The sequence below is a fragment of the Typha angustifolia genome, chromosome 7, assembly GCF_048772165.1.
Source record: "Typha angustifolia cultivar Huaian chromosome 7, ASM4877216v1, whole genome shotgun sequence".
NCBI classification, from domain to species: domain Eukaryota; kingdom Viridiplantae; phylum Streptophyta; class Magnoliopsida; order Poales; family Typhaceae; genus Typha; species Typha angustifolia.
The window spans coordinates 16,195,734-16,408,880 of NC_133245.1; the positions used below are offsets into that span (position 1 = coordinate 16,195,734).

Sequence of the window (213,147 nt, forward strand, 5' to 3'; positions counted from 1 at the left end):
AAAATATCTATACTGCAAGTAAGTTTTCTATAGTCAAATATATATTTTATTATTAAAAAATATACATAATGGGATTTATTATCACCAATCGAAAAATAAAATGTAAGTCAGCTTTAGTTTTTTTTTTCCGAATCTCGAGATGCGATTTAACTTAAAATAAAATGTTATTTTAACCATAAATCTGTCACCATAGTAATGATTGGAAATTAGCAACTAACCGACATGCTTACGTGCACTAAAATCCACGTTTGTCATCAAACAAATATATTGAAGCAATCCATCGATTCCGCTTCCTCGTGCTCTCCTTTCAGCGCTTTTGTTTCTCTGATCATCAAACGAAAACCTAGCGAAGAATTCCTAGCAGAAACGAATAATCTCTAAATCGAATCCCTAATCGCCTCGCCTTCGTCTCCAATGGCGACCGTAGGCAAAGCTAACCTCAGCGCCAAGCTCGTAAGTCTCCTCCTCTCCCTCCTCTTCCTTTTCTCTACTTCTCGTCCTTTGAAACCGCCCTTCTATCTTTGTGACCTCAGGTTTTGTTGGGCGACATGGGAGCCGGGAAATCCAGCCTCGTCCTTCGCTTCGTCAAAGGCCAATTCGTCGAATTCCAGGTACGTTTCCTGATCTTGGTCTTGTTTGTGAGATTAGGGTTAGGGATTTCCGTACCTGTTATCTATGCGGGGAATTCATGTGCAGGAATCCACGATCGGAGCGGCTTTCTTCTCGCAGACGCTTGCGGTGAGTGATGCCACGGTAAAGTTCGAGATTTGGGACACGGCGGTGAGTGCTGCGGCGGCCATCGTCGTCTATGATATCACTAGGATGGTGCGATCGTAGGCAATTTAGTTTTGTCCGTTATGCATTAGATGAGCTCTTTTTAGGAAAATAAACTAAAAGCTGAATTTGATTCTGATATCTTGTCTCTTTCTATGGTCTTTAGGAGTCATTTGAGAGAGCTAAGAAGTGGGTCCAGGAGCTACAGAAACAAGGTCAATTTAATTATGTAGCTCTGCTTAGGAGATTCTTAGTTGGAATTTTGCTAACAATGGAGCTTAACCTAAAGTGGGTACTGGATTTAGGTAATACAAACATGGTGACAGCACTTGCAGGAAATAAGTGCGATCTGGAAGAGAAAAGAATGGTTGTAACTGAGGTGAGTATAATTTCTTTAGCTTGTTGTAATGATAAGCTATTCCTTGTCTATATGATCAACTATTGGCTAGTAGTTTCAACTTTCAATGCCATATAGAAACTATGAAATACTACTATCTCAAAATTATACTTGATAAACAAATTCGCAAATGCATTATATCGATTACTTACCTCAATAAGCAATTGGAGACTACTACCTAGATCTGAATCCATGTTGAATGCTGGTTTAGAGGGTCAAACTCTTGGCTTTTGCACTGTATTTAAGTGTGTGTACTTACCATCGTTAGTTGCCTATGTCTGAAAGATTGGATTTTAAATCGATGTAGTTTATGACATGCAGGAGGCATGCACATATGCGGACGAGAATGGTCTTCTCTTCATGGAAACCTCTGCTAAGACAGCAATAAATGTGAACGATATCTTCTACGAAATAGGTCTTTTTAATCTATTGATCGGATATTTTTGAGTAAATGGATATATGTGTCGAAAATTCTCTTTCAATGCCTGGATTTGCTTGTACTGATATGTTGCATTGGGTAACTCTAAATTCGACGATAGCTACCAGAGATAGGAACTTAGCATTGGTTGGTTTTGTATTGAATTTGGTGGTGAATTTATTATTTCTCTGCATACAGCAAGAAGGCTACCTCGTGCGCAGCCAGCTCAGCAGCCAGCAGGGATGGTTCTTGCAGACAGACCAGCTGAGCGGTCACAGATTTCTACATGCTGTTCTTAGGTACTTAAAAGAGAATCTATGTGTATTTCAGGTATTGGAGATACAAAGGTCCCCTGTTCACTACTTTGTAGTAAAGATAGAGTAACCCTTTCTTTTGGACATCCTAGTGTATAGAAATTAACAGTAGCAAATATTGGAAGCTGAGGAAACTTTCCCATAGGATAGCCATTGTTTGCATGCAGTGACCTTCTTCTTCTGATCTTTCCCAAATTAACACTCCTCTGTGGAGAAGTATCATTGCTTACCATATTGATGACTTGCATTTTCTTATTTGGCAGGTTCTATAAAGACTAAAGGAAGTCAACAGCAATTTTATTAACTTAATTTAACTCTATGGATGTGGCATCAAATATAAATCATCAACCAAGCGGAAGATATATGAGGTTGTGAATTACTTAGATCTGCCTCGTACCTGAATTTGCGAAAGCTGCATTTCAAATGTAAGTGAATCCTGTTCTGGACCTTGTGAGAGCATCCTACTAATCATTATCATGTTCTTGTTGTCGTATCCAGTATCCAGTAAAGTGTACATTGTAATGTAATTAGGTGGGTTTTGGTTGCGGAATAATTTCTAAATTAGTTTAGCTATACTCATTTTCATAAGAAGATTTATACTGGTTTAAACAATTGTGGTTTTTAATTGTAAACCGGTATAGTGGTGTAAATATTATATTTGATACGGTATGAAGTTATAAACTAAAGTTGAGAAGAACAGTGAAATTGTTTTAGAAATTGATCAGATATTAAACCAGTTGATCAAAATACCTTTTAATGGATGGATAAAGTACTAATACATATTATTAATTAAATTAACTTTTACTTGTGCTTAGTTTTTATGAGAAAAGTGTCCACTAACCTGATTTTAACATATAACACAAATGTAGTTACCTAATATTAACATCTATTTTGTTCGATAAAATAATTATTTTATTCTTTTAACTTCTGAATGAAATGTTATATCTGTTTTTTCTAAGATATGGTTGAGATATATTAACACCCGTTCCGACTCAGTAAAATTATCACATAATTTTACCTTTTAACCTATGAATGATACGTTATAGTTATTTTTCCTAAAACATAATTACAAAATATTACTACCACTTTTGACTGGTGAAAATATTATTTGATCTTTTAACCTGTGAATTATATGTTATACCCATTTTTCTTAAAACATGATTAAACAATATTAACATTCATTATGATCGGTAAAATTACTAATTTACTCTTTTAACTTGTGAATGACGTGTATCTATTTGACTAAAATATGGTTTAAAAATACTAACATTCATTTTGATAGCTGAAATTATTATTTTACCCTTTTATACATGAATGGTATATATACCCGTTCTTTTCTAATACATGATTAAGAAATATTGACACTCATTTGGATCGCTAAAATTTACTATTTGCCATTTAAATCTAATTTTGATATGTTATATCTATTTCTCATAAAACATGATTATCAAATATTAATATCCGTTTCGAGTGCTAAAATTACTATTTGCCACTTTAAACTTAATTTTGACATCTAATACTCATTTCTTTTTATCTAAAACATGATTAAAAATTAATAATTGGCTTAAATTTTTGTGTAGTGCGGATCAATATGAATACATAGGTCCGTAGTGTATATACGTCTGCACTCTGGACTGCACATTTATGCCTTATTTGTTTTGAGTTTATGAATCTCTGAATTAATTTAGGAACCACTAAATTGGTTCAGTAACCAAATAAATTTTTATCATTTTTATATCTAATTAAATTTATTTTCCAAAAATATTAAAATTAACAAATAAGACTCACTAACCGAATTTAGAATTTAGCCTCAAACTAAACAAGATCTTATCGCATTGCATGCTTAATTTGACACCAAAAAAAAAGTGGCACTATTTTTTAGAATAAGAGGGTTTAGGAAAAACTTTATTAAAAACTTGTGATGAGAAAGTGTGAGATAATTGAAATGATAGTTAGATTAAAGTGTTTTTTAATATAAATTAACTTCTTTTTAAGAGAAAACTGATAATTTTATTCCTATTAAATTAAAATAATTTTAAGAAGAAATAGATATTACTAAAGTAGTATTAAAATAAGCTATTATTTGATTATTAAACTGGTATAGAGGCTTGTTGGAGTAAAACTGATGTACACGTAGATAAAAAAAATCCTCTGTTTCTAGCTGACAATGTTTAAAGTATCCTTGAGCTATCCATATCAGTCAGAGAGACACAAATATTAATATAGATATGACTTTGAGTTGAAAAATCCTCTGTTTCTAGCTTATATCCTTTTAGCTATCCGCATCAGTCAAAGAAATGAATGTACACTCTTTTGCCATTTTATTTCCTATTACCAAAACATACAAAGCCATATAACTCAAGAGTCAAATTTCCTGTATTACTTTTAGATAAAGTCAAGTGGTAAACAGCTCACTCAGATGGTGCTCTCATTTTCCAGGTCTTCCACGTTGTAAGCCATTAGCTTCTGACAGGTGGTGTCTTTTAGGCCATCGGCTTTCTTTTTCTTCTTCTTCTTCTTCTTCTTCTTCTTCTTTCTTTTTTCTCATGCATACAGCTGGGCTTTGAGTAGGCATGTCTCAAGAATGCTCTGGGAGATTGTAGATCCCATGATAAAAGTTTATTAATGGATGAGCACTAACACCTGTCCTTCTGATCTTTCTACATTTCTTGACCTTTCTACCACATTATGCTTGAAAGAACTATCTTAGTACATAGATATGCTTTGACGTGTAATGCAAAAGAAAAGACCACTTGCTCATTCATTCTATTGTTATTTCCTCATCTTGATTCTTAAGCTTATCCCATTTGTTTGTGGAATGAGTATAAATTCATTCGATCCTCTTTCTCTTTCACTTAATATTTTATATTTATTAATAAAATCTAATTATTATTAAAAAAATGTATCATTTCAATCATGCTCTCTTCTCCTAATCTATCATTTGTTAAAATATGTCCTAAATTTATTACTTTTTATGTCATATTAAGTGTAATTACTACACCACTATACTGATTTACAATCAAATATTATAATAATCTAAAACATAACTATAGTTGAATTAGTTTAGTTTGAAAGTTATATCACAACTAAATGCCATTGTAGTGCACTGGTAATTGAAGAGCCTTTGATTGTAATGAAAACAATCAAGGGCTGACTGATTGATCTCTGTTAATAAAGTTTGTTCAAATTTATAATCCATAATACTCTTCCTCTTATTAGGCAAGCAAACTTTACAGCAGGGAGAAGCATTTGAATGTTAAGAAGAGTCCATTTATTTTTTGCATCAAGTACAAAGCAATTTTAACATTTAGTATCCATCTGATTCTGATCCCTTTGCAGATCTGTGTGCAATGAATGTTTACTTCCTCCTACAGGAGGAGTCCTGTATAAAAGAGAAGGAAAAAAAGCCAGTTTTCCACATGTCGAAATCCTTGTGTCAGAAAAGAAAGTAGAATTTATAAAGTGACTTTTTCTCTCGAATTCCAAAGGAAGAAATTGAGCCATTTTTGGCAAATAAAGAAGTCACTTTTATAATGAAATATTTAAAGTAGAGAAGTTTTTAGAAGTAGTTCTTTTCTCTTAGTCTATATAAGGCCAATGTGTTTGCATCCTTCTCCTATACTTTCAACTCCCTCCTCTCTTTAGAAATGGCGTGCCTGCGGACGATCTCAGCTTTCTTCTTCCTCATGCTACTGCTTATTGCCTCTGGTAATTCTCTTCTTCCTTCTCTTCATTGTCTTCCCATGCATTCAGCTTGAGCTATAATGTTTGTCATGGTCAAGGAAAAGAACACTCTTTGGGCATCACTGAAACTGACAAATAAACATTTTAAAAACAAAAGAATAGAGTTATATATTTACTACGATTTGGGGTTATCCAATCAAACTAGAAGTTAGATGGCATTGGCCTATTTGTTGGTCTGCTGACAGTGTTTCATTCAATATATATATATATATATATCAATCTCATTTCGTCTCATCCTTCTTCATGAAAAGCTTCCAAATCCTTTGTTGACAGGCATGGCGCCGGCTGCGGTGGAGGCGAGGACTTGCGAGGCGCAGAGCCACAAGTTTAAGGGGCCATGCGTGAGGGCCAGCAACTGCGCAAACGTGTGCAAGACCGAGGGCTTCCATGGCGGCGTCTGCCGAGGCTTGCGGCGGAGATGCTTCTGCACCAAGAACTGCTGATGAAGGATAGCTAGTGATGGTGACGACATGTTTGGTTTTCAGGCTGTGTGTTCGTTTAAGAATAAAAAGGTTTTCTGGCCTCCTGGTCTGTGTTATGATTAGTAGAGCATGGCGTATGTCGTTGATGTTCATGTTGGTTGTTAGTATGTTTGGATTGCGAATTTGAATGCTAATAAAGTTCAAAGATGTCATTTGACGGCTTTGTCTTGAGTAATAACATTCTTGGTTGTTAGTGTTTCTATTGTGTTTTATTTGCATAATAAATTTTTTTTTATTTCCATCTGATGAAGATCTCCTTGGAGATATGTACAACAGGAAATCTTTATGTACTGATAAACACCATCATCTTATCACACACTAAAGACTGGAGGAGATCTTCTTCTTTCAATTGCTACCGACTAGCTCTGTCTCGCCGCCGACATTCCCAGAGCTCAGTTTCTCCTCTTTCTCCTGCTGCTCCAGCGTCTCGTGCAGCGGCGCATTCCTCGTCTCTGGTAGCCAGAAAGTAAGAACACCACTGAATATAGAAAGACCCCCAAAGATGAGGAAGGAGATGGATGGATTGAGGCGGCCCAAGACCACCAAATTTGGCGCTATCGCGGCGCCTAACATGAGCGCCTGCCGCAGCATCGACACGGCGAAGTTTCTCACGTTGGTGGGGAAGAGCTCGACGCAGTAGATGTACAGAACGTCGAAGGCTAACGAAGCTGCCATGAAACCAATCGCTTCCACACTTAGCTGCGGCCAGCTATGTTTGGACTTCCTCTTCCCAGAGAAAAGAATGCAGAGGATGCACAAGATTCCAGCTAGAAATGCCGACGACGAGAAGAGTATCCGCCGATTTGTGAAGCTGAGAAGTACGCTGCCTAAAAACACCGCAGGGATCTCCATCAAAGCATTGACTGCGACGGTGAAGTAGAGGTTGAAGCTAAGGTTCTCTACATTCAATTGGACGCCGTAGTAGACGAACCCGATGCCAATGCCGGCGACCATGAGGGTGCATACCCTTTTGAGCGCCCATTTAGCTGACCACAAGCTCTTAGTTCTTCCACTGTCTTCAGCGATTACTGGATTCGAGATTGATAAGTTGGTCGGTAGTGTCCTCCCGTTGAGCTTTGCCAGCTTGGTTAGGACATTCATTGCTTCTCTTCTTCTTCCTTTGACTGCGAGCCACCTTGGTGACTCTGAGATGAAGGGAAGGATTAGAACGGCGTAGGCGAGGGGGAGAATGGAGATGATTTTGTATAAGTTCCTCCATGACCTCCTCGCCGGGTAGGCAATCACCGGAAGGGAGAGGAAACCGACTGTGAAGAAGAAGAAGCCATATTGGCCAACTTGGCCTCGCCATTTCCGGCCGACGGCTTCGGTGGAGAGCACGAGGCAGCAGATGCCGATGCCGGACCGAGAGAAGCCGTTGGAGAAGCGGAGTAGAGCGTAGACCCATACGTTTGGGGAGAAGGAGGTGGCAAAGGAAGTAATGGCAGTCAGGAGGCAGGAGAGGAGGATGGTTTTCTTCCTACCGAGGTATGAATCAGCTAACCGGCCATGAGCTGCAGAGCCTGTCCCAAAGAGGTCTCCAGATCAAGCAAGCCATTGCTATGAATGAAGTCTTAATAAAATGTTACTTTTTTAGTTTTGATGCTATATCTATGTTAGTTTAAGAGAGCATTTGATCCAAGAAAGTAGAATGTTCAGATATGTACCAATCCATTTATTACTGATTCCATAATCTTGTACCAGAGGTCTGAATATTTGTTTTCAAAAACAATTTACAGGTTGAGCAAAGTTTGAATATGAGTTGTAGGATATATTTATTTCTATCTTTTCGGTGCTGATTACTATTTTCTATGATTATTAAATTAGCATTAGCCATAATCTAAAATACACTATTATAATTAAAAAAAATCTCAACTATCAACTTAACATCATATTAAATTGCTCTTTCTCCTTCCCTTCAAAACATAAGGTTAAATATATATAGATCACATAGTCGCTCACTTATTATATATGAACAAAAGGAACAGAAATTTAATGGAAGTGATGTTCAGAAACAAACATCACGTTTGGTGATATTGCAGTAAATCATACCAATGAGTGAGCCAACGAAGAACAAGGATGCAGGAATTCCAGCTCTAAACTTTTTGTCACAGATGAGCCCCCATTCGGCTATTGTGGAGCTCTTGTCTCCTCCGACCCACTCCCAAGCTCCCCTATCAAGCCCACACATTGAAGTAGACGGGCATGCAGATCCCTTGCACTTCCACTGCGGCTGCGCGTCGCTGAAGATGGTGATCAGCGTATTCTGGGAATCAAATATCCACGCGAGCGAGACGAAGAACACCTGCAGAAGCTGAGAGCACCCGAAAGACCCCACATGCTCTTCGATGATCTCGTCGATCGTAAGCTCCACCTTTTGAGATGCATTGTCTTCTCCTCCTCCGTCCCCACTGTCGTGGACCACTAGCTCTTGGAGCTCAGCCATGGAAAGTTCTACGATTAGTTTTGGTGTTAAATGTCTTCTTAAGAGTTTAAGACAGTATTTAAGGAGGAAAGTAGATGAAACTGTTGCCCTTTTGAGTGTTTGCCACCTTGGTTGTTTGCCTTTAGTTTCCATTACGTTACGTTTTGGTGGTTTGGGCTGCATTGGCCACCTTTTGCTTATCTAAAGGGAACGAGTGACTCGTGACGTTTAGTGGCACTAAATTTTGTTGGTTTAGGCTGCGTCTTTGTACTCTCTACAGTATGAATTGTGAAGTTGAGATCCAAATCACTTCCCACTGGCCTTTTTTTTTTTTTTTTTTCTATCCCTCTCTCAACAGTAATCTCCTCAGATGCAGGGCATCTCTGTCTTCGTAGCTATCAATTAATCGTAGTGGAGAAGAGTATTATCACTTTTATCTTTGTGGCTCTACTTGTAGATGGATCTCTTAATCTCCTTGCAAGAAAAAAACATTCAGACGTTTGATGGGTCTCCTAGTTATTGGTGTGTTGACATTGTAATCCCAGCTTATGATTGAAAGAGCCAGAGCAGATAGATCGTAAGCAGGCTAGGCAAAAATCATAGTAATTGAAAGTGAAAGATAACAGCAGTTCATTAATTTGGAGCCAATCGCAATCTTGCCTCTTTGAGATGGTCTTGCACTGCCCACTAGATTAAACTTTTAAACTTGTTGAAGTTGTCTCAGTTTTGGTAGGCGAAGTAGCAAATAGTGCCAGACTATGATTCTTCTATTCGGATCGACCTTTTTCCTGCACTTCTCGTTTTGCCTAATCCGGTTGCTCTTTTTTTTCTTCTTATCTAAGATAAAATCCTACTATAACAATAGAAGAAACATTAGTATTCTAGGTATCAAGAAGAAACATTAGTATACTAGGTATCAACTATCTAAGTGCTTGTTTAGAAGCTCACATCAACGCCACTTGGAATAGAAGTATCCATTAAAATATGAAGATTTTGGGTATTGGTGTAGCATTATTAGATATATATATAATAAGTGAAAGAGAATTCGAGTGCTTTTTTGAGGATCAACCGAGAGTATATTCTCTTGCATCCTGCCTCAGGCTCTGTCTGTATGCAAACAAGTAACCAAAAAGTGAGAATTTTGAAATGGATGCTTGCCTTGTCATCGAATAATCTATGCCAGATTTTCTACACTTGTGAAAACAACTTTGGGACTTCTAGAATCATTATCCAACCAGTGTGCTTTTGAACCGTTTCTGATCATTAACCACATGAGGAAATTCTTTGCATGGGCCAAAATGACTACGCTAATTATAGTGTTTAAAAAACTCATAGACGGAAATTAAGGAAACGATAATATACTTTAAAAGAGACGTGGTAGGTCACAACTCCCAGGACATCATCTTGATTTAGAACTCGACTTAACTTGACGAGCTGGCTAATGGGCGGAGAATATAAGCACCATATGCAAAGCAATTATGGAAGAAATTTACCTGAGACTTGTTGGATCCATGGTTGATGATGAAAAGAACAGCAATTTGACCTTATCCAATGTTGTTTCAAGGAATTCTAATGAAGAGCAATCAAGTCACACTCGTAATTATTTTACTTTTCTTTTCAAGAATAACACTCACTCTAACTACAGGATCTCAAACGTAGTCTGCTTAATATACAAAGTAATCTCAAATTCCCAAGAGGGGCCATGGAAAAGAGGAACACAAGAACAGGGTTTTGTATGTATGGTTGCATTCTCTAGACAACTTGCTCCATTTCTCCAGCACCCGTTGCTCCATTCTCACCCAGCAATCTGCATTCCTGAAAACCACAGGCTTAACAAGCATCCATGTCATACTCACAAATTAATTCTGCCCCACTTTTTAGTCTTCCAAGGATACATGATATCATAAGGGAATCACTTCTTGGTAGACAACACTGAAGATAACACCACCTCTTGCACTCATCATCCCCCTATGTTGGTAAATATTCCAGAGAAATTTGGCAACTTGTCGACATGCTTTAAAGCTCGCTCAGCGATCTGCCGCGTCTTGTTATCCCCATGCCTGAAAGCTTCAACTAGTGCTGTTCCCACATTTTGATCCCCTGAAATCTCGTATGCTATTTCCTCGATCCTCAAAATCCTCTCGGCAGCCCAAACTGCTCGTTGCCTTAATATCTCAGTCCGGTTCTCGCGCAACACCTCAAGAATCGGTTTTATCCCCTCAGCTTCACATAAAATTATCACCCCTTGCTCGATATCGACATAATCATCCAATAGAGTGCACAATGCTGCTAAAGCAGCTTCCACTACCTTCTCATTTGGATGGTCCAAGCAAGCTACCAACTTCTCAACTGCTTTTCCTTCGACAAGACAGAAGCTTTCCCTCACTGAACAGAATCCATGGTGGATTCGGCAGAGCCCGGTTATAACTGGCTGCTTACTAAGACAGGGAAATATAGAACAGCAAAACCCTGGCTGTGGGGCAACTGGAACATTTGTTAGGTGTTTAGAATGTTCTGAAAGATTCCGCAATGCCATAGCAGAGACCATCTGGACCTTGTCAACCCCATTCATCTGAAGTAAATCAGTGAAAACTGCAGCAAGATTGTACTCTCGAGCAAGGCTAACAATTTCAGGCTCATCTTCCAATATATATGTGAGCCTTGAGAGAATCCTAACAAGCCCTTCAAGAAAATGGTTGACAAAACGGCTTCCCCGAGTCTCTCCATGCCGGATTCTCATCACCTTGGAAATAACTATGCTGAAAGCCCCTTCTTCAAGAAGCCGCCTGGTGAGGCCTGAGTCCCTCTCAGGAAGGTCACCTAGGATTCCAGCAGCAGCTGCTTGCTCTTCAGAGATCCCATTATCCTCTGCAATGACTTTAACCAAACTGCTGAGTTGACCAGCAGGAGCACGAAGAGCATCAGAGATCTCTTGATCCATGTGAGGAGAGATATTGTATAGGAGCTTTACAGAAGCCATACGAAGATCCCTTTGTGGGGCTTCAACAAACTGAATTAGACTAATTGTAGCACCAGAGCTCTTAATGGCAGCAACAATGTTTGAAACAGTTGTGGAGGAACTTGTAAGCCCAACAAGGACCTGAAGGAGCTTGCACTCGATTGCAGGACCAGTGTTACTGATGAGATGGAGTAGATTGTGAACAATATCTTCTGATACCAATGTCTGCCGATCATGACCAAGTGGAATAGATTCAATATGAGCACCTGACGTCACAACATTGGCGAGAACTGTTGCAGAAACCTCTTTCAGTCTCATGGGAAGTTGGTTCGTGCCAACAGTAAAGAGGTCCTTGACAAGAGGGGGAAGGATGCCTGCTTGGATTAGTATCTTGGCGCTTGTTTCAAAGGATGAAATTTGGTTCAATGCCTTGAGAGCTGCTTCTCTGGCTTCCTTGTTTGCACTTTTCATAATATCAACCAGAGCTGAACCAGCTACGGTGGCAACAAATACTTTTACATCATTGCTCAAAACAAGTTCTCCAAGATATGCAGCCATGGACAGCTGTGTTTCAAGTGAAGCTGCATATTTTGCATGGTAAAGGATGAAGTGAAACCATGTGGCACTATGATCAAGCGCTATATCTATATGATGTGCATAAGAAAAAAGGTGTCCCCAATGCACTTGGCTCTCACCAACATGAAGCATGTAGAGGGCAAGATGTACGTAGTCTTATCTTCATTACTAAAAGAGGTTATTTCCATTGAACCCAAGACTACTTGGATACAAAGTGAAAACTTACCATGAAACTAACTATCACACAGTCGCACACTTATAGCTCTCTAAAGTGACTAGAACCTTCTGTTTGATGCTACACAAGTATGTTAGCATGCTAGTTCTGCAATTTATTCACTCTAAGCATAAGAAGCATATGCTAACCGCTTTAAGGATATCCAGAGCAATAGGACCCAAGAACAGATACTTTCTGTTACACATGACATTTTATGTAAAGGGGTTGCAAATGTATTATATCTACAGTATGCAATATTAACAAAAGTTAAACTAGGTCTAACTCAAAATTGTATTACTTTTGCTTCATTGGCTTACTGTTTCTTAAAGGTTGTCAAGAAAATTCGTGAGAATCACTGTCTTGCTCATGATCTAACACCTTGAAAAATTATGACCATAAGATCCTTGCCTAAGGGTTCCTTATTAAGATTGTTATATGTGAATGTACGAAATCACACATGCTTGCAGTTATACACACATAAACACTTACTGTGCATATAGTTTGCCTCTTTCAAACTATTTAACTTTTCTTTTCTGAATTAAGTGAAAATTGAAGCAGCATAGTGAATTCTCTTCTATCCAATTTACAGCTCATGCAAAAAAACATCTAGCAACATGTAGTATCAATAATCAAGTGTCTTAAATGAGGCTGAACTATAGCTATTGCAGCCTTTGCTGCCATGCCCTTTCTTGCTAAGAGTCAATTTATCACGGCGAAGCATTTGCAGGATAGAAATGCTGATCCTTCAAGTTCTTCGAAGTTAGAACTTATCATAATAGAGGGACAATTAAGTTTATCATGACAAATACATACAAATGAGGCATAATCGTGATTCATGAGGCAAAGAAAAGCACTTGAAAGAGAGATTAAACAGAAAAGGAAAGAAATAGCAACCAAAAGATAAAATTTTGCACATTTGGACAAGGAAAAAAAATAAAGTAGTTTAATCTTTGTTAACAAGAAGTAATAAACAGAGCAATGCTGGTGCAGGATTTAGAAAAAGCAGAAGATACCTTCAAGGAGTAATGTAAGAAGGGGCTGCAGTCTACCATTTTCAGCCATTTGCCTCACATTTGATTCACATTTTTCAAGATTCTTTAGTGTCCTTTCAGCTTTCTCAATGGCCAAAATATTTTCTGACTTACTACTTGCCATCCCAACAAGAATGAGAATGGCTCCATTAACAGCACCAATCTTCTCACAAAGAGCTTCGGATTTTGAAAGTTCATACAATAGAGACACAGCTTCCTCTCTTTCTTGGGAATGCCCATGAGATAGGAATTTCACAGTTGTGCGTATGGTGTCTCCTGCAGCTACACATTCCTGCATCAAGTTTTACAAGTTTATCATCAGAAATCACAAAAATCCAAGAGGATGCAGTTTCTGAAGGAAAAAAAGATAATAAGACAACCTTGTTCTCATCATCATCTTCAGCTACAATACGAAGAGTTTGTAGTGCTTTACATCGGACTCTTGTGATGCTACTCTTCAACATATCAGCAATCAACGGTATCAACTCAACATTGCGCACAACATGCCTGTTTGACTGGCTTTTCTGACATATATTTATCACATACTCAAGAGCCTGTAAATTATCATCTTCTGAGTTTCCAGGAGTCAGAGACCTATGTGCTAGATCAAGCTGAGCAGCCTCATTTCTTTGGCTCCATTCTTGAATTGTATTCTTTAGAGCTATACTAGGATTCAGATCAGTGCTATTCAGCTCTTTCAATGTCAATGGGCAGATTGGTCTCCGTCCACTATCAATGCATTCCTTGAACCACTTCTCAATTGCTTCTCGTTCAAAAGTCTGTCCATTCTCTAAGGTAACAGGATCACACATAATTTTTTTGGTAAGTGGACAAAGAAAGGCCTCATAAATAGGCTCAATGTGGAATTTTTCATGATTAATCGCATCCGAAAGACCTGCACTATCATAATGTCCTTCCCAACTATCTGCCATCTCCTCAAGAAAGTCTACTACAACAAGTCAAAATCTGTAATGTATCCGAGCATTAATGGCCATTAATTATAATCAATTCTGAAGTAAGAGCGAAATACAACTTGAGAAAACAGATGATTATTGGGTTCTAAATAGTCATTTAATATCACTCTACTCACTAAAGATAGTTGAAATCTAAAAAAATTAAAGCTGATGATACTATTCCACATTACATTTTGAAGTAACAACTGATAAGATTATATATCTATCCAACCCAAGTTAGGAAATAAAAGAAAAGGATTAAAAAGAAATCCTTGCCCAAACAAAAAATGAGAGGCTGAGAGCACTTGCATAAAAACCAGATCTTCCAAAATATAATATGTATATACATGAAGATCAAGAATTATACGTGCAAAAGGAATCCACGTTAAACATCAAAATTCATACTTGTATTATATGCAGAACAGCAAATTCTAGTTCTACCATAAATATGTGAAATTGCATATAAGCATAAAATCAGACAAAATTATATGTTATAGAGATTTACAATGAAATGTACTCGGTCAACAAAAAAATAAAAAGTTCATTAGTCTAATCAAAAAGGCAAATATGATTCCATATTCTTCTACCCATTGGGAGTTACTTCAACACAAAATAACAATGGCTTGAATTTGGTAATTTACTAATGGCAATATTGGTTTCTTAAAATTGGATGATGAACTCTAGATACATGCTTCCTTCAACGTTGGCTCTTTGACATGTATTGCATTGCAAACTTATATATGAAATGACATTATATCTCGAGATGTGAGAAGTGTGATGATGGAAACCAAAGAGAAGAGACCATTTTATGGTGATGGTGATTAGGCAACCTACTTTGGTATTCTAGCATATGCAAATATTTTAGTACCATCTTCAAAATCATAGAGATCATCTAACTGGTCTTGCAACCTACGACCTTTGTGATCTTCTAACAATTGGGGAGAAAAAAATTCTATCTAGTGAATCTAGTAGCAGTCTGATTGATTCTTCATTGTTCCTCTGGCATCCAAAATCAGAGAAAAAGACCATTTCCTTGAGCATAAGTTGGAAAGGGCAAAGTGGTATTAAAAGGAAGAATCTTCTCGCAGATGGATTATCTAAACAATTTGCTTTCAGGAACAAGGAAATCCATAAATTGTACACCGAGAATTCGAATTAAAAAATCATGGTAGAATACTCTCGGCTCGTGAAAGATTGCAACAAATTATGCCCTCAAAATTAGGAATCGTGGTAGAATACTCCCACACACACAACTTTCCAATTGTACGGAGGAAACAAGAAACAAGTATAGGCTAAAACAGGAAAGAGATTCGGATAGCATACCTTCTTCCTCTTCTCCGTCCTCCTTGCTCTTGGGGCCTCTCCACTCAACGCTTCCTCCGAAACCCTAACCCGTCCATGCTCGATTCCGTCGGTTTACTTCCGAGAGCTCCTCGGAGGAAGGAAAAAGAGCAGATGAATCGAAGAAGGATTAAATCAAAGGGAGAGGTTAGAGTTTTGGTTGGCGTGCCGAGGCGAAGCGCCGAAGCGATGAGGGGGGGGGGTAGAGAGAGAGATTGGTCTTGACTCGTCGTGGGAAAGGGGATGCGAGTCGCAAGAGGAGAATAGACTCGAGAGTGTTACTAGAACGAGAGAGTATTTTCCACGCAAAAGCCGACAAAGATTGGGTCATCGCCAGTAAAATTTACCGCCGTTTCTAGCCACCGGGTTAACCGCCGAAAAATTAACCTGGCGTGAGGCAAAGACTAGTGCGATAATTCTGGACCCAGTAGTCTCTCTGTAAAATACTCCAGGTAAATCACTACCAACAGCATATCCCCATTGAAGAATATTCAGACAGGAAAGCTTTGAAAAATGGATAGCTCAATTAAGAACTAGTCCATTTCAACTTCCTTGAACCATATCAAAAATAGTACCAAGTTTTAAGCGGTCTCCTCCTCAAAACGACAGCAGCTTGTTTCCTTTTCAGAATGTAGGTCAGCCAGCCGGAGTCGCCTCCGACAACGACGGTCGTTTAGTCGACCACCTTGCACTTGGATCATTGCTAATCTCCGATCTCCAGTCAGCGCATAACGTCTCTGGCAGTCCAGATCAACACCTGCCACAAGGCAATGTCATAACCTACCGTTACCAACCTCTGTAATCTGAATCATTCTTAGCGTCGTCGGCCTTGATCCAGTCCCACTGGAATGCTTGGCCAACAAAAGGGCAAAAGATTTCTCCTTACCGGTCACAACGAATGCAAAAAAGTACACAACAAATGCTTAATTCCCACGATTATATAAAAACTCCATAACAATTTGCAGGAATTCAAGAGATGTCATGCATACTAAAGACAACTCTGTTTAGGAAAATTAAAATGCCATTAAGACAAAATTTGCATCATTTCATGATCTCCTCTTGACCAGAAACTACCTTGCAGCAGAAATATTCCATTATTTTCACTAATTTGAGTCAATACTATTGTAAAGGCCGATTAGTAACCACACATCTACAGTGGAAAAAATATACATATGATGATAACTAAAAGAGGCGTGAATAGAATGGAATATTTGCTAATCAAACAGAGATTGATACGAAAGGCAGAGAATAATCTAACGATAGACATATAGAAGTTTAAAATTCTTCCCCATGGAGTCGAGCCCGATCTGGAGACTAGAAAGAGAAGGAAATGGGAGACTCTTCTTCTGGTTTCCCTGTACGTATGCACTATTCGAATTACGGAATTGCCATCGCAGGGTTGTGACCGGCATGCACATCGATGTTATTAGTCTAATCAAGGGGAAGAGATTTTAATAGTACCAATGGGTGGCACCTTTAATTTAATTTGACTTTATCCTAAAAAGTAATTAACTATAACTGAAATATATATATATATATATATATATATATAATTTTAATATATGAAATAGAGAGTTTTTACCGAACTTATTTATACCGCACTCCAAACTTAATACTGAATCAATATATTTACTATAGCTATTAATTAAAATACTTGCTTTTAGATCAATCTAGTATTTTATTTTGTAAATAAAATATTAATATTGTTAGTGTTTTTACTAAAGAAAAAATGCTGAGAAATTTAGTTACATAAAATGTTGATCTATTAAGTATCTTATTATTAAAATATTTAAACTCTTCAATGATATTATTCAGTTTCGTGGGTCATAAATTTTTAACCAATAGTCAATTTTGAATGACATATAATATGTTATTAAAAATATAAAGAATAAAATTTAGAGTATCGTAATTTTGTGTTCTATTATCTATATTAGTTATAAAATATATTCTCATTATTTCAAATATTAGTTTTAAATTTATTTTTTTTTTGGATGAAATTCTGAATAATTTAGCATTTTCTAAAAAATATATACCCTCAATAATTTAGCATTTTTCTATAAAAAAATTGATATTTCTATCTAAAATGAAAACGTGAATAAATTTAGCATTTTACTGAAATAAAATTTTATTTTAATATTAAGTTTAAAGTGCAGTTTATTTCTCAAATTGATTCTTTAATAAGACAATTTAACTTCTTTTTACGCTAATGAAATGTTTAATTAAATTATACGAGTTTAATTTTTATTCAGAAAATTATACGAGTTTAACTTTTATTTAGAAAATTATACGAGTTTAGTTAAACCATCGCACAAAATCTTAACTGTCACGATAAACGTATTCTATTCTCTATTCCACCCCCCTTATTCCAAAACCGACGAATAAAGGAGCATCGCAGCACGTAGACTTATCGCCTTGTCTCTCCTCAAATGATGGTTCGATCCTTCGGAGCGACCAAAAGTTAAACGCGAGGAAGAGAGGGAAAGCTGAGAGGTGATGTCGTGCTCTTCGTCGTCTGGGTCGGAGGAGGAAGACGAGGGCTTCGACGCCTACCGGAAGGGAGGATACCACGCAGTGAGAATAGGCGATCGCTTCGCCGGAGGGCGTTACGTCGCCCAGAGGAAGCTTGGCTGGGGCCAGTTCTCCACCGTTTGGCTCGCCTACGACACCATATGCCAAGTATTTGGCCTCCCAATTAATTATTCCCCATTCTATATTCGTAATCCCGTCTCTAGTGTAGTTGTTCTTCTTATCTAATATGGTTTTGGTTCTTCTCACTTGATTTATCCGGATTTTTTTACCCAAAGGTTTCACCTTTGCTGATTAGACTCCCCTTTGGCATCTGGGTTTTGGTTGGGTTGTTTGGATATAAATGCAATTGATCTTGCGAAGAATACGTAATGCCTTTGATGCACATCTCATGCATTTGATCTATCCCTTGAATTCTTTTATCATTACCCTTCTTCTCAGTAATTCTCAACTTTGATGAAATGATCTCACGTCCTCTATGAAAATCTTGTATTTCTGTTTCATTTCTTATTACTCACAGGATCTCTTCTACTCTAAATACTTTTGGAGGCTTTGGTGTTATTTGCTTTGAATTACCAATGTACTAATCTTCTTGCTTATTTTCTTTCTTTTTTAAATTGCACTTACTTCATGCTATTGTGTTTTTTAACTGTGTCATAATCTCACGAAAAATATTTTTGGTTTGCAGAGATTTGTAGCTCTTAAAATTCAAAAAAGTGCACCAGAGTTTGCTCAAGCTGCTCTTCATGAGATCGAGTTACTCTCAGCAATCACCAGACGAGACCACTTAAATTCCAACTGCATTGTTCAGCTGCTGGACAACTTCAAGCATTCTGGCCCAAATGGACAGCATCTTTGCCTTGTGTTTGAATTCCTTGGAGACAGCTTACTCCGATTAATACAGTATAACCACTATAAGGGCATTGGTCTGAACAAGGTTAGAGATTTATGCAGATCGATCTTGTTGGGCCTTGACTACTTGCACAGCGAAATTGGTATCATACACACAGATTTGAAACTAGAGAATATCCTTCTGGTTTCGACCATTGATCCTGCGAAAGACCCTCTACGCTCTGTTTTTTCCCCTATTCTCGAGAGGCCTGAGAGCAACCATAATGGAGGAGCTGCTGTTGATATGATTGCAAAGAAACTGAAGAAGAAGGCAAGGAGAGCACTTTCAAGGATCTCTGAGAGAAGGCCATCAGTTGTAGGAGAGTCACTGCGGGAAAGGAGCTTGGAGGGGATTGACTTAGGATGCAAGATCGTAGATTTTGGCAATGCTTGTTGGGTCGATAAGCAATTTACTGATACTATTCAAACAAGGCAATACAGGTCCCCCGAAATCATTCTTGGTGCCGGATACTCATCGTCTGCGGATATCTGGTCTTTTGCTTGCATTGCGTATGAGCTTGCAACTGGTGAAATGATGTTTGCACCTAAGGAAGGCTTAAGATTTAGTGAAGATGAGGTAATTGTACTCTTGCCATCTTTGTTCTGACTCGTAAACTACACAACGTTGTCCTCTTTTATTCCTTCTGAAGATTAAGTATCATGATATGATCCCTAGAATGAGTAAGGTGACAAAGTTCCACACACTGACTACTGCACATGATGTCTGGTAATTTGATTGTTTGAATGTCCTAATATGAAATTGGAAGGCAGAGAAGCCTACTCCTTTTTGTTCTGCCAGTGTTTTATGATATGAAACAACATCTTACACCAAATGGCAGAAAGATTATTTTTTGTGTGCTTCATGCAATCTCCTAAATGATTCTTGGGGTTGGGATGAACATTTATTGTAATAAGCTCTTTCTGAATCTTCTGACTATTATGACTAATTGATTGATATTTGAACGAGACTCTGTTTAATTTTCATTTATCTTTTGCAGTGTATATCTGCAACCCATTTTTAAGTTTTTATCTGTCATTATGCACTAGCTAGCAGTTGGCATTACATTATGGGGGCAATTCTAATATATCCATCTTGTCTTGTTGAACACTTCAATGAACTAAATGCCTTTAGAATTTGATTGCATTAATTCTCCTTTCATATGATTCCTGAGGTAGTTATTTTTTAAGGCCTTCAAAACCTTCATTGCTAACTGAAACAAGTTCTTATAATACTCAAATGCTTATACTTAACATTGCTCAATTATGGAACTTCTTTTCACTTTTAATTCCTTAGAACTCTTGTTCTTCAGGATCATTTGGCTCTAATGATGGAGCTCCTCGGGAAGATGCCTCGAAAGGTAAGATCTACTTATCATTCAGTCAATCTTGTTACACCCAACCAACCATACCAGCATACTTAATTTGCCTCATGAATTCAGATTGCAACTACGGGATCTCGATCAAAGGAGTTCTTTGATCGTCATGGAGACTTGAAGAGGATCAGGAGACTTCGATTCCGGCCACTGGACCAGCTTCTAATTGAGAAACACAGATTTGCTGAATCTGATGCACTTGAATTTGCTGAGTTTCTATTGCCTTTACTTGATTTTTCCTCTAACAAACGGCCAACAGCAGCACAGTGCCTACAACACCCATGGCTTAAGAACAGAGATGCAAAACTTAGTGATGAAAATAATGCAGTCAGTTTGGAGAAGCTGGAGATGGGCATAAACAAGGTAAGGTTGGAGTGGGGCAGGTGAGAATGCTCTCACTCATGCCATGGCTTCAAACACTGCTAGTTGAATCATTTGTCCAAAGTTTTTGCTTTGTATTCAGTGTATGGACTATTGGGAGGAAGCAGCTACCCCTGATGCAGGGACAAGGAGCTAATCTGCAACTAAGCTTTACATGCTAATCTTGTGCATGACACAGCCTGTTTTTGTTCTTCTTCTATGACTCTCTTTACAATCTTGAGCATTTTGGAGGATTCTCCATGTTGGGAGTTGTGTGAGTTGTATTACTTACATACATGATCATTGAAATATTTCTTTCTTTCTTCCTTTCTTTTTGTGTGTCAGTGTGTGCAAGTTGATGTTGATGCATTCTTTCCAATAAGGAAGTTCATAGTTGTAATATTCTTTTGAGCAAAGATGTGTGGTATGAAACTTCAATTACAATTTTCTTATGGTAATAGGTTACACATTTTCCCCTCTCTCTCTCTCTCTCTTCTTTTTCTTTATTCTTTTGTGAGTTTTATTGACCAAAGTTGGAGCTTTTTGGTACTTTAATTGCATTAAAATTTTTAATTATAATAACAAAATTTTAGTGTATAGTACACTCTATAATATAAAAAATATATACACTTAATTTTATATACCAACTTAAAATATCAAATACAATACAATTAAATTACAAAATTCATCTCTTAATCGAAAAACTAAAGATTGGAATCTCCTACAAGCTATTGACCAACATAGGTATGACCATAATATTTTGTTGGCATGCTTATTTTAGATTAAAAAATTCATTTTTATTGCTTTGGGGGGGATGAATACTTGGGTAATAGTAAGGGGTCAGTGTTGACTAGCTTGGGATTAGCATTCACTCTCGTTAATGACGACAAAGTAATTAAACCTGCAACCAAGTGGGAAGACAACGTGCTCTGCACGTGCCTCACATGCAACGAGAGAAAACCGAAGCGGAGAACCAAAAGCCTCCTTTTCTTTGTGTGTAGTATTTTTCCGCGGTTATAACCTTTAAATTCTGTTCAAATTTAAATAATTTTGATATGAAAAATAAATATCTTATTCTACTTTCTATTTTTTAGTTTTTATACACTTATTTATTTTTATCTCATTTTCTATTCAATTATTAAGACCTATTCTTATACTTATTTATTTTTAATTTTAAGAAAAGTGGGTTAAACTGAGTTATATTTATAATCGAAAAAGAAAGGAAACAAATAATAATTATTTTTTTAATAAAATTAATTTTTACATAGCAAAATTTGCACAAATTATGAAACAAGGGGTCCAAATAAATTTTAAAAAAAAAATTTAAACTACTGTGTAAATAAAAATAAAAACTGTCCACTAAATTCCAATTCCCTTTTCTTAATCCGATGTCGTTGACGAATGCTAGAAACTTTCCAAAGGCTGCCAAAGGGACCACCGACTTTAGTCACCATCGTCCAAGATTAAGGAGGAGGGTCTTAGCTAGGAGTTGAAAGAAGGAAGAGCTTATGAAGAAGATATGTTTGCATGTGCAAACCTGCAGACGAACCACCGACTTTGGCCTCAATCTCACATAGATCTTTACACTAGGATTATATACATATATAAATTAACCTTCTTAAACTCTTTCCTAATTGGCGTTTGAGTTCATGCATGCTAACTTAGCAATATCCGTAATTAAATATAGTATAAGTACACCATCTTTCTCCCTTTAGCTAGGAAAATAGAGGCTACCTAAAGGTAAATAGATCACGGGTGGAAGACAACGAGCATCAACTATAACTACGCTCAAATTTCCTTTCGTCGTTATCGTATCAGATTCCAACTCTCGTTGTCTTGCATGTTGGTTGGTTGGTTAGTTGATTACAGCATATGATTTGAAATCTAAAGCTATTGAATTATCCTGTGATTAATCCAATTTAGTTATCACGGTGTATATTAGTTTACAAATAATTATACCTAAATCTTCTATATATATATATATATATATATATATATATATATATATGAAAGCGTGACATGTTCACATGATACATGCTATTTAATAGTGAATGGGTATTAATAGTCTTGGACAAGATATATGAATGTAATAATAAATGGATCGATGACGAGTTGGTTGAATATACCTAGTCTCTTTTATATTGACGGTGGCTGATTTAATTGCGAGAAATATTGCTTCCAACTACCGAGTCTTGGATGCTTAGATCCATTAAATTTTAATTACTACAAAGTAATTGAGGACTGGACTTTTTTAATGGTTAGATGAGGTACCTTTTCCCTATAATAATTAAGATAGTATCTAATCTTTTTGAACACAATATAAATGCACAAGAATACAACACATACCAACTCTGTGAATATCCCTTAGTAAGCTAATCCATAGCAATGATTAGAGGATCTATTCTCCATAGATTATATGCAATAAAACAACTCTATAATTATCTACAATGATTAGGGAAGATAATCAAGACTTATAGAGTCTATAGAGGGGGCAGCATATTAGGCTAGGATATTAGAAGATGATAAAAGATAGGGACAATGACTTAATATCAATTTAGATTCTTCACTTGTTGACTCTTACTATCTCACGGGAGAGATTATGAGATGGATTGTCGATAAGATATGTACATGATTTGTAGCGAATTTTCTACGAGAGCAACATATATGCATGATTTTTTGGCGGGTTGTCGTCATATAAAATTTGGCGTACTATGATATGTTTTTTTAGAAGGATTGAATTAATTGTGCTGTCCTATAGATTAGGGAGGATTAGTGGCTTAGTCTAGTCTACAATTATTTTAATAGCTCGTGATCTAAGTTAATCCAATATTATTGGGATATAAATATAAGAAAAATGTTATAGTGTCACAATTAAATTATAAATTGCTACAAATTGAGTTGAATTAATTTCTCTAGTAGTTTCTCCTTATTTCTGTCAAAAAAAAAAACCACTGAAATATTTTTTTAAACTATATTTTACTGTCTCATACTCATATGTAAAATTATTATACACTCTTATATCAAATTAATTCTCCATACTGTTTGACTTAAAAATGAAACTGTTAGTGTTTCCATACATTATTAAAATATATTTAATTCCACTGTATTTTTCAACCAAATTAATAGTAGAAATAATAAAACTACCCGTACTATCACTGCATTATTATTTTCTATCACAAGCAAATAGCTAAATGACTAAACTATTCGTACTAATTTGAACTTAAATTCCCATTGACGGTTGATTAATAATTATAATTTAAATTTAACTAATTCACTTTGATATATATAGGGATAAGTTGTAAATTGCCCTATTTCTTCCTTGGATAAGTGAGAGCTTGTGACAGGACAAAATGGTGACATGTCATTGGTTGATGCCACCTCATCACCAGCCAACCGTCTTAGATTACGTCACTACGCTAACCTCTAGCTTAGCACCAACCATGCAAGATTGCTCATCAAATTATTATTACACCAAAGTAAATCACATAAGCTTATTTATTTAAATATAATATTTGATAAGGAGGCATAGTTTGATTAAAAGAAATAATTCTACGGATAGAATCGCTCAAACTCTATTTATTTTAGGCACAACTGGTTCCAACTCAGCCATTAGGATCACCGTGGCCCACTCAGCCGTCCTCGTCAGCTTGAACTGGCTTCGTCATCGTCACGTCAGCACGTCTTGATCCTCGACACCTAGCACTTTTAAACCCCCAAAGGCGTAGTACGTGTACCCACACGAATGATGGAATTATTGCGCCAGCCGTCGATTCATCACTGGACGGCTCTGATGGTGGGGCAGGGCGATGCCTACGTTTGCCCTCGCGTGTGTCCATCCTGTCACAGTTGCTGTTCATAAGCTACCCCGACAAGTGGCCGGATAACTAGTTTTTGACGGAATACCAACGAGTCACTTATATGTCCATCTAATTAGTAATGAAGTCATTTATATTTAAAATTATATATATATAAAAGTAGTAATGTCAGATAAGGGAAGGAAAGCATGAGGGCCGCATAAAAATATCTATGTCGAGTTATCCAAACCACTGCTATGTTATCCGACGACTTATTCGCTATCCGACAATAACCGCCGGATAGCTTTACCTAATTGCTGGCCCCACCGATAGGGCCCGATGTTGGGTACCTCCAAACTGGACGCATAGGATTTCATATGCGGCTATGCTATGCCAGCTTGCTCAGGATTTCAAGGGTCCATTTATAAATTTATGACACCGTACGAAGATGGAACTTATTTATAAGAATACTAGTGAAAATAAAAACCATATAGAAAATAGTGTGTTAGTTCTAAAACAGAGTTTTTTAATGTAAAAAATATAATTAGAATATCTTTGTCGACAATGTGATAAGATAGAATCCGAACTGAAATAAACCTATAGAAAAGGTACAGGGTTTCTTTGCACATTTCCCTTAAAAGCAACAAAGGAGAAGAGCAAAGCATGCATTATTTACGCAAAAGAACGGTCATCTCCGGTGCGTTATATAGTCTTGTTACCGGACAACCTTTTCCTTTTAACAGGCTATATCAAGTAGACTCGATCCTTTCTTTTTAGGTGACAACTTGGAGAACAAAGTTTTCCATTGCGTTGGTAAAAGAGAAGCCTAACTCAACTCATCTTAGATCCATCCTCTTAAGTAAGGCGATGTTAATAGAACGTTTGTAAATTGTCTGTGAGCAATGCATGACTCATGCTATGAGTGTGCAGTGGTTGTCATTATAACCCTTCATTTCAGGCACTCAACTCCTAACATTTCCCTCAAAAAAGAAAATAATAATTTAAATAAAAGAACTCCTGAACACGAGTTATATATTATATTATTCAAAGAAAAATTGTGATTATATAACAACACAGCCACTTGTCTACTGTATCATAGTAACTAAAGGAGGTCTTGTCTGGTGTACAAAGTCCTCATAAAATTATCTCACGCTCCCTTGCTCTTCACTATTCCAGTCTTCCTACTGAGCAGTGAGCGGATCGTCTCCAGACCTAATTGCAAAAGTGAATATTAAAATTTGTGCAAATGGCCATCCACACCCACATTTTTGCATGTGGTTTGGAGGTAATTCAAGTACCCTGGCTGACTGCAGCAAATTCTCACATTCTTGGCCTGTAAAGGATCTTCCTCCCCGTTTCATTCAAAAACTCAATTTATTCTTTCCCAAAAGATAGAAATGAGTGCCCCACACAGCAGCTGTCTCCAGCTTCCTCCAATCCTCCCCCCTGCCAGCCCATTATGCTTCCTTCTCCTCACTCCTCACTCCCCTGCCTCTTCCTCTCTCTCTTCTCAGTCTAATCTCTCTCTCTCTCTCTCTATATATTTCTTCCCCATTCCATTCGATTCCATCTTATCTAAAAAACAAAACCAACTTTAGTTAAAACCCCAATGTCTACTCCAAAACCCCTCCATCTCCTTCCTCTCCTCCTCTTCTTCTCCTTCCCCACTCTCCTCTTCGCTGCCACTCCATTCCCTCACAACACCACTAATCTAAATATCTTCTCCTCTTCCTCTTCCTCTTCGTCATCGTCTCCTCTCTCCTCCTCGAAGCGCTTCGAGGGCTCCTCCGACCTGATCCACCTCCGCTACCACATGGGCCCCGTCCTCTCCTCCCCGATCCGCCTCTACCTCATCTGGTACGGCCGCTGGCCCCAAGCCCTAAAATCCCCCCTCCGCGACTTCCTACTCTCCCTCTCCGACCCAGCCGTCCCCTCCCCCTCCGCCGCCCAGTGGTGGTCCACCGTCTCTCTCTACTCCGACCAGACCGGATCGAACGTCTCCCGCTCCCTCTCCCTCGCCGCCGAGTTCTCCAACCCCTCCCTCTCCCGCGGCCGTCTCCTCTCCCGCCTCGACATCCAGCTCATCATCGCCGACGCCATCGCCGCCGGGAACCTCCCAGTCGACCACCGCCGCGGCGTCTACCTCGTCCTCACCGCCCCCGACGTCGCCGTCCAGGACTTCTGCCGCGCCGTCTGCGGCTTCCACTATTTCACCTTCCCCTCCCTCGTCGGCCACACGCTGCCGTACGCCTGGGTGGGCCACAGCGGCACCCAGTGCCCTGAGGTCTGCGCCTACCCATTCGCCGTGCCGAGCTACATGGTCGGGGTGGGGCCCATGGCCCCGCCCAATGGGGACGTCGGGGTGGATGGGATGGTGAGCGTGATGGCGCACGAGCTGGCGGAGATGGCGACCGACGCGCTCATCAACGCGTGGTACGCCGGGGAGGACCCCACCGCGCCGACCGAGATCGCCGATTTGTGCGAAGGAGTATACGGGAGTGGTGGCGGAGGAGGGTATACTGGGGAAGTGAGTAAAGATGGGACGGGGAGAAGTTTCAATATTAATGGCAGGAACGGGAGGAGGTTTCTCGTGCAGTGGGTGTGGAGCCCAATTGCTAAGGCTTGTGTGGGCCCAAATGCCATTGACTAGATCTAGATTTTTCTCTTCTTTTTTTTTTTTCTATTTTCGTTTTTCATTGTTGTTTTTCTTTTTCTTTCTTTCTTTCTTTCTGAGCCTTTTGGGCTCATTGCATGATTAATTAGTTATATATAAATATATATTATACACGTTAATGTGTAGCAGCATAATAAACTGTAGTACCTAATAGCAGCATTTTTTATATGGGCCAAGTTGGGCCGTTCAGGAGGCTGGGCTTGGGAGAAATTAATTCATCTGGGCCAAGAACCAATAGATCAGAGGTAGAGACACGTGTGATGCATGTGGCTTCATGCAAAGGAGCTCGATCCACGAGGTGCCACGCGTCGGTACGAGGTGACATTTTGATCTCCTTAAGAGCCCCCCTCCTTAGTCTCACTATATCGAAAGCCATGGCGGATGCTCGTGAGCGCTGTGACCATAGGTGTGGGTGTACCGTCCCTTGCCCCGGTGGGGTAGCTTGCAGGTCCTTGGATCTCATCACCATCGTCCGTTTACTCCCCAAGATGATTATAATTAGATATTTTCTCATTTCGCATTCCGTATTTTTGCTTAATTTCGCAGTCAGCATTACAATTAATATTGAAACGATAGCTAAGAAAGAAGTGCAAAGTCGTAATAGACACATAAAGTGCGGTTCTAAATGAAAACTTCCCCTCTTTGACGACTAATGAGCTCGGTACCGTGGCAGGTGCACTGTGGTCGCCGCCAGTACGGCGACCGGGGCGGAGACCCGGCACTCGACGTGCTCGTGCGGGGAGCACTGCAGATGTAACCCCTGCACGTGCGGAAGGGCCGGGACGGCTACTGGGGTTGGCACTCATACGTGCACGTGCGGCCCTTCTTGCACGTGCTCCACTTGTGCAGCGTGAGGCGTCCACTCGAATGTGCTTCCAAGCTTATCACTAGTATAGTTTCTGTTTGGCCAAACATCGGATATATATATAATGTAAGGAGATAGGAAAAAAGAAGAAGGAAAATTATGTGTGGTAATGAGGAAGGGGGATAATTATGTTTATAGAGATAAAAGATCCGAGCAGTACGTGTATGGACTATGGTATGGGTTTGTTGTATGATATGGTATCGTACTTGAAATATCTAAGTTACCTGAGTGTTATAACATCTTGACTACGAATTTTCCAAATCTATCTTTATTACCTTTATACATCATGTATTTTTAATACAAATTTTCTAAATATTTATTGAAGTTGATATACCGATCACGTCGGACATTTTAATAAGCATTCTCGCTATATGGTGTAACGCTATACATGCTCAAAAGTAAATAAATTTCGCATGTATAATTGCAAAAGGTAAAAGTAAATAAATCTTGCGTAACCCAAATTTTGAGTCTTCCCTTTACATCATCTTATCTCATGGAACTTTGCCTCGGTTCCATGGAATTCTCCCTCTTCCGGAGGTCAGGGCGGCCCCAAGTTCCTGGGCTATATCCTATATAAGCATTCATCACCTTTACCTTCTTCCCTGTCATATCGTCTAACTCTATCAACCTCAAGCGTCGGTCATCGTGGACTCTTTTCGAGTCCAAACATCGACGACTCCACACTCCTACTCCACGATCCCAACTTCCCATTGGCCCACGTTTTGTCTCTCTCTGTTTCTCTATAAAACCCCGAACTAAATCCAAACTGCCCTCCTCCAAAAACTCCTCCTACGCTTTCCCTTTTCCTTCGGTTACAAGATAGCGTCGATAGCATTCCTCCTCCCTATTCCAAAACCACGACGAATAAGTACCGCGAATAGCATCGGATCCGGATAAAGAAGCCATGTTCGTGAAGAAGCTAGTGGAGAAGGCTTCGAGGAAGGTTAGTCTTCATCTCCTCGACTCATTTGATCTGTGTATACCCGGGGATCCTGCGATCTCCATTTTCCCTATTGGAATATTGATGATATCTCGTAGAGTTATTCAATTTTAATCGTATTGGTAACGTCGTACTTTGGATCCCGGTGGTCTCGTTAATATTAATTCTATGCTTTGGGGCAAGATAAGTATTTTAATCTGCAATTTAGAGTTGCATCAATACAATACTTTTGCTGCGAGCGGTACATGGCCCGCTGCCACGTATGCAGATGCAGTGAATTCCTGCAGTTGGGCATGTTAGACTCCCCGATGCCGGTGACAAGAACCGAGGCATAGGTGGTGCTTAGACTAATAGACTTGTTTAATTATGGCCGGTCGGTGGGCCCACATGATCAACTCATGCCACGTGGTGGCTACTACAGATTTGTTCTGCTGACGTATATCGTCGACCGTATAAGCCTCTATTTAAAAAAAATTAGATTGTAATTATTGGAAGATTAATCGCCAATTAAATCATATTGTCTAGATTTCCTGAAAGCTCCCGGCGAGGATCGAACTCGCGACCTTTCGCTTACGAAGCGAACGCACTACCACTATGCTACGGAAGCATTTAATCGAAATTTTTTTTAAAGACATTTGATTTTTTTTTTCCCTCCTTTCTCTTCTTTCTCCCCTAGCAGCATACGAAAGCCGGCATCAATGGTCTTCGCCCGGAGGACGTGAACCCTCGTCTCGTCTTTCACTATGGCCTCCCGCCTGAATCATCCGCCATGGGTTACGATCCTATCCACCGCATCCTTGCCGTGGCCACCAGGTAAAACCTCTTCCAACTCCTAAATCTCCGCCGCTTTGTTCTTGAAACGGAGTTCTTCCGTCTTTTAGAGAAAAAGAGAGAGAAAGAGAAAGAATTGACGCTGGTTTCTCCATTCTTGCTTCCAGGAACGGGCAGATCAAGCTCTTCGGGAGGGATAACACCCAAGCCCTGCTCCAGTCGGATGCGGCCCTCCCCACTAAGTTCTTGCAGGTCTCCCGTTGAGTTCGGCTAACTACTTGCTCTGTCTGTGATTTCTTGAATCTACGGAAAAAAGAACTTGAAGATAGAGTTCTCTTTCCATCTTGAAGTAGTGATGGAAAGATTCCGTTAATTTTATTCTTTGTCAAGCTTTTGGATTAATCCCACGTACGTTGTTGAGTGGTATTTTCGCAGGATTTTTGGATTCTTTGGGTTATTACCTGTGCATTCACCAATATAAGAATATGCGCAGGTCTCATTGATTATTCAGTCAATGTTGTTGGGTTCTTTCTTGACTTGGATTAGAGTATAGGTTTGTTTCCTCTGAGGTTAGGGTTTCCAAAAATATTTTCACTGATGTATTAGTTACATTACGGAACTGCTTCTTGAATTGTTGTCATCTAAGTTTATGTGCTTCGTTGCACTGTTGATTTTGGCGACACTGAGCCAGTAGAATATGGAATCTTCTACTGCATACCTTATGAATTCAGATGTGGACATTTTACATTGTTGAGAACAATCTGAGAGATGATTGGGTTGAGTTGTTGCTTTATCTGCTTAATGGACATATAGCTGGATAGGTACTTCATTTTTATATTGGATAGTTAACTTGGTAAAAATTGAATAAGTCATAGTATGATTTTTTTTCCAATGAGTATTTACTTAAAACATTGTATCCGCTGGTTAATGGTGATATAATGATACTAGAGCGGACAATGAATCATGGTCAAGGCGTCATCTCTTAATTTATTGCCACATAGTCTAGCATTTTTTCCTTGGAGATAGGAGTGATAACTTACCTATTTATCTGTCTTATTACAGTTCATGGACAATCAAGGAATTCTTTTCAACGTAACTACTCAGAATCATATTGAGGTATTTGTTTTTTTTTCTTTCTATCATATGAACTTAAATTGCCTTTAGTTTTAGAGAAATTTGCCTATAACACCCTACTTTTCAACGAAATTATGGTTTACACCCTACATTTTCATTATTTACAAATCTGAGCTTTATAATTTAGTAAATATGTGCAGAAAATACTCTGAGTTAAATTTGAACTAATACTGTGAGGATATTTTGCTAAGTAGAGATACTTTATTTTTAAAATAATTAAAATGCCCCTATTTTAAAAATGACTAAAATGCTCTTAGTATGTGACTTGGTTAAGAGTATTTCCGTAATATTTTTAGTATAATTAACTTAACCCAGAAGTTTGGTTAAGTTTAGCTAACAAATTTAACAACAAAATTCTTTCTGTACATATTCGCTAAATTATAGTACTCAATTTGTAAATAGTAAAGAAATAGGATGTATTGTAATTTTGTTAAAAGTCAGGGTGTTATATGTAAATTTTCTTTAGTTTTATCTGTGTGAAATATTAGAAGAATCATGGACTAGCATAATCTAGAGTTTCACTAGTATGGGGAGGTAGTTTATTTTATATTTAAGCATGTGATTATCAAGAATTAGTTATATTTTCTAATGCATTTCCTTTGCCAATTTTTTAAGAGGTTTGTGACTTTGTGTTGCATTGAATCACTTTCATTATTTTTTTGGTTAGTCATGCTTGTGTGATCTTCATGCATTAATATGTAGTTTGGTAATTCCCATATGATAGGAGAACTATATCTCTTGTACGTACACTTAAAAAATAGAAATTCCTGGAGACATCTCATCATTTCCTTCATTGTGGTTGGCTTGTTATCTAAGTTCCTCGTAGTTATCATTTTCTCGTTATGCAATATAACGCTTGAATGTTTGATTGGTTCAAATAACCTTAGGTTTTCGATAAGTCATTAAATTTAGTAGAGAAAATTAGTTATCTTACAGATGCAGAGTCAACATGTTCTAGGTTTGGGACATTGATGTACAAAGGCTATGTTATGTGCACATTTTCAATGATGAGATCACCTCATTTACTGTACTGCAACAAAGTTTGTACATGTAAGTACCTTTTCACTTTTCAGTACAACCTTACTGGTGCTGTTTTAAAATGTCATAAATATTTTCTGAACAGTTATGCTGGTGATTGCTCTGGAAATATTTCTTTGTTGAAGCTTGACCATGAGCAAAAGCATTTAATAACCATGCCATATAAAATTCCTTTTTCTGAATCTTATGGTAAGGTTATCCTTTGAATTCTTTTCATTATCTTTTTCAATTAATCCAATGTGTCAATAGTTGTTTATTCCCATATGTAAGAGATGAAATGTTAAATTACTATTGTATATTGATCAATGCATGCTTATCTTTTTAAGAGCAGTAACTAAGTATTGTTTCTTTGCACATGTAGAAATTTACTGTGAAGCACTGAAGTTCTGAGGAAATATTTCAAATACTAAATGAAATAAAGTAGTAGATCTATCACTTTTAGGAGTGTATGTAGTCAAATATGTTATGGTTTTAGGACCTGGTAATATATAATATATATATATATATATATATAAAATTGATATGTTTGAAGAAATCATTTATCTAACTTATAATATAAATACACATAATGCATAAATTATTTATGAGAGAAAAACAAAGTATGCACAATACCACAAAGATATCACAACAAGTCAAAAGTGATAATGCTAATATGTGACAGTACAGTACTTAACTACAATGGACGGAATAGGAGAATCTGTGATTTTTGCTCTAAGTTGCGCTGATATTAATTTTCTTTGATGCACAAATTTGTGATTACTGCATAACATTTATGTTGCATATGCAGGAAATGTATGCAATAGATAGTTTCTATTATAAACTTTTGTTGTATATGATAAATCTTTCATCCATTTTGAGAGGTTGAGATTATCCAAAGAGTGCTTTATTATATATACTTTATATATCGAATACTTCTTAGAATTGTATGACATGTGTCTAACGAGTGTCGGACATGGACACAACATGTTATTTGAAGTAACGATAGTCGTGCCAACTGGCATAAGGCACGAGGGGTGCTGCATGACACCCTTCGAGTAGCTTCGTCGCTTGCAATCGTCCTCGCCGTTGCCGATAGACCTCACACCCATTGAGCTCTCATTCGGATTCGCAACTTAAGTTTTTATTTAACCCAACTCGACCTGCCAAGTGAAAATGTGAAGGTGAGTAGTTTTTCTCACTCTTGCGGCACGTGCTGTGCCATGCTTGTCGGTGGTTGGCACAGGTCGTGCTTGTGGCACCACCATCCTTGATTTGAAGTGTCCGTGGTTCTAAGGCTGGGCTGTTATTCATGACATACATATCTAGATTTATGTGTGTAATTGCAATATTTTGTATGGTAAATCAATGGATAAACTCACATGTACTTGATTTGTACAAACTAGATTCAAATATATGACATAATTATATATCTTATGGAAGATTAGATCATGCGAAGAAATTTAGACATTTGAAGCAGAGACAGACCAAAAACATCTATCCATTTAAGAATCCCTTACCTAAAGGTGCTTCAACTTTCTATCATATGTGATGAATTATTTGAGTTTGAATGCTAGTCAAATACCGACTACATCTTGTAGCATATCAGCGGAGCTTAATCAGAGGTTAGAGAGAGGATATATCCAGGTGAGAACTTAGAATTTCTAGTATCATCTTAGAGAGTTCTCTAGTTTCCTCACGAAGCATATTTTTCATTAAAGTTTGATGAGAGCTTCTTCATATTTCTGAGTACTTGAGCTTTAATTGAAAATGATCGCGAAGCATCATAGAAGTTGAATCATTCATCTACCGTCAGCGCATTGTGTTTGAGGAGTTGATCCATAGCCCAGGTGCTTACCAAAGGGGAACCTTCTACTTCACAATAATAGTTTCAGACAGTTTTTGATTAAGAAGTTATTAAACACTATAACATTGGAGAGTCCCGAAGAGTTGTAAATAAACCTTTTTTGTTTTGCTTAGTGAAATAGATCGATCGACTCTTAGCGTGTTTGTGGTTTTTTTTTTCTTTTCATACGAGAGAGGTTTTCCACGTTAAAGAAACATGTTGTGGTGTGTTTGCCATGTTTACTTTTTCTATCTGGTCAGCTTTTAGTTTCCTACTCTTACTCAATTTTTCACTCACCGACTTGAGTTCAATTTTCTTAGTTTGAGTAGCACTCTAATTTTTTTTTTCTTACTTGGTTTTGGTTTTCAAAATACGATTCTAAGTCAGTTTTTTAACTTAGTAAAATTCGGTTTTCCTAAACCAAATAGGTTTTGGTTTTGGACATTGGCTTGGACTTTTAATTTCATATCTCTAAACTTAGTCAAACTAAAAATCTTATCTCCCCCGAAATTGCAATGTGCATAGTTCTTGATGAACTTAATGACAAGCTGTGATTTAACCTAAATATGTGCATAATTGAGTAATGATGCCCAATATTTACTCTGTTTTCTATATTTATGATCTAGAAGCATTCTCTTTTGTTTACATCACTATTGTTGGATGGAATGTGGTTTTAGAGTCAATGGACTAATAATAGAGATTTTCCGATAGTTATCGAACATGTAAAAGATCAAAGAGCATTCTTGCCGGATGTGTTACATATTATGAAAAAAATTGTTTAATAGTCCAATGCTGGATATTGTCGTCAAGTTTTCTATTTCCTTAGATCTCGAGTTATTCAGTAATGTGGGTGGCTAATGCAAAAGTTTCTCTTAGGTATGATAACTGCAGCAGGCCACGGAACCGCAGTGATTTGTGCACTTCCACAGCCTATGGCAGAGAACAAGAGGTTTTTAAAGCTTCCACCTGTTAAAGCTTAATGTTGAGGCATTTTAAGTTTCTGAAAGCTCACTAGCTTACTCTTTGTCAAACCCATATGATTTCTGCTTTAAACCTTACTATCTTAACATCAGAAATTGTGTAATTTTGGAGGTAAATTTGAGTAGGATGGAAGGGCACATACTTTGTAGGTTTTGGGGTGAAGACTGAAGGATCCAGACTAAGAATAGATTTGCAAATGGTATTTTTTTAAAGGAGAAACTGGTTGGGTAGACAACATGGTTTTTGCTTCTCTCTTCAGAATATCCCTAGCATTTTTCATTTGAGAACCCTACACAAGACATGAAAGGTTCATGCATCTTCTTTACAAACAGTATCTTATTGTTTTTCACAAGTCTTCCTTAATTTTGCCCAATCCTCGCATGTAATTAAAGGTGACAAATGCATGTTGCCATGGCAAACTATTGGTTTCTTATCCCATTTTACTATAGCTGCAGTTTTGAAGTTGTAGAGAAACAAGAAAGCCAAGCAGCACATTTCTGTATACTGACTCAATGATACTGCTTCGTTGATGATAGGGTTCTGATTATCTTCATGGATGGGCTTATAAGCTTATGGGATATTCAAACAAGTACAACAGTATTTGTTTGTGGTAGAAGCATGCAGAATTCATCACAACATGATCCCAAAACTGTAGTATCAGCATGTTGGGCATGTGCTCATGGAAGTAAAGTTGTTCTGGGTTATAGTAGCGGTGACATTTTTGTTTGGTCTATACCAGTGCTTTCAGATGGAAAAAACAGCACAGTGACAGACAAAAAAGAGTTAAATGTTACTCAAAATGTTCCTCTTCTCAAGCTTAATCTTGGATACAAGATGGACAAGGTCCCTATAGTTTCTTTAAGGTGCGTCATTGGTGACGGAAGGACAAGTCGTCTATATATAAATGGGTTCTCTGACCATGAATCTTCTTGTTCATTTCAGGTATAAAGATCTACATCTTTATTGAGTACATCTATATATATAAGTAATTTGAACAGTTCACTGAGACTTACCAAATCAATATTGCAGAGGATCTATTTGCATCCTTTTATCTTGTTGATGTTGATATATAGAAATCTGCTCTGCTCAATGTAAATCTCATGAGCATTACCATTTCTTTTTTACTGCTATACTTTTATGCACTGGAGGAACCATTAACTTTAGGTGTATACTTTGTTAGTCAGAAAAGCATTGCAATTTTTTCTTTTCCAGAGTATTTTCAAATGTTATGTGTCTCAGAATATGTAGGATTTCATTTTGAATCTTGTATGGAAGATTAGTGACATTTTTTTCGTTCTTATGATCTTACTATGATAATATAAATAGGCCTATAAATTGGGCACATAATTATCTTTTGGTTGAGTAGTACTACATTGTGGTCTATAACCGGTTTTGTTTATTCATTATCGCATGAAAACTTCCACGGCTCTCACTACTACTCTTTGGAAAACTGAAAAGTCATATTGCTAATCAAATGCAAACTGGAAACTTTAGAAGTACAATAAAAGGTATCATAGATTTTTTAGGGGCACAAATAATATCAACAAAATAAACCAAGTAGTTTCTACAATCTAACACTCAATTTCCCTATTTCATTAATTACACAATGGAAAATATTAGAGCACTCATAAATAATTTATACTCTTTGGAGCACTAATTATTTTGTGAACATAGGCTTGGCTTCACTATCGTTCTCGTGAAGTTTCCCCTTACTGCCTCTTGTAGTAAATCAATATTATTGCATCAATACTGTGAAGGATTGTAGTGTCTCACTTGGAATGTTTTTCTTTCCATTTGACATCTGAATGTAGGTCTTAATTCTCAATGAAACGTCTGAATCTCGTACAATCAAGTTTGTACTACCTTTGACTGAAGCTTGTTTGGCAATGGAACTCATTACATGCTTCAGTGAGGAGAACAAACACAAGCAAAACGCCCTTGTTCTTCTATTAAAATCAGGTCACCTATGTCTTTATGATGATTCGGAAATTGAACGCTATCTGATACGCTGCCAATCCAAGTCACCTCCAACACTCCCAAACCAGTTAATGATGAGGCTACCTTTTGGCGAGTCGGGCATCACTGCTGCAAATCTGTATACAAGCAACTCTGCACAATCAAGTGCAATAGATGAGGTAATACCAGCAGTATCATTTCCTCTCTTGATTGTACCAATTAGACAACTGTGAACTCCGTCATTATATGCTTGCACTAATATTTTCCTTTGCAGGACTATATTTCATTGGCCAACAAATATTCTTACTTCCTTTCAGTCAATACAAAGGAAAAGAACAAAAATTGTTTAAGCTCTACAAATTTTAGTCAAGTCTCCAAGACCAAAAGCCTTTATATAACTGGGCACCATGATGGAGCTATAAACTTTTGGGATGCATCATGCCCCCTTTTGCTCCTGATTTTATCCATAAAGCAGCAGGTATCATTTATGATGCCCCTAGTGAATGTAAACAGTTTAATTGTATATGCTGAATTAGCAATGCTTCCTTACATATGACAATGCCATTTATTAGGATACCAGTTTTTTTCCCTAAAATTAATTGAAATTTTAACAGAATGAAGATAGTACTTCTCCAAGCAGTTGTCCTGTAACATCATTGCATTTTGATAGTTCTTCCAAAGTTCTGGTTGCAGGAGATCGGAGTGGGCAAGTAAGCTGTTCTTATTGTTCTCCACATAGAAAGTGAAGTCCTTTTTGTCGTTAGTCAGTTTAATACATTTTCAACATGGTAAACTTATTTACTATTTCAGATTCGCATCATCACTTTTAAAAAGGAGCATCTGGCATCAGATTGCATTTTTTCCTTTCTACAAGGTATGTTGGTGAGGAGTAAATGATTGCCTTTTGATTTCTTAAGAGAATTTCTAACTACAAGTGATTCTATTTTCTATTGTATAAATAAAAAAAAGGTTATTGGTTCCAAAAATTCTTGGTGACAGTAATTCTTTCTAGAGTTTACTTCTTAGGCGAATGAGAAATGACAAGCTTCCTGGAGACCGCTCTGTAATGTTATTCAGTTACAAAGTAGGTAATGCATCTACTAGGATTTTAATTATTCTAGAATGTTATCTGAGGAAGACCTCCAAATACTGCAAGTAAAACATTAGTGGTATGAAAGTAAAAAAGTTAGGATTTTATTACTTGCTTGTGAGCCTGTGAGGGCTCTAGCATGATGATAAGGTCTACCTCTTACATCCAAGAGGTCATGTTTTAAGTCTTGGAAACAACCTCTTAAAAAATGAAAGTAAGGCCGCATACTGCATGTTTATGACACTGTTTTGCAGAATATTGGCTTTTCATTACCTTGTTCAAAAACTTCTACTTATACTCAGAAAGACAACTTCTGTGCTTCTACTTGTACTCAGAATATCTGATCTTGCATTTATAAAGGATGCAGTGTGACTGTGTAATTCATTTGGTGAAGAACTATTGTTTCCTAGATTTTTCTGTTTTCTCTTGTTTACTTTCCTTTTTTTTTAGTGTTTAACACTGTGCACCCACCTTTATATCCATCAGGAAAACCAGGGCAAAATTACTCGGTTTGTAGCATCAAACTTAAAGGAGCTATAGTATCCACATCAGTCAATCCTGATTCCAAGCATCTTGCTGTTGGAACAGATAAAGGATTTGTAAGTTTTGCTTTTTATTTTCTTTGTTGCTATGCTAAATTAGTTAATGCAGGGTTATAAAACTAATGACAGAAGGTAAGTGCTGGTTTTAACAGTTTAAACTAGACCTTCTCAGCCATTCAAATTGACAGAATTTCTTGACTAGGTGTTGAAGGAGTATTGTGTAACAATTGCTAGATTCTTATGTCAGAATGTTGCACTAGACCTCTAACAGATGGCAATTATTAGTTATTTATTCCTAGCAAATAAAGTAGCCTCTAATCTTTTGTGTCACACAGCTGCCCTCCCATGTTCTCTTTCATGAATAGTTCTTCTGAGAGAGGACTATTTATTCAACTAAACTTGGACTATAAGTGCAGTTACAGCATGGATGCTCCATTCTTCAACTGAACCTGGTATATGAGGGTAGTGACAACATTGATGCTCCATTAGCTTCTTTTTTTCAGCATGATTTTAATCATAGGATAAATGGATAATCATCATGCTTGGTATATGTGGGGCTGGTTTGGCAAGCAGAGATCGAGATTTATTTTAGAGAAATAACTTTTTTAGATTATATATTATTCAGGTTAGTTATAGGGGTAGCTTAAGTTTGTTTTGCAGCTCTTTACAGAGTCTATTTTTAAGAAAATAAAATAAAATCTCCATCATCATGCACTTTTCAGGTAGCAGTTATCAACATAGAAGAGGGGACTATTTTATATCAAAAGCAGTGCCAGAGTCGAATATATAGTGGTGTTGTCTCTTTGCAATTTGAAACTTATGCCCAAGATGGCTTTGACAAGAATGTCTTGTTGGTAGCAATGGAAGATTCATCAGTTTTGGCTCTTGAAGTGGATACAGGAAATCAATTGAGTACGAGTCTAGTTTGTACAAAGAAACCCTCTAGAGCTTTATTGATGCAGATACTAGGTGAGCAAGATCCCCTTTTTTCCTTCTTCATGGAACTTTTGACTGTTCATTATGTGTTTGTTCATGTTGGTGAAAAGAAGGAATTGTCTGAATGACTTATTGATCTTCTATCTGAGATCTCATTATAAATGAACCAGATGTATCATCGGAGGCAGCATGGGCATCAGATTGCCAGGATATAAACAAAGAGAATTCCTTTGGTGAAAGAGCATCAAAGCATTCTCTTTTATTGCTTTGTTCTGAAAATGCTGTGCGCCTATATTCCTTAAGTCATGCAATTCAGGTAGTTGTTTTTCCTGTGGTTTCTGTTTTAACAGGTTGTTCAACTGACAAAAATTCAGTGACTCTCATTTACATCATCAGGGGATCAAGAGACTGGTCGGTAAGAAAAAGATAAGCAGCAATTGTTGTTATACCTCTGTTGTCAATGGCCCCTCTTCTGATGTTGGACTTGTACTTCTCTTTAGCAGTGGCAAAATTGAGATAAGGTTGAGTTTCTTTTCTGTTGTTTTGTTATCACGAGATGCCATGTTTTGCACTACATATCTGAATGTGGAATTGTATAATATACTATAGTAGTCTAGTATACTGATGGATTAGATTGTTCTGTGAAAATTGCAAAGTATATATTGCATTTATGTCTTTGGAATTGTATCCGATGTCTAACAAGGTTGTAAGTTTCAATTTCGGTCCTCAAGTAGACATTCCCATTTGGGGTTTTCATACAGGATTGAATATTTTGTTGCATCATTCCTCCTTGAGTGTCATCTAACAAAACCTACTACAGGGTCTGGTCACCCAGCCACAATTCTAGAGAGGTTGCAGAGGTGGTTAGTGGTTACCACCTCTAAAGTGGTCGACCAATTCTGCAGATGGTCTTCATCACTGGCAACCAACATTTCTCTTGAAAGAACAATAAAAAAGAGGGGAGAGGAGAGAAAATGAGAAGAAAGAAGAGAGAGAGAGGGAGATAGAGGACATTTCTCTTGAACCTGGGTCCATTTTACTTAAAATTTTAGAAGGCTTATTCTGGTGGAAAGGACTGCAATTTTTGAAACCATGGTGTATAATTTACTAGCTTTATCTTTAGATTACTAGGTTTACAATATTTTTCAAAGAATAGACTATATATAAGTGCAAATTACAAGGAGCTTATTTGCAGCATTTTTTAAAGTTTTGCAGCATGGTGTGAAGATCCAACAGAATTTATCTTATTATTTATTTACTATATATTTGTTTCTCTTTATCCATACATTATGTCAATTTACTTGACGCGACTGAGTTTTTTAGCCTGCTTTCCTTTTGGGTTCTTTCACCTGAATATTGTACTCGTTAAATTTTAGATCTCTCCCTGATCTAACTCTCCTGAAAGAGGCTTCATTGAGAGGTTTTACATGTTCAAAACAAAACTCAAGCTCAGCTTCTTTGGGTGCATTATCTGCTTCAACTGATGGAGAACTTGTCATGGTAATATCGTAATACTAAATGGTCAGTTGCTGTTAATGTAACCTTAAGTGAATTTTAGATGATGAATAATCCATGTAATGATATAGGTCAAGGGAGATCAAGAAATTCTCTTTTTCTCAATTCTATCTCGGAATGATATCTACAGGTATGTTGACATGGTTAGCTCTTGAATAAAGTTCTTAAGTGTATTAAGTTTGTATTTCTCAATATTACCTTGCTTCTTCAATATTTCCATCTCTAAGAAACTTTCATGTGATTCAAAAGGGAAACCTTTATTTGAGTAAAATGGCAAATTTATCCTATTTTTGTCGAGGATGAAGTAGTTTTTTATATGAAATCTACCCCCACTCGAGCCCTCAAAATCAATACATAGAACACTCGAGACCCCTCCGGAAGATCCAACCTATATGCCATTAGTCCAGGTTGTCCTAATATGCGAAAATGCACAAAATAGCGATGTGCTAGCTTTTGGTTGTGCATCGGTCTCAGCATTATCTACCGATATGGCTAAACATGCATGAATACAAGATCGCCGACTGCAAACTCCTGATCACAATATCGGCAGTTGTAGATTTGTTTCATGTCGTTTTGTGCCACTGGCATGTGTATCCTCAATCTTCGCAAAGTGGCATCGTGATCTGTCGGCTTGAGGTCCCAAAAACATATAATGACATATATTCCTACCTTTTTTTATGTTGATTATGGACCTAGAATAGTGTTGTAGTCCATTAACAAATTGATGCTAAATTCATTATTCATTTGTTTAAGAGAAGAGCTTGAATCAACAAATGACTTGCTAGTTAGGTACTTAGGTGATAGGTAGAATGAATATTTGTGCCGAGTACCATGAAGGCTTGTCAATCAGCACTTATCTTTCAATAAACCCTCCCGACCCCCTTCATATCAAGTGGATTGATGATGAAATGCATTAACCCCACCTCCTCTTGTGAAGGCAAACTGACTCAGGTCGGTGAGTAAAACTCACCTCCTCTCACTTCTCCTTTCCTCACAACCCCATCTGTCTTCTCTTGGTCCCACAGTGCTATCCTAGTTTTTTAGATTCATTACAGTCATGCATGCCAACTGTTCATGTGTCATGGCTCCAAAACCCTTCATAGACAGGTTCATACTGACAATGTCGTACTAAAAGGGTCCTAAACCTGTCAAATTGATCAAACAATCTTATAGTCTTATATGAGGAAGAACTGAAAGGAATAATAATTTTTGAAATAAGAGTATAAAGCTCTATCTAATGCATTGCAAACTGCTGTCTTTGCTGGACAGGCATTTAGAATACATTAACCTGGTATACAAGAAGGATTTGGCCCTACAAGAAGAATCTTCCTATGTAATGAATGCTTCTAAAGAAAAGAAGAAGGTACCAATTTGAGCTTGCTAGTGATCCTAGAATCGTGTTATAATCTGACACTGAAATTTTATCCAGGGAATATTTGGCATGGTTGTAAAAGATCAAAAAGGAAGCAAGCAGAAACAGAGCCAAGAAATGGGCCCTGAAGATTCCACTGCAATTAATTCTAAAGAACTGTTTGCCATCTTTTCAATAGCCAATTTTCCTCCAGATTCTGGGGGAGGCATCAACACAATAGAAGATGATGGCCATGCTGAGCTGGATATAGGTATTTGTGTTGATTTTTTTTTTATAACTGTGATTTCTGAAGTTTAGACATGCTCATGTCTCAGCTCTTTCTATTGTAAGATGATATCGACCTTGAAGATAGTAAACAGAAACATAAAGGACCAAACTTTGCAGCTCTAAGTAGAAAGAAGTTAGGCAAGGGACTTCTGGCTCTGAAAGGTCAGTACAGAAATCCTATAAGCTTTTACTCTATTACAGTTACCTTTCACCTTTTGGATGTCTTCCTTTCACTAATTACCTTTTCTTATCTGATTAATATTGATTTTGTGCACGCCTCCTTTTTGTCTATTCCATATACAGAATATATATTTGAGTTGTAAATGAGTAGGTTTACATTTTTCTCAAGCTCTAAAAGTTGATTTGCCAACGTATTGGCTCAATGACCTATTGGATTAGAAAATCTAATTGGTCACCTATATACCAAAGGCTTGAAATCCCAACCTCAATAACCAATTTGAACCTTCTTAGCAGATAGTATATACATTATAGTATGTACAATTATACAAGATACTGCACATTAATGTATATACTGGTACTTTATTAGATATCAATATATATAGACTGGGTCATTGTAGATTGGATTGTAGTTGTCTATATTGTAAATCTAGCATCACTCTGGCATTGATTTGGATTGGCTTCTTGTTTTTATCAAATATCTCTAATCATTCCAGAAATCAATATCATTTGGGCCAGGTTGCAAAATCCACCAATCAGATATGGCTCCTAATCTTGCTTCTTTATAGGTTGAACTAATTTTTTTAACACAGGCAAATTGATGACCAAGACAGAAGAAAATGTGAACTCAGGGAAGAACGAGTCTGGAGATGAAATTGTCATGGGCTCAGTTGATCAGATTAAGATGAAATATGGATATGCAGTAAACAATGTAAGTGCACAAAAAAAGTTTGTTTGTACATTTTATTCTAGGGTCCATGTTGGTCTTAGATTTCTCATAAGCCATACAACTTCATGCAGTTTTATTATATTATTGGTACTTTCTAATGTCTGGAGACTGAAGTTTTGAAATAATCTTTGTTAGTATTCTTTTCATCATTTCTCCAGACTGTGCTCTCTCTGAAGCTGTCCTCTTGTCTTCTTTGAATTGCTATATATGAATTGGTTTCCCTGCATCTGGCATTCTTTTCCCAGCGAAATAGGATTATTAATTGTGCTCTCTTGATATGAAAACCAATGGTTTCTTATTCAGTTCCCACATGCATAGACTTTTTGTTCTGAACTGCCATGCTTTCTTCTAAGACATAAATATCCTTTTATATTGCAGTTGTACAGTTTTTAGCAATAAATAAACCTATTCAATCAACATTTTATTGAAATTAATTGCGACATCATTCTTCCATGACTTTTTGCATGTATGTCTTATCTATAAGCAGGATTCAGGTGCTGCCAAGATAGCCAGGGACAAGCTAAAGGAGAATGCCAGAAAGTTGGAGGTAAAGTAAACCCCACTATGTTGTTAACTATCTTTTAATTTCTTGGGACTAAGAATGTAGAGCAAGACTATGATAGCAAATCAAGAAACTTAGTGATACCAAGCAGATGGTATTCATTTTCGTAGATGTCAATATTGAATTCATTCCGTAGAAAATGATCAGGTTCTTGGTCAAAGAAAATCTGAGATATATCTGCTCTAAGATGCTCTTCATCTTTATCTAAGGGGTGTGCATATTTGTTAAAGTCAAAATTTTATCCATTGAATGTATATTAATTTAAAACTTTAGATGCTTATCTTTATATCTTATTATTTGCCAGAACTTTGCAACTTATTCATCTTATTTTTTTTTATTGATACTAATGAGCTCTAGCGCATATATAATAATGTGTACTCTATTATAAAAAAATGTGCATCGACTATATAAAATATATGAACTCAGTTTTCAAAAACCTAATCTTGCCAATTTAAAAAATAATTGTAATTAAATTGTAGAAGCCCCCCCCTCTTTGCCTAGGCTAAGTTATGGACCTGTTGTAAGTACGAACTATGTGCATGTGATTGTAGTACTGTGATATCTATCTTCTTTGAAGTGTTTTCTCAATAAGCTTTAAAAAAATAACTGTAATTAAATTGCAAAAGCCCCTCTCTTTGCCCTGTCTAATATATGAACCTCTTATAAGTATGAACTATGTGCCCGTAATTGTAGTACTGTGACATATATGTCATTGGAAGTGTTTTCTCAATAAGCTTTCAAGTTCTGCAATCATCTTCTCCAATATGTTGATTTTTTTGAACTCCAGACGACTATAAATAAGCATGCTGTTTTCTGTTTCCTACTATTTAGAGAATTTCAGATGTAGTATAACGTCCTAAAAATACTAAAGAACATATAGCTACATGATAATAGCATTATATGAAACTCTAAGTCTCACTAGATGTTCCTTTCCAATTCGGCAATACCTGTGTATTTCTGCAGTAGTACACACCCCTATGTGCATCCATATTTAGCACTAGGAATAACTGGGTGGCATAGTAAATTTGAAAAATTAAATGGCAAATCCTAGAGAGCATTAATTTCGTTGTAAAATTATCATCTTCATCACATTTTCCTCTCATTAATCAAAATCAGTGTTAATTCTCCCTCTCTAGGTAGTAACACTGGAAGTTAACTTGGTTTGGTCAAGTAGTACTGTTTAGTGTTTTCTATAATAATGAAAGCAATTGAAAATTTGTCATTCTAGCTATTAGTCACAGCAAGCACTTTTCACGGTCATACTGAATTCATATGGAGTTGTAATAATTTTCTGTCTTCATCAGGCCACCAGCATGCGTACATCAGAGATGGAGAATAATGCCCAGACCTTCTCATCATTGGCAAAAGACCTGCTAAGGACTGTAAAGAATGGAACGGATTGATTTTGTTTTTCTCCTGTTTTCCATTATGTCTTTTTGTAAAGCTTCTTTCTGTTTGTTATTATTTTGTTAGAGCTTCTTCCTCTTTTTCAGTCGCTGGTTCTTGTTTCTCCAGCCTGCAGTGTCGCTTGCCTACGCAATGTTGTTTTTGTTGTGTTTGGTTTGCATAATTTTAAGCTAAGTGGGACCTTTGATTTGCATAAATTTTAAGCTTAGTATTTCACTAATTATATGAATGAGGTGTTGGGACAAGCGAACTCCATCGAAATTGCTCCTTGATATTTTCTACTCAGTTCACCGAACAAACAATCAAAGGCAGGCACAAAAGAGAAGGTGAAATAATTCAAATTATATGAATGAAATAAACAGCAAGTGTCGTGTATAGACAAAGTAAAGCATCTCCCTGTCTGTTAGCAAAATCACATAGGGGGTCCATCCATGTCAAGTCTCTTTCAGACCATGCAAACCATAAGTTTCACGGAAATGCTACGCTTATGTGAGCATCATTCTGACCATTAATATTGGTTACGAGATGAAGAGGGAAATTACATTAATATTAATTATGAGATGAAGAGAAATTATCAATGATCAGGATTATGCCATAAATGTTTTGTTTCGCATAGCATTACTCAAAGTTATACATTTGACATCAAGACCTGGTCAGAAACAAATAAATACAAAATCTAATCTTGTGATTGCACTGTATAGAATTTACAGCTTTCTCATGTTTACATTCACCAATATTTTTTTATTCAATCCGCCAGCTTAGAAATGGCATATCACAAGAATGAAAGCAGCCTGCTTAGAAATGCTCTATGTTGACACCTAACTTCTAAATCAATGGAAAGCTAGCATATGTTCCTTTCATACCAACATGACTACTGATTATGAAAACAATTCCTCTTGAGCATAAACATTTACACAAAACACAAATAGCAAAGTGAGAATCATTAATTGGACTGAATAATAGCAACCCACTTTTCAACTGTAGAACAAGCATCAAACTGAGGTAATCTATTTTGAGACAATTAGATTGCTGAACAAGCAAGGCTGCTGCATATACTTCTAAGCATAGCAGTGAACAGAGACAATGAAAACAAGGATCTCCATAAAGTAGGGTTAGCATAAAAGGAAGTAAGCGGTGAGCTGTTTTCTACAACAACTAGTTGTCGTATCTGAAGTTCTTTTTTTCATTCTTAGGACAAATTACAAAAGAAAGCAACCTAAGTAGTTCTAATACCATTTTACTGCCCCTCTATTCTCCTTCACTTCCCATTTACTCCTCAGTCCTCATCCTCTTCTTCCTGCAAGAAAAATTGCAAAGAAAAATATTATGTAGGAAGATATCAGCTCATCTACGTCAGATATTAAGGCCTTTGAAGAAATAGAACAAAATTGTATATATATATATATATATATATATATATATATATATATATATTTCACCTCTCCGCTTCCTTCGTCATCCTCGACCTCAGATTTGGACTTGTCAGACCCTTCTCCTCCCTCCTCAGCGCTAGCATTTCCTCCACTGCTCTCAGACTATTCCCCAGAAAATAAAATTGTTAAATTTACAATTTTTCAAAATTATAAACAATAATGTGCTGAATAAAATGAACACCTTCTTCTTATCATATGCAGCCATGCTCTTGAAGTACTCAGCTTTACGCTTCTCTGCTTTGGCTTGATAAGGTGCTTTGTCCTACAATATTTTTACAATAGAAGATAGATTAAATTCCACCTCAGATACTGAATTAATTTTTGTAATAATTAATTTAGCAAAGAAAGGGCTACTCACAGACTCAGACATGGATTTCCACCGGTCTCCACCAGCTTTACTGACCTAAATTTGCAAAGAATAAATTAAATATGCATACAAAATATCTGGTAAATTCTAGCTATGCGAAGGAGAAGTAGCTTACGACGGAGACGAGCTTGTTATTAGGGTTCTTCTCCTGGAATTCCTTCCTAAACTCCTCCCTTTGGATCGAAAGCAAACCAAAAAAATAAAAAACCTTAGAATGAACGAACGAGGAGATCTAAGCCATTATTAATATTAACTAAAAAGAGGGTTTACATGAAGACGAAGAATGCACTGGCAGGCCTCTTGGGCTTGTTAGGATCCTTTCCGAGCTTCTTCTCCTTCTTCCCCGGCTTCCTCCCCGCTCCACCAGTGGCCTTCCTCTTGGTCGAGGAACTTCGAGAAAGACCACAAAAAAGGAAACAAAAAAAGAGCATTAGATCCTTGAAACTGTAGATTCAAAATCACTACCGATCCAAGGAATGAGATAGATAACTCACTTCGCGTCGGACGCACCGGCCTTCGACCCTTTCATGGCGGAAACTGCGTAGAGATCGCACGGATCAATGAGAGAAAAAGTGTGGCTATCGATGGGAAATCTAAAGGGAAGAGGAAGACGAGGGGGTTTATTACCTTAGATTTGCAGTTAGGGTTAGGGTTAGGGTTAGGGTCAGGGGTTAGGGTCAGAGATAGAGCGAGAGAAAAGTGGGGAAGGTGGGAGGGGGGGAGATCACGAGGTCACGATGAGGCGGGCGTGGTAGTCGAGTCACCGAGTCGAAAAACTTAGTAGAGTGGAAGAGCAACAAACCGCGGGTTTGGGCGGGATTCGTAATTTTTACCGAACTTTTTTCGCGCGTTAGACATCCCCACTTTTCCCGCCAATTCTCTCCTAAATGCTCAACGTGTCATCCGACCCGACTGGGCATCCTCAACGTCTAGATATGATTTGAGCTCGAACCAGTTTCAATCACACCACTTGCAGTTAAAAAGGTTTTCTTTGTTACTCGAGAGCACTATCTCATTAGCTTAATAATAAAACTATCATTTACTGTTTTCAAAATACACCATTGAGTCCACAGAAGACCTGATTCAATGACAGGTGATGGGAGGATTTCTTCATCTATAGCAACTTTTCTATGTCAAACTGGATGAGGTGCTCTTTCCAGATGCAGCTTTCTATGTACCTCTCATGGAAACTCACCTCGCCGCATTGTTTAACTGAGATCGCCGCCATGCTTCTAGTTCCATATCGCCCCTGAGATATCAATATAAAGTATTTCAAGTGCCTTCGTTACGGGATTTAGTGGTTCCAAATATGTAGGTGGTGAGAGACTACTACATTACCAGCTCTGTGTCGATGTCGACAAATATAGGGCTTAACTCATACTCCCAATCTGGATTGCAACCAGTGTCTGGCAATAGCGCTCTATCGGCTTTGTCACTGTTTGCCATAAGCTCTTGAACCATCAGCTCCAAGGGGATTTCCCCTTCCCCATGTCTCCTTAGAAACTCGCCGAAATTCTTATCCAGGCGTTGCACCTACAAAAGGAATTGCTGGCATCAGTAAGAAGCAGCTGCTTGCTGATGCTGAAATAGATCGGGAATTCAACTAGAAACTTCATTAATGCAAAAATTGGTGCAATTCACATAAAAGCATTGCTTAACAATCCTGAGTTAAAACATAATAGAGCATGTCAACGTAAAATACATTGAACAACATCACATGTAGTGCATCGCATGTACTGCGATAGAAGTACTCTCGAAAGTGTCTTTTCTTAATGGATCAATGACATCTGACAAGCATTATCAGGAAATGAAAGCAGATTATGCCTGCATGTTTGTGTGGAGTGCTCTGCTTTTCCAATTGATAGATGGCATAGATAGATTCAAAGGGAACATATTGTTACACAAGTAATGTAGATTCTATCCTCAGAATAAAAGTGATTACTTTGAAATGAGCTCCTTCCTGACTATGCTAGCACATGATGCTCAAGAAGAAAACCAATCTATTACTTGTTGAAAATACATAAACTACCTGATATGTGAAGTGCGTACTTTGTATAAGCCATAAAGTTGAAAAAATGATGTAACATTACACTGCAAACCAAGATCTTTCTGAATTATCACATTCAAAAATTCCCCTTCCTCTGTAGTCTTGTGAACAGCAACCTGCATTGCTGAGGCCAGACTACTACTACCAGTCTACCACAATCCATGAAACAGTCAGTCTTCTAATCTTCCAACATATTCAGTGCTATTAGATGTTCAGTTAGTCTTCTAATCTTCCAACATTCTCTCTGTGCTATTCAATGTTCAGTTCTTGAGAAGAGATTCAAAATGATAAAGTTGGTAAAAATACTTAATTAAGAAAATAAGCCTAAGGCAAATAGCAAAATATTTGAGGTTTTCCCTGGCGATGCACACTTGTTGAGGAATGATAGACAGGTATTTAATTTGAGATTGTTGAAACAATCAAACAGTTGATAAGAAGCCAAATTAGGTATCACATCATAGATATGGAAGAAATGTATAAATCAATAACAGTATGAGGTTGACCTGAAAATTTGTTTATAATCAACCATATGCACCAAATCTACTATCCAACAATGTCCACAAATTCGACTAGCCAACATACTTTAGTAGGATATTATATTATTAATGTCAGACTAAAATTATGAGAAAACATAATACTACAGAGACTGTAAAATGTTGTCGTGGAAACAAATTTTGCAATTGGAATATATACCAAAAAAATTGCTCAATAAAAAGGTATGAGAAGTACAAGAAAAGCATCTTAACATAATGAGGACATTCCTGAAATTAACATCAATGGAAAATCTTATGTGGCCTGCGTACCTTAGGCCAACGAGCATCCAACTTTGCGTTTGAAAGCACATGAAGACCAGGGGGAACAATTTGAATCACAGGCTCTCCTTTTGGCCTATTGGATATGTAAACCATGGATTTTGAGCAAAGATCAGTCAATACTAGGTTGAATCCATTGTACTTATCTGCTTCCTTAGCTATTTCAGTTGCACATGCCAAGGGAGACTGTTTATTCTGATTCAAACCAAGTGAAGGAACATATACTATAGTCAGAAGAAACCAGGAAACAAAAATGTGACATAAATATCACAGACTAAGACAAAATAAGGACATAAGCAAGCAAACAAAAGATATATTCTCTGTGAAAAACGAACAGACACAACATAGCATGCCATTGAGTGTGAAGGAAACAGATTTTAGAATAATTATCCATTTCCAGTGAATGCCAAAAATGGTGAATTTTCTGCTTGAAACTAATGATGGTTGTGTACAGGCACGTGGCACAAGTGGTGCCGCACGACACTTTTCTAGCAGCGATCCGCTTGCTGTCGCCGTCACTACTTGCCATTCCCTTTGGCTGCTCGATGTTGACTTTGTTGTCACCCGTCGCTTGTGTGCCCTAGCTCAACAAAGAAGGTGCTGCTCCTGTCGAGTGTCCTAGCTCGAGTAAGAAGAAGGAGATGATCAGGTCTGGTCGAGTTGGTTTGAGTAAAAATTTAAGTAGCAAATCCATCCTCGAGCAATGGGTGACGACGACATCAACGGCGAGTGGCGACAACAAGCTCGATGGTAAGCGACAAAGGGCAAAAGCGAGTGGTCTCCCTCATATTTGTCTCTCTTTCTCTTGTGGCACATGTCATGCCATACCATACCGACCAGTGGTTAGCAAGGGTGACACAAGCACGACCATCCTTGCTTCAAATAACTAACAATATATGGCTGCACTTAAAGAAGTTGAAAAGGTCTTAAGCTAGAGAAGAGATATGCCACAAACACGACCATCCTTGCTTCAAATAAGAAGCAATATATGGCTGCACTTTAAGAAGTTGAGAAGGTCTGAAACTAGAGAAGAGATATGTCAAAATGATGAATCATTGAATCCCGAAAAGATTCTGTAAAACCTACATCAACATTACCTAAGCTCTTGTCCACTTATTTAAAATTAAGACATGAGCATATGCTGCATGAATCTCAACTGATCTTTCTGGACGTGTATACCACCTCAATCTGCTCTTCATCACTTGGGATTTAAAGAAATACGACACTGTACTTTCTCTACTATACTACCTTTTAACACTCTTTTAACCTACAGTCATCTTGCTTTGATAAATCTTTTTAATTTGACATTGTGAGCCACAAAGATTTCCAGAGTTGATGTGGGAAGAAGGAATTGTTGATTAAAACTTATATAAGGTTCCTACAACATAAATTTCTACAACCAATACAAAAGTTTTAAAAAAAAGCTAGATTCATGTAAAACAAATAACAACATAAGATTTTAGATCACAATCGACTAAGAGGGAGGAATCCTGAGTCCCATAACATACCTCCAAAAACCTAAGTGGCAACTCCCCTCTAGATTTGGCATTGGGATGAGGGCTAGCTTCCCTCACATTAGTCAGAAAAGCCAATCTCCCATCTCTTGTGCAACCCAACCATGTACCTCCAGCCAACTCATCCCTTCCTCCCAATATATTCTCCTCTCCCTCCCCCCACCATTCCACTGGTTTTGTGGGCCTTCGATTCCATGCACCAAACACCAACAACAACACAAATCCATCAAGAAGCAGATCACCCAATGTCAAAATAACAACTTTATCCAAGATATCTACTCAAATTACAATATAAATGAAGCCCAATTCAATTTCACAAGAATCGACAAGAAAATGGGGGAAAAAAAGAACCAGCGTATAATTGAACTGGTTTTGGGCATGCCTGCTATGGTATTCGTCTCTATTCAAGAGGAGAAGAAGTTCGTAGACGGGGTGAGATTGCCAAACCCATGCAGCTATACACATCTCTCCCCCCCTTCCCTCTCGTCTGAGATCTTTCTGTGGGACTAAAGAAATAGAAAACTAATCAAACCTTGCGTCTATTATTTGGGTTCCCAATAACATATGGTTACTTTTTATCAGCACATGTGATTAATCTACAGTTGCGTTATTATAGACAGGTCAAGGCCTCAAGGGATTATGATCTTCGGAGGGTGAAAAATTATACACATAATTTTGCATTTCAATCACAAGATTTCTACATAATTGTCAGCAAACACTGTTTAAATGTAGTGATTGCGTAGGATATTTATTTGAAATCCAATGCTCTTACCTATCTTCAATTTAGCTAAAATAATTACAAATATATATTCGGCATCCCTGTTACAATAAGAATTAACACCGCACTCAGATTAAGTTGTAACCCAATATTAGCTCAACTATCTGAACTCAGAGAGTGCTAGTTTCTTCATTTAATTTATAGCATATGAGCTCCATATAAAAAATAATGTAAAATAACTTGATCATTTTAATTATAATATTTTAAAGAATGCAAGGCAAAGTTTGGATAAAAGGCCATTAAAGATGATCACTTGGATACTCGATGCCAAAACCTTTACTCGCTTTATTACAGAAAAGACTAGTCATTCGCTGTCCGATGCGTCAGAGTCAGACCACTTATCCCGGAAACTTCTTACAGACACGTACTAACAGATGGGACCCGCCTACCTCGTCGTTAACCCTCACGTATTAAAAGCAACGTTCGATTTCGTGCATCACATCAATTGGACGCTCGTATCGAGTTGCAAAAAAAAAAAACTGATTTCAATTTTATTTTTTATATAGTTTTATTTATTTATATTCTTATTCTGGTGGAAATAGAGAGTTAATGAAATCTTTTAATAAGGTTTAGTTACTTGGCTAACCACAGATGTAGTGTGCTTAATTTTTTTATCAAATAAAACTAGCTGTTAGGATTGGCCGGTGAAACCCAAAGATATAGGGTTTGATTTACAAATAGTGACAGCCCGGGGTGTTGATTTAATATCTTTGTAGTGCAGGGTGCGGAATACAATTTTCCCGAAATAATAATTCCAAAAATATCGACCACTCTTTCTAGAGAGAGAGAGAGAGAGAGAGAGAGAGAGGAGAGAGGAGAGAGAAGAGAGAGAGAGAGAGGGTTAGGGGTCCGACCTCAATGGGCAACACCAAGCTAGTGGAGAAGAAGAGGAAGAAGAAAGGTCGACCCTCTCTCCTCGATCTCCAAAAGCGTAGCCTTCGCCTCCAAAAGCAAGAGCAGCTTCAACGAAGCCCTAACCCTAACCCTAACCATAGCTCCAACTCCAATCCGTACCTCCGGTTCCCGGCACCATCCTCCGGCCGCCGGATCACTCGCCGGAACGCCAATCCGGAACCATCCGAAGCAGCGGAGCCGGCCGCCTCGGACGATGACGACGAGGAGGAAGAGGGATCCAATGGCAAACGGCGCGAGAAGAAGCTAAAGCTCGTCCTCCGCCTCCCCACCCGCTCCTCCGCTAATTCCGCCGCATCCGGATCCGATTCCGATACTGGCGATGGCGGCGGGAGATCCCTCCGGAAGCGTAAGATCGCCAGTGATGGAGATCGGGATAAGGTTCGAGAAAAAATGTCTGCATTAATTGGCCAATTAATACTTCTCTTTCTTTAATTGGACTCTGTTTCCCTTCGATTTTGGGGGACGCGGAGATCCGGGGGCGTAGTTGATCCAGTGTTCTTTTCTTTTGCTGGTTTAAAAATTCTGCGTCTTGTACGGTTCCGTCTACGGATCGGGAATCTACACCCGTGTCTGTTGCGGTTGCTCCTTGGATTCCGTTCTTTCGTTGCGTCTTTCCTCGTGGATTTCGAAGTCTGGGGCAAATGTTTGAGATTTGACCGGGTCAACGTTTCTTAATCTTTTCTAGAAAGTCGAAGTGCGATTTCCTTTGTGTTGAACTCTTTCCTAGTTTATAATTACCTGGATTGGGCTCCTTTAGGGGTTTGTTTAGGAGATAAAAACTCTGGCTGCTGTTTTGAGGAAAAAGTTCTTACTTGTGTTCTTTCCAGTTCCTTCCTCTCTTATCTTCCTCCTCTCTCCTTTGATATTTTCCCAGTTACTATGCGGTATATATATATATATATATGCATTCTTTTGACAAATTTCTCTTCGAGTTGCTTTTTCTTCTTTATTCACTGGTTTTGAACACTTATTGCTATTTTATATTTCAGACAGAAAGGCACAATTCCTCGAAAGCGATGGATTCTCAGCAAGGTTAGTGCATTTTGTTTTAGAAGCAGTGGCGGAGTAAATATGTTCATTTATTAGGTAGAGATATCTGATTTGCATGTGTTATGAACAGAGGATCCATCAGATTCCGGGCCCACAACACCTTTGCCAGACAAAAAGTTGTTGGAGTTCATTCTTGATAGGCTCCAGAAGTGAGTTTTATGTTCTCTTTGTCAGGGATTTACTTACGTTGGCTCTTTTCTAAGGTTCCAGTTTTAATGTTGTTTTTGTTTTGTTGGCTTCTTGATTTTGATTACATCTGGTTTCTTTTCAGGAAAGATACATACAAAGTCTTCGCAGAGCCTGTGGATCCTGATGAGGTACTTAGTTATACATCTACATCTTATTGTTCAATCTCTCATTTCCTTTTTATTATACTTCAGATTAACTTCATGTTGTTAAAAATCTATTTTATCTTCTATTCTGTTCAAGTTTTGACACACAATTTGTCTGCAGCTTCCAGATTACCATGAAATTATTAAACATCCGATGGACTTTGGGACAGTACGGAAGAAGCTTTCAAGTGGAGCTTATGCCACCTTGGAACAGTTTGAGGTTAGTTTAGAATGCTTTGTAGTTGTGTGAAAATCCTGATTTCTTGTTAGGGGTATCCACTTTTTTTTGTCTATCTCTGCAAACAATGTTATGGAAATGCACAATATTGCTTGCAGATTGGTTATGTTTTTCAATTCAAAGATAATCTTGTCATGCTCTTGGCACACAGTCTTTCTCTGTTCTTACTGTCATCGTGTTTCTTCAGAGATAATTTATATTTCATTTATCTCTTATTTCATTAAGCCACATCCTTTTACCAGCAGGCCTTCATTCAGTTGCTTTCCAAAGCTAACTTGGAGCTCATATATTGCTACTGTCATCAAGATATTCTTGGTTTTTGTTAGCATACAAAAATAAAAGAGATTTGGGTATCTGCCAATAGAGGCAGTGGAGTCATACTTGTATGAAGGCTAAACATGATTGTGTCTATTATATGAAGCTGTCAGTTGTTTCTTATGTCAAATATTAGTCCATATGGTATCAACAATTCAGCATGAGTCTATATCTTTCTAGTCTGTCTTTTTCATTCAATATGTTATTTGCTGCTGCCAATAAGGCCATATAAGAATAGGAAGACTACCCCTCTGATAATGTTTTAACTTAGAACCATAGGGATTTTACAAAATAAACCTGGTTTTATTTATAGGTAGTCTCATGAAAGCAGGGAAATCTCTTGGATGCATGCCTTATAACCTTTGAGGTTCCAATTTATAGGCTATTTGGACATCCGCATGCTATTACAGATTTACAATTTTGTACTACTGTAAATTTGCACATTAGTTTCAAATCTGGTTGGAACTTATGATCTGTTTTCTTCATTTTGCCCTTTTTTACCTGTTCTAGTTGGATATAAGGTTTTGATTGGCTAGTCTCTATTATCTTGAAAAGATTCTGTAATATGTTGTTTTACCTAATGTAAATTCTTCTATGCTTTTTGATGTTCCCCAATTTGTGATGGTTGCTTTTTTTACTTTTGAGTTTTCTCCACTAGTGCTCTGAAAATTTCTATAGTTACAAGAGATGATGCTATGCGATTTGCATTGTGGGGGAGATATATGGGAATCAGTGGTGCTAAACGTGGTTACTTCCTAGAGAGTTGATTTGGAGCAGTGGGTGATGTTGTCTGAGTAGTTTCCTGTTTCAGGTTAAATTCGTGAATCAACATCGAGGAGGACAATCTAATTTGGGGATATCTGACTGTTTTTTTACTCGTTTAAGTCTCATGAAAATACTCTGTTAACATGCAAATATGCAATATGTTAATCATTAGATGAATTTGTTTGAATTTTAGGAGGAGTAGTATGGAATGGTAAATCTTTTATCTCTGTAGTGCTAGACAAACAGTGCAACAGAAGATAATTGATGACAATAGGATTTGACTTTTGCGAGAGGTCTTGTTTGCTCACAGGGAATGTATACTGAGATGTTGTGCAATATCCAGACAGTCTTTTTATTTCTGTTTGGATGCTTTATTTGTGTGAATGCATGATTTCTGAAAACTTCCTTTGCCTTCACCATGTTTATGTACGTGATACAAGCTTCTAGAGGAAGCCAAATCACATGAGAACACAATTATAGCATCACAGGGTTAACCGTGATGTGTGGGAGAAAGTAGTTTAACAGGGAGAGCAAAGTACAGAGGTGCTTAAAAAAAACAACTTGCTATTAATATTATATTTTTCATGTATTGTTGTCCAGTGAAACTTTCTCTTGGCATATTTATGATGTTTGAGGTTGAAAAGGTGGGGAAATAATGAAGTTTGTTGTTATACTTCTTTGTAATAACACAATACAAATTATCTGTTTTGATTTTTGAGCCATCTATATTAAGATCCAGACTAAAGTTTCTTTTGGTAGACATCTTAGGGTTTTTGATATTTGTTTTCTGGTTTTTATGTTTGCAGAAGGATGTCTTTCTAATCAGCTGGAATGCTATGCGCTACAATGCACCAGATACCATTTACTTTCGGCAGGTATTCCTATGTTGGATCATTAGTTGTCTTACTTACTTTATGCTGTATGCTAGTAATTTATCAGCTAGCAATTACTGACATTTTCAATTTTGGTGTTATGGTTAATCTGCTCAGGCACGAGCTATACAAGAACTTGCAAAAAAGAACTTTGAGAACTTGAGGCAAGAAAGTGATGATAATGAACCAGAACACAAGACAGTGGTAAGAAGAGGTAGACCACCCAATAAGAACAAGAAATCACATGGCAAACCTTCTGAGCTTGCTGCTTTGGAATTCTCCTCTGATGCAACACGTGCTAATTCTGTGAACAATAGTCAGTGGTGTTCCTTGAACTATGATGTGTTGAGAAAAGGACTTATGGCAGACAAGGCTGGAAGCACAGATATATCTAGAATGGCTTCTGGTCTTCCCAATGCTGAGGGATCTAGTTGGCTTAGTGAGCAGAAGATGGATAGAAATGAAGAGTATCTAGGTTTGTGGGTGTAATATTTTGCATTTGTATTAGACTCCAACGACTAATAAAGATGAAAGTGCGGTTCTTGCTTCAGTTTTCATACTTCATTCCTTTAGGATTGACTAGGTTCTGTTGTTCCGCAGGGTCTGCAATGAGAGGGATGTCAATGAAAAATAGCAAGAAATCTACTGTTATTGATGAAAATCGTCGCAACACATATAGGCAACCCCAACTGTCAGCCTATGCATATGAGCTTCCTGTATTGGCTGCCTTTGATGGGGAAAAGAAGCAGCTTGTGCCAGTAAGTATTCACTGGATCAGTTAAATTTTTCAAAGCCTTGTATCCTTCCATTACTTGGAGAAGTTGATTATTTATTTACTTAAAGTCATGGTTCTCTTTGAATAAATTTTAATCTAATCAAAAACTTGGTGGTTATATAACTTTATTTTTGTTTGCCAACTTGTGAAATGTCATTTGTCTTAAGAAGTTCCATCTTTTTTTCATGTTTGATTATCAATTGTTTTGTACATTTAAGACAGTCACTAGTATGCTGTGGAGTTGATATTGGCCCTGACAAATTCAATTGAGATTAACTGATACCGTCTGAGACATTAGCTGATACATGTTTACTATTTGAAGTACCTTTTATTATCTAATGGTGTACTACATAATATCCCGGTGATAGTTATTTGTACTCTTCTTATATTCCAGTTTTATGATATGTTGGCGAGCATATGGTGGGTGAGAAATCTGAGTCATCTTATTAGTAGGCTATTTCATATCAATTTATTGCTAGTATTTCTTATTCTGGATACTTTGTTATCATGATTCTTGCAGAAGATATAGGGATTAACTTACAATATTATGGTTGGGTTTTATTCTGATTTTTTTTGTTTAATAAATCAAGATATATTTCCCACCCTTGTAATTGATTAGTTGTGCATACATATTTAGCTGATATCATTCAATGTTTTGGTTTACTCTGGCGTCCATCTTACCAATATTGCAACTTTGGTATTAAAAGGAACATTTGAGTTCAAATATACCTCATTACATCATTTTAATTTATTCTAGTTTGGAACTCATTTGTGATGCCTATTGTCATAAAAAACAGGTGGGTCTTCAGTTGGAATATGCATATGCAAGGAGTTTGGCTCGATTTGCTGCTAATTTTGGCCCCATTGGATGGTCTATTGCTTCAAAGAGAATAGAACGAGTATTACCTCCTGGGACAAAGTTTGGTCCTGGATGGGTCGGGGATGGTGAATCTCAACAGCAATCTCAGCCGCTGTTATCAACATCTCCGCACCCCTCACCTCAACTTAAAATCTCACCATGCACCACATTAACCAGAAGTGAGAAGCTTCTTCAACTGCGGGATGCATCCTCAAATGAGAGTGTCATCAGAGAAGGGCACTTGAGCAGAACTCTGCCAGCTGCTTCCACATCTGCTACCCCAGATGGATCCTCTGATTCTGTGGAGGGTGCTGAGGCTGTCAGATTCTCTAATTATGAGAATGGAGTTAGCATCTCAAGTGGTGGTGACGGTGGTGGTGACAATAGTGGACCCAAGGCTCCGTTTCAGCTACATCGGAACTCAGGAATGCATCCCACTGTCAATGGCATCAAGACCTCCTTCAATTTCAGTGTTCCTCAACAACTTGGGCAGGTGGGCAGACCTGCAAGGCCACCAGCGCCCTTTGGTTCAGAGTCACGGATGACGCATGCTCAAGCACTTGGCATGGTTTCCAGAAGCAATAGCAGCAGCAACAGCCTCATTCATCAGAAACATATGCAGCAGTTGGATGCTGAGAGAGCAGAGATATTAGGAAATCCAATGAAGATAAATTCTGTTAGACGCTTGCCAGATGGCGCACATGGGCCATGGCGAGGTTCTGTGCTGCAACCGAGGTCGGAGTCTGTTCCTCCTGATCTGAATGTTGGATTCCAGTCCCCAGGATCACCAGCTTCAGGTTTGGTAGTTGATTCGCAGCAGCCCGATTTGGCCTTGCAGCTTTGAGTTTGTAATCTTGTTCTTCAAATTCAGTTGATTACTAGGAGAGACCCGTGGTGCTGGAATCACTCATTTGTATTTGGTCGATGAAGAATTAGGGCGACGAGGATCCCGATTAATTTGACACCAGCATTATGTTGTAATAGAGGAGGAGGCGATTGTACAGATTAATTGATGTATTACTGATTATAATCTTCGGATGAAGAAGCTGAGTCCCATTTGTAACATTCAAGTTCCATGGCTTATTAGAGAGAAGAATTTTCCTTGTGTAGATGAGCTACCCACCCCTTTGATGGATTTAGCCTGCTAAATATGAATTGTAGTAATCTAAAGTCCTTGTGATTTGTAGTAATTCTTTAGCTCCAGTTACGACAGTCTTATCTTCTAGTTGTCTTGACAATATTGTGCTAGAGCCCAGTGTTACAACTCAACATTTTTAGTATTTTGGCTAAGTCCCATTCTGCACTTCAATCTTTTCATAAGATGAAGTAAGTATTAAACTAAAATCAATATAAAAATAAGAAATAAAAATTATTTATTAATATTTAAAAATGAACTATTTTAATAAGTAGTGAGTTCAATTCTTTTATACAGTTAAAAAAAATTTAGTAGTTTTCTTTATCTATCTAGCAGTGAAAAAGATTTACTTACTTAATTACCATAGTATCTCTCAAAGTCTAGCTATAGAATTTTTCGGATTCAGCGTAAAGATTTGTATGACTAATGACTCTGGCACTCACTAGACTTCCACGGAGCTTCATACCAGGCAGTCTTCCCCCCCACAAACAGTGACACTTAAATGTCCAGCTGTATGTTTGTGGTACGTCTGGAGCTAGGTGTACGTATGAACTCAGCGCAAATTTTTGTCAACATTTGATAGGTCTTCTCGTGAAAAGTTGTCCAGTTTATTGTAACGCAATTTCCCACCACTCATGGTAGTGAAGGTCTCGTGACATCTGTACGTATTTACCGTAGCTTCATGCTCTGACTAGTCAATTTACAGACAATTCCAAGTCTCTAATTGGAGTTCCCATTAATTAATAAGATGACATTTATAAGTCTCTAATTGGAGTTTCCACTAATAAGACGACATTTATAACGCTGACCCCGATCCTTTTTTTTTTTTTTTTCTCTTTAGAACGTCGGTGGACTAATAATTTAATATATAAAAAATAAGAGAAGATATTTGACCTCGACACAAGTTTCAAACTTGACTAAACAGACATATTCACAATTGAATATTATCTGACTCCTCCAAAAACAAGTGTTAGTGATATCATCTACGCAATGAATTACGAATAATTTAACAACTTTCGTAGACTCACAACCTGCGACCTTTTCCTAATTTTGAGGTCAAAATTAGGAAAAATATATATATTATGTTTTGGAGGGATGTGGGTTGAAAAAATTGAGCAGCATTGGCTCAATGGAACTGTACAGTTTGACAAATTCGTGGCAATGAAATTAAAGGAAAGGTGATGAACAAAGTAACACCCAATTGCTTTGATTATATTATCTTCTACTACATTCCAATTGAGCCCCCCCCCCCCCCCCCCCCCCCTTATTTTGGACTATAAAAAGTGGATGCGGATGTCTCCTCTGATCCTCTCCCTTTCCTATATAATTTCGTACACTATATAAGGCTTACGTGTATACACATCCATTTTCGTATTAAATTTCGGGTGTGATTTATTTTGTTAAATAGAATATAGTGGAATTACGAGTTTGGTCAACATTATAACTGTCTTGTTGCTTGTCGCGCAAACAGCTGGCAGGAAATTTGGTGCGCGGTCCGATTGGTTGGTCAACAGTAGAACATCTTCGTCAACTCTTCCACATCGGTGGGGTCCTCGTTTGTACACTTAGTCACAGGGTCTGCCTGGCCATTTAACACCCTCATCAATCATTGGATTAGATCGAACAGAGCAAATAAACGAGAATATTGGTCGGTGAGATACTTAGAGACTCTGTGTAGGTGTCCTTCCTATTTGACTGTGGTGTTCATACGATATGATAGATACTAACTCTAAATAATTATTAAGAAAAAAAAATTCTTAATGACCTGACTGACTCGGTTGATAGTTTGACGGTGCGGTTAGTTTAGAGAAACAGCTCGATTGCGTGACGACTCTAAGCAAATCTTGACAGCATTTGGTGACACATATGATTTAAAGTCTAGACTAGATAGCTTACTATATTATTACTTAAAGCTTGGTAAAATTTAAATGCATCTGTATTTATTAAGGGTTGATTTTTTTATCTAACATAAATAATAAAATAATAATAATAAAAAGGAGTTTTATTTTTTATTTAAAGAGTAGCATTTAACTTGGCTAGTATTTATTACACTTTCTAACTTAGAAAAATCGTCGCTCCTATGAAGTATCAAAATCAATGTTACAAGTCAAAGCGATAGAATAATTTACATTCTTTATAAATAAAAATAAAAGTATAAAGGTTAAAATAAGATATTAGTTGTCTATACTAAAAACCTACATTTTCGATTCATCACCATGGTTTCTCACGACGATTGATAGCTTTATAATCGCTTTCACCAATGACCCCTACATAGCCACTCCATTAGCAACAAAAGTTAAAGACGCGGTGAAAGACCTAAGCATCGACTTCTAGTCGAAGAAGAGAGTTGCCAAAATAATAAGACCGAATATAATGTACAAATTTTGTAAGCGTATGCATTAGAATCACAAAAGGAGTTTAGTCTTAATAATATAATGAGAATAAGATTAAAAAAAAAATTGATGTGGGAAACAAAACCTAGCATAGTTTGACTTGGATTCCTTACCAGTTGCAATGTGAAATAACCAACAGGACACCAAACCCTTTCATACACAAATAGTTCCTTGATTTAGTCCATACAAGCCAAATCAACTCAAGGAAAATAAAATGGTACGGAGTATACCTTGTGATCCACCCCAAGGTTTATTATATACGAATCCAATATTCAAATATTAGATTTCATATACTTGTTCAGAGAAACGTGTAGAGAAGTTGTAATTACATTGACTGAAACAAAGTGATATCATCCCCTTACGTGAAAAGTGATATCATTTAGTCAGTATATATATATATATATTTATTTATTTATTTATTATATGTTAAAATAAATAAAATTAAGAAAGTATATATAAAAAATAATTTAGGAGATCTAAATATAAATTTATAAAGTTGGATTAAATAACTCGCTGAGTCTTCTCATATTCCCTCCTGGAAAGATAATTAAATATCAAAAGCTATGGTATCTTATCCTTATTCTTTGTTAACGCGTGAGTCAATTGAAAGGCCCTTTTCCTCCTCTCCATGCGTGATTAATTAAAGCTGCTGGGTTCTTTTAATCCGGCTTAGTCTTTCTAATGAAGAACCTTAATATAATTAACCCTGAGGTATTCGGCACTTAGTAAAGGCTGTGCCGACTACTTCTCCGCTTGCGACTGAGAACGATAAAACCCTTCCGTTAGTGAGTTTTTTTGCAAATAACCACCTATATTTGATCTTATTGCAAAAGAGCACACGTCTTGTATCAAATTCTCTTATCCAAACCTTCTTTTTTTCCTTGCAAACAGAAAGGGCTAATTGATCTTAGATTTTAGTAATAGCAATATTGGGCTCTTGAAATTGATTATATTTAAAATATATATATATATATGCAAATGCCCGGGAAGAGGGGTTGATTTTGTAAATATCCAACATGGAGGGGTTTCTTTAGAAAAATGACAAGGAATAATTTGGGATAGGATAAACTAAAAAAGAGCACTAGTAAGAAGTGGGGTTAGGCTAGCAGATAGACAAGTGGTTATGTGGGCCCAAAATACGATATAAAAGCGTATCAACGTAGTCTTGCTTTTAGTAGTCTAAAAGAGAAGTCTTGCTTTAAGTTTGATAATTATATTATAATTAAGTCTGTTAAATAATTAAATATCAACAATTAAGCTCGCTTTCTGTGGTTCACATTTGAGTTGGAACCACAAAGTCAAGTGCGTGAAGCCGTGAATCGAACGCCTTTTTGTCGTTTTGCAAATATTCCAACATTATATCTAGAAACATTAGTTCTTGTCGGTTTAGTTTTTCTCTTTAGTTTATTATTATTATTATTATTATTATTATTATTATTAAGAGTTCGATTGTTAGATATGTGCTGGATAAAAAAAAAACATCTATATATTACTCTAAGCTGTTGCTCCTCTAAATTAATCACACTATCGAGTCATCAATTGAACCGAGTCGTTGAGGTCAGTTACCAAATTAGTGAATAATTCTCTCTATAATCTTATAATCTTGGTAGTCTTGTCGGTTGAGTTGCTGGATAATAAGAAAAAATTAAACTTGAAATAAAATAAAATTTTATTTAGGGATAAAGAAAATTTGTATCATAATTTTTATTGGATATTTAATTAAAAGAGGGATTAATATTGAATTAAAAATATGAGGTAAGAATGGTATTTATTTATGAAAATTAGAGTAAAATTGGCTGAACTTAGATCAAACTACAACAAAGAGAAGTATCAAACAAGTAACAAAGAAAAAAAACACACCCATGTTAAAAACCAAAAACAGAGGAGGTATGATGGTGGCTCTAGAAGCAGCCTCTATTTGACCAATATCGGTAGTACTACTAAAAAGTACAGGAAGAGACTTAGACGAAAAAAATGAAGTTCAATGAAGTGTCTTATTTCACTGAAGTAACTTTTTTTCTTCTAAGAAAAAGAATAAAAAAAATTAAAATTAATTTTAATAGATAAAAAAATTACCTTTTTAATTTATCTTTAAAATTAATATTAAAGTAAAGAAGTTCTTAAAAATTATTTCTTTTTTTTTAGTAACCAAACACCCTCTTAGTAGTCTTTAGGACGAGAGAAAAAAAGAGAAGCCCTTGAGGACAGTGTTTTTGTCCGGACTATTAAATCCTTTAAGGTAAACCCACGGGTCTGCCTTCCAAAAAAATAAGAAAAAAAGAGCAGTGCAATCCTTGTCTGCAAGCCAGTGAGCAGCCCTACCATCACGAAATGTGCACGAACGAAAGGAAGATCTCCAGGGTCCCAATGTCCTCGAGGGTTGATCGAATTGGCCAAAGTTGATCCCCGATTCCAGAGACAGGATTGACTAAGACGAGGAATCCATCTACAGGATTACGTGCTGCAGGCCCTCCTCTTTTGTGTTATGCTGACTCATATTTACAGTTCGTCAGACCGCTAGCGTTTCTTGTCGGAAAGGTGGAAAGGTGGAAAGGGTTAATGCTGTTATCAAAATATTCATTGGTAGTACCACGTGCAACAAAATGGCGAATTGTAGGTAAGAACGATGATGTAATTAGTCCACGTCCTAAGTTAGCAGCAATAAGTTTAGACTTTCGTCTTTGGATTGATAGTCACATCATATAGAGAGAAGAAAACGCACAGAAGATTATTACTAGAGCGCATAATACCGACTAACCTCTTCTGGCGCCGGCCCCCCTCCTCTCTTTTCTCGCGTTCCTTTAGCCTTCTCTCTTTCTCTCTCTCTCTCTCTCCTCCACCTCCTCAATCAATTCTCCATATAAATAAATAAATAAATTATATATATATATATATATATATATATATATATATATATATATATATATATACTCGTTTCTCTATTGAGAGATTAGTGGTGGAATTAGAGCAGGACGTGAGAGAGAGAGAACGCCGCGTGGACATGGGCAACTGCCTTCGGCTGCCTGCAGCAAGGGAATCGTTAAGCCCAGCAAACGCCACAAGCCCAGGTATTGCTCAAAAGAGAAGATATCTTTACGTTTTCCTCTGCATATTTTGCTTGTAATATGTTTCTGAGTTGCTCTCCAGATGCTTTATTCCTTTTCTGCATAAGGGCACCTTTTTTTTTTTTTGTGAGAGAGAAAGAGAGAATCAAAAGGGTACTTGTTATTTCAAATCTTTTTTTTGCTCTGCTAATTTCTGCAATTTGGATAATACCCATCTGAGATTACAATTCCCTCATTGTGATCAGAGGTTTTAAAAAAAAAAAGGTCTTTCTGATTTCGTTTCATCTGGGGTTCTAGATGCTTACCAACTAGAAAATATTGGATCTTTTTTCCAAGTTTTTTTATACAAAAGTCTAGTTCAAGGAAAGTAGCAATTCCTCCTGTTACTTCTATTCCATCATCTTTCTCCCTTTCTATCGCAGGATCCTCAAAGGCGACGGTGCCCAGTACCGCACCCTCCACCAGAAAGATATCGAGCATAAGCGGAAGCACATATGAGGGATCCACGGGGAGCGGCGTGGACGCCGACGAGGCGTGCCCTGAGGGCCAAATCCTCGAGTCGCCAAACCTCCGAGTGTTCACATTCGCGGAGCTGAGGAGTGCCACCAAGAACTTCAAGGCTGATACTATTCTTGGGGAAGGAGGATTTGGGAGGGTGTACAAGGGATGGGTCGATGAGAAGACTCTGAATCCTACCAAGACCGGGGTGGGAACGGTGGTCGCCGTCAAGAAGCTCAACTCCGAGAGCATGCAAGGGTTAGAGGAGTGGCAGGTGATTAATTGATTCGTCCCCATCTAATGCGATCTTATTCGTTCATGAAATTATTGATTCTAGATCTTCTCTTTTTATCGTTTTGAATCACTTTATTGGCCTCTATTTTTCTTGTTTTTAGTTTACTTATTTCCTAGTTTGTACCAGCTCTTTGTTATGTTCTTCTTTTGATTTCCCATTCTTTCGCACATGGAACTTTGATTTTCTCAATCATGTACGGCCGTTTTCCTTTGTTATTATTATGCCTTATACTTTGCCTTATTATAGTCACAAATTATGGAGAAATTTACATTTAGCACCCTGTTTTATCTATTTATAATTATGTATTTTCAATTTTTAAAAATCGAGTCCTCTATTTCATCAAATATATGCACAACACAAACTGCTTAAATTTTTTTTTCTGTTTAACTAAATTTAATCAAACTTAACTAGGCTAAAGATTAAAAAAAATAATAATCAAACTAACATTAACCCGACCCAAAATACTTTATTGAACTCAAAATACCAAACCTAATATAAAATACCCTTTCGAAATATCTTACTAAGAAAACTTTTACCTAAAATAAGATATTAGAGAATGTTGGAGGAGAAGAATTTGTTGATTCATTCCTGTCCGTCTGCATAATTTAATATATAGAAATTTTGTTCATTCCTTCTAAGTTTGAGTTGAGTCTTAAATTGGAGTATGCATTTGAGAGAGAGCACAGCACGGTTCAGGTTTAATAAGGCATTCGAATAGTTGTTTCCTTTCGAGTGCAAGACAGTTGTTGTATCCTGGGAGACCGATGTCCACTGTTCCAGAAGTAATTGGTGGAGGACGAATTGGTGTTAAAGAGATCGTGTCCAACATTAGACTCGACTATTCAAAATTGTATATTATGTAATCTATAAGTTTATTTAATTTATTTATTTTTGATCGAATTTTTTGTGACTCTTTGGAATCAGATTATTAATACTAACAAAATTTACTTTAGTTTTTGGTTAGATCTAAATTGCTCCGACTTGCTTTTAGATCTGATTTTAGAGGAGAAAACAATCGTTGTTAATGTTAGGTTAACATTTGATAAATATAGGGTTGGATTTTCAAATATTTTTTTTAAAAAAAGGCATGGCCTTAAATGCAAAATTCCCTACATTATAATATCGCGATGGGTGCGATCCTGTTTGTTCTGAAAACGTGACTCGTTTGTTTGGCCTTAATGTTTCCTCCGGAAGACGAAACCAATTAAGAACGATGTCGCTCACATTAAATATTGTTTTCTTCTGGCATTGCCTGCCAATTGATGCATGAATCTTATATTTATCTCTTGGCACTGCAGTCTGAAGTGAATTTTTTAGGGAGGCTTTCACATCCCAACCTTGTTAAGCTCTTGGGCTATTGCTGGGAGGAAAAGGAACTCCTCTTAGTCTATGAATACATGGCAAGGGGGAGCTTAGAAAATCACCTCTTCAGAAGTGAGTCTTGCAACAGATATTCTTTTATTTTATTTTTATTTTTCTCTGCGGTGAAATCCAGTATGGTGCCCTTTCATCTTGCTATCAAGGGCAAACTAATCTCCTGACGTAGTGGGAAATGAGCCCAAGGGCGTGCTTAAGATAATGAGATTCGCTTGTTTTTATTACTCTATTCAAAGTTGGAGTTATATATCTGCTTTCGATCGAATTAGTGATACATAAAAATTGTAGTAAATTGTTCTCGAGCAGGAGGTGCAAATTTCCAGCCACTCTCATGGAGCCTAAGGCTGAGGATAGCCATAGGTGCTGCTCGTGGTCTTGCATTCTTACACGCATCAGAGAAACAAGTAATATACAGGGACTTCAAGGCGGCCAACATCCTTCTCGACTCTGTAAGTTACCCTTCTGGGACCTCTTAAATAACAATAAAAAGAAATCCTATAAGTGATCTCCAGTTGGCACATTAATTTATAGGTCAAATTAATCACGAATTACTGTACAGAATTATGATCCAAAGCTCTCTGACTTCGGGCTGGCAAAGGATGGGCCAACTGGTGAACAGTCCCATATCACCACACGAATAATAGGAACCTATGGATATGCCGCTCCAGAATACGTTGCTACTGGTACGTATCGGTGCACCGTTGGGCAGTTAGTTGTTCACGATATCTTCTAATATATGTCTTTCGAACATACTGAACATTACAGTCAACTATTAAACCAGGCCATCTTTATGTGAAGAGTGATGTCTATGGATTTGGAGTAGTGTTGCTTGAAATACTGTCTGGCATGCGGGCACTGGACACTAGTCGCCCCAGCGAGCAACACAACTTGGTAGAGTGGGCTAAGCCATACTTATCTGACCGCCGAAAGCTGTCTCGGTTGATGGACCAGCGGTTTGAGGGGAGGTATCCCTCGAAAGGTGCTCTTCGGGCTGCTCAGCTGACCCTACGGTGCCTCGCTGGTGATCCTAGAAAACGTCCGTCCATGAAGGAAGTCCTGGCAACTCTCATAGAGATCCAGTCCATCAAAACCACATCAAAGGAGTCGAGGGATTCGTCCCCACGGCCAGCTCGCATAAATGGCACCACTACTCCTCTGCAACACCGTCCTCATTCGAGGCGCGATGGAGTAGCAGTTGCTAGCGCTCAGTTCCTGCGAGTAAGATGACCCTGGCGTTGGAACCTATGGTTGACTTTGTCCAATATTATTGCAAATCAATCCTTTTCTTTTCTTTTCTGTTAGCACAATTCGTCTTCTTCTTCTTCTTCTTCTTCTTCTTCTTCTTCTTCTTCCACGCAGTTACATGTTGTAGTATAAGTTGTACTCATAACTATTAACATAATCTGACTACAAGGTGAAAAATAACTTTAAACTTTATATTGGTATTTCTGATGGCATGGCATTGTATGAATATAAGATATCTACCATACTACGTACTGATATGATAGTTTTAATGGCTGCAGCAGTACATGAAGGCATCTTCTGCTTGCCTCCCCAGGCTTTGTATTTCTATCTGAAAGCTAGATCTGTAACCTGAATTTGGAAGTAGATGATGTCCAAGGTCTTATATAGTAGATGATGTATTTATATTCCATTTTGTTCCAAAAGAGTACCTGACTGCTTGTCTTACGACCATTATATGTTGCATGATACACGCAATTTTGCTTTCAGAGTGAAGAAATTGTAACCATGCTAAATGACTCTTGAGCTTGATGCTAAACTATAGCCCACATCTCTCTTAATCTTCTCCAAGTAAGCCTAATACCTTTGGGCTTTGGTATTGCAGAATAATCCAGACTAAATGCCATGAAGAGACGTAAGGTGTAAACAATTTTGAATGACATTTAGTACGAATATTCCTTTATGAATGAATATGAGGGGATTTTTTGTGAATATAAATTAAAAAAAGGAGTTGGTTGGATAGCTTAGAATTCTTTAATTAATCAAACTATTTATTGAAGAAAATCTATTAATTAGCATGACCACGGTATAACTAATAATATTGATTTGACTTTAGTAAGTTTTAATAAGCTAATTAGTATTACTATTTGGAAAGGCATGATATAACGACATAAGATTTTGGATAACATTACAACAGAATTATCTTAGCTAACCATCAGGATAACTCGGTAAATAGTTTTAAGACTGTTTCTAATGAGCACTGCGTAAATATTAATACTATCTGAGATCTGGACCGTCCATCAAATCGTACTCCTTCTGTTACGGTGATTCCCGCCAATATTTCACACCCCAAGAGCTACATTGAAGTGAAGCAGCGAGTATAAATATCCGAAACCAATCGCGTCCTACTCTTCCTCCCTTCTTATTTCTCCTCCTCCTCTTTCTCTCTTTCATCTCTTCGCTAATGGCGTCCGCTTGTAGAAACTTCTCTGGAAGCAGCTTTCTTCTACTCGCCATCTCGTTGCAGGTGAGGACTCTTCTTCTTCTCTTCTTCTCGTTCGAGACTTCTTCCAATCACGATACTCTTCTTCCCTGCTTTCGCGTTTCTTGATCGCAAGATTGTATGCAGGACGATGCATTTGCCTCGGTTTTCTTTGTTCTTTCTCTATGTTCTGAAGCGCATTGCGAGGAGGTGCACTTGATTTGGTGTCTGGATCGGCGATCGTTTACTGTATGTGGGGTTTCTCTTGATTTCGGTTCTTGTTTGGAGTTATTTTAGGGTTTGAACAAGGATGCGGCATCTTGGGTTTTAGATGCTTTCCGATCTTGATGTTTCGATATGACCGGAAGAATCTTTCGTGAGGTGCCCGTGGAGATCTTTCTTACCTTTTGGTTTCCTCGTTGTCTTTGATAGTGAAGATCTGTTTCTTGGTGATCGGAAGTGAAATTGGCGCGGATGATGATCTTGAAGTAGTTATCATCTCTTTGATTCTTTGTAAGAATTTGTTATTATAGTTCGTAAGATGTGGATTGTTTTCTTGGAATCCTGTTTCTTCTTTTTATTTCTTTCATCCAATCAGAAACCGTAAAAAATCAATTTCACTTTTAACTGTTTCTGGTTAGACTAGCTTAGCCAATATAAAACATGCATGGAATATTAGAATATGTTGTGGTTTGTAATCTATGCGAACCCGGACAGTGTATTTCAAATTACTATGCAGCAGACAACGTTCTGCGTGAGAGGGAATTAAATATATGGTTAGAAGGCTGTGCTTGCAACTTTAGTTGGACCTTGATTTCCCAATTTTCCTGATGCATGTTAACCCCGTTTTGCAACTTCAATGTTTGCAGTACTTGTCATTCATTCGCCTGCACATCATATTTCAACTTTAGTAGTCTGATATGTTGTGGCCAGTTTACACTAATAGGTGTTCGTATGAAAAATTGAGAAATCTAATGATGTCATTAGTCTGTATTTAATGGATGGCATGCTATCTATACAGCTCTGGATCCTTGCATGCTCAGTCAGGCCAGAGATATTAGATACAATTCCATCAAAGATAGCACTTGGTGCTGCGACAAGGTAGGCACAAAGATTTAAAACACAAAGGTTACGAACTTTAAATTGATTATGTGTTTGATTTTTATTAGATTGATCCCTAATTCTCGTAGTTTATCCTTTTCATGTCGGAGGCATGCCATGAACAGAGCTTTTCATGCAATTATTTTCATATTTCCCCCCTTTTGACTTAGTTCAACATTAGGTTGCTATATCTCAGTTTAATTTTCCTTGGATGATTCTGATTGGGCTAAGAAAACATAATTATACATGGTTATTGAGATAATCGTTGGCCGAAGTATCCACAATTTCACTTATTTCCTGAACTCTTGGAGTTTCTGGGATAAGTGCAATCATAACATGCTTTTTGATGTCTTAAGTGAATATCCTGTTTTGTAGTTCCATTGTACTTTGACATATAATTTTGAAAATCGACAAGATTATGAGAGGGGTTTTACTTCTTTTATTAAGATCATTTTATTTTATCTGCTGATTATGGCTTATGCCTTACTTTGCTTGCTTTAATCTAGAGATGGGCTCTCTTACATTTGAAAAGCCTTCAAATTTCCACACAAATATGTACGCTGGCATTGGTTTTCATAGGCAATATGATTAGTAATTTATTATTGGTATACAAGTAATCTTGTTTATCCATATTCATTCTAAGCACACCACATGTTACAGTCGAAAAGATGTCAACGGTTTTAGACAAATGCCAAATTGTCCGGGATGTGGAGACGGGAAGGTATCGTTTTTTCATTCTTTGTGATAATCGTTGAGTCCTTTCTATTTTATATTGCATCATGGTTCTATTATTTACGTTCCTACTGCTCTGATTTCATAAGTCAAATGGATAACTTGCAGTCTCTTTAATCTTGGTTGGATAACCAATATTATACACCGCATATGGACAGATAATAAATAACAAGATGTATAGCCCCTCACCACATAAGGACAAAGGTAGGCTATTGAGGATTGAATTTGTGTCCTCCAAAATAACTGGATATGGTATCATATTAGATAGCCAATTGATTAAAAGCTGAAGTTGTTGGGTAACAAAAATAACAATGTATATCGTGCCTTTAACAACCTCCAATATAAGCTTTTACTTGGATCATTTATTCAAGGTTTGATCATTGACTTGTTGTGGTGGCAAAAGTTTTTTTTTTTTTTTTTTTTTTGTGATAATAGTTATGTTTCCGAACCTTGCAAACATAGGAAAAAGTATTCTGTCAAGTGAATCCAATTTCTCCAAGGTTATATTGGATATTCCACCTCCAACACCAACTCTTGGGCCCCAATTATTTGGTTCTGCTCGACATGTAAATCATTGGTTTCATATTATACTAGAATCATGCTTAGAATATCTTATTTTTTGAAATTCAAAAGAACGGGAAACATATGTTGTGAGAAGCTTGTTTGAAATCATATGCTGAACATTTTGAGCAATTTAACATCCTCATGCTTTTTGTTGATGGGCTAGATATTTTGGACCTCTGATGTATTGTTAGTAGAAATCACCGGTGAGCTAATCTGCTATATCGTATGGTTAATGTGATGCAATGATAGTAAAGTCACAATGGGTAACAAAAACATTGAAGCCTACTTTTGTTTAATGTGTTTATACCTGTAAAGAACCGGCATTTATGCTTTTAGCTTTACAATTGGCTGTGTTATCTTTTTCTATTAGTGAGCAGTCATACGGAAGACAGTCATCTAAAGTTAGAACGTGGTTAAATTACTTAGTGATGGCTATTTTGCTGCTAGAGAGAATTTAGTTGTCAAAGTTGATAACTATACATGTGTATTGTGCCAATCTGGCTGAATTTACAACACCTCCTGTGTCAACTGATGCAAATGATTTTAAAGCCTAAAACAGCTTATAATCTTGGAGTTACCTTTCAAGATCATAAACCATTGAAATCAAGTGCAGATGAGGATTTTAAGATTTGAATTTTAGGTAAATTTGTCATTGCCTAATCTTTAACCAAAATGAGATTTTTTGAAAAAAGGAGCACTTAAACAAGTGAAACAGTAATTGGATGGTGGATTATCCGATCATGTACATTTTCTTCTTTACTGGATCATCTTATAGAACTTCCCCCCAAATTCAGTGAGATATTGGGTCAAATAAGAGAAGTGAGTTCTGATTAAGGGAATGCAGGTTGTTGGCTTCTTCTTTTAGCTTGCACTCTGTTCTGCTTCTTTTTAATGAGACCAGCTCTATCTCAGTAAATAATCCCTAACTACATTTACCTTACTTTATACAAAATTATAGGGTAGGGAAGAATTATCGGAACCCGGACTTGAATCACAAGAAGATGTAATTAGTCGCAAGAAGCTTCAGAGACTGGTAATTTTCTTAATTTCAATTATTTACACTACTTTTAGTTGGATATGTTGTCATTTACCTTTTTCCTGCAGAAACTGCGCCAAGTGAGGAGAAAAGAGCGAGCTTTGAAGCTTATCCAAATGTCCGAGAATGCTGAAATTCAGATGAGAGAAGCTGCAATTGAACGGTCAAATAATTTCAACAGTAGCATTAGGCCACAATATAGCATATGGAGAAGAGAACATGATAATTTTCGTGCAGATTCAACTCTGAAACTCATGAATGATCAGATCATAATGGCTAAAGTATATGCTAGTATTGCTCGTTCCAGAAAATTGCCTGATCTTGCTGATCACCTGATGAAACACATTAAAGAAAGTGAAGGTGTCATCAAGGAAGCAAACTCTGATTCTGAACTACAACAAGGGTATACCATCTCTTTGTTATCTAGTAGGCTAGTAAAACATTCTTTGTTTCCTAAAGTTCTGTACTGATGATGTAATAATGCCATCCAGCGCTCTTCAATGTGCAAAAGCAATGGGCCAAGCTTTATCCATGGCAAAAGACAAGCTATATGATTGTGTTGTAATTGCAAGAAAATTACGTGCCATGGTTCAATCTGCCGAAGAAACTATAACTGCACAAAAGAAGAAAAGCATGTTTTTGATGCAGTATGCCTCAAAGACGATCCCTAAGCCACTGCACTGTCTTCCTTTGCTGCTTACAACTGATTACTTCTTGCAAGGTCATAGTAGTAAAGCATTAGCAGACAAGAGAAAGCTTGAAGATCCTTCCTTTTACCACTATGCAATTTTCTCTGATAACGTACTTGCAACGTCAGTTGTGGTCAACTCTACTATAGTAAATGCCAAGCAGCCAGAGAAACATGTATTTCATATCGTGACAGACAGACTGAACTTTGCAGCTATGAAGATGTGGTTCATTGTCCATTCCCCACCAAATACTACTATTGATGTGCAGAATGTTGATGACTTTAAGTGGCTTAATGCTTCTTATTGTCCAGTTCTTAGTCAAACAGATTCTGCTAATCTCAAGGACTACTACTTTGCAGTAAATCATCCATCTACAGTTTCAATTGGTGATGAGCATCTGAAGTATAGGAACCCCAAATACCTGTCTTTGCTTAATCATCTCAGATTCTACATGCCAGAACTGTATCCAAAGCTGGATAAGATACTTTTTCTTGATGATGATATTGTTGTTCAACGGGATTTGACTCCACTGTGGTCTATAAACTTGAAAGGGATGGTGAATGGAGCTGTAGAGACTTGTGGGAAGACTTTTCATCGGTTCCATACATATCTCAACTTCTCAGACCCAATTATCTCTGATAATTTTGATCCAGAAGGTTGTGCATGGGCATTTGGGATGAACCTCTTTGACTTGAAGGAATGGAAGAAGAAAAATATAACTAGTATATACCATTATTGGCAAGAACAGGTGAAGACTTGTGTTTCCTTGTATTTCAGTTTTCAGCTTCTTTAATGCCGAGTTATAAGCACCTCCGGTATATATATACCGGAGGTGCTCAATATATATATATATATATATTTGGGTTCTCATTTAATCAGTAATCAGACTTTAGCTTCTCAATATTAAGACGGTAAGCTACTATAAGTATCAAGGTGTGGCTTTATTAACATCTATTAATGTGCATGGTGGGTATGAAATATATAAAGACAGAATATGACACACCATGCATTAAAGGAGCTGCATGGGTAGGTATTGTACTTTTATTCCATTAACCACCTTAAACTAATAGCTTGAAGTGGTTGAAGGAATAAAAATGTGGCCAAATGCAAGTGGTATGGAAACAAGGTGAATTTCCTCTAGTTTGATATGCATTAAAGATGTTTAAGACAGCTTGTATGCTCCCATCATGCGTGGTTTGTGGAGATTAGATTCTGCAGAAATGTATGCTTGCTTCTGTTTTTATTATTCATAGTGAACATATCTAGGAGTTGTGCTAGACTCTCATTATTAAAATGTTATTGCAATGCAAATTTGCTGGAACAACTTGAAAAGTAAAAACAGATCATTAGAATGTTATGTTTCTTTTTTATTTTTACATAATTTGCACTGATTCTTTTATGAGCATTTATTCGACATAACTCGTGAGTTTGCAGAAGTTACTGCTGCATTAGTTTTCTTTGTAGTTTGAAGTTTTGAGCAAGTGCATTATCTTTTAAATTTTATTAAGTAGGATCCCCTGTAATGAGATTTTTCTTGATTATGTAGAACAAAGATCGGAAGCTCTGGAAGCTTGGGTCGCTGCCTGCAGGTTTGCTTGCATTTTACAACCTGACTTATGCACTTGATCGCCACTGGCATGTCCTGGCCCTGGGTTACAAGCCTAAAATCAGACTTTCTGAGATTGAAAAGGCTGCGGTCATTCACTACAATGGAAACTATAAGCCTTGGCTGGACTTGGCTATCATGGAATACAAGGGATATTGGTCGAAATATGTTAAGTTTGATAGCCCATACTTCCATACTTGCAATATTCACCTATGACCTTAGACTTGGATAGCAACACCAAATGCCTTTAGCATCGACCAAGGACTTTTCTGCTTTACATGATACAGATCATAACTTTCTGTACATATCTTAAGATTAGAATACCTCTAATCTTAAGATCGTCCTGGAGATATGTCATTTAGGTAAGAAATGTCATCTAAGGATTTCCATGTTTACACTAACCTTGCACATTGGCCAACCTATCATCATCTGTAGATGGTCAATATTGAGCACCGGGAGATCTCCTTGATAAATGTATTTGGATGAATAACCTTCGGATAAATGTATGTGCACATTGGCCAACCTATAGCAATTTTCTTTTCTTTTTTAAATATGAATAATCAAGCTTTTGGGTTCTCAATTGTTGGCTGCATTTTCGTCGTACTAGTTTTTCTTGTGTTTCCTAATTTGTGGCTGTGACGTGCTACTTATATTACCTTGCATTAGACTTTGTATTTTGATTACCTTGTGATGCATCATCCACATAAACACAATCTACTCAGCAACTGAATTTTGATATTTGTGAAACAATTAGTTAGCTTGATATGATCTAGTCCACGAAGGGGAAGAATAATAAACTAGTGTTAGTACTGTTAATTCCTGTGTATCTCTTTATATTGCTCACCCACATGAATAAGCTGAGGATCTCAATGGAGCAGTCCACAAGCTCTTGGAACTTGCTGCCAACGGGCAGAGTCCCCTCCAGAAGAAGTATTCTTCTCATGTCTCTCAGCGAAGATTTCTTGATACTGAGAGCTTCTTCAAGGCTTTCCGATCACCTTTGGAGGAAGGATGCCCACACACAGGTATGCTTTGTTTACTACTAAAGTTCTTAATATTTTTCATCTTTTATGCCAGACTAGATAACTCAAAATCTTAACTATTAGATAACGGATCAATAATATATATCATATATTTAACACTTATATCTTACAGTCCCATAGTCCTAAAATTTTGAAGTTAGAAAGAAATATGACAATCATCCAGACTTAAGTGTGGGGAAAAGAAATGCGAAATATATTCAATAATGCCCAAGTCCACTTGAAGCCAGTGTTAGAGTGAACAAATAAGACTAATATGACATGTATATTTATCTATTCCGTTTCCATTAGATTGCTTTCATTTTCAGCTATTTTAATCTTATATTTTTCTTCTAATTATGGAACATTAGTCTTGTTCTATTGACCTCTACATTTTCATCTTATATTTTATACAGTTATATGCGTAAATTGCATAATCATATTCTTTGCAGGCGAAAATTATTATTGAATTTGGTCGAGTATCCTGATCCAATTACTTCTAAATCTGGATTATTCGACTATTGGATGTGTCTCATATTGATTAACTTCCGAGTTATGGACTCTATCTTGTCTTATGGCCCGCGTTCTTTGGGCCATAAAGGCTAACTAAGATTTGTGCCTTGTGGCTGGAGCCTTTGCGATAAGACTGCGACGGAGCATAATATTCTTGAACGCAAAGAGTTCAGCAATCATGCTGACTAAGTTGATAAATAGATTCATGTGATCGATCATCCATCCGACGGGGCAATCTCTTAGGAGATCCCAAGTAATTTTTCCGACCTTTGATTCAACCTAGGATCGATGAAAACCATCTCTTACAAATGTTTACAAATTGGACTAGAAGATATTTGATTGAGAGATATCTGAGATGGTTTTGTAGGTCGTAGCTGTGATTTGGCTAGGCTCAATATGAGTTCATCAACACGTAATCAGCTATCCGAGTGGAACAGCTTGTCATCCAGCTGTCCTGGTGGGAATACCGTTAAGCATGCTGCAACACAAGTGGACGCTAGTCCCGGAGAGATGAAGACTCAATATGGATTTGTTTGCATGTATGTTTAATATCCATTAGAAAATATTTAATCACGTCGATTAATTCTCGCCAACTCGCAACACTCATCACTCATGCTTGTTGAGCTTCCAAGATTTGTTTGGTTGGCTTATCTTATTATATAGTCTAGGAAATGCGATCACATTATCCTCTTGTACAGAATAAGTTTTAGAGATAGATTAGCATCATTTTGTAGGGATGGATGGGTTTGTTGTGACAAGTCAGACATACTAGGGACCCTTAGGATCGTCCTTTTCTTTTAATCAACTAGGTGTTACACTATATTGGTTTATTGCCGTCTCTCTGGATAATTGCGGGTACAGAAGGCACTGAGAGTGACATGATCACATGCTGCTCGTAAGACAAGTTCCATTTACACTGTTTGTCATCACCAGGATTACCAGTACGAAAGGAGGAAGACCAACCATTGTAACTTGTAAGCGTGGTGTGAACGGATCGCAAGCATATATCGGTGGGTCCATTTAAGGTTTGCCACCCTCCAGCCAGTGGGCCACAGTGCGTATGCGAATCTTAGATTCAAATCTGGAAAATGGAAAGGAGCCACAGGAAAGTGCATTCAATTCTTGAGGTTAATGGAAATTTATTAGGAGGCAATGACTAAAGGGATCCAAGTTAATGGACAAGTTGTGACCACTTGGGGCAAGAGCCCTTTGTATCAGTTCACCTGCATTATTCTCCTTTTTATTGAGTATCTCTGTGTTTGTAAACAATAATAATAATAACAAAAATGATGTTTTTTTCTTTTAGTTTTTGGTTGGCCTCATTAATGGTTGCCCATCTTCTAGGTTACATATCCAAAGAAATGATAGAGCTCACGTAGCCCACTTTGCATTGCGGAGCTTACTTAAGAACGCTATTTGTTACATGTGATATTACATTACACACTGATTATAGTAAATTAGGTCTGTAAGAGCTCTAATTTGAAATTATCTCCCAGCCCTCGCTCTGTGCCAGATCGGCCTTGTGAATCTTGGAAGCAAGCATGTCGGCAATCTATGTGGGTCTGCTTCCGTTGGGTTTCTTCTGGAGTACTCTTCAGAGACGGACATGAGAGATCGAGTGGAGTCCACATGATTCCATCGACTCCTTTGTCGTGCTACAGATATGAAGTAGATCCAATTAGTGAAGTACGGATAAGAGCAATATCGACTATTGAGCAACCTCACAGCTACCCGCGGATGTTTTTTTTAAGCTCGTAGATTAAATTTTTATATCATCTCAGTTAAAAAATGTTATAAATTTAACATAAAATATAAAATAAGTAGAAATTAAAAAGATAGAAGGTCTCTAACTCCTAAAATATATATACCGAACCGGTGAAGGCTATAGAAACTCTGGAAAATATAAATAAATTAGAATGCGATGGAAATGGAGTCCATAGAAGGTGAACAAAAAGCAAAAACTCAAATCGTCTTTTCTTTTTGGGTATAACAACCAAAGAAGATTAGATCAACCTAGATGAGCCTCAAATCTCATGGACTTGTGAGGTGAAAAAAAGATAAGGTCAACCTTCCATGATTTGGCGCATGCGAAACAACAAATAGAATCGTCCATGACTTCGTGGAAAACTGAGCACTTCATTTAGTCGGTTGAGATAAACTCAGCACTCAGCAGAGTTGATTTTGGCAACTTATGAAACTTTACTGGTACCACGTAAAATTGTAAAGATAAAAAATTAAATCTTTGGTAGGAATAGTCTTAAGTGTAACACCACGCTTATAAACATCCTACAGACACTCTTAAAATGACATCATCATAATCATTGATGATTACTTTTTATTTTTATCTATCTCCCAACCGTCACCATTTTATGGTCAGAATGATACAACGAAGTCTTAGTTCTAGAATGTTTATAAAGTGTTTACACATCATAAGCATAACTTTATTTACACATAAATACATAAAAAAGATAATACATAATAGTCGGTAGATATTGAATTAGGCCAAATCTATTGTCATGCATTTTAAGGGAATCATACAAATTATTATGACCAAATACTTTTAAATTGATAACTAAATACTCTTACTATGTGAGAGGTCACAAATTCAAATCTCACTCATAATTAAATAAAAATAAAACTACCTAAATAATAATATTGTTCAAGATTTATTATTACTAACAAAAAAAAAAAACTATTGTATCCGTCTATAAACACACAAGAGTCACTTAGTCACTTCGGCTTCCTAGAAGGCTAAAACGATATCACATTTGACCTAGATTTTAGGGAGATAATAAAAGGAACCTTGGAACTTGGGGCATTTTTAAATTAAGGGACCCCCAACACCCCCAAAACCATTTGCTATAAAGTATAGGTAATAGGTGGGCCTCAAATCTCGCCATCAATGCTTTCAACTCTGGAAGCTAACAATAGCCGTAGCTTCCAACTCCCCCAAGCTGGACGTACTGCTGGCCGAAAGCACCATCACCACTGATCTTCTTAGGCCCAGTTTGACATCTTAATTACTGTTAATTTCTTTCCCACTTAAAGGACGCCCTGTGTGCATTTTATAGACAAAGTTAATTATACTCAATTTATCTCTCCCCTTTCTAATCCAAAGTGTAGGCAAAAAAAATATAAATGGCCAGTACTAGTACTACCAGATATAAGCTATGAATAATTAGTGGTTTTAAAACTCATTACAGATAGATCTTAATTAAGCTGCAACGGAATCAAACGACGGCATTGCTATATTTAATTTATTAAAAAGGTGATATTATTATAATACCTGTCAATCCGCTCAAGAATCACTAAGGATAATTATGACATAAAGCTCCTCACTGTCCTTCATCTCATCATTCCTTCTCCTCTGACTACTAGGATTACTATCCCTCTTACTTTTCCTCCCCTGGCTCTCTTAATTGCGTTCAGATTGATGAAAAGGACTCTTTTGGAATTAAAAACAAGACCCTTGGAGAATATATATATATATATATACACACAAATATCAACTTTATAACGATATATATACATTTAAAAAAAAATCCCTTTTCCCTCATTATTTTTAAATTATTATTCTTAAAAATTAAGCCTGGAGGTTTTGCTGAGGAGGAAGGTGAAGGTGAGGGTGGTGTGATGCCATGGAGCATAATCTTTATGTCAGTGTAAAATACTCCCTTTCTTTTTCTTTACTCTTATTATTTTTTTAATGGCGATGTTGGAGTGCACACTCTCTAAAGCGTGGCATGGCATTGGGGGGGTCATGATGCCACTGATGGCCAGCAAACTTGGCGCCCAGCTATTGGGCCAAGTTTATGGATTGCCTGCAAACTGGGCCCCACGTAGAAAACGTGCTTCCTGGGGCCCACCATCGGTCTTGATGATTGGTGCCATAATCCTCATCATTACCGTCATTCATATGTAAATGACTAATCTGCCCTCGGGTATTATATTATGGCCTTGCCTCGTGGGAAGTGGTTGCGGTGCTTGTGATGGAAATTTCTATCTCAATCTTTTTTGGAATTTTAAATCAAGCATCAGTCATTAAGTCTAACTACCATGATTAGATGGGATATATTATCCGCATTAAATGTTATATTATTTCTCAAAAATTTAGTCGCATATCATCTAGAATGTCGTCTTCCCTAGGATTGATACTGACCGATTCAATCGCACTTAAAACAAAATGCATATAAAATATGGTAGGAGTTAAAGATAGAGCCATTAAATATGTGCTATATATTTAGACCAAAACACCCAATCCAGAGTTCTGAGTTAAATTTGATCACAGTGCGAATTTTTATGGACCTTATGTTACAAATATCATCAACAAGACGAGGCTAAAATCAAAAGCCCAGATTGAAAACCTCTCCCAGCTTTACATCTTAAGCCTTCCTGTAACTCTAATAAGTCAACTAGCTAAACCAGAAATTGGCACAAAGGAGATTAAAGATGAGGGCTTGTTTGGCAACTTGACTTTGAGCTCATCAGGAAGGAATAAAGACAGAAAGTCAAGTAGCCAACTAGCATTCCAACATGGATTTATATGGATCATTTAACAAATTTAGGATGTATTAGAAGGCTAATTTTGGGATTAGAATCCACAAAGGCCAAAGCTCATGTGGCTGGCATGAGGGGCAACTCTGGAATTAAAGGATGATCTGGAGGTCAATGATTCAGACCTAGTTTTAATATATTAAAAAAAAAATAGAGTAGATCGAATTTCGAGGGATAATTAGACACCTTGAACACTTTACATAAACGTCCATATTTAAACTTTTCATTTTTAATTGGTAAGTTTGGGCTCTTTAAAAACCTTAGCAAAATAAACTGTTTTGCAAATTGCCTATCTTGCACTATAGTCTCGTAAAGGATAGTATCGTCATTTCAGTAAATGAACCGTCGGTAACCTTACCAATGAACACTGGTTCCGTATACTGATATGTCCGAATGACATAACGTTTCAATGGGTCAAAGCATTCCGTAAATTATCATTGAATGTAGGATTGGCTCTTCTATTGTAGTCCATAGTGAAGAACGAATAAAACACTAATAAGCACTGTAGTAACTTTCACTGCTGTAGTCTTTATTTCTTTAGGAATTTTAGTTTTGTTATATGTCCAACATTATTAATATGAGGTGTGACTCTAGATATATCTAGTTTGTAATGAATAATTTTTAAATTGTTTAAGTAAAGAAACATATTATTTCTTATGAAAGTTATTACGACGATTGTAGTAAGTATAGTGAAAAAAATTAGATATGACTAAGTGTTCTTAGTGATTTGGGGTCAATTTAGTAAATTTGAGAAAGGAAAAGAAAAGTAGAAGCTTAATAATGTCTTAGTTAATTGAAACTTGACTTGAAAAAAATAATTATAAGAGATTGTTTTTTTTTTTTAAGGTATACAAAGAAAAATTTGCTTAATTCGGTGTTATTTTCGTTTTTTCTTTGGCACGAATCCTAGCGCTCTATTAAGATTTGGCTATCATTTTCTCCTCTTCACATGAGGCGTCGGTCTCCTTTCTCCTATAGCCGGGTGTTATGAAAGGTTTTTTTTTTCTTCCCTTTTTTTTCCTCTCCCTTTTTATTGGGGTGGTGGTGCCGAGCCACCTAGGCTAGACATGCCACCTCCTCATTCTCCTACTCTGCCCCTCTTGCGTGTCTACCTCTCTAGTTTCTCACTCCGCCTCACCCTCATCCCATCTTTGTCAAGACCTCACTCCACCCTTCATGGTCGAAATCTCATTTCCTCTCAGCAGTGTAGCATCAATCCCTGTCGTCCCTCCACCAAGCACGACTAATGGCAATCATTTAGCCTTTCCAGTCATTTTATCTAGCTTCCCACTCCATTGCCGCCTTCTCCCCCTGTGCCAAGGAGGTAGCAGGCTTCTATAACCCTCCTCTTCATGTGGAGCACCTCTCATCGGCCCTCCTTTGCTATGGCTGTTGTAGGGTGGTGGATCTGCTATAGTTGTTTGGTTGGTGTGTTATCATGCCTTTTAGTTGTAGTCCATATGTCATGCTTGACGTTGTTGAGTAAGATAGTATTAGGGTTTTTTTTTGTGGCTAAATCGATCATGCTTTAGTGTTATGTTTAGTTGGTGTCTATGCGTGTTGATCTATTTTGGTTGATAAGAGCTATAGGACATCAACATTTTTTATGAGAAGCACTTCTGAGTCTAAATCTCTTACAATGATTTCTTCTTTACTGGGCTACTTTAGTAGCCTAAAATGGGGACTTATTCTAGTACTAATGTCTTATCGTTCCATTATTCTTATCAATATGAGTATTTATTTGTTATAAAATGCCTTAGGATTAAATATTGATCACTTTATTTTTCAGCGAAAAATAGAGCTTTTTATATGATTTTATCTCATCACCTTTTTATTTTTATTCGCGTACCATGTTATGACATTTATTTTATCCGTAACATCTCTTCGAAGCTTAATAATAAATATATGTAACATCTATTCACATTTTTCCAAGATAACAAAAGGCTTAGATTTAATGAAAGCAATTGATAACCACTTCAATTCCTCTCAACAGCTTTCTACTGGTAGACCTGTCCAAATAAATATACTCAACTAACCAAAACCGTCCCATTGACGAGGTTCGACAACTAACAGTATCTTCCTACTCCAAAATTAGCACGATAACAACGTGTACATGGAGATGAAAGCAATTGTTTTTTCCTCCTAAACCATCACTTCCAGGCAGACTTATTAATAACCACATAATTAAACTTGTCATTAAACTCGTTACAGTACATGCCACGTTTCATTAGCTTGCCCCTGGATCACTAGATTTATTTTAGGTACTGTATAAACTATAACATTAGCGTGACAGCTTCCAATGATAACAAGAAGAAAGTAATTTATTGCATACTATTTTTGATCAAGTTTGTTAGAAAAATATTTTTATTTGTTGTTGAATTTAGGTAAGGAGGTTGATCTAATACGAGTGAGTCTTTCCGGTCTACATAAATTATTAATTTGTTTAATCTGCTAATGGCGTTTAATCCTTTAAACTACTTGCAAGCACACAAATACACAACTATATTTTAACCACCAAGCATAGAATTATAGGCGATTATTGTTTTCAAAATGCTATTTGGAATTTGGAATATTTTCATACCCGGCCTTAAAATATCGTTCTAAAACTTATATATATATATATATATATATATATATATATATATATATATATATATATATTATTTAGAACCCATGATCCGACGTTAATTTTTGTTTTTGTTTTGTTGAGAATACATGATCTAATATTCTTGTTTCCAACACTGTAGCTATTGAATTATATTATCAAACTAATAAATGCGTGTATAGAGACAATTAGTTAATACTTATATTATTAAACTAACTTACATTAAATGAGTGTTGTCTGAGTTTAAATTTTATTATTATTGAGACACTATACAATTTTTACTTCTGTCTCAAATAAAAAATACATGAATATAGAATCTCCCATGGATAATATATTAAGGGTTTGTTTACATTTTTATTAAAATATATAGTAAATTGGCTTTGTTTAGAAATTTTACAATGAAAGGAGATTTTCCCTAAATGGATATCCCTTTGGATGAAAAATTTAAATTACCTTTCAAAATGGCTTATTTGGTTTGAGATTAAGCTCTGAACTAGATTAGATATTTAATTTCTTAGTCTTAATTAAAAAAAAAAATAAATTTAGTTAAATATAAAATAAAATAAAAATATATTTAATTACTTAATTAGGATAGAGATTTCACCCCTATAATATATAAGTCATAATTATACTTCAACTTATAATTTTATTTATGTTATTTTATTCTTTTTATTCAAACTAAGAATATTAAAATTTTGTTATATTTGATTAATTTATGTGTCAAATTTAAAGATAATTATTAGATAAGTTTTCTAATATATATTAAATTTTAGATAATAAATTATATATTAAACAAATATAGTTTCTCATTCTTCTGTTATACTCTCTCCTCCTCCTCTCACTCTCTCTCAATTTTTTATTACCACAAGATAGTTTTCATATAATCTTTTAATTTTAATTTCAGTTTTTGAATTTTCTATAAATATCAATTTTAATATTTATGAGGGTCTCAAAGTGCCTCGGGTTCCACGTACAAGACACCATCACACTTGGGAGGTGACCGGATCCCGATACCCGCCACTCCGTGCGTAATACCCAAAATGCCCTCCGGCAATACGAAGTGGGCCCCGCGGAAGACCAAAAATATTCATGCTAAAAATATCGGATCCGATAAACCCCGAAGCTGGCGTCACCAAGCGACTCGCCTTTTGTATAGCAACGCTCCGTATAAGCTTCTTTTTATTCTCCCTCCCCTTTGTCTCCCCCCCTAGCTGTCCCTGGGGAGCGAGAGTTAGAGAGAGAGAGAGAGATAATGGAGCTCTCGGATCGAGTAGGGCTCCGCCGCTTAGAGTGGAGGAGATCCCCCATCGCAGTGGCTTCTTTGATACTAGTAAGAGAGAGGTTTACGATTAGTTGTGTTTACTTGATCTTGAGGTTCGATGAGGTGTTGTTCTTGGACGGCTTTGGTTATCGATGCCGCTTATGTTTTTAACTCTCGAATGCGGTTTCTCGATGGTGAATTATGCGAGAGGGCCGCGTTTTTTATTTGTTTCCTATTTTAGAGATTTCATGCGATCTAATGGCGTTTGACAGTAGCCTTCTATTTTGGTTTCGAATTTTCGTTTTCTGGTGATCCTTTTTCTTCTAGGTAGCGAGTGATGTGACCGTTGTTAGATTGAGTTGTGCTTATGAGAATGAGGAGAAGTTATATTCTTCTTTTAGTTGTTGGAAACGTAGCATCCCTATTGCGGGGTCTTTAAGCTTCAAGCTTCTATAATAAAGTAAGAATTTTGGTAGTTTATATGCCACATATATAAATGAGGTAATTTTAGTTATACTTTATACTTTATAAGAGATAGACTAATGTCTGGTGAGAAGGATCAATATGTCGATGCTATCAAGCTTTTCTGTTGTTGTTTGAATCCTGATTCATAAGTCGTGGTCTTTTCGGATGTGGAATTCTCCAATTAAAATTTGAATATAATATTTAAGGTCTCCTTTTCATTTCCCTCGTAATATCTGCTAAGTTGCAGTTTGTTGCTCTGACAGTCTAGTAGCTCTGCTTCTTTAGAGCATTAGACTGATTATCTCAACACTTACGGATAGACTTTGGTGACTTATACATCTTAGAGGTATGTAGGATATGGCATCTGTCACTTTAGACATTCAATTGCTAACTGGAGCAATAATTTATTGAGTATGCTTGCCGACATAAGCAAAATGTCTCTGGCACATTTTTCTTATGGCTGATTGAAAACTGATAGAGAGGGTAGCAAGATGATCCATTTTTCCATCAACATTTTTTTTTCCCTTTCAACTCTCATAGAGTCATAAGTTCATATTCATTATTATTGGACTTACTACTTACTAGTGAATATGTAGATTCCAATACGTGGAATGCTATATACTCTGTCATTCAGATAATCTTCTAGTTGAGTATAATCATACATTAGAATTGTTTATGTCATAATGTATTGGTTTTCTTCTACCGTGTGGTTTATATAGGATATAATTGGGATGACATAGATATGATTATTTGGAATTTCAAAGCATAGTATGAAGAATTAGGCTTGACAACACGATCCTCAGGAATTAGCAGGGAGATCAATGTTTTTTCCTTTTTGTTTTCCCGATGGAGGAGGTAAATGGGGGCTGCACATTGCATTTATGAAAACAAATACCTGTAAAATTTCAATGTACCATGATAAACTTCTCACAGCCCAAACCTGAAACGATTTGAACTTCAAGATTTGGCAACTAGCAACTATAGCTTGTCAGTTGGTATAAAATAAACATGAAATTCAATAATCTTTAGTTAAACCACAATTCCATTAAAAATAAAATTTTCAGAAATATATAAACTTGTGACTGATCAGTACATTTTCAGATATCACCATAATCTGGTGTAAACATTCACTAAAAGGATTTGAAAAGTTAAAAGGATCCAATACAGAACTTGTCGCTTCTTAGTGAACATTAACCTAAAAATTAAAATGCTTCAGAGCACTTTCTTCTCCAAAGATACAAGTAAATAAGGACCAATGCTCGTTTGTGTTTAAGATTTATTACCAATGACACAAAATTACACCATTCAGATTTTTAGCATTTGCATTATTGTTCCTTTGTTTGCCCTCATGTTGTACCAGCATTAAATTGCCTTGAATCCTGGATTATTGCGGAAGCATATTTGTGTATAAAATCAAGTGAAATACTAGGCTTCCTCATATGCATCTATCTTTTATTTCAATGTGCAGGTCATTCTTCTCTTTTTTCCAGCAAATGGGCAACAATCCAATGGAACATCAGGGTAATGCTCTATTTTGTTTTGAGTCTTAATTTATGGTCTTAGTCAGAAATGATGGGAAAAATTTCTTTTCAAATATTTCAACTTTTCTTCTTATTCAATTTTAATCAAAAAAGTTGTCTTTCATAAGCATGGTATTTACTAACTCTCACATCCTTGGTTCATATCTTTTACCAAGTGGCAGATGATATTCTTGGATTCTTTTTCTCCCATTTCTTTTTATGATAATTTGACTCACTACATGACACTGTTTGTTGATTTGGATGATTAAAGAATGAAGATTCTTGCTCAAGGATATCACATATGAGTTCCAGCTATATCATGAAGGATGCAATGATCTATGGAGTTCAGACAAACTATGGTTGTGGCATTTGGGTTTACACAACATAAGATATTTTTTCACGACAAAATTGAAGGAATTGTGTCTTCCTGCTTCATCATTGGAAGCATGATTAATTTAGCGTGCTGCTTTTGCAACAAAAGTTGATACACTCAAGAAGAAATTTAGCTTTCAGATACTAAATTATAACCAGAAACAACATATATGAGGAACTTTCATCTATTTTATCAGAAGGATGTAGAGGATCCAGAGCTGTAGGATAAGAAATCATGGAAACCTGGCTGGTCCTTGTCCTTAGAACCTCTTTTCCTTAAATCAGGGAGTTGTATCCATGGAGCACTCACTCTAGATCTGGCTACTGTATGATACAATGTGCTCTAGAAGATACCAAGGTAGCATGATTCTTCAGCAGATATTTTCCGCATAACCTACCTGTAAATGTATGCACACTATGATACTAGGCATCTTTGACATAATGAAAAAAATTAGGATGTCCATAAGTGACAAAGTTAAAGGTGCAAAAACAAAATTGGCAATTTGTAATGAAGCACTGTGGTAAGTAAATAAGCATGCCTTTATGAAAATAACAAGCAAGAATAAAGCCGTCTCTGTATAGTGAGGCTTACATGAAGTTTGAGTTCTGCTGAGTAGTAAAAAATAAAATAAAATTTCATGGATCTCTTTTAGCTTGTAATATTTGATAAGGGCTGTGGAATTGAACATGCCTGCTATCGCTTATCTGAGTGGGTAGCATGATGATAGAAGAGGAAGTAAGATGAGTAGTGAGTATGCTATGATATAGGTTGGAAAGTAACGCAGAGAGGTGGTTTCAGCTTGGAAGAGATGGAACATATTGCCATGTAAACAATGCTGTACATCTAGGTGGGGCTGCAAGACACTAAAGAATTTAATGATACCTAGTTGAGATTCTTAATGAGTTTCAAGCATGTAGGTCCAAAATATTGTAGTTGACCTATTGGCAGGTGGTTGGACCCCATGGAAGGCAAGTAGTAGTCTGTGCTAACTTGAGTTCCTTGACAACCAAACATTTGCATGTTTCCCGTGGAGAATTGACAAGTAGTACCCAGCACAGAGACTCTTAATATCTCTTGCGGCAAGAAATTTTAAAAAGGAACAGAAAGCAATTTATAAGCAGGAAGTTTGATAGTATTATTCATGATTATAAATGGTGAATAGGAAATTGATGAAGAGGTTATGAATTAGCAAAGTTTTCTTTTCTTTGAACGAACTACTAAAATGTGCCATTTTGATCACTTATTGCATTTTAAAAGTGCCATTTTGCTTTATCAGAAGAGTTTCTGAAGGATATTGCTCAATGTATGGAATTTGTGCGCAGCGTACTGATGGAAAAGTCCTGAATTGTGTAAATGCAACTCGTTCTGTCAAGGTGATGTGTCATTTCTTTCTTTTAGTTTCAATTTTCTGCAGAAATAAAATCTGTTATTTGTCTGACATGTACATTTCAGTTAATATGAGGTAAGCAAAGCAATTTAAAAATTTTGATAGTCTTTTTTTCTGGTATTTAAGTAATCACTATTTCATCATTAAAATATGTTAAGCAATCAACTCAATGATCTTTTTGTGTTCATGCATTCTATGGGCACGACATGCCAGCATGCGGTCCAGTGGGCTTTCGTTTTGGAATTACTCGAGATAAGACTAAATGTGTTGCAAGAATGGTATTAATTAAGTTATATTTTGGACTCCTCAGCCAGACGACTTGCTTTCTTCAAAGATTCAGAGTTTGTGTCCAACAATCACCGGCAATGTTTGTTGTTCTTCATATCAGTTTGACATACTCCACGAGCAGGTCCAACAAGTAAGATTTGTGGCTTTGGTCAAAATTCGAAATTCACTAGCATAAATGTTTGATTATGGGATATTATCTTCAGTGTTCTTGCTCTTTGACAGTGAGGTTCTGTGCAATGAGAATTGCTTGTTATTTTTTCATACATTATGCTTGAGATAGCCTCCTATGCTCAATAAATTACTTGTTACAGGTTCCTCTATATTTTTCACTTCAGTTTTGTTTCATTTTCTTGGCTTCATAGATATGCTATATTTGTACTCAATGAACGAAACACTGCAGGGAAGCTATACCTTAGGGGGCAGATGGTGGTGTGTGATTTAGCTTCCGGGGCCTTAGATTTGCTTATTTTCTTATCAACACTACCTTACCTGACATGTTTTCATATGAAAATTTATACACTTGTATAGAATTTTACTGTAGTCCATTATATAAGAGAATTGACGGTGCACTTCTTATGACATTTTGAATTAGTATATGTGCAAACAAACATTAGAGAATCAAATTTCATAGTTTATTCTAATATTTTATTTTGTTACTTCATTGTAGTTTTGTAACCTATTTGTGAGAGAATGCCAAGAAAAAAAAATTGGGAAATGTAAAATGATTTTGGAACCATGATAGTATTATTAGGTATTTTTGCTACTAATTTTATCAGTTTCTTTTATCGTAATATATCTGGGTAAGCAAAGGTTTCCTGTGGTAATAAGAGTTATATTGCTATTCCTGCTTTTTTCTGTATACAAACAATTAACTGTATCATTTATGGATATTATCATAAAATAGTTATGCGGAACTCTTTGAATAAAGAAGTATTTTGGATCAACTTCCATTGTCTTTACAAAGTTAAGCTGGTCTGAGCTGTTTCATTTTGATCATATATGTTTTGTCCAACTGGATAGACTGAAAATGCCAGAGCTGGCCAATTTACTCCAAATTAGCAAAATCCTTATTATTATTTTTCACAACAGAGATATTATAATTCTGTGAGTTTTGTCATAGATGTTTCAGCATATTCAAAATGTTATTTGTTTTCTTATATATGAGTTGTTCACTTTATTTAACCATCCTCCTTTTCTTATGTCATATTTTTCAGGCAATTCCTTTTCTTGTGGGATGTCCAGCTTGCTTAAGGAACTTCTTGAATCTTTTCTGTGAGCTCGCTTGCTCTCCAGATCAGAGCCTTTTTATCAATGTGACATCTGTCAACAAGGTCCTAATCTTCCCTTTTGACCGAATTTACTGCTATAGAATAAAAAAAAATTAAGGTTAATGGGCATTTATCTTTATGAAATATCTAAATATAAAGATCTATCCATTCTTTTAAATATGAATACTTAGTCTTTTTAAAATGAAAATAAAAAATTCACATGCTTCTCCTTTTCATTCATTTCTTTTCATGATTTTACCTAAATTAAATGCTAGTTATATTTCATATCATCATGGAACACAGATAGACGATTGTAGCTGCTGCGGTATTTTACATATTCACCTTTCCTATTGCTGTAGGTAAATAATACATTGACTGTTGATGGCATAGATTTTTATGTAACCAGTGGGTATGGGGAAGAACTGTATAACTCATGCAAGGATGTGAAATTTGGGACAATGAACACTCGTGCAATGGATCTTATAGGTGCAGGTGCTCAAAGTTACAAAGGTCAGTGTTGCCTTTTTCTTTTTATGTCAAAAGTATATGGAACTGGTAAATATCGTTCACCTGCTTATCATTCTTGTAGTGTGAGAATTTTAATCTAAGTCAGAGATAAGGATTTCAAGATTTCTCATTTGTGGTAATGTTTAAAAGATCAATTGTACTATTACAAAGATAAAAGATTGAGGAGACAGTGATGTGTACATCTTGAAATTGTTAATACATGTAATTAGATAACATCTATGCTTATCCATTTGGAGATGGTAAGTTTATAAAAACTGCTCTTACACGGTTTTACCTACTAATCTGTACTTGTTCTTCATGCTTATACCTACTAAACTTTTCTATTTTATTGCTACAATACTAACCTACAGATTATTTTCTCGGTATTGGAAATTTGTAATTTTAATAGAGACCAGAAGATATCAACAGTAAAATTGGCAATATTTCGTTTTATGTAATTTTATCCACACTAATAAACTTGTTTTTTCTTCTATTTTTTATGTTCTAATTTTCTTATTGGCTCCTGACTTTTTTTGCAGAATGGCTTGCATTTCTTGGTCGTAAAGCAAACCTTAATGAGATTGGATCACCTTATGAGATAACATTTGGATCTAATATTAGTGATTCATCTGGGATGAAGCCCCTAAATACAACAGTTTATTCTTGTGGGGACCCTTCTCTTGGCTGTTCATGTGGTGATTGTCCTTCTTCTTCTGCATGCACGGATTCTTCGTCGACGGTTAAACATGCAAAAAGATCCTGTTCGATTAAGATCGGCTCTCTAAAGGTAACAATTTATGGATTGTTATGCTCTTAGATGCAATAGAAGCAAAAAAATTTATCACTTTTTAGTCATTGTAATTTATATAACCGGTACACTATATCAAGATGATTGTGTTGATCCTTGAGCGACATGGGTGTGCCTATTAGCAATGTGTGCCAATCACGCATTGGCACATTTTTAACATGCCTGTAATAAAATTTAGGCTATTTAGAGATGTTTTTGGTGACCTAGCATGATAATCCTTAATATTTTTTATTTGAGTATTTGTACTAAAGCCTATATTATAAACTTTTATCATTAGATTATTATTGTAAATGACATATCTTGATAAAAATATAGCGATAGTCAAGTAAAAACATTATTCAACACATAATATGATTGAATACATTCAGTACTTGATAATAATTTAATAATCAAAATCAATATCTGGTTGCATGTACTTAATCTAATATGTTCTATATCAATTATGACCAAATTTGAATGAATTTGACACAATTAATTTAGATTTTTGAAAATGTATGAAAAGTTTAATTATAATGAAATTTTAGCTAAAAATTATAAAATTTAGATTCAAATCAACTTATATGAAGTTAATCTAAGATGTTATTATACCAATTTTGATCCAACCTGAATGTATTTGATATCCACGAGATCATTTATAAACCTACACTCTGATACCATTGTAATTGCCAACTCTCTACCCGGTCATAGCAACCACATGCCTATATGACATGCATGATGCACGTGATACCCACGGTTGATATTAACCTATTAACAAATTTGTACTAATAATAATTCATTCCATAACTAAGTTATACCATCACACATAAACACTCCCAACATAAATATATATATATATACATATATTTAAAATTTGGGAGAATTTGTACGAAATTAAAATTTCCTTTTGATTTCTATATATTAAAGAGTATTTTTCATAGTTTGAGCACCAAATTCTAGATCTATATAGAAAGAGCTAGATCTATTATATTATTATATGTGCACTCTATATTACTTTTTAAAATAAAAATAAAAAAATTGGTGCCAATCGACATGGGTTGGTATAAGGCCATGTAGGTTCAGGACGCACTTATGCTAATGAATATAGTTCAGCGCATCATGGCACGGGGACATGCTATTAGCATAACTCGTGTCGGGTGCCAATACTCACAGCAAGTGCTGACATGCACAACCATTCAGGCACAACCGTCCTTGCACTAGATACTATGATAAGTAACTTAAAAATAAATGCTTGGATTTGTTCATCTTACTAGCTCTCTTGTATATCAATCACCAATTTAGCAACTTTTTAATCTTTATGGCTAGATTCGTATGATACAGGAGAAATATTTTTATCATAAAAATACTTATTTTCCACTTTGATATATTTAGTTTTGAAGTTATTATTGAAGCTTTTTTACTTGTTTCATGCAACTGTAATTATGTTGCTTGAAGATCCTGAAATCCAATGCTGTCGTACTTATTTGATTGTTGAAATAAGACGATTGGTGATTCTATACATTTATCTGCTAGTCCTGGGTTTCAGAATCATTCTATATATATATACATTGCCATCAAATATCTATTTTGTGTTTATTTTTATTTTGCATTTGGCAAAGTTCATAAATTGATCTTTCCTTAGACCTGATTATTGGCATTCAACTAACATACTCATACTTGTTAACGTAAAGTGTAATACACAATTGTTGTTGGTTGTTCTTTAATACCTCTCATGCAACCTTAGGTTTTGAATATAGTGAGAAGTTTTTGTTCATTATGCTTTTCCATTCTCATATTGCTTTTTTTAACACTTGAGTTTCCGAACTCCACTTCCACTAGTGATCTTGTGATTGTCACCTTTTACAGTGTCATGTTGAATATGTGTCACGATGCCATAGATTTCACATTTTCACTCATGACTAATCTTGAATAGCATGCACTGCTATACACAAGAAAGGTCTCCAAAGTTGATGCTGTATTGAAAATTAATCTTTTCTGTTGTTTTTTTGACATTCTATTTTACTTTGAAATTTTCCACGAGCTATAAGAGAACAGAGGAACCCAAATTTGGAAATTCAGCAGTAGAGTTTACTGTATTGTAATGAAATTTGCTGTCTAATCGACTATGTTAATCCTGATAATCAGGTTTAATTCTGATTGTTGTCTTTGGAAAAAACATACAAGCGAGAAAAAGATAGAACCATAGAATCCAATGAAACATAAAGTAGCCGGCTATTTGCAGAAATCTGACTGCAAACAAGGTAAACTAGTCCACTTTCATGAGGAGATAACTGGAGGCTGATGAATCTATCTCACATGTCAGTACACTTATGCTACTATGCACTTGGATGTATTATGGAACTGCAGTTCAATCATATTCTTCTCATCCATCGCATAACTTCATAGGATTCATGGTGCAATATAATTCTATTTACATCTCAGTTCTCTTTTTAGAAGTTTTTTCTGTTCTCAAGGCTTTACAACTATCCTTTCTGATATATCATTATTTGTGTTAATGTGCACAGGTCAAATGCTTGGAATTTTCACTAGCAGTTGTGTACCTTGTCTTACTTCCTGCATTTTTAGCATGGGGTTTACTAAATAGAAAAGGAAAAAGAATAGGCCTCTCTTCCAAGACAGAATCACTGCAGAATGTTCAGGATCAAAATCAATTGCATTCCCTTAGCAAGCAAGAACTTCCTAATTCCAGGACACAGGTGTCATTTATGTTTTAACTTTTGCTGATTCATATTGAAATGGATTATTTTATGTTTAAGACATAAAACTTTTATATATTAATTTCAGTTATCTGAAGTTCCTTCTGTTACAAGAACAAAACGACCTTCTACTGCTCAAAGATATATGTCAAATTTCTTCAGGTTGTTCTATGATCTCTCTAATTGCATTCATAATGGTCTATTCTAGGTATTATATTTAATGTATCAATTTCCTTATATGCAGGAAGTATGGGGTATTCGTCACTAGACGTCCAATGTTTGTCTTGTCTGTATCTTTGGCTGTTCCTCTTCTCCTCTGCATAGGCCTTGTCACTTTCAAAGTGGAGACACGACCTGAGAAGGTACTTTTCTAATGTTGTAGATATTCCAAGTATCAATCTGAATCGTTGTTGAGTCCTGGTAATAGGGAAATGATGTAATACTGCAGTTGTATTTGAATAGGCTAATAAGCCGTTTTAGGTTAATTCTTGTATCATCATCAAATTAGGTTCATGAAACCACAGACTGATGGTCTGTTGTATTTTCTCATACATGATTTATGTAAACTGTAATGAACATTTTTCAAACTTTTTAGGGAACATCATGTCAGTTCAAGCTTGATAGTATTACAGATTTTTTAGGCTGATACTATCTAATAGGATACAGGACATTACCTCTATTTCCTGTATCTAAAGTTTATGTTGTTTTCTGTATGGTAGAATGCTATTTTTTTTTCTTGCTAGATTTTAAAACTTTTGCCTTTTTGAAGCTGTGGGTTGGCCCTGGAAGTAAAGCTGCTGAAGAGAAACAATATTTTGACACCAACCTTGCCCCCTTTTATAGGATTGAACAGGTATTTCTTTTGATTTCATCTTTAGCTCTGTTGTATTATAACTTATAAGAAGTTCACATAATCTCCCATTTCTATGTTACTGTTATTAGATTTGTTAAAATATAAAATATACAAATCATCATTCTTTGACAGCTTAAGGTTTTGGAGTATGATGTCAATATCAAAGTAGAAGTTCCTGCAATCAAATCTTGCCCGGCTCATCTGCTATTTAAATATAAAACCTCTAGTCATTTAAGTCAAGTCTATTTCTAAAACATTCAAAACGTCTCAAGCCTAGAAGTAAAGAAGAATGTTATAATTTGAAATATACAAATCACCGTTCTCTAATAGAGTAAGCTTTTAGAGCACTTAATAAGATTAAAAATCTGTTCTTTCTTTGACGGTAAGTTTTTTGGCTTCATTATGGTTAACTTCATATTTATTGATTGATCTTGCAAACTGCAGCTTATGTTAGCAACTGTTCCTGTTTCTAGCAGTGGTGATTCATCCTCTATTGTGACAGACAAAAATGTGAAGTTACTATTTGAAATACAGAAGAAGGTACTGGATCTACATGACATGTTTTCAACTTTCAAGTTTCGTACTTTGCAGAAAACAGAATTGTTATTTTCTGTTTCTTCATCTTGATAGGTTGATGGTCTACGTGCAAACTATTCTGGAAATATGATATCACTTACTGATATTTGCTTGAAACCACTCGGTGCAGATTGTGCCACTCAAAGTATTTTACAGGTGCTTTTCTAATTGTTTTCCTTTCAACTTTTCATAATGTAGGTATTTGCTATATCGTTAACTTAAAAGAGTATGGTTTTCCATTCATTATCAAGCATGACAACTGCACTGCGCTGATGCTTTAAATGAATTATGATAACATTGGACTCAATTAAAAAATAACAGATCTTTGGAAGTTCAAATCAACTCGTGTAAAGTTAGTCTAACATGCTTGTACATCAATTTTGACCTAATTTAAAAGAATTAGACATAAATTTTAAATTTTTTTGAGGGAAAATTTGGGGGAAATCAAAATTATTTTTTGATTCATATATGAAAAGTATTTTACATAGATCTAGTATCAAAATGGTAGATTCTTACTAGCTCACTGGCACGCTTACTAGCACACCTTTAATATATTTAGTAGTGACTTGTTTTAGATTTTAATAATTGTATTGAAGTCTACATTAGAATTTATTTCTAGATATTATTGTAAATGGCTTAGTTTAGGTCATTTCTAGTTATGCTAAAATTTTAGCTTAAATATAAACTTTGGGTTCAAATCAACTCATATAGAATTAATCTAACATTACGACCTTTGCTTATCTCAAAATTAAATGTTGAGCAATTGAAGTGATAATCTATACTTAGACTTGAAAGTATCTCTCATATAATTTTTAAAATTTAAATATTTCTTCTTCTTTATGCTTATTTTGTTGAAGGTATGATCCACTTGATTAAGAAAATAACATTGTCCTATTTTCAGTATTTCAAAATGGATCCTCAAAAATATGATGACTATGGGGGTATAGAGCATGCCAAGTACTGTTTCCAGGTAATTATGTGTTATTTCTGAGTAAGTTTTAAAAAAATTTAAAGATAGTCCATAGTCTAATCTTTTCTATCATTTATGATGATTTATTGTCATTTAACGTTCATATTCGTTTTTTACTTGTGAAGTTCTTTGCTAAATCCTTATACTTTTTTGAATGCTATATTATTTTCACCAATTGAGTTATTCATTTACTAGAATTATGGTACTTTAAAATTGTTCATATCTGTTAATAGAAGTATAGAACTTATATAAACCTAGGTTGCGTTCACTTATGGAATAAGGGTGGAATAAGCATAACTATTCTAATTTTTAATACTAGAAGAAAAGAGCTAATATTAGTATAAGTTATTCTAATGTTTAGTTTAATACTAGTGTAAAGAGTAATAGTTATATTTCATATGACATAAAGTCGATATAATAGTATTGGGAATTGGTGATGTTTTAACAAAATGATAAAAACACCCTTGAGCCAACGGGAAACAATATTTAAAATTTTTTTTTGCATTATGCGAGTACGAGGAGTTATAATTCCGCACTGTGTGGATATACGGAGTTATAACTCCGCACTCAGGTGTATGGGGTTATAACCCTGCACTCTGGTGAGCGAATATGCGGGGTTGTCTTTGGAGAGGAAAGAGAGAAGATAATAATCGTAGCTGATATGACTAGTAATTATGTGTTGTCATCTCAAAGGATAAAATGGTAATGATAATCTTGGGTTATTAATAAATAATTTTTAAAAAGTTGTATGGAATAAGATGGAAAGAATATTAAATTAATATATTAGAATAAGGTAAGATGTTGTTTAGTTACTAAACCAAAATAAGGAGGTTTATTCTAGAATAAACTTATTCCTATTCCACAAGTGAACGGGAGCTTATACAACTTTCTCATATAAGGTTTGCTAATTTTTAGATTTTAAAATAGAAAAACCACCGTTCTCTAACAGTTTAAAGTTTTAGAGTAGTTGGTGAGTTAGTATGAACTAACACAGAGGTTCAAAATTTTGTTAAGCTCATCTGTCATTTAAAATATAAAATCTATACCTATTTAAATCAAGTCCATTATTTAAATCCATTAAAATGTCTTAGCCCAGAAATGAGGGGGAGCGTTAGAATATAAAATTACGTTCTCTAATAGCTTAAAGTTTTAGATCAGTTGGTGAGTTAGTATGATATCAAAACAGAGGTTCGAAATCTTCTCAAACTCATTTGTCATTTAAAATATAAAATATTTACCCATTCAAATTAAATCCACTTTTTAGGTCCATTGAAAAGTATTAGCTCAGAAATGAGAAAAAATTTTAGAATATAAAATATAAAAATTATTATTCTCTAACAATTTAAGCTTTTAAAGTAGTCGGTGAATTAACACTAATTTTATTATCTATGTGCTGATGTTACTAGCACTTGTTACTAATATATATATAACAATGCATTATAAGCTAAATTCTACTATAAATTTGGGTACAACTTAACTATTGCAACTGTATATCAGCATTTCTCTTCTGAAGAGACATGCTTGAGCGCATTTCAGGCACCCGTAGATCCAAGTACAACATTAGGGGGATTCTCAGGAAGTAACTACTCCGAGGTACTGTTGCTGCCCTCAATCAATATTTATTACATGTCTTTGTAAACAGGTACTTTAAGTTAATAGCAGTGAACTTTTTATTTTTAGGCTTCTGCATTCGTAGTAACATATCCTGTGAACAATAAAGTTGACAAAACAGGCGAAGAAAATGGAAAGGCTGTATCTTGGGAAAAGGCTTTCATTCGTCTTGTGAAGGTTTATTTTCTCTCATTGTTCTGTTTTCCTAGTATAATGTTGTTTCATATCTTAAAACAATATTTCATAAGGTTTCATTTCGATAGCAAGTTATCAATCCACACTATCAATGTATCAAGATACTAGATCGCTGAAATTTGTTACGTAAACAAAGATAATAGGTTTCTCATTTTGATATAATTTCCTTTATTTAACGATTAAAACTGTTATCTACAAATTAAAGTTAATATGTCAAGGGGAAGTTTCTATCAGCTCACACAAAACCAAACCTAAGGAGTCTGGGGTAACATTACCCTTGTTTGATTTGAGTTAGGGTGGGTCCATGACTAAGTTCGAGGATCACTGCCCATGTTTCGTAACCAGACACCTTTTTATTCTTAACCAAGTTTGCTCCACAATAGAGATAGAAAATAAGAAAAACATTTCCAATTTGAATTCAAGTAGATTCCAAGTTTTACTTTTGAAGTGACTTATATCTATCATTTTCATATTTTGTCAATGTTCCCTCTTCGCTCTTTTCTAAAAAAAACATATATTTTATTTTAATTATAAAAGAGCTCATCTTTCACCATGGTTAAAAAAAAAAACTTTGGAAAAAAATTCGTACACACTCGTGGAAGAATTAAAATTTAATTATTTAATATAGTTTATTGATAGGTTTAACATGACCGACTTGCATTTATATTTTATATAATAGTAATATTTTAGTACTATTTGTATGACACATACTCAATTTCCCTAAAAAATAAATATTTTTACTTTTCATGTCACATCAAAGTAATAATTACATTTGATTTCAAATCTTCTCTCATCTATTCTAATTTTTCTTTCAAAATAAATATATTTTTCTTCAAAAATAAATTTAAACTTATTACATCCACAATAAATTATAGAATAGATGTGGGCTTGTGAGCTTTTGAGCCCACAATAACTTAATTTCTTTTTTGTAATAAAGTTTGCAATACAAATAACTTCTTAAAGAATATTAAAATTAATTCTATAAAAAATATTTAAAAATAATATAACCTTACACATAGACTTATAACCAATAAATAAAAGAAAAATAAAAAGAGTAACCTCATGTTATTAATAAAAAACAACATTAACCTTACGTTATTTTAGAATTTAAAAAAAAAATATGTAAGCCCATTTGCTGGCTTATATGCAAACTTGTAATCCCGCCAATCAGTAATTAAAAAAATTGATGAAAAAAAAATAATATTTATAAATCTTATCATCAAAAGGACATTTTGGTCTATTAATTTTATATATCTATTTTTTTACTTCAAAACCAACACATTTTTCACTTTTTCACATCACGTTAAAAGTAATACACTTTAGCCTAGTTCAAGGTACGTAAATTGTGACTAGGAAATGTGGTCAACTACCTACATTCTAGACTTGGACTCAAACCACATAGACCTATAAAGATTCAAAAACTTCCATAAGAATAAATGAAATCTGATATCTACTTAAATTGAATAAATTTTTGGGTCTATAACTTGTGTTATAATAATCAAGTCACAAGAAGTAAGATATTTCAAGATTCTTTTAGCCTATGATTAGAGAAGTTTTTACCTTTAAGCAATCTATGCACGTTAGTGGCTCTTTTCAAGATTAATATGGTCAAGATTCATATTTGTACCCTCCTCCATATCGTAATGTGGCTGATTGCTATACTAAGGGTCATGTCTCGCGAGGTTTTGACGAGTTCATCAAATCTTTACATTCATGTAGTATGAGTTCAATAACAACTTGGATAAGGACCACAAGACCATGCCAAATACTATATCGTGGACTGCTTGCTTTTTTCCCTTTCTATATATGTACATTCAAACAGTTGACATATAATGCATTCTGTCAAATTGGTGACTTCATTTTGGGATGATCTTTTTATCCAGCTTCAATTCTGTTTATTCTTAGAAACAACTATAAGTAAGTTTTATTTATGGCTTATATATTGCAGGAAGAGCTAGTGCCGATGGCTCAGAAGCAAAACCTAACCCTCTCTTTTTCATCAGAAAGTTCTATCCAAGAAGAACTGAAAAGAGAGAGTACTGCTGATGCAATAACCATAGTGGTAAATTCATTGTATCCATTAATAATATTTGTTTTCTCAATGCTGTAATCTAGTTGCTTGCTCCTGTAGAGAAGCATATTTACATAATTACATTCTTGGTTGAGCTTATTAGTTATCCTTGAATTGAATCAGATAAGCTATCTTGTGATGTTTGCTTACATATCCTTCACTCTTGGGGACAATGCTCATTTCCCTTCCCTTTTCGTTTCATCTAAGGTATGAAGATCTTCATTTCATTGGTCCCATGATTATGCTATTAACATTGCTTTTGTGTTTCCTACACCAACTTTTTAATGCTTTCATGCATTTTTTGAACGTATACATTGTAATTCATACATACATGCTGGAATTTGTTTCCTTGCAGCATTGGTCCTTCAATGATGGATTCGTAGCTAATTATTATAATATTATGTTCCTTTGTTCTTGCCATGAAGCAAACATATGTCAATAATGTTCTCACGACTCGAATTCGGAATTATGACCATCCATGTACCCAAATGGGCTTGAGATATATAAAGCCTTAACAAATAAGCTTTCCAAATCCACAAAATAAAAGAATTCAATATAAACTGTTCACCCCAAGCCAGTAATTAATAAAATTCCAAATCTAATTTGATAATCAATGTCGTTCCAATAAAACCAAGAAAAATGACAGTTTTCAAATGGAAACAAAAATAACTAATACCACTGAAAATAGAAGATCCAATTCTAAGTGAAGGTAGAGTCTCAGTGCTCATTCGTCGCACTGTCTAGCATATGAAATGTTAGGGAGGGATTTTATGAGTCTATCACACCAAAGTCACCTAAGAAAATCACTACAATAATTTAAAATAGGTCTATCTCCTATATTTGTGGGTAAACTTGAGTCACAACGAAAAATCCCAAAGCAATTTATATCGAGATTATTTTCTAGGTCATTACTATCACCAATGATGACCGTGCCATAGACACGGATCATGCTGACCACCAGTCGGCACGACATGTGCCACAACACTTGGAGGTCGTGCAATAAGAGAGGGAGAGAAAAATGTAAGGGACTACTCAACTTCACTCTTCATCACTCGCCGCCTACCGTTGCCCGAGCTTGTGTCGCTCACACCCCTCACGGGTGCCCTAGACTGAGGAAGAAGAAAGGTCGAGAGAAAGAGAGACAAGGTCTAGTCGGTCAATTAAAAACTTTTGCAGATCCGAATTTGGCAAGTGGTGATTAACGATGGTAAGCTTGATGACGAGATAGATGACGAGCAATGAAGCTACAAGAAGGGGTGCCATGCGACACTCCTTGTGCCACGTACCGGTACACCGAAGATAAGATGATATATATTGTACAAAGATAACATGATACATATTGCACGAAGATTACATGATAAATATTGCATGAAATACGAGGCAAATCAAAAGTTGAGTGAATCAACTCACTTGAGGTCTAAGTGGAATAGCTAAAATCTTTAATCCAGTGCGAGAAAAGATCGCCACTTTTAGTAATAAGCTAATACATATTTTAATCTAACCATAAACAAAAATTTAGAGTTTCACTAATTTAAATTCACTTAATTAGGTTAGATTGAGACTTCAGGACTTGGGCAAAAGTGATATCTCCATTTAGGTGGAACATAATTAATTACTTGACTGGGTCTTAGAGTTTTGTGGAAACACTTGTTTATCTCATATTTTGGATCTTAGCTCCATAGAACAATATGCTACTACTAAAACATGGAAGAATTGAAATCTTATATCACAACACTATGTAAGTACCAATTGTTTGTACTTAAGTAAGCTGAAAAAAGACATATAACCTTGGGAAGAATAACATTCTGCAAAATATATGACTCGTGCTTCTTTAGGTACAAGAAATATCAAGCCAGCCTTCATGCTAGAGATTTTCTCTCAACATCCATCATATTGGTGCCAGGCAGAAAATAGAGCATGAGAAAGCCTAGGTTGCAGGGGACTTTGATGTCTACAGGCTAATTAGCAACATGGCAATTGGCACATACAATTTGTTCAGAAGAAGAATATTTGATTAATGCCACTCGTGATAGTATGGAACAATAAGAAAATTACAAAGTGATACCCTCCATTTCGGAGAAAAGAGCAACAAATAAGGTCTGACAATGAGTTCTCTGACAAACCTTTAGGAACTTGTGCTTTGATGTTAGTATAAGATTGTGATCAGAGTAATGTATTTTTAGTTTTGAGATAGTGACATGTGTCTCTCATTATTAGCGTATTAATTTTTATTGTTGTTACAAGTGTTGCCCCATATTGACCTCTACCTACCTTGTGCAGCACCTACTGAACAACATAGACAAGTTGACATGAGGGTGTGCAATCACTGTCATCCATGCTGTTTGGCACTTATGCCTATGGCTAATTTACATACCCTGAGTCAGTTACCATGCAACTAGCTTGATTGCCCTTAATTTATTCATAGATTCTGATATCATCTTTTCCTCCTTCGAAAACTGCTGCTTAATGTTTTGTTTCAACAATTATGTAACACTTACTTATTTTATGTCCAATTAATATGATGTTTCCAGGTTTTGCTTGGTCTGTCAGGTGTTTTTCTAGTTATGCTCTCTGTTCTTGGGTCAATTGGATTCTTTAGTGCCATTGGGGTGAAGTCGACACTCATCATAATGGAAGTTATTCCTTTTCTTGTCTTAGCTGTAAGTTTAATGCTTACATTTATTATTTCTGTTCTGAGACCAAAGCACAACCATGATATGCTCTTCTTAGTTATCTCTGATCATAATTGTTTAATCATCTTAAAGTGTGTTACATACTATTATTTGTCGGTTGTCAAAGACTTATCTCTTTATGTTGAGCATGAGTTCACATCTTAGATGATCAATCATTCTAGGTTAATTCTTGTTTTCATATGTAATTTTCATTGTGTGCTACTGTTTTCACAAAAGCTTCAATGTAGATGTTTATATCCTAATATTTCCTACCTTTCATGCTGCAAATCATTATTTTGCAAATGTAAATTCTGTTGCAATTGCATTCTCTAGCGGTCAAAATTACCGTGGGATCTGAGGTGTGTATTACCATGCATCAACATGTAAATACAGTCATAACTTATAATTTACTGAAGTTCACAAATTTTCTTGCGTTTTATATATATGTATCTTCACATTTACCACTTGCATACCCACTAATACTATGAATAACAATAAATAAAAAAATCACTAATTATGATGGGTTTCATAAGTATAAATAATATTTCCTTGTCAACTGAAGTGACTTTTATACTGTACAGCTAAATATTTGGAGGCCTTATAATAGTTAGAATGTGGGATAAATTTATAGAATAGCCTTAATAACTCTAGGTCAAACTCTGTTGTGTCCTTGAAGAATCAACTATTTCTTGTCTGCATCCATACTTCACTTAAGATGCACAAGTACAGCATATTTTACTTTATCTAGATGTTAACATCTAAAGCTTAAAGGTGTTAGAGATCTCAGCAGTTTTTATTCTTTATATCCTGACAACCCTTCACTTTTGAGCTCGAAGTATTTTGATGGGCTTAAAAAGTGAACTTGACTTAAATAAATTGAGGTTTTTATTTTATTTTTATTTAATTCACGAGATTGATTTGACTCTAATTATATGTTTACTCACCAATTGCTAGTGCAGTGGTTTTTTCTCTTCTATATCATACACTAGAAAAATATTATTTTATTTGGTAGATGAGCATAACAATTTCTTATTTATTCCCCATATCATGTTTTGACTTGTAACAAGCTGATCCTTGTGATGCATACCAGGTTGGAGTGGACAACATGTGTATCCTGGTGCATGCTGTGAAACGTCAATCATCAGAGTTGGCCTTAGAAGGACGGATAAGCAATGCACTAGTGGAAGTTGGACCATCTATTACGCTTGCTAGTTTGTCTGAATGTTTAGCTTTTGCTGTTGGTACTTTTACTCCAATGCCTGCATGCAGGATATTCTCTATGTTTGCTGGTTAGATCATTTTTCTTACCATATATGTGTTATTTTTTATCCTTGTTTGATTTGACCATCCTTACTCCCTGCTTATTTTGCAGCTTTGGCTGTCTTTCTGGACTTCCTTCTGCAAATAACAGCCTTTGTTGCACTGATTGGCTTTGACTTCTTAAGGGCTGAAGATGGTAGGGTTGATTGTGTTCCATGTGTAAAACTTCCAAATAAACCTAGCATTAAAGGTACTTTCTGAGCTTTCCTTTTATGTCTACTTAGTTATTCTTCAGTTGCTATAGCTTTGCAGAGCCTTTTCTGTGTTGCACGTTTGTTTATTGATTACATCTGAACACTTTATGAACTTCAGGTAGTAGCCAACATGAGATTGGATTACTTGGACGTTATATGAAGGTAATATTGGGCTCATCCTTCATGCTTTAACCAATATATCCATATTGCAAATTAAAACTTGTTGCTATAATTTAATCTTTGGCTACATAATATATAGATAGATCGATAGATTTCCCTTGCTGCTGAAGCATATTGATTATTTCTCTTTTGTAGCATTCCATCATATTTGAAGATGTTTCTTTTGTTTCTATTTCCCTTTTTGGATCCTTTAGGACCTCTTTTTGTACAGCAGATTAATATAGTAAAAATAAGCTCCATTGAAAGTTTGATACTAGTTTTAGTTTCTTATTCTCCTCCATTATTTTTCCTCAACCATGTTATCTTAATTTGTTAGATTCTTGCTACTTTAGAAAATTTAAACATCTTAAACAATAAATAATTGAAGTGCTGATCAATCAACTTTCAATCTGCTCTATGAATTTAAGAATCACCATTATTTTGCTTAAATTTAGCAGTAAAGAACTGACGTGATTTTCCTTATGTAGGACGTCCATGCACCTATTCTTAACCTTCGAGGGGTTAAGCTTATAGTAGTTGCTGTATTTGTTGGCTTTGCTTTCATCAGCCTTGTGAGTTATACTCCTTTCATTTCTTCTTCCTTCTACCGCTATAATCTGAAACTGGTACATAAATTAGCTTAGTAGTAAGTTCAGATCTGTCTATCATGTAGATTTTCCTATTATATCAGTTAGCTAATTTGGGTATGTAGCTTTTAATCTGTTACATTATGTGTTGCAGCAGTTACTTGATATTTGTACCTAGGAATCTAGAGATGATCCTTTGCAGTTGTGCAAACTTGGGACATGATGACCGAGTGATAAACGAGTTGACTGATAGAATAATTGGCAATATATGCTGTAGGGGAATATGCTTTATATTTTGTGCATTAGCCTCTCTGGTGGTTTTGGTTGAACATATTAAAGTGCCTGTTTGGGTAGATGTACATAATGTCAGTTTCGTTTTCCTCTCCTTTTTGTTATCTCATGTAAGGGGGTAACATACTAACATATATTTGAGACTTTGAGTTCCATATCTGGACTTCTCAACAAGGAAAAGTTTACTGTAATTTGGCTTTATGCTGATTTATATGCTACTGTCAACAGTGATGGAAAATATTTAATTAGGTCATTTGACTCTCTTGTCGCCTTATCGAATATTAGAAATAGAAAGTAATGAATATAATGTCGATACTTGATACTGTTAATTCCACTTATCATTGGTGTTTAGAGGTTTCTTGTTGCCTCGGTCACATATATCTTTTCTAATAACTCAGGCATTATGTACAAGACTTCAACCTGGTCTGGAGCAAAAAGTTGTTCTTCCTCGAGATTCTTATTTGCAGGTTTGCTTTCAATATAATTCTTAATATTATGGCTCTCCTATAATTTAAATATTCTTTGTTTCTTATGACTTGTTCAATTATACTTTCTGCAGGATTATTTTGATGATCTGGCTAAGTATCTTAGAGTTGGACCACCATTATATTTTGTGCTAAAGGATTTCAATTACAGGTACTTAGCATGACATAACTGACAGTGGTATGCTTCCATGTTTCAGCGAACTGGCTACCAAATTATATGACAAACCAGAACTTGTTATTCAAGCAATACTTTTTGTTGGCTTTTGGTTTAAAATCAGACTAAGGGTTTCCAAGTTCTAGTATTACCCTACTGCTGCCATTAATGACTTAACAATCATCATTCCTGTTGTGATTCATGAACAGCTCTTCCTGCTAGACTAATGAGCTAAGAACAGTTACAGCTAATGACCCTCTTTGCTTTATAATGGAGTTTAATCATGTATTTTGTTGTTTGTAACTTTGGTATTACACTAGTATAGACCTGGGCATGCCCTATATAGGCTGGTGTATCTGTCACTGTGGATAAACTGCTGGATGCTATGCAGTAGTTTCAAAGGGCTGAAAAGATAGGTAGATTATATCATTAGGTTATTAGACCTTACAAATTGATTATTTCATATAAGGCATGCATGTTAATGGATTTCTTCTGTTAATTTACGTATCAGACTGTGGAAGCTATTTTAATCATTTTATCTTTAGAATATAAGACTAATGGAAGACCAGTAATAGAATGATGTATACAAATGGGCCTCAATATTATTTGTTACTCTTTCCCAGCTTGGAGTCAAATCAAACAAACCAGATATGTTCCATCAGCCAATGTGACTCGGATTCTCTCTTGAATGAGGTAAAAAACCTTATTTACAATGGTTAGACTCTTTTGCTCAATTGCTCCATGTTTCAAAGAGTAACTGCATCAGATATGAAGCTTTTGAAACTGTTTTCTGATACAACTAAAGAATAAATTTGATGTGTCAGACGACTGAGCTTGTTAACCCATGCTTCTACATATAACTGTTTTTTCTTTTGCAGATAGCAAAAGCATCTTTAGTTTCTGAATCAAGTTATATTGCTAAGCCTGCTGCTTCATGGCTTGATGACTTCCTTATATGGTTGTCTCCGGAAGCATTTAGTTGCTGTAGAAAATTTGTAAATGGAAGCTACTGTCCTCCAGATGATCAGGTTGCTCTTTTCCTCCTTTCTTTTTAGATGGTGCATATCCATGGACTACAAACTTTATCTTATATTCTAGAAATTAGAAATTTAGAATTAACACTTCCAAAATCAACAAAAGCTGAAATATACGTTATCTAACTTGAAATTATCGCCATCAATGTTTCATGTATTTGAAAATACAGTATCTACTGATATTAAGTGTAACACAACAATCAGTTGTAACTTGTAAATATATGGATCCCATGAATTGTCCTTTCCAAGGGGTAAAATGGGCTCACATGCATCATCTCGCCATCCACTTAATGGATATCAAAACATATTATCTCAACCTTTAATAGGAAGAAAATAGGAAAGATACAAGAATTTTGTTTACATTGGTTTCTCATTTAATACTATAGATGTTGTATCTTGTAACACATGAAAACCAAATGCCCCTAAGATTTCAAGGCATTAGTTTCCATGAATTTTAGATAGTGTAGATCTTGATGGTTGAAGTGTAATTGAAAATGTGGGATGCATGTATTTCATGGTATTAGCATGTTCCATTTGTTTTTGTGATGGCTTGTGCATAGGGAAAATGTCTCAAGACTTTGGGATTTTCCTTTTTCTTTGTTCTTTTTTCTTCTGGTTTCTTGATAATTTTGGTGCTATATATCAGGACTTGGAGTTTTGGTGGTGTATGCTAGGATCTACGGTGTTAGACAGTTGAGATAGTCTACAATCTAAGAAGCACAGAGATGAATATAATACGATACAGACATGAAGATACAACAAATCTTGAAAAAACAAGACATGATACGTTTATGGCACAGCAAAATAAATAAATAAAAGCATTATATATAATATTGATACGTTTAAAGAAATATTTTTCTAAATTTATAGTATAAATACACAAGCATGCGTAAATTATTCATGAGAGAAATATAAAATATACAAAATACCACAAAGCCAAAAATGATAATACTAATACATGACAATACAATTCAATAAATAACTAACTACCATAACTTAACTATAGTGGATAACATAGACGAATATGGGAATTTATAATAATTTGCATTAATATTAATTTTCTTGTATACACTAACTTGTGATTGTTGCATTATATTTCTATAGCATATGCAAAAAATTCCTAAAACAAATGATTTATGTTATCAACTTTTATAGCATATGATAAATCTTATGTCTAAAACATTTCTCAAGAGTATCTAAAAGTGTTTAAAGAGTCTCCAAATTTATTCTATAATATTTTTAAATGTCTAATACATTATAGAAGTTTCCGACATGTGTCCAATAAGTGCCCGACAAGTGTCAGACACGACATGCTATTTGAAGTTTCCGTGCTTCATAGTCTACAACTGATTATGAATCATTAACTCCTTTGAAAAGTCTTAAGTACATTATGTAGTGTTAAGCCTATACAAATCATTAAACAAAGTTTTTTACACGAAGTTTCCTATTTCCCCCTTATCTTTCTCAATAGGCTATCCTTTCTTCCATGGCAAATTCTCCTATCTTTACATGAATGATCTCATCTTAAGATGCACAGATATTATGCTTAACCAAGCATAATTCTTAATTACAAAATGGAGGGAGTATGTGCCTTAGTGGATTTTAGAAGATGTTGTTTGTACTTTGTTAGCACATATAAAGTGTACTGACTTGCACTGCATGTTTTGTAGCCTCCCTGCTGTCACCCTGATCAAGGCTCGTGTGGTGTAAGCAAAATATGCAAAGACTGTACTACGGTAATTTCTCTCCAGATCTAGGTTCTGAGCACTGTTTATCTTGTAGAAAACTTTGCCCTATTAAAAATGACTAATTTATTCTCTTATGATGTTTAAATCCAACTAGCGATAATCTACCCGTAGAAAAAAGCCTATGTTTTCTCTATATATAGTTATTGATTTGGAGTATTATTTCAGCTTATATTTTACTGCGTAACTCAGCTCTCTACTTTCTGAAGTATATATGCATTTGTAAATTTTAAAATTTTCATATCATGTTAATGTTATTCTGGTGTTTTCAGTGTTTCCGCCATTCAGATTTACATGAGGGCCGCCCATCGACAGTGCAATTCAAAGAAAAACTTCCATGGTTTCTCAATGCACTGCCATCTTCTGATTGTGCTAAGGGTGGAAAAGGAGCCTATAGTACTAATGTGGATCTCAGTGGTATGTATCAACCCTTGCACCTTATCCATAATAGCAGATATTCAGTATCCATAGCTTTTCGCAATTATGCAGTGGCAGTTGCTGTCAAAGTTGATTAGTACATTCATTTTTCAGGTTATGAAAGTGGTATTATCCAAGCATCAGCATTTCGGACATATCACACTCCACTTAATCAGCAAGTAATGAATAAAACCTGCAATTTAATCTAATTATTGCCACATTTACTCCGCATTTGCGAAGTTGACTGATTATTGGATTTTAATCCAGAGCGATTATGTAAATGCAATGAGAGCTTCACGGGATTTCAGTAAAAGAATTTCTGATTCTTTGCAGGTACCACATTCTTTTTTCCACAGCATTATGGTGTTCTCAACAGTTAAATTTCAGCATATTTCTTTAACTGGGCAGGATAGGACAATTTTGTGTTGGGAATTGTGGCTCAAGTTTAGTTAAACTGTATGCCATTTGGTTTATGTTTTCTCTATTGGAGATGTTCTGTGCTTGTAGCTCTGTTGTAGTTAGTGCTCCCTTCTTAGTTAGGAAGTGCACCATGATTGTTATTACAAGATGAAGCTTTTCATAATTATGCACATAATGTTCTATGCAGATGGAAATTTTTCCATATTCAGTTTTCTATATATTCTTCGAGCAATATCTGGATATATGGAAAACAGCACTGATCAACATATCTATTGGTCTCGGTTAGTTTTTCTTCTAACTCTGTCAATTGGGATTTGTGAAGCTGCTATGCAAGTCAACTACTTGTCGCAGCACTTGCTATTTTACTTTTTATTTGGCATGATTTATACTGATAGAATATATTACTGGATTCAAGCATTGACTGATTAAATGTTTAAAACAGAAGGTTATTTGGGTTCTTAATTCATCTGAATCTCTTTCCCATCCTTTTCTAGACTATGCATGCAGTGTTTTCATGAATTAATGAGTACAACCATATTTAAAGAAATATCAGAATGCTAGTTTTTGGAAAGTGAAATATGCGTATTCTTTTAGCAGTAACATTATCTATAGGCTTGAGCTGTGGGAGGCCCAAGTTGAATCTGTTCCAAGAGTGGAGATGGTCTGAAATTTCAGTTTTGAATCCTAGAAAGAAATGAATATTTTAGGCTGAAATAGAATGGTTTTAGCCTGTTGTGGTCCAAAAATAATGTCAAAAACAGAAATCTTGATATTTTCAGCTTTAGTTTTCGTTAAGATTTGGCCATATAGTTCCATGTTGGGTGAAACTTCATACCACAGAAGTAACCGAGTTTGCAATGCAACATAAGAATGCAAAATATTCAATTGAAAATTTGTTAATAAGTGTTTTTGCAAAAATAGGGGGGGTTCCCTCTTGGTATACAGGTGCTCATGGGTTTAACCCGTTGATCCTCACAAATGATGGCAGTAAGGCTGTGCACATCTTGCCCTTATTTGACCCCACTGGCAAGATCTTTGGATGCCTTTTTCTTGTTTTATTTAATGATGTGAGTATTTTGTCCTGGTACTCCATGTGCCATGCTGATGCCCATCATGTACCATTGGCATGGTAGCATTTGCCCTGGAATGGCCTCAGCATACCACAACAAAAGTTATTTCATCTCTGTACCGTTCAGAAAGCTTTAAGTGATTTAAATATGATATTTTCTCTAAAATGAATATAGTAATACTATTCTTTTTTCTAATTGAAGTATTAAAGTAACCTATTGTTCTTATCCCATTCTCAATCATTCACATTTGCAGTACTGTGCTAAAAAAGTTGTGCAAAATATTCTCGTACAGTTATAACTTATAAACATTGCAAATGCTTGTAGTGGTTTGATTCGGTTTCTAAAAATTGCAAATAATTTAATTCATTTTTTTTTATCATGGTATTGATTTGCAATTGTGAACAGGTGCTGTATTTATTGTTTGTCTGGCTGTCACCGGCAGGTCAGCAACATTTTTAACCACAATTCCCTTTTAAAGTTATTGGGAATACTATTTTTCCTTGGTAATCTGTTTTCTTATTTAGAACTAATAGTTACTTTTTAACTTTTCCAGTTTATGGGCTTCAGCAATCATTTTGGTAACAATAGGGATGATTGTTCTGGATATGATGGTATTCTCAAGAATAACTCCAACTCTTGATCTTTCTCATTAACCATGCGGTTCATGCTTTTTTTTTTTTTTTTGGCTGGTGTTTATATTTATCAAATAGCTTATCATATTTGTGACAATTTTACCAAGCACCTGATAGTTACTTTTTCTAAAAGCAAGCAGAAGAAGAGAGAAGATATAACCTTAAACCATAGATTCATATACTTATAGTACATGTGTAGTTTCTTTGGCTTTTTTTTGGCCTGAAGGAAAAGAAAAATCTACAGAACTAAGGCTCTCATCTTTCTTCCCTATCTGGACTTCTCCCATGCCTAGAGTAACCTCCTCACATTGTCCTAGAACACCTCAGCAAATTGCAATGCAAGATGATGCTCCACTTGCTGGTTGGCTTGTGGCTTCAGTCCAAGTCCCTCCTTTGTTTGATTAGAGGAATTCTATACCAATTATAGAGTATTGGGATACCATTTGTAGCTAGTTGTAAAATATCTGCCAATTTATTGATAACATTCTCAACACTAGGTTATTTCTAATCATCACAAATAATAGGTGGAACATTTCTTTATATGAATTTCATAACTTTGTAATAAATAATGGTGGAAAATTGCCTACTTTAGTTACTATCATACAGCATCTGCCACTTCCTTTTATGTTTCTTCATACAAGGGACTTTCTTCTATTTTTCAGTTTGTATTATTTTGGTCTGGTACTGTCATTATCTACAGTAAATTACTAGATTCTTGCTTCCCTATACTTATTTGACATATTATTTGCAGGGAATCATGGCTATCCTGGAAATTCAGTTGAATGCAATTTCTGTTGTAAACCTCGTCATGTCAATAGGAATTGCTGTTGAGTTCTGTGTTCATATCACACATGCCTTCTCGGTTAGTATATTTTTATTCCCTTTGTCAACTTAGAACACCATGAAATTGAAGTTGGTAACACTTTCTGTTCCACAATAAATTCATCAACTGCTCAGATTACGCCAAGTTAGCAACCATGTTCATATAGTTATAGGCTTATAGTCATCTTTTCCATTTAAAGTCTAAACTCTTTTGGCAAAATGATCTTTAGAACCAATTGGTAGATAAGGTTTTACTTACAATCTTCTATCGTCATTGTTGGTACAATCAATATTCACTGCCACTATCATGGAAATGATCCTTATTGTCGAAAAAAGAAGAAGAAAAGTTTGAACTTTGATATTTCCTACGAATTTTCTATTTTCTGGATTGATCTTTATTTCTTTGTGTGTAATTTATGAATTGGAGTCGAGGTTGTCTCCCTACTTAAGTTCCATTCTTTTCTCGATTGTTGAATTCAGCAGCAGGAATATTTAGAAGTTCAATCGATCAGGGTTTATATATCTGAAGTCAAATATTGACTTTTTGCACTTCTGAACAGACATAATGTCCAAACTTGAGCAACTTGGAGAAACCCAGTAGTCTGTTACTATCACATATTTACATATAGGGGGTCAATGCCAAGCTTATGTGCCTTGTCAACTCATTGATTCATACTTATAGTTCAAGTCTTTCTAGCAAGACAGATGCCATCCTATGCCAACTTGTGTTGTTCATCAGATGCCCTTTTTACTACCATAATGCAAGGATTTTGAAACAACTGAACATTATGTTGTCATTTCACCAATTGGTGTATGCAGAAATAAGTTTCTTCTTAATTGGACCATAGACATTTTTGGCCAGAACTCCATAACTAAATTCCTGCATGAAGTATGACTTTAGGTTTGTAGTTTATGTCCAACAACTACATTATATAGTTTTAATGTGTCTATTGTGGTATTGTATATGCTTTAAGTTTAGGTTCTAGGTTTCAGATAATATCAGGTTCTGGTTTAGGTCCAGAACAATTGAACTGCTGTTGCCTGTTGGGCATACTTTGAACTATATTAAATTCTTTAAAAAAAAACTTTTAAGATCAGTTTCGGCGAGGATGGTTGTACTGATGGAGTACCACTAGCCGGCAGGGGTTGTGCCAGTGGCATAGCCACGCGTCAGGGTGTGCCAAATAGGGTTGAACAACACATTTTTTAAATTATTTTATTTTATATTTAAGAACTAATTTAGAGTGTATAAATAATAAATCTAGTAAAATTGAGCTTGATCAATTATTTGTCAGGGTTCTACATAGATGTAGCATTTTGGTTTTAGATCTATGAAAAATACTCTTTAAAATGTAAGAATAAAAAAGAAAATTTGTTTTCGTCCAATAATTCTCTAAAATCTTAAAAAAATTAAAATTAATACATCAAATTCATTTAAATTGGATCCAAACTGGTATTAGAATATATTAGATCAACTCCATATGAGTTGATTTAGAACCAAATTTTATAATTTAGCTAAAATTTTGGCACTGATTAGATTTCTCCCTAAATTTTAAGAAATTTTAAATTAATATGTCAAAATTTCATTTAAATTGGTTCTAAATTGGACTATTTGGGTAAATAAGCTTCTGAGTAGGTCTAGTACTCTAGTTTGGTCAAAAACTCCTTGTTACTATGTGGTAGAACTGAATAGAGATGGTTTGAAATTGGGTCTAGTTTGGTCAAAAACTCTTTGGTACTATGTGGTAGAACTCAATAGAGATGGTTTGAAATTTGAAGTATCAACCAATACCAATAATTCAATACATATCATTATTATCTTTATTAATCTGAAAATTGGAGCCGAAATCAGTTTTTCCTTGGTTTCAGCTTAGTATCAGTCCAATATCAACTATAAACACAATATTTTGATTTTTCTTTTATGCAGACTAAACTTGAACTAAATCCAAATCTAATTGTATTAGTCCAATATCAACTTAGTGAAATCCTCTCAAAAGCCAAATAAATTCAAACCGATAAACATAACTTAAACTAAATCCAAATCCAATGCTTATAGTAACAATAATAACGATAATAATAATAATAGAGTTATATCTCATAACATGTTCAATTTCAACAAACTAAACTTTTTCTCAATAATAATGTCATTCGTCTCAATTGAGTCAATATTCTATAGATCCACATCAACTAAAAGTCATATCGAGATGATACTTAGGTATTTTTCTTATAGTTGATATGGTAATGGTTACCAAGAGATGTCACTATGAGATAAATGCACCATGTCTTTTTCACTAACCGTTGAGAAAGATTAGGGTCACCTTAGGAAGTCTTTCGATCTAATATGAGATTGTTTCCTAATCCTGTCAAAGTCACCTAAGAAAGTCATTACAGTGATCTAAAATAAGACTTTATTTTGGATTTTCAGGTAGATTTGAGTCATCACAAAAATCGCAAACGATCTATACGAAGATTAGTCTCTAAGTCATTCCAAATCTTAGTTATATTTTTTCACTTATATTCTTGTTTATTAAAATTGCTATTTGTATGAAGTATAACGATGCATTGAATTATATAATTGTATACAGAAAATATAATAACTAATTTGCACATAAAGAAATACGTGGTCTAATAAAAAAAGCACGAAATACGATACAAATAAATCTATGAGTGAACTCACACCTGGGTCTAGATATAATAGCTAAAATATCTAATCTCTAGTCCACGTGCTAAAAATCACCACCTTCAAATAATAAATAAATAACTCAATTATAATTTAATCTCTAACATAATTTTTGAATTTTTAAAACTAAATAAATTGTTAAAATGAGCTAAATTAAGCCCAAAAAGTTAGGCTGGACTGTAGTTGCCCCGTTGCTAGTTTAGAACATTAAGTGGGTTGGGCTTATGGCCCAAAACCCATTAGCACCCAGGTTGGGCTGCGACTAGCTCACAACCCACCAAACCAAAAGGTAAATTTTAAGCCCAATCCCACAAACCTAATGAATCGGATCGGATTCTTTGGATTCGAAATCCAAACCCAATCTGAATCCAAAATAAAATGAGGGGTGAGCTCGCTTTGCTCGAGTTCTCCACCCTTGACGGAAAGCCGAACGAAGAAGGAAAGCAGAGGAAAAGCTACAGGTGATCAACGTCGTCGGTGGTCCATCGGCCACACTACAAGCTCCCCACCACCCTCGTGACTACATTGACCACACAAAGTGGAGAAGTCGTCGTTGTCGAATAGCTGCTCAACTCCATGGCCGACTACCATGGAATCACCTTCTACCACAAATCAAGCCACGAGGGCTCTAGAGAAGCACACCTATGGCATGAGGCCAACAACGCGAAGCTCCGGCACACGAGCGGCATCGATCCATAACTACCAGTTGGCTTGATTCACCAACGACGCAACTTCACCCAAAAATAGGTATTTCTATTCTATCCTATTAAACTTTAAATTGATTATGAGGGATGAGAGAGGACTGATCAATGAGTTGTTGAGTGCTCTTCAATTGCTCTAGTAGTGCTCCAACGCTTCGATTTGACAGTGGGTGCTCTAACAGGAAGGAATGGGAGAGAAAAAGAGAACGACGTAAGGAAAAATAATAAAATTAGGGTTTTAATTTATAGGGTGGATTACAAATCTTTATTTGGGACCAGACTCGGATTCGAAGTGGCCGAAAATCTTGCGACCACTCTTCCTGTTGTGTAACTGCAAAGAAGGAAGGGGAGGGGGTGCATGTGCACTGCAAGTGTGACCCCTCTTTTCTTTTTCCTTTTTCTGTTTTTACACTTTTCATTTTTGTTGCTATTTTTTTCTTTCTTCACTCTCTCCTATGTTGTGATTGTGGTTGTTAGCCTCATCGGGAGGCTTCCCACCACCTTTATTGCAGAGGTGATGATGGCGATCAACACATGTATTTACTGGATTTATTTGAAATTCAATGTTGTTCTTGGTAATTTTACTCATTATATTATGTTGTTACTATGTTATATTCGTAATCTAAATTTTCTTATCTTTGTTTTCCTAAACTTCTTAGGTTTTTCTATATTTTGTATTATTCTTTTAGAATTTATGCAATAAAAAAAGTCTAAAATGGAATCAGCAATATAGATACTAATAGAGATAGTGACATTGTGTAGGTACTTTCCTTTTTCTTTGGTTTTGGGATGAACATATATTTGAATTTCATTGTGTTCATTGTCATATCTATTATCATTATTAATTGACTATATTTTATTAAGAAAATGTCACATTGTGCTTGTAAATAGGAATACTCATGTTCTATAAGGCTTAATCTATGCAAATGCTTTATTGTTATAGTTAATACAATTCTGCTGGTCACAGGTAAGCAGCGGAGATAGAGAGACTAGGGCGAAAAAGGCTTTGTGTACAATGGGCGCCTCTGTATTCAGGTCAATTGTCATAATTCATAAGTTATATAAGTTGGCAAATGATTCAATAAGAATTATTAATTTCTCTCTTAATTGAACTGTTGAAATTAAATGATACTAAATAAAATTAATCGGAAGTTCTGGTTACTTTTCTAAATTGTAAGGAAAATTAGTCATTCTCTCTCTTATCAATCTATTTTATTTATAAAAGATAAAAATAATAATAAATTAGTAGAAGTTGACACTCCTATTATTAAGGAAACAACAATAAGAAAATACTTAAATTCTAATTTTTTATCAATTAATCTAGTCACATATGTAAAATGTCTTTTTATTTATTTATTTATTTATCAATGGATAAAAATTATTTTTAATAACTAATTGGTTAGTATCAAATCATTGCCCATATAAGTTTGCAGAAATATCCACAAAAGGTATTGGTTGGTGATTTCTGAATAATGCTGTAAAGCTAGATCATTTAATCTATGGATCATCTGCATGGCTCAGGGTTCCCGTCTTTCACATATTACTTCGATTATTGCTCATCTGTAGTTGTGTGTAGCTATTAATGTGTACACATTTGAAGTTGTAATTTATCAAAATTAGTATGAATAAAATGTGAATGTTCACATGACATTTATTTTCTTCTCCAGAATATTTTCACCTAGAAAGATGTATGACATATTCCTTCTCCTTTTCTGCAGTGGAATCACGCTGACAAAACTAGTTGGAGTTATAGTCCTTCGTTTTGCAAGATCAGAAGTTTTTGTGGTCTCTGATCCCATCCTCGTAACTCAATTTCAGATATTTTTCTCCCTATAAATAACAAGTTATAAACATCAGTTCCAAAATTATTTTTCAGGTTTATTATTTTCAAATGTACTTGGCACTGGTTCTCATTGGTTTCTTGCACGGACTCGTTTTCTTGCCTGTAAGTGACTGAAACCTCCTCCATTTTCCCTCCCCGAGGGTAGAGGCTGCATCTGAAACCTTTTGGCTTGTGAGCAGGTCGTTTTGAGCATATGCGGCCCTCCTCCAAGGTCTGTACTGGTGGGCAAACAAGAAACTCAACCCCCGATCTCAGTTCAGCAAACTGAGCAGCTTCATACTTGATCAAAGTAATTTCACATAGGCCATGAAATTATATATTTTTTTTCCTGGGTTTGTGCAGTCTTTTTGAGGATGTACTTGTTACATATTATTGTGTATATATGCAATAGTTCTATTTTTCTCACCTTATTGTCTAATTTAAACTTCGAATTTTAAACGTAAAATAAGAAACTCTTTTGCAATGAAAACAAAGGGAAGCAAAAAATTAATGCAGCTGTTTAGGGGTTCGTTCACTTCGCTGTGGACATAAATGTTGTTTTAGATATTCACCTACTGTCAACTTAGAAAGTAATCTTTTGACGAAATAAGAATAACGAACTGGGGAAAGTAAGGAGAACCAAAGTAATTGTGTAGCTGATTGTGGTAACCTGTCGACATGAAGCTGCCTATGTGCTTGTCATGAGATTCTACGTTAGAGTATAGCGTTTCCGCAAATACAAAGCAGGCCCCTGTGCAGAGAATATAGAAAGTACAGGAGGATGTTGATCAGTAAGGATAAGCCATCAGAATTTCCTATTTGAATGCTTGTTAAAATTGCTCATTATGCTTTATGATGTGATAATAATTACTGGTTCCTGATATAGGAAACGTTACAATGCTTGTTCCATTGTACCATGTAATCATCCTGAAACATGATTTTATATGGAGAACAACTGCTCAATCAGGGTACAGCAAGTTATCCAAAGATAATAGGGCAACTGCGCAAAGAAACGTGAGAATATGCTTTAAATCCTCGACTAGTAATCACCACTATACATTAATGCCAAATACACCGTAGCCATGATAAAATGAAGTGTCTACGTTACATCTAAAGCAGGACCGATGAAAAAGCAAACAAAGAATAAGTCATTAAGACGCTTTTCAACAGAAAAGTACTACAACAATATTTCAGCTCACTCCAAATCGTGTGATTGAATGTAAGAAAAATCACGTTCTCGAGACTTAAATCACAGATCAGGTCGCTATCTGCAAAAAGATATGAGAGTAATACAAGATCCCTTTCTTGAACTGATACTCATGCGTGTTTCTTGTCAATGACGCGATGAGGAAAGACGGGGCCTATTGGTGAACATCCGACCATTGGCTCTCACAAATACTGCTATAGCAACACTAAGGCCAGCCCACACAAATGATAGCAGTAAATGACGAACATCATTTCGGGCTGCAAAAGAAACAGAGGATTAACAACAGTCTTATATCAAAACTTTCTACATGTTCAATGAAATATAATGTATAAAACAGTCATTGTAATTTAAGAGAATTAATTTAGTTCTAGAGCAGTGTGTGTTGAGTGGGTGGTGGGACAAAACAACGTGGAGAAGATATGAAGTGATGATTCAATAGATATCATTAATCTTCCATGAGCCAGACGTGAATGACCCGATATTTAAATCGTAACATGTGGTTTAAGCCGGATTGTCCCCGTCTTCTCCACACCCCTCTAAAAGTTTATTAGAGATGGTGGAGATTGTGGATCCCACATGTCCCAATTCTCAAAGGGAGCACATTCCTCTCTTCTCTCTTGTCATCTCTCCATCCCTCTTTAGTACCTGTGCCGAAAAGAATCACAGAGTGATGCTGGCACAAGACATGTGCCTGCTGCAGAGTTCAGGCAGCATATCAATTGTTGACAGTTCATCAGTACTAGCATAAGTGCATCAAACAGGGCAGGGACATAAAAGGAAAAATATGATGTAACATATTTTGATACCAAAAGCAGTACAACTTATTATGATACCATAATCAATTTATCCTCGGCATATTTTATAGATTTAGCCTCAATAAGAAATCTCACCTTGTCGAAGTGACATCATCGCAAACATAAAACCTGCCAACACCAATGCTAAAGCCAGGCGGAAGGACTAAAAAAATGAAAGGTGTCAAATTGTGATCAGTTAATTCCACTTGATACAGAAACCAATAAGAATTGTAAATACCTTGATCTCTCAGTAATTCAAACTGACAGAAGATGGATAGTATGCAGATGCACACAAATTGTTGAAAAAGCAGGATAATAATATCACAAAACATATAAGCTTCACGAATGCGAAAATAGACATTCAGGTTATAACAATCTTCTTAATCCTGACTTGCTCATTAGTACATGTAGAACTTGCAAAAGTCTTTTTTATTTTGGTAGTGCATTTGGCAAGCATCAGAACTGTCTTGGCATTTGCTGGCTTCTTATGCATACTGTTTTTCTCTCATACTATTGAAGAAGTTCCAGACTTTCAATGAGGTAAAACCTATATGATAACTATCATACTAACATTTAGAAACTTTGCAGAAAGGAAGCCATTTCTTTGATGATTGATCTAGCAGAACAAAACTACGGGGCATCTAGACAAGGAAAAATATGAAAATTCACTCTAGTCGTCCTTTCCGCACACTGGTCCTCCCAGATTCCTAATATTATCAAATAACCCTAGCCCTGGATCCCTATTGCAGTCTTACCTCACATCTCCTTTCACTTAGTATTAGCAAGCATAGCATGCAAATTTGTTGGAGATATTCACACAGAAGTAGTTCCATAAAGTTGTCAATAACTGTGGAATACAGTTTGGGGGATGATATATAAGCATACATATAAATTAAAACAGAAGCCCTCAGTCATTTTCAATTTACTGAAAATAGGAATAATCCTTAATAGACAATGTGTCCACAGAATACGTGAGATAATACTTATTAAAGATACAAGAAAAATGATATAGAGATCATTATAATTACCACTATGCTAACTTCCAAACTTAGGCCTCCTTCAGATTCACAGGCTCAAATCATAAATTTAGGGTCAATTTCAATTGACAAACAATTCTTCACCATTAAATAATAAACCAGCGTAACGATACCTCAAAGACGAGTCTATGGGAGTTTATAGGTGCTATATTGGATTTCAATCATATTCCGGATTAGTACTCCTATTGTGATTCCCAATATAGGGTCAGGTCTCTCTTTGATTTGACCTATCTCATATGATTCATAATGATGAACATCATAATACCCAACAAAACGAATCACTGAGGCACATCTATGAAGTTTTTACCAAGTACCTTATCCAATATGGACATAACTTGTTTATCAAAATATGCAAACTTTAGAGCTGATAAAGCAGACAAATAGATTGATTCAGACAACCAATATACAACAGCAGCGAATTTCTAAGATTGAATGAGATTCTTTCTAATCACATGCATGAAACCTATTGTTTTCACCCATTTGAAGCCATTCCTACATGGATAACAATTTTATAGGATTAGGTATGTATTATTCAAAAAGGGAAGCCACTTGGTATGATGGTAACGCCTCTTGTATCCAAGAGGTCATGGGTCTAAGTCTTGGAGAAAACCTCTTTAGGAATGAAGATAAAGTTGTACACATCTTAATCTCTCCAGATTCCACAATAGGCTGGCCTAATGCACTTTGAGCCCTTTTTAGCTATTTCGTGTTCAAATAATCTAAGGATAGCACAGTTAATGAAGGTAAGCACATATAGTGATTTTCCAACAAATCAACAGATGAAATTTTGAACTAGGAGACATGACTTAGATAAACAATCCATAACACCTACCGCATAAGTCTCAATAACTCCTGGTTTGGTTAAAGTAGGCATATCTCGACTGAGTGACACGATATAATGCCCTTGTAGAAGATCAATGGCATCCTTGCAACAAAAGAAAAAAAAGGCAAAAATTGTAAGAATCATAATTGATATATTTCAATGGAACATGAACTGAGAAATGAAAAACTGATATGTAGCATCCCTAAATTAGATAGGATAAAAAAGACTCTTTTTGGTAAAAATTGATTAAGAATATTAAAGTCCCATCTGATTTCAATCAAAACAACAGAACTAAGTCTGGTATATAAAGATGTCATACAGTTCAACTAGTCACAGACCTGTTTGGTCCCATCTGCAAAATTGTTCAAGTAATATCTAACTAGAGCATTGTATCCATCCTTCAAAATTCCCTGAACAGTCCGTTTTCCACACCTAACCAGCATAGAAAAGTATGTGAGTCTTAAGGATATTTGGTGTTTAATTTCAAAGGAAAATGATTATATCCAAAAGAAGGCAGACCAAAACATGTATTAACTACCACGTCTTCTAAATGCGATTCACCACTATTGGTAATTACAATGGCATCTACAGCAAGTAATGTCAATAAAAAGAATATGCATAAAAAGCTCATCAGATATTACAACTAGCATTAGGAAATAGCATACTAATAATTGATATGAATAGTATCCAGAAAATCATGACACAATTATGGGTCAGTCTACACTACAGAGTTATGGTGAAATTCTCTTGAAACATCTGACTTTACCACCCTCAGGCTACAAATGGTGATTGAGGTCAAATTTGATTCACGAAGCAATTAAATGTTCATTCATAATTTCATCGACTTTATAGCCCACAGACTATTTGATGGCCCCAAGTTCCAGCGTAAGATTAGATAAGGAAACTCCATGGCTAACCAAAAGAAAAGAATTTGTGCAGAACTTCCTCTGCACTCATAACAAGAGAAGCAAAAATCAACTATTGTACGTACCATTTTGTATAATTGCATTCCTATACAAGGAAAACCGAATGTTGGTTAACTTGGTATACCTCATTTGTACTCAGTGGAATATCTTTTTATAGCACATGTTTAAATGTTACAACTGTGGTTAGGAATCTAGCTAGTCCATTCTGTACCTCAGGACAGACTATTGTGGGCTTGAATGTCATTTTTCAAATACCATCTAGATATGACCAATTTAATCTACAATAGCAATGCCTTTGCATGATAATATAAACACAATTTCAGCGTAAACTATATGCTAGTATAGTGGTACTTATCCTATGCAAGTTTGGTCGTGCGGGAAGGCACTTGCCCCGTGCCGAGCCATACCACCTCATGCCAGTCAACACGAGTGCATGCTAAACATGCACGGCCTTGTGTCGACCTATGGCAATTTATTTTTTTGCACTTCAGAAACTAATTTGGGATGTATAAATGATAAACCTAACTCAATTTTGCTAGATCTATTATCTATAATGGTTTTTCTACAGAAATCTAGCATTTTGGTTCGAGATCTATCAATTTTTGATTTCCCACAAAATTTTCCTTGAAATTCAAAAGATCAAAATTAATATGTCAAATTCATTCAAATTGAATCAAAAATTAGTATAGGAACATGTTATAATAACTCCACAAAAGTTCATTTGAAAAATTTTATAGTTGTTTAAATAAAATTTCAGCATAATTACATTTACCCCAAAATTTTCCAAATTTCGAAAAAAAATCCAAAATCAATTTCAAATTCGATCAAACTTGATACAGAAACATGTTAGATTAATCATGTTCAACTAAGTTTTGGATTTAATTTATTGAATTATTATCAATTAATGAATGTATTCAATCATATTATATGTTAAATCATTGTTTTACTTGACTATTAATATATATTTAATAAATATGGTCATTTACAATATTATCTAAGGACAAAAGACTCTAATGTAGACTTTAATATATATATATATAAACCAAAAACTACGATTGTGATGGCGAGGACACCAAAGCATCTCTAGAAACCTACCTTAAATTTTTTTATTAGAGTTGTGTCAAAGGTATGCCAATACGTGCTAGTGGCACACAAAGGCGTGCTGTGCTGATCGAGGATCGACACGACCATCATATTAGTTACACCCACTAAAGCACAAGACCTTTAATATTTTTTATATCCACAACCTACATATTCTTAGGGTGTACTTGAGCTGGTATCGGTCATTCCAAATTCAATATCCATATCATTTATTCATATTATACCAAAATTACAAAATTCATATTTATATGAAGATTATGTGAGATGTTACAATGAGCAAAATACTAATGTTGCATAAGTTTTAAAACTATCGACAGTATCTTATGCAATGCTATGTTATTTTATTATTGATAATTAAGCATTTGATTCTTCTTGATTTTCTAGTATAACTAGATATTGGCTTTTATTATTGAACTATAGTCAATTAGTGAATGTATTCAATCATATTATGTGCTGAATAATATTTTCACTCGACTATTGCTATATCTTTAATTAGTGTCATTTGCAAAAATAATCAAAGGATAAGACTCTAAAATAGGCTTTAATATATATTCAAACCAAAAACATTTATAAATAAACCAAAAAATATATTAGAGGTATATTAGGGGTGTGCTACTATCACATAAGGGTGTGACAAGAGCGTGTCGGCCAAGGATCGGCGCAACACATGCCCTCGGCACGGCAATCCTCGATGCTATATATATCAATATTAGATAGTGGGTACTTTATTAGTGCATTATAGGAGCACAATGCCTAATCGACCATTATATACTACACAACTCAACACATTTCATAAGCAGCTCAATCGTATAATGAGATTAGCCTTGCAATTTTGCAGCAAAATTTGAGAGTTTTAGGAATTCTTAGCTAATATTTCATGAACATTTACACAATTGAACTATTAAGCACCAACTTAAGAAAGCATGCAATTTGTTCACAATATCTTTGGGAAAAAGGTCCTCCAAGATCTGGAAACACCAAGATGGCTAGAAAATATTTATCAAGCTAAAGCAGATATGGAATTCGTTTCGCACAAATTACCTTACAAAATCTCCCTTCAAAGCAGGAGTTCCAGAATATTGTATGCTTATTTCATCTCCATGGTTAGCCCACACTGAGAAAAGAAAATACAGATTGTGTGGCATTAATATGTAAGGTTTTCCAATAGCAAATATATAGAAACAAAAGGTTGTGGGATACTCACAAACTTTGAAATTTGCATCAAAAGATGGGTAATTGTTAATGGTTTCATCGGCACCAAGAACTCCCATCTGCTTGAGCTGCTTTTCCAGAATTTTTCTCCCAATCATACTCTGCTGACCAAAATTATAGCATGACTGACTGTAATGGTTCTACTTATATTTTTAAACTCCAGGTATATATGGAAGCTATTTGATTAAAAGGAAATAGTGGTGATGATAAAATTAAACACAAACACAGAAGAAACCAATGTTATAAAAGGTGGCCATGGTGGCCACCATAGCGGCCACCTTGGCGGGGCAGCACGCCGGCCACCCCGCCAACAAGAATGGTGGTCACCCATTGGCAATCAGGCTGCCAAGTTGCATGGTTGGCCGAGCAGTCTGCCAAATGTTTTCGTGGGTCAGCCCACTATATCAATGGGTTTAGACTTATCGTGTCAGATTTTCATTATCTGTTAACTGCTTAACTCATTAAACATTTAAATACTAACTGATTGTTTCTCTCCTCACTCTTGATCTTACCCCGAAAAACCTTCGCCCTTTCAATCGTTTCCCTCCCTCAATTGTCTCCTTTTCTCAATCATCTCCGAGCGCAAGCAAGTACAAATAACCAACGGTGAGCGAGGTACCTTCTTCTCTTTCTTCCCTTTTTCACTCTCGACGGTGACCTCCCAGTTTGGGCACCGAGGTTTTTCTTTTTTCTTTTTCTTCACTTTCTCCTCCTCTTTCTCCTTCTCTTTCTCCCCTTCATTGTCAGCTTTCTTGATTTCTTCTATTTCTAGTTTCTTCACGGCTACAGTAATTAACACTTAATTACTGTAGGACTGTAGCAATCAAAGGATTTGATTAATGAAAACTTAATTTCTTCTCTTTCTTTTCTGCTTCTTTAGTTTTCTTTCACAGTTTCACTGTCTTGATTCCTTAGTGATAATTACTTAATGAATAATGATTATTGAGCTAATTAGTTTGCTAATTGCTAGAGAAGAGAAGTCGACAATGTCAGTTTTCTAATTATAATTTAAATGTAGATTTCTTTGAATTCTTTTACTGTCGGACTATCCTAGATTAATTTATTGTTAATATGTTATGCTAGAGAAATCAATTGCTAACTAGTTTGCTAGACAAATTAATTAATGTTATCCGTAATTCTTTCATTGTCTTGAATCTGATTCTTTAACTCTGAAATGTAGATATCTTTCACTGTTAATCTGAATCGTGATTATGTTATGTGATATTTTGGTGTAGTGCATCATTATAAATTTTATATATACTATAGTAGTACTAAAAAATAAAAATATTCATATATAATTTTTTCAATTATTTTTTACATAAAAAATGCTAGATTGTCTTGTCACCCGCCTTCCATCTTTGACGCTAGGCGGTGAGGTGACCGGCCAACACCCATGGCCACCTTTAAAATCATTGGATGAAACTAAGAACAAGGATAACAAGCATGCACATAATTTTCAGGTCACACAATAAATAACAATAAAACAATAAAATCTAGAAGAAAGCAGCAGTAGGTAAAGTACTTATTCATACAAAGTAGACCTGTCATAAATAATGATTAATGAGTAAACTATTGGAAGCTGTACCGACCCCTACATGGTCTAGAGATGAAGATCATAAAATAAACATATGAATGATGCAAAAAGGAAAAATGTAAGTGCCCTCACAACATTGTCCAATCTTGTTTTTCATATCTAAATTGCAGATTCATTCAATATTGCTGGCTCATATAAGCAAACAAATACAAGAGGAGAAACCATCAAGAACAAGATCTTCATTGACTTGCCACATCTATCCAACCAATAACTTACAAAAACATCAATAATATTGTTTACGCTTCTCACTGGTTTATAAAAATATCCAACCAATAAATGAGTAACACATGTTGCACCTTTTGCTAAAGCTGATACTAGACTTCAACATAGTAGACTTATCAAGAATTTTATATTGAATGACAACATACCAATACAGTAAAGATGAAAGAGAATTTTATTTCCAGTTTCAAAATAAAACATCTGCATATCTAAGGAAGGCAATATAATAGAGAAAATTGATTATTCTCCTTTTTATGAATTATGATACCATGTAACAAGCATATTGACAAGACAGTAGACACTATGCAGGGAAAAAGAGAAATTGCATTGAGCCATAGATTATACAAATAGTCTCAGATTCTACCTGAGTTACATTTGTACGATCTAAACAATCGATGCAGTTTGTTCTCACAACACCAGTCTGCTCTTCAACTTTCTCACCTTTCTCATTCAGTAAGAAGTATCTAGCACATATCACAAAATATTATAGGAATAAAATTTCATACGGACTTATAAGTGGATAATTTATGACACAACATGAGGAAAAAGAAATTTACCATAGTTGTACAGAACTACAGCACAAAAATTTAATAAGTTGGTAAGTAACAGAAAAATATAACATTGTGGAAATCCTCGCACAGACGAACATTTTCCACGTCCTAACTGTGAGGAAGTAGGAGATTGAAAAAACAGATGGATATATATAACCATTTATAAACCTTGTTAAATGTTAAACCTAGAAAGCTTTTTTCTCTAATGTATAAAGGCAAGTGGCCAAGTTCTACTTTCTGGCATGATACTCCCAAAATGTTATATTAAACCAAAAAAAAGTCAACTATGGTAAATAACTTCTTATGCATCAATAAATGGTTATACTGACTATTAACTCATCTACCCCTTCTCTCAATATCGAAAAGCAATTGTCATCAATCCAGGTAGAGTGAGAAACAAAAGGTACCTAAGCATTGGGCATACTCATAACTCAAGTAGTATAAAAGAAAGAAAAAGACGAGATGCGCCACATATATATAAGTATTACATCAAACAAGTATTCAAATCAGAAAGACGAGGATCATTGCCAAAGTGAGAGACAGATGCCTAGTAGCATGTAGCGTTCTTGTAACAGAAAAAGGACAACAATGAAACAGCAGATTGGTGACATATAGATTAAAACATAAACATAAGATGCTTGACTTCCTATAAAAGACACAAAGAATTGCACAATAACCACTGAAAGTATAAAAGAAAAAGGATACAATGAAGACATAACTGATCTAACTAACGGTATATTGGTCCAATGGATGTGGAAAGCACAATTAACATATAAAGACAAATGGCTTGAGAAAGCAAAGTCGTAACATAGTATAATTGAGAGGCATATCAGAATTAATGGACCTGGCTTTATTACTAGTGTTACAACATCTAGTTCTTTCTGACAAGACATATTCTCAAGATTCTCGGGATTAAAATTATGTGGTGGGCGCTAATTCTGAGCACAGAATTGCTGATATCCAGGTAGCATTGATGTTACTAAATTGTGATGCTATGGTTATGGAGACAAGTACTTGCATATTTGTGGTGACCTCATGATGGCATCCATGCATACAAAGCCCTAAAAAACATACCTATGCTTCTCGAGATAATCCTTGATTTGGTCATAAAGGAGAGAGAGACGCTCAAAATGGATATGGCCACAAATTTGATGGAAGTCGAAATGCACATATCTACAATATTTGAATCATTAGCCAGAAATAGGTATGCAACAAGATTGTATTAATGTGGCAAGTTGCCTTCACCTTATATCATCACTAAGAATAGGCTGCATAGCACTTGCATATTTCATACTCAACCGTCCCTCACTACCATGCTGTAAAATGTGAGAAATGAAGGAATTAAAGGCATAAGCATTTAAATTTTAAAGACTACTATTTTCTTGCACATGTCACATGGAAAAACATAAATTAGAGAACAAGGGAATGTAAACGGTAAAATGCATCCCAAACCATGGATCTTCTCAACATGCTTGACAGTAAAAGAAAATAGAAGTAGGAAAAAGTCATGAACTGAAGTACTTCCTGTCTCCTGCAACAATTTGACAAGATAAAATTTATCTGTCGATTTACTGTCATCCACCAAAACTCACAAAGCAATATCACGGGCAATTGATAAAAATGAAATACTGCGTGGTAAATCGCCTATGATTATCCCATCTAAAAAAGCAGCAGTTATCTTTTTCATTAAAGGAATTTGAAGCTGTCAGTCTCATTCCTTTCCCTTAGTTTGTTAAGTAGGGTACTATAGGAGGCAAATTCCGTATGATAGTCAATAAATAACAAACCATCTGACAGCACATTCACATGAAATACTTTATGTTGAAATACAAAAATCAGAAATGCATTAATAAAAACTTAATTTAGAACAAATCAAGGAATATTGCACCAATAGTCACCTTGTTGACAAGATCAACAGCTAAAACAGATCCATATTTCTTACTTATATCCAGAAAATGGCGTTCAACTACACGAGGCTGTGGAAAATAAAATTAAAATATCAATAAGTTTGTCATCCCTTGTGACAGCAGTAGAAAACATGGTGCAGAAAAAGGCCTAAAAGCATAAATATTGTAATATTATTTTGTTGCAAGGACATACCGTCTCTTCTTGTCTAACAATACCGAAGTTAGGCTTATATGTCAAATCAACAATTTGCTCCCACAATAGTGGTATAGAACCTCGAACCTACAAGACATTAGAGCACCTCAGTAAAACTATTGCACGATGTAAAGTTCAAATTTCACATATGTTGCCATAACCAGCTTTGAAAGGTAAGTCATTGTATCAAAGTAGAACCGTCAAAGTAAACCTAACCGCATTCATCCACAATTTAAGATTGAAAAATTGCAAACTCTGTCAACATAGTTTGTAAGTCGCCAACCTTGGATAAATTTAAATTAGATTAATGCACACTGTTCAAGTTAACATAAAGTAGCAGGACATTATCTTTAGAGAGGGATAGCTATCCAGAATTGGAGCTCCATACATGTGGAGTTGTGGACTATGGAGAATGTAGAACACTTCAAAATAGCCCCAGATTCCATGTTATGGGACCTATGTAACAAAAGTCTCACAAGTCATCACCATATACACCCCAAAAGAGGCACCAGGTGCCATGTTAAGCAGCATATCTAAAAAAATTCCTAATAAATCATAACCATTTTAATCAACTCTTGAGTTGATAAGGCACAACACATATGTTTCATCACAGGAAAAAAAAAAAAACTAAGAAACAACTCACACGGATAGTTCAGAATATTGCATGCACAAACACCTCAACCTAGAATATTCACTCTATAATGGATAGAGTAAACAAAAAGCACAACTAAAAGAAAAATAAAAGTCAAGACTTCCACAAGCAATTAAACCACTTGTTATTATAAAAAGAAGCTCTCTATTTATTTTCCTAAAGAGTCAAAACACATGAAACTGACAAATTGAAAGGCTAATGACTCGTTACCATCACAAATCCAACATAAAATAAAGAGGATCTATTCCAAGTAGAATCACAAAATGAGATGCTTTGGCTTCACCTTAATTATGAATAAAGCAACTTATAAGGAGACTTACTTGAACAAAGGATGCGGTAAATCCATTTGACTGCACTATCTGTTCAGTTTCAACAAAGTTTGCAACATAGCCCTCTGTATCAGCTCCTCTCCTCCACATCCGAGTACCTTATGACAACAAATAGCTTCACTTGCTTATCATGCAAGTATCAAAAACTCATAAAGCTAGGGATGCCTCAGAAAATACAGTTGTAATACAGTATATCCTTAATCCACAAGTTCCATCAATCAAGAACAGAACCCATTACAAGCTAATTATTAGCATTTCCATGATAGACTCTAACCTGTCCTCCTTGTGCATCTACGTGCAATCAAGATCACATCGATATTTCTCGCCCCAACTGTTGCCTGAAAATTCTGATAACCTGATCTTCAGTTAAGTGAATAGCTGAGCAAGACAATTAATTGGCATTACAAGAGAAGAAAGGGTAAAACAAGCAGTAGCAGAAATATCATCTTCATAATTGAAGGTCTTTCCCATCGAAGATGGTGTCAGCTAGACTTTAAAGCAAACAAGTTGAGGATATTTCCTTGAATGACAGGTAACATGTATTGATCCAGCTGTCCACAAAAATGTGAGCAATCAGTATGACTCAAGAAAATTAGGTCACAAAAGTGATATAAACACAAAAAGAATTACAAGAAGTAGTACTTTGTTATCGACGAGAGGTTCCAACATGTAATTGTTCCAGAGAAATCTGGGTTCTGCCTGCAGAAGAACAATGTTCTCAGTGATGTAAACAAGAATCATCATACTGTACATCGCAATTGAGACATTTGGCAACAAATTGACAATATAAAAGCATGTCAGCAAGTACAAAAAGATGGACTGCATAAGAGAAGACAGCAAATAGAGAATAGAAGATTTAACATACATTGTAGCTGTGTGATACGGGGTGTGAAAAATGAGAAAACATAGTTCAGTTAGGGATGGTTATAAATCGGGCCTGGATCTGCCCAGCTTGACAAAGTTCAAGATTGGCTTATCTTGGGATTGATCATGCTTGAATAACTAGCCTTAAGTATCAGCCCCAAACAGGACCTTGACACCTAGTCCTAGGCCAAGAGAGCCAGGCTCTTCGCCAACTTGTGTCAGGTTGTTGTAGCTCGACAACTTTGTGAACTTATATTGAATGAAATTATGGCATCACATAAAGGCGAAGAGGAGGACGAACATGATGAACAGTCGGGTCCAAGACTAACTGGACCAACCCTACATAAAAACATGAAATCCCTTGTTGACTTTCCATGAAGAACTCGTTCAAAGGAAGATTTCCAAACATTTCATAACCCTAGTAACAAATAACTAACCTGAATATGGCTGGCATAATAATTCTATGAATAACCCTATACAAGGCTGGTAATAATAACCACAAAAGAACATCCTCCTATGCATCCGAACATGCTGGGCTCCACTTATTTTCATAGATCCTAGAGGCAATCAATTGCGCGAATCAATGAAGAGATAATTTAATAGGTTTTGGGAATGTGTTCAAGTCAGGCTTGAAACCAAACCAACCATTTGTTTTCATCCTCCTCTCTCTCATCCTTGTGCAATGCCCCTTATGCCAATCTCTCTGCCTACCATCATTATGCTGCCTCTCCCTCCTGTCACACTTAAATAATTATATTTGATTATAGTGAGTGACAGAAATGCCACTGGCTCAAAAGCACAATCACCATACATTGACAACATGTGAATTAGGCACCTACCATGTGAAATAGGATGCATGTTGAACCAATAGTACCACATTTCTTAATTAAGTGATTACCATTAGTGGTGTGTTCTGCTTCTGATGGCTCTTGGTTGTTAGTACTAACAACATTCAGCTTATACACGAAATCTTACATTAATACTTTATAATTAGGTCTAGCTTTAATTCAAAAATATTACTGGAACTTAAAATATTAATCTAGAAGAACAAAAGCACAATGTCAATAATGTGTTCATCGAAAGACACTTTGCAAAAGATTATAGCCAATAAGAGAAGCAAAAAAATAATTAAAATTTAAATTTACATACAGACCTGCCTCCAAAGTGGAAGTAGCTTTGACTCATCACCTAAATAATGTAGCCTCTGCGAACTGGTAGAAGAAATATCAAAATACATAAATGTCAAGAATGATGAAAAAGTTAAACAAAAAACAGCAGGCAAATAGAAATAAATGACATGTATGAAGATCCTAAAACAAAATAAAGTTCAGATAACACAATGCCTCACAATAGTAAGTTGAGTTCAAACATTCATTTATCGGGTAGAAATGACGATGTTCTCTCATTTACCATGCAGTGTGCTAGACTCTTTCAAAAGCAATCAGCGGAGAGTGAGAACTCCAGAATCATATTGCATTAGCCAAAAATTCACAAAGATGGCTTCCAAAAGTCCTTGTTTTTGCACCCCTAAAATTTACCAACACAATATCAATATCTTTAAATAATTTAGAAGATCATCCTCATTCTCCAGATCAAATGTTCCTGGAGTGCATTGTTTAGGGCTATAGGCTATGCAGAATTTTTCGTCATTTAAAGAATGAAACCATTCAAAATCTGATGAATCGACCTATTATTAGTTGCAATGTATACAACCATTGCAATTGTTTTCTGCAGACATCTAGGAGAAACTCTGAGGGTCCTCCAAGAGTCCAGACTTCATCAATTAATAATATATAGCAACTGTTAAGGCCAACTCAAAGAAGGGGTCCATCCTCTATCAGTTCATCTTTATTAGATAAACCTTGTTTATTTCAGTAAGAAATAATTCTATCATTGATGTATTTGCAATTCAATATGAATAAACATTCCAAAGAACCTAGAAATCAATCAGAGAAAGACAACTATGAATAGCCACTCATCTCTTCACTTCACAGTTCACACCCAACCCTTTTGAGTTCTACCACCTCATAACCATATATTTCAAATGTCAAACAACTTCAACAAGGACATGGCCACTGCCCACATGATCACCTGCACACTTATAGAAACACATACTGCACAGTACACACTTGTATAAACAACAGTATCAGGTAATGTATAATAATTGAACGCAAAGAATGAGAAGTGCACTCAAGCAACATGTTGCTTTGTATATTCTAGACATGATCATAATAACATAATAGAATGAACAAATGGTACCATCTTTGTATTCACTCAAGATTCAAGAAGCAAAAACTACTAGAACTTGCACTGCATGGGTTTTGGCATCTTATTGTAATAATTTAAGCATTAAAATCTGATGTAAACGAAAGACTCAAGTACCCTAAACACACACATCTCATGCTGACAAGCTGTTAGCATGATAGTGAGAGAGGAAGAGAAAGAAATAGCAGTACCAAAAAAGAAGAGAAAATAGAGAATCAGAGAATTGGTGGAGGAAGGTGGAAGGAGAGGTGGTCAAGTGAGGAAAGGTAATGGGAGGGCAAGAGAGGAAGAGAAAGAAAGAGGAGAGCGGTAGAGGGTGGTGGCTTGTTTTAGAGATCATAGAAAGTGGATCTCATCAATTCCGATATGCTTAAACATGCAAGGTGTATGAAACATGCAGTTAGACAAAGAAAAGAAAGATATATCTGCACACACCCAGTGGTGTATATAGTTCACCTAAATTTGTCAGGGAAAATGTAATGGAAAGGATATTAATCAGACAAAAAGTACCAACCAAAGTGTTAAGTTGATGTCATAGGAGAAGTACAGACCAGAAGTCCTCTCTGCAGCATTCAGGAGATTAGAAAACTCAGCTTCCACCTTTTTCTGTCAATATATAGTGCAGTACTGAGTTAAAAGTAGCCGGTAAATCACCAATATGAAAAAGAAGAAAACTACAGACCTGTTCAGTAGAAGAATTTTTCAGTGAAAGATTGCATGGGAGGATTTGTAGTGCTGATACTTTGAAAATAGGATGTCCTAAGAAAGATCCAACGCATTCACGTTCTGTTATCATCAATAGGTATGAACCTGTAGTATTCAAGAGAAGGAAGATAACTTTTTATTAAGATGGAATTCGATAATCAAATTTTCCAACAAAAGTAGTGGTAAAGCACTCAATGGTGATCCCATGACATGTACACTTGAAGATCCCACAACTGCCTCAAATGACCAAGAACAGAAAAGATTTTAATAAATCCTATAATGTACAAAGATTCCTGTAGCCCAACATGTCAGCCAACTACTAAGATTGGAGTTGTAGGCTGTTAATATGAGGCCATCAAGACAAGACTCAAAGAAGAAAGGATGGGCATCAGGGCATCACACTATAAAGTCTAGAAAGAATCACTAGTTCACTTGCTGATTCCATAAAATAATGTCATTTGCAAAATATATATGATTGCATGCAATTTGTGTCTGACAAGAAATTATGCCAAAATGCAGCCTGCTGCAGGATTTAGATGCATGTAACTGATGAAGGAATGGAACATAAAGGTAGGACTTAGGAGCACTCAATCATTACTTATCAGAGGGGGATTTATCATTCTTCCTTCTTTTTTTCTTTTTTTTGTCATTCCATGTTCAACTTGAAACCTGGTCTACTTCTATAGATTTTGCTTATTATTGGGATTTTTCTTATTTCAAAATCAGTATTTGGATAATCGAAAAAAAATTGCCAAAATAATTCCACTTATTATAAAATCAATGTTCATTAATACCTTAGAGAAAGAAAAAAGACTACTAGTGAACAAACAGAAGACTGTGTAGTAGGGAAAATGCTAAGTCACTACGTATATGTCTTCTTATCATCTTATAAAAATTAACTTCTCAATTCCCATAAAAGTGTAATGTGGTATACATAGGAGCAAAGAATTTAAGAAGCAAATGCTGCAAGAAAAAGAACTTATGTACACCACAAAAGAATAACAAGCTCATATAATGTGTCAGCTGCGGCAAAAGATCACTATCTATGACACGATGGCATGTTGCATATCACTATCTTTCCAAACCCGTCATTGCAACAGAAAATTCACACCAAAATCATTAAATAGCATTAACTTGGTTCAATTCCACTAAAATGGACATTTTATCTTCCTTATGCGTAAGGAATTCTCGTGACAACAAACACAAGATGGAGAGAAAGCATGTAACCGGATAATATTCAAGACCAAGAACATTTTTAGGACATGTGTTGTTAGAATATAAATATAAAAATTAACATTCTCTAACAGCTTAAGCTTTTGAAATAGTTAATGAGTTAATATGATATCAGAGTAAGAAGTCAGGTTTAAATCTTAATATCTTACTATGTCTATCTTTGTCTAAAAATATAAACCTCCTGCTCATTTAATTCAAATCTACTTTTTAGACCTAATAAAATATCTCAACCCAGAAATAAAAGAAGGTGTTAATATATAATATAAAAACTGTCATTCCCTAACAGCTTAAATTTTTAGAGTAGTCGGTTAGTTAATATTAGCAAAAGTTCTATGTTTGAATCTCGTCAAGCTCATCTATTATTAAAAATATAAAACCTGCACCCATTTAATTTAAATATATTTATTCGACATATTAAAATGTCTCAAATTCATAAGTGAGAGGAAATATTAAAATATATAATATGAAAGTCACTATTCTTTAATAGCTTAAATTTTTAGAGTAGTTGATGAGTTAACATAGTATTAGAGTAAAAAGTTATGGTTCAAATTCTGTTATGCTCATCTTTATCTTAAAATATAAAACATCTACATGTTTAATTCAAGTTCTACTTGTTAACCCTATAAAATGCCTCGAGTCCAATAGAAGGGGGAATGACGGGAGTGTTAAAATATAAATAGAAAAACTATCATTCTCTAATGGTTTAAACTTTTAAGATAGTTGGTGAGTTAACTTGTTTCAAAACTTTCTTTGTCATAAAAATAAAACCCATTTATTCAAACAAGCAAGAAAAAGATAGTCATACAAAATCTACTTGTGCGGGTCAAAAAAAAATGTTGCAGTCAGTGGTTTGAGAAAATCAGTTATAAGAGATGTAATATGAAAAATCGGGAATAGAAAACTAAGATCACTGTGTGCTGAGAGTCGACTTACCTACTAAAAGCTTAAGCATTCCAATCACACCAAACACAGTTCGAACTTTTGGAGACTGAACCGCGCTATGTTGTGGAAGCTCTTCTGTTTCCAGTAACATGTGTCAAAAAAGAACTGCCTAACGTCAATCTTCACATATAATGGCCGTTTTCAGCAATAAATAAGCAAAATATAGTGGATTCCACGGGAAAAGAAAAAAAGAATCTATACGAATTACCCTAAGACAACATAATGAAAGAAAAACAAACCAATTAGCTTCATTGATCCATCAGCACGACTAATTGATAGATATGAATCAGCAAGACTATCCACCGGCTCAAGAATGTATTTGTCTGGAAATTCCCATAACCTCAGCCTCGTGTGGAGTTTCTGCGAAGAACTCGCGCTCTCTTTCGAATCCATAGCTGCTGAGTACACTTAAAACAAGACCCAAAAAAAATCACGGTCTTTAATAGCAACATGAGGCTTGCAAAGTTGCATCTCTTAACTATAAGCGAGATAAAGAACAAAAAAAAACCAGTACTGTCCGGACCTTAGGAAGAAATGTCGACAAAGAGAGAGTGCGAGATCAACTACTGGAATGCCAAGATCAAGTAACTTTTAACTGTTAGGAAACAAAACCAAAAGCATCAACTGATCACGAAATCGAATCGATCTAGGACCGAGGTCGTTTCCTATTTATCGCGTGTTATCCCAACTTATCTCGATTACAAAGTAATCGATCAGCGATCGAGAGAACCCTCCCGAAATCCAGATCAATAACAGAAACAGGAAACGAATCGTTGAGCACAGAGATCGAGATTCCACGAATAAACCCTATGACTGGATCGGAGACGATAGGAATTTACCTTCGGCGAGTGCAGGACGGGGACGGTTGCGATCGTGGGAGAGGCGAGGGATGGGAAAGGCGAGATCGAGAGACGAGGGGGTATAAATAGGGGGAGGGAGAGGACGTTGGTGGAGTAGGGATCTGAGGCTCCGAGTCGCGCGGGGGAGGAGGACAGCGCAGGGCGGGAGGAGGGAGAGGGAGACCATGCGGCCCCTCCTTAATTATGTTTTTAATATTAATGATTGGTTTTTTGAATGGTAATAGGATTGAAATATTGGGGTTTTTTGCATTAAAATACCTTTAACTTTTAGTAACAGTAAGATTAGACCCTTCTATGTAAATTATATTATTTTAGTTATAAAAAGAGGGTTTTTAATGCAATGTCCCCTAAGTATTGTTATTCATGATTCTCCTTTGTTCTTATATTTATAGGATAAAGTGAGAACTATAACTTAGAGATAGAAAAGTTCTATCCCCAAAAGTGGGGGATTTATTCCACAAGGACCACAGAAATAGGAAAGATCCGACACAGGTTAACCATTCTTTTTAAGCCAATTTATATACAAATCATGGCTTAACCAGATGAGGACATGTCGTCCACGCTTCAAAATCTTTCTGCCTACCATGTTGTTTCAAGTTATCCTTTTGACTTTAATAATGCGAGGATTGGTAAAGATGGTGATGCTCTTTCCGTCTAATTGTAGCAGACAAGTAAGGATGCCCATTAAATTGTTCCGACTGTTCTCATTACTTGTAACAAGAGATGCAAATGTCAATTATGAGAACACTCATCCATATCTTGCAGTACTTACAGATGCCTAAATATGATATCACTCTTATGCCAATGTCAACTATGTCTCTGGAAAGCAAGGAATAGTTTGGTCTTCCTTCGCCTATGTTAATTCTAAGGAGTTGTTGAGGAGTTTGGGTTTCGTTTAATTAGGTTTAAATTATAAATGTATCAATTCACCTATAAACTGTGTCCTGTTTATGACATGATAACTTTATAATATAATAACATATTTAAATAATCTGTTCTAATTCGTTTATGACTAAAAAAAACTCGTTAGTAATTTAAAAAAACTTGTTTATAATCCAAAAAATTAGTTTATAATTGGGATAACTTATATCACCTCATTTATTATTTATATAGTTATCCCACTAATCCCAGCTGATTGCATATCATATCTTTGGTCTGCTGCCCTCTTCTAGGAGATTCTGTCCTCAGGAGAAGAGATAAAGGATTCGCAGAGATTGTCGGTAGAAGCGACTGCTCTTCACGAAGGATTGGAGGGAATTGGAGCTTTCCAAGTTGGGAGGCACCACTCCCTTTGGATTTCCAATGATTCTCAGGTGGTCGTCTTGGAGAAAGATTCAAATTTCGACTGCTCTATTATACCGTAAATCTCATTCTTACCTTGTATCAAGTTTGGTACGAGTACGAGCAAAAACACCTTAGCTCACTCTTTAACCACTTTTTATCCAAAAATAAGATAAAAATAAATACAGATGCCAAAATATCATAAATGTGCAGCCAATGTGGATTTTGTGAGCCATTCTATGAACGACAAAACAAGAGATCAGCGCAGAAAATAGACCAACCATCATTCATCAACATTAATACAATGATTTAATCATTCTTTTACTCCATTCTATAAAGGTTGGATTGTATCATCAAGTATGTTATTACACTGATAATAGAGTAACATAAATACTTCCATGCATATTATTTATACCAAAAGTTCTCTCGATGAATTCAGATGTCCTTAGTATGATTAACATTGTTTACTGCAAGCACTAGGGCACCTTCTGTATAATACTCTGTTAATCGCAAACCCTTTGGTTGTTTGCACTTTGCACCATCTTACATGCTCGGCTTGATACTAAGGCGGGTGGCGAGCTTCTGACCAAGAGACCTGTCACACTGCACATTGCACACAAGAAAAGATATCTATCAGAAACTAAAATCGCACAAAAAGAAAAAAAAAAATTTGTGGGCCAAGTATTCCATCTAAAAGCGATATTAATTGGTAAACTTTTGAATCCATACGGAACACGTCAATGTAAAACAAACAGCAGCCCCTAAAGTCTGTACCTTTTCAAGTTCAAATCAACTGAATGAAAACATCTGTTTTTACAGGCATTCACGAATATTATAGAAAAGAAAATTAATTCATAGAAAATTCTTAAAACATTTTAATCTATCCCTCTGCCGTTTCTTCTAAAACTCTGGTGTGTACCAGATTTCTCTCTCATTCTAGCTTTGTGCAAAATAGACATAAGATATATAGTTATTGAAATTGCATGGCTAACCTGAGACCAGTAAGATATCCAAATGCTCCTGATTTCATGAGTGACCCTAGGGTCAGACAATGCCTCAACCCATCTTTGGATGAATCTATCTTGCCTGGAAAAGAGATTAAAAGAACTTTATGAAATATATACCTATGTGCACATTATATAACATTTAAGAGCAACGATTACAGACCTGGCAGGGTCAAATGAGCGGTATCTTTCTCCAGGCTGCTTAAAGTTATTCTCCTTTGCAATTACACACTGCAATGTACAGCCATGAAAAGTAAATTTATTAGCATATGTAGAAAACAAGTCATTAACAAAGTCATCTTACAATCATCCCTTAGAACTTCATTGGTTGTACGGAGATTTAAAATAAAATGAATTTTCCTGTATATACAATAACAAACATATTTTTTAGATTAAAAAAATTATTTTAGTTTGGAGGTGCTTTGGACACAAACTTAAAATCATGTTCTAAATGAATTTAAAATACACATATATAATCATTGTCTCATACAAAAGGCTCATAGATTTGTCTCTATTGCAACTCACCTTCTCACGCTGTCCAATCAGAACACGTGATGGTATGGGGAACCTCTCTGCATGACGAGCAGGATCATATCTTGAAGGGAAATAATTCACCTGAAAAAACAACCCATCACATGAATGTAAGGTTTTAACTAGTTAAGCAAAAGTCATCTCAGCATTAGAAAAGAGCAGAACCATGTACCTCCTCATCCCTGTGCATGAAATTCATAAACCCCTCATGGTGGTTGTTGTGATGAGCACACTTGGGAGCATTTGGTGGAAGCATCAGATAATTTGGGCCTAGACGGTGCCTCTGGGTATCAGCATAAGAGAAAACCCTGGTCTGGAGCAGCTTATCATCTGAGTAATGGATACCAGGCACCACAATAGCAGGACAGAAAGCCAGCTGTTCATTCTCAGCAAAGAAGTTGTCAATGTTCTTGTTCAAAACCAGGCGCCCAACAGGCTGGAGAGGCAAGATGTCTTCCGGCCATGTCTTGGTGACATCAAGTGGATCAAAGTCAAATCTATCTTCATGATCAGGATCAATGGTCTGAATGTAAAGCTTCCATTCTGGGTAATTTCCAGCAGCAATGGAATCATAAAGATCCTTTGTGGCATGGCTATGGTTAGTACCTCCAACAATGACGGCCTCATCATCTAGCAATGATTTCACTCCGCAAGTTGGTCGCCAATGGAACTTAACATAATGAGCTTTTCCTTCCTTGCTGATGAGTGTATAAGTGTTGACACCAGAACCATCCATGTGCCTGTAGTCCGCTGGAATACCAACATCATCAAAGAGAAAAGTGAACATGTGCAAGCTCTCTGGGTGGTGTGAGAAGAAGTCAACAATCCTCCAGTTCTCCTGAATGTGGGATTTTGGGTTTGGTTTGAGAGCATGGACCATGTCAGGAAACTTCATCCCATCCCGGACAAAGAACACAGGGAAGTTATTTCCAACAAGATCAAAATTACCCTGAGAACATGCACAAGGATATTTGTTATTATTGACTATCTTCATTCAGTTTTAAGACCAAATGGCATAAAACTATCCAAGCCAATGTGATGGCATTCAAAGATTGCATCTCCAAGAAAAGTTTGACAAACTGAGTAAGTTGAGAGCCTATGCAAACAGGCAAGAGCTTTTACCTCTCTAGTGTAAAACTTCACAGCAAAACCTCTTGGATCTCTCAAGGTTTCAGGACTTCCACGCTCATGAATAACAGTTGAAAATCTAACAATGACGGGGGTTTGAACCCCTGGAGCACGAAGAAAGTCGGCACAAGTGAGGTGTGAGACATCATGAGTGACCTCAAAGAAGCCCTTGGCACTAGCTCCCCTGGCATGAACAACACGTTCTGGAATGCGCTCTCTATCAAACTGAGCAAGCTTTTCAATGAGATGGTAATCCTCGAGAAGAATAGGCCCTTTTCAATGAAAACAGTCGTCATTAAACTTAAAATATCAATTGAAGAATTGAACCCACAATAATTTCTAAATTAAAGTCCAGCAATGAAGCACTGCAGTTTCAAAAAGAAAAGGATAGCGTCTACAAACTCAGTACCCTACCAGACTCGAGTAGGAATATTATTCAAATAATTCTTAGCCATAGAAGGAATCATGTTATTGGAAATCTCAAGACATTTATGCAATATAAAATAGAACATCGCACGCACACTATGCACAGTTCACAGACAATCTAAACAAATCAGGTCACCTATATCATTATCATAACATAATGTAATTTAATAAACATGCAACATCACATGATCATAGCCTATATATGAATACGAGATTTTAATTGCAAAATATTATTTATGACCAAAGGAATGACATATGTCAGATTGACGATACCCAACCAATTAGAACAATAAGAACATGATCCACAGAAAATGATACAAGAAAATCCATTTCCAATGATGATTAAGCATCTTGTTTACGTGTCATGAAAAATAGTAATAAACAAGAGTAAAAGAAAACAATGTTGTAACAAAGCTTGACTTATGGAAAGCATGACTGAAACATTACAAAATCTTGTAAAGCAAGATGAGTTGACAATTCAGATGCATGGAAGGTAAACACTCAAACAGCATACACGAAATAATCATCATAGTAAAAGATTAAAAAAAATTAGCTCTCCAACAGACTCCATGACTTCAACTTATATTCATACATTAAGAAGCTCCTGCCTCCAATCCATTTATGACATCAAAGTTCCATGTTTAAAAATAGAAAATTTTCAAATCAGACCACATATTTTTCTTTAAAGATTTTGTAATTAGACCCCTTATTTTTTCTTGTAACTTCCATGACATCCTGAGTTAAATAAACTCAACTATTTTCAAATGGAAAAGTATTAGAAATTCTCCAAGCGTAAATAGTTATTTAGTTAGTAGAGTTACATAAACTATAAATCTAAAATTAACGGTAGTAATTCAAAAATAACAGTAGGGTGTTATGTAAAAATTACTGGGAAAAAAAGGAGTCTAGTTTCAAAATCCTTAATAGGATGTTAATTAGAAAATAGTGAAAATGTTAAGCATGATTCGAAAATTTCCATACCTGCGACAAATAAAAGAAGAAAACCTAATTGTTTCATAGAAGAATAAACATACGGCCTATATTACCTCGGGAACCAACAGTGTATGAGGAATTATTGTTCCAAACTGGGGCACCAGAATTTGTGGTCCAGAAAGGGGAACTGTAGGCACTCGAAGGGCGATGCTGCAGGCAAATCAAAATCCAATTAGAGAGTACATTAAATAACAGAAATCGCATAAGCATAAACCCACCTCAGGTTGGGCATGATAACTAATAAGACAAGCAAAACAGGTAAAGAAAACAAAGTGGGCCAAAATCTCCCAAAGGCGGACCTTGACATGGACAGACAGAAAGCAAGATTACCAATAGCCAAACACAGATTAAGACAGGAAAAAAAAGATAAAACCTAGTAAAATAACTAAAAGCAAGACGAAATTATCAAAATCAAAGAGAGACCTAAGATCATCAAAGCAAGCAAGGCTTACATTTCCTTTGGGATCAACATGAAAATCCTAACAAGAAACCGAGACTTTTACTCAGATACCAAAGGAACACAACAATTGGATGGAATAACCGACGAAAGTTTTACTCGGATTTCGAAAGAACCCAACGACTGACTAGATTAGAGAAGTGAGAGAAACAAAAACCATCACTCAACCCACATACCTAAGATTGCTAGAAACCAAAACAAAAGGCCAACTAAAAAGTAATTTGTTTACTAATCAACAGGACCTGGTACCTTGTATGGATCCATGGCAGCGAAATCACCGACGAGGGCAATGAGATGCTCTTCCTCGGAGATAAGAACGGGGAAAACCTCACGCAACTACGTCCGCGAGATTTCTCGACCCGGAGGGGCATTTATAAGAGAGAGATTGAAGAGAGGCTCGGGCCAGTTGTATCGACCTGGGCCCCACGATGGTTTGGTGGTACGTGTCACTCGATCAGCGGGTCTATGGCTTGTTCTCATCCATTCGCTCCTCTTGTCCATCTTTAACACTACTACCGTCTCGCTCCACTCGTGAGATATCCCGTACGAGATAAAGCGAATTCGGTTCAAATTAAATCGAGATAATGGTAAAAGACTGTGTATGTATCTCTGAGCCCCATACTCTTTTGTTTATATAACAATATAATTTATATATGTTTGATTTGATTAAGATGAGCAGATCTAATTTCTTATCTAATATATGGCTCTTTTCTTTATCATCTACTCCTACAATATAGGATCTTAGTCCGTTAAGATGAAAAGACTTAATGCATAATTTTCAAGTAATAATTACATTAATACCTTCTGTTTTCTATAGTACACTCTCTTATTTTTATTTTCTTTGATACATATTAATCCTCAAAACTATGAAAAATCTCTAACCCTCTTATTTTATTCTTAACATGACACTTATAAATAATATTTTTTATAGTTAAATACGATTAAAAAAAGAGATTAAAAGTATACGTAAAATAGATTAAAAAAATAGTGTAATTATCCTTACGTAGCAAGAGACTATTATCTTGCCATGTCGACAGCCTTCGTACTATGAGATTTAATTATAACCAACTTGATCAAACAACTTGTCTGACTTATAACAACACTTTATTTAAAAAAAATAAAATTATATTCTATTACGTAAACGGTGGGTCTCGGGAATCGAGAAGGCATCGAAGATGTTCACACGGGATCCAGCACCATCGCGGCGCATCTCGCGCATCATTCGTTCCTATCGCGATAAAAATCTGGGAATGATCCCAAGGAATACAGGAACTACGTTCACAAATATTTAATATAAATTAGGCTGGCTTATCCCCTGTTCATTTTTTATGAAGGCCAGGCATTGATAGCTCCTTATCCCTTTGGGCTTTTCTATAACAGAACCCATAGCCACTGGTCTCCGGATGACGTGGATGTATACTTTAAAATCCACGTCGGGCCTTTTGTTCGGTATGTGTGCTCGACTTAGATGGATGTGGAACTGCAGCACTTCGGGGTAGTTGTGGGTCCAAAATATAGAAGACATGGTAGTGTGGACGCCATGACTCAAGAGGAGGAGATACTTGCACTGGCGGAGAAGCTGGGCCACAGAGGAGCTTCTCCAAGGAATACCACCGACGAGCAATGAAAAATACTTAGAGAGAATAAAAGGACGAATAATTTTTTAGAATGATTATATCTTGACCTTCTTAATTATCATTTTATATATTTTTTACCCTGTTAAATAAATATATCTTTTAAACTATTTAAATATATCACTAAGTTTTCTCCCTTCACATTTTATTACAAATTTCGATAAATACCATAAACTTAAAGACCTTACTAACCTAATAGCTAGACAAAATTATTTCTCTCTTCTTTAGTAGCATTGCTTGTCTAATATCAAATTCTAAATTAATATCCCTAACCAATTTAAAATAACTTTTAATAAAATATAGCAAACTAGTCAAAAATATTTATCTAGCGAAGAGAGTTTAGTGATACTATTAAATAATTCTAAGAGATATATATGCCCAATTTTTTCTTTTAAATGATACGAAATGACAGTACGAGGGGTCCTTCACCTAAAAATTCTGGCCGGTGGCTCCAATATATCCCAAGAGCCAAGTAACAGAGGTCACTCATAACATCCCCCAAAGGAATATTTATTTCCTTTTGGATTCGCATCCACTTTCAACAGTCTTACCAACTGAACAAAAATATAAGCAAGATACAAGCAGTTGCTCAAAGCTACTGAGACCACAGATTAATACTCGATGCCAAATAGATATTTGCCAGGTAAAGAATGGACAATGGAAGAAACAACTTTATCACAGTAACCCCAGTCTTCCAAAGATAGAAGATTTTGACATAGCAGAGGAATTTGTACCAGAATACTGCGACATCGAATTTGCAAGTTCCAGGTTGTTATAACTATAAGTGGGTAGGGGATCGGTGAATTGGGTTATAAGTCAATTAAAAAACCCACACTGCAACCCTTGCAAGTTCTCCAGTCCCGTCCAGATATTGGCCCATCTTTCATGTCTAGGGGACAAATTATAAATGTATCTACTGTAATCTATATGGTAATACAACTCTCCCTCAAACACCAATTTGACTAAATTTATTATAACAGTAACTGGAGATAATGCACTCGCACGCTGAGTAAGGATCACATGAGAGAGAACAAAAGGTGGTGCATACAGGCAATAAGATAAAAAGATTTTAATATGTTTATGTACAACAATCATAGTACGGATACATCATCCCAACTAAAAGACATAACAAAACCTCCAATGCAAGTTTAGACTCTTCCACCAATATCTCTATTTATTTCATTTTGAAAACAGAAGCTGAATCTGTGTTTTGGCATCTTCACAGCAATAAGGTGAAACTGGCTGGCCTTACAAGAGTGAACCATGAAGGCTGACATGAAATATGAAGACATAATTGGTGAATAGTTACTGACCAAGATTCCCTAGAAGCCGCTCAACTGCAGCATGAACATTACCAGCAGTAGCACTCAATGCTCGGATATTCTCCTGAGTGTCAAAGAAACCCATTTCCTGAAGCTGAGCTAGTTGAGTTGCATAAAGTTCTTCTGGTGGCACTGAACAATAGATATGAGCTCATCAATTGAACAGTTTGCCAAATAATTAACTGAAAATCAAGAAAAGGAAAATCAGAGGAATTTAAAATCGGCACCATTAGATGTATTAGGAATGCCAAGACCTCCAGCCCCAAATCCACTGAACATGTTCATTAAAAGTTCCAGTCTAGAACTGCTTGGAATACCTACATACATACATGTATAACACAATGTGACTGCTGAATACAACTAGACTAAGAAGAAAACAGCAGGACAATGCAGAGAATATCCCAAAAATCATAAAGCAAATAACAGTTACCTGTGCCACCTCCTGCCTGGTTCTGTTCCCTGAAAGAATAGTGCCTATGAGGTTTACCGAAGAAAAAAAAGGGAATGACTACAAATAAATAGCAACAAGAAAAGTTGAGATCCTCGGTAATCACATGAATAAAGGAATAAAAACAGGATAGGACAAATTTATACCAAAGCATGGTAAATGTATATAGGATTATAGACATGCTATGACTTTTTTTAAAACCCTTTCTGCGGATTTAAGATTTTGCCACCATGTTTCCGTCTAACATGAGAAAAACTGAAGTTGACACCAATAAACTAAAGAGGAATCTAATATAAGTGTAGTAGGTGTGTGATTACTTACTGGCTTGGCTGTTGTCGTCCAATCTGTGACAAAAATGACTGTTGAAAGGATAGTAATTCCTGCAGGAAAATTCTGTTACTTATTGTCCAAAAATGCCCAAGTCATGTTATTCTATGAAATTCACAAATACCTGCAAGGTCTCAGGAGAAGTAAGCTGGCGAAGGAATTCTGGATTCTGGAACATCTCTCTTAATTGAGTATTGGATTCCAGAATGCTCCGTGTACCAGGATTGAAGCTAAGCATCTAGCACAACCAACAAACTTTAAGTAAGAAAACTCGTGCTAGGTTTGCAAAACATAAAACAATACAACTATACCTGGTTCATAGTCTGTGGGTCAGAAAAGAAGTTCTGCATCATCTGCAATAATGCTGGATTTTGCATAGCCTCAGTTACAAGGGATGAATCTTGTGTACTGCCAACCATCCTTTCCAAGTCTGGTAAACCAAGTCCTCCCAACCCACCAGGTGCAGTAGCTCTAGTGCCACTTGCAGGGGTTGATCTAGTGTTCCCCAACTGGGAGTCTCCAGCTGTCCAATTAACTTCTCAGTAACTATGCAGAAAATGTATAAACAAAAACACAGAACACACAAATAAACATGGAGCAAATGAAACTTACAATTTGTGCTCCAAGGATTGGGAAGTGGGTTAGCATTTGGAGCAGGAGATCCTGTGGTAGATTCTGAACCAGTAGCTGGCAAGTTTGCTGATGGATCATTGGTTCGGGTTGTACCCCGGTTTCCCAAGAGAGCTGCAAATGGGTTTGAACCTGCATCACGTTCCCCAGCCATCGTTGTCGCATTCAAGAAAGGCTCCTGAACAGTCTCATACATGCGTCTAAGCATGTTGAATCCTTCTGGAGAAGATTCAATGTTGCTCATAGCCCTGTCTGTGTTCCGCATCATCTCTCTCATGAGTTCAGGATTTCTTGCTGCTTCCAGAGTTTGACGAAGAATGGCTGGATCATTAAGGATGTGAGCAAGATCAGGATTGCGGTCAATGATCTCACGCATTTGGGGATTGTTCATTATTATAGTACGCATTAGATCAGGGTTACTCATAAGGCTTTGCATCGCAGGCATGTTCATAATATCCCTCATCATGTTGGGGTTCTGAGTTAGCTGTTGCTGCACTTGATCAAACCCAGGAAGTCCAGTACCAAAAAGACCTGAAGCCCCATTACCAGCCAACCCATTAACACCAAGACCTGGAAAGAGTGAGCCACCTAGACCAGCTTCTGAACTGCTATTTGTAGTTCTTGAAGCTCCGAGTACTGGGTTGGTTGTAGCTGCTGCAGCTGATGTAGTTAATGGGGCAGCACCACGAACTAAGTGAATGGTGTGATCTGACTCCACACCTGTAAAGAAAGTAAACGATCAATCAACAAAATGAAGGTTAAACTAGCACCAATATGAGATGTCTGCTGCCAACAGAAATTCTATTGGGTTCCAAATTGCAGATCAACCTCAGGCAGACCACAAAGCTAGAGAACTCATTAATTCAGCAGAATGTTCCACCAAATGCTCAAAAGTCCACTGTAGATATTCAGAGATACCAAAACAAGGAGTTCCATAGTTTCAAAAGGGTCATGAAAATTAATGATCCAAGAAGGGAAGATGAGGAAGGGTCAATTTTAATATACATTTTGTCATCCTGACAAGAACAGACCAGCCAAAGGAGTAAGGAAATTTGCAAATAACCAAACTAGATAAAATCAGTAAACCACTAAACTGCTTAACCAAGTTTCTTAAAGTGGTCACGGCAAAAAATGATTCTATCCAAATTGGTACCCAGTAAAGTATGTTTAACCTTTTTCTTGTAAAAAAACCAACTAAGCTAATTTTAATCATAACATTCTTCCACTTTGATTGAAGAACCTCTGACATTTATGAAGCGGAAGGAAAACAACAAAAGACAATTTTATCCAAAATAGCGGAACCAAAAACTGATCAAAGGAGCTTATCAATTGATTAAACAATAAAAAAATAAACTTTGACAAGACTAAGGTGATTTATAATTTATAAAGAAAAGAGATAAAATATACTAAAATATACAGGGAAAGATGTTTGTGCAATGGGCATTATATAGATTATTCCAATGAGAGTTCTAAGATATATCCAGTTAAACATTCCAACTGAAAGTAAGTATCTATGACAGCATTGTTTCAGATATCATCCAACTCTTCCACAAATGTTGCTTTCAGATAATTAAACCAATAGAGAAAGCTAAGCATTCACCAAATTTCGCTCTACATCATCAAGGCAGTCGTAGCAAAATGTCACCAAAAGCAAAATTAGTAGTTAACCTTGACGATAATGAAGTGCCGATTAACTGAGATGTTGTCCAACACTAATTTTCTAGAATTCTAGAGTCTAGTTTGAGAACTACCTAAGCACGATAAAATAATAAGAATATATCAGGTAGAGTCGTAAGAGTACGAGATCTAAAACTTCAACTTCTCAAAATTCTCGAATTGAGCTAATTGAAAAGAAAAGAGAACTTATAGCATACCACATCCTACAGAGCAACGAGCGACGCGAAAGGTAATTTATAGGCAGAATTGTTATCAGATTAGGGCAAATCAACAAGAAACAACAACGATCAAATCCAAATTTAACCCAGACTACGGCAGATTAAAAAACAAATGGGGCATACCATAGCTAGCGAGGGTCTGTTCATCCTTTAAGATCCGACCCTTATAGATCAGACGCTGCTGCTCTACCGGCACATCACAGCTCCCGGCGACGACGGCCTTGAAAGCCCCAACAGTAGCCTCGAGATCCGTCTGCACCGAGAACTTGGAGCCGTTCGACGACCGGATGTGGACAGTGGCAGAGGGACGGCCACCTACGTCGCCGGAATCGCCCTCGCCACCCATGTCGCCGAACCCTAACCCTAGGCCGAGGCGAATCGAATATGGATGTTATACGACTCGGGAGGAGGGGAGGAAGAGACGAGTTGTGCGAAGCTTCGAGAACGCCGACTAATTAAAGCCCCCCGAGGAAGGGATTCGCGAGGTGCGAAACGAGGCAAGGGATCCAAACTGGCTTTACAAAATGAGGGGAAAACGAATCAGAATTTACTGTTCCTCTGGATTTAGGTGGCGCCGTGTAGTAGAGGTCCTGCACGTGCAATCCATGTGAAGCTCGGTACTACCGACGGTGGTTCAATTGAGCCCATTTGGTTTTCTCATATTGGGCTTTAGTCGTGCATAAGGCCCAGTTAGTTTAATTAGGGCCGTGAATCAGTGTATGCCTATAAAATGGCACTCGCCTGGGAGCGCAGTGGCACCGGTCGAGCTAATCGCAGGATGACCTCCCCGCTCTAATGGCATTGTCCGGGCGAGGGGATTCCTTTCTCCTTCCTTCCTTCGTCTCTCGTATCCGGGTTTTGATCTTCGAACTCCAGGTTTCTCCCTCTGTGCTCTATGTTTCTCGTTAGTTTTGATCCTCGTATGTTTATCTCTTTGTGGCATTTCGTCGAATAGCTCGGTGATGTATTAGACGTCTTTCTTTTTTTCGTCTTTCTCTCAGAGGTGGAGCCATACATCGGCGAGAGGATTCGACAGCACTGCTGTTGAAGATTCCGATCCTCGTTCTCTGGTGCGAAAAGGTAAAGCTTCTTCCTTTTCGTGGAGTTCTTGATCAAGCATAGGCTCACATATAAGCTTTACTTTGGATATGAACATGTTGGTGTGCTGGTTTGGGATTAATCTGTAGCCCTTATATCTCATTTGAATTAAACGTACACGTCACATTCACATTTGTTATGTCAAAAAGGAAGCATATTGCAACGTCTTATGCACTTGGAGAAATGCCAGGTTTCTATGCAAAGTTTATATCTGAAACTAGCCATAACTGTTGAACCAAAGATAGAATCGCGTTATTCTCTACACGTAGCCCTTATTCTTATTCAGTCTATTGGTCGACTTTTTATGAATAGTTCAATGAAAAAAAGGTACTTTATTATTATACTTGATGTAAAAAAAATAAGGTACCATAGCTGCAGCATAAGTGAATGGAGAAGAACAGGAAGAGAGCTGCTTGTAATGTTAACTTATTACTTGAGCTTCTGACAACAACTCAAGATTAAATATTTTGGCCAGTACTGCTAAATTAGCTGCTTGTAATCTTAACTTACTACTTCGAGCTTCTGGCAACAGCTCAAGATTCATATATTTTGGCCAGTACTGCTAAATTAATTGCTTTAACATTATGATGCTAGGTCCATTTGATCCTTCATGTTGGAAGACGGTGGACTCAAGGACTGTCGGTATTAGCAGGTCAACGATATCTTCTCCTACATGGACAGTTCTGAAAGTCCTTAAAAGAAAAGGTGCATAGTAGTTTCTGTAGAGATTCTCTCCGTACCACCTTTTTTCTAGGACTGCTTTTCAAATGTTATTTCTGATAAATATTTTAGCACAACTGGTTAAAGCTACCAAAATATATCAAAGAGTCTGCCATCAATTTTGAATCATCATAATATAATGTATGCACTGCTGGCATGGTTGATAAGGGTTGTAGCTTTGTTGATAGATACTCTGTGCAGGATTTGAAGCCTATCTTGTTGGTGGGTGTGTGAGGGATTTGCTCTTGAAGAGAATACCAAAAGACTTTGATGTGGTTACGACCGCCAGTCTTAAACAGGTTTTGTAAAATTTCTGGTGTATTTGGAGATTTATTTGGATATCATCATGCTCAGTCTTCCTTACTAATATGATATTATTTCTGATGCAGATTAAGAAACAGTTTCACCGTTGTATAATTGTAGGGCGTCGTTTCCCAATATGCCAGGTTCACGTTCTAGGCTCCATAGTTGAGGTTTGTTTAAGGTTCCAACTTATGCCCTTGTGGTCATATTCTTTTTGCTTTTTTCAATTCTGATGCCAAATCCTGATTCAGTTGCCAGTTGCAATTTCAGGTATCAAGTTTTAGCACCAAGAATGAGTACACTGAAGAAAGGCAACAGTTAGTTTGTCCTGAAGTATCACATAGTTGCGACAAGAAAGACATTCTTCGCTGGAAAAATTGCATGGGACGGGATTTTACTATTAATGGGTAATTTCTTTGATGTACATTCACTAATAATGGAAAAGTTGGTTACATGCTTAGCTGTTTAGTCGTGGGCCCCTTTAAATCTATTATTGCTAGGACTTCACTTGATTTGTTCTGATGTTAGTAATTTTTTGTATAACAGGTTGTTCTTTGACCCATTTGACTGTACCATTTACGATTATGTTAACGGAATAAGTGACATAAGGACATCTAAGGTAAGTTCTCATTTATTAGTGAGCTTATTCTAGCCGAATGTCTGCACTTTGCATTAATTCAAAGATATTTCGTCAACAGTGCATTCTATGTTTGTTTTTGGAATCAAGCAGGTGTCTACTGTAATTCCAGCTCATTTATCATTCAAGGAGGATTGTGGTAGGTATTTGTCTTATTAATTCCAGATCTTCTCATTTATTTTCGTAATACTTCGAAATTGGAGATAATATAAAAAAATGCAATCACAGCTAGAATTTTGCGTGGCTTGAGAATTGTTGCTCGCCTTGGTTTTCGATTTTCTAAGGAGACTGCAACTGCTATTCAAGATCTTTCGTCATCCATAATATATCTTGACAAGGTACTTGAAAGAGAATATATATGACCTTGAAGTCAATTTCAATTATATCTATTTTTTTCTCAATTATATACACTAATGCAATATTCCTCTTTTACTTTTCTAACAGCTATCTTTTTTATAACCTGTTGTTTATTCCACTGAGACACAACATCTTTATGCCATCTTTTCTATCGTTTATCCTTTTCTTCTCTGTTGCTTAGTCAAGGCTGCTGATGGAATTGAACTTCATGCTGGCATATGGAGCAGCTGTGTCCTCTATTTATTTACTTCAAAAATATCGACTTCTTCCGATATTTCTCCCTTTTCATGTGAGTGGTAATGCTACTTGTGCTTATTTTAAAATAATATTTCAGGACTTCTCGCTAAATTGTTATAAATTGTTCTTCCATAATCTGATTTGTACATTAGGCAGCATATCTGGCTGATCAGACCAAAGATGAGTCAAATGGAAGGTCTAATATGCTCATGGTGAGTAGCTGTTTTGTGATAAGATATCCATCATTTCTTGGACATTTTTCTAATGGCTTCTTGAGTTGCTCTTCCTATAGATTGCATTGTTGTATAGCCCATAGCAATCCCATAGTTTTTTGTCTCATGGGATGCATGATAACTTGAAAATCTATGATCAGCTTTTCAGTGATTTGCTCTTTTGGTCAAGAATTAACTGAGAAACTTAATAATCTATTAATCTATTTGACTGAATAAGCGTCTTCTACTTTGTCATTTTTGTAGTGGTCTGATTTGTGATATAAACATTATTGAAATAAAAATGTATCCCATAAATTTACTTGCATATTCATTTTGGCTTTGATTCTATGCTGCTTCCTATTAGATGTGACCAGTATTTATATAAAAGCTCTTTACGAGTATAATTTGTGCTTCTACAGAGGCTATTTTCCAGTGTTGATAAATTACTTGCTGCTGACCGTCCATGTGACTGCGCTTTGTGGTAAGAAACCTATATGCAAATATTATCGCCTTCATTTTGGTCACTCGTAACAAAAGGTTACATTGACTTGCATGTTTATGTTAGAAGACTATAAGTTACATTGACTTGCATGTTCATGTTAGAAGACTATGTCTACAACATGCCTCTTTTGCTTCTCACCATAACAGAAAGCTATGCAACTTGCATTTAAACTTTAGTGTTTGTGTTCTAATTCTTTGAAGGACCATTTTTTGAATACTCAAGGTGGAGATACATCTCTCTTGTCGAACTAGCTCTCTATTATCTGCATTACATCTCTCTTTATTAAGTTTTTACCGACACTGAAAGTGTCAACTTTAGTTTAATTTTTGCAAATGAGGAAAGACGTTGGTAGATAAACTGCTGCTGATTCTCTAATTGATCAACTAATGTTAACCTTTTTGTAAATATAGCTTTGTTTCATAGAAGGCACTAAGAATTGATCCATCTGTTCTATAGTATGTCTTTTTGGCTTCTTGTTCTGTACATGAGGATCCGATCAGGATTCAGGAGACAAAAGTGTTGGTTCTTCAATTTATATTTATGTCTCTAGAATTATCTGCATTTTCGAAATTCTGTAATGCCACAGATTTAAACTCTTATTGTAGTTCTATTCTTTATATGCATAATTTATTCAGAAGATCTACTCTGATATTGAAAATAGTAGCTGTCGTAATTTGTTTACTTGAAACTTATCTGATTGTCATTTTGGCCATTTGATGCTCATATAATACGTCTGTTCGATTTAGTTGGTTACTCATGGACTTCGTCTGTTTACTGGCCCTGTTTATTTCGTGATTTATATTTGTCCTTTCGTTTGCTTTGTACATCAACAACAGGCTAGGATTGTTGGCATTTCATCTGGCACTTGTTGATCACCCTCAAGATTCTCTGGTGGTTTGGGCTTTCTCCTCAATTCTGTACTACGGGACATGGACTACAGCAATACAGTTCATTAGAGAAAATGCCAAGAATTCAGTTCAATTTGTTCCTGAAACTATTGTGCCTTCTGGAACTAAATCAGATGAGCTACTCATGGAAGAAGTATCACATCTAGCATCGTTGGTTAAATCTTCTGTATATGCTTTGACCAGCTTAGACACTCTTCATCGATTTTTGGCTAGATATCAAGAGCCTTCTTCGTGTTTAGGACTGGTATGTATATACAAGTGTCTGTTCTTCTTATCTTTTTCTAGCCTGGGCACTATGGCTTGTTATTTCATTATGTTGCTGAATTTTGGTCAGACTCTTGTTGATGCTTTACTTATTCTCTTTCTTTTTGCTTTTTTCTCCCCTCAGTTGAGGAATTGATGGATATTTACTTGGCAGTTGCTGAGAGCAGTTTCTGAAAATTTTGATTTCAGGTGTTTGTATCAGAGAAGATGGGGAAGAATGTGTCCAAACTTTTTGATGTCCTGGACACTGACATAGCATCTTATCAGAAGAAAAGAGAGAGATATGACATTAACTACAATCTACTCAAGAAGGGGGATCCTGATGAAACCAGATTTGCTATTGGAAAAATCATCATGGATGCAATGAATGATGAGCTAAGTTATAGGCAGACTCAGAGTGTCACTCTAAAGCAGACTAGTCATCCTCCACTTTCTTCATTATTCAAATAGTTTAATATAGGGAAATTGCCATGGAAGCAGTTGGTGTGCTGACATTCACAGATGATTCATTGTAGGTTTCTCTGGCTGGTCCAAATATGTCTGAACTTTGATTCTCTGAGAAGAAAGACATCCATGCAAGGTCATCAAGGGGTCTTTGCATCCACTTTTAGCATCATAGCATCAGATATAAACTGTAATGAGTAACAGAGTAAGCATTCTTCTTGTTGTATACTACATCCCTGTAGTCAACTTCTATTATGCTGTACCTCATGTTGTAATTTTGAGCTCCATTTTTGTTAAATTTAGTACTGGAGCATGTATGATTAGGATAATTGTGTTGAGTTAAAGATGACATGCCTATCAAAATTCTTCAGAGTTTCTTGATTAATACATGCAGTTTAATTTATTCTTTAAGTGACAGAAATAAATATAACTCGTCTGTAAAAGAGCTAAACATTTTTTAAACTGGAGATTCGTATAGGAGGGAAGTAATCTCGCTGCTTCAAACTCATGTCAAAACAGTATGCAGCGTGATGTTTTACCATCACTATGAATGAGTGTCTTTGAAGTTAAATTGCAATAGTATACAATCCTTTATTCAAATTTTGAACTGTTACTCTGCAGATGCCTATATGCCTGCATAATTAAAGAGAAAAAGCTTTTTAACATCTATGTCTAGTGCTATTCTCTGTCGTGATTTTGAAACTTACTTCTCTTAATCAAATGTGGAACAAGTGGTCCCTCTCTAACTCACTTGATCTATTGCATGTTCAAGAAAGAGAGAGAGAAAGAGAGAGAGAAAGAAGGTTGTTGTTATGTGGACCTGTTCGCACTTAAGTCTTTCATCCCTTCTTTGTTTATGTTTTGATTATTCAACTCATCTCTTCCTGCTGTGGCACCCTTCTCGAGGTGAGACCATTTTTTTTAATACCATTTCATCAGGCCAGGAGGACTCATGCTATAGACGTCTAAGTATATAGATGTTGCAAAGAAATGCAATTTATATAAATTACGTCATGATTGCTTGACGTATCTATCACCTGCAACTGCATTTATATTCAGTGGCTGCTTGAGGTAATATATATATATATATATATATATATATATATATATATATTCTATCGTGGATGATTAGCTCAATTAATAGAAACAAATGAGATGTGATTAAAGTATAAGGTCAAGCTTGATTAAATTTAAAACAAATCTTTGTTCAAGCCGTACTTGACTTGATTGGCATCCAGCTTGATAACGCCAAGTATTGAGACAAGATTGGTATTATATCCATGTCTCGAGCAAATCAAATTGCCAGCCATGGCTGCCTTATAATTTGAAAGAAGAAAAGGAGAAGAAGAAATATTTGGATAATATTGCCACAAATTAATCAATGAGTTATTGCATTCATTACCTATCTGCAGTCGTCTTCGCCCCTCATGGGGAAAGTTCCTCCAGAAGAGGAAATATCGCGTAGGACTTCATTTATTTAGTTAATTAATTTAACTCTCCTCACGTCTTCTACGTTAAAGCCGTCCAAATCAAACCAAGAATCTCTCTGTGCCATGCCAATGCTCAAATTCCAGACTAAGTGCCAGTTTCATGTCTAGTATTAAACGGTGGGACCCACCAACAACAGTTTTGGCTTCTAGTCTAATTCTTTGGTTCTTTATGCGAGTATTTCGAAGCACCCCGACACGCTCAAATCAACCGGCCCCATTGCTGTCAGAACGGATCGAAACCTTGGGGTTAAGGCCCTTAACCGGGACCGGCGAATCGGAGCCGTCCGATGAGGGAAAGGGAATGACGTGACCGACACGCGTCGAGCGAAAAGTCGCGACCTCTCAAGGAAAACGAATTAAAGAGAGAACTGGAGACCGGAAACTAAGAACTAAATATTACACCCACCGACGAGGAGAAGGATTCAAAGGAAGCGAGAGACGTACGGAGACTCAAAATTTTGAAAGCACATGGGGGAGGTGACCGTTGAGACCACGCGAACCAAACCCTACTGCTCCCTTTTCCAGCTTAGATCCAACGGCTCGTAATCACTAGCCGTTGGTTTTAAATTTGGGGAAACAAACGCATCTAAGGACATTTATCCGTTCTTTACGTCCTCCCTTTCCTGCTACGAATAGACTTGAAAAAAAAATTAATCTCTCTTTTTTCTCGGAGCGCTTAATTTCCTCTCTCTCTCCCAAATCCCAAAGAAGAGAGAAGAGAGAGAGAGAAAGAGAGAGAGAGAGAGAGAGAGAGAGAGAGAGAGAGAGAGAGAGAGAGAGAGAGAGAGATAAAAGGTGGGTAATAAATTCCCATCGAAGGATCACTCGATGGGGTTCTGACCTCTTCAGCTCACCTCTCCTCTCGTTTGGAAAAGAATTTTGGACGATCTTGGGATCTCGAGGGGGGAGGAGGATTGAATTGGAGCGAGACGGTGAAGGTTGTGATCGATTTTCTCGTCTGGGTCTTTCTTGGATCTTGGATTTTGAGTTCCTTTCTTGTGGGGTTATATATCATCACAGGTCTTTTCAAATATGTGTGTTTGAATTGTGTGTTATTTTGTGGAAGGTACTTAGAAATGGATAGAGTTGATGAGAACAATCGAGTTATGGCAAAAAACACCAGTTTCAGAGGTAATCTTTGTTGTTTCTCTTGTTTGATCACTCCAAGAATTTGATCTTGGTGTGTGATACCTCGTCTAATATATCTTAACTCTCTTACAGCGGAGATGGGGAATCGCAGAGCTTTGAGGGATATAAGGAATTTGGCAGGCGTTCCTCCCTATCCTTGTGCGGTGAATAAGAGACCATTAACCGAGTAATCTATTTGATCTTCTAATTTTATCTGTAAAACGAATAAGAACTTGTGTATCATAAGATAGTTCCTACTCCTAATTCTTGGATCTTTATTCATTTCCAGAAAGACTAGTATTGATGAGCATAAACCAGCCATAACCCGCCGCCCTATGACAAGGTTCGGAGAAACAATTTTTGTTGTTCCTATTTCTTGTTAGGTTCTGTCTGGTTAAAGTATTTGCTGATGAATTGGTTTTAGGAAATTTGCTGCTTCCTTAGCAAGCAAACCACAATCTTGTCATCAGGTAATTCCTCAAACATAGATTGCAAAAATTAAAAAAATATATCATCTATTTTGCTTTCGGAGAACATTTTGATGTTGGTACAATATTTTGGCATAGGAAACTAATTTGAAGAATGAGCAATCGGAGCTCGGCCGGAGTAGGAAACCACCTATTCCATCTGTTTCGAGTTCATGCAGTTTGAGTAGTTCTACTGCCATTGTTATGGATGATGATTTACCATTGCCTATGGTTGAGGAAATTGAAGAAATGGTAGGTGTTAGGCTATTATTTTCCACTCTCTTTTGTAAAATTTTGTGTCTTGCCAGGGTTTTCAGTTTCTGAATTGATTATATACTTCATGGATGCATCGCTTCACTTGTATTTTATACTATAGGATCACTCTGAGTTCAAGGAGGTTGAAATGGAGGATGTTATTATGGAGTCTACTCTGGATATTGACAGATCTGATTCTAATAATCCACTTGCAGTTGTTGACTATGTTGAAGAGATATACAGATTTTACAGACAAACTGAGGTGGATTTTCCAATCTTGATTCTACCATTACTTTTTTCTTCAGTCTATCTTAATTACTCTGATCAATTTGTTCCAGATATTCCTTTAAACACAATAAATTTGTGTAATTAGTCTGATTGGCTTTTCATAAACAGCAATAAAGAACAGGCAAAACTGGGGTAAAAAGTCATCTCCCTTGTTTATTATTTCCCAATAGACTTCAACTATGCTAGGTTCTTTGAGAAAGAGATGGATGGGGACCCAAATTCAAATAAAATTAAGGAGAAGAAAGAAGGGTAATAGAATAATAAACATCTTGGGTCCAGTAAAGACCATTCCACAGTTCCACTGCAAAAGATAGGTAAGAAAAGCACTTTATAAATTGTCCAACACTAGATATTAAGAGTTTGTACCTAGAAAACTATGGTGTCTCTCCTGTCCATATGTAAAAGGATAATATAATTTAATTAAAAGGAATAATATTATCTAAATTAAGTCACTAGAAATGTCAGATAAATCAAAGTGGTAGATAAATTTGTCATCACTTATAAAATCGTCTGCTCAGATTCCCCATTTTCTGGTCATCCTCTTGTATGATTTTGCTTTTACGAAACTCAACTAGGATCTCCAACAACTTATGGGCATAAAGAGACACAAAAAGAGTTCCTGTATGTACCTGAAATAGACCCCAGGACAAAGATATTTTATCTTTGTTGTATTTGAATTCATAGGAATCATTCAAAAAGATTCCTTTGACCCGAGCACTTATATATATATATAAAGAAGATATATGAACAACTTATACTTGATAAGAAAGCAGAAGAACTGTTTCTGATCTGCTTGATTGACAAAAAGCCTAACTATGCAATTTACGTTCATTAGCAAGGTGATCGGAGTCGAGTTAAAGTAATTGACCATATGCAGGTTACTGGTTGTGTCCACCCTGACTACATGTCCAACCAGTTTGATATCAATGAAAAGATGCGAGCTATTCTCATTGACTGGCTCATAGAGGTATTTGCTAACAACTGTTCATATTCCAAAAGCAAAAATTTCTTCTTTTCTCATCATTCGATTCAAAAACTTATGGATGAGAAATTCCTGTGTTTCTTCCGCAGGTGCATTATAAATTTGAGCTAATGGATGAGACTCTATTTCTCACTGTGAATATCATAGACAGATTCTTAGCAAAGCAGACGGTTGTAAGGAAGAAGCTCCAGTTGGTGGGAATTACAGCCATGCTTCTCGCTTGCAAGTATGAGGAAGTATCTGTCCCAGTTGTTGAGGATCTTATCCTAATTTCCGACAGAGCTTACACAAGACAAGAAGTTCTTGAAATGGTAATGACTATGAAAGAAGTGCATTGTCTTTTTTCCACATTGCCATAAGCTTGACGACTAACTTCACTGCTTTGTTATTCTGGCTCATTACTGTTAATCAGTAAGTAATATATGCTCTCTAAACTCCTGTTGCTGGATGAGTAGGACAGGTAGAAAATAATATGAAGCCACCACCAATGAATATTAACCATGGATTTATGACAAATTATCTTGTGGTCTATGTCATCTACTTTACCTGATTTACTTGAGCAGGAAAGATTGATCGTCAACACCTTGCAATTCAACATGTCTGTGCCGACTCCTTATGTTTTTATGAGAAGGTTTCTTAAGGCGGCTCAGTCCGATAGACAGGTATACAACACTCTGGTTAAAGGTTGTTGGTGGAAGAAATTAAATTTTCTATGAAACAGCAATTTCATATGTATCTCTTGTTTATGATATGAGAATAGATGGAGCTCCTTTCATTTTTCATCATCGAGCTTTGTCTGGTTGAGTACCAAATGCTTAAGTTCTATCCTTCACTGCTCGCTGCTGCTGCAATCTACACTGCTCAGTGTTCTCTCAAAGGTTTCAAGAGTTGGACTAAGACTAGTGAGCTATATACTAGCTATTCAGAGGAGCAGCTTCTGTTGAGTTCTTTATGATCTTTATGCCCATTAGTACTTCAAACTGTAACAACTTTGAAACTCATAATCTCTTTTGTTCCCTTTCTTGGCTCTTCTCTCTTTTGTAGTGAGTGCTCTCGTTTGATGGTAGATTTCCACCAGAAGGCTGGAACTGGCAAGCTCACTGGGGTGCACAGGAAATATAGTACCTTCAAGTATGGATGTGCAGCGAAATCTCAACCAGCTCTCTTTGTACTGGAAGCAACAACACTCTAGCACTACCTCGGGTTAACCAAATACATTTTACTGGAAGCAACAACAACACCCTAACTCAAGGAGTACATATGAGATGGTTCCACAATCATTGGTTGCAACAGAAGTTGCAGAAGTTGTGATCAGTGAGTGCTTTGGTGTGTCTTCTTTTTTTTCTCTCTCTCTTTATCTGATATTATGCTTCTCTGATCTTAACTTTGATATTATACCAGTTGATTAACTTTGTTTTGGAAGTGGCATAATTGGTTTATTTGGATTATAATGTTGAGGTTTTTGTAAAGAAACCATTGCCCCAAGTGTGCAAATAATAATTTAAAGGGAAATTTGCATTTGCATTTGCCTTGTCATCTGTTTGTATTCTGCATTTTTAATACTTACAAATCGAGCCCTCTATTTTATCAAGTAATGTTAAAAAACACTTCAATGTTAACTTAGCTACATAAAAGAATTATCAAACTTCTCTCATTCGATCAAAAACACCATACCCAACCCAAAATACTCTTACCAAAATATTTTACCCAAGATGGAGTAGATGGAGTTCCTTTTTTACTTTTGAGATTGAGATTAAGGTGGGGGGAGAAGATGAAACTCATTCTAACCTAGAAGAAAAAAGAAATGAGAACTTATTTAAAAAAATTCTGCACATATTTAATAAAAAAACTTGATTTATATATTATAAATATGTGAAAAGTCAGGGTCTGTTAATTCCAGATATTTGAACTTCAGGATGGAATATTTATCAAGGAAGACATGTAAGTTTTCTTTTTATTGTTTATTTTATATAAGGAAGATTTGGAGAACATTTGTTAGAAAAGATGATTTCATCTATAAGATTTTGCTAACATATTAGTTCTTTGTTCACTCATGGAATAAGAATAATTGTTTATGGAATCTGAATTCTCGATAGAATAGAAAATAGGGATAAGCTTATGCTTGATTGAAAAGATTAAGTCTACTTATTCTAGTATACTAATCTATAAATTCTTTCTCTTCTTATTCCATACATTTTAAACAAATCAATTTAATATTAATTTGCAATTATTACTCTGCCCCTTGATTAGATAATACCTATTTATTAGTCCCATCCTCATACAGTTAGATTCTCTTTCTTCGCTCAAAAAGCAGCCATGAGTGAACAATCCCTCTTCTCCGATAAAGATTTGAGTAGCACTCTTTGCATACAGTCACATCTCTCCAAACAAACAAGTGGATTATTCTTTCCGATCAATCGAGCATACGACGAGCAAAGCATCAGAGGTTGACAGACTCCCACACTCGTCTTTTATACTATCCACTAATATTATTCTATTCCAGCAACAGATCTGCTATCGCAACCTCCCAGCAACAATGTAATATTCGTTTCCGATATGAGCTCATCATCTAAATCGTGTTTATTCTTTCCCCTCTATTTTTCATGTACGAGAGCTTCATTTTTATGAGATACGTATGCAAACAATTTTTTCTAGTTCTGCATATTGCTAGGATAGATGCCTACAAAAGTCATCCAACAAGGGCATTCTAAAGGTCAATAGAATGCTGAAGTTCTTGGAGAAATATTCGACAAACCACGAGAACGAAGAATTAGTCAACAGTTAGCTAAAGATCTGGTGTCTTTATGATTTGTCAGTGATGGAAACAATAATGGCTCTTGATTTAAGTGTGCTCATGTTTTAAACAATCAATATCTACTATCTGGGTAGTGGTTTGGGTTGAAGAACGGAAACATTGATGGCCTAGAACAACAGCTAATTAGGATAGCAGGGGAAAAGATTATGTTTGTAAACATATTTAGAAGGACCTATTTGGTGGAACAGATTTCATCAATGAACCACTTGATCATCTCACTTTTAAAACAGAACATACATTATTACCTCCCAAAGGTATTATTCTTGCACATTACGACTAAAGAACAACAAGGGAAATAGTTCATAATCACATTAACAACATATATGACTGTTTTGGTTTTAGCAAGGTGGGCAACAAGTTAGCAAACTTGCAAACGAGCACTGCAAGAGTTGCATATAAACTGGAGGTTCTCACATGATGGTGGGGACTGCTCTGAAAACTCTCATCATCTACTAGCAAGCCTACTTGTGTTCCAAGATTTGGAGACGAACAAGCTCTGAGGAAACACGCCACCTGCACATTAGTAAATGATTATTAACATAAAAAATAAACTCAATTTCACATTTAGACATAAGCTGCTTTTGTTGCTTAACTATTCAAGCCCCAAGATAATAGCAGATATGAAGGCACAGATAGGAAACATAATAAATTCCATTACCACTAGTTACACCCAGATAAAAACAGTACTACCAAGAAATTTCCCCTCATGATGCATGATCACCAATCAAGTTGAATTTGTGCAGAACAAACTCACCAAGATAATTCTTGTGGCAAAAGTCAACCAAAAATCACAACCCGAGTTGTGAGAGAAGTTTCCGCCATCTAGGAGTCTCTTCATCAAAAATATAAGTCATCTTAGATACCAGGACTCCACTACCACCAATCTGCAGAGTGGAAATTGCAGTAGGATGAACAAATTAACTTTTGGAATTCCAAGTTTTCGTGAAATGAACTATAAGAATTGATTATGCATACACATCTTAATGATATTCTATAGCAATTAGTAGATCAGGTTCTTCTGGTTTTTCTGACTGGTAGGACTATAGGAATACAACTTTTTAAGTAGAAATAATGGCCATGTGTTCAAGCAAGTTAGACAGAAGTCCGAGCGTAGGAAGTTGACAGGTGGCTGTCTGGGAAGAAATAACAGAATTTAGGCATTTACTCATGGGTCTCCCACACTAAGATTTTTAAGTAGAAAGTCATTCAGCATCATGCAACACCTTACAAAGGAGCTCAACAGAAGGACTGTATTTGCAAAAGTTCAAGTAGATAGAGGCATACAGCGTCAATAAAAGGGTAGATATCTTACAGATCTCAGTTGCTGAATAGACTTGTAAAGTTCCTTGTGGGGAACACAAATGTTAATTGCATAGTAGTCCACCATGACCTTGCCATTACGTAAGCAGAAAACGGGACTCACAGTCGGACCCTGTTTTCCATGAACCATAAATCATGTCAATGATAATAGTTAATATTCTAGGAGATTCTGTAATCCAAGCTCTCACAGATTCACAAACAGGTTTACATGCAACATAACCAGGAACAAGGACCATAATCATTAGGCTGACCGCAACCATTAAGCTCAAAACTAAGCGAAATTTTTTAATAAAAAAGTGTGCAGCAAAAGAGTAATTCCAATTTCATACATCAGTCCAAAGCAATTGTAAAAATAATCAAGCAGTCATTTTCAAACCGTTGACTTAATGAATGATTGGACCTGAATTTTGCCCACTTATTGGGTGATTGATGCAGCACGAAAATGATTCATGTAAATATGGGAAACCATAATATGCCTTTGATATAGCATACTTCCAACATCTTTTTACCTATCAATTCCAGTCAGTGGTCCACTTCGATCCTCAATCGCTAATTAATTCTTCCAAATTACAACCTTGTGTACCAACTACCAAAGTGAAGAACTTATTTGTTATTGCATATTACAGTCAGCTTTATAAACCTAACATGAGAACTCGATCCAATGTTTTCACAGAAGGCAAGTGGAGAGAGCACATTAATTTCAAGTGGCCATAGGTTGAGCCATGGAAATAGCCTCGTTAGTAGTGGGATTAAAGTTTTGTGCTTTCTATTCCCCTCGGGCTAAATATTAGTGGGAGCCTGGTGCAGAGGAGAATGACCTTTCTTGTACTGATTAAGGAACTACAAGAAGGTGTTAAATATTTCAAATGAAAGGATTCATGGTCCAAAAACCAACAATGTTGAAATGTCACAAGTTGGAATCAGATTCTAAATTAAGGTATAATACTCTAAATCTTGAGGCCAACATAAGAGTGTAATAGGACCAGATAAGTCAAAAATCCATCAAGTAAAATTCTGATTTTATCAAAGGGAAAATACTATGGCAGTGGAAATTGTTTACAGTATGTAACAATGACTGAAAATTCTTCCCACCAAGAAAAGCTGATTTTTATTTATTGTGTAACATCTGATAACTTACCTGCAAACCGGACAATGATGTTTGACTAAGAACTCTCTCTGCAATTTCCTCTGCACTGTTTCCCCTCATGTTTGCTGTGACCTTACAGTTTGGAAAAGATAATTCAAAACAACTACTGAACAAACAGGTAACATTTTTGTTGGATGAATTTCAATTTTACCATAATTTCACCGGTTGCCCTCAGGTGAGCCTCTAGCCTTTCAAGCATCTCATGAGTAATCTCTAATACACCCTTCCGTGTGTTCAAGGATCTCCTACTAGCAACAAGAACAGCCTGCGATATATCCGATAAATTGCAATAAGGTATAAATTTATATGTATAGAGTTGTCCTGGTTCCTAGGGAAATAAATCCAAGTATAATTGCTTTATTCATTTGGACCCAGAAGCATTCATGATAGTGTTCTTGGTCTATATAAAATTGCTCGTGAGCAGAAAGCATACAGAACTTACTTGGCTTTCTAAAACAATCCCACCTTCAATTTCTTTCAAGTTATTTTCACGCAAAGTTGTTCCACTGCTCACCAGATCAAGGATAGCATCAGCAGTGCCCATCTGAAGTGCCAGAAAACATCATAGGCAAAGTTAGAGCTCATGGTTGTATTCTAGGAGAACAATATCATGCCCAACTAAGGAAAACATTTACGCATTTATAACTTTTCTCCGCGCCTTGGGGATAAAAAGTTCACTGATGATGTAGCTACTTCCATCAAGTATTAAACTAGAAAAAGCTTCAGACGGTGACAAACACATAGTGATGCACTCCAAGTAGTGTGATGATCAATTTTTATTTTATTTTATTTTATTTTGAGGGAAAGCCCCTAGGCATGATCAACTTGGACTAAGCAAGTAATTAAATTGTAAATGAGCAAAATATTCCATTTTGCCATCTCCATTGAAGATCTAACAATCAATTTCAGTTTAACTGTTGGAATGATTAAATCCCAAGAATACCCAATACAGTTGATCCAAGGTATAATTAAGCAAGTCAAATTTCAAAGAGTGTAAGCTGCTCATGTTTGTTCCTTGTGAAGAACAGCAACTAATGAATCGACTGGAGCAGATGGACCAATGCACAGCACCCTTAGAAGTCAATGCATCAATATTCTCCTACCTAAATGTAGGGAAAAGAATAAGGAAGCCATTAAAAAAAAATTCAAGAAAACAAAATGAAAGCATAACAGACATTTACAAATTACTACATTATTTTCTAGCCCCACATACATTAAGGGTACCAGATAATAATAATAACAGTGAAAAGCTAATGTAGGAATTTATCAACATTGGTTTTAAAAGTTCAAAAGGCTGAGCTCTCCGAAATCAAAGATCAACATATATGCCCTTAGAAGGGTAATGATGAGAAAGATTCCCAATACTTGAGGACCAAAAGTCTCAGGGTAGAGCGAAAGATTAATAGGAAAGATCAGACTAACAAAACAGTATCTCAAGAGAAAGGGGAGACAAAATAACAGAAGAAACACGAAAAAAGGAGAGATATTGTGACATTGTGTTGACTCTGGAAAATGTCATTTGATATTCTAGACTAATACCTCCAGAAATGTTTAGGCCAGTCCTGATGCACAGACATTCAACCATTTTTGTTGGCTGAAATAATTTTTTAAGGAAACTATTCTGTACATAGTAAAGAAAAATTGCAAATAATTAAGCAGTTGATCCCAAAATCAAACACATATCAAATTCTTCCAAGCAGCCAATTGTCATGCCTGAAGAAATATGGATTACTCTCCTCTTAGAGGACAAGGAAATGCAGACTGAAACAGTATGTCATAGAGCTAGTAATAATGCTAAGTTGCTGACATTACTAGGGATACAAGCATCAAAGTGAAGAAGTATAAGGATAAATACTATTAGCAAATATACGAGTATATAAAGGAAAAAAATCTCAATAACAAAAACATGTGAACAAATTGCAGAAGATATTATCACCGCAGGATAAGACTCAAGTGCTCCATCAGCAGTCGAAAAAGTGACATGCTTCAGACCCTTTTCTTTCAAAATTTTGGTACCTAGCTGCGTCAAAAAATTAAAATTATCCAATATTTAAGAACCCAAGTCAAATAATAACAGCTTTGAAACAAACATGGGCAGTGAACTTACGTATGAGAATCCAGTAACAATCCGTAATGGCCGTTCCTTTGTCCATTTAGCCATTCGTGCTAATTCATCTAGGGAATTTATGTTTTCAAATATGCCTTCTTTAGGAATCTGTATAGTTAAACATAGCATCTCTTAGATGTACAGACACACCTTTCTGGGTTTAGAAGCAAGTCAAAATGTTAACTCCAAATGACTGCATTAAAACAATATAGATACCGCAAGTGACAAACGGCAAGCTCCATACTCAAGGGCATCATGAACTATAACCAAGTCCTCATTTCCCTGTGTTCAAACCTCTTTATCACTATATGCTAGCACATAAAAGTTTAATGACGAAAAGTCTGAAATATATATTCTTAAATCTAGTTGAGAGACAAAACACAACTCTTGCGGATACATATTAAAACAGCATAATAAATTAGAAAAAAAATGGAAAATTGTAATCAGTTCGCTAATTTCTACCCATCATCAAAACGCATGGCAAAAAAACAGCACAAATACCAAGAATAAAAGGTTCCTACTTGTAACCTTAACCTCCTGACCCTCCGTAATCACCAAGAGTATCAACTTGTGTAACATGAACTTGTAGATGCATACCTGTCCATGCTCACTGACTGTGTCAAGACCCACAATACCAAGGTCAAGATCTCCCGATTGCAGTTTACGAACTATATCTTTAGGTCGCTGAAACCAAACCTCCAAATTGGGGAGCTGCATATGAGCACATCTATAAGATATGATATTTAGAACATGGTGTTTCTTAGAATTGAGAGACAGGTTTACAGAGATACACATTATAAGATACGAAGAGAAAGATGGACGGCAAACGTTACAAAGAGTCCATGAATTACTATATGATCCACTCGCACAGACCAACACATGCCTCAAATTACGCAAATCTAACCCCTCGATGAAAAGATTCAGTTATCCCAAAAAATCTGATTGACTCAATGGAAAAGGACATCACCTGTGGGATGTCGGCGGTGTACTGCCGTGGATTCACTTTCCTAACAGACAGCTGGCAGCTCTGATTCCAAATCACCGGAGTCAAACATCAGGTAACATGAGCCAAATCGAATGCGAGAGAGATGGGAGAGAGGGGAAAGAACCTTGAGGAGATTGAGGGTTTCTTCAGACATGCGACCCTTGCTCGGGAGCCCGAGGCGGACGACGGTGCGCTCCACCGACGCCGGGGCCGGCGGCGCCTCGTCGGCGACGAGCACGGCGGCTGAGTAGGGGGAGGCAATCGAGCTGCATGTGATGAGATAACGAGACGGCCTCGAGAAGGAGGGCCCGGCGGTGGAGAAGGATAAGGAGGGAGAGGAGAGGCGGAAGGAGGAGAGATTTAAAGAGGCGGCCATCTCTTGCTTTTGCTATTTTACCTGCCAAACAAGAGAGTACTCAAAAGTAGGTTAAGCAGCTCTGCTCTCTTTCGTTTTGCCGCGTAGTTAGGTGATTGCTGCAGCCAAAAAAAACGAGGCGCTGTGAAGCCGTCGGCGCTCAGATCCATGGAAAATGTCGAATAATTCGTCTCTCTCACTCCTTAGTTGTCACGTGCGCCGCATGTGACCGCGGGCTAACGATTGGCCCGGCCCAGCCCAGCCCAAATTATTATTATTATTATTATTATTAAGGCCAATCCTCCCTAGATATATATACATCTAGACTCTATCGAGCTTTTTAGCTGTCTAGTCTAGGCTTCAAGTTATATGTGTCACTAAACAATTACTCCGAACTAAATGCCGTCGAGACCTGCTCTAAAACGTTGTACAGTCGAGTTGTTCCTTCAAGCTAACCGCACTGCTGAATCGTCGACTAAATCAAGCCAAACTACTAAATTACTAAATAATTTTTCTACAATATTATTTAAGGTTGGAGTTAAATACACGTAGGAAAGTAACTATCAAATCTATTAGAGTTAGTATAGCCAAAATTATTTTACAAATACTTGGGAATATTCTATGGATGATCCCATTTTTTATAATATAGCCTCTTTCCTTCTTATATTTTTATTTTTATTTTATATTAGCCTATTAAAAAATACACATTCTAAATATATATATACACGCCGAGCGTTTTTTAGCTTTCTATAAGTAGGAATGAACAATCCCGCATTTGCTGCTAAATCCACTCGATGTGATTAGCCTCGCACTATTTGGGACAGACGTGACGAATCTAATTGTTGAATGGATGTCGGCACTTTATCCTGCCTAGGCCCAACTACGCTTTGGCCTCTTCCTCTAATGCCTGGTCCACTTCGTAATTCTTAATTACAATCAAATTGCTAATCCAAAGTTTTCATTACAAATTTTACTCAGTTTGTAATGTAATATATAGTTCAATCTTCCCTTATTTCCTTGTCGTCAAAAGTTACTGTGTACAATTTTTAATTAATTAGCGGATGTCAAGATGCTGTGTGTGTCATTATCTTGTCACCTAGGAAGATTACGTGTATGATATCTATAAATTAAAAGTTAATCTTTATGTATACGAAACTAAATGTTTCTTTGACATACCGAAGAGTGTTACATATAATTTTCAGATGCACTAGATTTGATAATATGTTAGTGTTAGCGATAACAATCTGATTCCAAAGAGTCACAAAAAACTAAATCAAAAATAAATAAATAAATTAAATAAACTTACAGAATATAAGATTATGTAGAGTCGAGTTTATTGTTAGATATTATCTCTTTTTAAACAGTGAACGTTTGCCTCCTAAGATACAACGACTATCTTACACTCGAAAAGAAATAGCTATTTTAATATCTTATCGAAACTGAATCGTGCTGTTAATTAGTTGAACTTGAAATGGTGCATATCTTCACAATATAAATGTTAATTGAAAGTACTATAGTTATTTAATTTTATTTATTAACTTTTATAATAATTCTTAGGAATAATCTATTAATATAAATCATAATGATATTTCTGAAGGAGCACAACAGTGAATTATGTAAAAATTATGAAAAATATGTATCATTGTTAAGCATAATTAATTGGCATAAACAACAGTTTAAGAGAACATTATGAATGGGAGAGATGAAAGGGTCGTATCTATAAAAAGCTTTTTGGCTTTTTACATGAGATCCCAGCCAACCACGGATGCGACCTATCAATTGATGATTTCTTTCTCTCGAGTAGTCAACAAGAGTCCACTGCTCGGACGGACGGCGGACCCATCGGGGCTCGGGAGGGATGGAATCGTAGTTATCTCTATCTTCGGGGGCTCTATTGTAAGAGTAGGCGTTTTCAGTTTCCCGCAGCCGCTCTTTTTTATCGTCAGTTGCCCCGAGGGCTGAGCCGCGAGGAGAGGCGACTATTCGTCCTCGTCTGTGCCCTTCTCCTCCGCCTCTCCTTTGATTCCCTAGGATTTAGGAAGAGGAAAGGAAACCCTAACCTTAATTTCGAATTCTTTTTCTCGTTACCCGGTGGGAGATTTGTTGTTTGTATGATGTCTTGCGGATGCGTTGTTATCCATGAGATGGAGGAAGGGGAGGAGGTGAAATCTAAGCACTCTATCGGGGATGATGCTACTAAGAGTAGCGGTAGTTGGTGTTCGAGGCCACGGAAGTGCCGCTCCGAGAGCATCTTTCCCATCTACGTGATGGAAAATTCGAAGCCAAATTCGATGTCAAGGACGATTCTTGATTCGGTTGGAGATCCTATTTGGGAGGCCGTGAAGGAGGAAGCGAAGTCCGAGGTCGAAATTACTCCTTTCTTCATGCCATGGCTCTTTGCTTTTTTCTTATATCCAGTAGAAAAAGTGCAAAAAATCCTAACAGGAAGCTCTCGAGTTAAATTGTTAAAACTTTGATTTTAGGGCTAGCCGGCTAGGAAGTTATTTTGCATGTAAAAGAACTACTTTGACCTGGTCGAGAAGGTTACCGAGTTTCTTTTTGCAAGTAAAGTGGTAAAAGTTAAACAATAGGTGAAACTAAAGGGCCGGACTTTGTTAGGTGTGGTGGGGCATTAAATTCTGGATACTTTGTGCATCATTAAAAAGTCTATGATTATTGGAAGAGTTACCTGGGACCAGTGTTTACTGTTTAGTGACCTCTCAAATTTTTTGTTTTCCGTGAACTTTCCCTTCTATCCAAGAGAAATTAACAAAGTACATAGCGATAAAGGGGATTCTACTAAATTTTATATTTCTTGACTCCTTGCTCATGATTCCTACAACTGGGAGGTGTCCTGCTATAGTGCAATATTATCAATTTTTCTTTCCTATCGACTTGTTCTTCATCAACATATATGCGTGTCATGCAGGCTGAGAAGGAGCCAGTTTTGAGTAGCTTCTTATATGCCAGTGTATTATCTCATGACTGTTTGGAGCGGGCATTGGGTTTTGTACTAGCCAATAGGCTCCAGAATCCAACATTGTTAGCAACTCAACTTATGGACATCTTTGATGATGTTATGATGAATAATAGGGGTATTCAACGCTCAATTCGCCTAGATGCTCAGGTGATTCCATCACCATACTTCCAAGGCATCTGAAATTCACCTTTGGCTATATATATATATTAGTAGAAGACCATGCAATTCTTGAAGGGATTTATTTAAAGCTTGGTAATTTGATTTTCTGATATAGGCCTTCAAGGACAGGGATCCTGCTTGTGCACAATATAGTTGGGCATTGTTGTACCTGAAGGTATGTGCCGGAAGATTAGATGAATCCCCATATTTAGTTATCTAGAGTCTGGTGATATTCCTAGCATACTTGGGTATCTTTTATTTGTACTTTTTAGTTCATGCCCATTTAGGTTTTCTCCATTGGCTGGGGGATAAGGCATATACTGTTATCCCTTCATCTATATTATCAGGGGCAGTTTCTGCAGCTGGTTCTGCTGATGTATCTATATTTTGTTTATTTTAATTTAGTATAATGAGATTGAATGCTGTGTGAAATTCTTTCAGGGTTACCATTCTTTGCAGTCTTATCGAATAGCGCATGTATTATGGAATCAAGGACGTAAAGTTTTAGCCTTGGCACTGCAAAGTCGAATTAGCGAGGTGATATTGGTTTCACAATTGTTAGTTTTCTTCAATAAGCTGTATGTTTAGCAAATATCATCTCTCCTATAATTTTTAATGACAACCATTTAATCTATATTCCCATTCTTAGGTTTTTGCTGTGGATATACACCCAGGTATCGATCCTCACCTAATTTTATTTATTTCTGAAGGAGTTCTCTCTCGACTGTGTTCCTTTTTTTTTCTTCTGATTTTCAGTAATATCATGTATTCTGAAATTGCTGTTATCAAATATTGGGAACTCTTAGGTTTGAATAAAGAGACTATCTATAAGTCTGCAGCACCTGATGGGTAAGATCATAGTAACTTATTACAGAGCATGAAATGTCGGATGCAAAACTGTCAGCTTCTGGAACTCATTTTGAGGCTTCTAATTTTATTTTGCACATCTGTTCTTCTCTAAACCAGATGCTGTTTTCACATGTGGTGAAAATTTCAATCATCATTATTGTTTGTGTATTCATCTGTGGCACACTACAAATAAGTAAAATTCGTCTATACTCATTCAAGCATTTTAGGTTGTTGCTTGTATCTATTTGCTTGAATATTTCTTCTGCAAAATACTTCAACTGGTTATTGGTTAGGTCATTAGGTGGTTAACATCAAGGATTGTCATGCCGGTTGGCTTGAAAACTTGACATCATATTGAGTATTCAAATATGGTGATAATCAAAATTGATTTGTATGCTTTACATGAATTGTTGAAAGCATTTGTCCTTGTTCAATGTTTGGGTAGTTGTTACTAGTGCTCTGTGAAGTAATTTGTAGAATATATTGAAAATTAAATGATTGCATGTAACACCTGCCATGTTACATCATCTTGATCCATATTATACTTGTCCAAAGATATCTGGCTTGCATTTTTGCCATAAAATGTTCTGCATCTACGTGTGCCATGCTCTCCTAGGTGTATATTAGTATACTTTAAAGACCAAGGAGGTCAACCGACATTAAAAAACAGATAGCAGACGGTTGAAGATTGAAGATTCATAATACACAGATGTTATCCATGATCTGTAGAAGACTGTGAAGTCAGGTGGCACCACCCAGGAAAGCACCAAAGAAAGGAGATGGATAGATCTGGAGGAAAGCTACTCCTACCTAATATTGAGATAGAAGTCTTAGCCCAATCTAGATGAAAGATGAAGTGAGCTAGTTATTGTCTCGTATAGGAGTTCTTGTAGGCATTTAAAGGATTTATTGAGGAGTGGTGGCATGGGTCCAATGATTGACATTAATTTCATGGTATTTGAATGTATGATAATTATGAGGAGCAAGATATATATTCACTGACATACCTAATACCTCATGTCGTGAGATAGGCCCACTGTTGCACACCTTGCAAATTTTACTCGAATAAGGAGAGATAATAACAAGGGCTTATAATCACATCCTGTTAATTAGCTTTAGGAACAGGATGTCAATTTCTCTATTCTATTGCTATTCCTGTTGTTGTTAAGCTTTTGTTGTTTTACGAGCTTAGTCGTAAGGTCTGATGCTGTACTATATGCATAGATCAATGCTTATGTTGTTCTGTTATAATATTGACAGCTGCAAGCATAGGAGAGGGAATATTATTGGACCATGGGACAGGTTTAGTGATTGGTGAAACTGCTGTTGTTGGAAACTGGGTCTCTCTTATGCAGGCAAGTGTAGACATATCATTTTTCACAGTTTATATTTTTGTCATTTCATTTTCTATCTTCAAGTTCTTTCACTTCACAGCAGATGATGCTCTTCTTGTTGTCTGTTGGTAGGGACTGAGCAAATTTACTCCATCAGTTAATTTTATATCACTAAGAATTTGGAATTCTACATTTCTATCTGCATGGGAAACAATAGAACTGTCATAATGGCTGGAAAGTTAAGCTCTTATTTATATATAGTTACCAATAGTGCAGGCTGTTTGCCAAATTGCTTCAGTGCAAAATATATTGCAACTTTTGGGATTCTTTATTTCCCTCTGCAGTACTTAGATAATTTCATTTCACCTTTTCAGAGTGAATACTTTATTTGTCCAAGGGATTTAGACAATTTCCGATGACTCATTATGTTTATTCGAACAACAATTCTTTCCTTCTAATGCAGCTAGTTCCACTAACTTGTACAAAGGGAATAGAGCAACTGTTTGTAAAGATGCCTAGCATGGATTGGCTCTACTAGGCATGTCAATGGGTACAACTGTCATGTATTGTGTAAGGACCTTCTTGGGAATGACGCAGATGCCAGAAAGTGTTCTGATACTCTCTTGTGCCACCTCTAGCTGCCCACTGTCATCCAGGTGCCAACTGGTGTGGCTCTTTGTCAACCCCTTGCCTACAAGTCTACAACTTTATGTTTTCTAAAATATCCCATTGTTGTTCACATGATCGCGGTCCCTCTATGGGCATTTGCCAAATCTCAATATACAGAGAAAACTTAAATTATAGTGGGCCATTGAGAGGCTGTTTTAAGATTCACAGTTGAAAATATTTATAAGTGGGATATCAGTTCATCAGCGCCTCCACCAAGGAGGGTGATCTGGTGGATGTGAGGGCCATGGCAGGGAGTGGGTTTACCTACAATTTGAGATAAAGATGGACAGTATGTGATGCTTCAGATATCAAGTTAACATCCTCCAAATGACACCGAGATACAAGAGAGAGTTTTATCTAAGTTACACATCTAGCTGGTGACGATTTACATTACATGCATTCTTAGTATTATGTACTATACTCCTATTTATCTCTCTTTTTTTTTTTAAAAAATTGTATTTGAACATTGGCCATGTATTTATTCATTTAAAGGACATTGAATATCATAGATGCCTTACCTTGTCAATAACAAAGACTATCATTTTACAAGTATAAAAATTTGCTCACAGGGTGTTACTCTAGGAGGCACAGGAAAGGAACATGGAGACCGCCACCCTAAAATAGGTCAAGGTGCTCTTATTGGAGCTGGTGCAACAATACTTGGTAATATAGTTGTAGGTGAAGGTGCCATGATTGCTGCTGGTTCCCTAGTACTAAAGGATGTACCTCCTCACAGGTTGGAACTTGGAAGTACTCAATTTTAGTACCTTCCACTTTAAATTGCTCTTGTTGGCTTATTTATCATGAATTGTTTTTAAGCCCCTAGAAGTTGTTTTTTTGTTGTATTTTAATGAAAAAAGAACAATGGCGACATGACTTAAAATAAGATGGTCATGCAAGGAATGATAATACTTATTGTCTGGCCTGGCAAGGTTTAGAATTTGATAACATGGTCTTTTTCATGGTCTACAGTGAGTATTCAACTTCAGTAGCACTTTTTTCATTCCCATCTATCCATTTCAGCAATGCTGATAAAAAGGGAGTTTTAGGTGTTGGAATACTTTGAAGGTAGATTCTTAGTTTCTCCTTGAGAAAGAAGATTGCTGAAAGGAGGTTCTTTGAAAATCATTTTGGTTTTAAATCCTAAAGCAAGATTTATTTCTAAAAGAAATTTTGTTGGCCATATTTTGAGTCCATGTTCCACAATTATTAATGTTTGGTCTTCAGTTTAACGGAATATACTGAATTTACAATTTTATGGAACTGACAGAGACTGAAGCATTGCATGCTTAACTGCACTCTTCCCTTTGTCATGATAAGCAAGTGTTGGAATATCATTGCTCCTTTTATTCTGTGATGAGTATCATGAGTGGTGTAGCATTATTTATTGATTGATTTTTCTTTTTGTTATTTATAGCATGGCCATAGGAAATCCAGCCAAAGTAGTTGGATTTGTAGAAGATGAGGAGCCCTCTTTAACAATGAAGCACGGTAAGTAAAATGTGTAGATGTTTATCAAATTCTGGGATCTACTTGAAATGTTATTATCTCGGTTATAATTTTTTAATATAATGGTTATTTGTTCCAATTGATTACAGATGCTAATAAAGATTATTTTGAGCATATAGCTATCAGTTTCACAGATGAGAGGTCTAATGGTAAGTATTTCCTTCCTGCATCGAAAATTCTGGAGGATCTATAGTTGGTTTTAACCACTTTTTGGTGCTGTTGATGTTATCTTGTTTATGCAAATTTTCTTGTGACATGGTATTTATGAAAAATTAATTAAGAAATTTAGAGGAGAATCTAGTCTTTTGGAATTTTTTTTTTCAGTGAAACTTTTGTAATGAAGAACAAATAAAAAAGAGATAAGGAACTAAGGGCCAGCGCTCTGTAGGAGGCTTTTGTTTATCATTTTCTTCCATTTTTTGGAGATAAAATGACAAATGACAAGAGCTCGAGATAATCAACTTCAAAGCTATTAGTTGATATCCCAACAAGCCACCTAGAAGATTTCCTAAGGTTGATTCCTTAAGTCCTTAGTTCTAGATCTGTAGTCAAACAGATAGAAATTTGGTAAACCTCATCTATGTCACAAAGTAAACCATTGGAGAAAGATATTTTTTTATCTATGTTAGGAAAATCATGGGCACAGCTTTTTCCGCTAAATATACAACCTTTCTTGTTGTTCTACCATTTTTCAACGGAATGGAATAAATATGAACCCTTCCATTTTTTTTTTTTTTGAGAAATAGGGATGGACCCTTAAATTATTCAACTAAAAGGAAAAAGTTTACAAGAGGGAAGAGATTTTAGAGATTGCACAGCTGATTAACTTCATGAAAAGGAAGAGAGAATTTTGAGGGGAAAAACTTCCCTGCTCTTCCATAGTTAAATAAATTTAATTGAAAATCCTGTAGTTGCCGAGGCTTGTTTCTTGAAGATCCTTGCATTCCTTGTAGATATTTGATTTTACACTACTTTTTGGTAGATTATTCTCCAGCTGTAATTCCATGCTAATCATATACATTGCACTTAATTTTTTTCTTATTCAGATGATTGATAATATTGGTATTGTTCATATGTTAAACTAGAGAATTAAGCTATGAAGTAGAAGTATGAGTATATGCTTGACTAGTATCTGCTGTATCAAATGAATATCAGTAATTGATATTGCAGGGTGTGGTTATGCTGAAAAGAGAAGTTAAGTTGTTGTAAAAATGAAGTTGGCAGAGCTCGCGTCTGAGAAGATCAACTTGTCTACCTCTCAGCTACATATTACTGCTTAAATCACAGACAGAGATTGTTCTGGAATAGCGTAATGTCAGCAGCTGCCCTTCGATAAGATTTGAGTTCCCTGTACTTCAGTGGGATAATTGGGGCTGCTTTCTTGTCTCCTTATTGGTGCTTGTTTTTGTGCCTACCAAATAATTCAAATTATTTATGTTCTCGATTAATCAATGTTGTTGTTGATAGAAATGTTGGAACACTGTATTATGTCTATTTAAATCCTGAGATGGGACGAATGGCTCCTTTTTGTGCCCATTGCAAAAATTAGTGTAATTATACATATCTAGTAGATCTTTTGGTTGCATATGATTGTATTACAGCTTATGGTGCTTGTTGTTACTGTTAATTATTAAGTTCTGATATATGAATGCAGTTACATAATTACTGAGCTTTCTTGCTGGATATCATCCTTCACAAAGATACAAGCAGGTCAACTATACTACATCCTTGTTATTAAAATTTAAAAAATTAACTATCAGATTTTACTAATAATAAAATTAGGCACTAGAAACTGAATGTATTCATTTTTTTATACTAAATACATATTTTTTTATAATAAAACTCACATAAATATACTCAACAGATGCACATCAATATGCACAAAAGCATTATTATTTTAAAAACTATATATTTTTTTAGTCCCATCGGATATCCCCCTTGTTTCCTGACGAAGGTTTTGTCATCAATCCTACTTCTTTTACTGTGGGTCAGGGAGAAATAGGACGCATCGTAAACAAGGTCAACCTTTTTTCTTAAGCCAGTCACGTGGGACGCTGTTGACTATTTTGTACTTCCAATGCTTGATGAGCTCGGGATCAATTTTGCTAGCTGTTATTAAAAGTTAATTTTAGCATGACGAGGTCATTGAAAGATGGCAAGCAATCCTTCGATCTCCAAGCTTTAAAACTCACTCTTGCCAGAAACCATTGACGCATTAGTCAAAGTATCTTTAAAAATAATGTTCTTTAATACCATTTTTTTTAATAGAAAATACTTTACGTAAGCTAATTAATATTAGCTTTAACAGAGAAAGTTCTAAGATTTTCGTTTAATGTAAGCTTATCATTTAAAAAAAAAGAAATTTAAATCATCCACTTTTCTATATATTTGTATTTAAATTTTAGAATAATTATACTTAAAATATATGAACTAATATTATTTTTTACATAACACTCTTAAACCTTTTTCTTGTGACACACAGATATCGTAAATTTAAATACTTTTTTTTATAGATTTATATTTTCTAACTATAATTTATCTTGTGAATAGTCATATGATATATTTAAATTTAAATTTTAAAAAAAAGTGAGAAATTTTACTCTAATTATAAATCGAGTGGTATTTTGGTCTTTATCATCTTTTTCGTCCATGGGTCGCAACAAAAAATTCAGAAGAGTTATTTAAAAAGAAGTGGCGTTCCGGAATCTAATAATTGTAACTATCCCAATCGTAGTGGATCGTCTCACTTGTCAATTCGTTAATGGATATCGCTGTAGCTGATCCGTGTTTCTTTTTTCTGTACAGACCAAAATACCCCTATCATTTTATCCAATTGCCGAATCTTTGCCCTTATAAAAGAAACCTACAGCCCAGTCGTTCTTACCTCCTCTTTAAGACTACCCAAGGGTGAAGTGCCGAGTAACAACAGCGAGTTTTTCTTGTCTCTTGTTTCTTCCTTTTCAATTCTTGATTTCTGGCGCACCGATACTTCATTGTTTATTTCGATCAGGTACGCCCTTCTCTTAGATCTCTGTTCGAGTCCTTCCTCGATTCCGTCTTTACGATCGGCCCATGTTCTTGCTAGAGATTTATACGATCCGGGTTTTGGATCTGAAGGCTAATTGCATTTGGAACTCCGCGATTCAACTGGCGCTTATAAGGGAATCTTGATCTTTGTTCTTGGTTCTAGTGGCGGGTGGGGTTCGTTCTTCTTGATTTGTGTCTGGATTTTTCCCGATTTGGATAATATGATGTAGGAGGTGCTTCAAGGTTGGTGAATTGGGAGATGGGTCTAATTTTTCCATGTTCTTGATATTCGAAATAAGCAGATTAGGGTTGCTTCCTGCACGAGCTCTATTTTCTAACCTTATCCTAATTGATATTTTCCCACACGTTAATTCTTGAATTCTTGTTGATTGACGTCATTGTGCAGTCATTGATGTAGAATCTTGTGGTTTAGATTAGTTATTTGAATTCTTGTTTAACAGTCCACAATTGCTGATGTGGACTCCAATCGCCTTTCTATTTGCTATTTGCTTTGCTTTTTAGTGACAAGATTAGATGATGCATTTTCCTTCTTGCTTTGTTATCTTTGCCTTTGATATGAATGTGATGATTCTAATTATAGTTACTATTAGGTCCTTGACAGGATGGTGGTTTACGTCCTTTTGTAGGTCTAGATTTTCATTGTTGATATGGCTACTGAAGAAGACACGTCATTGGTGAGTCAAGACAAGAAGAGTGATGAAACACCTGAAGTCCATAAAGAGGATGCTGCAAAAATGTTTGAGAAAGTAAATATTAGCATGGAAAATGGTGATCGTGACAATCTTGCTAGTCCAGATGAAGATCATGATCAACTCATGGCTATGGAGCTAATTTTACAAAATGAGTACTTGAAGTCTCAACTCGGAGATTTATTATCTGAACATGTAAGATCAAAAGGTGTTCCAGTGAAAGGTAGTGAAATCAGACGAGAAGAAGAAGCTTCTGAACTAGTGAACAACTTATATGAACAGATAAAGAATTTGAATGAGAAAATTCAGGAGCAGAAAGAAACACAAAAGGCAGCAGAGGCAGCTTTGGAGCATCTCAGGATTGCATATTCTGATGCTGATGGGAAGGTTCAGGAGCTTTCTGTGAAGCTTGTTGAAGGTTAGTTGCTATGTTCTGTATAGTGCATTTGTCTGATGCATAAATTGTTTACTTTACTCTTTTAGAAACATTTAATTTTCTGCTATGTAACATATTCAAGCAGAAAATAAATTGGAATACTATCTACAACTAATGGTTGTTTCTGAACTGGAATACTACATCTGCAAGTTTTACGTTAATATGGGATAGATTACTACTTTAAGTACTGCATCTGAGGATTAGTTTGGGAAAAATGCTTCGAGTCTTGATATGTTGTAGACCTACTACTTTAAGTCAGCCATATTAACTACATCTACAATCCCTACATAAATATGAGATTGAATATCTTAACCATCACTGTTATCTCAAATGGACACATTAGCAAATTTGCAAATTACTTATTATTGAACCTCTTGAATGTATTTACTTGCAGTATGGAATATATACATTTTTTTTCTCTTTCTCTGAGCCTAAGAATGTTGCTACATGTGCTCCTTTTAGGTATCACTAGGATCTTATGGTAGCGTGATCATTTGGATGTGATTTGGGGCTAAAGATTCTCAACATAATTTTGGCAATAATAGAGAGTCCTTATCTTTTTCCATCTATCATTCTTGTTAGAAAAAAAAATCCATCTCCACTTTATTAGATTTTGTAAATGTAATAGGATTTTGTTACATTTCTTTATAACTTATAAGATTATGTAAATGGCATTTTATGTGGTTCTCCCTCCAAGTTTTCTTTTGAAAACTTGATTTATTTTATAGTTTTACCTGTATAGCTCAACATAAAATGGAACAAGAAATAAAGGAACGTGATGACAAGTATGTTGAGCTGGATTCTAAATTTGGGAGGCTTCACAAACGTGCAAAGCAACGTATACAAGAGTTGCAAAAGGTAGCATTTTTAAAAATTGTCATTTCTGTTTGTTCCTAGTGATGTGTAATCTCTTTTTGTTTTCTGTTTATGCTTTTGCATTGGAACATTCCTATAACTGATGAAAACATGCCAATGCTCCAGCTTATTGTCTGCCATTAGGCTAAGAAATATATGACAGTATAAAATAAGCAGAACATTTCTGATCTGCAATGATTTCTGTGTAAAACATTGCGGTTTTAGATCTGAATAAGAACACTGGTAAGTCTCAAGTACTGAAAATTGCATACTTCTGTTATCTGAGAGGTCAACTCTGTCAGATACTTTGCCAAGAGATAAAGAAGATGCAAAACTGAGGAAGGGAAAAGTTCTTGCAATTGTCTAGTTTTTAACAGAATGATACTTTGTTTTTTATAATTTTCCATCAATCAGTTATCAGACTTGAGTTTTAGTGACACGGTGAAATAAAGATTAAAGACAAACTTTTTTTGGAGAATTACTCATGATAGGATGAGATAATATGAGCTCCTTAGTAATTAGGTTGTACTAGTTGATTCCCTATAATCAGAATTACTTGTATGCTTCTTGCATATCCTTTCTCTTGTGTTTACATCGCTCTTGACGCTCATGTGATGTCGTTAACTAGTGGTTCCGAGTGGCTACCTTTAACTGATTTAATTTTGGTAATATTTGATTCAATGCTCAAATTTCCAGGAAAAAGATGATTTGGAAGCTCGTTTTAATGATGTAAATGGGAAGGTTGAACAAGCTTCATCACAGCAAGTTTTAGCGCAACAGGAACTGGATCGCACTCGTCAACAAGCCAATGAAGCATTGCGATCAATGGATGTTGAAAGACAACAGTTACGGGCAGCAAACAACAAGTAATCTCTCCTCTTGAGTGTCTACTTGCTATTCAGTTGTAAATAACTATTCTTTAATAAAGTAGCTTTTGACAATTTATATCGTTGGATTAATACTTGATACCACACGGTTCTAACTGGGTCCAAGCTGTGTTCTTGTACTTCATGTGTAAAAGTTTGATACTTGTGCATAGAAGCTAGTTTGAAGTGGTAAAGAAGATGTTCTCTACGGTAGGAACTGGAACTTTGGAAGTTTGAGACTGATAAATTCATTATCTGTCAATATCCATTAGAACATATTTGCTTCATCCATCTGTCCTGCAGTTTATTACTCCAGGAAAGGTTCTAATTTGGAGTTGTACGATCAGTAAGATACACACGCTGCACTTTAGAATACACATGCTTTTGATTCCTGCTCCACTTTAACTTAAAACATCAGGATTCTTATCGTGCAACTTTAGCGCTACTGCTTCTGGCCTATTTAATTTGATCGTGAACTGAAGTACATTACAACTTTCTGGTATTATGTTTTTTTTTTAACCCTCTCCGAAGGAGTAGCGTTTAGGTTTACTGCTTTGTCCATCGAGCCTTATTTCTTTACTAAATTTTTCATGTTTTCATCATGTAATTTTTGTGTTGCCCATATCATCATATACAGGCCATCATAATGTTTTGGAGAAAGCTTTATGGTGATCCTGACATAGAAAAAAGAGAGGCTACTCTGCAATTGACATTAGAACTTTAATATATAACCATAAGAGTGGATGAGCAAAAATTAAGTGTTTCACAATACCTTGTGATCCCGAAGGGAAGTTTCAATCCTAGATCCGTCTCATGCCTTATAAGCTGGGAAGTGGCTGTTGCCAGTAGGCTATCAGTAAGCTTGGCTACAGCAAAGCGCTTAGGATGTAGTTTGGACTGATTTTTCAGCAAAACAGAAAGCATTCTCCTCGAGTGAACTAGCATACCCTCTACTATGAATGTGACTTATGTGTTGGTTGGATGCAGAGACATTTGGTTGTGAATTCCAACGTGGCAGATAAAATCATATATCTGCATGGACTACCAATTCAATCTCCAGAGCTGAATGAAAAATTCAGAGTTCTAATAAGCATATACCTATAGTTTACCACCTAAACATCTTATTCCCTCTATGAAGGAAAAAGAAAGCCAATTCTACAGCATTGGGACTCGACAGGAAGCACTGCTGCCTGCTGGGAAGCTTGGTGTCTTTTCCTTAAGGTTCCCTCCCCATCTTGAAGCACACAGTCTCCACATCTCAGCATAACAAGCAGCAGTAGGTCAAGTTCACCAGGTTCTACAATTGCTTGGCCCAATCATAGTCAAGATCTGACTTTGATCTTGGCTCAAAAGAAACACTACTTGTAATGTGCACTTTAATAGTTAGTTGATGGGTACTTCTATTGTTGTCTTATTATAGGTCATCCACTTAGTCTATTTGAATTCCTTGTCATATTCAATGAATTATCATATGCATTGTTAATCATATTGATGCAAATAATGTTTAGACTTCGAGATAGCATTGACGAGATGCGTCGTTCTTTGGAAGCCAAGGAGAATGCCCTAGAGGGTTTACAAAAGTCAATTCTTGAGAAAGAACAGGTATTTACCAGTTAGGTTATTGTTAATTGTACCTTTCTTGGCTTGCAAGCTCTGCAACATATTCTGTTGATTGCCCTTGTTTATCATTTTGTTCTACAAGATATATACTCAATAATAATAATTTTTACTTATTGATGCTTTTTCATGAGTTTTTCCAATTTGGCTAAACAAATCAGAGAAATTATACTTCTTTGGTTTGGCCTCAAATATCATCAAAATTTAGAGAGGTCTGTTAAAGAACTAGTTCAAGACATGTTTTTAGTATGTTTCTAATTTTGAAGAAAAATAAACCATAGAAATCCACCTTTTACTTTCAATTGTTCTGAAATTGAATTCCAAATTGAGAGAACATGTTTGTAATGACCAATTAAAGGTTAAACCTACATTCTTCACTTCTTTTTTTGTATTTTCTTTAAGTTTTTGTATGCCTTCCAAAATTGGGGAAATATATTTTGAGGTTCTACCTCAATTTTTGGTGGTCCTTTTCTCCTCTCCCATAAACTCGGTGGTTATGAGCTTGTGAGGTCATAAGCTGCTTCAGAATTATTTAAGATCCATGTTTCCCTCGAGATGATGGATATTATGGATACCTACATATCAATGTTTATATTGGGTTGGCACGAGGTCTTATGGAAGTATTCACCTGATCGATGAAAAATTTAATTACAAAGAAAGTTGGTTGATCATTTTAATGCAGTCAACTCACATCACTAGTATAACCTTTTATGAACTAGAACTGCATCCTAATTTCAAGGTTTGGAATAGTATTGGGATCGGAATTGACTATTAGAAAAAATGATATGTATTGGTCGTATCGGCTGTATCGGTTGTATTTGGCCATCTATATCGAGTCGGACTATTTTTAATTACGTAAAATTCTAAATATTATTAAGAATGCAAAATTTTTTCTAAAAATATATAAAAATAATAAAAAATTAAGAAAATAAAAATTAGTCAGATATGAAGTCTAAAAACTATAAAAAAGATTTGCTCACGATTATAATGAATTCCTATTATGAACCTGATCTAAAATAATCTGGATGTAAGAAAATTGTGAAATTTATATGAAGGTAGTCTCAGAAGTTAGGGTTTTAATAGATCTGGTTTCACAAGAATCTAACATTTAGATGAAAAGTTATAAATGAAATAGTAAATGAAGGTCAAAATATGGCACAATAGTAAATATTTGACGTTGCGACTTGCGACAGTTGTTAGAGGGTGGTGGACGACCGTAAGATAGGGTGGCTGTTAGTGGAGGAAGGTGGTTAGGGTTTAGAAGACGAAATGCTTCTATAGTTATGATTTACTCGTAGAAAGATAAAGACAATCTAACGGCTACGGTAAAAGATAATGACAAAAATATTAACTTGACTAAACTTAGATTCTTTAAATGATAATTATTAACACATGTCTACTCATATTTATAGGAGTAAAAATTCCTAGCCGATCGGATCCACATACGGATTATCCGATTTATTTAAAATTTAAAATAATAAGATAAAGCTAATTAACTAACTTGACTCGACTTAACCTATGTGATCAGATCGTAATAATTTCTTTAAACTTATTAAATTTTATACTTGTAAATTACTGCTATATAACAACAATGAAGAGCGATCTAGCAACAGGAAAAGAGGAGCTAAAAAGTGGGTAAGGAAAAAGAAAATGAGAAATAAGAAAAAAAATTTCCCGAATTCACCAAAGTGTGGAGTATAGCCGGAGGGGCTCATCGGATTAGTCGCGGAATGAATTTGTGAAATGTGAGGGTGTAAGGAGAGTGTGTGACAGAAAGAGGGTAAAGCTAGAAACTTAAAAAGAAGACAGTTAAGGATATCAATTACTAATATCTCCTAAGTTTATATGCATCTTTAGATTCAACGTGTATGTTAAAAAAAATTTAGTTTCAGTCAATATTGTTGAGTTTCGGTTTCGGTCGATTATAGACCAAAACCAGTCACCAGACTAGCTTTGGGTTTGGATCGGCCGATCTGACTCAGGATCGGCTAATTTTAGGAATCATGCCTAATTCTTAATAGGCATGTGTAGTCAGAGCTAGCATACAGTGATTATTGTAGAAATGTGTCATTGAATGAAGTCAACAAACCATATATGTAATTGTTTATGCTATTTGCTGATTTGCTTGTACTCTGCCTCTTAAGCTACATTTCTACAAGTTTTACCACTATCCTTTTCTCAATTTAGGAGAAATTATAGGACAAAGTCTTCTGATGCTTTTACAGATGCTAGAGCAAATTCAAAGTTCGTTCCAATCTGCAGATGAGAAAAGACAAGCATCAATTATGGAGCTTTCTGCTAAGCATCAGAAGGTTACATTTTTATTTAAGTACCAATTACTGACTACTTGATTTAATTATTAGTAGAAATAATTACCTTACACAATGTTTTCATTCCTTAATTTTGTATCCTGCTGCCTTGATATTTAGCAATTAGAAAGTTTGGAATCTCAACTCGCTGATGCTTTAGCAGAGAGAAGCAAAGCAACTGAAACGATATCTTCTCTGCAGGTAACCCATACTCTCGTAGTTCTTAAAGGTCTTTGATATTGTATTATTTTCAAATGGTGGAACTCTGTTTTAGTTGTTCTGGTAGATTTTTGAGTGGTATGGCTGAGGGAGTTTTGGCTCGTTTTCTTTTATCAAAGTGGCAAGCACAGCCTTGAGGTTTTGGGGTGGATAACTCTTTCATTTAAAGATGTGGCTTAGTTAACGTTGGTGGTAGAACAATCCTTATGCAGATTCAAGCAGTAGTGCTCCTTCTGACCCATTTAGAACTGGCAAACCTTATTATGGAAAAAGCTGGTAATATATCCAACATAGTATCCTAGTTGATCAGACTCAACCTCTAGGTGCCAGGTATAATCTTAGACATGAAGCTCTTCTTTGTAAAATTGACCTCTTCCGACATATTTGAGGCATTAGGAGCATCTATGACATGGTCCTTCTCTTTATGCCATTATTGAGAAACTATAGGTAAGGGCATACTGGTCACTTGTGGCAACTAGATAGATGGTGTGATTGCTTCATACCTTCAAGTATCCTTACAGATTAGGTTTGTTCTGTTTGTAGTTCTCTAGATCCCGAACAATACGTGAGTTCTTAGATGAGACCTATGTGCACAGATATTCAACATAACTGTGCAGAAATTTATGCATATTTATATCTGTGCTTCTTTTTATCCAATACTGCCATAAAAAGGTTGACCATCTTTCGAAAACCCTCCTACTTCAACGGACACAGTTCATGGCAAGTCTTACTGCAGAATGCTTGATTGGCCCTTAAAATGTCTTAGTATATCCTGCTTTAAGCTCAAAATAGATAAGTTCATTTTGGCACGAGATAGAATTGTCAAATGCCATTTGCATCATGGAGACTGAAAGATGTTTAAATTTGTCTTTGTTGGTAAATTGTCTTTATCGTCCTTCACAACTTCAAGACCGTCAAGCTTACACTTATCTAGGATCTTGCATACTTTAGGAAAATAAAGTCTATAAGTGGTATAATTGATAGTTGATACAATCAACTTCTCCCTGAACTTTCTCATAGCATGTACTAGTACAAACTTTATTTTGATGCCATGGTTTTAGTTTACTATCTTGATTAAAGGGCAGGGTCAACTGTTTCTTGGTTTTCATTCATTATAACTTATTCTCTTTATTTTTATTTCTTTTTGTATATCTTGTCCTAGACAATGGAAAGGAGAAAATAAGGTTGACGATTATTGTGAATGACATGATTTCTGATATTATGTTCTTAACTTTTACCAGATGCTGCTAGCTGAAAAAGATTCAGAAATTGCAGAAATTGATGCAGTTTCTACTGGTGAAGCTGTACGACTTGGAGCTGCCATGGAGGAGCTGAAAGCAGAGCTTGTTCATCTAAAAGATCAGAACGTAAGAATGCAATCCGCATTTATTTTGTCATTTTGTTTGGGTAAGCAAGGATCAAATGTTTGGGAAGAGGTTTAGATTCCTTTAAAATCTTAGATGTCAAAATTAATTTAGGGGAAAGAAGGAAGATAAGAGACATAAACTATTTGACGTTTAAAAGGTGGTGTGATAGTCAATAGATACTTCTTAACAAAACCAGTAGCATTCAGTTAAGCCAAATGCAAATATGTTAAAAGAATGTTTGCCATGGTTATTTTCAGTGAACATCTGATTGCCTCATATGTCAATTTGACCAATATTTATATTCATTTTCTCATGATGGTATGACATACAAACACCTACTCTTAGATCTCATGAACTATTACTACAAGTTTGTATCAATTAAAAATGTCTTACTTTGCTTGATTTGCTTTGTTCCATTAAAAATTCAGTGTAATTTGAATAGCCAGAACATTTCTAGCTATAACAGTTTTCAAGAAGAAATTAGCCTTGACCAAATTATAGTTGGGTTTGCTCTGTGCGTTTGCGCTGGGTGAGAGGCCGAATGAAACACCCAGACCTCCAAATACACGTGGAAACCGCGTGGGTAAATCCCTCCACGCGGTGTATCACATGACCTGTCAGTACAAGGATTTCACAAGGCACACAACAGCACAATTTCACCATAAATAAACTCAATTATAAGAGTCCGGATACAAGTCCACAGGCCACAACAAGCCTTCCAAATATACATCCAAAATACTAAGTTAAAGTCCAAAAAGATACAACATCATCATCATACCCTCGCAGGGGCTTAATACAACTAACATACGTACTAAAAAGAAAGAAAGCGGTTACTCCTCGCTACCCGCACCTGCGTCCCCTAGCTCTGAAATAATACGCCACGAGGGGTGAGCTTACAGCCCAGCGAGTATGATCCATACAATCTAAAATAATGACATCACAGGTGTATATCCAATGTATGCCTAAATTTACTAACGATAACGACATGCTTATTAAAATGACTTACCACAATTTACTAAGTCAATGCAATTGATAAAGATTACCAATCACTATCTTGGAACATGCTAGTTTACCAAACATATTATGATCAGTTCACACAGATATAAAGTTTGAGATATAAAGTTTGAGACAATCTCTTATTCGTACACATCTCAATCATAGGTTTACGTGTTATGCACAGCAATAAAATAGCAGTTCAGTCATCTCATGTCTACCAAAACAATAATCATACTTATCATCGCTCACCGAGCTATTCACCACACAGGGTAAATACTCTTACGAAACAATCATCCATCATCACATACATCGAGGGGGGGATATATACACATCTAGCGGTAATGTCACCTACACGTGTATGGCGACACTACATGTGACCGGTTGTCTGTGGCCATCAGACTCAGGACCCCGGTCGTAAGTCCATATCTCACTCTCTCTAAATCATCACCGCCCTCGGCGGGAGAATCAGGAGCCCTCGGCTCATCAACAGACGCCCTAACCCTGCGTCGTCGGGTACCGCTAGAGTTATATCCCCGCCTCACAATCATGTTCTTCTATCATCATAATCTAGTCCTAACTATGCAGTATAACTACCTGAATGCCACATAGGCTTCCCGACCTCAGGTGTAGGCCGCTAATAGTATAGACATATATGATACACTCTGCCCTTAACCCTGGGCTGAGTGAGTAGGGGTACTGCCTAGTCAGAATTCGACTACTAATGATAGGTGGAAGTGGTGCAGTGTTTATGCGTGTATAAAGCATGTTATAGTCATCATGATCATTACAGTCCATATTCACAGCAATCATACATCTATGCAACGGTATATCATACAGGACACATGTAAAACATTATCATACACATTAACATTCTCATGATACTATGATGAACAGGTTATAAATAACTACATATGCAAAAGATATAACAGGGAGTACCGACTGCATGCATTAATACTGACATTTCCTACTGTATCATGTTATTCTAGATTTGTATAACTCTACTCGCCTGGGGGGTCTCCACGGTAAGGTAAAACTCGTCTGCTAGTCCGGGATCCCAAAATCTTCCTCACGCGGTGTCAATCCTATTAATTCACGCAAGTAAAGTCATTAGCGAACTAATAGAATTAATTATCTTATTAGCACATTTATGTTTGGTACGAGTCAAGGGTATCCTAGGAATCCTATATTATCCCAAAATTAAGGATCAGGCTAATCAAATTAGGTGAAAATGGTAAACAGGGTTATAGGGTCCAAATGGACCCAAATGGGCTAGGCTAGAGACAATAGGTAGGCTCAAACCTAACCTAATAGGCAAGGGGCCAAGGTGGGCTGCAATTGGACTGCAGCCCACAAGTTTGGCCGAAGTGGGCTGGGTCCAACCACAGCCCACCAAAGGCTTGGTTGGTGGGCTGCGGTCTGCAGCCCACCCAACCCAAGCCTAGTGGGCTGGGGTCTGGACCGCAGCCCACCAAGGGGCTCGGTGGGCTGCGTCTGACCGCAGCCCACCCAAGGGCTCGGTGGGCTGCGTCTGACCGCAGCCCACCCAGGGATCAGTGGGCTGCGGTATGACCGCAGCCCACAAAGGGAAGGGGAAGGGCACGGGGGGTTAAACAAACCCCCCTCCCACCCACCTACCCTCCCTCGGTATTCCCCAACCGAGGGAGGAGACGAAGGGGAGGTGGAGAGGCTGATGGGCTGCGGCGGCGCAGCGCGGGGACGGCGGCGGCACGGCGCGAGGCCGAGGGGAAGGAGAAAGGGGAGAAAGGAAGGAGGTTTACCGGAGGGGGGGGGGGGGGGTCGGCGAGTCGGCGGCTGTCGGCAACCACGAGGGAGAGAGAGAGAAGAAGGGAGGCTGCGGTGAGGGAAGGAAGAGATAAGGGAGATGGGGGGGAGGGTGGCGTGCACGGCAAGGAAGGGAAGAGAAGAAGAAAAGAAAAGAGGGAGGGTGGCAGGCCGACGCACGTGCTCGGCACGTGCGTCGGTCAGGGAAATTTTTTATTTTTTTTAATTTGGGGTGTTACACCGAAGATACTCTTTTTTGAGACCTCATCAAGTCAAGGGATTTTGAAAGCCCCATGGTTGATCCACCGACCTCTCCCTCTAGGAGTCCATTCCTTATATCGGGAAAAGCAAAAGCTTAAGTAGGCCCCCTGTCAAAAGATGAATTCTCCAACCAAATTTTCTAGAGTTCTCCAATTTTTTTTTTTTCTTTTATCCATACTTAGGTGCCTTCAAGGTTTTATGTGCCTTTGCCACACGTTGTTTCAAAGGCTTCACTATTGCCACCCAGCATAAACTGGTGTGTTCCTGCGTCATGAAGAGGCTGGGGGTGGTGGGAGGAGTGTGATGCAATGGGGATAGAGAATGATATTCCCGAGGAGAGGGCAAGAGGGAGGAAAAACCATCACCATGCTGTTCCGTCATAATGAAGAGGTATACTAGCTCCTTTGTGGACAGGTGGCATACAGAGAAGCGAGTACAATATCCCCACAATTCTCTTGATGCATCATGATGGTTATTTTCATGCTGGCACCTCTACGGCACGAGATGTGCTATGCGGCACTGGATGTACTGGGCGGCACATAAATCCTTGATTGTTCTTGCTTTTTGAGAATTTCTTTTATGTTTTTGTGACATTTGACCTATTCAGACTAGGTACTCTGCTTTCTGTTTGTTTTTAGAGGCAATTGCAACTTAGATATCATGGAGGAGATCACTGCTGGAAAAGAATGAACTATACAAAACTGCACTAGTTTTACTCAATATAATCCTTATGTGTGATGTAAAATCTAAAATTAGCCTTGATTTTCTGATAACTGGAAGCTACTTATCTTGCTATCGACAGATGCTATCTAGAATCTCTAATTCAACTAATTTCTTTCAGAGCTATTTATTCTTTTATCAATTGTTGAGTGGTAACTACAGGTGTATCTGCCTTTAATAAATCTTTCAGAGTGACTGTGTTTTTCCTCCAAAATTTTCTCTCCTTTCTTGGATTATTAAAAGGTTACTTATTATATCACTTGCTGTTCTTTTTTTTTTTAATTTATGCGATAATTTATCATTTGTATGCATGATTATTGTAGGAAAAAGAAAGGCAGAACTGGGAAGCAGCTTGTCAAGCCTTGAGAGGGAAGCTGGAGGCATCTGAGAATGCATGTCTACGATCTGAAATAGAATCTGCTAAAATTAGAAGTACATTTACTTGAACTGTGATTTCGATTATCTCTTCTGGTTAAAATTTAAAACATATTGTCACTTTTGTTGACTTTTATAGGTCAGTTGGAATTAGAAATATCTGCACAAAACCAATTATTGCATACAAGAGATGCCGAATTGCTTGCTGCCAAAGATGAGGTATAATATCTGTACTAGCACATAACTACATGGTAATCACATTTTGAAGAATATATGTTGTGTTCTGGGATCTTATAGAATATAAAGTCAATATAAAGATTTTGAAAACACTTAACTGTTCAGAAATTTTGACAATGTAGCATTGAAGATTTTTTGCTAATCTTGTTGATCAGCTGTCATTCTAATGCCTTCTGGGCATTAATAAAGAGTAATATCTTGATACTTCTCTTATGGCATTTTGCTCAATTCAAGTTTTCGAGGCAATATTTGTCTCTTTAGCATGTCACGTACCACTTTGTGCCATCCCTCACCTATATTATGCCTATATAACTATATAGTGTTGACATGCTGCGTGCCACAATAAGTCAATTCGAAATAATAGGATTTTTTCTTTGATGAAATTAAAACTTAAAAGCACATTTACCACCTATTATATGTTGTAGTTTATTGAAGTGTATATATATATGTATATAATCTTCAACTCTTCAAGTATTTGACTCTCCTGTGTACTAAGTAAAACTGTAAAACACCTTCTCAGCAGAAATATTGATATTAACTGCACTTGAATGTCAGAGATCTCATGAAGACATAGGCAATATCTACATGTTGCAACTAAGTAAGCTGCTTAATTTGCCTATATCTAGATACTTCATATTGGTTTTGGGATTTTTAAAATTAGCTTAGTACGTATTCTTATGAGTCAGTAGTGGTTTTAGCTATTTTCAATTAAAACTAGTCAACTAATGGAAGTTCAGTCATACAAGTGGCCTGCAATTAGGCTTCCAAACAACTTAACCAAGTCAAAAGTAAGTTCTTCTATTTCAGGCATAACCAGTCTGGACTAACCAAAATGAAATTTCATATTTACATGTATTCCTCATACTTACGCATGCTAACCGCATGAGTTAGTAACTTAGTATGTATTGTACCTTGGCAACAGTGATTCAGATGAGTAATCTTGATAATCCCCGTGCTGACCTACCGCCTCATATTTCCCCTTCATGCAGTGTCATGCACCCAATATGGGACATGCATAGGACTAGTTCACTTATTGTGCTTACCCATGTCAGTTATTTACCGTGTTAATAGTTCACCAGCCATGGTGTTGTGCCATGATCACATTTAAACATGGCAAATTGAATTACTTGTTAGTGTTCATGATGAAAAGGGGGCATGGGTTGCCACAAGCTTTGCCGCGAGGCCGCCTAAAAGGCATGCCACTGATTTTATGATTAAAATTCCTAAATCTGACTTTTCGAATTTGTGGAGTTCTGGACCTTGTTACATGTGTCCCTTTTCTCTGTTACATTACTTAAAGAAACGTCAGCTTTAGCTAGGTAAAATTTGTAGTACCTCATTTAATTTTTCTACTGAAAGTGATAAGATAGCATCAAGCCCTCAGGCATATCCAAAGCTGTCCTACAGCCCAATCTATGGTCTTTTGAGGAAATATACTCGAAGCACTTCAGTTGGCTTAACATTAAAGATTCTCACTAGTTATTACTTGCACAACTTGCTAAAACTATAGCAGTTTTCTAAAATGCAGTTTATGACTTTATTGACCTGCACATTTACTTAGTACCTATGTATGAAGCTGTGTTCTCTTATATAGCAATCTAAATATTTGTGTTTCACTACTACAGTTACGTTTTTACTTTTTAGAATTACAATTACATTCTTGTAGCGTACACCTGCGCATGTAGACATTTAATATTTTGACCTTGTGTAACATTTAAATGATTAAGGATATAGGGCCTTGTGTAACATTTAATATTTTGACCATGAAATGTGCTATTTAGTTCTATAAAGAGTTCTCTATTCAAAGTGGACAGCTTTAGAATTATTACTGAGTAAAGAGATGATTTTATTTTCAGTAAAAGATGTATATATATTATATACATCGTAGAACGGTATATTGTCCCCCTAGGCATAGTATAAGGGTACATGACTATTAACACCCCTCCTCAAACTCAAAGTGGATTAAACACAGAGAGTTTGCTAATAAGATACTTAAGATGATAAAGTTGGATGTGATTTGGTGAAAATATTAGTAATATGCTCAATAGAAGATATATGAGGAAGACTAATAGTGCCAACTAGAAACTGATATCAAACGAAATGGGTATCCACCTCAATGTGCTCGGTATGTTCATGAAATACAAAATCGGTTGCAATCTGTATAGCTTTCATGTTATCACAATAAAGAGTAATAGACATAGGGGTTAACACTCCCATGGCATCCAATAAACGTGTAAGATGAATGACCTCCTTAGTAGTTGTGGACATAGCTTGTATTCTGCTTTAGTACTAGATAGTTAGACAACATCTTGTTTTTTGCTACGCCAAGAGATAAGAGAATCTCTAAGAAAAAAAAAACTCAGTGGTGGAACAATGGGTGGTAAGATCTCCAGCCTAATAAGCATCAGAGTAAGTTCGAAGCACAAGAGATGAATTTGTAGACATCAAAAGAGAGTGAGTAATAAACCCCCGTACGTATCTGAGAATATGAAGAAGTGTTGTGTAATGAACAGATTGAGGAGTTGCTACAAACCGATTGACTATATGGCAGCATGTGAGATATTCGGTCTAGTGATACATAAATATACAAGTTGATTGACAATTTGTCGTATCTAGTTGGATCTGACTATGGTACACCATCTATGAGACGAAGCTTCACATGAAGTTCAAGTGGTGTATTGATTGTCCTATCATCGGATATAGCAACTCTACTAATTAAATCAGAAGCATATTTTTGTTAAGGTAGAAGTATACCTTTCTCACCTTGAGCAATCTCAAGACCCAAAAAATGACGTAAAAGTCTCAAGTCTTTTATTTGAAAGTGCTGAGACAAGTGCTCTCGTAGAGACTTGATATAAATGAAATCATTACCAGTAATAATCATATCATCTACATATAGTAAGAGAATAACCCTCCCATACGGTGATGACCGCACAAATACAGAGTGGTCGTGAGCACTCTCAACATAACCAATCTCAATGATTGCACTACGAAATCGCTCAAACCAAACATGAGGTGTTTGCTTAAGTTCATATATAGCACATCGAAGGCGACAGACATGAGATGAAAGAACAGATAAGTCAAGCGGAGGTTGGATATAAACTGTCTCTGACAAGTCTCCATGAAGAAAAACATTCATTCACATCCATTTGAAATAAAAGTCGATGATGAATTGCAGCAACCGCAAGAAGAGTACGATCAATGGTTATTTGAGCAACATGAGCAAATGTTTCCTCGTAGTTAATGCCATATTCCTGAGTAAAACCTCTGGCAGTAAGACGAGCTTTGTATCACTCAACCTATGCCATATTGCCGTTTGATCTTATAAATCCATTTGTAGCTAACTGGCTCAACTCCACTCAGTAGTGGAACGACATCCCATGTCTGAGTACGCTCAAAGGCCTGAAACTTCTCAACCATAGCATGTTTCCACACAGGATAAACAACAACCTCCTAATAAGAATTAGGTTCATGTTCTGCATGAAGAGCTGTTAGAAACGCATGAAACTCAAAAGAATAACACACAACATCTACATACCTATACCTTTTCAGAGAGCGATGCTCACATTATGAACGACGAAAACCTACTATTCAGTTAGGAGGAGACGCATATAGAGGTGGGGCAAAGGTAATAGTAGGAGATTTGTATGTAGAAGGGACATAATTGACTCGTCAAGAGTATATGTAAGTAATATGAGGATGACGAGAAGAAGAGACATCATGATCACCAATAATGGCTCCTCTGGAGAATAAGGAGTAGGTATGGGCTCAAGAAGAAGCTTGGGAGGATGAGAAGACGTAGATTTAAGAAAAGTAAGATCTTGAGATTTATGAGAATAATGAGTATCCTGCATAAATGTAACATGACGAACAATATGCATCCATCAAGTCAAAGGATTAGAGCAATGGTACCTCTATGCTTAGAACTATATCCAAGAAGAAACATTGCACAGACCTGATAGATAACTTGCTACACTCATGAGCAACGATACCTCTATGCTCAGAACTATATCCAAGAAGAAAACATTGCACAGACCTGACAGATAACTTGTTACACTCACGAGCAAGAAGAAGGACAAAGCAGGTGCATCCAAAAACATAAAGATGACTGTAATTTGGCTTAATAGAGAAAAGAATCTCATGTAGAGAACAATCACGTAGGAAATGAGAAGGCACGATACTGATAAGTTTTACAAAATTTAAAATAGTTTCTGCCCAAAAGAATGAGGAGCAAAAGAAATGAGAAGAAGAAAACGAGTAGTCTCCGTGTTGATGCTTTCGTTATGTTACACCATTTTGCTCATGAGTATAAGAACATGATTGCTGAAAATGGGTGCCATGAAAATGAATGATGGAACGCATAGCAGAAGATGTATACTCTCGAGCACAATCAAACTTGAAAACCTTAATACGCTTTTGATATTGAGTGTAAACCATAGAATTAAAAATCTAATAAATCTAAGAAATTTTAGATCTATGATGAATAAGATAAACCCATGTGTACCGAAAAAATTCATCTATGGAGCTCATATAGTATAAATATCCACACATAGAAGATAGAGGTGCAGGTCCCCAAATATCAGAATGAATAAGGTCAAAAGGAGAAATGCTTTTATTAATACTTGAAGAGAAGGGAAGAGCCAAGTGTTTGGCCAACTTGCAGCCCACACAAGTAGACATTGGACCAAAAAATCTTATCTTAAGGCTCCTGATTGAAAGAAGACCTTTAAGGAGAGACTCAAACATATGACCTAATCGTCAATGCAACAAGTCAGTGGAAGAGAGTGTGGCACTTGTAAAATAAGATGCAAATAGAACAGGAAGATGTAATAATGAAAGGTGATATAAGCCACCAACTCTACAAGCAACTCCAATCTCCCAGCCGGTATGTGGATCCTACACGACACATGAAGATGGAGTAAATAAAACATGATATTTAGAGTCAAAAATGTTGCTAACAGAGAGAAGATTCATGCTCAGATTTGGAACATGAAAAACATGTGACAATGTAAGGTGGTCAAAATGTGTAGAAGTAGTGGTGATAGAACTAGATTGATGAATGGAAAGAAGAGACCCATTGGCAGTCTGGACAGGTGGCCAATGATGAGTAAGTGAGCAAGCAGTGAGATTAGATGAGTTTGGAGTCATATGACTAGTGGCACTGGAGTCCACAATCCATATGTCATGAGTAATACCGAAAGTTACTGACGTAGCTGAGAGATTTGGTTAGAAAGCAGACATAGTGGACGTTGGATGATGCAGAAGACGACTGGGAAGCTGACTCTATTGAGCAAGAGTCTGTTCAATCTGCTACAAACGATCCTGGGGAATATTAGGGACGGGAGCCGCATTGGTGGAGACCTCTACGGCCACAAGTTCGGTTTGACGAGAGCGTCCTTTAGTCTTGTAGTTCTTGTGTTTCTCAAGATACAACTCCCAACAATTTTCAATCAAATATCCAGGCTTGGGACAATGAGAACAATGCGGACAGGGGTGACACGAGTGAGAATTACCTACAATAAAAACTATATCTATTCCAGTCAATAAAACAAATGAATTAGGAGTATAACGAGACTGAACAGTGCATGGTCGCGTCTCCTTAGCAACTAACTCACCCATTTGATACTGTAGGCTTAGCTAGGTACCACGATGAACCGATGTGCCAACTAGAGGGGCAAATGCTAGACGAAGAGCATATAGAAACTAATAGAGTTGACGACGCTCTCTAGAAGCTTCATAATTTGCAGAATAAATAATATGAGGCTCTAATGCCTGCAACTCACGCTAGAAATCTCGCATTTGACTATAAAATTATTGGATGGTTCATTCATTTTGTTGAACAATTTGGGCACTAGACAAAATGATACTCTTGAGCACCACTAGACTCTAACAAAACGTGATTGAAGGTGGCACCAAAGATCAGCTGCAGTGGAAAAACGAATGAGATTTGGACGGAGGCCCTTGTCGATGGAGGCAATAAAATATGCCTGAACATGACGATCATGAGCCTTTCAGGTAGCATATTTTTATAGGCATTGGAGGCACAAGACTGGATTTATCTAGATGACCGGAGAGATCACAACCATCAAGTGCACTCTCCACCGTCACAGACCAATATGGCTAATTGGCAGCAGTTATAAGCATAAAGTCAGTAGAAGATGGAAGATAATCACATGTTGGATCATAATTAGCCATATATTCAAGTTTTGAGAAAACAAATTCTACTATGATTTGACTTGATGCAGCAATTTCTTTGGCAAAATGTCGACAGCAGCAAAAGAGAAGAAAGCAAAAAATATTCAACAATTATTGCTCAGACTATATCTGACTTGATGCAGCACCCAAAGCACACAAGGCAGCAATCCAGCAATAAATTGATTGAAAGATCCTAATTGGTTGAAAGAAAACTTCTGTAGAGAAATCACAGAGATAGGGCCAAAGTAATGGCAAGAGGAGACCTTCATCCATGACAGCTGTAGAGGCAAAGGATCAGCTGCAGGCCAAGGCTCGGACACCACAATCACAGTGTTCAGCAACTCCTTCGTCTCCAACCGCCTCCTTCACTACCATATCCGCAACGGGCTTGTGGAGATCAACGATGAGGTTGTTGTTTCGCCGATGATCGCAGTTGGCGACTCCTTCATCCTCAGTGACCTCCTCCACTACCATGTCCGCTACGGGCTCAAGGAAATCAGCGACAGGCTCGACGAGATCGATGATGAGGCCTTGAACGATGCTGGAGATAAGACCCACTAAGCACACAAAGGCAATATTGTCTTTGAGCGACGACAACTTCTTTGCCAGTGATGATTTCTTCGCCAGCGACGAGCGCGACTTCGGATTTCCCTGGTTTTACCAAAACCCTGGTTGAGCTCTGATATCGTGTTACCAATAATGAGATGAGTTTATTTTCTCAGTAAAAGATGTAAATATACATAACACAAGAGTATATTGTCCCCTAGGTATAGTATAAGGATACATGACTATTAATAGGATTGCATTCTCAATCTTCTAGAGTCGAAGTCTCAAGTGTGCAAAGTAAAGTGATTTACTTTTCAGGCCTGCATGTAGGGCAAGACAGTGATGATAATCATTTGGAGCAGTGTTTTGTCTCACCTCAATATCATATTGAGATGTTCTTTCAGTAGATTTTTTTGGTTATCTGATCCACCAGTTACCTGTTATCTTTGCAGATTGAGCATCTGGAAGGTGAGTTTTCTGCATATAAGATCCGGGCACATGCACTTTTGCAGAAGAAGGACGCTGAGCTATCGGCAGCTAAAAACTCAGACATAGTCAAAGCTCAAGAGGAGGCATTGAAAGTATGAACTTCCATCAATTAACTCTCCAGTGGTTATACATAATTGGTTTTTTTCTTTTGCAAATACTCGGCTGTAATTGGTTATAAGGCAGATAATCCCCTACATTATACTTCTTTGTAGTTGCCCCCGGATTACTAATTTATTTTCAAGTATTTCCTGAATTAGCAAGGTGGTAGTTCTGTAGTTGCAGTATTTTAATATAATATATAATGCAAGGGATAGTATGCAATTATGAATAACTCGAGGTCTATCTGCAATATATCATACTACAGGGTGATATTTGTAAAATGTGTAATTTAATAAACTACAATGTCTGCAAAATCAAATGGTCCAAATTTTCAAATGTGGTGACTTTGATTGGTGGATTTTGTTTGGATTTATGTGCCCCAAGAAGCCACAAGGCCCACAAGATAAATTCGAATAGTAGGATCCTACACTCAAAACTAGGTCTGCCTATTATGATTACATTGAAGATATATTGTTGTGATGTTAATATTGGCATATTACTTGCAATTGTGTTTGCATTGCAAATATAGTTGATATTAAATTATTAACTACCATCTAACGGTTCCCATTTATATGTGGGGTGATCTGCAAATACATATAACACAGGGTGGTGTCCACATGTAACCTTCTTGCAGGACAGTACCAATCTTTATCTTTCCTTCATAATTATGGTCTATTATTACTCCAGGAAGCTGAAAAGGAAGTAGCAGCTGCTCTGGCAGAAAGAAATAAAGCCATCCAAGATCTTCAAGATGCTTTGTCTATGCATGATAAAGAAATTGAAGCAAGGTGAATGAGCTTTTGTAGCAAAAGCCTGGATTATATAGATTTTGTTCTAAGCTCATTTCTCGAGAACTTTTTACAATGTAATTTCAAGATGCTCTGTCATGATGTTGTCAATATGGTCAACTATAACTACAACCAAAATTTGTGGATCTAGGTTTTGTACTTCAATATAATTAGCCTGCAAGGTAGAAATGACGACTTATTTTATATCGAATTTGAGTACTAAACCTACATGGCATTGCTTGCTATATTATGTTATGGCGAACAATTTTATTAAATCCTGAATTAAATTCTTCAATGTACCTCGAATTAGGAAGACTTTATGAGGGAACTTCACAAATGGACTTTCTTTTATTCTGGATAATATAGTGTTCTACTCTTCCTTTCTTGATTTAAAACAACTGTTTTACTGCATAATATACTACTCTATAACTTATTATACCATTTTTATTCAAAGCCCAATTAAATAGCGGGAACACTGGGAATAATATTGGACATGTATCTAATCTTTCTTTCAGGGATGCAGCTCTTGCTGATGCTGATCATCGGTTAAAGAGTATCAACATGAAACTTGATTCTGCTACTGCTGAATACCTATCAGAAAAGGAATCTTGGCAAAAAGACTTGAAAAAGATGGAAGAAAGCTGGAGATGTAAGTTGTCTCAAACCTATTTATCTATTTCAATTAACTTTTTCCTGTCCTTTCTTGTAAAGAAATAGGATTGAGAAAATCAAGTAAACATTTTGCAGTGAAATATAACGCACTGGAGGCTCAGATCATTGCTCATAAAGAAGATCATTCTCAACATGATTTAGAGAAACTTAAGTTTCAATACGGAAAATTGAAGGTTTTTCTCACTTTTGTAGGTTCAGTTTGCTTTTTTTTCTTTTTCTTTTTTTGTGGCCAACCGCCACTTTTGACTTGTAGGAAGAACATGAGACATTCCGTGATATTGCTGATAGAATGATTGAAGAGAAAGAAAAGGAAATTGCTAAACTGATAGAAGATAATAAGAATCTCCGGCACTCCTTGGAATCAAGAGCATATGTAAGTTACTCTCCTAGATCTTTTATCCTCCATAAGTGCTACTCTTTCTTTTTATTTTGTTGAGTTACAAATTATAATATATCACACTTATATTCATTAATTCTTATAGACTCCTTTTGCAATCTGTGGTTCACAAATCTTTGACCTGATAATTTGAGCTCTCATCTGGTTTTGAAACTAATGACTGATGCAACTATGTAGAATTTCAAACAAAGATATAAAAGAGTACATTATACATACGTAATGATGTGGTGGCCCCTACTAGAATAGTTACGTAGCCTCCCCTATAATGAATTCAATCTTCATTCTATGTTAAATAAAATAGTTAACTTGTACAATGTAGCATTTTACTGCAAATCATGCTCATAGTCAATAGTATTAGTATAAAATAAGCTCAGCTGTTTATTCTCTTAATTTTTGTCAGAATTTCTCCTCTTCTTGTCTGTCTTTGATTGACCAGTTTTCTGTTTTTTTTTTCCTTAATGCTTATACTGAAGTTGACTGCATGGGGTTGTAGTGCAGTATCAAATAGTGGTAGTATTTTCTGTTTCTTCATATATGATTTCATTGCAAGAAAAATGATTTTTAACATACAATGTTTTTCAGGTTGATCATAATGACAAACATACATCAGGTAATTGAAAAAATGAGATCACATTTGAATCTTACTATTTTTTTTTTCTTTTAGTCAAGTTGTTGGTCATAATTGTTGTTTTATATGATTTGTTTCAGCATCTCTGAAACAGGACACACAAATGTTGAACACTGCGGCTGCCGAACAACAGATTCTGGTAGTAGCATGCTATAACTGTTTCAGAAAAATTGGTTTCCAATCAGAATTCATCATTTTCCTGTGTGAAACTTCCAAATAACTGGCATGTGTGATAACACCAAACCTTCAACCCAACTAAGCAATAGAAGGCAGACAGAACTCTTTTTTTGCCTCTCTCCTCCAGCATTTTTATTCTTCCACCAAGCATTATTGTTTAGTTTATTAGTATTTTATGATGTATTTCTCTGGTGATATACATCTGTTTCAAAATGCCTCAGATTATAAACCTTAAACCTCAGCCTGCAAATATGCAAAAGGAGCCGAGGACCTCTTCTCACTAACAGGAAATGTTAAATATAATACTCTAGTTAATAACAAATATTGCATTACTTAAAGAACACTGAATGAAAAAGGAATAAGGATCTCCATTCATGGTTTTTGTGTCCAATTTCAGATTTTGGCTAGACAACAAGCTCAGAGAGAGGAAGAACTTGCTCAGTCACAGCGTCATATTTTAGCACTTCAGGTCAGTTCCAGCTACTCATGTATTTACTTGTTTTACATTCCATTATTAAATCTTCTTTTTCGTTTCTTTTCTTTTCTTTTCTTTTCTTTTCTTTTTCAGGAAGAGATTGAAGAACTTGAACGTGAAAATCGTCTTCATAGTCAACAGGTTGGAAGCTTGCTTTACATTTGATTAGCTTTTTATGGCAGCTCCCAGATTCCAGACAATTTCTTTTATTCAGTAAATCATTTTTTTTTATATTGCATACTAATGAGTTATGATGTTACTTGTTAGCATTAGCATCTACATGGTAGGTATACTTTGTTTTCTTTTTTTTCGAGAATATTAAGCGTACTTTGTTGGAAAGTTAGGCTATTCATGAATTAGGTAATTTTACCCTTTTTAACTTTAATTCTTGTGAGGATACATACTATTGCTGCAAGGGGAAGGGGGATTCACAATGTTCACTGAAGTTGCCAGACAATTTTTTGTGATATCTGTTAGGTTATTTGATTTAGTCTGTTTTTGTCTTCCCAAGTTCCCTGCTACTGTTGATCAATTACATGTGCTGATGCACTACCTTGTGGCGATCCTAGATTCATTTCATTTTTTCAGTTAGACAAAAGTTAACCAGATGTGATTAACAAAGGTGACAAATTTGTTTTGCCTGATCGGGCTACATGAGTCCTCTTGCTGCTTTGTGCAAGAAGTACTTCACAGTTCACACCAACTCTGCCATCATGGTCAGCTAAGTTTCTACTTTGGCCCTTTAATCATCGTTTTTGGTGATGATAAATATCATCTACTATCTCTAGTATCTAGTCATTTGATGGCAGTAGTTCTTTTTTCTTCTTATTTTTGTATTTGGACATCTTTGTTTCTTTCCACTCATACATATCTATCTCTAATTTCTAATCATTCTGCCTATCATTGACTTGTAGTTCAAAGTTTTCAGTCAACCAATATCCTCTGTCCTCACCTCAAATATTCAACCTTGAGTTTCATGAAAAAAAATTCTCATGGAGTCTTAGTGGTATGCAAAATTGCACACTGCCTAGCACTTCATTCCATGGATTGTCGTGTATCGGCACAAGGGGCATGGCAACTCTCCTCTCCTCGTCGTTGCAAACCCATCAAAGAAGGTGAGTAACGGTGGAGAGTACGAAGCTATCACCCTCCTCTTTCTTTCTCTCAAGTTTGTGCCCTAATCAAGGTTGAAGGTGGGTTTAAAAGCTCTTAACAGGTCGAGAATAAAAGATCCTCTTTGCGGATTTAACTTAATAAAGGATGAGAGAGAAAGAGAGAGGAGAGGTGGTGCCGATGAGACATTTATCGGTAGTGAAAGCTCCCTTTCTCTTTCTCCTTCTCTTTTTCTCTCCTTCTCTTGCATGGGGTGGCGACGGAGCTCTATTCTTGCCGCACGATCGGCAACTGTGGTGACACGGCAATCTTTGCTTCATTCTCCGTAATCTTTTTCCATATAGAATAATACAATATCTTGATCACATTGTGTGTCCTGCTACAGTTTTATACCAAACATTTCCACTATTTTCAACATGCATGATAAGGTAATGTGGTTTACCTACAATTGCTACAATTTTTTTCTCACATAGGTTTCCATTAAATTTATCTTGCTCTCTCGTTCTAAGCAGTATTCATAGTTCTTCACTTTATTCCATCAATTCAATCTTCTGCTCTAGTAAGTGCTTAAATTTTACAAATTAGAGGCGATAAGTCTCAAGGATACTGCTATCACCTAATTCTCCCTGCAGTTGTCTTTTTAGGTCAGATTATTGAGTATCTTTGCATTTGTCTATTATTTGATCATTTATTAATTTCATTCTAATAGTCTCTTTCAAGTTAGTTTATAACGGCTGTGTTCACAATACTTTTTCTTTTGGCTGTATTCAAAGGAGAATACCAGCAATGTCAATGAACTACAATTACACCTGTCATCTGAAATCTGAACTCAATAGTTCCATTTCATGGCTCTAAATAGTCAGCATGGCCGAGCACAATGAAGTTTGGATATTACAAATTCACTATTTAGATGTTATTTCATGGTTGCTCATGACTCCTATAGGAGGCAATGTTGAAAGCTGAGCTCCGCAATGTGGAGAGATCGCAGAAGCGGGAAGGGGTAGATATGACATATCTTAAAAATGTGATCATGAAGCTGCTTGAAACAGGTATTTTAAAAGTTAAAACTTGCCCAAAAATCTCTTCTTTCTCAACTGTAAACTATGTTAGGTTCCAATCTGAGCATGAAAATGTTTGCAGAACTTGACTAGTTCTCGTGTGTCACAGGAGAAGTGGAGGCATTACTTCCTGTTGTTGCAACCCTATTACAATTCAGCCCTGAAGAGGTAAACCAAGCAATTTTCACCCTTGGCCTTCTTACACTTCCAGAATGTCACTACCCTCGAAGATGCTCTTTGCTGTTCATAGATGCTGCTAGCAAACTATTCATATTAATGTTAATTAGTGATGCTTCTACATTTCATTCTTATACTTGGCTGCAGATCAGAAAGTGCCAACTAGCCTACCGTTCCTCACATGATGCTCCAAGTCCTGCAGCTTCACTGTCTGAAACTGGATCTACACCTCAATCTCTCTTTTCAAGATTCTCCTTTTAATAAAGAAACCACAAGATTGCTCTTTTGCTTCTGGAGAATTACAATGCTGCGTCGTTAATAATGATTGTATAACCTATTCAAAAGCGTAGGAAGCTTAGTTGTCATGTCACCGGAAGACCATCGTCGGCTTATTTGAGCAACCATCACTTTTGTACCTTTCTGTAATCCGCACTGTATATAAAGCTGATATAAGTAATGTATCAATTAATTCATTTATGTACTCCTAGTGCAAAGAAAGTAGGGGAAAAGGAGATGAGTGTAAAATTTTTACCTTACGAGAGGCTTGTTATATCTATAAACTTTTGACACTGTAATACAACAATTTATGTTGTCCTTGCTGGGCAAGCACCAGAAGTATTTGAATCAAAAACAATTTCATTAATGATGACCTATTTGATGTATTAATGATCAATTGACGAGGTTGTTCTGGTTTTATGTGATTACTTCCTCTCTTATCAATACCATTGTTGAATGGTCGGATCTTTTATTAGAATACATATGCTCCTATAACTCTTGGCCTAAGTTTTGAATTTGTAATTCCTCGCTGTGGCTAGGCAGCAAGCGTAGAGACTTCACTAGTTATTGTTTACATTCAATGATCAATCAGTGGATTTTGGGAGAGTGAACCTGAAATTTGCCTATATCTCTAATCTCGTAAGTTCTACAAGACCAGATCTAATTTCACTAGTTATTGTTTACATTGATTAGAAGGTTTACGTTACTAATTGCACCAATTACTAATTAATAATTGCACCAATAAGTTCAGCATATCTAACTAAACTACAAATCAAATAGATCCTCTTTAGAAATAAAATTTTAAAGAATTGAATAAGCTTTCTAACACATTTAATAACTTTAATTAAATTTTAGATAACAAATAATATATATTTTATTATTTTTTATACGTAAAATTTTTTATCTAATCATCTGTAATATTTATTTTTAAATTTAATCTATGATATATTATATACGATGAAAAAATAAAATGATTTGAAACGATGAAACTATAGAGTTAGCGACAAAACCGTGAAGCGAAAGGATACGAAACGGAGAAGCGAAGCAAAATTCTACATCGGAAATGGATTGGTCAGTGAGCCGAAGTAGATGGAGAAAACGAACCCAACGAAGCAAACCCCTCTTCCTCCTCTCCCTCGCCTTCCTCTTCCTCTTCCTCTTCCTCTTCCTTCTCCTGCTCCTCTCCCTCTCTACCTCTTCCTCTCTCTTCAGATCCCTCCTTCCCTTCGCTTCCTCTCCTCTCTCTACAACTCAATCGCTAACCTCCCAATCCGCCCAATGCGGCGGCAGAGCACCGGATCTCGCCGGCCAGCGCTTCCTCTGGTACGCGCCACACAGTGGGTTCAGCAACCAGGTCGGGGAGCTCAAGAACGCTATCGTCATCGCTGCTATTCTCAATCGTACCCTCATCGTTCCGCCGGTGCTTGATCACCATGCTGTGGCTCTCGGTAGTTGCCCCAAGTTTAGGGTTTCGAGCCCTACGGAGATCCGCGTCGCCGTGTGGGATCACGTAATGGAGCTCGTTCGAGATCGGAGGTGAGTGGATTCCTATCTGGATCTTCCGCGTTGTGACAAAGTTTTGTACCTTTTTGGTTATTTCCATCGAATCCGATAAATCAAAATGGAAGTTAGTGACAACTACGGAGATAAAAAAATTATGTTGATTCCGCCAATGGATGTTGGTATTTCTTGATTCTTATGTATCTGAGCAAAATGTAGAATCAAATGGAGTTCGTAGACTAGTCTCATTTGATAGAAATTGTTGATAAAACTGTTATGAAAGATGAAACGTATATTCCACAAGCAGGAATAAATCGTCTCAAATGGATTAGTGATGTAAGAGACTTGATTTGGCACACGTTACCGTAAGGACAACCTTTTGTCAATCAGTGACTTGATGGTGTTTTCACATGAGATTTTTTTTTTAAAAGAAAGATCTTCCATAATATGCGTCATGAATTACTGGTGTTTTAGCATTTATATTACGGATTCTTTTGTTTTTTTAATAATTCTTCCTTGGTATTAGTTGGTTAATACTCGAGCTGGTTATAGATGATCTGATTTATGTGCTACTCCTTTGGGGTTGATATTGGAGCTAGTTTTGGTCGGGATGGTTTAGTGCCCAAGTAGTGTGTCTGTGCAAGCAAGAAGCTATATCCTTTATGTGCTTGATGTTTCACAGTTCCCTCATATTGCATATACTCTCTCTCTCTGCCTTATATTTGCATCAGTTGATGATTTGTGGAAACTTCCTTTTAATGCTTGACAAGTCCTTTCAACAAGTTTATCCATCATTAGCACAGAGATAGCTACATGAATATGACAATTACACTTTGCATTAAAATGATTACAATTAGAATGAGGTCTCCATGGTTTCATTCTTCACATTATTATTTCATGAGGTTAGTTCCTCACAAGTAGATAACATAGTAGAAGCTGTGTTCCTTAAATCATTTAATGATACATTTTTTGTTATGATTAGTGGATCTCTTTCTTGTTTGCCTAATTTTCTGATGTAAACAGAAGGTTAACTGATCTCGTTGCAGCGGTTGATTTTGCAGTTATAATGTCTTTGCTGTTCTTGTTTTATTCTTCAGGTATGTGTCGATGGCTGACATAGTTGATTTATCTTCAATAGCACCCACCATGGTCAAAACAATAGATTTTAGGGTATTTGCTTCAATGTGGTGCGGGATAGACATCAAAGAAGCTTGCTTTGCTGGCTTGTGTTGTGCTGTGTCTGGGCTTGGATCATCATCTGGTAACTTTGAGCAGTGCAGATCTTTGATATCTGGTTTACAAGGTAGTATAGATCACTGCATCTATGCTGTAGAAGAAGATTGTAGGACAGCAGTCTGGACATACCAACAGAATAATGACGGAGTGTTGGACTCTTTTCAGCCTGACAAAGAGTTGCAAAGGAAGAAAAAAATTTCTTACATTAGGAAGCGCAAAGATGTTTATAATGCCTTGGGACCTGGATCCAAGGCTGAAACAGCCACTATCTTGGCTTTTGGAACCCTTTTTTCATCTCCATATAGAGGTTCCCAACTTTATATTGATATCCATGAACCACTAAAAGATTTCCGCATACAATCATCGCTTAAGGAGATTGAATTTCTTCCATTTGTTCCAGAAATTGTAGACGCAGGAAAGGAGTTTGCTGTAAGCAGGATAAAGGAGCCTTTTCTTTGTGCCCAACTTAGGTTGTTAGATGGCCAGTTTAAGAACCACTGGAAGACTACATTTTCTGCACTGCAACAAAAACTGAAGTCTATAGAACTGGAAATCAAGGCAAACCAGGTTACTCATCCTATTAGCATCTTCATCATGACTGATCTTCCAAGAGCTAATTGGACTCGAACATATCTGGAAGAGATCGCAAAAAGTAATATGTACAAACTCTATACTCTACAAGAAAATGATGAATTAGTGTTGCAGGCTGCCAGGAGTCTTATGGCTGCAGAACATGGTCTAAGGTCAGGTTACCTTCCACGAATCGATCATGCAAATGATGGGCAACATTCTTGTCATGGAGGTTCTTTGCCAGATATCCTGTTATATGTAGAAGAATCTGTCTGCAGTTGTGCATCATTGGGATTTGTAGGGACTGCTGGATCAACTATAGCAGAAAGTATAGGAGTGATGAGAAGAAACAACGTCTGCAAGTTGTAGTCTGTGCTTACCTTTCCCCCTTCTTGTTTGGCATTTAGAACTGTATTCCCCAGCCACTTGGGCTTAGGATATTGTCGTAAGTGCATCGGCAGTGATTTCAGCTTCCGCTCTGAGACATGCTTCAGGGGGTAAAACCGGAACCTGTTTATTGGAGATTTCAGAATGGGAGCTCTGCAGAGCAAAGAAGAGGGCCCTCTGAGGCGCCACCCCCATCCAATTTGAGGAAAAGGAAGAGAAGGATCAAAGGAAACAAATGGCTCTCAACTGGACTTTGCTGGTCCCCTCTCCTTCACAGAGGTTTAAAGTGTTTGCAACTTACAAGCGAGCATTATGAATTGGTCATTATTGAGATGAAATAGTTGTTTTGTTTTTTTCTTTCAATTTCACAGCTTTATTGTTGTCCACGGATTATAGGAATTTATTTGACTAAATCAGATTTCACATGGTTGAATTGAATTCAACCGCTTATGATCTATCCTGCTTAGATTTGTTGAGAAATGATTTATCCTGCTTAGATTTGATTGCCTAATGTACTAATTTTTCTCCAATTGGGAACCCATACTATAAGTCTGCATCATGTCACCTACATGATCTATCCGACTCCTAAGTCCTAAGACATCCCTTTCCCACTCCATGCCGTAATACCACTCTCCAAGTATCTTTTGTGTCATTAAAACTAGACCTCCCATTGGAATACTGGACGAGATGTTTTGAGGCCCATCTGGGGGTGAGCTTTTCTGTTTAAAAGCTTGCAGCCCAATTAATGTAACGATAGCAACGGTTTTCCAATTTTAACACAACAACATGGGTTGGGACAAAGCCCGATTAATCTCACATTGAATGGTCTCCTAGTGCTGTGCTGGCGGCCATTGGAGTTGAAGCTATATTTGAGAAGAATGTGTCACGAACATCCCTTAATAAAATAATAAGTGCACAATTATTTTGCCCTTTCATATTGAATCGTATTAAGATTATTAACTGTTTAATAACACATATTTACAGTAGCATTTTTTGATACGCTTTTTGATTTTGAATTTTAAATTTTAAATTTTTTTTTTTTTTTGGTGGCAAAATCTTCTTTAACGTCACAAAATCCTCACGATTGACTTTGCTTCTCTTTTATGGGGCATGTCTCTCGTGTGTTTATGAGAATGGAAAGGGCCTACTTCCATTCCAACACGTGGTACATCTTAAGTGGGCCATTTAATAAGCAAGTTGCCATTTAATAAACCATCAAATGGGACAAAGTAACAGCCTTTTAGCCCCTTGGCACTTTGTTTTATATTCCCATGTATTCTATAAGGCTCACTATTTTTTTTGGGGGTGTGGGTTGATTATGACAACTCCATAACCTCTTGGGGCTACATTGCTAATTATTTCACATAAATTTCTTCAAATTGAAGCGTCACTTGACCAACTTGGGCCATCGCCTTGAGATCTAATTATTTATCACTTTACCAATGTGAAGCATATGTGTTGTTGTCTCGTGCACAATTCTAAATTAAGCCTTCTTCTCATCTTTTGTCCCATAAATGCTAATTTAGGCCTTCTTTGCAGTTCATAATCAAATTAGTTGGTACCCAAAAATTAAAACTAATATTTATATACTGAACTAATAATGATTCATCGGCGGTTGTGGTTGACACATCGCTTGAGATCGAGAGCAATGAATCTATCTCAAATACCGTGTGCTATTCTTGTCTTTTTTAATATCATCTTGGGAGGACGGCAATTTCTATTATTGAAAGTACAATTTACCTTTTAATTAAAAGTACAATTTTAGATGGCAATGAAATATGCTAACAGTACTTATTTATTAAGGAAATTAAAAGTCTTCATTTTACTGAATCCACACTTATATATAAATTAATTATGTAGAATTTCAACATTTTGATATATTTATTAGTTAGTTCCCCAGTTGGAGAAGCCAAAGAGTAAAAAAGAGTTCAACTTCATATAATAATGTTCTACCACTAATAAAGTTCGCCCTTTTTCACCTGCCAAGATTTCTTTAAAATATTTTTTGGTTTCATGCCAAGAGATCCAAAAATCTCAGTTGCAGAGTATTTATATATAGTTATATTAGAGTATTTATATAGAGATATATTGGTGCAAGTGGGATTTTTCATAAAGAATTATAGATAATAGCACACATGTACTATTGGATGTTATATTATTCCTTTTTTTTTTTTTACATTGGGCCTCTCCTAGCTCTTTTGTCTATAAAATCCCATCTCTTATACAGTGTTATTCCAACCAAATCTCCTACTGAAATGAAAGTGGTCTTCTCTTTGATGGAAGACTCTCCAAGAGAAGTGCGTGTTGAAACAAATACCACAACCTCTTCTTCTTCTACTACTACTACTACTACTGCTGCTGCTGCTACCACATCCTCTTCGTCTTGTTCCGAGGGTTCGGATGAGAAGGATCGGGCGGAGAATATGAAGAGGAAGAGGAAGAGGAGCAAGGAAGGGAAGCACCCGATCTACCGGGGGGTCAGAATGCGGAATTGGGGAAAATGGGTGTCGGAGATCCGCGAGCCGAGAAAGAAGTCGCGGATATGGCTCGGCACGTTCCCCAACGCCGAGATGGCGGCGCGAGCCCATGATGTGGCGGCGCTCGCCATCAAGGGCGAATCCGCGTACCTAAATTTCCCGGAGTTGGCATCCGAGCTCCCGCGCCCGGCCACGCACTCGCCGAAGGACATCCAGGCGGCGGCCGCACTCGCGGCCGCCGCCACATTCCCTGTATCGGTACCGATGTCAGAACGCGCGGCCCCGGCAACCCCGTCGAGAGGCGGCTGCGCCGGAGCAGGCGAAGACACCGACGCCGCTCTCTTCTTCGACCTACCAGATCTCTGGTGGGATTTTGGAGATGGATTCTGCCATTCTTCCGCCGGGTGGGCGCCGCCCTCCATAGAAGACGGCGGCGCCGAATTCTACGTTGAGGAGCTGCCTTTCCCTCTCCTGTGGGAATACTCATAGATCTTGTACGTACTTATTACTGTCTGCATAGGGTTATATGGTTACCGCTTTTGGAGAGCTTGGGAAACGCAAGGCAATCAGTCCATTCTTCTCTTACTATTTTTTATTTTAATTATCTTTATTATTATTTTTTGCTAGTTTTCTTTCTTTGAACCTCTTCGTGAAGGTTTGATTGTTTGAATGATAAGTTTGAGCACCCTATGCACGTAATACAAAATTGGGATCTGCTGCAATTGGAAAGCAATTTTCTATGAGTCATGTCCTACGCCACCTCCTTTACTTTATTTTCCTCCTCCTACTGGGGAATATATCACAGGAAATTTCCTTCTCCGAATAAAGAACTAAATGTTGGTACACATAGCAAACAGTTAGAAGGTTCTCTTTTCTCTACCCACGGCAGAACTGTCTGTAGATACAGTCATTTAGTTTTTATTAAATTTTAGTTAATATAATAAGCAGTTTAGTCTAGATTTTAAATCATATATATTTTGTTTTAAACTAAACGCCGTCGCTCGAGCCAAACTATTAAACCAATTCATCAAGATAACTATTTGAGGTTGAAATCAATCTGGTATAACCTTCTTAATTATAAGAAATTATCTATTTCGTTAGTTGGTAATAATTGTCATTACCAATCTTTCAAAAAAGGCATGAAGGTCTGCATCAACAGATATACTAACAGATTAGTAGCACCAACCTACACAATCACAATGATGCCTTAACATGACCTAATCCGGCCGAATTAAAGTTTTACTTTCCTCTTTGCCCATAAAATTAAGTTGTACGATTAACGGGACAAAAATTATATTAAAATGGTGAGTGGAGCATCAAATTTTGAGTACAAATCTACACAAGGGCCACCATTTTCAACGATTATTAAAGCCACATGTCTACCTACTTTTAGGCCACCTCAGCCAAAGATTTGAACTGTTTGTGTGCATCCACGTGGCAGTTGTTCCTTCGGGGGTAGGGACTGACTGTGTGATTTCCCCATTAATTGCCATCTAGTGTCTATGTGAACATGCAAGTGCTCAATAGAAATGAGCAATGTGATCACTTTGATTTGAGTAATGGATGATGGCCATATGGTTGGGTAGGACAAATGGAAATTAATGGTCTTGAAAGTTTATGTGGGACCAGTGTGGTTAATAACACAAGAAGGAAGAGCTAGACAGGCAAGTAGAGGATCCATTAATCTTGAGGTGGAAAATTATTATAAAAACAACACTAGTGTATATATATATATATATATATATATATATATATATATATATATATATAGGGTTGGTGGAGTATAGTTGTGAATAGTCTCCATCTTGCATTTATATCTTTGTTGTGGCCCTCGAAATATCTCACAGTCGTGGATATTTGGACGACCTCTAATAGTTTGCCAATCCATATGCAACAGCTACGGCCATGGAGTGGAAATGTTTATTACCCTTTTGCTTCATTTCATGGCGAATAATGCCATTATCTTATCCCCCTCCTTATGACCAGAAGTAATGATGTGGAAA

General features: G+C 36.3%; 23 protein-coding genes, 1 long non-coding RNA gene and 1 other non-coding gene across 49 annotated transcripts; 15 read left to right on the forward strand and 10 right to left on the reverse strand.

Moving 5' to 3' along the window:
• The first annotated feature begins 267 nt into the window (after positions 1 to 267).
• Positions 268 to 2,305, forward strand: LOC140762387 (ras-related protein Rab5-like). 2 transcript variants are annotated; one of them, XM_073100148.1, is made up of 8 exons: positions 268 to 453; positions 534 to 611; positions 697 to 825; positions 941 to 989; positions 1,080 to 1,153; positions 1,493 to 1,586; positions 1,788 to 1,888; positions 2,167 to 2,305. In XM_073100148.1, the coding sequence occupies exons 1-7, from the start codon at positions 415 to 417 to the stop codon at positions 1,886 to 1,888; spliced, it is 564 nt and encodes a 187-aa protein (XP_072956249.1). In that variant the 5' UTR covers positions 268 to 414; the 3' UTR covers positions 2,167 to 2,305. The 2 variants fall into 2 exon arrangements, with proteins under 2 accessions (XP_072956249.1, XP_072956250.1); XM_073100149.1 differs by having other exon boundaries at positions 1,788 to 1,919; positions 2,167 to 2,299.
• Positions 2,188 to 6,292, forward strand: LOC140762389 (defensin-like protein 2). Of its 2 annotated transcripts, XM_073100151.1 has the most exons (3): positions 2,188 to 2,328; positions 5,549 to 5,611; positions 5,921 to 6,292. In XM_073100151.1, exons 2-3 carry the CDS (start codon positions 5,551 to 5,553, stop codon positions 6,088 to 6,090), a joined length of 231 nt encoding a protein of 76 aa, XP_072956252.1. In that variant the 5' UTR covers positions 2,188 to 2,328; positions 5,549 to 5,550; the 3' UTR covers positions 6,091 to 6,292. The 2 variants fall into 2 exon arrangements, with proteins under 2 accessions (XP_072956252.1, XP_072956251.1); XM_073100150.1 differs by lacking the exon at positions 2,188 to 2,328 and having other exon boundaries at positions 5,478 to 5,611.
• A 39-nt stretch (positions 6,293 to 6,331) lies between these two features.
• On the reverse strand, positions 6,332 to 8,599 carry LOC140762386 (organic cation/carnitine transporter 1). The gene is made up of 2 exons (XM_073100147.1): positions 8,179 to 8,599; positions 6,332 to 7,649 (listed from the first exon to the last, which is right to left on the reverse strand). Exons 1-2 carry the CDS (start codon positions 8,570 to 8,572, stop codon positions 6,475 to 6,477), a joined length of 1,569 nt encoding a protein of 522 aa, XP_072956248.1. The 5' UTR covers positions 8,573 to 8,599; the 3' UTR covers positions 6,332 to 6,474.
• Positions 8,600 to 10,118: 1,519 nt separating this feature from the next.
• LOC140762531 (U-box domain-containing protein 44-like) lies at positions 10,119 to 16,032 on the reverse strand. Its single transcript, XM_073100401.1, has 4 exons — positions 15,608 to 16,032; positions 13,712 to 14,297; positions 13,314 to 13,623; positions 10,119 to 12,091 (listed from the first exon to the last, which is right to left on the reverse strand). Exons 2-4 carry the CDS (start codon positions 14,261 to 14,263, stop codon positions 10,512 to 10,514), a joined length of 2,442 nt encoding a protein of 813 aa, XP_072956502.1. The 5' UTR covers positions 14,264 to 14,297; positions 15,608 to 16,032; the 3' UTR covers positions 10,119 to 10,511.
• A 2,006-nt stretch (positions 16,033 to 18,038) lies between these two features.
• LOC140763370 (uncharacterized) lies at positions 18,039 to 21,198 on the forward strand. The gene is made up of 4 exons (XM_073101534.1): positions 18,039 to 18,301; positions 18,840 to 19,619; positions 20,353 to 20,400; positions 20,482 to 21,198. Exons 1-4 carry the CDS (start codon positions 18,119 to 18,121, stop codon positions 20,800 to 20,802), a joined length of 1,332 nt encoding a protein of 443 aa, XP_072957635.1. The 5' UTR covers positions 18,039 to 18,118; the 3' UTR covers positions 20,803 to 21,198.
• Positions 21,199 to 25,680: 4,482 nt separating this feature from the next.
• Positions 25,681 to 27,356, forward strand: LOC140763789 (protein EXORDIUM-like 5). Its single transcript, XM_073102139.1, has one exon. The coding sequence runs from the start codon at positions 26,179 to 26,181 to the stop codon at positions 27,217 to 27,219; it is 1,041 nt and encodes a 346-aa protein (XP_072958240.1). The 5' UTR covers positions 25,681 to 26,178; the 3' UTR covers positions 27,220 to 27,356.
• Positions 27,357 to 28,869: 1,513 nt separating this feature from the next.
• Positions 28,870 to 45,586, forward strand: LOC140763686 (uncharacterized). Of its 4 annotated transcripts, none has more exons than XM_073101982.1 (24): positions 28,875 to 29,051; positions 29,725 to 29,861; positions 29,987 to 30,071; positions 30,882 to 30,935; positions 31,912 to 32,003; positions 32,077 to 32,180; positions 34,690 to 34,762; positions 35,331 to 35,736; positions 36,606 to 36,929; positions 37,025 to 37,228; positions 37,365 to 37,460; positions 37,561 to 37,624; positions 38,327 to 38,439; positions 39,105 to 39,351; positions 39,489 to 39,634; positions 39,715 to 39,839; positions 40,695 to 40,818; positions 40,905 to 40,963; positions 42,103 to 42,196; positions 42,263 to 42,455; positions 42,536 to 42,634; positions 43,243 to 43,361; positions 43,867 to 43,926; positions 45,246 to 45,586. In XM_073101982.1, the coding sequence occupies exons 1-24, from the start codon at positions 29,013 to 29,015 to the stop codon at positions 45,342 to 45,344; spliced, it is 3,156 nt and encodes a 1,051-aa protein (XP_072958083.1). In that variant the 5' UTR covers positions 28,875 to 29,012; the 3' UTR covers positions 45,345 to 45,586. The 4 variants fall into 4 exon arrangements, with proteins under 4 accessions (XP_072958085.1, XP_072958083.1, XP_072958084.1 ...); XM_073101983.1 differs by having other exon boundaries at positions 29,728 to 29,861; XM_073101984.1 differs by lacking the exons at positions 43,243 to 43,361; positions 43,867 to 43,926; positions 45,246 to 45,586 and having other exon boundaries at positions 28,870 to 29,051; positions 42,520 to 42,634.
• Positions 29,584 to 29,655, reverse strand: TRNAT-CGU (transfer RNA threonine (anticodon CGU)). Its single transcript has one exon. It is a non-coding gene; the product is annotated as a tRNA-Thr (tRNA).
• A 688-nt stretch (positions 45,587 to 46,274) lies between the features above and the next one.
• On the reverse strand, positions 46,275 to 47,917 carry LOC140763771 (high mobility group B protein 3-like). Of its 2 annotated transcripts, XM_073102117.1 has the most exons (8): positions 47,776 to 47,917; positions 47,643 to 47,685; positions 47,419 to 47,538; positions 47,264 to 47,321; positions 47,140 to 47,184; positions 46,963 to 47,043; positions 46,788 to 46,883; positions 46,275 to 46,645 (listed from the first exon to the last, which is right to left on the reverse strand). In XM_073102117.1, the coding sequence occupies exons 2-8, from the start codon at positions 47,675 to 47,677 to the stop codon at positions 46,625 to 46,627; spliced, it is 456 nt and encodes a 151-aa protein (XP_072958218.1). In that variant the 5' UTR covers positions 47,678 to 47,685; positions 47,776 to 47,917; the 3' UTR covers positions 46,275 to 46,624. The 2 variants fall into 2 exon arrangements, with proteins under 2 accessions (XP_072958218.1, XP_072958217.1); XM_073102116.1 differs by having other exon boundaries at positions 47,643 to 47,776.
• A 61-nt stretch (positions 47,918 to 47,978) lies between these two features.
• On the reverse strand, positions 47,979 to 52,060 carry LOC140763770 (uncharacterized). Of its 3 annotated transcripts, XM_073102114.1 has the most exons (6): positions 51,904 to 52,060; positions 51,516 to 51,705; positions 49,999 to 50,202; positions 48,487 to 48,681; positions 48,227 to 48,397; positions 47,979 to 48,117 (listed from the first exon to the last, which is right to left on the reverse strand). In XM_073102114.1, the coding sequence occupies exons 1-5, from the start codon at positions 51,984 to 51,986 to the stop codon at positions 48,263 to 48,265; spliced, it is 807 nt and encodes a 268-aa protein (XP_072958215.1). In that variant the 5' UTR covers positions 51,987 to 52,060; the 3' UTR covers positions 47,979 to 48,117; positions 48,227 to 48,262. The 3 variants fall into 3 exon arrangements, with proteins under 3 accessions (XP_072958215.1, XP_072958214.1, XP_072958216.1); XM_073102113.1 differs by lacking the exon at positions 47,979 to 48,117 and having other exon boundaries at positions 48,164 to 48,397; XM_073102115.1 differs by lacking the exon at positions 47,979 to 48,117 and having other exon boundaries at positions 48,164 to 48,397; positions 51,873 to 51,916.
• Positions 52,061 to 53,089: 1,029 nt separating this feature from the next.
• On the forward strand, positions 53,090 to 59,645 carry LOC140762737 (uncharacterized). Its single transcript, XM_073100664.1, has 9 exons — positions 53,090 to 53,592; positions 54,204 to 54,246; positions 54,335 to 54,413; positions 54,536 to 54,581; positions 54,718 to 54,816; positions 56,721 to 56,789; positions 56,904 to 57,261; positions 57,387 to 57,544; positions 58,359 to 59,645. The coding sequence occupies exons 1-9, from the start codon at positions 53,158 to 53,160 to the stop codon at positions 59,262 to 59,264; spliced, it is 2,193 nt and encodes a 730-aa protein (XP_072956765.1). The 5' UTR covers positions 53,090 to 53,157; the 3' UTR covers positions 59,265 to 59,645.
• Positions 59,646 to 64,857: 5,212 nt separating this feature from the next.
• LOC140764035 (probable serine/threonine-protein kinase PIX13) lies at positions 64,858 to 68,620 on the forward strand. 2 transcript variants are annotated; one of them, XM_073102474.1, is made up of 6 exons: positions 64,858 to 65,016; positions 65,436 to 65,785; positions 67,105 to 67,240; positions 67,472 to 67,632; positions 67,743 to 67,866; positions 67,965 to 68,620. In XM_073102474.1, exons 1-6 carry the CDS (start codon positions 64,950 to 64,952, stop codon positions 68,408 to 68,410), a joined length of 1,284 nt encoding a protein of 427 aa, XP_072958575.1. In that variant the 5' UTR covers positions 64,858 to 64,949; the 3' UTR covers positions 68,411 to 68,620. The 2 variants fall into 2 exon arrangements, with proteins under 2 accessions (XP_072958575.1, XP_072958576.1); XM_073102475.1 differs by having other exon boundaries at positions 67,490 to 67,632.
• A 956-nt stretch (positions 68,621 to 69,576) lies between these two features.
• Positions 69,577 to 75,869, forward strand: LOC140763317 (probable galacturonosyltransferase 3). 2 transcript variants are annotated; one of them, XM_073101445.1, is made up of 8 exons: positions 69,577 to 69,671; positions 69,774 to 69,875; positions 70,648 to 70,727; positions 71,388 to 71,448; positions 72,982 to 73,056; positions 73,128 to 73,462; positions 73,551 to 74,496; positions 75,295 to 75,869. In XM_073101445.1, exons 1-8 carry the CDS (start codon positions 69,609 to 69,611, stop codon positions 75,568 to 75,570), a joined length of 1,938 nt encoding a protein of 645 aa, XP_072957546.1. In that variant the 5' UTR covers positions 69,577 to 69,608; the 3' UTR covers positions 75,571 to 75,869. The 2 variants fall into 2 exon arrangements, with proteins under 2 accessions (XP_072957546.1, XP_072957547.1); XM_073101446.1 differs by lacking the exon at positions 70,648 to 70,727 and having other exon boundaries at positions 69,625 to 69,671; positions 69,774 to 70,139.
• A 9,350-nt stretch (positions 75,870 to 85,219) lies between these two features.
• On the forward strand, positions 85,220 to 118,522 carry LOC140762351 (uncharacterized). The gene is made up of 39 exons (XM_073100093.1): positions 85,220 to 85,375; positions 87,240 to 87,292; positions 88,941 to 89,037; positions 89,362 to 89,469; positions 90,554 to 90,670; positions 90,967 to 91,117; positions 91,654 to 91,901; positions 94,424 to 94,615; positions 94,704 to 94,777; positions 94,860 to 94,977; positions 95,385 to 95,468; positions 95,913 to 96,008; positions 96,099 to 96,200; positions 96,946 to 97,014; positions 98,512 to 98,607; positions 98,695 to 98,802; positions 100,769 to 100,882; positions 101,015 to 101,098; positions 103,423 to 103,551; positions 104,654 to 104,852; positions 104,936 to 105,073; positions 105,196 to 105,239; positions 105,725 to 105,808; positions 106,513 to 106,581; positions 106,674 to 106,750; positions 107,377 to 107,446; positions 107,632 to 107,781; positions 109,458 to 109,523; positions 109,805 to 109,949; positions 110,064 to 110,128; positions 110,217 to 110,282; positions 110,557 to 110,650; positions 111,845 to 111,881; positions 111,993 to 112,050; positions 112,823 to 112,933; positions 117,242 to 117,309; positions 117,993 to 118,059; positions 118,151 to 118,219; positions 118,297 to 118,522. Exons 1-39 carry the CDS (start codon positions 85,298 to 85,300, stop codon positions 118,399 to 118,401), a joined length of 3,900 nt encoding a protein of 1,299 aa, XP_072956194.1. The 5' UTR covers positions 85,220 to 85,297; the 3' UTR covers positions 118,402 to 118,522.
• A 597-nt stretch (positions 118,523 to 119,119) lies between these two features.
• LOC140762372 (phosphoinositide phosphatase SAC7-like) lies at positions 119,120 to 137,699 on the reverse strand. Of its 6 annotated transcripts, none has more exons than XM_073100125.1 (22): positions 137,490 to 137,630; positions 137,174 to 137,245; positions 136,890 to 137,045; positions 136,642 to 136,725; positions 134,453 to 134,580; positions 134,285 to 134,376; positions 132,659 to 132,716; positions 131,284 to 131,340; positions 131,159 to 131,192; positions 130,916 to 130,996; positions 130,633 to 130,739; positions 129,661 to 129,747; positions 129,459 to 129,536; positions 128,806 to 128,876; positions 128,635 to 128,733; positions 127,374 to 127,473; positions 125,189 to 125,297; positions 125,026 to 125,098; positions 122,296 to 122,389; positions 121,967 to 122,059; positions 120,194 to 120,260; positions 119,120 to 119,560 (listed from the first exon to the last, which is right to left on the reverse strand). In XM_073100125.1, the coding sequence occupies exons 3-22, from the start codon at positions 137,041 to 137,043 to the stop codon at positions 119,430 to 119,432; spliced, it is 1,797 nt and encodes a 598-aa protein (XP_072956226.1). In that variant the 5' UTR covers positions 137,044 to 137,045; positions 137,174 to 137,245; positions 137,490 to 137,630; the 3' UTR covers positions 119,120 to 119,429. The 6 variants fall into 6 exon arrangements, with proteins under 6 accessions (XP_072956226.1, XP_072956225.1, XP_072956224.1 ...); XM_073100124.1 differs by having other exon boundaries at positions 136,890 to 137,048; XM_073100123.1 differs by having other exon boundaries at positions 136,890 to 137,057.
• Positions 131,439 to 132,244, reverse strand: LOC140763849 (uncharacterized). The gene is made up of 3 exons (XR_012104911.1): positions 132,151 to 132,244; positions 131,943 to 132,062; positions 131,439 to 131,844 (listed from the first exon to the last, which is right to left on the reverse strand). It is a non-coding gene; the product is annotated as an uncharacterized lncRNA (long non-coding RNA).
• Positions 137,700 to 139,087: 1,388 nt separating the features above from the next.
• LOC140762490 (catalase isozyme C) lies at positions 139,088 to 143,739 on the reverse strand. The gene is made up of 8 exons (XM_073100335.1): positions 143,580 to 143,739; positions 142,927 to 143,023; positions 141,449 to 141,726; positions 140,499 to 141,275; positions 140,321 to 140,410; positions 139,959 to 140,026; positions 139,784 to 139,877; positions 139,088 to 139,394 (listed from the first exon to the last, which is right to left on the reverse strand). Exons 1-8 carry the CDS (start codon positions 143,592 to 143,594, stop codon positions 139,335 to 139,337), a joined length of 1,479 nt encoding a protein of 492 aa, XP_072956436.1. The 5' UTR covers positions 143,595 to 143,739; the 3' UTR covers positions 139,088 to 139,334.
• A 2,252-nt stretch (positions 143,740 to 145,991) lies between these two features.
• LOC140763355 (ubiquitin domain-containing protein DSK2b-like) lies at positions 145,992 to 150,118 on the reverse strand. 3 transcript variants are annotated; one of them, XM_073101510.1, is made up of 8 exons: positions 149,710 to 150,118; positions 147,674 to 148,411; positions 147,373 to 147,584; positions 147,186 to 147,299; positions 147,056 to 147,114; positions 146,717 to 146,745; positions 146,514 to 146,603; positions 145,992 to 146,418 (listed from the first exon to the last, which is right to left on the reverse strand). In XM_073101510.1, the coding sequence occupies exons 1-8, from the start codon at positions 149,930 to 149,932 to the stop codon at positions 146,270 to 146,272; spliced, it is 1,614 nt and encodes a 537-aa protein (XP_072957611.1). In that variant the 5' UTR covers positions 149,933 to 150,118; the 3' UTR covers positions 145,992 to 146,269. The 3 variants fall into 3 exon arrangements, with proteins under 3 accessions (XP_072957611.1, XP_072957609.1, XP_072957612.1); XM_073101508.1 differs by having other exon boundaries at positions 146,717 to 146,760; XM_073101511.1 differs by lacking the exons at positions 145,992 to 146,418; positions 146,514 to 146,603 and having other exon boundaries at positions 146,726 to 146,794.
• Positions 150,119 to 150,333: 215 nt separating this feature from the next.
• LOC140762793 (uncharacterized) lies at positions 150,334 to 155,671 on the forward strand. Of its 2 annotated transcripts, none has more exons than XM_073100746.1 (14): positions 150,334 to 150,462; positions 150,588 to 150,666; positions 151,279 to 151,389; positions 151,606 to 151,703; positions 151,794 to 151,888; positions 151,959 to 152,114; positions 152,254 to 152,326; positions 152,438 to 152,483; positions 152,573 to 152,682; positions 152,883 to 152,990; positions 153,091 to 153,150; positions 153,570 to 153,631; positions 154,489 to 154,804; positions 155,014 to 155,671. In XM_073100746.1, exons 1-14 carry the CDS (start codon positions 150,382 to 150,384, stop codon positions 155,272 to 155,274), a joined length of 1,656 nt encoding a protein of 551 aa, XP_072956847.1. In that variant the 5' UTR covers positions 150,334 to 150,381; the 3' UTR covers positions 155,275 to 155,671. The 2 variants fall into 2 exon arrangements, with proteins under 2 accessions (XP_072956847.1, XP_072956848.1); XM_073100747.1 differs by having other exon boundaries at positions 151,794 to 151,877; positions 151,978 to 152,114; positions 155,014 to 155,669.
• Positions 155,672 to 157,402: 1,731 nt separating this feature from the next.
• LOC140763079 (cyclin-B2-1-like) lies at positions 157,403 to 161,402 on the forward strand. Of its 2 annotated transcripts, none has more exons than XM_073101119.1 (12): positions 157,403 to 157,696; positions 157,833 to 157,889; positions 157,980 to 158,073; positions 158,176 to 158,229; positions 158,311 to 158,356; positions 158,453 to 158,605; positions 158,730 to 158,870; positions 159,774 to 159,863; positions 159,968 to 160,189; positions 160,442 to 160,540; positions 160,639 to 160,817; positions 160,923 to 161,402. In XM_073101119.1, exons 2-12 carry the CDS (start codon positions 157,835 to 157,837, stop codon positions 161,068 to 161,070), a joined length of 1,281 nt encoding a protein of 426 aa, XP_072957220.1. In that variant the 5' UTR covers positions 157,403 to 157,696; positions 157,833 to 157,834; the 3' UTR covers positions 161,071 to 161,402. The 2 variants fall into 2 exon arrangements, with proteins under 2 accessions (XP_072957220.1, XP_072957219.1); XM_073101118.1 differs by having other exon boundaries at positions 157,404 to 157,696; positions 157,825 to 157,889.
• Positions 161,403 to 162,888: 1,486 nt separating this feature from the next.
• Positions 162,889 to 168,748, reverse strand: LOC140763586 (ATP phosphoribosyltransferase, chloroplastic-like). The gene is made up of 12 exons (XM_073101844.1): positions 168,377 to 168,748; positions 168,235 to 168,294; positions 167,865 to 167,978; positions 167,484 to 167,549; positions 167,268 to 167,375; positions 167,097 to 167,180; positions 165,603 to 165,704; positions 165,312 to 165,425; positions 165,152 to 165,232; positions 164,006 to 164,125; positions 163,448 to 163,577; positions 162,889 to 163,206 (listed from the first exon to the last, which is right to left on the reverse strand). Exons 1-11 carry the CDS (start codon positions 168,626 to 168,628, stop codon positions 163,482 to 163,484), a joined length of 1,197 nt encoding a protein of 398 aa, XP_072957945.1. The 5' UTR covers positions 168,629 to 168,748; the 3' UTR covers positions 162,889 to 163,206; positions 163,448 to 163,481.
• Positions 168,749 to 170,420: 1,672 nt separating this feature from the next.
• Positions 170,421 to 177,734, forward strand: LOC140762931 (probable serine acetyltransferase 2). The gene is made up of 10 exons (XM_073100918.1): positions 170,421 to 170,970; positions 171,537 to 171,734; positions 171,862 to 171,921; positions 172,188 to 172,283; positions 172,396 to 172,420; positions 173,856 to 173,950; positions 175,168 to 175,334; positions 176,016 to 176,089; positions 176,197 to 176,256; positions 177,278 to 177,734. The coding sequence occupies exons 1-10, from the start codon at positions 170,719 to 170,721 to the stop codon at positions 177,304 to 177,306; spliced, it is 1,056 nt and encodes a 351-aa protein (XP_072957019.1). The 5' UTR covers positions 170,421 to 170,718; the 3' UTR covers positions 177,307 to 177,734.
• A 1,267-nt stretch (positions 177,735 to 179,001) lies between these two features.
• On the forward strand, positions 179,002 to 205,379 carry LOC140762293 (protein GRIP). 6 transcript variants are annotated; one of them, XM_073100006.1, is made up of 23 exons: positions 179,008 to 179,117; positions 179,193 to 179,377; positions 179,782 to 180,262; positions 181,023 to 181,138; positions 181,832 to 182,001; positions 183,510 to 183,603; positions 185,844 to 185,930; positions 186,048 to 186,128; positions 187,388 to 187,513; positions 191,596 to 191,704; positions 191,787 to 191,866; positions 199,078 to 199,206; positions 199,901 to 200,001; positions 200,517 to 200,650; positions 200,749 to 200,846; positions 200,927 to 201,046; positions 201,653 to 201,680; positions 201,779 to 201,837; positions 202,273 to 202,344; positions 202,444 to 202,491; positions 204,407 to 204,512; positions 204,631 to 204,689; positions 204,846 to 205,379. In XM_073100006.1, the coding sequence occupies exons 3-23, from the start codon at positions 179,803 to 179,805 to the stop codon at positions 204,957 to 204,959; spliced, it is 2,391 nt and encodes a 796-aa protein (XP_072956107.1). In that variant the 5' UTR covers positions 179,008 to 179,117; positions 179,193 to 179,377; positions 179,782 to 179,802; the 3' UTR covers positions 204,960 to 205,379. The 6 variants fall into 6 exon arrangements, with proteins under 6 accessions (XP_072956111.1, XP_072956110.1, XP_072956107.1 ...); XM_073100008.1 differs by having other exon boundaries at positions 179,193 to 179,303; XM_073100007.1 differs by having other exon boundaries at positions 179,011 to 179,117; positions 179,225 to 179,377.
• Positions 205,380 to 205,970: 591 nt separating this feature from the next.
• On the forward strand, positions 205,971 to 209,143 carry LOC140763330 (O-fucosyltransferase 30). Its single transcript, XM_073101468.1, has 2 exons — positions 205,971 to 206,510; positions 207,572 to 209,143. Exons 1-2 carry the CDS (start codon positions 206,038 to 206,040, stop codon positions 208,647 to 208,649), a joined length of 1,551 nt encoding a protein of 516 aa, XP_072957569.1. The 5' UTR covers positions 205,971 to 206,037; the 3' UTR covers positions 208,650 to 209,143.
• A 1,691-nt stretch (positions 209,144 to 210,834) lies between these two features.
• LOC140763331 (ethylene-responsive transcription factor ERF039-like) lies at positions 210,835 to 211,713 on the forward strand. The gene has a single exon (XM_073101469.1). It carries the CDS (start codon positions 210,923 to 210,925, stop codon positions 211,631 to 211,633), a length of 711 nt encoding a protein of 236 aa, XP_072957570.1. The 5' UTR covers positions 210,835 to 210,922; the 3' UTR covers positions 211,634 to 211,713.
• Positions 211,714 to 213,147: the final 1,434 nt, after the last annotated feature.

Bases quoted from the DNA above. Each gene is read 5' to 3' on its own strand.
- LOC140763330 (XM_073101468.1), top strand. From the start codon at position 206,038: ATGGATTGGTCAGTGAGCCGAAGTAGATGGAGAAAACGAACCCAACGA. The intron at 206,511-207,571 runs GTGAGTGGATTC...TTTATTCTTCAG, and splicing joins GAGCTCGTTCGAGATCGGAG to GTATGTGTCGATGGCTGACA.
- LOC140762351 (XM_073100093.1), top strand. From the start codon at position 85,298: ATGGAGCTCTCGGATCGAGTAGGGCTCCGCCGCTTAGAGTGGAGGAGA. The intron at 107,447-107,631 runs GTAAAAAACCTT...TTTCTTTTGCAG, and splicing joins CGGATTCTCTCTTGAATGAG to ATAGCAAAAGCATCTTTAGT. The intron at 118,060-118,150 runs GTCTCTGATCCC...ATTATTTTTCAG, and splicing joins CAAGATCAGAAGTTTTTGTG to GTTTATTATTTTCAAATGTA.
- LOC140762389 (XM_073100151.1), top strand. From the start codon at position 5,551: ATGGCGTGCCTGCGGACGATCTCAGCTTTCTTCTTCCTCATGCTACTG. The intron at 5,612-5,920 runs GTAATTCTCTTC...CTTTGTTGACAG, and splicing joins GCTACTGCTTATTGCCTCTG to GCATGGCGCCGGCTGCGGTG.
- LOC140763355 (XM_073101508.1), bottom strand. From the start codon at position 149,932: ATGGGTGGCGAGGGCGATTCCGGCGACGTAGGTGGCCGTCCCTCTGCC. The intron at 146,761-147,055 runs GTAAGTAATCAC...TAAACCTCATAG, and splicing joins GGACGACAACAGCCAAGCCA to GCACTATTCTTTCAGGGAAC. The intron at 146,419-146,513 runs GTGCCGATTTTA...TCTATTGTTCAG, and splicing joins CATTCCTAATACATCTAATG to TGCCACCAGAAGAACTTTAT.
- LOC140762372 (XM_073100119.1), bottom strand. From the start codon at position 137,676: ATGGTCTCCCTCTCCCTCCTCCCGCCCTGCGCTGTCCTCCTCCCCCGC. The intron at 122,390-125,025 runs GTAATTTGTGCG...TATGCTGGTTAG, and splicing joins TTGAAGGGAGATTTTGTAAG to GTGTGGAAAACGGACTGTTC. The intron at 122,060-122,295 runs GTCTGTGACTAG...TTTTGTTGCAAG, and splicing joins TTGCAGATGGGACCAAACAG to GATGCCATTGATCTTCTACA.
- LOC140762490 (XM_073100335.1), bottom strand. The intron at 141,727-142,926 runs GTAATATAGGCC...TTCATTGAAAAG, and splicing joins ATACACTGTTGGTTCCCGAG to GGCCTATTCTTCTCGAGGAT. The intron at 139,395-139,783 runs GTTAGCCATGCA...TGCAATGTGCAG, and splicing joins GGATATCTTACTGGTCTCAG to TGTGACAGGTCTCTTGGTCA.
- LOC140763331 (XM_073101469.1), top strand. From the start codon at position 210,923: ATGAAAGTGGTCTTCTCTTTGATGGAAGACTCTCCAAGAGAAGTGCGT.
- LOC140763789 (XM_073102139.1), top strand. From the start codon at position 26,179: ATGTCTACTCCAAAACCCCTCCATCTCCTTCCTCTCCTCCTCTTCTTC.
- LOC140762737 (XM_073100664.1), top strand. From the start codon at position 53,158: ATGGGCAACACCAAGCTAGTGGAGAAGAAGAGGAAGAAGAAAGGTCGA. The intron at 54,582-54,717 runs GTACTTAGTTAT...ATTTGTCTGCAG, and splicing joins AGCCTGTGGATCCTGATGAG to CTTCCAGATTACCATGAAAT. The intron at 57,545-58,358 runs GTAAGTATTCAC...CATAAAAAACAG, and splicing joins AAAAGAAGCAGCTTGTGCCA to GTGGGTCTTCAGTTGGAATA.
- LOC140762293 (XM_073100010.1), top strand. From the start codon at position 179,803: ATGGCTACTGAAGAAGACACGTCATTGGTGAGTCAAGACAAGAAGAGT. The intron at 186,129-187,387 runs GTAACCCATACT...AACTTTTACCAG, and splicing joins AAACGATATCTTCTCTGCAG to ATGCTGCTAGCTGAAAAAGA. The intron at 191,705-191,786 runs GTACATTTACTT...TGACTTTTATAG, and splicing joins AGAATCTGCTAAAATTAGAA to GTCAGTTGGAATTAGAAATA.
- LOC140764035 (XM_073102474.1), top strand. From the start codon at position 64,950: ATGGGCAACTGCCTTCGGCTGCCTGCAGCAAGGGAATCGTTAAGCCCA. The intron at 65,017-65,435 runs GTATTGCTCAAA...TTTCTATCGCAG, and splicing joins AGCAAACGCCACAAGCCCAG to GATCCTCAAAGGCGACGGTG. The intron at 67,241-67,471 runs GTGAGTCTTGCA...TAAAAATTGTAG, and splicing joins AGAAAATCACCTCTTCAGAA to TAAATTGTTCTCGAGCAGGA.
- LOC140762531 (XM_073100401.1), bottom strand. From the start codon at position 14,263: ATGGCAGATAGTTGGGAAGGACATTATGATAGTGCAGGTCTTTCGGAT. The intron at 13,624-13,711 runs GTTGTCTTATTA...AACTTGATGCAG, and splicing joins AAGATGATGATGAGAACAAG to GAATGTGTAGCTGCAGGAGA. The intron at 12,092-13,313 runs GTATCTTCTGCT...CAAAATATGCAG, and splicing joins TCTTACATTACTCCTTGAAG to CTTCACTTGAAACACAGCTG.
- LOC140763370 (XM_073101534.1), top strand. From the start codon at position 18,119: ATGTCGTGCTCTTCGTCGTCTGGGTCGGAGGAGGAAGACGAGGGCTTC. The intron at 19,620-20,352 runs GTAATTGTACTC...CTTGTTCTTCAG, and splicing joins TAAGATTTAGTGAAGATGAG to GATCATTTGGCTCTAATGAT. The intron at 20,401-20,481 runs GTAAGATCTACT...TCATGAATTCAG, and splicing joins TCGGGAAGATGCCTCGAAAG to ATTGCAACTACGGGATCTCG.
- LOC140762931 (XM_073100918.1), top strand. From the start codon at position 170,719: ATGATGTCTTGCGGATGCGTTGTTATCCATGAGATGGAGGAAGGGGAG. The intron at 172,284-172,395 runs GTGATATTGGTT...TCCCATTCTTAG, and splicing joins TGCAAAGTCGAATTAGCGAG to GTTTTTGCTGTGGATATACA. The intron at 175,335-176,015 runs GTTGGAACTTGG...TGTTATTTATAG, and splicing joins AAGGATGTACCTCCTCACAG to CATGGCCATAGGAAATCCAG.
- LOC140763771 (XM_073102117.1), bottom strand. From the start codon at position 47,677: ATGAAAGGGTCGAAGGCCGGTGCGTCCGACGCGAA. The intron at 47,185-47,263 runs GTAAGCTACTTC...TTGCAAATTTAG, and splicing joins ATAACAAGCTCGTCTCCGTC to GTCAGTAAAGCTGGTGGAGA. The intron at 47,044-47,139 runs GTGAGTAGCCCT...AAAATATTGTAG, and splicing joins GGAAATCCATGTCTGAGTCT to GACAAAGCACCTTATCAAGC.
- LOC140763317 (XM_073101445.1), top strand. From the start codon at position 69,609: ATGGCGTCCGCTTGTAGAAACTTCTCTGGAAGCAGCTTTCTTCTACTC. The intron at 70,728-71,387 runs GTAGGCACAAAG...CACATGTTACAG, and splicing joins GCACTTGGTGCTGCGACAAG to TCGAAAAGATGTCAACGGTT. The intron at 74,497-75,294 runs GTGAAGACTTGT...TTGATTATGTAG, and splicing joins ACCATTATTGGCAAGAACAG to AACAAAGATCGGAAGCTCTG.
- LOC140763079 (XM_073101119.1), top strand. From the start codon at position 157,835: ATGGATAGAGTTGATGAGAACAATCGAGTTATGGCAAAAAACACCAGT. The intron at 158,074-158,175 runs GTAATCTATTTG...ATTCATTTCCAG, and splicing joins AATAAGAGACCATTAACCGA to AAAGACTAGTATTGATGAGC. The intron at 158,357-158,452 runs GTAATTCCTCAA...ATTTTGGCATAG, and splicing joins AACCACAATCTTGTCATCAG to GAAACTAATTTGAAGAATGA.
- LOC140763770 (XM_073102114.1), bottom strand. From the start codon at position 51,986: ATGTGTATAGCTGCATGGGTTTGGCAATCTCACCCCGTCTACGAACTT. The intron at 50,203-51,515 runs GTATGTTATGGG...GGTTTGAATCAG, and splicing joins TGCCACTTAGGTTTTTGGAG to AATAAACAGTCTCCCTTGGC. The intron at 48,682-49,998 runs GTACGCAGGCCA...TTCCTTTTGTAG, and splicing joins TGGATGCTCGTTGGCCTAAG to GTGCAACGCCTGGATAAGAA.
- LOC140763586 (XM_073101844.1), bottom strand. From the start codon at position 168,628: ATGGCCGCCTCTTTAAATCTCTCCTCCTTCCGCCTCTCCTCTCCCTCC. The intron at 167,979-168,234 runs GTGATGTCCTTT...GCTCATATGCAG, and splicing joins ACACCGCCGACATCCCACAG to CTCCCCAATTTGGAGGTTTG. The intron at 164,126-165,151 runs GTAAGTTATCAG...CATGGAAAACAG, and splicing joins CATCATTGTCCGGTTTGCAG to GGTCCGACTGTGAGTCCCGT.
- LOC140763686 (XM_073101982.1), top strand. From the start codon at position 29,013: ATGTTCGTGAAGAAGCTAGTGGAGAAGGCTTCGAGGAAG. The intron at 39,352-39,488 runs GTGAGCAAGATC...TAAATGAACCAG, and splicing joins TTTATTGATGCAGATACTAG to ATGTATCATCGGAGGCAGCA. The intron at 40,819-40,904 runs GTAATATCGTAA...GTAATGATATAG, and splicing joins CTGATGGAGAACTTGTCATG to GTCAAGGGAGATCAAGAAAT.
- LOC140762386 (XM_073100147.1), bottom strand. From the start codon at position 8,572: ATGGCTGAGCTCCAAGAGCTAGTGGTCCACGACAGTGGGGACGGAGGA. The intron at 7,650-8,178 runs GTATGATTTACT...TCTTTGGGACAG, and splicing joins CTTCGTTGGCTCACTCATTG to GCTCTGCAGCTCATGGCCGG.
- LOC140762793 (XM_073100746.1), top strand. From the start codon at position 150,382: ATGGCATTGTCCGGGCGAGGGGATTCCTTTCTCCTTCCTTCCTTCGTC. The intron at 151,390-151,605 runs GTGCATAGTAGT...TACTCTGTGCAG, and splicing joins GAAAGTCCTTAAAAGAAAAG to GATTTGAAGCCTATCTTGTT. The intron at 151,704-151,793 runs GTTTTGTAAAAT...TTTCTGATGCAG, and splicing joins CGACCGCCAGTCTTAAACAG to ATTAAGAAACAGTTTCACCG.
- LOC140762387 (XM_073100148.1), top strand. From the start codon at position 415: ATGGCGACCGTAGGCAAAGCTAACCTCAGCGCCAAGCTC. The intron at 612-696 runs GTACGTTTCCTG...ATTCATGTGCAG, and splicing joins GCCAATTCGTCGAATTCCAG to GAATCCACGATCGGAGCGGC. The intron at 990-1,079 runs GTCAATTTAATT...TACTGGATTTAG, and splicing joins CCAGGAGCTACAGAAACAAG to GTAATACAAACATGGTGACA.